General features: G+C 36.6%; 25 protein-coding genes, 1 long non-coding RNA gene and 1 other non-coding gene across 40 annotated transcripts; 22 read left to right on the top strand and 5 right to left on the bottom strand.

Annotated features, from left to right (window-relative positions):
- The first annotated feature begins 36,448 nt into the window (after positions 1-36,448).
- On the top strand, positions 36,449-45,217 carry LOC141597525 (G-type lectin S-receptor-like serine/threonine-protein kinase At1g11300). Its single transcript, XM_074417991.1, has 11 exons — positions 36,449-36,830; positions 40,746-41,066; positions 41,322-41,700; positions 42,106-42,599; positions 42,935-43,042; positions 43,141-43,319; positions 43,435-43,645; positions 43,734-43,961; positions 44,357-44,369; positions 44,470-44,599; positions 44,687-45,217. The coding sequence occupies exons 1-11, from the start codon at positions 36,449-36,451 to the stop codon at positions 44,996-44,998; spliced, it is 2,757 nt and encodes a 918-aa protein (XP_074274092.1). The 3' UTR covers positions 44,999-45,217.
- Positions 45,218-50,826: 5,609 nt separating this feature from the next.
- Positions 50,827-52,127, top strand: LOC141597523 (G-type lectin S-receptor-like serine/threonine-protein kinase At1g11300). The gene has a single exon (XM_074417990.1). It carries the CDS (start codon positions 51,168-51,170, stop codon positions 52,125-52,127), a length of 960 nt encoding a protein of 319 aa, XP_074274091.1. The 5' UTR covers positions 50,827-51,167.
- Positions 52,128-52,571: 444 nt separating this feature from the next.
- Positions 52,572-59,507, top strand: LOC141597522 (G-type lectin S-receptor-like serine/threonine-protein kinase At1g11300). Its single transcript, XM_074417989.1, has 13 exons — positions 52,572-52,757; positions 52,861-53,071; positions 53,159-53,396; positions 53,495-53,642; positions 53,733-54,043; positions 54,729-54,817; positions 55,095-56,408; positions 57,529-57,644; positions 57,771-57,920; positions 58,209-58,419; positions 58,515-58,752; positions 58,855-59,002; positions 59,196-59,507. The coding sequence occupies exons 1-13, from the start codon at positions 52,572-52,574 to the stop codon at positions 59,505-59,507; spliced, it is 3,672 nt and encodes a 1,223-aa protein (XP_074274090.1).
- A 1,217-nt stretch (positions 59,508-60,724) lies between these two features.
- LOC141596016 (G-type lectin S-receptor-like serine/threonine-protein kinase At1g11300) lies at positions 60,725-65,410 on the top strand. Its single transcript, XM_074416010.1, has 7 exons — positions 60,725-62,033; positions 62,670-62,770; positions 62,990-63,159; positions 63,833-64,043; positions 64,407-64,644; positions 64,728-64,875; positions 65,050-65,410. The coding sequence occupies exons 1-7, from the start codon at positions 60,763-60,765 to the stop codon at positions 65,359-65,361; spliced, it is 2,451 nt and encodes an 816-aa protein (XP_074272111.1). The 5' UTR covers positions 60,725-60,762; the 3' UTR covers positions 65,362-65,410.
- Positions 65,411-87,183: 21,773 nt separating this feature from the next.
- On the top strand, positions 87,184-89,777 carry LOC141597521 (G-type lectin S-receptor-like serine/threonine-protein kinase At1g11330). Its single transcript, XM_074417988.1, has 6 exons — positions 87,184-87,304; positions 87,630-87,805; positions 88,270-88,480; positions 88,661-88,898; positions 88,996-89,143; positions 89,295-89,777. The coding sequence occupies exons 1-6, from the start codon at positions 87,184-87,186 to the stop codon at positions 89,604-89,606; spliced, it is 1,206 nt and encodes a 401-aa protein (XP_074274089.1). The 3' UTR covers positions 89,607-89,777.
- Positions 89,778-104,929: 15,152 nt separating this feature from the next.
- Positions 104,930-105,944, bottom strand: LOC141596020 (mitochondrial import inner membrane translocase subunit TIM23-1-like). Its single transcript, XM_074416016.1, has one exon. It carries the CDS (start codon positions 105,849-105,851, stop codon positions 105,273-105,275), a length of 579 nt encoding a protein of 192 aa, XP_074272117.1. The 5' UTR covers positions 105,852-105,944; the 3' UTR covers positions 104,930-105,272.
- A 2,024-nt stretch (positions 105,945-107,968) lies between these two features.
- Positions 107,969-115,763, top strand: LOC141596018 (G-type lectin S-receptor-like serine/threonine-protein kinase At1g11330). Of its 3 annotated transcripts, none has more exons than XM_074416012.1 (10): positions 107,969-108,108; positions 108,184-108,245; positions 109,889-110,594; positions 110,949-111,448; positions 112,614-112,727; positions 112,810-112,988; positions 113,516-113,726; positions 113,844-114,081; positions 114,434-114,581; positions 114,674-115,763. In XM_074416012.1, the coding sequence occupies exons 3-10, from the start codon at positions 110,098-110,100 to the stop codon at positions 114,980-114,982; spliced, it is 2,196 nt and encodes a 731-aa protein (XP_074272113.1). In that variant the 5' UTR covers positions 107,969-108,108; positions 108,184-108,245; positions 109,889-110,097; the 3' UTR covers positions 114,983-115,763. The 3 variants fall into 3 exon arrangements, with proteins under 3 accessions (XP_074272113.1, XP_074272115.1, XP_074272116.1); XM_074416014.1 differs by having other exon boundaries at positions 109,886-110,594; XM_074416015.1 differs by lacking the exons at positions 107,969-108,108; positions 108,184-108,245 and having other exon boundaries at positions 110,096-110,215; positions 114,674-115,762.
- A 776-nt stretch (positions 115,764-116,539) lies between these two features.
- On the top strand, positions 116,540-120,652 carry LOC141596017 (G-type lectin S-receptor-like serine/threonine-protein kinase At1g11300). The gene is made up of 7 exons (XM_074416011.1): positions 116,540-117,635; positions 117,834-117,947; positions 118,055-118,233; positions 118,760-118,970; positions 119,098-119,335; positions 119,711-119,858; positions 119,979-120,652. The coding sequence occupies exons 1-7, from the start codon at positions 116,636-116,638 to the stop codon at positions 120,285-120,287; spliced, it is 2,199 nt and encodes a 732-aa protein (XP_074272112.1). The 5' UTR covers positions 116,540-116,635; the 3' UTR covers positions 120,288-120,652.
- A 399-nt stretch (positions 120,653-121,051) lies between these two features.
- Positions 121,052-122,125, top strand: LOC141597520 (G-type lectin S-receptor-like serine/threonine-protein kinase At1g11300). Its single transcript, XM_074417987.1, has one exon. The coding sequence runs from the start codon at positions 121,052-121,054 to the stop codon at positions 122,123-122,125; it is 1,074 nt and encodes a 357-aa protein (XP_074274088.1).
- On the top strand, positions 121,625-124,150 carry LOC141596021 (G-type lectin S-receptor-like serine/threonine-protein kinase SD1-13). The gene is made up of 4 exons (XM_074416017.1): positions 121,625-122,429; positions 123,115-123,228; positions 123,317-123,495; positions 123,592-124,150. The coding sequence occupies exons 1-4, from the start codon at positions 122,225-122,227 to the stop codon at positions 123,619-123,621; spliced, it is 528 nt and encodes a 175-aa protein (XP_074272118.1). The 5' UTR covers positions 121,625-122,224; the 3' UTR covers positions 123,622-124,150.
- LOC141597519 (G-type lectin S-receptor-like serine/threonine-protein kinase SD1-13) lies at positions 124,061-134,196 on the top strand. Its single transcript, XM_074417986.1, has 16 exons — positions 124,061-125,333; positions 126,115-126,228; positions 126,315-126,424; positions 126,471-126,528; positions 126,648-126,885; positions 128,181-128,328; positions 128,419-128,720; positions 128,909-128,972; positions 129,580-129,630; positions 130,143-131,406; positions 131,634-131,741; positions 131,831-132,009; positions 132,496-132,706; positions 133,004-133,241; positions 133,347-133,491; positions 133,885-134,196. Exons 1-16 carry the CDS (start codon positions 124,061-124,063, stop codon positions 134,194-134,196), a joined length of 4,815 nt encoding a protein of 1,604 aa, XP_074274087.1.
- Positions 134,197-134,209: 13 nt separating this feature from the next.
- Positions 134,210-143,714, top strand: LOC141596015 (G-type lectin S-receptor-like serine/threonine-protein kinase B120). Of its 3 annotated transcripts, XM_074416007.1 has the most exons (15): positions 134,211-136,155; positions 136,386-136,493; positions 136,573-136,793; positions 136,900-137,110; positions 137,254-137,491; positions 137,590-137,734; positions 138,111-138,383; positions 140,086-140,313; positions 140,401-141,256; positions 141,486-141,593; positions 141,673-141,893; positions 142,002-142,212; positions 142,356-142,593; positions 142,696-142,840; positions 143,196-143,714. In XM_074416007.1, the coding sequence occupies exons 1-15, from the start codon at positions 134,880-134,882 to the stop codon at positions 143,505-143,507; spliced, it is 4,791 nt and encodes a 1,596-aa protein (XP_074272108.1). In that variant the 5' UTR covers positions 134,211-134,879; the 3' UTR covers positions 143,508-143,714. The 3 variants fall into 3 exon arrangements, with proteins under 3 accessions (XP_074272107.1, XP_074272109.1, XP_074272108.1); XM_074416006.1 differs by having other exon boundaries at positions 134,210-136,155; positions 140,086-141,256; XM_074416008.1 differs by lacking the exon at positions 143,196-143,714 and adding an exon at positions 142,984-143,189 and having other exon boundaries at positions 134,210-136,155; positions 140,086-141,256.
- A 5,220-nt stretch (positions 143,715-148,934) lies between these two features.
- On the top strand, positions 148,935-155,176 carry LOC141596013 (pre-rRNA-processing protein ESF2-like). Its single transcript, XM_074416005.1, has 8 exons — positions 148,935-149,088; positions 150,125-150,465; positions 151,982-152,045; positions 152,185-152,252; positions 153,371-153,460; positions 153,545-153,675; positions 154,574-154,720; positions 154,820-155,176. The coding sequence occupies exons 2-8, from the start codon at positions 150,150-150,152 to the stop codon at positions 154,835-154,837; spliced, it is 834 nt and encodes a 277-aa protein (XP_074272106.1). The 5' UTR covers positions 148,935-149,088; positions 150,125-150,149; the 3' UTR covers positions 154,838-155,176.
- An 824-nt stretch (positions 155,177-156,000) lies between these two features.
- On the top strand, positions 156,001-159,764 carry LOC141596012 (G-type lectin S-receptor-like serine/threonine-protein kinase At1g11300). Of its 2 annotated transcripts, XM_074416004.1 has the most exons (8): positions 156,001-156,454; positions 156,542-157,397; positions 157,626-157,733; positions 157,815-157,993; positions 158,081-158,291; positions 158,414-158,651; positions 158,750-158,894; positions 159,289-159,764. In XM_074416004.1, the coding sequence occupies exons 1-8, from the start codon at positions 156,119-156,121 to the stop codon at positions 159,598-159,600; spliced, it is 2,385 nt and encodes a 794-aa protein (XP_074272105.1). In that variant the 5' UTR covers positions 156,001-156,118; the 3' UTR covers positions 159,601-159,764. The 2 variants fall into 2 exon arrangements, with proteins under 2 accessions (XP_074272105.1, XP_074272104.1); XM_074416003.1 differs by having other exon boundaries at positions 156,001-157,397.
- A 5,390-nt stretch (positions 159,765-165,154) lies between these two features.
- LOC141596011 (receptor-like serine/threonine-protein kinase SD1-8) lies at positions 165,155-172,110 on the top strand. Its single transcript, XM_074416002.1, has 7 exons — positions 165,155-166,593; positions 169,192-169,332; positions 169,427-169,632; positions 170,523-170,733; positions 170,823-171,060; positions 171,164-171,314; positions 171,743-172,110. The coding sequence occupies exons 1-7, from the start codon at positions 165,327-165,329 to the stop codon at positions 172,055-172,057; spliced, it is 2,529 nt and encodes an 842-aa protein (XP_074272103.1). The 5' UTR covers positions 165,155-165,326; the 3' UTR covers positions 172,058-172,110.
- A 1,048-nt stretch (positions 172,111-173,158) lies between these two features.
- On the top strand, positions 173,159-175,729 carry LOC141596010 (sterol carrier protein 2-like). Its single transcript, XM_074416001.1, has 3 exons — positions 173,159-173,487; positions 174,187-174,247; positions 175,340-175,729. The coding sequence occupies exons 1-3, from the start codon at positions 173,356-173,358 to the stop codon at positions 175,519-175,521; spliced, it is 375 nt and encodes a 124-aa protein (XP_074272102.1). The 5' UTR covers positions 173,159-173,355; the 3' UTR covers positions 175,522-175,729.
- Positions 175,730-175,834: 105 nt separating this feature from the next.
- Positions 175,835-177,453, top strand: LOC141596009 (sterol carrier protein 2-like). The gene is made up of 3 exons (XM_074416000.1): positions 175,835-176,505; positions 176,759-176,819; positions 176,976-177,453. The coding sequence occupies exons 1-3, from the start codon at positions 176,374-176,376 to the stop codon at positions 177,164-177,166; spliced, it is 384 nt and encodes a 127-aa protein (XP_074272101.1). The 5' UTR covers positions 175,835-176,373; the 3' UTR covers positions 177,167-177,453.
- Positions 177,454-181,016: 3,563 nt separating this feature from the next.
- LOC141593991 (sterol carrier protein 2-like) lies at positions 181,017-183,304 on the top strand. Of its 2 annotated transcripts, XM_074414207.1 has the most exons (4): positions 181,017-181,314; positions 181,446-181,506; positions 182,213-182,307; positions 182,924-183,304. In XM_074414207.1, the coding sequence occupies exons 1-3, from the start codon at positions 181,183-181,185 to the stop codon at positions 182,302-182,304; spliced, it is 285 nt and encodes a 94-aa protein (XP_074270308.1). In that variant the 5' UTR covers positions 181,017-181,182; the 3' UTR covers positions 182,305-182,307; positions 182,924-183,304. The 2 variants fall into 2 exon arrangements, with proteins under 2 accessions (XP_074270308.1, XP_074270307.1); XM_074414206.1 differs by lacking the exon at positions 182,213-182,307 and having other exon boundaries at positions 181,023-181,314.
- Positions 183,305-183,582: 278 nt separating this feature from the next.
- Positions 183,583-183,655, bottom strand: TRNAR-CCU (transfer RNA arginine (anticodon CCU)). Its single transcript has one exon. It is a non-coding gene; the product is annotated as a tRNA-Arg (tRNA).
- Positions 183,656-193,128: 9,473 nt separating this feature from the next.
- On the bottom strand, positions 193,129-205,463 carry LOC141596008 (uncharacterized). 5 transcript variants are annotated; one of them, XR_012522366.1, is made up of 9 exons: positions 204,516-205,462; positions 203,769-203,931; positions 201,182-201,250; positions 200,163-200,360; positions 199,935-200,033; positions 199,741-199,845; positions 197,113-197,263; positions 193,733-193,930; positions 193,129-193,603 (listed from the first exon to the last, which is right to left on the bottom strand). It is a non-coding gene; the product is annotated as an uncharacterized LOC141596008 (long non-coding RNA). The 5 variants fall into 5 exon arrangements; XR_012522368.1 differs by having other exon boundaries at positions 201,140-201,201; positions 204,516-205,458; XR_012522369.1 differs by lacking the exon at positions 201,182-201,250 and having other exon boundaries at positions 204,516-205,460.
- On the top strand, positions 193,279-197,447 carry LOC141596006 (G-type lectin S-receptor-like serine/threonine-protein kinase At1g11410). The gene is made up of 8 exons (XM_074415998.1): positions 193,279-194,210; positions 194,636-194,973; positions 195,090-195,221; positions 195,604-195,767; positions 195,872-196,082; positions 196,243-196,480; positions 196,573-196,723; positions 196,932-197,447. The coding sequence occupies exons 1-8, from the start codon at positions 193,279-193,281 to the stop codon at positions 197,235-197,237; spliced, it is 2,472 nt and encodes an 823-aa protein (XP_074272099.1). The 3' UTR covers positions 197,238-197,447.
- On the top strand, positions 199,624-204,098 carry LOC141596007 (G-type lectin S-receptor-like serine/threonine-protein kinase At1g11410). Its single transcript, XM_074415999.1, has 8 exons — positions 199,624-200,586; positions 201,151-201,488; positions 201,817-201,948; positions 202,183-202,346; positions 202,448-202,658; positions 202,818-203,055; positions 203,148-203,298; positions 203,588-204,098. Exons 1-8 carry the CDS (start codon positions 199,709-199,711, stop codon positions 203,891-203,893), a joined length of 2,418 nt encoding a protein of 805 aa, XP_074272100.1. The 5' UTR covers positions 199,624-199,708; the 3' UTR covers positions 203,894-204,098.
- A 4,346-nt stretch (positions 205,464-209,809) lies between the features above and the next one.
- Positions 209,810-213,328, bottom strand: LOC141593990 (transcription factor bHLH112-like). 2 transcript variants are annotated; one of them, XM_074414205.1, is made up of 7 exons: positions 212,739-213,328; positions 211,750-212,122; positions 211,380-211,487; positions 211,225-211,290; positions 211,023-211,088; positions 210,593-210,643; positions 209,810-210,435 (listed from the first exon to the last, which is right to left on the bottom strand). In XM_074414205.1, exons 1-7 carry the CDS (start codon positions 213,071-213,073, stop codon positions 210,310-210,312), a joined length of 1,125 nt encoding a protein of 374 aa, XP_074270306.1. In that variant the 5' UTR covers positions 213,074-213,328; the 3' UTR covers positions 209,810-210,309. The 2 variants fall into 2 exon arrangements, with proteins under 2 accessions (XP_074270306.1, XP_074270305.1); XM_074414204.1 differs by having other exon boundaries at positions 211,380-211,490; positions 212,739-213,219.
- A 7,305-nt stretch (positions 213,329-220,633) lies between these two features.
- LOC141596005 (subtilisin-like protease SBT5.4) lies at positions 220,634-227,336 on the top strand. The gene is made up of 10 exons (XM_074415997.1): positions 220,634-220,914; positions 221,040-221,149; positions 221,274-221,371; positions 221,462-221,626; positions 222,124-222,223; positions 222,921-223,455; positions 224,195-224,289; positions 224,397-224,757; positions 225,195-225,408; positions 226,540-227,336. Exons 1-10 carry the CDS (start codon positions 220,819-220,821, stop codon positions 227,106-227,108), a joined length of 2,343 nt encoding a protein of 780 aa, XP_074272098.1. The 5' UTR covers positions 220,634-220,818; the 3' UTR covers positions 227,109-227,336.
- A 3,813-nt stretch (positions 227,337-231,149) lies between these two features.
- LOC141596004 (putative F-box/FBD/LRR-repeat protein At1g78760) lies at positions 231,150-244,599 on the bottom strand. The gene is made up of 5 exons (XM_074415995.1): positions 244,423-244,599; positions 242,860-242,955; positions 232,576-233,549; positions 232,311-232,469; positions 231,150-231,614 (listed from the first exon to the last, which is right to left on the bottom strand). Exons 3-5 carry the CDS (start codon positions 233,521-233,523, stop codon positions 231,282-231,284), a joined length of 1,440 nt encoding a protein of 479 aa, XP_074272096.1. The 5' UTR covers positions 233,524-233,549; positions 242,860-242,955; positions 244,423-244,599; the 3' UTR covers positions 231,150-231,281.
- Positions 244,600-252,474: 7,875 nt separating this feature from the next.
- On the top strand, positions 252,475-268,125 carry LOC141596003 (nuclear-pore anchor-like). 3 transcript variants are annotated; one of them, XM_074415994.1, is made up of 7 exons: positions 252,475-252,950; positions 254,875-255,742; positions 256,468-258,947; positions 259,147-261,725; positions 262,852-262,934; positions 263,036-263,090; positions 267,843-268,125. In XM_074415994.1, the coding sequence occupies exons 1-4, from the start codon at positions 252,639-252,641 to the stop codon at positions 261,715-261,717; spliced, it is 6,231 nt and encodes a 2,076-aa protein (XP_074272095.1). In that variant the 5' UTR covers positions 252,475-252,638; the 3' UTR covers positions 261,718-261,725; positions 262,852-262,934; positions 263,036-263,090; positions 267,843-268,125. The 3 variants fall into 3 exon arrangements, with proteins under 3 accessions (XP_074272095.1, XP_074272094.1, XP_074272093.1); XM_074415993.1 differs by having other exon boundaries at positions 263,036-263,113; XM_074415992.1 differs by lacking the exon at positions 267,843-268,125 and having other exon boundaries at positions 263,036-263,542.
- LOC141597518 (transcription initiation factor IIB-2-like) lies at positions 266,588-267,685 on the top strand. Its single transcript, XM_074417985.1, has one exon. It carries the CDS (start codon positions 266,588-266,590, stop codon positions 267,623-267,625), a length of 1,038 nt encoding a protein of 345 aa, XP_074274086.1. The 3' UTR covers positions 267,626-267,685.
- Positions 268,126-286,156: the final 18,031 nt, after the last annotated feature.

Genomic DNA, 286,156 nt, shown 5'->3' with positions numbered 1-286,156 from the left:
AGATATGGAGAGTGGAGGTGAATCTTTCGGTTTTGGAAAGGATAGGGAAGGGGAAGATTGTGTGAGCTGGTTATGGGTGGAAAATATCTTCCTTAGCTTGGGGAACAAGTTGGAAAAGATAGGGAAGGAGTAGGGTTTGGCTAGGGCTTGAAAAAAGGGACGGAGGAGTCCCTTTTTTGCGCGGCAAAACAGGGTGTGGGCACGGGTTGGTGGGTGCGGGTTTAGGTGGGTTATGAACGTGGGCATGTGTTGGGTTGATGGTTGGGTTGATAGGTATGGTGATCGGTGTGGGATTGATGGGTTTGGGTGGTCAATTGGGTGGGTGTTGGGCTCAGGCAAAACAGGAGAGAAGGGGGGATTGTGCGGGTTTTGGGAATGAAAAAAGGAAGGGAATGGGTGGTGTTGGTGGGGTTCGAACTCGAGACCTGGGGAGATGGGGGATGCGTCAAAGCAAGCCTCAAAACTCGTGCTAAAGTCCATCTAAAAACGAGCTAAAAACCGTGTTAAAAATCGAGTTAAAAACCGCTTGAAAAATCTATTTTTTCAAATTAAATAAAGCGATAAAAACACGAAAAACGTCACTATCTCATTTCAAATAAATTTAAATAAAAACTTTAAACGATAATTTATTTTTCAAATAAATTATAAAAGCTTAAATTTTAAATAAACTTGAAAATATGAAAACCAATGAAATAAATTTCATTTATTTCGAAATAATTTAAATTTTATTTAAATTACAAAACCGTCAAACAACGCTTGTCCCGCATCACTTACACGGTTTTTCGGGATTCCGGGGTCCCGGAATAAAATTCTCCGGAAATCACATAGAAAGTTCCTCGGGTCAGATAAAGCGGCCACAGAAAGTTTGAATACCAACGGAAGACATTTGGGGGTGTCGGTGTGCCACAAACCAGCATTCGCCGAAACTCGGATTATCGTGAAAAATGTGTTAAAGCTCGTTATTTGAGGCTGAAATCGAACAGGTTGATTCCTGAAATTGAATAGGTTGATTCCTAAAATGAGTTCGGACGCGTGATTGAAAAACAGGGAGAAAAGGAAACAGGTTCCGGTACGACCTTCCGAACGGCTGAAATTGAAGTGTATAATACACGGTTTTTCGAGATTCCGGGGTCCCGAAATAAAATTCCCCGGAAATCACATAGAAAGTTCCTCGGGTTAGATAAAGCGGCCACGCAAAGTTTGAGCACCAACGGAAGACATTTGGGGGTGCCGGTGTGCCACAAACCATATTCGCCGAAACTCGGATTATCGTGAAAAATGTGTTAATGCTCGTTATTTGAGGCTGAAATCGAACAGGTTGATTCCTGAAATGAGCTCGGACGCGTAATTGAAAAACAGGGAGAAAAAGAAACAGGTTACGGTACGACCTTCGGAACGGTTGAAATTGAAAAATATAATACACGGTTTTTCGGGATTCCGGAATAAAATTCTCCGGAAATCACATAGACAGTTCCTCGGGTCAGATAAAATGGCCACGCAAAGGTTGAGAACCAACGGAAGACATTTGGGGGTGCCGGTGTGCAACAAACCAGCATTCGTCGAAACTCGGATTATCGTGAAAAATTTGTTAAAACTCGTTATTTGAGGCTGAAATCGAATAGGTTGATTCCTGAAATCGAACAGATTGATTCCTAATATGAGCTCGGACGTGTGATTAAAAAACAGGGAGAAAAAGAAACAGGTTCTGGTACGACCTTCCGAACGGCTGAAATTGAAGAGTATATACACCGTTTTTCGGGATTCCGGGGTGCCGAAATAAAATTCTCCGAAAATCACATAGAAAGTTCCTCGAGTCAGATAAAGCAACCACGCAAAGTTTGAGCACCAACGGAAGACATTTGGGGGTGCCGGTGTGCCACAAACTAGCGTTCGCCAAAACTCGGATTATCCTGAAAAATGTGTTAAAGCTCGTTATTTGAGGCTGAAATCGAACAAGTTGATTCCTGAAATTGAACAGGTTGATTCCTGAAATGAGCTCGGACGCGTGATTAAAAAACAGGGAGAAAAAGAAACAGGTTCCTGTACGACCTTTCGAACGGCTGAAATTGAAGTGTATATATAATACACGGTTTTTCGGGATTCCGGGGTCCCGGAATAAAATTCTCCGGAAATCACATAGAAAGTTCCTCGGGTCATATAAAGCGGCGACGCAAAGTTTGAGCACCAACGGAAGACATTTGGGGGTGTCGGTGTGCCGCAAACCAGCATTCGCCGAAACTCGGATTATCGTGAAAAATATGTTAAAGCTCGTTATTTGAGGATGAAATCGAACAGGTTGATTCCTGAAAACGAACAGGTTGATTCGTGAAATGAGCTCGGACGCGTGATTGAAAAACAGGGAGAAAAAGAAACATGTTCCGGTACGACCTTCCGAACGGCTGAAATTGAAGTGTATAAATACACGTTTTTTCGGGATTCCGGGGTCCCGGAATAAAATTCTCCGGAAATCACATAGAAATTTCCTCGGGTCAGATAAAGCAGCCACGCAAAGTTTGAATACCAACGGAAGACATTTGGGGTGTCGGTGTGCCACAAACCAGCATTCGCCAAAACTCGGATTATCGTGAAAAATGTGTTAAAGCTCGTTATTTGAGGTGAAATCGAACAGGTTGATTCCTGAAATCGAACATGTTGATTCCTGAAATGAGGTCGGACGCGTGGATTAAAAAACAGGGAGAAAAAGAAACAGGTTCCGGTACGACCTTCCGAACGGCTGAAATTGAAGTGTATAATACACGGTTTTTCGGGATTCCGGGGTCCCGAAATAATATTCTCCGGAAATCACATAGAAAGTTACTCGGTTCAGATAAAGCGGCGACGCAAAGTTTGAGCACCAACGGAAGACATTTAGAGGTGCCGGTGTGCCACAAACCAGCATTCGCCGAAACTCGGATCATCGTGAAAAATGTGTTAAAGCTCGTTATTTGAGGTTGAAATCGAAGAGGTTGATTCCTGAAAAGAGCTCGGACGCGTGATTGAAAAACAGGGAGAAAAAGAAACAGGTTCAGGTACGACCTTCCGAACGGCTGAAATTGAAGTGTAATACATGGTTTTTCGGGATTCCGGGGTCCCGGAATAAAATTCTCCGGAAATCACATAGAACCTTCCTCGGGTCAGATAAAGCGGCCACGCAAAGTTTGAGCACCAACGGAAGACATTTGGGGGTGCCGGGGTGCCACAAACCAGCATTCACCGAAACTCGGAATATCGTGAAAAATGTGTAAAAGCTTGTTATTTGAGGCTGAAATCGAACAGGTTGATTCCTGAAATGAGCTCGGACGCGTGATTGAAAAACATGGAGAAAAAGAAATAGGTTCCGGTGCGACCTTCCGAACGGCTGAAATTGAAGTGTTTAATACACGGTTTTTCGGGATTCCGGAGTTCCCGAAATAAAATTCTCCAGAAATCACATACAAAGTTCCTCGGGTCAGATAAAGCGGCCACACAAAGTTTGAATACCAACGGAAGACATTTGGGGGTGTCGGTGTGCCACAAACCAGCATTCGCCGAAACTCGGATTATCGTAAAAAATGTGTTAAAGCTCGTTATTTGAGGCTGAAATCGAACAGGTTGATTCCTGAAATCGAACAGGTTGATTCCTATAATGAGTTCGGACGCGTGATTGAAAAACAGGGAGAAAAATAAACAGGTTCCGGTACGACCTTCCGAACGGCTGAAATTGAAGTGTATAATACACGGTTTTTCGGGATTCCTGGGTCCCGAAATAAAATTCTCCGGAAATCACATAGAAAGTTCCTAGGGTTAGATAAACCGGCCACGCAAAGTTTGAATACCAACGGAAGACATTTGGGGGTGTCGGTGTGCCACAAACCAACATTCGCCGAAACTCGGATTATCGTGAAAAATGTGTTAAAGCTCGTTATTTGAGGCTGAAATCGAACAGGTTGATTCCTGAAATAAGCTCGGACGGGTGATTGAAAAACAGGGAGAAAAAGAAACAGGTTCCGGTACGACCTTCGGAACGGTTGAAATTGAAAAGTATAATACACGGTTTTTCGGGATTCCGGGGTCCCGAAATAAAATTCTCCGGAAATCACATAGAAAGTTCCTCGGGTTAGATAAAGCGCCCACGCAAAGTTTGAGCACCAACGGAATACATTTGGGGGTGCCGGTGTGCCACAAACCAGCATTCGCTGAAACTCGGATTATTGTGAAAAATATGTTAAAGCTCGTTATTTGAGGCTGAAATCGAACAGGTTGATTCCTGAAATAAGCTCGGACGCGTGATTGAAAAACAGGGAGAAAAAGAAACAAGTTCCGGTACGACCTTCGGAACGGTTGAAATTGAAAAGTATAATACACGGTTTTTCGGGATTCCGGGGTCCCGGAATAAAATTCTCCGGAAATCACATAGACAGTTCCTCGGGTCAGATAAAATGGCCACGCAAAGGTTAAGCACCAACGAAAGACATTTGGGGGTGCCGGTGTGCAACAAACCAGCATTCGTCGAAACTCGGATTATCGTGAAAAATTTGTTAAAACTCGTTATTTGAGGCTGAAATCGAATAGGTTCATTCCTGAAATCGAACAGGTTGATTCCTGAAATGAGCTCGGACGCGTGATTGAAAAACAGGGAGAAAAAGAAACAGGTTCCGGTACGACCTTTCGAACGGCTGAAATTGAAGAGTATATACACGGATTTTCGGGATTCCGAGGTGCCGGAATAAAACTCTCCGAAAATCACATAGAAAGTTCCTCGGGTCAGATAAAGCGAGCACGCAAAGTTTGAGCACCAACGGAAGACATTTGGGGGTGCCGGTGTGCCACAAACCAGCGTTCGCCAAAACTCGGATTATCGTGAAAAATGTGTTAAAGCTCATTATTTGAGGCTGAAATCGAACAAGTTGATTCCTGAAATCGAACAGGTTGATTCCTGAAATGAGTTCGGACGCGTGATTTAATAACAGGGAGAAAAAGAAACAGGTTCATGTACGACCTTTCGAACGGCTGAAATTGAAGTGTATATATATATATAATACACAGTTTTTCGGGATTCCGGGGTCCCGGAATAAAATTCTCCGGAAATCACATAGAAATTTCCTCGGGGCATATAAAGCGGTCACGCAAAGTTTGAGCACCAACGGAAGACATTTGGAGGTGCCGGTGTGCCACAAACCAGCATTCGCCGAAACTCGGATTATCATGAAAAATGTGTTAAAACTCGTTATTTGAGGATGAAATCGAACAGGTTGATTCCTGAAATCGAACAGGTTGATTCGTGAAATGAGCTCGGATGCGTGATTGAAAAACAGGGAGAAAAAGAAACATGTTCCGGTACGACCTTCCGAACAGCTGAAATTGAAGTAAATAAATACACGGTTTTTCGGGATTCCGAGGTCCCGGAATAAAATTCTCCGGAAATCACATAGAAAGTTCCTCGGGTCAGATAAAGCGGCCACGCAAAGTTTGAATACCAACGGAAAATATTTTGGGGTGTCGGTGTGCCACAAACCAGCATTCGCCGAAACTCGGATTATCGTGAAAAATGTGTTAAAGCTCGTTATTTGAGGCTGAAATCGAACAGGTTGATTCCTGAAATCGAACATGTTGATTCCTGAAATGAGTTCGGCGCGTGATTGAAAAACAGGGAGAAAAAGAAACAGGTTCCGGTACGACCTTCTGAACGGCTGAAATTGAAGTGTATAATACACGGTTTTTCGGGATTCCGGGGTCCCGAAATAAAATTCTCCGGAAATCACATAGAAAGTTCATCGGGTTAGATAAAGCGGCAACGCAAAGTTTGAATACCAACGGAAGACATTTGGGGGTGTCGGTGTGCCACAAACCAGTATTCGCCGAAACTCGGATTATCGTGAAAAATGTGTTAAAGTTCGTTATTTGAGGCTGAAATCGAACAGGTTGATTCCTGAAATTGAATAGGTTGATTCCTAAAATGAGTTCGGACGCGTGATTGAAAAACAGGGAGAAAAGGAAATAGGTTCCGGTACGACCTTCCGAACGGCTGAAATTGAAGTGTATAATACACGGTTTTTCGAGATTCCGGGGTCCCGAAATAAAATTCCCCGGAAATCACATAGAAAGTTCCTCGGGTTAGATAAAGCGGCCACGCAAAGTTTGAGCACCAACGGAAGACATTTAGGGGTGCCGGTGTGCCACAAACCATATTCGCCGAAACTCAGATTATCGTGAAAAATGTGTTAAAGCTCGTTATTTGAGGCTGAAATCGAACAGGTTGACTCCTGAAATGAGCTCGGACGCGTAATTGAAAAACAGGGAGAAAAAGAAACAGGTTACGGTACGACCTTCGGAACGGTTGAAATTGAAAAGTATAATACACGGTTTTTCGGGATTCAGGGGTCCCGGAATAAAATTCTCGGAAATCACATGACAGTTCCTCGGGTCGATAAAATGGCCACGCAAAGGTTGAGCACCAACGGAAGACATTTGGGGGTGCCGGTGTGCAACAAACCAGCATTCGTCGAGACTCGGATTATCGTGAAAAATTTGTTAAAACTCGTTATTTGAGGCTGAAATCGAATAGGTTGATTCCTGAAATCGAACAGATTGATTCCTGAAATGAGCTCGGACGTGTGATTAAAAAACAGGGAGAAAAAGAAACAGGTTCTGGTACGACCTTCCGAACGGCTGAAATTGAAGAGTATATACACCGTTTTTCAGGATTCCGGGTTGCCGGAATAAAATTCTCCGAAAATCACATAGAAAGTTCCTCGGGTCAGATAAACAACCACGCAAAGTTTGAGCACCAACGGAAGACATTTGGGGGTGCCGGTGTGCCACAAACAAGCGTTCGCCAAAACTCGGATTATCGTGAAAAATGTGTTAAAGCTCGTTATTTGAGGCTGAAATCGAACAAGTTGATTCCTGAAATTGAACAGGTTGATTCCTGAAATGAGCTCGGACGCGTGATTAAAAAACAGGGAGAAAAAGAAACAGGTTCCTGTACGACCTTTCGAACGGCTGAAATTGAAGTGTATATATATATAATACACAGTTTTTCGGGATTCCGGGATCCCGGAATAAAATTCTCCGGAAATCACATAGAAATTTCCTCGGGGCATATAAAGCGGTCACGCAAAGTTTGAGCACCAACGGAAGACATTTGGAGGTGCCGGTGTGCCACAGACCAGCATTCGCCAAAACTCGGATTATCGTGAAAAATGTGTTAAAGCTCGTTATTTGAGGATAAAATCGAACAGGTTGATTCCTGAAATCGAACAGGTTGATTCGTGAAATGAGCTCGGACGCGTGATTGAAAAACAGGGAGAAAAAGAAACATGTTCCGGTACGACCTTCCGAACAGCTGAAATTGAAGTAAATAAATACACGGTTTTTCGGGATTCCGGGGTCCCGGAATAAAATTCTCCGGAAATCACATAGAAAGTTCCTCGGGTCAGATAAAGCGGCCACGCAAAGTTTGAATACCAACGGAAAACATTTGGGGGTGTCGGTGTGCCACAAACCAGCATTCGCCGAAACTCGGATTATCGTGAAAAATGTTTTAAAGCTCGTTATTTGAGGCTGAAATCGAACAGGTTTATTCCTGAAATCGAACATGTTGATTCCTGAAATGAGTTCGGCGCGTGATTGAAAAACAGGGAGAAAAAGAAACAGGTTCCGGTACGACCTTCCGAACGGCTGAAATTGAAGTGTATAATACACGGTTTTTCGAGATTCCGGGGTCCCGAAATAAAATTCCCCGGAAATCACATAGAAAGTTCCTCGGGTTAGATAAAGCGGCTACGCAAAGTTTGAGCACCAACGGAAGACATTTGGGGGTGCCGGTGTGCCACAAACCATATTCGCCGAAACTCGGATTATCGTGAAAAATGTGTTAAAGCTCGTTATTTGAGGCTGAAATCGAACAGGTTGATTCCTGAAATTGAAAAGGTTGATTCCTAAAATGAGTTCGGACGCGTGATTGAAAAACAGGGAGAAAAGGAAACACGTTCCGTACGACCTTCCGAACGGCTGAAATTGAAGTGTATAATACACGATTTTTCGTGATTCCGGGGTCCTGAAATAAAATTCTCCGGAAATCACATAGAAAGTTCCTCGGGTTAGATAAAGCGGCCACGCAAAGTTTGAGCACCAACGGAAGACATTTGGGGGTGCCGGTGTGCCACAAACCAGCATTCGCTGAAACTCGGATTATCGTGAAAAATGTGTTAAAGCTCGTTATTTGAGGCTGAAATCGAACAGGTTGATTCCTGAAATGAGCTCGGACGCGTGATTGAAAAACAGGGAGAAAAAGAAAGAGGTTCCGGTACGACCTTCGGAACGGTTGAAATTGAAAAGTATAATACACGGTTTTTCGGGATTCCGGGGTCCCGGAATAAAATTCTCCGGAAATCACATAGACAGTTCCTCGGGTCAGATAAAATGGCCACGCAAAGGTTGAGCACCAACGGAAGACATTTGGGGGTGCCGGTGTGCAACAAACCAGCATTCGTCGAGACTCGGATTATCGTGAAAAATTTGTTAAAACTCGTTATTTGAGGCTGAAATCGAATATGTTGATTCCTGAAATTGAACAGATTGATTCCTGAAATGAGCTCGGACGCGTGATTGAAAAACAGGGAGAAAAAGAAACAGGTTCCGGTACGACCTTTCGAACGGATGAAATTGAGGAGTATATACACGGATTTTCGGGATTCCGGGGTGCCGGAATAAAATTCTCCGAAAATCACATAGAAAGTTCGTCGGGTCAGATAAAGCGACCACGCAAAGTTTGAGCACCAACGGAAGACATTTGGGGGTGCCGGTGTGCCACAAACCAGCGTTCGCCAAACTCGGATTATCGTGAAAAATGTGTTAAAGCTCGTTATTTGAGGCTGAAATCGAACAAGTTGATTCCTGAAATCGAATAGGTTGATTCCTGAAATAAGTTCGGACGCGTGATTTAAAAACAGGGAGAAAAAGAAACATGTTCCCATGCACGACCTTCCGAATTTGAAATTGAAGTGTATAAATACACGGTTTTTCTGGATTCCGGGGTCCCGGAATAAAATTCTCCGGAAATCACATTGAAAGTTCCTCGGGTCAGATAAAGCGGCCACGCAAAGTTTAAATACCAACGGAAAACATTTGGGGGTGTCGGTGTGCCACAAATCAGCATTCGCCGAAACTCGGATTATCGTGAAAAATGTGTTAAAGCTCGTTATTTGAGGCTGAAATCGAACAGGTTGATTCCTGAAATGAGCTCGGACGCGTGATTGAAAAACATGGAGAAAAAGAAACAGGTTCCGGTGCGACCTTCCGAACGGCTGAAATTGAAGTGTATAATACACGGTTTTTCGGGATTAGGGGTTCAAATAAAATTAACCGTAAATCACATAGAAAGTTCCTCGAGTCAGATCAAGCGGCCACACAAAGTTTGAATACCAACGGAAGACATGTGGGGGTGTCGGTGTGCCACAAACCAGCATTCGCCGAAACTAGGATTATCGTGAAAAATGTGTTAAAGCTCGTTATTTGAGGCTGAAATCGAACAAGTTGATTCCTGAAATCGAACAGGTTGATTCCTGAAATGAGTTCGGACGCGTGATTTAAAAACAGGGAGAAAAAGAAACATGTTCATGTACGACCTTTCGAACGGCTGAAATTGAAGTGTATATATATAATACACAGTTTTTCGGGATTCCGGAATAAAATTCTCCGGAAATCACATAGAAAGATCCTCGGGTCATATAAAGCGGTCACGCAAAGTTTGAGCACCAACGGAAGACATTTGGAGGTGCCGGTGAGCCACAAACCAGCATTCGCCGAAACTCGGATTATCGTGAAAAATGTGTTAAAGCTCGTTATTTGAGGATGAAATCGAACAGGTTGATTCCTGAAATCGAACAGGTTGATTCGTGAAATGAGTTCGGACGCGTGATTGAAAAACAGGGAGAAAAAGAAACATGTTCCGGTACGACCTTCCGAACGGCTGAAATTGAAGTGTATAAATACACGGTTTTTCGGGATTCCGGGGTCCCGAAATAAAATTCTCCGGAAATCACATAGAAAGTTCCTTGGGTCAGATAAAGCGGCCACGCAAAGTTTCAATACCAACGGAAAACATTTGGGGGTGTCGGTGTGCCACAAACCAGCATTCGCCGAAACTCGGATTATCGTGAAAAATGTGTTAAAGCTCGTTATTTGAGGCTGAAATCGAACAGGTTGATTCCTGAAATCGAACATGTTGATTCCTGAAATGAGTTCGGACGTGTGATTGAAAAACAGGGAGAAAAAGAAACAGGTTCCGGTACGACCTTCTGAACGGTTGAAATTGAAGTGTATAATACACGGTTTTTCGGGATTCCGGGGTCCCGAAATAAAATTCTCCGGAAATCACATCGAAAGTTACTCGGTTCAGATAAAGCGGCGACGCAAAGTTTGAGCACCAACGGAAGACATTTAGGGGTGCCGGTGTGCCACAAACCAGCATTCGCCGAAACTCGGATTATCGTGAAAAATGTGTTAAAGCTCGTTATTTGAGGTTGAAATCGAACAGGTTGATTCTTGAAATGAGCTCGGACGCGTGATTGAAAAACAGGGAGAAAAAGAAACAGGTTCCGGTACGACCTTCCGAACGGCTGAAATTGAAATGTAATACACGGTTTTCGGGATTAGGGGTCCCGAATAAAATTCGCCGGAAATCACATAGAACGTTCCTCGGGTCAGATAAAGCGGTCACGCAAAGTTTGAGCACCAACGGAAGACATTTGGGGGTGCCGGGGTGCCACAAACCAGCATTCACCGAAACTCGGAATATCGTGAAAAATGTGTTAAAGCTTGTTATTTGAGGCTGAAATCGAACAGGTTGATTCCTGAAATGAGCTCGGACGCGTGATTGAAAAACATGGAGAAAAAGAAACAGATTCCGGTGCGACCTTCCGAACAATTTGAAATTGAAGTGTATAATACACGGTTTTCGGGATTAGGGATCCCGAAATAAAATTAACCAGAAATCACATAGAAAGTTCCTCGGGTCAGATCAAGCGGCCACACAAAGTTTGAATACCAACGGAAGACATTTGGGGGTGTCGGTGTACCACAAATCAGCATTCGCCGAAACTAGGATTATCGTGAAAAATGTGTTAAAGCTCGTTATTTGAGGCTAAAATCGAACAGGTTGATTCCTGAAATCGAACAGTTTTATTCCTAAAATGAGTTCGGACACGTGATTGAAAAACAGGGAGAAAAAGAAACAGGTTCCGGTACGACCTTCTGAACGGCAGAAATTGAAGTGTATAATACACGGTTTTTCGGGATTCCGGGGTCCCGAAATAAAATTCTTCGAAAATCACATCGAAAGTTCCTCGGTTCAGATAAAGCGGCGACGCAAAGTTTGAGCACCAACGGAAGACATTTAGGGGTGCCGGTGTGCCACAAACCAGCATTCGCCGAAATTCGGATTATCGTGAAAAATGTGTTAAAGCTCGTTATTTGAGGTTGAAATCGAACAGGTTGATTCTTGAAATGAGCTCGGACGCGTGATTGAAAAACAGGGAGAAAAAGAAACAGGTTCCGGTAACGACCTTCCGAACGGCTGAAATTGAAGTGTAATACACGGTTTTTCGGGATTCCGGGGTCCCGGAATAAAATTCGCCGGAAATCAAATAGAACGTTACTCGGGTCAGATAAAGCGGTCACGCAAAGTTTGAGCACCAACGGAAGACATTTGGGGGTGCCGGGGTGCCACAAACCAGCATTCACCGAAACTCGGAATATCGTGAAAAATGTGTTAAAGCTTGTTATTTGAGGCTGAAATCGAACAGGTTGATTCCTGAAATGAGCTCGGACGCGTGATTGAAAAACATGGAGAAAAAGAAACAGGTTCCGAAGCGACCTTCCGAACGGTTGAAATTGAAGTGTATAATACACGGTTTTTAGGGATTCCGGGGTCCCGAAATAAAATTAACCAGAAATCACATAGAAAGTTCCTCGGGTCAGATCAAGCGGCCACACAAAGTTTGAATACCAACGGAAGACATGTGGGGGTGTCGGTGTGCCACAAACCAGCATTCGCCGAAACTAGGATTATCGTGAAAAATGTATTAAAGCTCGTTATTTGAGGCTGAAATCGAACAAGTTGATTCCTGAAATCGAACAGGTTGATTCCTGAAATCGAACAGGTTGATTCCTGAAATGAGTTCGGACGCGTGATTTAAAAACAAGGAGAAAAAGAAACATGTTCATTTACGACCTTTCGAACGGCTGAAATTGAAGTGTATATATATAATACACAGTTTTTCAGGATTCCGGAATAAAATTCTCCGGAAATCACATAGAAAGTTCCTCGGGTCATATAAAGCGGTCACGCAAAGTTTGAGCACCAACGGAAGACATTTGGAGGTGCCGGTGTGCCACAAACCAGCGTTCGCCAAAACTCGGATTATCGTGAAAAATGTGTTAAAGCTCGTTATTTGAGGCTGAAATCGAACAAGTTGATTCCTGAAATCGAATAGGTTGATTCCTGAAATGAGTTCGGACGCGTGATTTAAAAACAGGGAGAAAAAGAAACATGTTCCGGTACGACCTTCCGAACGGCTGAAATTGAAGTGTATAAATACACGGTTTTTCTGGATTCCGGGGTCCCGGAATAAAATTCTCCGGAAATCACATTGAAAGTTCCTCGGGTCAGATAAAGCGGCCACGCAAAGTTTAAATACCAACGGAAAACATTTGGGGGTGTCGGTGTGCCACAAATCAGCATTCGCCGAAACTCGGATTATCGTGAAAAATGTGTTAAAGCTCGTTATTTGAGGCTGAAATCGAACAGGTTGATTCCTGAAATGAGCTCGGACGCGTGATTGAAAAACTTGGAGAAAAAGAAACAGGTTCCGGTGCGACCTTCCGAACTATTTGAAATTGAAGTGTATAATACACGGTTTTTTGAATTAGGGGTTCGAAATAAAATTAACCAGAAATCACATAGAAAGTTCCTCGGGTCAGATCAAGCGGCCACACAAAGTTTGAATACCAACGGAAGACATGTGGGGGTGTCGGTGTGCCACAAACCAGCATTCGCCGAAACTAGGATTATCGTGAAAAATGTGTTAAAGCTCGTTATTTGAGGCTGAAATCGAACAAGTTGATTCCTGAAATCGAACATGTTGATTCCTGAAATGAGTTCGGACGTGTGATTGAAAAACAGGGAGAAAAAGAAACAGGTTCCGGTACGACATTCTGAACGGTTGAAATTGAAGTGTATAATACACGGTTTTTCGGGATTCCGGGGTCCCGAAATAAAATTCTCCGGAAATCACATCGAAAGTTACTCGGTTCAGATAAAGCGGCGACGCAAAGTTTGAGCACCAACGGAAGACATTTAGGGGTGCCGGTGTGCCCAAACCAAAGATTCGCCGAAACTCGGATTATCGTGAAAAATGTGTTAAAGCTCGTTATTTGAGGTTGAAATCGAACAGGTTGATTCTTGAAATGAGCTCGGACGCGTGATTGAAAAACAGGGAGAAAAAGAAACAGGTTCCGGTACGACCTTCCGAACGGCTGAAATTGAAGTGTAATACACGGTTTTTCGGGATTCCGGGGTCCCGGAATAAAATTCGCCGGAAATCACATAGAACGTTCCTCGGGTCAGATAAAGCGGTCACGCAAAGTTTGAGCACCAACGGAAGACATTTGGGGGTGCCGGGGTGCCACAAACCAGCATTCACCGAAACTCGGAATATCGTGAAAAATGTGTTAAAGCTTGTTATTTGAGGCTGAAATCGAACAGGTTTATTCCTGAAATGAGCTCGGACGCGTGATTGAAAAACATGGAGAAAAAGAAACAGATTCCGGTGCGACCTTCCGAACGGCTGAAATTGAAGTGTATAATACACGGTTTTTCGGGATTCCGGGGTCCCGAAATAAAATTAACCAGAAATCACATAGAAAGTTCCTCGGGTCAGATCAAGCGGCCACACAAAGTTTGAATACCAACGGAAGACATTTGGGGGTGTCGGTGTACCACAAATCAGCATTCGCCGAAACTAGGATTATCGTGAAAAATGTGGTAAAGCTCGTTATTTGAGGCTAAAATCGAACAGGTTGATTCCTGAAATCGAACAGTTTTATTCCTAAAATGAGTTCGGATGCGTGATTGAAAAACAGGGAGAAAAAGAAACAGGTTCCGGTACGACCTTCTGAACGGCTGAAATTGAAGTGTATAATACACGGTTTTTCGGGATTCCGGGGTCCCGAAATAAAATTCTTCGAAAATCACATCGAAAGTTCCTCGGTTCAGATAAAGCGGCGACGCAAAGTTTGAGCACCAACGGAAGACATTTAGGGGTGCCGGTGTGCCACAAACCAGCATTCGCCGAAATTCGGATTATCGTGAAAAATGTGTTAAAGCTCGTTATTTGAGGTTGAAATCGAACAGGTTGATTCTTGAAATGAGCTCGGACGCGTGATTGAAAAACATGGAGAAAAAGAAACAGGTTCCGGTGCGACCTTCCGAACGGCTGAAATTGAAGTGTATAATACACGGTTTTTCGGGATTCCGGGGTCCCGAAATAAAATTAACCAGAAATCACATAGAAAGTTCCTCGGGTCAGATCAAGCGGCCACACAAAGTTTGAATACCAACGGAAGACATGTGGGGGTGTCGGTGTGCCACAAACCAGCATTCGCCGAAACTAGGATTATCGTGAAAAATGTATTAAAGCTCGTTATTTGAGGCTGAAATCGAACAAGTTGATTCCTGAAATCGAACAGGTTGATTCCTGAAATCGAACAGGTTGATTCCTGAAATGAGTTCGGACGCGTGATTTAAAAACAGGGAGAAAAAGAAACATGTTCATTTACGACCTTTCGAACTATTTGAAATTGAAGTGTATATATATAATACACAGTTTTTCGGGATTCCGGAATAAAATTCTCCGGAAATCACATAGAAAGTTCCTCGGGTCATATAAAGCGGTCACGCAAAGTTTGAGCACCAACGGAAGACATTTGGAGGTGCCGGTGTGCCACAAACCAAAGCATTCCCGAAACTCGGATTATCGTGAAAAATGTGATAAAGCTCGTTATTTGAGGATGAAATCAAACAAAGTTGATTCTGAAATCGAACAGGTTGATTCGTGAAATGAGCTCGGACGCGTGATTGAAAAACAGGGAGAAAAAGAAACATGTTCCGAAACGACCTTCCGAACGGCTGAAATTGAAGTGTATAAATACACGGTTTTTCGGGATTTCGGGGTCCCGGAATAAAATTCTCCGGAAATCACATAGAAAGTTCCTCGGGTCAGATAAAGCGGCCACGCAAAGTTTAAATAACAACGGAAAACATTTAGGGGTGTCGGTGTGCCACAAACCAGCATTCGCCGAAACTCGGATTATCGTGAAAAATGTGTTAAACCTCGTTATTTGAGGCTGAAATCGAACAGGTTGATTCCTAAAATCGAACATGTTGATTCCTGAAATGAGTTCGGACGCGTGATTGAAAAACAGGGAGAAAAAGAAACAGGATCCGGTACGACCTTCTGAACGGCTGAAATTGAAGTGTATAATACACGGTTTTTCGTGATTCCGGGGTCCCGAAATAAAATTCTTCGGAAATCACATCGAAAGTTACTCGGTTGAGATAAAGCGGCGACGCAAAGTTTGAGCACCAACGGAAGACATTTAGGGGTGCCGGTGTGCCAAAAACCAGCATTCGCCGAAACTCGGATTATCGTGAAAAATGTGTTAAAGCTCGTTATTTGAGGCTGAAATCAAACAGGTTGATTCTTTAAATCGAACAGGTTTATTCCTAAAATGAGTTTAGACGCGTGATTGAAAAACAGGGAGAAAAAGAAACAGTTAAGTGACGACCTTCCGAACGGCTGAAATTGAAGTGTTTAATACACGGTTTTTCGGGATTCCGGGGTCCCGAAATAAAATTTTCCGGAATCACATAGAAAGTTCATCGGGTTAGATAAAGCGGCCACGCATTGTTTGAATACCAACGGAAGACATTTGGGGGTGTCAGTGTGCCACATACCAGCATTCGCCGAAACTCGGATTATCGTGAAAAATGTGTTAAAGCTCGTTATTTGAGGTTGAAATCGAACAGGTTGATTCTTGAAATCGAACAGGTTGATTTCGAAATGAGTTCGGACGCGTGATTTAAAAAAAACGAGGAGAAAAAGAAACATGTTCATGTACGACCTTTCGAACTTTGAAATTGAAGTGTATATATATAATACACGCTTTTTTGGATTCGGAATAAAATTCTCCGGAAATCACATAGAAAGATCCTCGGGTCATATAAAGCGGTCACGCAAAGTTTGAGCACCAACGGAAGACATTTGGAGGTGCCGGTGTGCCACAAACCAGCATTCGCCGAAACTCGGATTATCGTGAAAAAAGTGTTAAAGCTCGTTATTTGAGGATGAAATCGAACAGGTTGATTCCTGAAATCGAACAGGTTGATTCGTGAAATGAGTTCGGACGCGTGATTGAAAAACAGGGAGAAAAAGAAACATGTTCCGGTACGACCTTCCGAACGGCTGAAATTGAAGTGTATAAATACACGGTTTTTCGGGATTCCGGGGTCCCGGAATAAAATTCTCCGGAAATCACATAGAAAGTTCCTTGGGTCAGATAAAGCGGCCACGCAAAGTTTAAATACCAACGGAAAACATTTGGGGGTGTCGGTGTGCCACAAACCAGCATTCGCCGAAACTCGGATTATCGTGAAAAATGTGTTAAAGCTCGTTATTTGAGGCTGAAATCGAACAGGTTGATTCCTGAAATCGAACATGTTGATTCCTGAAATGAGTTCGGACGTGTGATTTAAAAACAGGGTGAAAAAGAAACAGGTTCCGGTACGACCTTCTGAACGGCTGAAATTGAAGTGTATAATACACGGTTTTTCGGGATTCCGGGGTCCCGAAATAAAATTCTCCGGAAATCACATCGAAAGTTACTCGGTTCAGATAAAGCGGCGACGCAAAGTTTGAGCACCAACGGAAGACATTTAGGGGTGCCGGTGTGCCACAAACCAGCATTCGCCGAAACTCGGATTATCGTGAAAAATGTGTTAAAGCTCGTTATTTGAGGTTGAAATCGAACAGGTTGATTCTTGAAATGAGCTCGGACGCGTGATTGAAAAACAGGGAGAAAAAGAAACAGGTTCCGGTACGACCTTCCGAACGGCTGAAATTGAAGTGTAATACACGGTTTTTCGGGATTCCGGGGTCCCGGAATAAAATTCGCCGGAAATCACATAGAACGTTCCTCGGGTCAGATAAAGCGTTCACGCAAAGTTTGAGCACCAACGGAAGACATTTGGGGGTGCCGGGGTGCCACAAACCAGCATTCACCGAAACTCGGAATATCGTGAAAAATGTGTTAAAGCTTGTTATTTGAGGCTGAAATCGAACAGGTTGATTCCTGAAATAACCTCGGACGCGTGATTGAAAAACAGGGAGAAAAAGAAACAGATTCCGGTGCGACCTTCCGAACGGCTGAAATTGAAGTGTATAATACACGGTTTTTCGGGATTCCGGGGTCCCGAAATAAAATTAACCAGAAATCACATAGAAAGTTCCTCGGGTCAGATCAAGCGGCCACACAAAGTTTGAATACCAACGGAAGACATGTGGGGGTGTCGGTGTGCCACAAACCAGCATTCGCCGAAACTAGGATTATCGTGAAAAATGTGTTAAAGCTCGTTATTTGAGGCTAAAATCGAAGAGGTTGATTCCTGAAATCGAACAGTTTTATTCCTAAAATGAGTTCGGACGCGTGATTTAAAAACAGGGAGAAAAAGAAACATGTTCATTTACGACCTTTCGAACGGCTGAAATTGAAGTGTATATATATAATACACAGTTTTTCGGGATTCCGGAATAAAATTCTCTGGAAATCACATAGAAAGTTCCTCGGGTCATATAAAGCGGTCACGCAAAGTTTGAGCACCAACGGAAGACATTTGGAGGTGCCGGTGTGCCACAAACCAGCATTCCCCGAAACTCGGATTATCGTGAAAAATGTGATAAAGCTCGTTATTTGAGGATGAAATCAAACAGGTTGATTCCTGAAATCGAACAGGTTGATTCGTGAAATGAGCTCGGACGCGTGATTGAAAAACAGGGAGAAAAAGAAACATGTTCCGAAACGACCTTCCGAACGGCTGAAATTGAAGTGTATAAATACACGGTTTTTCGGGATTTCGGGGTCCCGGAATAAAATTCTCCGGAAATCACATAGAAAGTTCCTCGGGTCAGATAAAGCGGCCACGCAAAGTTTAAATAACAACGGAAAACATTTAGGGGTGTCGGTGTGCCACAAACCAGCATTCGCCGAAACTCGGATTATCGTGAAAAATGTGTTAAACCTCGTTATTTGAGGCTGAAATCGAACAGGTTGATTCCTAAAATCGAACATGTTGATTCCTGAAATGAGTTCGGACGCGTGATTGAAAAACAGGGAGAAAAAGAAACAGGATCCGGTACGACCTTCTGAACGGCTGAAATTGAAGTGTATAATACACGGTTTTTCGGGATTCCGGGGTCCCGAAATAAAATTTTTCGGAAATCACATCGAAAGTTACTCGGTTGAGATAAAGCGGCGACGCAAAGTTTGAGCACCAACGGAAGACATTTAGGGGTGCCGGTGTGCCACAAACCAGCATTCGCCGAAACTCGGATTATCGTGAAAAATGTGTTAAAGCTCGTTATTTGAGGCTGAAATCAAACAGGTTGATTCTTTAAATCGAACAGGTTTATTCCTAAAATGAGTTTAGACGCGTGATTGAAAAACAGGGAGAAAAAGAAACAGGTTCCGGTACGACCTTCCGAACGGCTGAAATTGAAGTGTTTAATACACGGTTTTTCGGAATTCCGGGGTCCCGAAATAAAATTTTCCGGAATCACATAGAAAGTTCATCGGGTTAGATAAAGCGGCCACGCATTGTTTGAATACCAACGGAAGACATTTGGGGGTGTCGGTGTGCCACAGACCAGCATTCGCCGAAACTCGGATTATCGTGAAAAATGTGTTAAAGCTCGTTATTTGAGGTTGAAATCGAACAGGTTGATTCTTGAAATCGAACAGGTTGATTTCTGAAATGAGTTCGGACGCGTGATTTAAAAACAGGGAGAAAAAGAAACATGTTCATGTACGACCTTTCGAACGGCTGAAATTGAAGTGTATATATATAATACACAGTTTTTCGGGATTACGGAATAAAATTCTCCGGAAATCACATAGAAAGTTCCTCGGGTCATATAAAGCGGTCACGCAAAGTTTGAGCACCAACGGAAGACATTTGGAGGTGCCGGTGTGCCACAAACCAAAGATTCGCGAAACCTCGGATTATCGTGAAAAATGTGTTAAAGCTCGTTATTTGAGGATGAAATCGAACAGGTTGATTCCTGAAATCGAACAGGTTGATTCGTGAAATGAGTTCGGACGCGTGATTGAAAAACAGGGAGAAAAAGAAACATGTTCCGGTACGACCTTCCGAACGGCTGAAATTGAAGTGTATAAATACACGGTTTTTCGGGATTCCGGGGTCCCGGAATAAAATTCTCCGGAAATCACATAGAAAGTTCCTTGGGTCAGATAAAGCGGCCACGCAAAGTTTAAATACCAACGGAAAACATTTGGGGGTGTCGGTGTGCCACAAACCGGCATTCGCCGAAACTCGGATTATCGTGAAAAATGTGTTAAAGCTCGTTATTTGAGCCTGAAATCGAACAGGTTAATTCCTGAAATCGAACAGGTTGATTCCTGAAATCGAACATGTTGATTCCTGAAATGAGTTCGGACGCGTGATTGAAAAACAGGGAGAAAAAGAAACAGGTTCCGGTACGACCTTCTGAACGGCTGAAATTGAAGTGTATAATACACGGTTTTTCGGGATTCCGGGGTCCCGAAATAAAATTTTTCGAAAATCACATCGAAAGTTCCTCGGTTCAGATAAAGCGGCGACGCAAAGTTTGAGCACCAACGGAAGACATTTAGGGGTGCCGGTGTGCCACAAACCAGCATTCGCCGAAACTCGGATTATCGTGAAAAATGTGTTAAATCTCATTATTTGAGGTTGAAATCGAACAAGTTGATTCTTGAAATGAGCTCGGACGCGTGATTGAAAAACAGGGAGAAAAAGAAACAGGTTCCGGTACGACCTTCCGAACGGCTGAAATTGAAGTGTAATACACGGTTTTTCGGGATTCCGGGGTCCCGGAATAAAATTCGACGGAAATCACATAGAACGTTCCTCGGGTCAGATAAAGCGGTCACGCAAAGTTTGAGCACCAACGGAAGACATTTGGGGGTGCCGGGGTGCCACAAACCAGCATTCACCGAAACTCGGAATATCGTGAAAAATGTGTTAAAGCTTGTTATTTGAGGCTGAAATCGAACAGGTTGATTCCTGAAATAACCTCGGACGCGTGATTGAAAAACAGGGAGAAAAAGAAACAGATTCCGGTGCGACCTTCCGAACGGCTGAAATTGAAGTGTATAATACACGGTTTTTCGGGATTCCGGGGTCCCGAAATAAAATTAACCAGAAATCACATAGAAAGTTCCTCGGGTCAGATCAAGCGGCCACACAAAGTTTGAATACCAACGGAAGACATGTGGGGGTGTCGGTGTGCCACAAACCAGCATTCGCCGAAACTAGGATTATCGTGAAAAATGTGTTAAAGCTCGTTATTTGAGGCTAAAATCGAAGAGGTTGATTCCTGAAATCGAACAGTTTTATTCCTAAAATGAGTTCGGACGCGTGATTTAAAAACAGGGAGAAAAAGAAACATGTTCATTTACGACCTTTCGAACGGCTGAAATTGAAGTGTATATATATAATACACAGTTTTTCGGGATTCCGGAATAAAATTCTCTGGAAATCACATAGAAAGTTCCTCGGGTCATATAAAGCGGTCACGCAAAGTTTGAGCACCAACGGAAGACATTTGGAGGTGCCGGTGTGCCACAAACCAGCATTCCCCGAAACTCGGATTATCGTGAAAAATGTGATAAAGCTCGTTATTTGAGGATGAAATCAAACAGGTTGATTCCTGAAATCGAACAGGTTGATTCGTGAAATGAGCTCGGACGCGTGATTGAAAAACAGGGAGAAAAAGAAACATGTTCCGAAACGACCTTCCGAACGGCTGAAATTGAAGTGTATAAATACACGGTTTTTCGGGATTTCGGGGTCCCGGAATAAAATTCTCCGGAAATCACATAGAAAGTTCCTCGGGTCAGATAAAGCGGCCACGCAAAGTTTAAATAACAACGGAAAACATTTAGGGGTGTCGGTGTGCCACAAACCAAGATTCGAAACTCGGATTATCGTGAAAAATGTGTTAAACCTCGTTATTTGAGGTGAAATCGAACAGTTGATTCCTAAAATCGAACATGTTGATTCTGAAATGAGTTCGGACGCGTGATTGAAAAACAGGAGAAAAAGAAACAGGTTCAGTGACGACCTTCCGACGGCCGAAATTGAAGTGTATAATACACGGTTTTTCGGGATTCCGGGGTCCCGAAATAAAATTCTTCGGAAATCACATCGAAAGTTACTCGGTTGAGATAAAGCGGCGACGCAAAGTTTGAGCACCAACGGAAGACATTTAGGGGTGCCGGTGTGTACAAACCAAAGATTCGCCGAAACTCGGATTATCGTGAAAAATGTGTTAAAGCTCGTTATTTGAGGCTGAAATCAAACAGGTTGATTCTTTAAATCGAACAGGTTTATTCCTAAAATGAGTTTAGACGCGTGATTGAAAAACAGGGAGAAAAAGAAACAGGTTCCGGTACGACCTTCCGAACGGCTGAAATTGAAGTGTTTAATACACGGTTTTTCGGAATTCCGGGGTCCCGAAATAAAATTTTCCGGAATCACATAGAAAGTTCATCGGGTTAGATAAAGCGGCCACGCATTGTTTGAATACCAACGGAAGACATTTGGGGGTGTCGGTGTGCCAGATCAAAGACCAGCATTCGCGAAACTCGGATTATCGTGAAAAATGTGTTAAAGCTCGTTATTTGAGGTTGAAATCGAACAGGTTGATTCTTGAAATCGAACAGGTTGATTTCTGACATGAGTTCGGACGCGTGATTTAAAAACAGGGAGAAAAAGAAACATGTTCATGTACGACCTTTCGAACGGCTGAAATTGAAGTGTATATATATAATACACAGTTTTTCGGGATTACGGAATAAAATTCTCCGGAAATCACATAGAAAGTTCCTCGGGTCATATAAAGCGGTCACGCAAAGTTTGAGCACCAACGGAAGACATTTGGAGGTGCCGGTGTGCCACAAACCAGCATTCGCCGAAACTCGGATTATCGTGAAAAATGTGTTAAAGCTCGTTATTTGAGGATGAAATCGAACAGGTTGATTCCTGAAATCGAACAGGTTGATTCGTGAAATGAGTTCGGACGCGTGATTGAAAAACAGGGAGAAAAAGAAACATGTTCCGGTACGACCTTCCGAACGGCTGAAATTGAAGTGTATAAATACACGGTTTTTCGGGATTCCGGGGTCCCGGAATAAAATTCTCCGGAAATCACATAGAAAGTTCCTTGGGTCAGATAAAGCGGCCACGCAAAGTTTAAATACCAACGGAAAACATTTGGGGGTGTCGGTGTGCCACAAACCGGCATTCGCCGAAACTCGGATTATCGTGAAAAATGTGTTAAAGCTCGTTATTTGAAATTTGAAATCGAACGCAGGTTAATTCGAAATCGAACAGGTTGATTCTGAAATCGAACATGTTGATTCTGAAATGAGTTCGGACGCGTGATTGAAAAAAACAGGGAGAAAAAGAAACAGGTTCAGTGACGACCTTTACGAACGGTGAAATTGAAGTGTATAATACACGGTTTTTCGGGATTCCGGGGTCCCGAAATAAAATTCTTCGAAAATCACATCGAAAGTTCCTCGGTTCAGATAAAGCGGCGACGCAAAGTTTGAGCACCAACGGAAGACATTTAGGGGTGCCGGTGTGCCACAAACCAGCATTCGCCGAAACTCGGATTATCGTGAAAAATGTGTTAAATCTCATTATTTGAGGTTGAAATCGAACAAGTTGATTCTTGAAATGAGCTCGGACGCGTGATTGAAAAACAGGAAGAAAAAAAAAACAGTTCGGTACGACCTTCCGAACGGCTGAAATTGAAGTGTAATACACGGTTTTTCGGGATTCCGGGGTCCCGGAATAAAATTCGCCGGAAATCACATAGAAAGTTCCTCGGGTCAGATAAAGCGGTCACGCAAAGTTTGAGCACCAACGGAAGACATTTGGAGGTGCCGGGGTGCCACAAACCAGCATTCACCGAAACTCGGAATATCGTGAAAAATGTGTTAAAGCTTGTTATTTGAGGCTGAAATCGAACAGTTTGATTCCTGAAATGAGCTCGGACGCGTGATTGAAAAACATGGAGAAAAAGAAACAGGTTCCGGTGTTCTTCCGAACGGCTGAAATTGAAGTGTATAATACACGGTTTTTCGGGATTCCGGGGTCCCGAAATAAAATTAACCAGAAATCACATAGAAAGTACCTCGGGTCAGATCAAGCGGCCACACAAAGTTTGAATACCAACGGAAGACATGTGGGGGTGTCGGTGTGCCACAAACCAGCATTCGCCGAAACTAGGATTATCGTGAAAAATGTGTTAAAGCTCGTTATTTGAGGCTGAAATCGAAGAGGTTGATTCCTGAAATCGAACAGGTTTATTCCTAAAATGAGTTTAGACGCGTGATTGAAAAACAGGGAGAAAAAGAAACAGGTTCCGGTACGACCTTCCGAACGGCTGAAATTGAAGTGTTTAATACACGGTTTTTCGGGATTCCGGGGTCCCGAAATAAAATTCTCCGGAAATCACATAGAAAGTTCCTCGGGTTAGATAAAGCGGCCACGCAAGGTTTGAATACCAACGGAAGACATTTGGGGGTGTCAGTGTGCCACAGACCAGCATTCGCCGAAACTCGGATTATCGTGAAAAATGTGTTAAAGCTCGTTATTTGCGGTTGAAATCGAACAGGTTGATTCTTGAAATCGAACAGGTTGATTCCTGAAATGAGTTCGGACGCGTGATTTAAAAACAGGAAGAAAAAGAAACATGTTCATGTACGACCTTTCGAACGGCAGAAATTGAAGTGTATATATATAATACACAGTTTTTCGGGATTCCGGAATAAAATTCTCCGGAAATCACATAGAAAGTTCCTCGGGTCATATAAAGCGGTCACGCAAAGTTTGATCACCAACGGAAGACATTTGGAGGTGCCGGTGTGCCACAAACCAGCATTCGCCGAAACTCGGATTATCGTGAAAAATGTGATAAAGCTCGTTATTTGAGGATGAAATCGAACAGGTTGATTCCTGAAATCGAACAGGTTGATTCGTGAAATGAGCTCGGACGCGTGATTGAAAAACAGGGAGAAAAAGAAACATGTTCCGAAACCTGTTTTTCGGGATTTCGGGGTCCCGGAATAAAATTCTCCGGAAATCACATAGAAAGTTCCTCGGGTCAGATAAAGCGGCCACGCAAAGTTTAAATAACAACGGAAAACATTTAGGGGTGTCGGTGTGCCACAAACCAGCATTCGCCGAAACTCGGATTATCGTGAAAAATGTGTTAAACCTCGTTATTTGAGGCTGAAATCGAACAGGTTGATTCCTAAAATCGAACATGTTGATTCCTGAAATGAGTTCGGACGCGTGATTGAAAAACAGGGAGAAAAAGAAACAGGTTCCGGTACGACCTTCTGAACGGCTGAAATTGAAGTGTATAATACACGGTTTTTCGGGATTCCGGGGTCCCGAAATAAAATTCTTCGGAAATCACATCAAAAGTTACTCGGTTCAGATAAAGCGGCGACGCAAAGTTTGAGCACCAACGGAAGACATTTAGGGGTGCCGGTGTGTCACAAACTAGCATTCGCCGAAACTCGGATTATCGTGAAAAATGTGTTAAAGCTCGTTATTTGGGGTTGAAATCGAACAGGTTGATTCTTGAAATGAGCTCGGACGCGTGATTGAAAAACAGGGAGAAAAAGAAACAGGTTCCGGTGCGACCTTCCGAACGGCTGAAATTGAAGTGTATAATACACGGTTTTTCGGGATTCCGGGGTTTCGAAATAAAATTAACCAGAAATCACATAGAAAATTCCTCGGGTCAGATCAAGCGGCCACACAAAGTTTGAATACCAACGGAAGACATTTGGGGGTGTCGGTGTGCCACAAACCAGCATTCGCCGAAACTAGGATTATCGTGAAAAATGTGTTAAAGCTCGTTATTTGAGGCTGAAATCGAAGAGGTTGATTCCTGAAATCGAACAGGTTTATTCCTAAAATGAGTTTAGACGCGTGATTGAAAAACAGGGAGAAAAAGAAACAGGTTCAGCACGACCTTCCGAAATTTGAAATTGAAGTGTTTAATACACGGTTTTTCGGGATTCCGGGGTCCCGAAATAAAATTCTCCGGAAATCACATAGAAAGTTCCTCGGGTTAGATAAAGCGGCCACGCAAGGTTTGAATACAAACGGAAGACATTTGGGGGTGTCGGTGTGCCACAGACCAGCACTCGCCGAAACTCGGATTATCGTGAAAAATGTGTTAAAGCTCGTTATTTGAGGCTGAAATCGAACAGGTTGAATCCTGAAATTGAACAGGTTGATTCCTAAAATGAGTTCGGACGCGTGATTGAAAAACAGGGAGAAAAGGAAACAGGTTCCGTACGACTTTCCGAACGGCTGAAATTGAAGTGTATAAATTCACGGTTTTTCGGGATTCCGCCGTCCCGAAATAAAATTCTCCGGAAATCACATAGAAAGTTCCTCGGGTTAGATAAAGCGGCCACACAAAGTTTGAGCACCAACGGAAGACATTTGTGGGTGCCGGTGTGCCACAAACCAACATTCGCCGAAACTCGGATTATCGTGAAAAATGTGTTAAAGCTCGTTACTTGAGGTTTAAATCGAATAGGTTGATTCCTGAAATGACCTCGGACGCGTGATTGAAAAACAGGGAGAAAAAGAAACAGGTTCCGGTACGACCTTCGGAACGGTTGAAATTGAAAAGTATAATACACGGTTTTTCGGGATTCCGAGTCCCGGAATAAAATTCTCCGGAAATCACATAGACAGTTCCTCGGGTCAGATAAAATGGCCACGCAAAGGTTGAGCACCAACGGAAGACATTTGGGGGTGCCGGTGTGCAACAAACCAGCATTCGTCGAAACTCGTATTATCGTGAAAATTTTGTTAAAACTCGTTATTTGAGGCTGAAATCGAATAGGTTGATTCCTGAAATCGAACAGATTGATTCCTGAAATGAGCTCGACGCGTGATTGAAAAACAGGGAGAAAAAGAAACAGGTTCCGGTACGACCTTCCGAGCGGCTGAAATTGAAGAGTATATACACGGTTTTTCGGGATTCCGGGGTGCCGGAATAAAATTCTCCGAAAATCACATAGAAAGTTCCTCGGGTCAGAAAAAGCGATCACGCAAACTTTGAGCACCAACGGAAGACATTTGGGTGTGCCAGTGTGCCACAAACCAACGTTCGCCAAAACTCGGATTATCGTGAACATGTGTTAAAGCTCGTTATTTGAGGCTGAAATCGAACAAGTTGATTCCTGAAATCGAACAGGTTGATTCGTGAAATGAGCTCGGACGCGTGATTGAAAAACAGGGAGAAAAAGAAACAGGATCCGGTACGACCTTCCGAACGGCTGAAATTGAAGTGTATAATAAACGGTTTTTCGGGATTCCGGGGTCCCGAAATAAAATTCTCCGGAAATCACATAGAAAATTAATCGGTTCAGATAAAGCGGCGACGCAAAGTTTGAGCACCAACGGAAGACATTTAGGGGTGCCGGTGTGCCACAAACCAGCATTCGCCGAAACTCGGGTTATCGTGAAAAATGTGTTAAAGCTCGTTATTTGAGGTTTAAATCGAATAGGTTGATTCCTGAAATGACCTCGGACGCGTGATTGAAAAACAGGGAGAAAAAGAAACAGGTTCCGGTACGACCTTCCGAACGGCTGAAATTGAAGTGTAATACACGGTTTTTCGGGATTCCGGAGTCCCGGAATAAAATTCTCCGGAATTCACATAGAACGTTCCTCGGGTCAGATAAAGCGGCCACGCAAAGTTTGAGCACCAACGGAAGACATTTGGGGTGTCGGGGTGCCACAAACCAGCATTCACCGAAACTCGGAATATCGTGAAAAATGTGTTAAAGCTCGTTATTTGAAGCTGAAATCGAACAGGTTGATTCCTGAAATCGAAGAGGTTTATTCCTGAAATGAGCTCAAACGCGTGATTTAAAAACAGGGAGAAAAAGAAACAGGTTCCGGTACGACCTTCCGAACGGCTGAAATTGAGGAGTAATACACGGTTTTTCGGGATTCCGGGGTCCCGGAAAAAAATTCTCCGGAAATCACATAGAACGTTCATCGGGTCAGATAAAGCGACCACGCAAAGTTTGAGCACCAACGGAAGACATTTGAGGGTTCCGGGGTGCCACAAACCAGCATTCACCGAAACTCGGAATATCGTGAATAATGTGTTAAAGCTCGTTATTTGAGGCTGAAATGGAACAGGTTGATTCCTGAAATAAGCTCGGACCCGTGATTGAAAAACAGGGAGAAAAAGAAACAAGTCCCGGTACGACCTTCCGAACGGCTGAAATTGAATTGTATAATACACGGTTTTTCCGGATTCCGGGGTCCCGGAATAAAATTCTCATGAAATCACATAGAAAGTTCCTCGAGTCAGATAAAGCGGCCACGCAAAGTTTGAGCCACCAACGGAAAACATTTGGGGGTGCCGGTGTGCCACAAACCAGCATTTGCCGAAACTCGGATTATCGTGAAAAATGTGTTAAAGCTCGTTATTTGAGACTGAAATCGAACAGGTTGATTCCTGAAATGAGCTCGGACGCGTGATTGAAAAACAGGGAGAAAAAGAATCAAGTTCCGGTACGACCTTCCGAACGGCTGAAATTGAAGTGTAATACACGGTTTTTCGGGATTCCGGGGTCCCGGAATAAAATTCTCCGGAAATCACATAGAAAGTTCCTCGGGTCAGATAAAGCGGCCACGCAAAGTTTGAGCCACTAACGAAAGACATTTGGGTGTGCCGGTGTGCCACAAACCAACGTTTGCCAAAACTCGGATTATCGTGAAAAATGTGTTAAAGCTCGTTATTTGAGACTGAAATCGAACAGGTTGATTCCTGAAATCGAACAAGTTGATTCCTGAAATGAGCTCGGACGCGTGATTAAAAAACAGAGAGAAAAAGAAACAGGTTCCGGTACGACCTTCCGAACGGCTGAAATTGAAGTGTATAATACACGGTTTTTCGGGATTCCGGGGTTTCGGAATAAAATTCTCCGGAAATCACATAGAAAGTTCCTCGGGTCAGATAAAGCGGCCACGCAAAGTTTGAGCCACCAACGGAAGAAATTTGGGGGTGCCGGTGTGCCACAAACCAGCATTTGCCGAAACTCGGATTATCGTGAAAAATGTGTTAAAGCTCGTTATTTGAGACTGAAATCGAACAGGTTGATTTCTGAAATCGAACAGGTTGATTTCTAAATGAGCTCGGACGCATGATTGAAAAACAGGAAGAAAAAGAAACAGGTTACGGTCCGACCTTCCGAACGGCTTAAATTAAAGTGTAAATACTCGGTTTTTCAGGATTCCGGGGTTCTGAAATAAAATTCTCCGGAAATCACATAGAAAGTTCCTCAGGTCAGATAAAGCGGCCACGCAAAGTTTGAGCCACCAACGAAAGACATTTGGGTGTGCCGGTGTGCCACAAACCAGCGTTTGCCGAAACTCGGATTATCGTGAAAAATGTGTTAAAGCTCGTTATTTGAGACTGAAATGGAACAGGTTGATTCCTGAAATCGAACAAGTTGATTCCTGAAAGGAGCTCGGACGCGTGATTGAAAAACAGAGAGAAAAAGAAACAGGTTCCGGTACGACCTTCCGAACGGCTGAAATTGAAGTGTCTAATACACGGTTTTTCGGGATTACGGGGTCCCGGAATAAAATTCTCCGGAAAACACATAGAAAGTTCCTCGGGTTAGATAAAGCGGCCACGCAAAGTTTGAGCCACCAACGGAAGAAATTTGGGGGTGCCGGTGTGCCCCAAACCAGCATTCGCCGAAACTCGGGTTATCGTGAAAAATGTGTTAAAGCTCGTTATTTGTGGCTGAAATGGAACAGATTGATTCCTGAAATGAGCTCAGACGCGTGATTGAAAAACAGGGAGAAAAAGAATCAAGTTCCGGTACGACCTTCCGAACGGCTGAAATTGAAGTGTATAATACACGGTTTTTCGGGATTCCAGGGTCCCGGAATTAAATTCTCCGGAAATTACATAGAAAGTTCCTTTGGTCAGATAAAGCGGCCACGCAAAGTTTGAGCCACCAACGGAAGAAATTTGGGGGTGCCGGTGTGCCACAAACCAGCATTTGCCGAAACTCGGATTATCGTGAAAAATGTGTTAAAGCTCGTTATTTGAGACTGAAATCGAACAGGTTGATTCCTGAAGTCGAACAGGTTGATTTCTGAAATGAGTTCGGACGCATGATTGAAAAACAGGGAGAAAAAGAAACAGGTTCCGGTACGACCTTCTGAACGGCTTAAATTAAAGTGTAAATACTCGGTTTTTCGGGATTCCGGGGTTCTGAAATAAAATTCTCCGGAAATCACATAGAAAGTTCCTCGGGTCAGATAAAGCGGTCACGCAAAGTTTGAGCCACCAATGAAAGACATTTGGGTGTGCCGGTGTGCCACAAACCAGCGTTTGCCGAAACTCGGATTATCGTGAAAAATGTGTTAAAGCTCGTTATTTGAGACTGAAATCGAACAGGTTGATTCCTGAAATCGAACAAGTTGATTCCTGAAATGAGCTCGGACGCGTGATTGAAAAACAGAGAGAAAAAGAAACAGGTTCCGGTACGACCTTCCGAGAAATTTGAAATTGAAGTGTATAATACACGGTTTTTCGGGATTCCGGGGTCCCGGAATAAAATTCTCCGGATAACACATAGAAAGTTCCTCGGGTCAGATAAAGCGGCCACTCAAAGTTTGAGCACCAACGGAAGACATTTGGGGGTACCGGTGTGCCACAAACGAGTATTCGCCGAAACTCGGATTATCGGGAAAAATGTGTTAAAGCTCGTTATTTAAGGCTGAAATCGAGCAGGTTGATTCCTAAAATCGAAGAGGTTGATTCCTGAAATAAGCTCGGACGCGTTATTTAAAAACAAGGAGAAAAAGAAACAGGTTCCGGTCCGACCTTCCGAACGGCTGAAATTGAAGTGTAAATACACGGTTTTTCGGGATTCCGGGGTCCCGAAATAAAATTTTCCGGAAATCACATAGAAAGTTTCTCGGGTCAAATAAAGCGGCCACGCAAAGTTTGAGCCACCAACGGAAGACATTTGGGTGTGCCGGTGTGCCACAAACCAGCATTTGCCGAAACTCGGATTATCGTGAAAAATGTGTTAAAGCTCGTTATTTTAGACTGAAATGGAACAGGTTGATTCCTGAAATCGAACAAGTTGATTCCTGAAAGGAGCTCGGACGCGTGATTGAAAAACTGAGAGAAAAAGAAACAGGTTCCGGTACGACCTTCCGAACGGCTGAAATTGAAGTGTATAATACACGGTTTTTCGGAATTCCGGTGTCCCGGAATAAAATTCTCCGGAAAACACATAGAAAGTTCCTCGGGTCAGATAAAGCGGCCACTCAAAGTTTGAGCACCAACGGAAGTCATTTGGGGGTGCCGGTGTGCCACAAACGAGTATTCGCCGAAACTCGGATTTTCGGAAAAAATGTGTTAAAGCTCGTTATTTGAGGCTGAAATCGAGCAGGTTGATTCCTAAAATCGAAGAGGTTGATTCCTGAAATGAGCTCAGACGCGTGAATGAAAAACAGGGAGAAAAAGAAACAGGTTCCGGTATGACCTTCCGAACGGCTGAAATTGAATTGTAAATACACGGTTTTTCGGGATTCCGGGGTCCCAAAATAAAATTCTCCAGAAATCACATAGAAAGTTACTCGGGTCAGATAAAGCGGCCACGCAAAGTTTGAGCACCAACGGAAGACATTTAGGGTGCCGGTGTGCCACAAACCAGCATTTGCCGAAACTCGAATTATCGTGAAAAATGTGTTAAAGCTCGTTATTTGAGGCTGAAATCGAACAGGTTGATTCCTGAAATGAGCTCGGACGCATGATTAAAAAACAGGGTGAAAAAGAAACAGGTTCCGGTACGACCTTCCGAACGGCTGAAATTGAAGTGTATAATACACGGTTTTTCGGGATTCCGGGGTCCCGGAATAAAATTCTCCGGAAATCACATAGAACGTTCTCGGGTCAGATAAAGCGGCCACGCAAAGTTTGAGTACCAACGGAAGACATTTGGGGGCGTCGGGGTGCCACAAACCAGCATTCACCGAAACTCGGAATATCGTGAAAAATGTGTTAAATCTCGTTACTTGAGGCTGAAATCGAACAGGATGATTCCTGAAATGAGCTCGGACGCGTGATTGAAAAACATGGAGAAAAAAAAACAGGTTCCGGTGCAACCTTCCGAACGGCTGAAATTGAAGTGTATAATACACGGTTTTTCGGGATTCCGGGGTCCCGAAATAAAATTCTCCAGAAATCACATAGAAAGTTCCTCGGGTCAGATAAAGCGGCCACGCAAAGTTTGAGTACCAACGGAAGAAATTTGGGGGTGCCGGTGTGCCACAAACCAGCATTCGCCGAAACTCGGATTATCGTGAAAAACGTGTTAAAGCTCGTTATTTGAGGCTGAAATGGAACAGGTTGATTCCTGATATGAACTCGGACGCGTGATTGAAAAACAGGGAGAAAAAGAAACAAGTTCCGGTACGACCTTCCGAACGGCTGAAATTGAATTGTATAATACACGGTTTTTCCGGATTCCGGGTCCCGGAATAAAATTCTCCGGAAATCACATAGATAGTTTTTCGGGTCAGGTAAAGCGGCCACGCAAAGTTTAAATAACAACGGAAAACATTTATGGGTGTCGGTGTGCCACAAACCAGCATTCGCCGAAACTCGGATTATCGTTAAAAATGTGTTAAAGCTCGTTATTTGAAACTGAAATCGAACAGGTTGATTCCTGAAATCGAACAGTTTGATTCCTCAAATCGAACAGGTTGATTCCTGAAATGAGTTCGGACGCGTGATTGAAAAACAGAGAGAGAAAAAGAAACAGGTTCCGGTACGACCTTCCGAACGGCTGAAATTGAAGTGTATAATACACGTTTTTTCGGGATTCTGGGGTCCCGGAATAAAATTCTCCGGAAAACACATAGAAATTTCCTCGGGTCAGATAAAGCGGCCACGCAAAGTTTGAGCACCAACGGAAGACATTTGGGGGTGCCGGTGTGCCACAAACGAGTATTCGCCGAAACTCGGATTATCGGGAAAAATGTGTTAAAACTCGTTATTTGAAGCTGAAATCGAACAGGTTGATTCCTGAAATGAGCTCGGACGCGTGACTGAAAAACAGGGAGAAAAAGAAACAGGTTCCGGTACGACCTTCCGAGCGGCTGAAATTGAAGTGTAAATACACGGTTTTTCGGTATTCCGGGGTCCCGAAATAAAATTTTCCGGAAATCACATAGAAAGTTCCTTGGGTCAGATAAAGCTGCCACGCAAAGTTTGAGCCACCCACGGAAGACATATGGGGGTGTCGGTGTGCCACAAACCAGCATTTGCCGAAACTCGGATTATCGTGAAAAATGTTTTCAGCTCGTTATTTGAGACTGAAATGGAACAGGTTGATTCCTGAAATCGAACAGGTTGATTTCTGAAATGAGCTCGGACGCATGATTGAAAAACAGGGAGAAAAAGAAACAGGTTCCGGTACAACCTTCCGAACGGCTGAAATTGAAGTGTAAATACACGGTTTTTCGGGATTCCGGGAACCCGAAATAAAATTCCCCGAAAATCACACAGAAAGTTCCTCGGGTCAGATAAAGCGGCCACGTAAAGTTTGAGCCACCAACGGAAGACATTTGGGTGTGCCGGTGTGCCACAAACCAGCATTTGCCGAAACTCGGATTATCGTGAAAAATGTGTTAAAACTCGTTATTTGAGACTGAAATCGAACAGGTTGATTCCTGAAATCGAACAAGTTGATTCCTGAAATGAGGTCGGACGCGTGATTGAAAAACAGGGAGAAAAAGAAACAGGTTCCGGTACGACCTTCCGAACGGCTGAAATTGAAGGGTATAAATATACGGTTTTTCGTGATTCCGGGTTCCCGGAATAAAATTCTCCGGAAATCACATAGAAAGTTCCTCGGGTCATTTAAAGCGGCCACTCAAAGTTTGAGCACCAACGGAAGACATTTGGGGGTGCCGGTGTGCCACAAACCAGCATTCGCCGAAACTCGGATTATCGTGAAAAATGTGTTAAAGCTCGTTATTTGAGGTTGAAATCGAACAGGTTGATTCTTGAAATGAGCTCGGACGCGTGATTGAAAAACAGGGAGAAAAAGAAACAGGTTCCGGTACGACCTTCCGAACGGCTGAAATTGAAATGTAATACACGGTTTTTCGGGATTCCGGGGTCCCGGAATAAAATTCGCCGGAAATCACATAGAACGTTCCTCGGGTCAGATAAAGCGGTCACGCAAAGTTTGAGCACCAACGGAAGACATTTGGGAAGTCTTGGGGTGCCACAAACCAGCATTCACCGAAACTCGGAATATCGTGAAAAATGTGTTAAAGCTTGTTATTTGAGGCTGAAATCGAACAGGTTGATTCCTGAAATGAGCTCGGACGCGTGACTGCAAAACAGGGAGAAAAAAAACAGGGTTCGGTACGACCTTCCGAACGGCTGAAATTGAAGTGTCTAATACACGGTTTTTCGGGATTCCGGGGTCAAGGAACTTAATTCTAAGGAAATCATATAGAAAGTTTCTCGGGTCAGATAAAGCGGCCACGCAAAGTTTGAGCACCAACGGAAGACATTTGGGATTGCCGGTGTTCCACAAACCAGCATTCGTCGAAACTCGGATTATCGTGAAAAATGTGATAAAGCTCGTTATTTGAGGCTGAAATCGAATAGGTTGATTTCTGAAATGAGCTCGGACACGTGACTGAAAAACAGAGAGAAAACGAAACAGGGACCGGTACGACCTTCCGAACGGCTGAAATTGAAGTGTAAAATACACGATTTTTTGGGATTCCCGGGTCCCGAAACAAAATTCTCCGGAAATCACATAGAAAGTTCCTCGGGTCAGATAAAGCGACCACGAAAAGTTTGAGCACCAACGGAAGACATTTGGGGGTGCCGGTGTGCCACAAACCAGCATTCGCCGAAACTCGGATTATCTTGAAAAATGTGTTAAAGCTCGTTATTTGAGACTGAAATCAAACAGGTTGATTCCTGAATTGAGCTCGGACGCGTGACTGAAAAACAGGGAGAAAAAGAAACAGGGTCCGGTTCGACCTTCCGAACGGCTGAAATTGAAGTGTATATATAATACACGGTTTTACGGTATTCCGGGGTCACGGAACATAATTCTCCGGAAATCACATAGAAAGATCCTCGGGTCAGATAAAGCGGCCACGCAAAGTTTGAGCACCAACGGAAGATATTTGGGAGTGCCGGTGTGCCACAAACCAGCATTCGCCGAAACTCGGATTATCGTGAAAAATGTGATAAAGCTCGTTATTTGAGGCTGAAATCGAACAGGTTGATTTCTGAAATGAGCTCGGACGCGTGACTGAAAAACAGGGAGAATAAGAAACAGGGACCGGTACGACCTTCCGAACGGCTGAAATTGAAGTGTATAATACACGGTTTTTTTGGGATTCCGGGGTCCCGGAACAAAATTCTCCGGAAATCACATAGAAAGTTCCTCGGGTCAGATAAAACGGCCACGCAAAGTTTGAGCACCAACGGAAGACATTTGGGAGCGCCGGTGTGCCATAAACCAGCATTCGTATAAACTCGGATTATCGTGAAAAATGTGTTAAAACTCGTTATTTGAGGCCGAAATAGAACAGGTTGATTCCTGAAATGAGCTCGGATGCGTGACTGAAAAACAGGGAGAAAAAGAAATAGGGTCCGGTACGACCTTCCGAACGGCTGAAATTGAAGTGTCTAATACACGGTTTTTCGGGATGTCGGGGTCCCCGAACAAAATTCTCCGGAAATCACATAGAAAGTTCATCGGGTCTGATAAAGCGGCCACGCAAAGTTTGAGCACCAACGGAAGACATTTGGAGGTGCCGGTGTGCCACAAACCAGCATTCGTCAAAACTCGGATTATCGTGAAAAATGTGTTAAAACTCGTTATTTGAGGCTGAAATCGAATAGGTTGATTCCTGAAATGAGCTCGGATGCGTGACTGAAAAACAGGGAGAAAAAGAAATAGGGTCCGGGACGACCTTCCGAACGGCTGAAATTGAAGTGTCTAATACACGGTTTTTCGGGATGCCGGGGTCCCGGAATAAAATTCTCCGGAAATCACATAGAAAGTTCATCGGGTCTGATTAAGCGGTCACGCAAAGTTTGAGCACCAACGGAAGACATTTGGGGGTGCCGGTGTGCCACAAACCAGTATTCGCCGAAAATCGGATTATCGTGAAAAATGTGTTAAAGCTCGTTATTTGAGGCTGAAATCGAACAGGTTGATTCCTGAAATGAGCTCGGTTGCGTGACTGAAAAACAGGGAGAAAAAGAAACAGGGTCCGGTACGACCTTCCGAACGGCTGAAATTGAAGTGTATAATACACGGTTTTTCGGGATTCCGGGGTGCCGTAACAAAATTCTCCGGAAATCACATAGAAAGTTTCTCGGGTCAGATAAAGCGGCCACGCAAAGTTGGAGCACCAACGGAAGACATTTGGGGGTGCCGGTGTGCCACAAACCAGCATTCGCCGAAACTCGGATTATCGTGAAAAATGTGTTAAAACTCGTTATTTGAGGCTGAAATCGAATAGGTTGATTCCTGAAATGAGCAAGGACGCGTGACTGAAAAATAGGGAGAAAAAGAAACAGGTTCCGGTACGACCTTCCGAACGGCTGAATTTGAAGTGGAAATCACATTGAAAGTTCCTCGGGTTAGATAAAGCGGCCACGCAAAATTTGAGTACCAACGGAAGACATTTGGGAGTGCCGGTATGCCATAAACCAGCATTCGTCGAACCTCGGATAATCGCGAAAATTGTATTAATGCTCGTTATTTGAGGTAGAAATCGAATAGGTTAATTCCCGAAATGAGCTCGGACGCGTGATTGAAAAATTGGGAGAAAAAGAAACAGGGTCCGGTACGACCTCAAATTGTCAACTTGATAAATTTCACTGTTTTTGACTTAGTATGGATTTTAAGGTTGCCATGATCATAATAAGCTCATGGCTTTCATAATGTCACTAGACATTATTCGGCTTAAACTGGTATTCCGAAATTTCCAATGCATATCAAAGCTGCAGTCTGCACATTGTTGTTAATCATATGGCTAAATGTGTCAGCTGCATCCAATTCTATTACCACTCCTGAATCTCTAAAAAACCCGAAAACATTGATTTCTAGCAATGGTCGCTTCAAGCTAGGTTTCTTTAATAACTCGAGAAATCAATATCTTGGAATATGGATGCATAACAATAGACATCCTGAGAGTTCATTGCAGGTTATATGGGTAGCCAACAGAGATAATCCTGTTAAGGACTTATCTCCAATCCTCGAGTTTTCAGATGACGGGAATCTTCAAGTAGTTGATGAACGAAACAAGATTTATTGGTCATCAAATGTATCATATAAAGGAAATGGTTCATCAGCTCAACTTCAGAATACAGGTAACCTCGCATTGCTTGCAAACGGCAGTGATTCTATCATCTGGCAGTGTTTCGATTACCCGACAGATTCATTAATGCCAGGGCAAAAGCTGAGCTTCAGTAAAAGTTTGAATGAAACAAAAACATTAATTTTATAATGGAAAACTAGTACTGGTCCAGCAAGTGGTCGATTTCGCATGGTTAGTCTTCCACGCGAGCTACCTGAGTTCTTCATATTAGAAGGCGATAAGCCATTCTGGCGTTCAGGCCCTTGGAACGGGTATCTATTTCTTGGAGTGCCTCTACTTAAGTCAGAGACCGTGTCAGGGTTTAATATAAACGACAATAATGGCACGGTGGATATTTCTTATAAACTGGCAGATCAATCTTCAGAATACCGTGTCAGGGTTTAATATAAACGACAATAACGACAATAATGACAGCCGAATGGCACAAAAGTCTTGGAATGACAGTATCAATGACTGGGGAGTTCACTCAGTGGCGAATCTAGGATTTATGAAATGGGGGTGTTTAATAAAAGTTATAGCATAAAATAACGCCAAAACTCAAATTAGAGCCGTCCTTAACATTTCGGGGGCCTTGTGCAATATTTAAAAAATAGCCACTTTTAACAATAACTTATATTAATATATAATTTTTAATTAATGCTTGATAAATACTAAAACAATAATCTAGTAATGGAGAGCGGTAACAAGGCTCACCGAAGTACTTCTTTTTAAATATGATTACGGTTCTTTAAAATATCACTATATTATCATTGTCACGGTGGTTGGATGAAGGTAAATAGCAAATAATTTGATGCAGGTTCGATGCAAATTTGAAAATAAAAGTAAAAAATGCAATTGTTGGGGTTCGAACTCAGGATGTCGAGAAGTTGGGTGATAGTTTCTACCACTACATCACTGTAGTTAAATGGAATATATGCACACAATTATACATATATCTTTTATTTCCAGGATTAATGGGGGTGAGGGTTCACCCCCATCACCCCCTATAAATCCGCCCCTGTGCTTGATGCTGACGATATCAAAACTCTTCCAATTTCGAAGCAACCTGGGTTTACGGGAAACAAAAGTTGTTCCAGTGACGGAATTTTCCAAAATGTTCCTGAGGTTTGCTCAGTTAACAGTGTTTCTATGACTCTTATTAGCGGTCGCTAAGTTGCTCCAGTGAAGGAATTCTCCAAAATGTTCTTGAAGTTTGCTCCGTTAACATGTTTTTATGACTGCTATTAGCGGTCGCTAACTGGTTGATTGTATAAACAGTGTGACAATCAGACAATGTACATTCTGTGTGTGTAAGATTGTTAACAACACATTGTGAATGTGTGGCAAGGGGCAACCAGGAATCGAACTTAAGACCTCAAGGTCACCAGGTTCTAATAACATTAAAAAAAATATAATGAAGAATTCAAGATGTCGAGTAGCTTAGTTACTAAAGTCATAAAAAAACATATTTTCGTAAACTGAGTTTAAACCACGTCAGCATTTTACCAATTTACACATATTTTTAAATAAATAAATAAATAAACATCATAATATTTGACTTGCCTCCAAGTGGTATTCCCATACACAGAATTTTCCCACAAATACTATCCTACAACCAGTTGTATAATAGCATTATACAACCGCCTCAAAGTTGTTGAGCTCTTACACAAAGTTTTTGAGTTTTTTTACAAATTATTGAGCTATTTTGCGAAGTTATTGAGCTTAATAATTATTATATTAAGCTCAATAACTTTGTATCATAACTCGATAATTTTGTTAATAGAGCTCGACAACTTTGTAACAACGCTCAATTACATTGACTAAGTTGTATATACAACCAGTTGTATATTACATTAACTGGAATTTTCCAACCCCTTCTATCTATCTACACTTGACAAAATTGCCCCAACACGAAAACCAGACCAATACCCAACCCGGCAACCCTACACTAGAGCTCAAGACCCGAGTTTGACCTATATCCGAATTAACCCGACCCAGTATAACCCGAGCCAATTGTTTATTGTTGCAACAAATTATTATCCATAAATAATTTGATGATAGTTGATCCGAATCCAAAATAAACCGACCCGACCTGACCCGTACGCTTGCAAACCGCGAAATTAACGCAAACCGAACCCGGCCAGTCTTATTCCACCATTACCCAACCCCTGTTTTCATTCTCTCGCATTAACACTCATGAGAGCATCCGCAAAGGTGGGAAATAAGCTCCCCTTTTGCCTTCTCTTTCCTCAAATGAGCAACCCCATTGTTGCACCAACCTCCCCATTTTTTGGGGTTCCACCGTTTTTAGGGAAGGTCCCCAACAAAAAAGTAAGGCAATTTTTGTTACTTTTGGGGAGCTTTCCAAATTTTTGTGTGTAAATTGGGGAACCCCATTGTTGCATTATAGTTATGAAATGGGGAGGGTAAATGGAAAAGTTAGTGGAAAATGAGGTGGACGAATAAAAAAAGGAAAGAGAAATTATGGGGAGCCTCACCTTTGCGGATGCTCACACCATTACCATCTCCATCAAAATTTTACTAATTTGGGGTTAAAGATTTAATCTATTGTATTCTACAACCAAGTTCTTGCTTAATGCTATCAATTATCTCAAGTTTGGTATAAATTTCACCTCTTTTATTAATTGTTATTTACATTACATTATTGTCATGCTTTATTTACTTTAAATTAGTTAAAAGTTTCAATTTTTATTACTTTCTTTATGTTTAATGTAGTGATTAGATTAATGGGTAGTATATTTATGCTTTATTTTAGTTTAATTAGTTAAAGTTTCAATTTTTATTACTTTTATTATGCTTAATGTTGTGATTAGATTATTCTTAGAAATAGAGAAGGGGAATTGTCTGATTATTGAATGTTCGTGTTTCCAACAATTACAATGATCCGAATTTATAGTACTCCAAATGTGTTATACACAAAAACTTTGGAGAGACGGTCTCTCATTAAGTTATTGAGAGACCACTTTATCGTACCCATGTATTGTATTGGTGTTTGGGTAGAAACTAGAAAGGCATATTTGTTTTTATCCCTTCTAGGAGTTGTATTGTTGTTAGGGGTAGAAAAGCATGGTTTGATTGTGAGAGATTGAGAGTTGATTACTCCTCTTTTTGTCTCAGTCATTTGTTTACCTTTTATATTCATTGTGATTGTCAAGGGTAAACAAATGATTGAGACGTTGGGAGAATTAGATATGATTAGTTGGTTCTTGTGTTGGGATATGAGATTGATATTGGTAAATTTGTAAAGCTAGTTTTGCTAACAAAGAAAGTTGGATGGAATTGGTGGAAGATTACCCGAGTTGGGTTGTTTGCTTAATTCGCTAGTCAGAAAAATGCGTTCAAAGTAGCGTCTTGGAGACCACCTAAAATCAAATGGGGAGAACAAATGTGGAGGGAGAGAGTATATATTACGGAGTATATACTATGGCATAGATGTTTGATTGCATACCGGAATACCATTTCTTATGTTCTGAAGAATTATTCAGGAGACGTAGCAGTATCTTACTGATTTTTTCTACCTAACTGTGACATTGATGATCTGCAACAGAATTATTATGACATAAATATAATCTAAAACACGACGCGATATAATCATAGTGTTACTATAATCCTATGAGAAAATTACTTAATGCTTTTAAAAAACACAATTTGCTTTGTGGGATGTATTCAATGTTTTTAAAAGTAAAGAGGACGCTTTCAAAGTTTCAAATTCCGGATTCTTAAGAACAAGTTGGTAGATTTCATTATATTTTTGACTAGGTATAGATTTGAATGTTACTATGATCATAAGAAGCTCATGTTATTGGACTTCATTTGTCTCAAACTCGTATTCCCAACTTTCCGATGAATCTAAAAACCGGAATTTACACATTTCTGTTAATCTCTTGGTTTGATTTCTCGATTGCAGCTGATTCTATTACCACCCCTGAACTTCTAAAAGACTCAGAAACATTAATCTCGAGCAATGGAAATTTCGAGCTTGGGTTCTTCAGTCCACCTAATTCAACAAATCGATATCTTGGCATATGGTTCACTAAGAGGGGCAATCCTGAAAGTCCTTTGGAGGTCATATGGTTAGCCAACAGAGACAGTCCGACACAAGGCTCGTCTATGCTCAATTTTTCGTTAGACGGGAATCTTCAACTGATAGATGAACAAAATAACATTTTTTGGTCAACAGATGTGTCATTTAAGGGACAAGGTTCAGTAGCTCAGCTCTTAAATACAGGTAACCTTATTGTACATCAGATGTACTACCTCACACTTAACGAGTTTTTGAGTTTTTGTCTATTTTTTTTTTTTTTTTTTGAGTTCTACAGAATTTATAAATTACATTTTAGTTTTATAACGTCAAAAATCAAATTTTTCTAAGCTTATATATAATTTTTCGTTATAATGTAATTTTTTGAGATTAATGTTTAAGTAAATTAACTCAAGCTATGTATTACATCAAATGTATAATCCACTTACTGCTTAAATACAGGTAACCTTATATTGCTCCTGAATAGTAGTAATTCTATCATTTGGCAGAGTTTCGATCATCCAACAGACTCGTTATTGCCCGGAGGAAAGGTAACCTTACAAAAAAGTTTGAATGACACAAAAACAAAAATTCTGTCTTGGAAAAGTAGTACTGATCCATCAAGTGGTCGATTTCGTATTGTTAGTCTTCCCCAGGTTCTACCTGAATTCTTCATCGTAGAAGGCGATAAAACCTATTGGCGTTCTGGTCCTTGGAACGGATATCTATTTCTCGGAGTGCCTTACGTTCATTCTGAGTCCTCCTCAGGGTTTAATGTAGATGACCACAACACCACATTGGACTTATCATTTGATGTGGTATCTGAACCACTTTTGCAAAGGTATTGTTGGTTAAATGATTTCATTTTTCGTAAATGCTGTTGTTATCCGCTATATAATCTCTTATGAACCCTCGTGTAATTCTTATTTGAGACGATTTCCCTCTTATTCAATACGTTATTGATGGTATGGACTCACCTTTTGAATAATAACTCTCGTATCAATTTTGTTGAGACAATCTCACTGGTCCAGTTACAGTTAGAGCTGGCCATCAGCGCGGGCTGACCCGACCGGCCCCAACCCGCCTTGGCCCATTATTTTATGCGGCTTGGCCCGGCCCGGCCTTGACCTGCCATTTGCCCGGGCCTGGTTTGGATCCTAAAATCCAAGCCCAGCCCGCCCTTGGCCTGCTATTTTAGCAAAAAAAAACACATCTTTAAATGCTTTTTTTCATATGTAACTCACAGGTTTTTTCTGACTTACGACGGGATTTTGACACAGAAGTTTTGGAACCAAAATAACTGGGATATTGGCTGGCAGTCTCTACAATCTGAGTGTGATGTTCATGGCAAATGTGGCAAATTTGCAGTGTGTACTCCTACGAAAAAACCCATTTGTGAATGTTTAAAAGGGTTTAACCCGGAAAATATAGACGAATGGAGTAAAGGAAATTGGACTAACGGGTGTGTTAGGAGAACGGAGCTGCAATGCCGCGCTCCAGGAAGCAAAGAAGACAAGTTTTTGCAACTGAAGCATATCAAAGTACCGGATTTTGCAAATTGGATTTTTGCTGATCAAGATAATTGTATGAAAAATTGCTCGGCAAATTGTTCATGTCTAGCTTATTCTTATTATTCCGGGATTGGATGCATGTTATGGACTGCGAATCTAATTGATCTACAACAGTACTATGCTGATGGTGCTGATGTTTTCGTTCGTTTGGCTCATTCAGAACTACCAGGTCAGTAGATCAAAGATAATATATTTCATACAGTATATTTTTAAATGCGTTATCTAACTTAAGTGTGTCTCAAGGGCACAAGTTAGATAACGCGTTTAAAAATTAGTTTAAGATGATACAACCCGAATGACCTAACTCACCGACCAGAGACCTACTTTGGAGTTAAACACGATATGATCCGGGACTTGACTTGATCAGATCCAACCTGTAATCACTACTCTTTTCGGAATAACCAAAATGACCAAACCTGGACCGATTTGGCTAGGAGTGCATCATATAACCGAAATTATTTACCCCAAACTGATCCGAACTGAACTCTTCTCCCCAAATTGCAGATGAAAGTGGCAAAAAGAAAATAATTATAGCAGTCACAGTGAGTTTGGGTGCTTTGGTATCCATTATCTCAATGTTCTGCTTCTGGAAGTGGATGCGGCACAGAACTGGTAGCATTCTTCATTCTCAATCCTGTTGCGGATCATGTAAGGGCCGATCTGCTAGGCCTTTAATTGACGTTATTGTTTACTTGCTGTTGGTTTGGCAGGAAAGAGAGCTATACCAACATCTAAAGAGGGACACTGGCATAGCATTTTTGGTGGGACGGGTGGTAGCGTTGATTTTCAGGATTTACGATTGTTTGATTTCACAAAGTTGGTTGAAGCAACTAACAATTTTCCGGAATCTAATAAGCTTGGCCAAGGCGGTTTTGGTCCTGTATATAAGGTATATTTCTGTACCAATTTGTAAGGTATTATTAAGGACCGCCCAAAAAAGATAGCGGTTAAGGCTTTGCGGTTGTGTTTTAGACATCCTAAATTATATGTCGCGCTTTCTATAGGGAAAATGGGAAGACGGAGAAGATATTGCAGTTAAAAGGCTTTCGAATATGTCTGGACAAGGGGTCGAAGAGTTTATGAATGAAGTAATGGTGATCTCAAAGCTTCAGCATAAAAACCTTGTAAGACTGTTGGGATGTTGCGTCGAAGGAGAAGAAAAACTATTGGTATATGAACTTTTGCCAAATAAAAGTTTGGATGCACTTCTCTTTGGTAAGGATTAACTTTAATGTTTGTTTGGTTGAACTGAGTCCACGATAACTCGCTCACTCAGATACGTAAAACTGTTGTACATACACAGATCCGGAGCTACAAAAAACGTTGGATTGGCCAAGCCGATTTACTATCATCCAAGGAATATGTCGAGGTCTTCTTTATCTTCATAGGGATTCTAGATTGAGGATTATACACCGAGATTTAAAGCCGAGTAACATTTTATTAGATGAGGAGCTCAATCCAAAAATTTCGGATTTTGGGATGGCAAGGATCTTTGGTAGCAAACAAGATGAAGCTAACACCTTAAGGGTTCGTTTGGATTGAAGGAATTAGAGAGAAGGGGAGGGGAGAGAAAGGGAGGGATTTAATTTCCTTTGTTTGGATAAAAAATATGGGAGAAAGGAAATGGAAGGGGAGAGAATGAGAGGACTTATTTTCCCTCCTATAGAACAAACTATAATCTTTCCAATGGTGGCAAGATTTGGAAAGAAAACATTATTTGGACTCTAATTATACCACCAACATCCTTCAATCCTCCATCCATTCTTCATCTCCCTCCTTCCTCCCCTTCCATTTCCCTTCATATTTTTTGTTATCCAAACACCCACATCTCATTTGCCCTCCCCTTCTCTCCCCTCCCTTCACCTCCCCTCACTCCCCCTCCCCTCCCCTTCCCTCCTAAAATTGTATCCAAACGGACCCTAAGAGTTGTCGGAACCTAGTAAGTATTTTACCACTTTACCCTTGTGACAATGCAACCATTGTTAGACCATGACCTCGGAGTATTATATCTTATTATGCGACTTAAACTCGCTGTGCAGTGGCTACATGTCTCCAGAATATGCAATGGAAGGCACATTTTCGGAGAAATCAGATGTGTTTAGCCTCGGAGTTTTGCTACTAGAAATTATAAGTGGCAAAAGGAATCACAAGTTTAATCTCCTAACATATGTAAGTTCTCTTACAAACTAAGACGGTTTTAAACAAAACGTATTGCTAGAATGATGTTAACTATGACAATCGATAAAACGTTTTCAGGCATGGAAATTGTGGCACGAAAACGACATGACCCCCTTGATCAATCCTGAAATTGTCAACCAAAGATATGAAATGCAGATTTTGAAGTGCATACAAGTAGGACTATTATGTGTTCAGGATTCGCCTGAAGATAGGCCGGATGTTTCCGCTTTGATTTCCATGTTTGATGTTGACGATGTCAAAACTCTTCCAGTTCCAAACCCACCCGGGTTTACGCGAAGCAAAGGGATATCCAGTGATGAAATTCTCCAAAATGTTTTTGACTATAGCTTAACAGACACTGTTTCTAAGTCTACTGTCAGTAGTCACTAGCCTTGGTAATTGTATTAACAGTTTGCCATACACATTGTCTTTTTTTTGTTGGTGTTGACCAGAAGTATCTCCTACCGACAGCTGGGTCAATCTCCTTTGGGTTACTGAAGGCAATTTAATGGGTTGACCCTTCCTAAGTTTGACTTTTTCATTCACAAAAGATGAGAGCCTTATTACCACTCACACCAGTCAACTTTGGTAACACATTGTGACACATTACTTGCCCGAGTAAATCGTTTGACAATTATTTTCTTGCCTGTGACGAAAAGTTACTTGCCCACAATCACCTCATCCTTTTAACATTATTTTATTCATTTATGAGCCGTCACAAATGAGAATTGCGCGTTGATGGGGTTTCAATCACTTTCGATTGATCGAACAAGAATTTTAAAATAACAAAATATATAATATTTCATCATAATCTTTGACTTGAATTGGTATACATTTGAATGTTACTATGATCATAATATTTCATCAGATTTGACTTTGCTCAAACTGTTATTCCCAATTTTCCAATGCATCTCAAACCTGCAATTTACACATTTCTGTTAATTTCATGGTTCAGTTTCTCAGCTGCATCCAATTCTATTACCAACCCAGAATTTCTAAACATCTCGAAAACATTAATCTCGAGCAATGATGGTTTCGAGCTTGGGTTCTTTAGTCCAAATAACTCGAGAAATCAATATCTTGGAATATGGATCCACAGTAAAAAAAATTCCGAAAGTTCATTGCAGATAATATGGGTAGCCAACAGAAATAATCCGGTAAAAGACTCGTCTCCTATGCTCAAGTTTTCAGATGACGGGAATCTTCAAGTAACTGATGAACAAAACAAGATTTATTGGTCATCAAGTGTATCAGATAAAGCAAACAGTAGTAGTGTTAAAACATGGAATCTCTGGCATGAAATCGCCATTAATGGAAGCTTGAAGCTTTAGAAAATGAAGAGAATTAGTTAGGATGTACTGTAACTTGTATTGAACACAAGAGTAAATAGAATTGTGTATTGTATTTCTTAACTTAGAAATGAAAGTGATACATCCTATTTATATACAAACAAGCTACTAGAAGTTTCTAAAATATCTACTAACAACATTCTAAAATATCTACTAACAACCTTCCTAACTGATTCCTGAAATCACGGAAGTTCTAACAACCTCCTAACAAACTTATTTAACAAACTCCCTTCTTCAATATCAGCTTCATCCTGCGAAGTCAGTCATGCTCTGTTTTCGTTGGGCTTTTGCCTTGTGTCTGTGTGTATGCTTTGAGTTCAAGGCTTCTATCTCAGGTGAATCATGAATAGGAGATGTATCCTTCTCATAGCCACCCCTCAAGTTGGCATTGCATGAAGACGGAAGGAAGTGCAATCCCAACTTGGAAGCAAGGAAAAATCTTCTTTGTTGACCCAACGGTTTAGTCATAAGATCGGCTAGTTGCATGCTTGAAGACACATGTCTTTGTGGAAATGAAACCTTCCGAACTTTTTTCCGAACATAATGACAATCCATAGTGAGGTGCTTGGTTCGTTCGTGGAAGACGGGATTAGCTGCGATGTGTTGGCGACTTTGTTGTCACTGATTGATTTGAATGGGAAGAGGAGAATCAACTCGAAAATCATGAAGCAAGGAGTGTAACCAGACGAGTTCACTGGCAGTATATGACATAGATCGATACTCGGATTCAGCAGAAGATTTAGACACCGTCTTTTGTTTCTTGGTTTTCCAAGAAACAAGAGATTGGCCAAGAAAAACGCAATAGCCTGTGAGAGACCTGGCACTGAACTGACAAGTGCCCCAGTCTGCGTCACAGTAAGCTCTCAGACTCAGATCACTATCAATGGGATAGAATAAGGCTGCATCAATTGTGCCTTTAAGATAACGTACTACATGAAGAGCAGCCTGCATATGTGGAAGTCTAGGAGCACTAAGAAATTGGCTGAGATGCTGAACACAATAGGAAAGGTCAGGGCGAGTGAGATTGAGGTATAATAACTTTCCCACCAGACGTCTGTAAATCTCTGGTTCAGTGATTAGCTCACCTTCATCAGTGGAAAGATGAAGGCCACGAGGGAGAGGAAATGAGGCAGGCTTGCAATTATCCATACATGTATCCTTAAGAATATCAAGAACATACTTGCGTTGGTTGACAAGCAATCCAATGAGATGATCGATAATTTCTAAACCCAAAAAATAACGGATCAACCCAAGGTCCTTGATTGTAAATGCTTTATCAAGAGAATGCTTGAGGTCTTGAATAAGAGAAGGATTATTGCCAGGATTGCCTTTGTGGTAACCAGCAGGAGGATGCATATATATCTCTTCATCTAGATAACCATGAAGGAACGCATTGTTGATATCCAACTGGTAAATGGGCCAATCCCTGGATCGCAATGAGAAAGAAGTACCCTAACAAGATCGAACTTAGCTACGGTGAGAAGGTGGATTTATAATCTTTCCCTTCAAACTGTGTGTAACCCTTGGCAACTAAACGTGCTTTATACCTTTCAACAGAACCATTAGGATTAAATTTAATCTTGAAGATCCATTTTGATCCAATGGGTTTAAAACCAGGTGGTAAGGGAGCCATCTCCCAAGTACCATTTGCTTCTAATGCATGGAGCTCCTTATCCATGGTCGCCACCCATTTTGGATCGTTTGTGCTTGAGAATAAGAAGTAGGCTCAATAGTATTGAGAACTTGACATTAAGTGAAGCTTGATAAGAAGAAGGATAGGTATCAATATGGAACACATTGAAGGAGTCAGAATGAGAAACCGGCGGTTAGAATGAGAAGAAATGGTGGGACAGACAAAGTCTTGTAAATGAGAAGGAATTTGTCCGGACTGGTGGACCTTCGTGCGGGGATGTCCGGAATAGAAGTAGAATCGGGAAGTGCGGTGTGGTTGTATCGGTCATGGGTCTATGATTTCTGCTGCAGAGAACGGGAATGGGAAAAACTGTGGATCTTTGATATGTCTTGACCCACGAGTCTCGGGTGAATGATGAGGCATAAGAGAATCATCAAAAATGGAAGGATGGGGAATAGAAACAAGATGTTGTGGATTAGGAGCAGAAGCGTGACCTTGAATGGAAGATTATTCTCATAAAAGATAACATTTCTCACGACAAACACCTTGTGTGTGATTAAGTCATAAACTTTATAAGCTTTCTGACCATAGGGATAACCAAGAAAAATGCATTTGATACCCTTGGCGACAAACTTGTCTTTATGAGGAGTGGGATCCGGTGCATAGCATAAACATCCCAATACCTTCAATTCATCATAGCTTGGTGGTTTTCCTAATAGAACTTCATAGGGAGTCTTCCAATGGAGAACAACAGAGGGCATTTTATTGATCAAATAAGTAGTCATAGGGCATTCTCCCAAAATTTCTTAGGAAACCCAAAGATACAACATTAAAGCTCGATTTGTCTCAATCAAATGCCGTGCTTCCTTCCTTTCCACCCGCCATTCTCTGCGAGGGGTGTAAGGGGCACTTCTTTGATGACGGATACCTCGAGTTGAGAATATTTGTGAACAAGTAGCTTGCAAGATCTCTGAACCATTGTCACTGCGGATGGTCTTGACTAATTTGCCAAATTGAGTGTGAATTTGTTGCAAGAAATTTTGGATAATAGTGCTCACTTCAGTTTTGAATTTAAGAAGAAAAGTCCATGTAATACGAGAGTAATCATCAACAACGGTGAGGAAATAATGTGCCCGATGTGAGAGAAGGAGTCTTATAATGACCCCATAAATCAATATGGAGGAGATCAAAAGAGTTTGATGCTCGGAAGTCTGCGAGAAAAAGGAAGAACATGCATTTTGGCTAAATTGCAAATTTCACATTGATAAGATTTCAAACCATTACAATTGAGATCCTTAATATGTTGCATTTTAGCTAGAGAAGTATGTCCAAGACGAGCATGAAACAAATCAAGTGGTGCATAGGACTTATTTGTACAATTATTACATTGAACGGAATTAAAAGAAAGAAAGCTGCGATGACTAATCTTCAATTTATAGAGACTGCTTCCCTTTGACCTCCGCAATCGTTCCCTTAGAAGCGGGGTCTGAATGATGCGATGATCAATATAGAAATGAATTAGCATACGAGAAGAAGATAATAATTTCCCAACTGATAGTAGATTATGTCTAAAATCGGTATGAGCAAAGACATCATGAAGAATTAATAAAGGATGCGGTTGAATATCACGAGAATAACGAACTAACTTGGTGGTACCATCGGTAAACCAACAATAATAGGTTTAGGGAGTAATTTTAGGGAAGAAAAATATGACTTGTGTGCTGTCATGTGGTCACTTGCACCAGAATCCACAATCCAATCACTATTATCAATTTTGCAGGCGGTAGTAATAGCATTAGTGACTAAAGCATTACCCGCAAAATTGTGAAGCATTGGCACATTCTCGCAGAACCAAGTATTTCCACCGCCGATCCGCAACATCTCGCATAACTTTTTCAAACACTCTTGCTGAGCAATATCGATCTGGTTTATATGATTACCCTGAGTAGTGGATTGAGAAGGACCTGCTTGAGATGAACCAGTATCCATCATCTGTGTGTCAGAAAATCCAAGAGGATGATCATCATCTCCTTGCACATTTGCATTACCAGAAAAACGTGCAAGATATTTTGCCTTTAGTTCTGGATGCAACACGAAGCATGTGTCTCTAGTATGGCCTCGATTTTGTGCATCGAGGACACCGGCGTTTGTCGTCTTTGGCTTCTTAAAATCCTTTTTCGACCACCTTCCGAGGAGCATGTGAATTAGATGCACTATTTTGATTGAATGCAGGAACACCTTGTTTGCCAGAAAACAAGGCACTCATTTCATGAGTAGCATTCATCATACTTGAAATTTTCTTTTGAGATTCAACTTGTTGAACAAGAGAGTAAACTTTATTGATAGACGGCATAGGCTCCATAGAGAGAATCTGTGACTTTAGATTATCATAGGAATCACTTAATCCCATTAAGAAAGTAAGAACTTTCTCAGTGGAAGCTCTTTCAAGCATTTTCTTGAGGAAGATTGCAAGTGCATTTGACAAGAACACCACAAGTGCAATCAGGAAAACCTTCAATTTCATCAATCTGATCCCAATATCTCTTGAGTTTGTTGAAGTATTCAGCAATGAAGAACTTTTGTCTTGCTCAACATTTCGTAGATCTTTCTTGAGTTGAAACAAAGAATGGACCATTCATCCGGCCATATCGCTCAAGAACTTCACCCCATAGTGTCTTGCGGTCTTGCGAGAGACAAAACCTTCTCGAATTCGGTTCCATGCCATTAACAAGCCAAAGACACGACCATAGAATCACAGCGCCACCACAGATTGTACTTTGAAGAGGTTATCTCAGGTATAGCAGTAAGACCTGTGAGAAAGTCTTCCTTGTTCTTTGTCGACATAGCAAGGAACATGCTCTTGCTCCAATGGCGATAATTGCGGCCATTGAAGAGAGTATTGACGAAATTGAGCCGACATGATCCGAATTCGCTAAAAATAGAGGATCTTCAAAAGGATTATGAACCTCGTTCTTTGTCGGTAGAGAAGAAATCGTCATTTTGTTGAGAAATTTTCACAAGTTTGAAAGAAAAATGAATATTTTTGTGAATTTGATCTGAAAACAAACAAACGAACAACAAAATTAAGATGTTTAGTTGTGATTTATGCGGAAGAGTGATGGATAAACAGAGTCAGGTCGAAAGCCTGCTCTGATACCATGTTAAAACATGGAATCTCTGGCATGAAATCGCCATTAATGGAAGCTTGAAGCTTTAGAAAATGAAGAGAATTAGTTAGGATGTACTGTAACTTGTATTGAACACAAGAGTAAATAGAATTGTGTATTGTATTTCTTAACTTAGAAATGAAAGTGATACATCCTATTTATATACAAACAAGCTACTAGAAGTTTCTAAAATATCTACTAACAACATTCTAAAATATCTACTAACAACCTTCCTAACTGATTCCTGAAATCACGGAAGTTCTAACAACCTCCTAACAAACTTATTTAACAAACTCCCTTCTTCAATATCAGCTTCATCCTGCGGAGTCAGTCATGCTCTGTTTTCGTTGGGCTTTTGCCTTGTGTCTGTGTGTATGCTTTGAGTTCAAGGCTTCTATCTCAGGTGAATCATGAATAGGAGATGTATCCTTCTCATAAGTAGTTCAGTAGCTCAGCTTCAAAATACCGGCAACCTTGTATTGCTTACAGACGATAGTAATTCCGTCATTTGGCAGAGTTTCGACTACCCTACTGATTCGTTACTGCCAGGGGTAAAGCTGACCTATAGTAAAAATTCCAATGATAACAAAACAGTCATCAACTCTTGGAAAAGTAGTACTGATCCATCTACTGGCAGATTTCGCATGGCTAGTCTTCCGCGAGACTTACTTGAATTCTTTATCGTAGAGGGCGATAAACCTTACTGGCGTTCTGGCCCTTGGAATGGGTATCTATTTCTTGGAATTCCTGTGTTTAAGTCGGAGACTGTTTCAGGGTTTAATATAGATGACCATAACGACATGCTTGAGGTATCGTATGAATTGGCAAATCAATCCGTTTTCAAGTGGTACAAGCTAACCTATGATGGCCGTTGGACGCAGAATTTATGGAATAACAGTCGAAATGATTGGGCCATCAGCTGGCAATCTATAGCATCTGACTGTGATGTTTACGGAAACTGTGGGAAGTTTGCAGTATGTAATCCTCGGAAAAAACCCATTTGTGAATGTTTAAAAGGGTTTAATCCGGAAAATATAGACGAATGGAGGAATGGAAATTGGACTAACGGGTGTGTTAGGAGAACGGACCTGCAATGTCGCGTTCCAGGAAACAAAGAAGATAAGTTTTTGCAACTGAAGCAGATCAAAGTACCAGATTATGCTCATTGGATTCAAGCAAATGAAGATAATTGTCAGACAAAATGCTTGGAAAATTGTTCGTGTTTAGCTTATTCATATTATGATGGCGTTGGATGCATGTTATGGAATGTAAACCTGATTGATCTGCAACAGTTCTTTGTTGATGGTGCTGATGTTTTCATCCGTTTGGCTAATTCAGAATTACCAGGTGAGCCAGTAGCTGATGGTTAGAGTCCCATGATCAGTTTTATATTCTAACAATAACATGTTTAACATGTTACATACAACTCAAAATCGTACTTAACCAAATAACCCGAGTAAAGTGTTTGTGTAAACTTACTAAAGTGTTCTCTATAATATTTGTCTCCCAAAATGTGCAGACGAAAGTGGCAAACGGAAAATAATCATAGCAGTCATAGTGATTTTAAGCGCGTTGGTATCTATTATCTCAATGTTCTGCCTGTGGAAGTGGATGCATCACCGAAATGGTAACATTGTTCATTTTTAATACTAGTATTCCATATCCTATATGACGTGATATGCGGTTATGCCTAGAGTAGAGAGCGCATTTGGTAAGGGTCGACCTGCTAGGCCTTGTCTGCTTCAAGCTCTAACTTAACAGGATTGTAACACCAAGTCCTCAAGTTACGCCATGTTTACCTAGTGTTTCTCGATATGACAGGAAAGAGGGCTGTAACAACATCTAAAGAGGCGTATTGGCAAAACGTATTTGGTGGAACAGGCAATAGCAATGATTTTCAGGATTTAAGATTGTTCGATTTCATAAAGTTGGTTGATGCAACTGATAACTTTTCGGAATTCAACAAGCTTGGCCAAGGGGGGTTTGGCCCTGTATATAAGGTATGAGAGACAAGTGCGTCTTTCAGCGACTTGGAGAGTATGTAATGTTGTTATTGTTACTGTAATGACATGGTGAAGCTAAATTTGTGTCGCTAAATCTAAGGGAAAATGGGAAGATGGACAAGAGATTGCAGTTAAGAGGCTTTCGAGAAAGTCAGGACAAGGTGTAGAAGAGTTCATGAATGAAGTGATGGTGATTTCGAAACTTCAACACAAAAACCTTGTAAGACTACTGGGATGTTGTGTAGATGGAGACGAAAAGCTACTAGTATATGAACTCTTGCCGAATAAAAGCTTGGATGCACTTCTCTTCGGTAAGAAACATACTATGGTCTCTCGAGCATCTTAATAATGATGAACTTTACTTTTCCTTCATTGATATGTAAAACTCGTTTACATAGACTCGAAGCAACAAAAACTACTGGACTGGCCAAAGCGATTTAACATCATCAAAGGAATATGTCGAGGTCTTCTTTACCTTCATAGAGATTCCAGATTGAGGATTATACACCGGGATTTGAAGCCAAGTAACATTTTATTAGACGAGGAGCTCAATCCAAAAATTTCGGATTTTGGGATGGCAAGGATATTTGGTAGCAAACAAGATGAAGCCAACACCCTACGAGTTGTCGGAACCTAGTAACTACTTTACCTATTCAACCTTAATGATATTGTACACATTGTTTTATGATAGACCTATCTTAGTATCTTATGTGCTTTAACATGTCTGTGTGTAGCGGTTACATGTCTCCAGAATATGCAATGGAAGGCACATTTTCTGAGAAATCAGATGTGTATAGCCTCGGAGTATTGATACTAGAAATTGTAAGTGGCAAAAGAAACCATAAGTTTCTAGATCACGAGTCTTCGAACCTCCTAACATATGTAAGTTTCGAGAATCCTTGTGCATCATCTTATATTACAAACTTACTGTTAGAATGATTTTAGCTAAAAATATCGTAAAAATGTTTTCAGGCATGGAAATTGTGGAAAGAAAACGATGTGCTCTCGTTAGTCAATCCCGAGATTGTTAACCAGAGCTTTAAAGGGCAAATTTTTAAGTGCATACAAGTAGGGCTACTGTGTGTTCAAGAACTTCCTGCAAATAGGCCTGATGTTTCCGCGTTGATATCCATGCTTGATGTTGATGATGTCAAAACTCTCCCAATTCCGAAGCAACCCGGGTTTACACGAAGCAAAGGTTATTCCAGTGACAGAGCTCTCCAAAATGTTGATGAACTTTGCTCAGTAAACAATGTTTCCATCACTGCTATTACTGGCCGCTAGCGCGTTGATTATATTAACAATCTGCCATGTACATTCTATTTTTTAAGATTTCAACTGATGAAAGTTGAAAGATTACTTACCTCATAAATAGTATTTTTCAGATAAATGTTTTCCTCTATTAGACCTGCAGCATCACCTTATAGAATCTCATCATTTTTCGACACCCAATTAAGGACACATTCAACTTTAAAACCCGCTTTTTTTCACTTTTTCTTTTCTATATTTTCGCATTTTGAGGTGTGCGTTCACTTATGGACGGTTCTAAAGGATGATTCATGTCAGCCGACCCCAAATCATTTTGGGATTAAGGCTCTCATGTTGTTGTATAGTGCATACCTCCAATTTGAGGCGTTACTCAAATATTATAAGAGTCTTATGGATACATTCAGTACAAAAATCTGTAAAGACAGTGGTCGGTAAAATAAAATTTTGGTCGGAAAATATATTTACAGACTGTTTTGTAAAGACAGTAACTAGAAAAATCTGTCGGTATTTGCATTTACCGACTGAATGAGATACTGATGGTCGGAAACACCCATAAACTGTTGGCATACAGTCCTGGATTGTCAATATTAGAAAATAAACAGTCGGTATTAGAAATTGCAGTCGGTTACCGGCTTTGGTCGATGTTCTATTAGTGGTCGGTAAAAATGTGACTATTAACTTTTTACCGACTGTTTTCAGTCGGTATTTCTTTTTGGCGACCAATTTATGTGGTCGGAAAATATCAGATGGTAAGGCGCATAACTGTTGTACTGATTCAAATGATCATGGTTAATATTATTTTAACATTGCATCTGAACCATGTTCTCCCCTACGTGCACAGTGCACTACAAAAAAAACAAGGGAAACTGACGGAAAAAATCCTATGAGAAAAGAGTTAGACCATTGCAGAAACACACATCACTTGTTTGATGTAATCAACGCTCTTTGAAGTAAACGATCGAGGGAGGTTTCAAACACGAATTCTTAAACAACAAGTTGGTACATTTCTCTATTCTTGACTTAGTATTGATGTGGATGCTATATGACCATAACAAGCTTATATAGCTTTCGTGTCCTCGGACAGAATTGGTATTCCAAATTCCTCAATGCATCTCAAACCTGCAATCTACACGTTTCTGTTAATATCATGGTTTGGTTTCTCAGTTGCATCCGATTCTATTACCACCCCTGAATTTCTAAAAAACCCGGAAACATTAATATCTAGCAATGATCGTTTCAAGTTGGGGTTCTTTAGTCTGAATAATTCGCAAAATCAATATCTCGGAATATGGATGTATAACAATAAGAATCCTCAGAGTTCTTTGCAGGTTATATGGATAGCCAACAGAGATAATCCTGTAAAGGACTCATCTGCTATGCTCGCGTTTTCGGATGACGGGAATCTTCAAGTAACGGATGAACAAAAGAAGATTTATTGGTCATCAAATGTATCAAATAGAGCTAATAATAATGCTACAGTAGCTCAGCTTCAAAATACAGGTAATCTTGTTTTGCTTGCAAACGGTAGTAATTCTATCGTTTGGCAGAGTTTCGATTATCCCACTGATTCATTAGTATCAGGGGTAAAGCTGACCTTGAGTAAAAGTTTGAATGACACAAGAACATTAATTCAATCATGGAAAAGTAGTACTGATCCATCAATTGGCAGCTTTCGCGTTGTTAGTCTTCAGCGGGATCTACCTGAATTTTTCATTTTAGAAGGCGATAAGCCCTACTGGCGTACAGGTCCTTGGAACGGATATCTATTTCTTGGAGTGCCTTACTTTAAGTCAGAGACCTTGTCAGGGTTCAATATAGACGACCATGCCGACACAGTCGAGATATCTTATGAATTGGCAGATCAGTCTGTTTTCGAATGGTATGCGCTAACTTATGATGGAATTTTGGCACAAAAGTTTTGGAATGACAGTAACAATGATTGGGGAATTAGCTGGCAAACTTTAGAATCCGAGTGTGATGTTTATGGGAAGTGTGGCAAGTTTGCAGTTTGTAATCCTAGGAAAAAACCCATTTGTGAATGTTTAAAAGGGTTTAACCCGGAAAATATAGACGAATGGAGGAAAGGAAATTGGACTAATGGGTGTGTTCGGAGAACAGAGCTGCAATGTCGTGCTCCAGGAAGCAAAGAAGACAAGTTTTTGCGAATGAAGCAGATCAAAGTACCTGATTATGCACATTGGATTCAAGCAGAAGGAGATAGTTGTTCCGGAAATTGTTCGCAAAATTGTTCATGTCTCGCTTATTCATATTTTTCCGGTGTTGGATGCATGTTATGGAATGCAAGCCTGATTGATGTACAACAGTTTTCTGGAGATGGTGCTGATCTTTTCATTCGTTTGGCTAATTCAGAATTACCAGGTCAGCTCCTATAAGGCCCTGTTCTTTTGGACTTCTATTTGTCCTTTTAAGTTCAGTTCAGTTCCTATAAGTTCAGTTCAGTTCCTATAAGTTCATAAGTTCAGTTCAGCTTCTATAAATTCAGTTTAGACAAGTTCATACAACGTATATTAACTATAAATTCATACCCGTTTTTTAATATTGACGAATTGAAAAAAAATAGTACCCTTTTCATTAAAATCAATGCAAAAAAATCCAATATTAAAATTATCCTATATACATTATTCTTAAAAAAATAGATGGTTAGAAAAAAAAATAGATGGATTCGATGATGTCAGTGAAAATGAAGATGAATATGAAAGTGACGAGTAAGATGATAATATGGAAATAGATGGTTAGAAAAAAAATGTAATATGTAATTTATTTTTTATTGAAATGTATTATAGTAATTGTAAGAAAAATTAATATATATAAAGCGTAAAAATTTTATAAGTTCAGCTCATATAAGTTTAGTTCAGCTCTTATAAGTTCAGTTCAGTTCCTATAAGTTCAGTTCAGTTCAGCTCCTATATGTTCAGTTCAATTCAGCTTCTATAAGTTCAGTTCAGCTCCTATAAGTTCAGTTCAGTTCAGCAAATAGAAGTCCAAAAGAACAGGGCTTAAGTGGATTTCGTCCCACGCTCCCATCTTTTGATCATTTCTATGAAATGCTAAAAAAACACTTGCGTAGTTGTATGTTGGATGACCTGAGAGTTCGAGACCCAAATTATCCGACAAGTAGGCCTAGATAAGATGACCCTAGAGGCCTAGACCAACTACAGCTGAATACATTCCAAATATGATCCGAAACCTGAATTGATCATAATGAACCTGTATCTTACTCAATTTTCTGACCCATAATCACCCAAACCAAAATGATTCACATGGTTCAGCCGGTACCCAAAACAATCAACGATAACACAACGGAAACATACCTGAACCCGATATAGCAGGTCTGCACCAATATGCACCAGAGTGCATCATATACCCCAAATAACCTGGCCAAAGTAAACCCAAACAAACTTATTAATATGAATAACCCATATGACATGTCTACATGCAATCCAAAATATTATCTATACTTTTCTCCTCAACTGTGCAGATGAAAGTGGCAAACGGAAGATAATCATAGCAGTCGCAGTGAGTTTGAGTGCATTGTTATCTATTATCTTAGTGTTCTACCTTTGGAAGTGGTTGCGTAACAGAAATGGTAACATTGTTCATTCCGAATGCTAATAATTTGCACTGTTTATTACTCGTACTTTATTTGATGTTTTATGGCATATTTAATCATGTATGTTAGTTGAGCTCGCAGGAAAGGGAGCTATAACCACAACGAAAGAGGCGAATTGGCAAAACATATTTGGTGCGACAGGTAGTAGCAATGATTTTCAAGATTTACGACTGTTCAATTTCACAAAGTTGGTCGAAGCAACAGACAATTTTTCGGAAATGAACAAGCTTGGCCAAGGAGGTTTCGGTCCTGTGTATAAGGTATAATTTGTAAGATACATTTATGAACCGCGGTTAAAACTGATTTATGCAAATTTCTTATGGATCAATATGACAATGTCGGGAACTAGAGTTCTTTCGACAACAACAACAACAACATCAGAGCCTTAATCCCAAAATGATTTAGGTTCGGCTGACATGAATCATCCTTTAGAACGGTCTATGGGTGAACGCACACCTCCAAATGCCAAAAAAAAAAATAATAATTAAAACTAATGTCATTTTTACTGTAATAACATGACGAAGCTAAATTTGTGTCGCTTTGTCTAGGGAAAATGGGAAGATGGACAAGAGATTGCGGTTAAGAGGCTTTCAAAAAAGTCTGGACAAGGTGTAGAGGAGTTTATGAATGAAGTAATGGTGATTTCGAAACTTCAGCACAAAAACCTTGTAAGATTACTAGGATGTTGTGTAGAAGGAGAAGAAAAACTACTAGTATATGAACTCTTGCCGAATAAAAGTTTAGATGCACTTCTTTTTCGTAAGTATGATATAATTGTGTTAACTTGAATGCATCGTAATGAAAGCTTTTCGGAAACTCACTCACTCAGATATGTAAAACTCTTCTACACACAGATCCAGATCAACAAAAGATGTTGGATTGGCCAAAGCGATTTAGCATCATCAAAGGAATATGTCGAGGACTTCTTTATCTTCATAGGGATTCAAGATTGAGGATTATACATCGAGATTTAAAGCCGAGTAACATTCTATTAGATGAGGAGCTCAATCCAAAAATTTCAGATTTTGGGATGGCAAGGATATTTGGTAGCAAACAAGACGAAGCCAACACACTACGAGTAGTCGGAACCTAGTAACTATTTCACTAATTCAAGCTTTATGATAGTGTAGAGATTATCTTATGATACACTTGAAAAATTAAATCTTATATAGGTTCCTTAACCCGTGCGTGCAGTGGTTACATGTCTCCAGAATATGCAATGGAAGGCACATTTTCTGAAAAATCAGATGTATATAGCCTCGGAGTTTTGCTACTAGAAATTGTAAGTGGTCGAAGGAACCACAGGTTTCTAGATCAGGAGTCTTCAAACCTCCTAACATATGTAAGTTTCGCGAACTCTTATGCATCATCTTCTTTGGGTATTTTCAGTTCTTATCATTTACGGCATTTTGTCTACTTCATCGTCAGATCGGATCGGATCATTTCAGTTCTAGGTCTTTTTTAGGGAACTTACTATCAAGTTATTTAAAATATGTCAAAATGATGATAACTTACAGTGGTTAAAATGTCTTCAGGCATGGAAATTGTGGAGCGAAAACGACATGCTCTCGTTGATTAATCATGAAACTGTCAACTGCAGCTTTGAAGGGCAAATTTATAAGTGCATACAAGTAGCATTGTTGTGTGTTCAAGAACTTCCTGCAGATAGGCCTGATGTTTCGGCAGTGATTACTATGCTTGATGTCGATGATATCAACACTCTTCCAATTCCGAAGGAACCTGGGTTTACACGAAGCAAAGGTTGTTCAAGTGACGGAACTCCACAATATGTTCCTGAACTTTGTTCAGTAAACAGTGTTTCTATGACTACTATTACTGGCCGCTAGCGCATTGGTTATATTAACAGTTTGCTATGTACATTGTATGTGTATAAGATTGTAAATTTGTAACCAATGGAAATTGATAACATAGACAACTATACTCCATTAACTAATGGTTTGCTATTACAGGTTCGAGTCCTTGGAGCAGCCTCTTGCCAAAGTGGCAAGGGAAGGCTTACCCGCTATTACACCCTTATGGTGGGACCCTTCCCCGGACCCTCGCCTTGCAGAACACCATCGTGCACTAAGACTACCCTTTATAAATGGTTGGTTTTCCACTCAGATGTTAATACAATATGAACAATAACATTTTTCAAATGAATCTTTTAGGGTGGTCATGATGTTACTCAAAAATGTACTTCCATTCAAATGAATTTCATGCGCTTATTTAATATTTGTGAAGTATATTTTAATCAAACGCATAAAATTCACTAGAAAAGAGGGAGCACTATTTCACTCCAAAAACACCTTAAAGTCGTTATTAGAATAATGCTCTCACATAATGAATAGTAGGTACGTCTCTCTTTGAGGTTATCATTCCCAGTCTTTTTACCCATTATTAGGCCTCTTACATCTTCTTTTCCGACCAATTCTAGTACAATTATTCAGTTCTCTCTTTGACATAATGCTCAATCTATCCACATTATATGTTACTATATGAACTCCCTTATACTTTATTACTAAAAGCATCACACACCAATTATTTTAGATATGATAATATAAAATTATATCATTCCTATGAAAAACATCTGAAGTAGCTTCCTTCAACCCCCACAAGTCCCCTACCGTATTTTCTAGCATATATGAAGTACTTTAATTCTTATCGAAGGACAAGGTCTTCATGTCTTAAAACTTGAGCTTCGAGGAGTCCTACACTTGGATACACACACATGTTTGGCACTCATAGCCGAGCCTGAGTAACATAGACCATTACAATTAATGGTATACCGCTTGAAACATTGATGATTTCATCAACCTAAGCTCTCGTATGATATCAATTTGTTATAGAACACGACGTCACTTGATCACATTTGCAATACTTTTATGAGAGAAGAACTTGATCCTTACGAGAACACAAATCACTTGTTTGACGTATTCAATGTTCTTCAAAGTACCAAGGGAAGTTTCAACTAACCATGGATTCTTAAATAACAAGTGGATATAAATCAACAATATTGACTTAGTATAGATTTGAATGTTAAATATGATCACAATATGTTCATGGTATCATTAGACTCAAATTGGTATTCCCAATTTTCCAATGCATCTCAAAGCTGCTATTTACACATTTTTGTTAATATCTTGGTTCAACTTCTCGGTTGCACCCGATTCTATTACCACCCCTCAAACTCTAAAAGACCCAGAAACATTAATCTCTAGCAAAGATTCTTTCAAGCTTGGGTTCTTCAGTCCAACTAATTCGACAAATCGATTTCTTGGCATATGGTTCAATAATGAAAAAAATTCCTCTAGTCCTTTGGAGGTTGTATGGGTAGCCAATAGAGATAATCCAGTAAAAGACTCTTCTTCTATGCTCAAATTTTCGGATGACGGGAATCTTAAACTAATTGATGAACAAAATAAGATTTATTGGTCGTCAAATGTATCCTTTAGGGGAAACAGTTCAGTAGTTCAGCTTCTTGATACAGGCAATCTTATTTTGCTTCTAAATGGTAGTGATTCTATCATTTGGCAGAGCTTTGATCATCCTACAGATTCATTCTTGCCTGGGATAAAGCTGACCTTCAATAAAAGTTTGTATGACACCAAAACAAAAGTTCAATCATGGAAAAGTAGTACTGATCCATCCAGTGGTCGATTTCGCTTTGTTAGTCTTCCTCGAGATCAACCTGAATTCTTCATTGTGGATGGTGATAAAATCTACTGGCGTTCAGGACCTTGGAACGGGTATTTGTTTCTTGGAGTGCCTTACTTAAGGTCAGAGGCTGAGTCTGGATTTAGTGTAGATAACCACGACAACACGGTGGATCTATCTTATGAGTTGGCAAATCAAGCTAATTATATTTGGTATGAGGTTACTTATGATGGCCTTTTGGGACAAAAACTATGGGATAACAGTAGCAATAGCTGGGAAATTGGCTGGAAGTCGTTATTCTCTGAGTGTGATGTTTATAGGAAATGTGGCAAATTTGCAGTTTGTAATCCTCTGAAAGAACCCATTTGTGAATGTTTAAAAGGGTTTACCCCGGAAAACATTGACGAATGGAGGAAAGGAAACTGGACTAATGGGTGTGTTCGGAGAACAGAGCTGCAATGCCGGGTTCCAGGGAACAAAGAAGACAAGTTTTTGCAAATGAAGGATGTCAAAGTACCAGATTATTCTCATTGGACTTCTGCACCTAAAGATGATTGTCAGAGAGATTGTACGGGAAATTGTTCATGTCTAGCTTATTCATATTTTTCTGGCATTGGATGCATGTTATGGACTGCAGACTTACTTGATCTACAACAATTCAGCACTGACGGTGCTGATTTTTTCATCCGTTTGGCTCATTCCGAACTACCAGGTCAGCAAATTAATGAGAATTTTGTCAAAAGTTTTAAAAATTAGATTAACATAAGCTAACAAGAATGATACACCCGACTAACTCAGCCTGAGGCGTAACTGGAGGTAAAATACAAAAACCAAAGTATGGCATAGAATTTGAATAGATCAAAATCTAAGCCGTATAACCTATTTTGTTGGACTGGGTATTAATTTCATTCAAAATGACTTAAATTAACCAAAGGTTACAAACTTGAGACCTAAAATGACTAGTCAATATGATAATAATGTATACCAAAAACCGACCTGTAATCACCCGAAGCGATATGTCTAGACTCAAGATAGGTTCAGCCTGTATAAGAAATGACCGATAGTGTCACACTCAAAACATGCGCGATCACAAAATGACCAGGCCTGAGCTGATTGGCCTAAAGTGCGTCATATACCGAAATAACCCAGTTTAATCTGATTTGACCAGCTAGTGACGCAAATAACTCATTTGAGACTTGAGAGATCTAAATGTGGCCTCCCTTCCCACAAAAAATTATAAACAAGACCAAATTACATAATCTTTAGACTTGATTTGTTACTGTCACCGATCTACCGCTTACTAGTTTCTGTAAGATTTCTATTTACTTTTCTCCCCAATGTGCAGATGAAAGTGGCAAACGGAAGATAATTATAGCAGTGACGGTGGTTTTGAGTGCATTGGTATCTATTGTTTCAATGTTCTACCTGTGGAAGTGGATGCGTCGCAGACATGGTAATATTATTCATTCTCACCTATAGTTGCTCTCTCTAGAAAATGTGTTACGCCTAGAGTGGATTATGTAAGGGACGACGCACTAGGCGCTAGGCCCTCTGATTTAGTGGACTTACACAAGAGTATCGAAAAATATATTTTGATGACGGGTTAGTCCTTTAACTGATCACCTCTAGCACTCCATATTTACTCACTGTATCGATAACGCAGGAAAGAGAGCTATAGCAACATCGAAAGAGGCGTATTGGCAAAACATACTTGGTGAGACAGGTACTAGCAATGATTTTCAAGATTTGCGATTGTTTGATTTCACAAAAGTGGTTGACGCAACGGACAACTTTTCCGAAATCAACAAGCTTGGGCAAGGAGGCTTCGGTCCTGTGTATAAGGTAATGGAAGATATTTTTATTGAACGCGGCTGATAGTTTCTTATGATGGAAAGATTGAGGGTAGGAACTTGCGGCTGTTTTTTTTCTTTTTTTGGCGGTTGTTTTCTAAGAATCTTGCGTGGAAAAAAAAAAAAACTTCGTTGTAAGATAACTTGTTATGGTTGTGGACACCCACTTGATATTCTTGGCTCATAAGGAAGGAAGCCTAGTTTGTATTTTTTTTTTTTTCAAATAGTATATCATGATGAAATAAATAATTATAGATCATTAAATTACTCTTATTTACTCCTTTCGTCCCGGTCAATTGTTGTCCTTTGGTTTTGGCATAAAGACCAAGGAAAGGGAAGGAGGCCAATTATAAGATGACAAGTAGACCAAATTGAGTGTGAAAGATCAAATTGCTCTTCAAATGCAACCCTAAAATAGAAATGACAACAATTGACTAAAACATCCCAAAATGGAATAGGACAATAAATGACCGGGACAGAGGGAGTATAATTTATCATAATATTGATAATAGGGTGCATGAAGAGAGCTAGAGACCTTTTTGTGTTTTAAACAGAAAAGTTAAGGCCATATAATTATCAAGAGACTCGGGTAAGGGTAAAGTTGGTATAATCACTATAATAACATGATGAAGCTAAAAATTTACGAAGTATGTCACTAACTGTAGGGAACATGGGAAGATGGACAAGAGATTGCAGTTAAGAGGCTTTCAAAAATGTCTGGACAAGGTATAGAAGAGTTTATGAATGAAGTAATGCTGATTTCAAAACTTCAGCATAAGAACCTTGTAAGACTACTGGGATGTTGTGTAGAAGGAGAAGAAAAATTACTGGTCTATGAACTCTTGCCAAATAAAAGTCTGGACGCACTTCTTTTCGGTCAGTAAGATATTCTGGTGTAATTCGAGAGCATCTTGATGATAAACTTTATTGTTCCTCCATTAATAAAAGAGTTAACTGATTAAAAGAACTGAGATATATATAGTGTTTTAAAGCTCATCACTATTCTATAATTTATTTATTTTTTCAAAATTCCTACTTTATATGAACATTTCATTCAAATTACCTAACTAAAAGTCAAATCTGACCAAATAAAATGACCACTTTTGGCGACCATCAATCATGAATAGCTAAGTAATGGGGGAAAAAAAAAGATTATGCTTCATCCATATTCACCAGAATTTTTTTTGCCAATATGTAACTTCTGCTACGTATTCACGTGCGTAAATCTCTTATACGTAGATTCAGAGCAACAAAAGCTATTGGACTGGCCAAAGCGATTTAACATCATCAAAGGAATATGTCGAGGCCTTCTTTATCTCCATAGAGATTCTAGATTGAGGATTATTCATCGAGATTTAAAGGCAAGCAACATTCTATTAGATGAGGAGCTCAATCCAAAAATTTCAGATTTTGGGATGGCAAGGATCTTTGGTAGCAAACAAGATGAAGCCAACACCCTACGAGTCGTCGGAACTTAGTAACTACTTCACCTCTTAACCCTTGTGATAATATATTCATTCCTAGACCATAACCCTAAATTATTAAATCTTGTGTGTGTAGTGGCTACATGTCTCCTGAATATGCAATGGAAGGCACCTTTTCTGAAAAATCTGATGTATATAGCCTCGGAGTTCTGCTACTGGAAATTGTAAGTGGTAGAAGGAATTACAAGTTTATGGAACATGAGTCTTCAAACCTCCTGACATATGTAAGTTTCGTGACTCAATCCTTGTGCATTGTTTGCTTTTAATAATAGGAAACAGGGATTTTTTTTGGTACTATTACCTTATCTTGCTGTAACTTACATGGTAATTAGTTTAAGTGTTTAAAACAAAACTTGTTAGAATGGTATTAGCTTAGACAGTCGCTAAAATGTTTTCAGGCATGGAAACTGTGGAACGAAAATGACATGTTCTCATTGATCATTCCTGAAATTGTGAACCAAAGCTTTGAAGGGCAGATCTTTAAGTGCATACAAGTAGGACTACTGTGTGTTCAGGAATTTCCAGAAGATAGGCCAGATGTTTCCACATTGATTTTCATGCTTGATGTTGATGATGTCAAAACTCTCCCAATTCCGAAGAGACCCGGGTTTACACGAAACAAAGATAGCTCTAGTGCTGAAATTCTCCAAAATGCTCTTGACAATTGCTCGGTTAACAGTGTTTCTATGACTGCTATTAGCGGCCGCTAGCATGTTGATTACTTGATCGTATTACCAGTTAGTCATGTACATTCTATGCGTGTAAGATTTACCTGTATAAATGATTTCTTTCCCCCCTAAAATGTTACTGTAATATTATATAACTATTACGAGTATATTTTGTCAGACTACTTTATATCTAGCTTCCATAACTTTTCCTCTCTAATCGTGTCATGTATACAGACACACTCACTGACTCACACAACACACCATGAGCTATAAATGACAGTTAATCTATCTAACACCGCACCACAAGCTAATCTCTCTAACGGAACTTTTAAGGGGGGGAATTGCAGACTATACAGTTAATCTATCTAACAGCACACCACAAGCAATAAATGACAGAGAAATGCACACAGACTATTGCAGACGACGGAAAACGACTTTTGATGACAAAACACAGCATGAGCAAAACTTTCACAGTTCAACATGTAAAACAGAAACAATAACACAACAGGAACATAGACATTGACGATAATTCGAAGGAAATAGTTACCTTAATCTGCATTCTGTGAATCAGTTACTCAATAAACATCACAATCTTTCAGAACCAAAGCATCTGCGAACTGCACACATTCCAGAAGCTAGTACCAATGCTAAATCAGCTCCTTCAAATGCACTGTAACATTTTAGAACAATCATAAGTAAAAATCTCATAAATTGAACATGCATAAACAATGTAAACAATTCAATTCATCAAATTAGTAACTCATACACAGCTAAATAATCATATAATTGATCAGAAGAAGCAGTTAAACAAATGCAATCAAATTAATTACTTAATTAGGGTTTGAGCAATTGAGAATTTAAATTAAACAAGCGGAAAATGAATCAAGTAACACTTACAATTAGGCAAAATAGACTGATAATGTAATTACAATTAGTCTGATTGAGATTATATAACTAATTAATCAGATTTTATTAGCTAAATTTTGAGAATTTGAGATTTGGGGAAGAAAAGTAGAAAACGGTACAATTGATTGAATTGAGCGCGCGAGTGGTTAGGTGGCTGTTCGACTGTTTGTCCGTCCATTTTGTTTTAGTCGTAAACAATTGATTGAATATGGACGGTATTTATAGAGTTTTATTTTTATTATTTGTGAAATTTAAATTGACAATTCATCTATTTTTCATGTTTCTAATAATTGTACTTTGATTTGAGAAATAAAAAATCAAATCATATGAAGTCATGAAATGAATGTTTTTTTAAAAAAAAATTTACCGAGAAATTAACGATGTTATTTTATAAATATTTACTAATAACATATTTATTTTAGTGGCAAATTTTTATCATAAATAATCTATGAATTTTTATCATAAAGTTCTTAAAAAAAATTATTTATCATAGAAAGACCGGAGATAAATTTTTATCCAATGATCCTTACATAGTTTACCTTATGTATGGAGATAAGTTAGTTGAATGTGATGTTGGTATGGAGAGATTGAGATTGATTCATCATTGTACCACTAGTTGGTCTCATAGATATATGCTTGTTCATCCATTGATGGCAACATAATTGGAACCAAATAAAATCTAAATATTTTGGTTTCATAGTTTGATTGAATGTCGAACATGGGTACACGAGTTAATATGAAGAGTCAGGGTAGACATAGATCTAACCGTTAATTTATTGGAATAATGTTTTACCGATAGTTTCCGACTTCCGATTCTAATAAAAGTAGGCTCTGTTTGGTAACGCATTTGAGGTATTTTTTTCAACGAATTAGCTTTTTTGACAAAATTTTCAGGCAGCTTATTTTTTGGCAAGTAGCATTTCATACCAAATAAGCTACCAAGTACCTGAACTGATTTTATTTTCTAATTTATGCGCGATCTGATATTATTTACTTAGAAGAAACAATTTCTTGAAATATGCATGGAATAGCATGCAAGCAATGCAAGTATATATGAGTATACGAGTCGTGTTTAGGTCGATATTAAGTTGTAACGATTGAATTTATTCAAAGTTCAATCTTCACGACATTGTCGTCTTTAGCACATTTTTGTTTGATATTTATACGTAAACGAGTCACAACTAGCTCTATTACAAATGAAAGTGGATTCGAATTTACAACCGACAACAAATTACTCGTAATTGATTATGACTGTTGTGAATTGTGATCATGAAATACCAACATTAAACAATGTAGCCTCCATTATTATTCGGGGGCTTCCATCGATCATCCATCGATGGTAAGCCCCACAAAAGCTTTCTTAAACAACTAATATTATGCAGATCTATCTTATTTTCAATAATAGTCTCCCTTTTGGTGAGATCTATTGTTCCGTCCCTTCTTTCGGGGTTTTTCCATTTTTTCGTGGGATTGTTATCATTATAATAAGTTTTAATCGACGGGGAGATTATCAGATTTGTTTCGTGGATGAATACATCAAGACGGCTACACTGTTTCCCTCCATCAAGAAGGATGCAAAGACATCGATTATTCATAGATTCAAGAAATTTATGATTTTGGAGCGGCAGCGCCATTACCAGTATTTAGATAGTTATTTTGAATGTATTTTTTTCGTTAGCAATTTTGATTTTCCTTTGTCTATTTGTTATCTTCATTGTAACCTACGCCTAGTTGATTATTAATGAGATGACAATTTCAAAAAAAAAAAAAAACATTAAACAATGTAGGGTTTTCGAGCTTCTTAAGAATGTTACTAAACAAGTAATCTACCTCGTCTTCACTGCTTGGGCTACTATTGAGATACATAAGACTTGTGTAGGGAAATATCCGTAAAATTCCCTTAAATTTTAAGACTATAACGTAACTTTAACATGCGATTATGGTCATAAACGAAAATACAAGAGAAACGATAAAGGTATAAGAATCAACCTCGGGTCCTATGAATTTTCGGCCTAAGAACAGAAATCAACAGAGATTTCCTCCTAATCATTGCACCCAAGATCGTCTGAGACTATGCCCTTTGTGCTAGAAAGTACTCTCTAATTGCCTTGCAATATTGAGAGAGTTTTGTGTGAGTTTTGCTAGATGTGAGATCTAGGTTTTTCAGAGAAAAATACTCTCAAAAACCCTAATTTCTGTTTCAAATGAAAACCTTAGGTCAAAAGGAGAGAGGCTCTCTCCTTTTGTTTGGTTCGTCCAAACCGTGAGCCAAGGGGAGGAAATGGGCTTTCATTTTCTCCTTATTTGAGCTCGTGGTCCGACTCAAAATCGCTAAATGTATATGACGGGTTTTTAATTATAAATCGTCATCGGTTATTAAAATATCGACCAGTAACAAGGATTAGTCGACATATTAATACATGTCCGACAAAGACAATATTGTATAATTAATTCAATATACATTAATTAAATATAACCATTTATATTTAATTTACGAATTAACCGCTTAATTCGCCTTAGCCCGAATTATTTAATCCGTATTAAATAATTATCTCAACATCGCGTTTGACTAATTATTAGTCAATAACTCCGACTAACTGCTTAGTCAAATTAGGCATCAACATGACTGTATTTTCATACCGTCACATCTCTCAAACGTATCCTATAGGTGTGACTTTTAGGGACCAGTTGATCACCGCCATCTGTATGACAATAACGTCAAACTTATCTAGCAAGCCAACCGTTATTGATAAACGTGGACCAACTGATAATAATACAAAAGTATGCCCTTTGATCCTTTTAGAGATTTATATGTCCTTGCACTAACTGTAGAGGACACCAGCCCCAACAAGCTCCCACTTGTCCGTAAAAGTGTACGTGCAATGACGTTATCCGCACTCACTGGAGGACACAAGCTCCAACACTCACTGGAGGACACAAGCTCCAACAAACTCTCACTTGTCCGTACAAGTGTATGTGCGATAACCGATTCTCATATCCATTTAAAATTTCTCCCACTCAATGTAAAACAATTTGCAGATCCGGATCCGCAAAGGTCGTATTTTACAATCGATCTGTATCTAGAGTGGTTTCCCCGACTAGAGAGTAACTTAACTGATAAAACGAATTCGTATTTGAGCATGGCCATGCATTTCGATTCTGACTCCTCGAGTGGCCCCGAGAAATATCGAGTACGATAAAGGTGAATATTTCCTTCAACTCGACCCCCGCCGATATAAGCACAGCATGAAATGACCCAGAAAAAATCTACTTGGCCCCTGTTACGGATGACCGTGAGAAAGAAACCAAAGTCACCCAAAATCGCCTTTAATCTCAAGAGACGTCGATAGTCAAAAGAATCGACTCTTAGGATCACCATGGAGGTCCTATCCACGACCTGGCACCGAATGTTATAAAACATTTAGGACTCCACGTCGATGTCACAATTGTGTCCTACGAGATATCCGTATAACTCGCCTCTGTGATTGGTCAGTCAATCGTTTGACTTATGGCTCGTTGAACCCACCATCAACCAACGTCACAAAATAATTACCAGAGTTATCAGCTCACGTGGGCAATTAAGGACCAAAAAATATAATGTTTGTTCAGTTCACTTTGTGGTGTTCAAAATTGTCGTACAAATCCACATGAAAAACAAAATATATAAAAATATCAAAACGATGATGTCGTATAGAGTACACAAGAAAAAGAATCTAATCCATAAAAGAGTACTACAACTCAGGAACACGTTTAATTCCCATGGAATTAACATGCCCTTCATGCTTATCTTGTCGTAATGGTTTAGTGAGAGGATCTGCTATATTATCATCTGTAGCAATCTTTTCTATCACTACCTCCTTTTGCTACACGTAATCTCGGATTAGATGAGCTTTCCGTTGTACATGTCTAGATTTGTTGCTAGACTTAGGCTCCTTAGCCTGGAAGATGGCACCTTTATTGTCGCAATAGATGGTGATTGGGTCATTCGAACTAGGCACTACAGATAGTCCTTGTAAGAATTGACGCATCCATATTGCTTCCTTTGCAGCTTCAGACGCGGCATAGTACTCGGACTCAGTCGTAGAATCTGTTGTAACACTTTGTTTGGAACTCTTCCGGTGATCGCAGCGCCATTAAGAGTAAAAACGAATCCAGACTGAGATTTCGAGTCATCTCGATCCGTTTGGAAGCTAGCATCTGCGTAACCGGTTGCGCATAGCTTTTGATCGCCTCCATAAGTCAATGCCCAATCTTTAGTCCTCCGTAGGTACTTAAGAATGTTCTTATCAGCCATCCAATGTGATTCACCTGGATGTTGTTGGAATCAACTTGTCATACTCAATGCATATGCCACGTCCGGACGTGTGCATATCATGGCATACATGATTGATCCTATAGCTGAAGCATAAGGAATTCGGGTCATGCGCTCTTTCTCTTCCGGTGTCTCTGGTGCCTGAGACTTGCTCAAATCCACCCCTGGAGTCATAGGAAGAAACCCCTTTTTGGAGTTAGTCATGCTGAATCTCTCTAGGACCTTGTCTATGTAAGACTCCTGACTGAGAGATAACATCCGACGTGATCTATCTCGATAGATACGGATGCCCAAAATTCTTTGTGCCTCACCCAGATCTTTCATCTGGAAATGGTTCTTCAACCATACTTTTACCGAAGTTAAGAGAGGTATGTCATTCCCAATCAGGAGTATGTCGTCAACATACAATATTAGGAAGACAATCATGCTCCCACTCGACTTGATATATAGACATGGTTCCTCGACCGATCGAGTAAATCCATTCTCTTTTATCACCTGGTCGAATCGATGATTCCAACTCCGAAAAGCTTGCTTAAGTCCATAAATGGAACGCTTAAGCTTGCACACTTTCTTAGGATGTTCGGGATCGATGAAACCTTCGGGTTGTACTATACCATGTACAACTCTTCCTCCAAATAACCGTTTAAGAAGGCGGTTTTCACATCCATCTGCCAAATTTCATAGTCATGAAAAGCGGCAATCGCTAAGATAATCCGAATGGAACGCAACATGACTACGGGTGCAAAAATCTCATCGTAGTGTAAACCTGGCACTTGGGTGAAACCTTTAGCAACTAGTCGTGCTTTATAGATATCTTGTTGACCTTCCACATAATGTTTTATCTTGTAAAGCCATTTGCATTGAAGGGGACGAACCTTAGCAGGTAAGTCAACAAGATCCCATATGTTGTTCTCATACATGGAGTCCATCTCGGATTGCATGGCCTCAAGCCATAGCTTTGAGTCGGAACTAGTCATGGCACCTTTATAGGTTGCGGGTTCACTACTCGTTAAGAGCAGAATGTCATCTATGTCATGTTCCTCGACCATACCAATGTATCTGTCCGGAGGAATAGAGACTCTACCCGACCTCCTAGGTTCCTCAGGAATATTAACCGCAGTCGGGATTGAAGGAACTGGTTCCTCCAATGGTTGCTCGGTGTTTGGTTCTGGAATCTCCGACAGTTCGAAGGTTCTATTACTCTATGCATTCTCGAGAAATTCCTTCTCTAAGAATGTCGCACTAGCCGCAACAAAAACACGTTATTCGGTTGGCGAATAAAAGTAATGACCAAGTGTTCCTTTAGGATAACCTATAAAGTATGTCTTGACCGATCGCGGGCCGAGCTTATCCTCGTGTCTCCACTTGACATAAGCCTCGCAGCCCCAAACTCGTATAAAGGACAAGTTAGGGACCGTTCCCTTCCATAGTTCATATGGAGTCTTGTCAACAGCTTTAGACGGACTTCGGTTAAGTATTAGAGCAGCTGACAAAAGAGCATAACCCCACAATGAGTCAGGCAACACGGTGTGACTCATCATGGATCGAACCATATCAAGTAGTGTTCGATTTCTCCGTTCGGACACACCATTCAACTGAGGTGTTCCAGGTGGAGTTAATCGTAAGGCAATCCCACGTCTTTAAGGTGTTGATCAAACTCGTGAGAAAGATACTCGCCACCACGATCTGAACGTAGTGTTTTAATCTTTCTACCCAGTTGGTTCTGTACCCGATTCTGGTATTCTTTGAATTTCTCAAAGGACTCACTTTTATGCTTCATCAAGTAGACATAGCCATATCTACTTAAATCGTCCGTGAAAGTGATGAAATACCTATAGCCTTCTCGTGCGGTGATTGACATAGGACCACATACATCCGTGTGTATGAGTCCTAATAGGTCAGCAGCGCGCATTCCAACACCTTTGAAGGAAATACGAGTCATCTTGCCAATGAGACATGATTCACACGTGCCAAATGATTGAAAATCAAAGGCCGAGATAGCTCCATTCTGTATGAGCTGTTTAACGCGTTTCTCATTAATGTGTCCCATACGGTAGTGCCATAGATACGTTTGATCTTTGTCACCAACCTTTAACTTTTTATTCATTACGTGCAATATTTCAGTGGTCTGATCTAAAACAAAAATTCCATTCATGGAGACTGCCTTGCCATAAATCATATCGTATAATGAGAAAATGCAAGTATTATTCTCTATTACAAATGAAAAACCAAATTTGTCAAGTGCAGAAACTGAAATAATGTTTTTAGAAAGACTGGGTACATAATAGCAGTTATATAAAAATAACTCAAATCCGCTAGGAAGCTGGATCACGTATGTTCCCCTCGAGACGGCAGCCACTCGTGCTCCATTCCCGACACGCAGGTCCACCTCACCCTTTACGAGGGGTTCGATGTTTCGGAGCCCCTGCACATGATTACACAGATGAGAACCACAACCAGTATCTAGTACCCAAGTTCCGTAACTTGCGTGGTTAATCTCAATCATATGAATAAAAGAAGAAGAAGACATACCAACAGGTTTGACGCAACCTGCTTTTATGTCCTCATGATAAACAGGACATGTACGCCTCCAATGCCCAGTCTTGTGGCAATGATGGCATTCCATGTTATCATTATTGCTCTTTGTCGCGCCTGATGAGGTGCTCGACTCACCAGGCCCACTCTTACCTGATTCCGACTTCTTAAACTTCGGTTTACCTACTGCTAGGTCTGCCTGAGCTTTGCCCTTACCCTTGCCCTTGTTTGACACAACGAGAACATCCCGTTTAAGGCTCCCACTAAACTTCATGTCCTTCTCGGTCTGTACGAGAAGGGAGTGTAGATCGTGAGGACTTTTCTTCAAATCATTCATATAGTAATTGGCTCTAAAGAGCGCAAAACGATCGTGGAGTGAATGAAGCATGCGGTCAATCACAATGTTCTCGCTGATTTTACAATCAAGCGTCTCCAGTTTCTCGACATTCTCAATCATGCTGAGAATGTGTGGGCTAACCGGTTGGCCCTTCTGGAGTTTCGCATCAAAGAAGCGAGTGGTATGCTCATAGGTCACGATTCTCGGTGCTTTCGAGAATTCCCTAGTAAGCGTGGTGAAAATCTTGTTTGCACCCTGGGCTATGAAGCGTTTCTGCAAATTGGATTCCATTGCAAAAATGAGTACGTTTTTAATCGCACCCGCTTCCATGACGAAATCGCTATACTTGGCGATCTCGTTAGCGTCAGCCGTGGGACCTGGGCTTGGCGGGATGGGCTCAGTCAGATATTTGAGCTTCCCGTCAGAAATGGCAGCATTCCGTAATGCCGCCTCCCATTCCGCGAAGTTTGATCCATCATTCTTCAGTCGAGTAGACTGATTCATCTGATTCATGAAGATCCGAAGCCAGGACTCACGGTCCAATGTGGCACTTGGCATTGGGTCATTAACAAGACCAGCCATTATGTTATTTGCAGTTTAAATGATCGTATTCTACACTGAAAAAGGAAGAAAAATAAAAACGAAATAAGCAACTCATCGAGGTGATTTAAGTCTATTTAAAATACATTTTAACGTGTAGACTCTTGCACTTGCATAATTGATCTCCCTCAAGAATAATACAAGTGATCCCAAGACTCAATTTCCGTAAATTGATAAGCCAACTGTTTAGCTAGTCCTTCCGTAAGAACTCTTGGTCGATAGATTTCCGTAAATCCTATCTATAGTCCACCATAATCACAGGATCGTACGAGTGACCATATTGTTGAGATAAAATAAGTCAATCAGTTCCAACTTACCCGACGTAGAAGGGGTCATATTATGCCTACCGACGAAGAAGGGATTCATTGGAGTTTGACCTATAAAGACTATTCTCAATTTTTGGTTATACAAAGAAGATCCCATCAACTTAGTTTTAATTCATTTTAAGTGAACGAAAAACTAGCATTACGTGAATGAATTAATTTAGGTGATGGCTTAAGTAAAAACATGTGATATCTGTATATCAAAGAAAACTAACGCGTGACCTCTATATGTGTCAGTTTTCATACAATTATCAGGTGGTTTGGTTTTAGGCGGAATATGATGCATGCTATCGTTACGATGAAAAACATAAAACAAAAGCAAAACGTAAATGAAATTCCTAGTGTGGCCTATCCTAGTAAAAAGAACATAATACAATTTTGGAATTCACCGTTGGACCCGAAAAGCTTGTCTTGATGTTCCATCTTTGTCCATGCAGCGGGAGTGAGCATCCGATTCTCCATCTTTGGTCTTCTCAATATTACAATTTAAAATTTACAAAATATAAACCTATTTACATTCTAAATTAAAACTGTAATTACAAGGAAAAATCAAAACGGAGATACAAGATCTCAAAATACAACCAAGACCGTGTTCCATCATTACGGTAACACGTTCTACTAAGGCCACACTAAGTTACAACCGTTTGTAAAATAAATACGTAATGAAAAACATTCATGGCATTCAATAATAACGATAAATAAAAATGCATCAACTAAAACAAATTTATTCGTGACATAATTCCGTAATTATGTTAAATTTATCCAAACCACCTATTAACAATTAAAATTATGTGACAAAACCGCTTCTATCAACTTAATTTTAATTCATGATAATCCGTTACTTTAAATCGCTTTAAAATAACTAAATGGTACGTGAGTGAACCGTTTCACTATCAAGCGAGTGTACAATATCCGTATAAGGTACATGTTATGGCCAAAAGAAAATTTAAAACAAAAGAAATAAATTTTACACGCTGCCAGAACTAAAATTCCTCGATCGAGACACTAGAGTCCTTGATCGAAGAACAAAAAGGCTCGATCGACTGAACTGCTAGTCGATCGAGAGGTATGCCAAACAGAAAGTGCTCGATCGACAGAACTGGTGGTCGATCGAGGACTTTTATCAGCAACAACTGTTCGATCGAGTACGAGGGCTTCTCGATCGAGCAGTCAGGGTTTAAAAAGTGGTCGATCGAGTAAAGCAAGAACTCGATCGAGTAAAAACATGACAGAAAAGCTCTCGATCGAGTAGAAATCCACTCGATCGAGACCAAAACAGTTCTGAAAATACAAAACCCTCGTGAAAACAGTTTGTCAAAACAAAACCAATTGCAATTTTGATCAAAACCGTGTAAAATTAAATCAACAAATTGCAAAACTTTAACATATTGCTATAATGATCGTGTAAAATAACAATATGCAACGGACAAAACATTTCAGCCGTGTATATACATGACACGGTTTACAAAGCACAAAAAAAAAAACAGCCGTGTATAACATGGCACGGCTATCAAGGCAAAATCAAGATCGTTTCAAATCGTTTATTGAAAATCACAATGAAAAATTTACGTGGCCTCGCTCTGATACCACTTGTAGGGAAATATCCGTAAAATTCCCTTAAATTTTAGGACTATAACGTAACTTTAACATGCTATTATGGTCATAAACGAAAATACAAGAGAAACGATAAAGGTATAAGAATTAACCTCGGGTCCTATGAATTTTCGGCCTAAGAACAGAAATCAACAGAGATTTCCTCCTAATCGTTGCACCCAAGATCGTCTGAGACTATGCCCTTTGTGCTAGAAAGTACTCTCTAATTGCCTTGCAATATTGAGAGAGTTTTGTGTGAGTTTTGCTAGATGTGAGATCTAGGTTTTTCAGAGAAAAATACTCTCAAAAACCCTAATTTCTGTTTCAAATGAAAACCTTAGGTCAAAAGGAGAGAGGCTCTCTCCTTTTGTTTGGTTCGTCCAAACCGTGAGCCAAGGGGAGGAAATGGGCTTTCATTTTCTCCTTATTTGAGCTCGTGGTCCAACTCAAAATCGCTAAATGTATATGACGGGTTTTTAATTATAAATCGTCATCGGTTATTAAAATATCGACCAGTAACAAGGATTAGTCGACATATTAATACATGTCCGACAAAGACAATATTGTATAATTAATTCAATATACATTAATTAAATATAACCATTTATATTTAATTTACGAATTAACCGCTTAATTCGCCTTAGCCCGAATTATTTAATCCGTATTAAATAATTATCTCAACATCGCGTTTGACTAATTATTAGTCAATAACTCCGACTAACTGCTTAGTCAAATTAGGCATCAACATGACTGTATTTTCATACCGTCACATCTCTCAAACGTATCCTATAGGTGTGACTTTTAGGGACCAGTTGATCACCGCCATCTGTATGACAATAACGTCAAACTTATCTAGCAAGCCAACCGTTATTGATAAACGTGGACCAACTGATAATAATACAAAAGTATGCCCTTTGATCCTTTTAGAGATTTATATGTCCTTGCACTAACTGTAGAGGACACCAGCCCCAACAACTTACGTCAATAGGATCGTCTTCACTGCTTGGGTTTGGTTGTCGGGTAGGGATACATATCTCAGTGTCTGACTCGTCGAGATTCAATTTTTGAGACGGGGGGACTCTGTCCTGAATGTTTGACTCGATGTTTACATGATTTTGAAACCAACTTTGTTCTGTCTTTATACTACAAATATTTGATGGGTGTTCTATCAAATTAGGCCTCAGGTCAAAAGAAGGATGATTATGAACTCGGGTTTCGATTTGGTTAACAAATTGTACAAACGAATTATTCGGTAAATTATGTGAGAGATCATTTTGCGACGATTTCAATGAAGTGGCTAGTTTAAGGAGTTCAAGATTTAGGAGGGTCTGCAGGTTTAGAAGAGCAGGATTTTTGATCAATGATGGGTGGTGAAGGGAGCTTAAGATGGATGGAAGGTCAAGGAGATTGACACGAGGGTCGTGAGTCACAGGATCGATCCCATTTGAAGCAATTTCTTCCTTATATGGGTGTTCCAGTAGTTCTTAATCTCGTTGTTAGTTCTCCTTAACAGAATAAGGTAAGTTCGAGTCAGTCGATTTTAGGAAAGTTGTCAGCGTGTTATTGAATCGGTTTTAGGCAAATAATAGCTGGTGTCTTCGGCTTTGTTTATTCGGTTTCTAACTCCTATATAAGGAGCTTTTCTATTGTATTGTTTGATACGTGGTATTGAAATAAAAACCCTAACTTTTGCTTTTGCAATTGTTCAACTCGGATTGACGTTTTTCGTTCCAAACCCGGTTTTAGTCTGACGCATTTTCAAGCTCTAACTAGATCGACTAGCAATAGGTCTTGAAACATCGATCATCATTGCTTGAGTTATAGGTCTAACTCAAGCAAATATCCGCTTCACTTTGTTTTTGGTCACGAGTTATTGTAATTGCTTCCGCTACAACGAAAGTTCGAGTAACTTTCGTATCAAGTTCAGTTTACTCCAATTAGCTTCATTAACTTTCGAGTAACTTTCGTATCAAGTTCAGTTTACTCCAATTAGCTTCATTAACTTGAGTTAAATTAAGTTAAGTTTGATTCAGGTACACTAAGTTCATTTAAATTTTGTTAACACCAATATAGTTCAGTTTACTTAAATGAAGTAAATTTAAATTAATTAATTTAGAAGTTAAATTTAGGTTTAGGCTCTGTTCGGCAAAACTACCTGAAAAGGTAGCTGAAACCTGAAAAGGTAACTAAAACCTGAAAAGGTAACTGATAAGGTAGCTGAAAATTATGAGCTGATAAGGTAACTGATTATATAAAAATGTGTTTGACAAACTAGCTGAAAAGGTAGCTGATTTTGGTAAAATGACGTAAAAGGATATGAAAATTATTTAATATTATAAAATAAAGGGGTAAAAAATGGAAAATAAGTCATTTCAGGTACCTGATTTCTCAAATGCTACCTGAAGTAGCATTTCATTTCAGGTACCTTATTTCACCAAATAAGCTACTTGCCAAACACTTGCAAAAAAATCAGGTAGCTAAAATTTTGGTCAAATAAGCTACTTTGGTCAAATAAGCTACCTGAAGTGTCGTGCCAAACGGAGCCTTAATAAAGTCAAGTTAGATTTGTTGAAGTTAATTTTAGTTTAGTTAAGTTTCTTATTATTTAATACTCCGTATAACTTACTAACTGGATATTATTTAGATAAATAAAAAATTACCGCATTTTAAAATCATGGTTTTTAAAATTTACTCCCTTATAAAAAAAATTCTAAAATTACTCCCTTTAAAACCCTAAAAATAAAAAGTCGTAAAATAGGAAACAAATGTAGTCAGTATGCAGAATAGAGGGTTGGTTACATAGAAATTAGGAAAGTTTTCTTGAAAAAATAAATTAGGAAAGTTTTCTTGAAAAAAAAAAGAAATTAGGAAAGTAGCCGTAGGTCAAAATAGATATGTATATGTAATTAGGAAAACGGGCAGAGGTAGGCAGGTAGCTATATAAGCATATTATTAAACACTGAAAAGGCTACAATTACACAAGGGGGAATATGAGATAGAATATTTTTTAGATTTGATTTTGCCAAAATTTGAGAGCCAGAATTCAAAAAATGAAGTTTCAAATTTGAAACTTTTTCTAAATTATTATATACCATAATCAGATTAAGATTGCCTAAAATATTATTTTTATTGATACTCGATTATTTTGTTAAAATGTTTCCTGCTTTACGTTTTTTTATTAACAAAATTAATTATCTCACCATAGTCCTAGACAATCAGTCTTCTAGGTGTTAAAATAATTTTCACTTTTTTTTATTTTAATTAAATCAACGTAAACAAAATTTAGTTTTTTTTTTCATTTATATATTTATTACAAAAGGTAATCGTATGATTGTTAGGGTAAAATTTGGGAGATATGGTAAATATAATTGTTAATCATTATAGAAAAATTAATAAAGCTCTTAAAATTTTTCATCTTTCTTATCTTTCCCTCCAATATTGAACTAGTGTAGATCCCGTGGTATATATAGAGCTTTTAATTTTAACAATAATACTTATAGATTTTAGATTTATATCTCATGAATTTTAAAAACAAAAATTAATATTAAAATTAATCAAGAGAATTGAGTATTTCATGAAGTGTGTTTTTTATGAAAATATTTTAACTACCACATATTATTTTAATAAATTCTTTTTTTGTCACGATGTTAATAATAGGGGTAACAATTTATGCATAGATTATAGTTTTATACCAATTTTGTTTTATTTTTATTAAAAGATTATATTTTTAAGTTTAATGATGAAAGTGTTATTTTTAAATGAAAAATTACTTTAATAAATGAAAGCTAATCTGTTACCATATATAAGCTAGAGCACTTTAGAGGGAAAATATTATATAAGTTTTATTCTCCTAGTATATATGAGAAGCTAGAGCACTTTGGAGAAAAACTTTAAATACGTTTAGATAAGTTTTGTTCTCCTAATATATTTGGATTTGCAGAATCTCACACACATAAAAACCCCAAAATGTGGTAGTCCAAAATAGTTTATTGAATATACTATAATTTTTCTCTACAAAGGCCCAGTATTTATATAGAATAACCAAAGTGTTAGGCCCGATTTATAGGTGAAATGATTTGAGTGGGAAAATCTCAAGTTTCACCTATTCATTTAGTAAATAGAGCATTTTTTTACCTCCAAACCTCTTTATAATTCCTTCCATAAATACTAGGGTTTTTTGATAACTGCTACCACGAGTAAACCAGTTTTTGAGAACTGCTACCAAAGTAAAAAAAGTTTAAAAACTGCTACCATATTCATTGGTTCGATTAAAAATCAGTACCAATTAACACCGAAGCGCAATTTTTGACTTGAAAAGACAAAACTACCCCTTCTTCAACCTTTTCCCTTCTTACCCAGTCATAGAAACACAATTTAACCTTCATCTTCTATCAAGTTCATCTTCTTCACTTAACTTTTCAAATTCATCATTCATAATCTATCAAATTATTAACCTACTCATTTGAAGAATTTAACCTGACAAAATTAACCTTCATCACTTAACTTTATTTACCTGAAAAAGCCTTTTGTCGGAATTATTTATTAGATTTCATAAAACCCTAAATTTTGAATTTTTAATTTCATTAAAATTTGTCCCACTAAATTGTTTAATTATTGTTTTAATTGACCACAACCTCATCATCATATACCTTAATTTGCCTAAGAATGGCAGTGGCTTCCTTGAACCTCTTATTTTGTTCCAACAAATGTTCATTCTCAAAATTAATCATCATCAAATCACAATTCTGGTACCTTCTTCTCCAACAAGATTCAAATAGCAAAAACCCAGATTTTGTAAAACCCTAATATGAAAACAAAGTACAGATTTAACATGAATTAATGGAGTAGAAGGAAAGAGAATGAATGAATTGAAAGGAATTGTTACCTGATAATAGATTCAAAAAGAAAGATTCAATGAATTAGGGAAAAACAGTTGAGAAATTGAAGAGGGATTAATGTAGTTGAAGAGTTTAATGGGTAAGGAAGAGTGTATCAGTGTATGTTATAAAGAGGGGGGAGGGCAAAATAGGAATCGGAATTATAACTTAATCTAAAGATCTTAAATGAATGGCTGAGATTCAATCATTTAGCTTCGTTTAATGAATTGGTACTGATTTTTTAACGAACCAACGATTATGGTAGCAGTTTTTAAACTTTTTTTACATTGGTAGCAATTCTCAAAAACTGGTTTACTTGTGGTAGCAGTTATCAAAAAACCCTAAATACTACTCATAAATTCCTGTTCAATTTTAACTGGTGGTGTATAGAATATTCTATGCACCGTGTGTAACAGTAGCACTTTCCATGCACACATCAATTTTATAATTAACAACATAGCACAAATTCTCTATACTGTTATTCCACTCTGTTTATTCTTACACAAACAACGATCAACAATGGTCAATGGCGAAGCCAGGATTTGAATTTAGGGGAGCGAATGATTAATTTCATAAGGTGCACTCGAAAAAAAATTAGAAAAATTTAACTAAAAACTTCACAAATGTCATCTAGCTCTACCACTGACAATGGTAGTAATTATCAAGGAATTGGAAAATAAGGACTTGGAAGATGACGACCAAATTCAAATATCCGATCAGTTATTTGGTCGTTTGCAGATAATTACTTTAGGGGAATGATTAAAGTTGATCTGAATACCATTGAGATTATAACTATCAACTTACCAGGAAACAACTATAATCACCTGATTCATAACATCTCTAATATGGGTAATTCTCTTCTAATATTCAGTAGTTGCGAGGAAAACAATAGATGTATGGAGAGTCGATCGAGTCGGGGACATCTATTCATGGATCAAGCTAACAACTGTCAATTCTAAAGGCTTTTCTCTTCACTATCTTGGCAATAATAAATGGCTTATTCAACACCAACAGCAACTTAAGAAGGGAAGCATAGATAAGGAAGAGCCGAGTTCGACCCTAACTATACCATATGCACCATTTACCCGCTTTGCGCGAGGCTATACTGAGACATTATTTGAAGTCAATCTTGGCAATGATAATTGTGGTAAATAAAGGTAAAGGCTGTGCTAAGTGAGAAATCATTTCTTGATTCAAGAAATTGAAACTGCACACCTTGTTGCTACAGTACTACTTATATAAAATATAATTAAAAGGTTACTCTAAAATGACAAATACACGTCATCTAGACAAAGCCACGTAGGATCCAAAAAGCCACCTAGATTAAAATTTAATGTGGCGTGGCATATTTAAATGTGATGTTGCATATTTTTAATGGGACATCGTGAATTGATGTGACATGGATTATCAATTTATTATTACATGAAATTAATTTAAATCATTTATCCATAAATTAATTTAATTCACTTATATCTATAATATTAAAGGATATTATCATTTTTCTTAAATTAATTTTGTATATTAAATATATTGTCTTCCAAAATTTATATAACCCTTACAAATTTACATCAAATTTCATAATTTACAATTAATATTGACATTTTAATTGAAATTTTTGTAATAAAACATGTTAATGAATTTCATAATTTATAAGTAAAATTGAAATTTTTGTAATAAAACATGTTAAGGAATTAAATTAACCTCTTCATATTAGTAAACACTCACCATTATTAACATTTTCCTATTTAATTCGTTGTTTTTAAAATTTTTGTAATAAAATCTGTTAATAAACTAATTAAACCTCTTCATATTACTGAACACCCACCATTATTAACATTTTCCTATTTAATTTTTTTTTAATTAAACATGATAATAAATTGATTAAAACTCTTCATAGTACTTAACACACACCAAATTAATTAAAAGTTTTTCCAATTTAATTAATTTTTGTAATATAATATTTTAATAATTTTATTAAAACTCCTTATATTACTCAACACCCATAATTTTCACTAACATTTTGTCCTATTTAATTCATCTCTCGAGGTCCTCGGCAATCAATTATCTAATTTAATAATCACAAAATAAATTAAAAATTAAATTAAAACATGGGAATTTATGGTTGTGTAATGACTATAAAATCTATAATAGTTTCTATTCACTTTATTTATTTAAAATATGCCCATTTGTCATGAGTTTCTAAGTTGTGGATTGTATTTTATGGTTTAATTTATTTTTTGATTATATTGAGTATATTAAGTATTATTATCGAGTATTATTGTTGAGTATTGTTGTTGTTGTTGTTGTTGTTGTTGTTGTTGTTGTTGTTGTTGTGTCCAATAAAGTATATTTTAATTTGTTATGTTGTTGGTTTATGAATCGTTTGCTTTATATTTGAATTCATGTTTTTCAGTTGGTTTAATTTAAGTGACTTACATGTGACAATGTTTTAATTCGTTTGTCAAGTTTTTGCCAGATTGATGTTTTATCTTTTGGTCAATGTATTTTTTATGTAACTTTAAAGCACCATGAAACTTATGTGAATGCAGATAAGGCAAACCATCACGTGGGTAATCTGAAGAGGGAAGAAATACCAAAGGCACGAAACTGAGGTAAAATTAAAGGTAAAAAAAGTAAGGTAGAAACTGATAAGTAATGGATGATTGTTGATCTCAAAATAGAAGTTTTATAATATTTCTTTTAATTTGTTATTAAACGTATATTGTGGTGTAATTTTACTATTATAAAACTGAACATAAAACTTACTCTCATAATCTCCTAAAAAAAACTTACTCTCATAATTAATGATAAATAAATAAGTACAAATAATTGAATGAAATTTTTTTAAAATTTCACAATTTACTTTTTGAACCATCATGACAATAATTAATCATTTTAATTATGTTATTTCCTCTTCCAATTTAAGTTTTCTCCAACTCCCACCTTTTGATTGTTTTTCTATAAAATTTACTTACTTTTTTAAGTGGTTTATGTTTTTTTAACCATTGTAAGATGATCGTTGATCTCAAAATGGAGATCTTATAATATTTCTTTAAATTTGTTATTAAGCATATATTGTTGGGTAATTTTACTATTATGCTTCCCGATCAACCTATTTGAATTTGTATTTTTGTATTCATGAGCATAAATCATCTCTAACATATATTTTTCTTTCTCATTTCATATGAACTATTATCAAAGCATGAACTAAAAGAAAGCATACTAAAAGGAAGCGAAAGTGAAGCTTCAGATAAATATTAAATAGTATGGTTTCTAAATTCTAATCCGTATATTTTTAAGTTTATGTGTTTTTTTTCAAAACTGGAATAGATTATTTTATAGTCTTTAATACTATTTTTATTTTTATATAGGATCGTGGACATAAGTATAACACGAGATGGATCAAATTCTTGAAATAGTAATAAGGAACTTAAAAAATTTTATGAACCTTTTGGAATTCGGATTTAGGGAATATAGTTTTTTTAGATTATTGAGCAATTGAAATGAAAATTTAATTCGTAATACATACACGGAGTGGATATCAACCATACTGTTGAATCATATCTAATATTTTTCTATCGATATAATAAATATTTTTCGGATGTAAATAATATTTGAAGCATGCACGTGGTGATAAGATTTCAAAGATATTTCTATGGGAGGTTTGATGGAGAGGTCTGTAAATAATTTAGAAATGATTATACTGAGGTATTGAGTTTACAACCTTATAAGGCGTCATTCAAGATTTTTCCATATGGAATTTATTATATACGGATGGTTTCAACTTTTAATATTTAAAAAAACTCATTTTATTATATTGCGGAGTAAAACACACGTATATATAATGAGTCGTCTTTGTCATTGCTCTGTTGTCAAGTTTCTCAAAATTAGTAGCTACCACATTGTCACTTGCAGGATTCGATTTTAAAAAATTAAAACCAAAGTTGTCAAAGAAATAAGGTATTAATTAACTAATTTCTATGTATTTCAAGACTATATATTTTTAAATAGATCAACAACTAATTGCTCGAACAAATATTAACAATACAATTTTTAAACAGATAAACCCGTGAATTTCACGGGTCACAAACCTAGTTAGAATTTAATCCCAATAAAACTGTTAATTCTTCCTTTGTGATTTTTTGTAATAAATAATTGAAATTGGACATCTTGTTGCTAGAATACTGCTTATTATGCTGTTAATTCTTCCTTTGTGATTTTTTGTAATAAATAATTAAAATTGGACATCTTGTTGCTAGAATACTACTGCTCTATACTCCTGTTATCCTTCATTTCTTTATTTTTTTTTGTAAGATTCATCATGTGTTTTGTGGGTTGCTGACGACGTGCAAGATTCCGCATAATTACCACATCCAGCCATGAATACAATTGCCTCCTAATTAAAACTGTCCTCTTAAATGGTTACTTATTCACAATAGAGTTTTAGCAATCGCTTAAGCTATCAGCACAAATTCACCGCAACTGATTTCCAAAAAATAAAAGCGTCATAGTTTGGAACCCGAAGTAGCCAGTTAATGAGGTCTTTCCTCAGAATCTAGCCTGATGCATTCTTGGGTATGGAATCTGAAAATGCCAGTACTCGATCTCCTGATTCTTTTATAAGGTGCAACCTGCATAAATCAAACAGTTTTACACCGTTTTACCTTTGGCTTAAAACTATAAACTATTAACACCAAATTGTCACCAAGTAATGGGGCTAACAGTACACATACGGAGTATGTAAAGTTAAACGGATGGAGGCCGTAGGGGTGTTCATTGGTCCGGGACCGGACCGGACCGGACCGGACCAAACTCTCTGGACCAAAGACCAAATAAGGGTTAAGTATATAAAACACGTAGACCGGACCGGACCGGACCGGACCAAATATTATTGTCATTGACATGTTTTAGTATATAAAACTAGAACTCGAGAAGTTCGTAATGATAAAAACAAACAACATTATTTTCTTACAGATTTAACTACATAATTACACGTCTTATAATATGTGTAAACAAAGTAGAAAATAAAATCAATAATATTACAAATTTAAAAACTTTTATTACATAACTTCGGTCCATGGTCTGGTCCGCGGTCTATTCAGGTTGGTCCAGACCGGACCGAAGACCAAAGTAGAGTAAATAGGTGGACCGTGGACCGGACCAAACAAAATTCGGTCCGGTCTGGTCCGGACCAAATTGTCCGGTCTGGTATTTGGTCACGTTTGAGGCTAAATGGAGGGGAATTCTTCGTAATACAATAATACAACTTGGAACAGTAAGGGAAAATCTTAACAGCTGACGGTCACGTTTGAGGCTAAATGGCTGCATCTATGGTGCAACAACTGAAAGCGCCTTAATGACCGATTCCAAGATTTAGGATAATTAAGCCGAGATGCATCACTGAGATACACTGTTGTCAGCAACTTGTGCCTTTTAAGTGCATTCCAACTCTCAGCAGTCTATTGTTTCATACATCTATTTTTGTATGGGTCATGTTCAGGGAACTTAGGAGTATAGCATGGTAGGTGCGGGGTAACGAGTTAAACATAATCACTCACACAACCACCTATAAGAGACGGTCTAATTAATATGTAAAACTTACCCATTAACCATACAATTATATATGGAATATTTAACCCGGAAAATATAGACGAATGGAGTAAAGGAAATTGGACTAACGGGTGTGTTAGGAGAACGGAGCTGCAATGCCACGCTCCAGGAAACAAAGAAGATAAGTTTTTGCAACTGAAGCAGATCAAAGTACCAGATTATGCTCATTGGATTCAAGCAAATGAAGATAATTCTATCGTTTGGGAGAGTTTCAATTACCCCACAGATTCATTAGTATCAGGGATAAAGCTAACCTTGAGTAAAAGTTTGAATGACACAAAAACATTAATCCAACCTTGGGAAAATGGGAAGATGGACAAGAGATTGCGGTTAAGAGGCTTTCGAAAAAGTCTGGACAAGGTGTAGAGGAGTTTATGAATGAAGTAATGGTGATTTCGAAACTTCAGCACAAAAACCTTGTAAGATTACTAGGATGCTGTGTAGAAGGAGAAGAAAAACTAGTCGTATATGAACTCTTGCCGAACAAAAGTTTAGACGCACTTCTTTTTCGTAAGTATGATGTAAATGGGTTAACTCAATGCATCTTAATGATCAACTGCAATGTTTGTTTGGTCTAAGTCCGGGAAAACTCACTCACTCAGATACGTAAAACTCTTCTACACACAGATCCAGAGCACAAAAGATGTTGGTTGGACTAAAGTGCATCATATACTTGAAATGACCCATCCTAATCTGATTTGACCAACAATGGACACAAATAACCCATTTGACAGATCTAAATGCGGCCTCCCTTCCCGCAAAATTATAAACATGACCAAAATACATAATCTTCAGATTGGATTTGTTACTTTCACCGATGCACTGCATACTAGTTTGTGTAAGACTTTTCAGTGTTCTCTTGACTTTTCTCCCCAATGTGCAGATGAAAGTGGCAAACGGAAAATAATTATAGCAATCACAGTGGTTTTGAGTGCATTGGTATCTATTATCTCAATTTTCTAAAAATGGAAGTGGATGCTTCACCGCAGAAATGGTAATATTGTTCATTCTCAACCCTGTAGTTGCTCAGTCAACAAAATGTATTACGCCTAGACCGAATAATGTAAGGGTCGACCCACTAGGCGCTAGGCCCTCTAATTTAGCGGACTTATATAAGAGTATCTAAAAATATATTTGGAGGACGGATGTCACGGGTCAATCCCTTAATTGATCACCTCTAGCGCGCCATATTTACTCATTGTTTCTTGATTCAGCAGGAACGAGAGCTATAGCAACTAAAGAGGCATATTTGCAAAACATACTTGGTGGGACAAGTAGCAGCAGTGATTTTCAAGATTTGCGATTGTTTGATTTCACAAAGTTGATTGACGCAACAGACAACTTTGCGGAAATCAACAAGCTTGGACAAGGGGGTTTCGGTCCTGTGTATAAGGTATGATTTGTAAGATATTTTTATGGACTGCTGTTGAAGTTTCTTATGAGGGCTCATGCCAATATCCAAACAAGAATGGGGGTAAGAACTTGCAGTTGTAATCTAAGGTATCGAACGAAAAAAAACCAACTTCATTTTTTAAGAACTTGTTGTGGATATGGAAGGCTACTTGTTATTCTTGGTGCTTTAAAAAGGCAGTTATTCTTGCTTGTGACGGTCACAAGGTTGTGACGTCTCAGTTCTCACAACCACCTTCCCTTTTTAACATTATTTAAATCGGTTGTGAAATGTCACATTAGAAAGGGGACCTAGTTTGTAAGTTTTCAAATAAATATGATAATGAAATAAGTAACTACAGTTCACTAAGTTACTCTTATATTATTATTTATGTATTATTATAATGCAATTTTCATTATGGGTCAATGAAGAGAACTATAGATGTAAAGTTTTGTCACTAACTCTAGGGAAAATGGGAAGATGGACAAGAGATTTCAGTTAAGAGGCTTTCCAAAATGTCTGGACAAGGTATAGAAGAGTTTATGAATGAAGTAATGGTGATTTCAAAATTTCAGCACAAGAACCTTGTAAGACTGTTGGGATGCTGTGTAGAAGGAGAAGAAAAACTACTAGTATATGAACTCTTGCCAAATAAAAGCTTGGACGCACTTCTTTTCGGTTAGTATGATATTCTGGAGTAACTCCAGATCATCTTAAGGATAAACTCTATTTTCATTCACTAATAACCTTCTAATCTATTTTTAAACTTGTAAGAAATATGTCCAATGTCTATTATGTGCCTTAAGATCATTCAACACCCAATCACATGATCACATTTTTAAAACACTTCGTACATAGATTCGGAGCTACAAAAACTATTGGACTGGCCAAAGCGGTTTAGCATTATCAAAGGAATATGTCGAGGCCTTCTTTATCTTCATAGAGATTCTAGATTGAGGATTATACACCGAGACTTAAAGCCAAGCAACATTCTGTTAGATGAGGAGCTCAATCCAAAGATTTCAGATTTTGGGATGGCGAGGATCTTTGGTAGCAAACAAGATGAAGCCAACACCCTACGAGTCGTCGGAACTTAGTAACTATTTCACCGCTTCACCCTTGTGATAATATATCCATTTTTAGACCATAACCCTAAAGCATTAAATCTTATGTGACTTAACTTGTGTGTGTAGTGGCTACATGTCTCCTGAATATGCAATGGAAGGCACGTTTTCTGAGAAATCTGATGTATATAGCCTCGGAGTTTTGCTACTGGAAATAGTAAGTGGTAGAAGGAATTACAAGTTTATGGATCATGAGTCTTCGAACCTCCTAACATATGTAAGTTTCGTGACTCGATCCTAGTATAACAATTTTTTTTGGTACTATTACCTTACATTACCGTAACTTATATGGTCATTAGTTAACCCAAAAGTTGTTGTTAGAATGGTATTAGCTTAGACAGTCTTTAAAATGTTCTAAATGTTTTCAGGCATGGAAACTGTGGAACGAAAATGACATTCTCTCCTTGATCAATCCTGAAATTGTCAACCACAGCTTTGAGGGGAAGATCTTTAAGTGCATACAAGTTGGACTATTGTGTGTTCAAGAATTTCCTGAAGATAGGCCGGATGTTTCAGCATTGATTTTCATGCTTGATGTCGATGATGTCAAAACTCTCCCAATTCCAAAGCGACCCGGGTTTACAAGAAACAAAGATCGTTCCAGTGCTGGAATTCTCCAAAATGCTCTTGACAATTGCTCGGTTAACAGTGTTTCTATGACTTCTATTAGCGGCCGCTAGCATGTTGGTTACGTGATCATATTAACAGTTTGTCATGTACATTCTATGTGTGTAAGATTTACCTATATAAATGATCTGTTCCCCCGCCCCTATCTTTTCCTCTCTAATTGCTTCATATAATAAGCTACGTTTTCAAAGATAAATGTGTAATGCTTCAGACTCATGGTAATATACAGATGCACTCAGACCTTCTCATTAAAAGCTTTTTTTTCCTAAGACGCATAGCAAAGACATTGGCAGACGTAGGATGTGTGTTTGGATTGAGGGATTTGGAGGGAAAGGGAGGGGAGGGAATTGGAAGGATGAGAAATACATTGTTTGGTTAGCAAAATGAAGGTAGAGGGATTTGGAGGTGAGGGAAAATGGATCCCTCCATTTCCCTCCTACAATGCAAATAATTATTTCCCCACCAACATAGGCAAGATTTAGAGGGAAAATCATCTCCTCCATTCCTCCCCTCCCCTTCCCTTCCTTTCTCTTCCCTCCTTCCTCCTCCCTTTCCTTTCCCTCCTTTTTTCCTATCCAAACAAGGCCTTAAGGAGAGAGGGGAACTTTAAGGGGGAAAATTGCGGACTATACAGTTAATCTAACAGCACACCACAAGGCACAAGCCATAAATGACATAGATATGAACAAAGACTATTGCAGGCAAGGGAAGACAGCTTTTTTATGACAAAGCACGCCATAGAACGAAATTTTCGTAGTTCCATTTGTAAAACATAACAAAAACATAAACAAATGATATAGAAAAGCACGAAAGCCATTGCAGGCGAGAGAAGACGAATTTGGACGACAAAACACAGCATGAACGGAATTTTCATAGTTTGATATGTAGAACAGAAACATAACAAAACAGAAACATAGAAATTGAAGATAATTTCTAATTCGAATGAAAAAATTACCTTAATCTGCATTCTGCGAAGCGGTTTTTCAACAAACATCAGTATTTCGGAACCAAATCGATCATTATGATTTACGACAACACTTGCACGCATTCCAGAAGCTACTTCAAGCTAGCAACATTGTTGATTCAGCTCCTTCAAGTGCTCTGTTACATTTTTGAACAATCATAAGTTACAATCTCGTAAATTGAACAATGTAAACAATCAATTCATCAAATTAGTATTCATACACAACTAATATGTATCAATAATGTATCCATCAAATTAGTATAAAATCAGTTAAACAGCTAAGTAATCATATAATTAATGAGAAAATAGTAAAAGAATTATAAGAATGAAATTGTTTGCTAACTTAGGGTTTGAGACATTGAGAATTTAAGTTAAAAGAAACAAAAAATCAATCCAATAACACTTACAATTAGGCAATTAGAATAATAATGTAGAAGAGTAACAATTAGTCAAATAAAGAGTTTTAACTCGCTAATCGGATTTTATCAACTGAAATTGGAGATTTCGGGAAAAAAATTACTATTGACGGGAGTGGACGAGTGGTACGGTATCTTCATTTTCTTTTCGTCATAAGCATCCTTATCATTACATAATCTCTAGTTTCGTCCCCATTATTTCTTTAAGCGCTTTTTTTAATCACCCGTCGGATGTTATGAATTATTAGTGTTTTTAACATAAAAGCTTTGTCATTCAATAGTATAATATCAAGTGACATAGTTATAGTATGTTAGTTTTTTCATTGTTACCGGCACAACTGGTTTTAATTAAAAAAATGATATGAATGTTATGTAAAACAACAGATGTCAAGATTATATATACTTAGTATGTTCAGAGAAAATGTTAAATCTCTTACAACATAATTTTTAATTTTATCTTGACTATTTTTACAATTAAGAGTATTTGCTCCCTATATACCTTTCGCAAAATCAAATCCAAAATGAATTTCAACAGAATTAGTAGTCTCTAAACAAAAATCAAAAATATTTGTGATTTTATTAAATAGAATGCAGGGGCCAGGGGGCGCTTAGTAGTATCATCTTTGGCAACATCATTTAGTAGTTTATGGCATCATTAAAATCATTGGGTTACCAAGTTAGTATTTTATGGCAACGCTGAAAGCGTTGGTTTAAGTTACCATGGTCTAATAACAGAAAATTTTTAAATTTAACAAAAAGTCAAATCGTGCTGAAAATGGGAGCAAACAAAATTTCGGGGTTGATTTAGATGAGGATCGATTAATCATCAGTTCCAATAACAAAAACGCAACGAAAACGTTGTAGCATTTGGTATTAACTATATCACTTGCATATCATTCATAGATATAGTTGGATTTTAGAGTTATCGTTCTTATTGTTTCACGCACCATCAATTTTTTTTTACCAAAATAGTATTTGACTATGTATACTTGAGACTACTTATCCTTCGGAGTTTCATGCAAAATATCTAATACGACACCTAATTTTGTAACTTTGTGAAAATTTCTTTGTAAACAATGTTCTTCGTGTGGCCTTAATACCTTTGGTCTCTATCATCAATGAGAACCTAAATCCCTCGGATGGCAATGTTTTTCATGCTTTTACGTAAAGCTGACCATTACTAAATACTGGTTTCGACACATACTTTTGTTTATTGTCATGGTGTAGAACAGGTTCAATGTATATTGTCTCCGCTTAAGAACGAAAGGAATATTTGCATCCGAAGAAGTCATTACTATCCTCGGGTTAAGTACATTTTGCCGACTTTGCTTGAAACCTGTAATTATCTTCCCTTCTACTACGAATTTTCCAAGGCGATTTATAATAAGACAGATCCCCTTACATAATCCTCTTACAGAGTTAATGTTCCTAAATTCTCAACAACATAATCGGCATACCGCACTTGGTCTAAGACTCACCTTGCTTCTTAAACAAATCATTATGAGTTATATTAAAAGAAAATCATCATGGATACTCCCTTCCCTTCTTAAACATCTTCCAACTTGTTTTTTAGGGGTCAAACTTTAATAACTTTGACCATTAATATGTCTAAAATCATGGTCAAACTACCCCATTGATGATTGTGTAAAAGCTATACAAACGATCATTGCGAAGAGGATGAAGTACATTTAGTCAATTCCTAAAAGTAATGAATTTTGCTCCCAAAATATAACCCGACTAAAATACTCTGTCAAGTCTCGCAGAACCAAAAAAACGACTCCTAAAAGCAAGGATGTCATACGGGGGAGGGGACATGACGGATGTAGACCTTCTCATACCCGTATTTAATAGAAAAATTACATGCCCCTAGTTGTCGCGGATAAAGTTTTCAAAACCATACCCACTTCAACTTGTGGTAATCTTAAAATAATTTCATTCTATTTAAATGTTATATACTCGTTTATTCTATAGTTTTCTTAAATAATTCTGATATTATTTGTACACATGTCTAAATCCCATGGTTGACATGATTTAAAATTCAGTTTGAACCTAAAACTTTATTTATATCCGCTTCATCCAAGATAAATGCGTGTTATAGATTTCCTTTTTGATCAAATTTTCTTTTTCTTATTGTAGAGCTAACCATTTTTATTCTTAGCTAACATTTATTTTGAACCAATTACTTATTATTCCGTTCCTCGTGATGATGGACTATATACATACTTTGCGTTACAAATTTACAATGTCTAATTGTTAATATTTATTCTGAACCAATAACTATTTATTCTATTAATCAACTTATAAATTTTTTTTAAAAAAAAAACTTTAGATCAATTCCTAACAATAGGCTCAAAAGCAAGTAAACATGCCCAGAATAAAACATCAAAAACAAATCAATTTGATATGAGAATGGTTTGAAGATCATGAAAAATCTCATATGGCCTTGTTCCCAAGAAATAAGCTTAAGCTTATTTGACCAAAATTTCATTTATCTTAATTTTTCGTAAGTATTTGGTAGATAAATTATTTACCAAAATAAGAGTAACATATGAGAAAGCTACCAATTTTTTAATCCTTCTATTTATAATATTAAATATGAAGTACTTATAGAGACGAGGTGGATGTCAAAAGTGGAACACACTTATAGGGAAGCTAATAGAGCCGCTGATTTCTTAGCAAACTTTGGGGTCAGTTCGGGTTCCTTCATTACGCATTTAGACGCTCCTGTTCCTGAGCTATGTTCGATCCTTCGGGAGGATGTTTTTGGTGTCGCTTTTCCTCGTGTTATAGTTAGTAGTTAGTTTTCGGGGCTTTACCCCTCATTTGTACCAAAAAAATATGAAGTACTTATTATGTCATTTTACCAAAAAATCAATTACCTTTCGGTTAATTAGTAAAATATATACATACATCAAAAATTCAAAAAAATCAATATACTTTAAAATCTTTCGAAGGCTGCATAATCTTTGATCATCTATCTCAAATTTTACCCCTATATACATAGAAATCTAAGTAAATATAAATTTAATTAAAAATATGAGTAAATAGAATTCTACCTAGTATGTAAAACCAATACTAAAACACAAAGATACATGGTTGAGTAAATACTACGTAGTGCACAAACAAGATTTGGTTAAACTAAAACATAATGTGCGTTCTTTTGATTTAATTAATTAATGACCATAACATATGTACAGTCTTGAGTAGGGCTGGGCACCGATTCAAAACCGGACCGGACCGGACCGGACCGGAACCGGAATCGGAAAAATTCATGGTACGGGACCGGACCGGATTAAAAAAATTTCGGTCCGGGACCGGACCGGAAAAATTCCGATCCAAGACCGGACCGGTTGGACCGGAATTATCCACTTTTTCAAATTCCGGTCCATTGGACCGGATTGAATCGGAATTAAAAATACAATTTTAAGAAAAAAAAATGAAAATAACAATAATTCCGGGCATTTCGGTCCAAACCGGCCTGGACTGGAAAATACCGGTCCTGGACCGGACCGGACCAGAATTTTTAACTCTGGTTCCGGTCCACTCGATTCCGGTCGGGACCGGTCCATTTTTCTGGTCGGGACCGGATTATGCCCACCCTTACTCTTGAGGCCTTCAATAATTTGTAGTATAAATTATTAACACTCTTTCAAACTTAATCTTATTCGAAATCTAGGCTAATGCGTGCGTTTAGAAATGACCGGTAATTCATCATATGTATAATACTATGAGTTGCTCCATTGTTACAAAAAGCCTTGAGTTGTCCAAGCTGCCAAATTCTAATTTAATTCTTTCGTTTCTCCACCTAATTATCTCTACATTCTTATAGAGAGTAAATTGATGAAACAAAAATAGTAACATATATAGATCGGTGTATTGTTTTGTATGCATTGATCACTTGAATTTATATGGAGACATTTACGATGTATATACACACTTCAATGATTATTTAGTGACTATATTTTGATGGAATCGTAGTTTATACTCCGTGTAACTACGTAAGATTACATTACATCATATTAACATAACACTTTAATCAAATAAATTCATTATTTATCCACCAGCTCTTTAAATTTATTTTAATGCTAGAATACCAACTACAAATGTATGATACCATAAGTGGGGCAAAAATAAAAATCATAACTTGAACTATTACGAATGTCCATTATTTATTTGATCATTTTAATCTACTTATATTAGGATAATTTTATTAAGATATATTTGATCTACTTATATTAGGATAGTTTTAATAAAATTTATTTTCAATATTAAGAAATCTACTTTTCTTAAGATAATTTTTTTTTTTCGAAATCTATTATTGTTAGGATTTCAATTTATTGAATTTTTTATTTTATTTATCAATTTTTTTTCGAAATCTACTCTTGTTAGGATTTCTAAAAAAGTTGGACTTTCTAATATCGCTCGAAAAGTTCCTGCTTTATATATATGTATTGATTGATGATTTACTATAGTGGGTCTTTTTACCACTTGACCTTTCATGTTTTGTATTTTCTTTACAAGGGTCGAACTTGTGGACATGGGATCCATGTTTACTAAGATGTAAATTAATAATTGTGTATTAATATATTGAGAAATACTCCGTATATTTGAGTCCATACTCCATAGTGTTGTGTTCCCAAATGAGGGACAGAGTGTTGGGTTCCCAGATGAGGCACAAAAAACAAGTTTACAATCCGACAAACTCTTCATAACTGCCAGATAATTACATGCATCACTGATGATATAAACAAAAGCTATAACACAAGATTCTGTTTTTTTTTTTATTAAAAGGCGGGATAAACCCCGAGACCTACAGCGAGTAGGGTCCCAAACAAGTTTACAAAACGAAAAACAACACAAAAAAACAAATAAAAAAACTTAGCAATTGTCCGCATCAAAACTCAAGTCGCGGAGTCGTCCTTTGCCCTATCCTTTTCTCCTTCCATGTTCTAAATATTTTCCAATTGTTCAACCATTCTTCTAAGGTATAAGGTAAATCTTCTTTCCACGATTTGCAACACAACCCAACTCTTAAAACCAGCTTGTCTACAATACACGGCCAGTTAGGAGTTTTGTTCTCGAAAATCGCTTCGTTTCGCAATTCCCAAATAATAGTAACTATAGCAATGAAGAATACGTCCCAAAGTCGTTTCTCAAACCCGACAAAGTGAGAGTCACACCATATCAGAAAAGCATCATCAATCCCACCGGGACAAATCCATGCCATATCCCAAGCCTCACAAATACTCGTCCATAGCTTCCAAGAATACCTACAATGCAAAAACAGGTGTTTGGCAGTCTCCAATTCTTCACCACAAAAAGTACACATCGTCTCCTCCCAAGCCATTTCTTTCCACTTAAGCATCCTGTCCTTAGTGTTCACCTTATTCCATAATATTGCCCAAAGAATTATCTCATACCTTGGTGGTGCAAGTCCTTTCCAAAGATGGATGAACCAAGGCTTATGCTCTGCTCCATTGTATTTCAAGTTATAGAAGGCGTCAACAAAAGTTTTAGCCGTGTAGTATTCTGACTTGTCAAAAGCCCAGATATGGCAATCATTTTTATCCCTTAAAGGTTTATAGCCCTCAATCATCAAATTTAAATGGTCTAGTAGTGATAATTCCCATTGAAATAATCTTCTTCGCCATTGAAGCTGCCAGACCCAATCATCGCCTTGCCAGGTACCCATTTCAGCCACACACTTATTTTTCTGAGTCGACACATTAAAAAGTCTCGGAAACCCTTCTTTGAGAGTTACACTGCCAATCCAAAGATCCTCCCAAAACCTGACAGTATTACCTTTTCCAATTTGTATCCTGATACCCTGCTTTGTGACTTTTCCAATGTCCGTATCCCAATCACTGACAGAGCATATCGATTTCCATAGGCCAAACTTAGCCACCTTTTCTTCACTTCTAAACATTCCTTCGGGGTTGAGTTCGTGAATTGAACAAATAATTCTCTTCCAAAGCGCCTTATGTTCCACAGAAAATCGCCACCACCACTTGAAGAGCATACTTGCGTTTTTAATCTGTAAGTCACCCACCCCTAGGCCACCCATCGCCTTTGGCAGTTGGATAATATTCCAGTTCATCAAGGGAACAACATCACGCCCATTGTTTCTTCCCCAATAAAACTTTCTTTGCAAACTGATAATCTTTTTCAAGACGCCTTTAGGAATCTTAAACATAGACATATAAAAGAGAGGCAGCGAGTTCAGGACGGATTTAATGAGGACCACTCTTCCAGCTTTTGAGATTAGCCCCGTCTTCCAACTAGCCAGCCTTCTCCTTATATTTTCCACCACTGAATCCCAGGTCGAGAGTTTATTCGGGTTAGAACCCAGAGGAATACCCAAATATTTCACAGGTAGTTGTACTACTTGACAGCCCAGCTTCCGAGCATTTGATTCTCCCCACTGCTGACACTTTCCTAGTATTACAAGAGCAGATTTCTTAAAATTAATAGTGAGTCCAGTAGAGCGCTGAAAGTTGTCAAGAAGTCTCTTGATATTTGTCAGTACTTGAGAAGTAGCAGGACAGAATATAAGAGTATCGTCTGCAAATTGTAAGTGACTTAAAACAACCTTGTCCTTACCCACTTCTAAACCTTGAATTAACCCCATTTGAATTCCCTTAAGCATAACTTGATTGAAAGCCTTTGTTACTAACAAGAACAGGAAAGGCGAGATGGGATCACCTTGCCTGAGGCCCCTTTCCATTTTGAATGGTCTGGTGGGAGTACCATTAATAAGTATAGAAATGGAAGCTGTAGATAGGCATGTGTAGATCCACTTTCTCCATTTGGAACCAAAACCCATGGCTTTCAGTATGTAGATAACAGATTCCCACCTTACCGAGTCGTACGCCTTATGAAAGTCCAATTTAAGCAAGACTCCGGTTCTTTTAGTCTTTTTAAGCCAATGCACCACTTCATTTGCAATTAAGGCGCCATCCAATATTTGCCTATTCTGTACAAATGCAGATTGAGTCTCACCAATTAGACTAGGCAGTAGGCTTCGAAGCCTCTCAGCTAGTATCTTTGAAATCACTTTGTAAACACAGCCGACCATGCTAATTGGCCTGAAATCCGTCATTTCAATTGCATTATCCACTTTTGGTATAAGAGTTACCCAAGTATTATTAATCTCTTCTGGAAAGTGACCTTCGATGAAGAACCGTCTTACAATTTTTGTAAATTCCTCACCAATAGTGCCCCAGCACTTCTTGACAAATCTGAAGTTAAATCCATCATAGGCCGGATGTTTCCGCATTGATTTTCATGCTTGATGTTGAAGATGTCCAAACTCTTCCAATTCCGAAGCAACCCGGGTTTACACGAAACAAAGATTGTTCCAGTGCTGGAATTCTTCAAAATGCTCTTGACAATTGCTCGGTTAACCGTGTTTCTATGACTGCTATTAGCGGCCGCTAGCGTGTTGATTGCTTGATTATATTAACAGTTTGTCATGTACATTCTATGTGTGTGTAAGATTCACCTATATAAATGATTTATTTTCCCCTAAGATGTTAATATTATATAACTAATACGAGAATACTTTTTTAAACTATTATACTCCTATCTAGCTTCCATATCTTTTCCTCTCTAATCGCTTCGTATAAACTTAACAAGCTTCATTTTCAAAGTTAGATGTGTAATGCTTCAGACTCCTGTCGCCTGTCGCATACAGACACACTCATACGCTATCCTCATTAAAAGCTTTATTTATGTTTTAACTCTGATTTTTTTTTTTTTTTGGCAAGACGTATAGAAAATACACTTGCAGACGCAGGATTCAAGGAGCGAGGGGAACTTGAGAAAGAAATTGCGGACTATACAGTTAATCTATCAAGCAGCACAGCACAAGCTATAAATGTCATAGAAATGCAGAAAGACTATTGCAGGCGAGGGAAGACGGCTTTTCATGAGAAAACACAACACGAACGGAATTTTCATAGTTCAATAATCAAATGTAAAACAGAAACATAACAAAACAGAAACATAGTCATTGACGATAATTAGAAGGTAAGATTTACCTTAATCTGCATTCTGCGAAGCGGTTTCTCAATAAACATCACAGTCTGTCGGAGCGAAAGCGATCATTCATCATTGCGATTTACCACAACAATTGAACACAATCCAGAAGCTAGCAACATTGTTGATTCAGCTCCTTCAAATGCACTATAACATTTTTGAACAAACATAAGTTAAAATCTCATAAAATTCAACATCATGAACACTGTAAACAATTCAATTCATCAAATTAGCATACATAACTAATCTCTATCAAAAATCAATTCATCAAACCAGTAAAGGATACAATTAATCACTTATAATTAGAGAAACAGAAAAACAAAATTATGAAATCAAATTAATCACGGAACTAGGGTTTGAGTAATTGAAAATTGAAATTAAACAAGCAAAAAAATCGATTCAATTACACTTACAATTACGGAAATAGACTAATAATTAGTCTAATTTGAGATTGAATAACTCAAATAATCGGATTTTATCAGCTAAAAATTTGAGAATTTTAGAATTTAGGGGAAGAAAAACCGTACAATTGACTTCAATGGACGAGTGCAGTACGAGACTACGAGGCGAGTGGTCCTGTGAGTGTCCGGCGAAGTGTTTGTTGACGTTTGCTTTTGTCATTTGAGCAGAAATAATAACTTTCCATATTTAAAACGGGAACGTACAAAAATGATAGAAACCGGGTTATTGAACTATTTTACAAAGCAGCTAGTCTTGCTATAGACGGATATATCCGTCTATAGCTAAAGACGGGTCAAATAGCTTAAAAGTAGTGACATTTTTGGCCACCACCACCCCACTTGTTGCTTGTCCTATTAGGAATATGGTATTGTATTTGACCCGTCTTTAGTTATATACGGATATGTGCCGTCTATAATGAGATTTTGTGTTTACAAAGTTATTGAGAATCCATTTTTGAAATAATGGTCAAAAATAAAATATTTGTCGTTTTGGGTCGGTTTTGAAAATATTTGTCAAAATGGTGTCCACGTAGGCTCGGGATTTCTGGACCTAAAACACGCCACTACAAATGGCGTGTTTATAATGAGTAGGAAAAGAAACTTCATTAAAAAATGGACTAAAACAAACACGCCATTGGGAATGGCGGGTTTCGGAGGGGAAACACGCCATCCCCTATGGCGTGTCTTGTGTAATTTTTTTTTTTTTTTTTTTTTTTTTTTTTTTTTTTTTTTTTTTTTTAAGTTGAGTAAAAAAATTGTTGTAAAGACACGCCACTACTAATGGCGTGTTTCCTTCACAAAACACGCCATTAGTAGTGGCGTGTTTCAGGTCTAGAAATCCCGAGCCTACGTGGACACTATTTTGACAAATATTTTCAAAACCGACCCAAAACGACAAATATTTTATTTTTGACCATTATTTCAAAAATGGACTCAGTTATTGAGCTATTTTACAAAGTTATTGATCTTAATAATTATTCTGTTAAGCTCAATAACTTTGTATCATAGCTCAATAATTTTGTTAGTATAGCTCGATAACTTTATAACAAAGTTCAACTACATTGAATAAGTTGTATATACAACCAGTTGTATAATACATTAACTGGGTTACCGTGCATATTCGTCGTTCTCTTTTGTGTCTCATCTTGTGTTCCATCACTTCTCCTATTGACATATAAACACTATGATATATACTATTCCCATTTCTATTAACTTATGTGTGATGTGTCAATATATCTTAAGGTAGTGGGACAAGTGATCTCAATCGCCGGGTTGAATTTCCTCTATTACTTTTTCACTTTGCTAACTTTAGGGTACCCATAAATGCATAGGTAAAAATGCCTTAACCACTTGATTTGTTGCAGTCTGACGAAAATACCTCTATCACCATTTGGACTGATTGTAAAATCTGAAGGGCAAAATAATCACATGGCAAATAAATCCAGTGTCCAAGGAAGTTTAGTCCGTGAATTTAGGGTTGTCCTAGTTTTAAACATCTGTAAAATTGCACGAATTGATATTAATCATCCTTATACTACTTTATATACTTGCATGGTTGATTGAGCATTTTTAAAGAAAGTTGGGTCGTAGACTTGATGATAATCCACATACGGAATTTTCCTTTTTTATACTGTTATTTTAAATACGTATAATCTATTATAAGAAACCAAATAAAAAAGGGAAATAATAGTGAAATGGAACAACTTTGAACTAATAATTACGGTAACTGATGTATCACCTTGTGAAACTAACAACTAAAAAAAATTAAGGGTTATGCTATTTTATTGACATGTTTTAGTTAATCATATACATGAATGACCATTTTACCCCCCACCACTACAGTCCCACTCCAATCCATCGACCACCATGAGTCTATAACACCACAAATCTCAACCCCTTGCACAAGATGACCACCACATGAGGACCCCGTCTCTCCTTGAACGCTAGCCTACCTCCTATGCCTCCACCAACCAAACGACCTTCCCACGTCACTATCAACCCCCCCTCCCCCGGCCATCTCTCTCTCTCAGTCCTTTACCACCACCTTCCCCATAAGTCCTAATAATTCATAAACCCTAATTTAATTTACACCACCTAATTTGATATAAAAAAAATTTGTTGAGAAGTAAGAACTATGAATTATTACTTGATTAATATGACAATTATGATTTATAATTGAGTTATTTGATAAAGATTTGATTACTTTTGAATTTGAAGAGAAGGAGAAAGAATTTGGTTGTTTTTTTTTTCCAAAGAAAGACAAGTTTTGAAAAAATTATGAAAAAAAATCCATGAAATTGTAAAACCTGTTCATGAAAGAGCAACTACGAGAAATAATAAGGTCTTGTTTGATTGACGCCCTAAAAATGGGTGAATTGCAAAATCTCGTGATTTGGAAAAATGGAAGATGTTTGGTTACTTCAAATCATGTGAATTTTTTTCTCATAAATTGTCAACTTCCTCCTAGGTAATTAGAAACTCTTGTGTCAATTCAACTCCCGTATGCCAACCAAACGTGTTTTGGGCAAATCACTAAAAATCAATTCCCGTATGACAATCAAACAATGCCTAAGAACCATTGAAACTAATACAAAACCCATTGATGAACTAATAATTATGTTAATTGATGTATCACCCTGCATTTCGGTCATTTGTTTACCTATTCTATTTTAGGGTGTCTCATTCATTTGTTTATTTTTTTATATTAAGCAAGTTTTTTATGGATAATTTGTTCATAAACATCCACTACAGTTCACATAATCCACTAACGATTCTAGTTAAGAGTATGATGAAAAATTTTCCAAAGAAAGTTTAAACCAGTTCCAAGAGTATACAACTGGATCAAAGGTTATTAGGTTATTTTAGTCTTTTTTCAAATACTTTTGCAAAAAATAAATAAAAAATAATGTAATCCAATTTTCAATCCAATCCCCCTTCTCTCTCTGACTGCTTCCATATTTTTCTAACTCCTCTTCATCTTCCTCCATCATCCAGTTAATGAATCATCTTCTCCCTTAAATTATTATAATTAATTGAATATGCGGAACAAATCATATGACGCGACTCGTGAGCATCATCTTGAAAGAATTTTTTTATCCAAGATTTTTAATGCATGAAAATAGTTGAAGCTCGTATTATTTTTACATTAGCTCGTAATTTTTTACATTAGCTCGTATTTTTATCTTAATAGCTCGTATTCTTATGTGCTCGTATTTTTAAGTTCGTGATCCTTTTAAGCTCGTATTCTTTTTAAATTAGCTCGTATTCTTATCTTAATAGCTCGTATTCTTTATGTGCTCGTATTTTTTTAATAATAGTTCGTATGATTGGTGTAGAAATTTACCTCAAAGTATTGTTAGATGCATTTTTCTTTCTTGATAATGATGTAAATTGTTTTGCGTTTAACGAAATATTGTTAGATGCGTTTTTCCTCCTTGATATGTCAATGGTTGATTTGTTTCCCTTTCACCATTTTAGAATCAGAATTATGGAGGAGGGAGATTTGTCGACTGTCGTTTAAGAGAAATTTAGAGAATAAAAAGATGAGGTTTTGTGGACCGAAGAGAAATCAAAATTAAAATTTTTATTAAGCTTAGATAGGTTATACTATCCTATTTGAGAAATTTAACTCCTCTGCTAACCTTTGATGAGTCCGGGCTCGGAGTAGAAGATCCTGAAGATACGACAGCAATCAGTGTGACTGAGTGATCAACTCATCACTGAATTTGAAGAGAAATCTTAAACTTCATACACAGTACCAGATTTATTCTCAACAAATTAATTCTCATTCTAATGTTCTGTAATTGCTTACGGGCCTACGCCGGTTATCCATGAAAGAGATTTGGTTTATGTTCACATTCAACTTTGTTCTCTAATATGCATCTAACAATTGCATCTGAAGATCTCGCTCAAACTAAGTTGTTATATAGCCTCGGACTCTCTGTTACTCCGCTGTAAAGATTGAATAGTTATTATATAGCCACTGAAGATCTCGCTCAAACTAAGTTGTTATACCCTTCTTCAAAGTTAGCAGTTAAGATCAAAGGCCTGACCAGTGAAATATCTTGCAGTGGCCTTAGGAGGGAAATTCAAGATGTTATCCAAACCGATGCACGCAGCTATAAATCCTGGTAAGAGTGGAGGCCCTCTTCTTGACAGTTCTGGAAGCCCCTCATTGGAATCAACACAGCTATATACTCTCCTTCTGGTCAGTTGATACTCTAGGTTATCATCATCTATGCCTTATTAGTTGGGGACCAAAGGAGCAGAAAACTATGCTTTCCTTACTCTTCTTATTATAATCTGCATTATTTTTCAGCACCAAGAAATCGGGATGCTTTCTCTTTCTCCAACCATGACCAGAGGTAACTTCCTTATGCTGTGTTTACACCTCTCTTTACACAAAAGAGTATGCTATATGTGATACTTGATGTTGGGTAACACCCAATTAATAATCCAACACAAGTTACACAAGGTTTTAATTAGAAATGTTACTCCCTCCATACCAGACCAATGGTAACATTGACCGTTTTGCCACTATTCATGGTTGTAGGGAATCTTCGATATTATTCTTAATCTATAAGACAAAATATAATCATTTGAGATCTTGTTTGATTTATCGTCATGAATGCTATAAGAATATCAAATTTTTATAATTTTTAATAATGCGTAACAAAAGATATTTACGTTGCAAAACGTGTCTCGACAAGTGTGAAAAAGTCAATGTTACCATTGGTGTGGTATGGAGGGAGTATATGCGTTCAAGATGCACAATTAACATTTTGGAGTTAAATGAATATGAATTCATTTGTTTTTTACAATTACGTAAAAACATATGAATGTGATTAATTTATTCATGGGTAACGTGAGAAGTGATTTTATTATTATAAAATCTAACGTCTTTTCACATGCTATATAAAGGATGGGAAATCCTTTGGAAAAGCATCTCACAACAAAATATCAAACAAGGTGACTTAGCTTGGTAAATAGCAAGTCGGGTTTGAGGGTGAGAGGCAGTATAACGGGTGTTTTTATACAATAATTTAGGAGGTTACTCTAGGGGTAATATTAGTGGCATTGACTAATATTACTGGAGGGCTAGAGATTGTTATCTTATATTATTGTGGGTTTCGAATTAGTATTAATTCGGGATGATTTACGTTATCTTGTACTATATTATTATAGTGGATTCTAGTCTATTTGACTAGTGGGTTTTACTTCCGGTTTGGAAGGTTTTGCCCTGGGTTTGACCCTAAAATATCGTCTCATCTTATTATTGCTTACATTTATTTACTTTTACGGTTTAATTGTCAATTGGTTGCTTCCGTTGCGCGTGGGAGATTGGCGCTAATTTCCCAACACTTGATGACTCGAATGCTATACAGGGAAATATTGCTTAATGGTTGAAGAATACTTAGTCGAAACAATCCAACAAGAACAGATGATCCATTCTTTTGTTAGGTTTAAAACAATACTTAGTCGAAACAATCCAACAAGAACAAACAAACAAAGACGCATTATATCCCTAAATTCGTCGAACAACAGCAACAGCATTACTGTAACAATCCAACAAGAACAAACAAATACGCATTATATCCCTAAATTCGTCGAACAGCAACAGCAACAGCATTACTGTAACAATCCAACAAGAACAAACAAAGACGCATTATATCCCTAAATACGTCGATTCTCAAAATTATTAACCCATCTAAACTAACTTGTTTCATAAGTATTACACAAAAAATAACACAAAATAAAGCTAAAGATACCAACTTTATTTGGTAAATTGAATTCCAAACAAAATAAATCATACCCTTGAACAAATCAAAATCAAAGATTGATTCAAAGAGGAATAACACGCTTGATAGCCTGTTTCGCCCCAACCATAATTCCAACACAGATCCCACCAGCAGCAGCAGCAATAGCAGCAGCTTTCGGCCCGGAAGCGGCTTTATACAAAGCACCAGTAGCAAGACCAGCAACAACACAGTTTAAAATATCATCAGTATCATCTCTAAGATAAACCAAACCGCTTTCAAGACATGCATACATCAAGCCAACAACACCAACACGGTTACCCCAATGACGACCGGTTGAGCCGGTGGAGTTGATTACACGGTTAAGTCTGAGCTTGAGAGTGTCACCGGACTCGATGGCGCGGACGCCGTTGTAAAACCCGAGGGAGGCGCCGGTTGATGCGCCGGCGAGGTAACCGCAGCCGGTGTAGTAGGTTAGGTTTTCACTCCATGAACGGCGTTGGTGGATGGATTCCTCGTGGAAGAGGAATTCGGGTTGGGTTGGGAGTTGGTATAGTTTGTGGGATGGGAATTGGAGGTCGGCGTATGGGTTGTAGAGACGGTAGTTGGGGTTAGGGTTGTTGTTGGGATTGTTGTTGTTTTCTGGGTTTTGATTCAAGGCCATTTTTGGAGGAATTAGGGTTAGGGAGAAAAGTGGGGTGTTGAGAAGACGAGGTTCTCGCCTTTTCTAATTTTTCAACCTATATTTATGCGGTTTTTCTAGCCTATGTCCACTAGGTATAGGATAAGAAATCCAAAAAGGAAAGAAATAAATGATATTTGTATGGGAAATTGCATATCAACTACTTTTACTTTGATATATAAGAAAATACATTTATTACTTTCTATTTTGGGTTTTTTATCCTATGCCTAGTGGGAATAGGTTAGAAAAACCCATATTTATGAACGGATTTCAATTTCCAAATCTGGTTATGAGTTGGTATTTGGTAATACCTGGAAATCTGGAATCAAATGGGCAGTTGGACCGGACGTACATACGGCAAAAATGTCAGGCTAATCCAGCCCAGGTTCAATAGCATGTTTAGAAGAAAACTGAACCGGATTCGTTGATATTAGGATTTAAAAGTAACTAGTTTTAAACCCGTGTAAAATTGCACGGGTATGTATTTATCAAAAGTATTAATGTTTTTGGATATATATTTGTTTTTGCATTTCTATTGTACCTATCTAGTTGGTCTAAATCTACGATCTACATAATTTATGTTTAAATTTGTTACAAACACGTGTTCACATACACTGGTTTATAAAGAAATAACGTAATCTACTCTTGTAAATAAAAATTGCATACATAAAAAACTTTACATCCGGATAAAATAAATAAATATAATCTAATATAATCAACTTTAACATATGTATGTAATTCATTTCCGTTTTATGTGCGATCCCGTATATAAATGTTATTCCTTCTTGAAATTATGTAAATTTATTATTATGTAATTTTGTTTTAAAAATTATGTAATTCAATTTCATTTACTCGCATTTGTAATTCATTCTGCGTATATGTTATTAATTTTATTTACACGGAAGGTATAAAATTATTTCATAATATTAATTCATAGAATTTTTTCATAATATTATTTCATAGAATTTGTTGTAAGACGGAATTTATCGCATGTTTGAAAAGACAGAAATCTGAATAAATAAATACATTGCACACTCACGGGTCCCACCATAACATGAATTTCCAAAAAAAAAAAATGCATTAATGACGTGGCGCACTGAGGATTGAATATTGTCTTTTGTATTAATATAGATAAGATTTCCATATATATAAGGTGCAACTAAAATGTATGCGTTATTTATCATTTATCAAATTTTGTAATTAATAATAGTGATGCAGTTAGATTAAACTTTTAACTAGATTAAACTTTTAACTAGTCAAATTTCCGTAAGAATTTTTAGTAATCATTTTTTTAAAAAATTAAATAAGTGTCATGTCACAATAAACTATTGCCATGTCACTATATATTATTGCCATGTCACATTATTTCAAGTAGCCTTTTAATTAGATTTTATAAATAGATTGTGATTAGTATTTTGTAGGAGTGTGCAAAATCCAGTCTCGACCGAAAAAATGGACCAGTCCGAATAGGAACCGGAATTAAAAATTCTAGTCCGATCTCCTGTAACACCCCAAGTTATTGATAGTAAGGTTGTCCCACATCGGGGAATTGAGGAGGTTGTGATATGTTTATAAGGGATTCCACTCACCACTTAAGAATGCGCCTTTGTCTTTTGGGCTTAAGTGAGGACAAGTAATGGGCCCAAAGGTACATATCCCATCTTATTGAGTTGTATTACGACCGTGGTGGGTCGGATTGTTATAAATGGTATCAGAGCAACCCTGCGACCGTGTGGTGAGCCCGTGGTCGGGAGTACCCGGGTCACACACCTAGCGGGGGAGGATTCTGGGCTTGGCTCCGGTCAAGTTGGAGACACAACGAGGACGTATGTTTATAAGGGATTCCACCCACCACTTAGTAACAAGGCCTTGTGCTTTTGGGCTTAAGTGAGGACAAGTAATGGGCCCAAAGGTACATATCCCATCTTATTGAGTTGTATTACGACCGTGGTGGGTCGGATTGTTATATCTCCGGTTCAATATTTTTTAAGATTCCGGTTTTCGGTCCAGACTGGAAAGAACCGGCATTCTTATTATTTAATTTTTTTCTTAAAATATTATATTGTTGGCCTAGTTAATTCGGACTCCAACAGGTCCGAATATTTGGACCGAAATTTGAGAAAGTGGGGAATTCGGTCACACGCAGAAGGGACCAGTCTTGTCAAAAGACAATCTTGGCGCGGTGTCATAACAAAAATGATGACGAGACGAAATTGATGAACCCTAATCCAAATTTCTGGTAATTCATTGCTTCTTACGCATCTAATTTAATCATTGCTTGCATCCTACAGACATTAATTTGAATATTTTCCAGGTTCAATTTGAAAGATGTTGCTTTATTTGCAAATTAGCTGGATTCACACAAATTAAATTCTGGTAATTCAGTTACTTATTTTTTACACAGTTTATTGCTTTTTGTTTGTATGATTAATTTGTTGGATGCACAATTGTAAGGCTTTTTGTTTCAATTTATTCAATTGTAAACTTAAATTGTGGTATATGATTATCAGTTTGAGATCCAGATTATGTCACTTTCCTCATTATAATATTGCATGCATGCTCCGAACCCCACAATCTCCGAGACGGCCCTGTTCTCAATGGAGTAGCCAAAATATATATCCGTCTAAAGCTCTAGACGGATAGTGACCCTCTCACAAAATGCAATTAGGAGGGCAAGTGGGGTATCCATTTCCCACCCAATTGCACTATCCACTCTCATTTTGTGAGAGGGCCACTATCCGATTACAGCTTTAGACGGATAGTGTCCGTCTAAAGTGAGAATTTGTGAAAATATATAGCGTGTGAAATCTTATACTCCCTCCGTCCCAATCATTCGTTTACAAATGAGGGATATTTTATGGTAAACAAATGATATTGGGAGTTTGGGACGGAGGGAGTATCTTAGAATTAATAATCATCAACGGAAATTAGTGGGTCCTACGGAACCTGTAAGGTCTTGAGACCCAATCTTGGCATTTTATAATACACAAATTGCTGGGGACCCATTTTCATATTTCATACATGCTCCCAACCCTGCAATTTCCGAGACGGTCCTGTTCTCAGCGACGTAGCCAAATATATGGTGTGTGGAATCTTATTTCTTAGAATTAATAATCATCAACGGAAATTAGCGGGTCCTACTCTTGCATTTTTGTTCAATAAAGTTACGAAAACCTGTGGGGTCTTGAGAGTTGAGACCCAACATTGCTATTTTACAGTAAGTTTCACTTAGGATGCCAATATCGGTCTTAAGATGCCACCTGCATTTATAGAAAAACTTTTTGTTTGTCATCCTTTTGTTTCATCTACTGTACTTGACCTGCTTAAGTTTAAGACGAATATTGTCGTCTTAAACAAAGAATTTGTGGCTATTTTATCGCCCAGCCCCTGCTCCTCCATCTGTATATTAATCACGCAGTCGATATTTCTAGAGATTAATGGTGAAAGTCGAAGCGTGTGAGCAGAAAGTCAAATGGAGAAATTCAGAGGAAAGTAGTCCATAATTTACCCCATTAACCAACATTGTGATGTCAGTTCTTATGCTGTCATGCATGAGGCTTATTCTGAGGGAGTACAAAAACAGTACCTTATTGATCTCTGACCCATTGAATGTTTGATTATATGCAACATACCTACATAAGATCTATGATATAAATAGTATTAAAGCGAAGTATGACATAACCATAGTGTTGAAATAATCCCGTCAGAAAAAAAAAACAATCTTGCTTTGACAGTTGACTGAGATCATATTCAATGGATTTTTGATGTAAAGGAGGAAGCTTTCAAACTTGGGAGTTATTATTTGCAACTGTTGTATGCTTACATCATTTTTGTCTTGAGTATAGATTTGGCTGCTACTATGATCATAAGCTCATAGCTCATGTTGTTAAACATTACGGAGTATTACATAATTACATTAGGCTCTAAAACCGGTTTTCCAAATTTTGCAATGCATCTTAAAGCTGCAATTTGTGCATTTGTGTTAATTTCTTGCTTCAATTCCGAGTTTGCTTCAGCAGCATCGGATTCTATTAGTACGCCTCAACTACTAAAAGACCCGGAAACTTTAATCTCCAGCAATGCTGATTTCAAGCTTGGGTTCTTCAGTCCACCTAATTCGAGAAATCGATATCTTGGCATATGGTATAATAACAAAAAGAATTTTGACGGTTCTTTGGAGATTCTATGGGTCGCCAACAGAGACAATCCGGTAAATGACTCATCGTCTATGCTCAAGTTTTCGGATGACGGTGAACTTCAAGTGATCGATGAGCAAAAGAGGATTTATTGGTCATCAAATGTATCACTCAAGGCAAATAGTTCAGTAGCTCAACTCCTAAATACAGGTAACCTTATTTTGCTTCCAAAAGGTAGTGATTCTATCATTTGGCAGAGTTTCGACTATCCCATAGATACATTATTGCCAGGGGTAAAGCTGTCCATTAATAAAAATTTGTATGACACAAAAATAAAATTTCAATCTTGGAAGAGTACTACTGATCCATCAAGTGGTCGATTTCGCATAGTTAGTCCTTCAAGGGACCTACCCGAATTCTTCATCTTTGAAGGCAATAAACCCTACTGGCGTTCAGGCCCTTGGAACGGGTATTTATTTTTGGGAGTGCCTTATGTTCATTCCGAGGTCTCCTATGGGTTAAATATTGATGACCACAATGAGACAATGGACTTATCATATGAAGTAGCAGATCAATCACTTATGGAAAGGTATTGTTAGACATATGATGTTATGTTTTTCAAATACTGTTTACCGTAGCATGAATGGGTTGGCTTAAGCCTGGTTAATATATAAACGGATCATTTATTGGTCTTTGTCCGAATCTTTAACGGGCCAATGTGACCCGAGATAGTCTCAATCTAAAATAGTGTGAGACCGTCCTTTCAATTAATGATTGTGTAATTTCTGATTGAACATTAAAAATGTTTTTGATGGTACGAAGTATGAACCCGTCTCTCCAGATAGGTCTCACATTATCTTAGTGTGAGAACATCTCCCCATTTGCAAATGTATGATAATGTAATACACATGCCTCCATGATTTAATTCTTATATAACTCGCAGGTATGTTCTAAGGTATGATGGCCTTCTGGTGCTAGAGTCATCAAATGACAGAGGTAGTAACTGGGAAATAATTTGGCAGTCCTTAAACTCTGTGTGTGATGTTTATGGAAAGTGTGGCAAATTTGCTGTCTGTAATCCTATGAAAGAACCCATTTGTGAATGTTTAAAAGGGTTCAACCCAGAAAATATTGACGATTGGTTGAAAGGAAATTGGACTAGTGGGTGTGTTCGCAGAACGGAGCTGCAATGCCGTTCCCCGGGAAGCAAAGAAGACAAATTTTTGCAAATGAAGCAGATCAAAGTACCAGATTATGCTCATTGGGTTCAAGCAGAACAAGACAATTGTCAGAGAAATTGCAGGGGAAACTGTTCATGTTTAGCTTATTCATATTATTCTGGCATTGGATGCATGTTATGGACTACAGACTTGATTGATCTGCACCAGTTCTCTGCTGATGGTGCCAATCTTTTCATTCGTTTGGCTCATTCAGAACTACCAGGTCAGAAGATTAATGAGTAGTTCTCCCATCTTTGATTATTCCAAATATATATTTAGACATAAGAAAACATGACAGATTATGTACATGTCCAGTAGCTTAGATGATAAACCTATGGTCGAACCCTGTCAGCATCCAAAGTTGCCTTCTGGCTAGACCTGTCAAAATGACCCAATATGACTGACCCCACTTATATTGAGATCTCAGCTAAGCTGAATAAAAACTCGATATGTCCCTAAATTCGAATTGACACGACTGAACTTATGCTCGGCCAAACCTACGTTGGACTCGATATTCGCCCGATCCAATATGACCAGACTCAAAACAGTCAGCTAAGAAACTCTGAAATGTTCACAGATTACTGATACGAGTTGTTTAGGAAAAGACTTGAGGCTGAATTGGGCAGTGCTGTGTCGCTAGTCGTGCACCTGTGCCGAACGTTGTGCCTAGGCCCCTAATGTAGCCGGGTCAAAAGTGAAGTGGGGAGGCCACGGGCCGGCTTAGTGTGTGGTCATTCTGAGGTCGTGTTGCCTAGGCAGCGTCAGTTTTACTGAGATTTTAAATTGTAGAAAGGTGAGACTGAGATTCTAAGATTTAATGAGTCATAGAGATTAGAGACATACAGAATATATATAATTAATTTCTCCAAAAGTGCAAAAGAAAGTAAGAAACTGTGTTTGGTTTGTGCCAATGGGCTAGCCCATTACGCCGTTGTGTGGCGTCCCATAAACTTCAAAAAACAATCGTGACCATGCTTGCCTTGTAGCCTGTGTGTTTTACTGGCCTGAGAAATTAGCATGCTCAAAACTTCAAATTGTGCTACGCGTGCTAATTTTCCGTTAGAAATGACTAATTTGAAACTCGAAGTGACTAATCTACTACACGAAAACCTCACAATAAGAACCGAAATGACTGACTATAACCCTGCAATCCAAATGACCCGTCCCGATGTAAACCTAAAAGACCAGATAATATTATATCAAACTCGAACCCAAAAAAATCCGCCCTAAATCGATCTTGCCTAAAGTGAATCAACAAAATGACCTGACCCTAATGCTATCTTTGTAACCAGCTTGTCAAGTCTGCTTGTGACACCCTTTATAGTTGTTCCTGTACAAGGGTAACACTCACTTAGATCATCTGTATATATTTTTCCTCTTCTATGCAGGTGAAAGTGGCAGGCTAAAAATAATTATAGCAGTCACAGTAATTTTGAGTACATTTGTATCTATTATCTCAGTTTTCTACCTGTGGAAGTGGATAGCTCACAGAAATTGTAAAGGTAACATTCTGCATTGTAATGCTGATTTTAAATACCTGTACTGTTGCAGCAAATCTACTGACTGTTTCTTTTCATTTGGCAGGAAAAAGGGCTATGAAAACACTTAAAGAGACACAAAGGCAAAACATAATTGGTGCAGTAGGTTGTAGCAATGATTTTCAGGATTTGCCTTTGTTTGAATTCACAAAGTTGGTAGATGCAACAAACAATTTCTCGGCAATCAACAAGCTAGGTAGAGGGGGTTTTGGTACTGTATATAAGGTAATGTCTATACCAGAAAAACTGACATGAAACATCTGAATTGTTGTCGGATTGAAGATCCGAAATAAGTAATGTAATTTACACTTGAGACCAACCTCAATTAAATAAGTATTGAACCAAAATCGATCGGCGTACCTGAGAAAGACCCAAACCCGAATGTATTGAACTGATTCCAACAAGACTCAATTATCTGTAAAAGTCTTCTTACTGTATGAGCTGCATGAATTTTGAGGAAATGTCACATTTGACCCAACAAAAGTCCTACCAGATCATACCTGATCCAATATTGACAGGAAAACCCACACCTGACCTATAGTAGGCCAAACCGATTAAGGGAAGTGGTCAAACGAAATCGAACTGAAATTGATACTAAGGGTAACCTGAATAACTGAGATCTGATTTAATCTCCAATCGAATGATCCGTTTGTTGGGTCTAATTATGATTGTTACTGGCAAAACGCATGTTTAGTATACAATTATACATACATCAGCATTGGCAAAACTGAAGACGGGGCATTTGTTTTAAGGGTAAACTAGAAGATGGCGAGGAAGTAGCAGTAAAGAGGCTCTCCAAATTATCTGGCCAAGGTCTTACAGAGTTTATGACTGAAGTGTTGGTAATCTCAAGGCTTCAGCACCGAAACCTTGTCCGGCTGCTGGGCTGCTGTGTTGAAGGAGAAGAAAAGCTGTTAGTGTACGAATATATGCCAAACAAGAGCTTGGATGCGCTTCTCTTTGGTTTGTTCTTATGAATCTTTAAATCTTGTATCGCCACTAATCCTGCAGGCTAAAAAGTATGCAGGTATCTTGATTCTAAAAATTAACATATTTGCATGCTTTGATTTTCAACACCAGACCGGCTTCATCAAGAGCTTTTAGGATGGAAGACGCGATTCAGCATCATTCATGGGATAAGTCGAGGCCTTCTATACCTTCACAGAGATTCCAGATTAAAAATTATACACAGAGACCTCAAGGCAAGCAACATTTTGTTGGATGCTCAACTGACTCCTAAGATATCGGACTTTGGAATGGCGAAGATTTTTGGAGGCAACGAGGATCATGCTGACACCAACAGGGTTGTTGGAACCTAGTAAGTCCTCTATTTTTACTCGCTGCTAAAGCAAGTTCAACAACATTATACAAGTGTCTACTGGCCATGGTTGGTTAAGGGGTTGGATGTAATCGTTCTTAGATAGAATCTTTCCAGATGACCTATAATAAGTGTTTCTTTGTAAATTTGATCAACCAACTACTATTTCACAATATAAGAAAAGCTAGACTTTAGCGAGTTATTTTGTTTCATATCATATTCCAAACCTAATGAGCATTTAGTTTTTTAGCTCCAATGTAGATAGAAATCATATTCTCACTTCTAGTTCACAAAGTTCAGTTACAAAATGAACTTAACGCTGCAAAGTGCTATGTTTTGTTTCCAATTACAGCGGCTATATGTCTCCAGAGTACGCAATGGAAGGGCGTTTTTCTGAGAAGTCGGATGTTTTCAGCTTTGGGGTCCTGCTACTGGAGATTGTAAGTGGCAGAAGGAACAGTAGCTTTAAGGAGGAAGAGAGTTTGAACCTCATAGGCCATGTAAGTAACATCCTACAACACAAAACTTTAACTCTTGTTTCAGTTATTGCAAAGTTTTCTGAACTGCTATTACTTAAAATGCTGTATGTAAGACTTGGAAACTATGGAATGAGGGTGATATACAGTCCTTAACCGATCCTGCTGTTTTGGAGTCGGGTTTTCCTGATGAGATATTGAGGTGCATACAAGTAGCTCTCTTGTGTGTGCAAGAATTGCCTGAAGATAGACCAAACATTTCTATGGTTATTTCTATGATTGATAGCGATGTTTCAAATCTACCACGCCCTAAGCAACCTGGATTCACGCAGAGGAGCTATGCTCCTCAGAAACAAGCTTTGCAAGATGAATATGAGAGTGCCTCGGTTAACCGTATTTCACTTAGCTACATAATAGCCCGCTAATAGTTCTTACAGGAGACTTTCTAGTACATACTATAGTATGTGTTAGAAAAATACATGTGAAGAAGTTGTATGTTCAAATTTACTAGCCATGCTCTTAAATTAGGGTTATGGTTTTGTTAGCCACACCCTTTTACCAGTTTTGTAAGGATTGTATTATTCAATGATTATATATCTCAAGACTTTGATTTGCTTATAAAATTCTCGATTTTCTTTCGTTACAACTTAGAGCTTAATCGTAGCAGAAAAGAGCGGTTTCGATATAGAATTGACAAGACTAATTTCACAGTAAATTTAATAAGCTTCATTACAAAAGATAAACCTCTATTGTACAGTTGAGGCTTGATGTATTAAGAAGTATCATTAAGGTGTCATTATTTAGTAATCCTCCTCTTCTAAAGTAAGGTATTTGGGTTTGCAAAACTTGTGTTCGAGTTATCACAATGATGTATTAGTTGCGGAGTTTTGGGATACAAGAGATTTGTACTTGAGTTAACATAATCGAGACGTTATTTACATTCTCTCATATTATCGTGAGTAAGATTCGTATATATTGAGTTAAGGTCGAACCATGCACCCCTTATGAGTTATGTGTCATCATTGTGGTGTTTGTACAGTTTGTTCATCATTTTGTTTTGGTCGCGTGCATTTTATTATTACAAACTATAATCTCTTTTTTGTGGTATCACTAGACCGTCTCATCCACCTTTTCTATCCTTAATCTTTGTCTTGACTAAAGTCTTCATTCTTATTACTCCCTTCATTCCATTTATATTGTCCTTATTTTAATGGTACCCAAATTTGCTATTTTATTGCTACGCCCCTGCCTGCTCTCCATTTATATATTTATCACGCAGTCGATTGTAGAGATTAATGGTGAAAGTCGAAACGTATTGAGGACAAAGTCAAATGGAGAAAGGAAAGTAGTCGATAATTTATCCCATTAACCAACATTGTGATATCACTTCTTATGCTGTCATGCATGAGGACTTATTCTGGAGGAGTACAAAAACAGTACCTTATTGATGTCTGACACAATTGAATGTTTGATTATGTGCAACATACTTACATAAGATCTATGATATAAATAAGTATTAAAGCCAAGTATGACATAACCATAGTGTTTAAAATAATCCTGTGAGAAAAGAGCTTAATGCTTAAAAAACACAAAGATGCTTTGACAGTTGACTGAGATCATATTCAATGGTTTTTCAATGGAAGAAGCTTTCAAACTCGGAGTTATTATTTTTAACTGTTACACACTTGCATCATTTTTGTCCGAGTATAGATTTGGCTGCTACTATGATCATATGCTCATAGCTCATGTTGTTAAACATTATTACATTAGGCTGTAAAACTGGTCTTCCAAAATTTGGAATGCATCTTAAAGCTGCAATTTGTGCATTTGTGTTAATTTCTTGCTTCTATTCTGAGTTTGCTTCAGCAGCATTGGATTCTATTAGCACGCCTCAACTTCTAAAAGACCCGGAAACTTTAATCTCTAGCAATGCTGAATTCAAGCTTGGGTTCTTCAGTCCACCTAATTCGAGAAATAGATATCTTGGCATATGGTTCAACAAGAAAAAGAGTTCTGACGGATCTTTAGAGATCATATGGGTCGCAAACAGAGACAATCCGGTAGAGGACTCATCTTCTATGCTCAAATTTTCGAATGACGGGGATGTTCAAGTGATTGATGAACAAAAGAGGATTTATTGGTCATCAAATGTATCACACAAGGCAAATAGTTCAGTAGCTCAGCTCCTAAATACAGGTAACCTTATTTTGCTTCCAAAGGGTAGTGATTCTATCATTTGGCAGAGTTTCGATTACCCCACAGATTCATTATTGCCTGGGGTAAAACTGATCTTCAATAAAAGTATGTATGATACTAGAACAAAATTTCTATCATGGAAGAGCAATACTGATCCATCAAGTGGCCAATTTCGACTTGTTAGTCTTCCTCGGGATCTACCTGAATTCTTCATTGTGGATGGTGATAAACTCTATTGGCGTAGTGGCCCCTGGAATGGGTATCTATTTGTTGGAGTGCCTTATTCAAATTCAGAGGCGGCCTCCGGGTTGAATTTAGATAACCATGATACCACTGTGGAGTTATCTTATGAATCCACAAATTTATCTCTTTTCGTATGGTATGTTCTGACTTATGATGGGATTTTGGCTCTAAGGTTTTGGAATGCCAGTAGTAGCAATAACTGGGAAAATGGGTGGCAGTCTTTACAATCTGAGTGCGATGTTTATGGAAAGTGTGGTAAATTTGCATTATGTAATCCTAAGAAAGAACCCATTTGTGAATGTTTAAAAGGGTTTAACCCAGAAAATATTGCTGAGTGGAGGAAAGGGAATTGGACAACTGGGTGTGTTCGAAGAACGGAGCTGCAGTGCCGTGCTCCAAGAAGCAAAGAAGACAAGTTTTTGCTAATGAAGGATATCAAAGTACCAGATTATGCTCACTGGATTTTAGCTAGACCAGATGATTGTCAGAGGAAGTGCAAGGAAAATTGTTCATGTTTGGCGTATTCTTATTATTCTGGAATTGGATGCATGTTATGGGATGCAAACCTGATTGATCTTCAACAATACCCTGCTGATGGTGCTAATTTTTACGTTCGTTTGGCTCATTCAGAACTTCCTGGTGAGTAGAAGGGAATTTGGTATTCTTTGATCATTTCTTGTACATTGTTAAACATTAGCTTGCAGAGTACGCGCATATGATTCAAATGACCCTTTTGTCAAATCTACTTGCGAGCCTGTGGCTCCCTTTATAGTTCTTATACAAATTAGAGTAAGATTTACCCAAATATTTTGTTTATATTTTTCCCATGCTATGTAGGTGAAAGTGGCAAACGGAAGATAATTATAGCAATCACAGTAATTTCGAGTGCATTTGTATCTATAGCCTCGGTAGTTTACCTGTGGGCGTGGATAACTCTCAGAAACGGAAAAAGTAACATTCTGTATCTTAAATGCCTATTCAAATCGCCTGTATTTTAAGTTGCTAAGATTTCATGTCTAAGTCTATACACTTATTTCTTCTCTTCTTTCATTTGGCAGAAAAGAGAGCTAAAGAAACACTTAAAGTGGCACAATGGCAAAGCATAATTGGTGCAGCAGATAGTGGCAATGATTTTCAGGATTTGCCATTGTTCAAGTTCACGAAGTTGGTAAATGCAACAGACAATTTTGCAGAGATCAACAAGCTTGGCAGAGGGGGTTTCGGCACCGTGTATAAGGTAATGGCTGCTAGCCTACGCAAAACAAACTTAACCCTGAAAAATTGATTTGAAACATCTTGGTTATTATCCCACTGAAGACCCGAAGTAAGGAATTTCAGTCACTCCTGAGAGTTTCCAACCTGTATCAGTTTGATCCGAATTAGAAAAGATCCATTTTGTCACAAACATCTTCTCACTGTGTGAATTGGTCATTGATTTATGATTACCAATAATATTTTGAAATATTTCAATATTCTAGTGAATTTTCACCCAGTATTAAAATTTATCCCATCAAAAGAACACCCAAATTGCTTCCGAGTCCTGATGAAGCTGAGGTTGAAATAAAAACTCAAACTTAATTGAATCCAAATCAAAACTAAGATTAATCCTGATGACACCGATCCAGTTTAATCCGATCAAAACCCGACTGGATGACCTTTTTATGAGCTCTAATAATGACTGTCTAGTGGCCCAAGGCATACTTAATAAGTTAATATGCATGTATTAGCATTGGCAAAACTGAAAATGTGTCATTTGTTTTAAGGGTACATTGGAAGATGGGGAGGAAGTAGCAGTAAAAAGACTCTCCAAACTATCAGGCCAAGGCCTTACAGAGTTTGTGACTGAAGTGTTAGTGATCTCAAAACTTCAGCACCGGAATCTTGTGAGACTGTTAGGCTGCTGTGTTGAAGGAGAAGAAAAGTTGTTAGTGTACGAATATATGCCAAACAAAAGTTTGGATGCACTTCTCTTTGGTTTGTATATACCAATCTTAACTCTTATTTCCAGCATTAATCTTGTAAGCTAACAAAGAATGGATGCATTTAAATACTGTGAGTTAACACTGTTGTCTGCTGCATGCTTTGATTTATTTATATCTAGATCGACTTCATCAAGAGCTTCAAGGCTGGAAGACGCGATTTAACATAATCCAAGGGATATGCCGAGGGCTACTTTACCTTCATAGAGATTCTAGATTAAGAATCATACACAGAGACCTTAAAGCAAGCAACATTTTGTTGGATGATGAACTCAATCCAAAGATATCCGACTTTGGAATGGCAAAGATTTTTAAAGGCAAGGAGGATCAAGCTGACACCAACAGGGTTGTTGGAACCTAGTAAGTATCCCTGCTTTTACTCACTTCTACAACAAGGATTAACAACAATATCCAAGTGTCTTGAAGGTTACCTCTCACAGTGGCTTATAAAAGGGTTGTATGTAAGCAATCTCAAATAAGTCGTTTCCAAATGACCCGTGATAAAAATTTCCTTGAAAATTGCATCGAGCAGCTACTATTGTACATCCATATAAAAGAAATGCACCAGTTAGTCAACCGTTTTGTTTTATTTTATTTCATCATATCCAAAGCTATTGAATTATGACTTTTTCGCTCCATCGTAGATAAAAACCATATTCATTCTTGTGGTACACAAAACTCAGTTAAGAATTGAACTTAATGCTGCTAATTGCTTTGATTTGTTTGCGATTACAGCGGCTATATGTCTCCAGAGTACGCTATGGAAGGGCGTTTTTCTGAGAAGTCTGATGTTTTCAGCTTTGGCGTGGTGCTACTTGAGATTGTAAGTGGCAGAAGGAACAGTAGCTTTAAGGAGCAAGAGAGTTTAAGTCTGTTAGGCCATGTAAGAAATATCCTACTACACAAAATTATGAATCTTGCTTCAGTAACTGCCAACTTTTCTGAACTATTTCACCCAAAAAAAAAAGTTTTTTGAACTATTACGTAACATGTTGTATGTTAGGCATGGAAATTGTGGAATGAGGGTGATATACAGTCCCTAATTGATCCTGCTGTTTTGGAGCCGGGTTTTCTTGATGAGATATTTAGGTGCATACAAGTAGCTCTTTTGTGTGTGCAAGAATTGCCTGAAGACAGACCGAACATTTCAATGATTATTTCTATGATCGAGAGTGAACTTTTAGATCTCCCATGCCCTACGCAACCTGGATTCACGCTAAGGAGGTATGCTACTCAAAATCAAGCTTTGCAAGATGGAAATGTGAATGCCTCAGTTAACCATATTTCACTTAGCCACATAATTGGCCGGTAATAGTTCTTACTGGAAACTTTCTAATATAAATTTAGTTTTAAGATAAATATATATGTTAAGAGTTTGTATGTTCAAATTAGCCATTCTCTTCAATGAAGGTTACGGTTTTGATAGCTAATCAAAATTCCGAGCTTTATAATTGAGAAAGGAGATTAAAAAAATTATGAATATTGGAATTTTCTCTTCTTTTACCTGTTTATTTAAGTAGGAATTGTATTATACCTTCATTATGTACCATTATGCATCTTCATTAAAGAATTGACAAGTGTAAACTTACAGTATATTTAATAAGCTTCATTCAATAGATAAATGTCAATTGTAAAGTTGAGACTTGATGTTATTAAGAAGTATCAGGAAGTTTTTTTTTTTTTTTTTTTTTTTTTTTTTTTTTTTTGTTTTGTTTTGTTTGTAATCTTCTCCTTGTAAGGTGTTTGGGATGTGCGAAACTTGTTAATGATCAAAGCCGACAAGCGTTAACCACCAATGTCAAACGGAAACATTAGAAATGGGAGGGAGGTAGTCCATCACATTTCTCATTGCATCAATTTGATATAACTTCATATGTCATGCAGACTTATTCAGGGGAGTATGAATACCTTATTGATCTCCAACCCAATAGAATGTTTGATTATGTGCGACATAAGATCTAGTATAATTGTTTATTTAAAGTCAGATATGAAATGATCATATATTGTTAGAAAGATCCTATCAGAAAAGAACTTCATGCTTAACAAAACACAAACTTGCATTGACTGATTTATTCAATGTTTTTCATAGTAAATGAGGAAGTATTTAAACTTGGATCTCTTATTTACAAGTGTTGCATACTTCTATCATTTCTGACTGATCGTAGATTTCGATGTTTCTATGATCATGAGTTCGTGGGTCCTGTTTATGTTAATCTCTTGCTTCAGTTTCGAGTTTTGTTTAGCTGCATCCAATTCTATTACCACCCCTCAAAATTTAAAAGACCCAGAAACATTAATCCAAGCAATGATGATTTCATGCTTGGGTTCTTTAGTCCACCTAATTCAAGTGATCGATATCTTGGCATATGGTTCAATAAGAAAAAGAACTCTGACAGTTCTTTGGAGATTGTATGGGTTGCCAACAGAGACAATCCTGTAAAAGACTCATCTTCTATGCTCAAATTTTCGGATGACGGGAATCTTCAAGTAGTTGATGAACAAAGTAAGATTTATTGGTCATCCAATTTATCGTCTAAGGCAAATAGCTCAGTAGCTCAGCTCTTAGATACAGGTAATCTTATTTTGCTTACAAATGGTAGTGATACTATCCTATGGCAGAGTTTCAACTCTCCTACAAATTCATTATTACCAGGCATAAAACTGACCTTTAATAAAAGTTTGTATGATACTAAAACAAAATTTCAATCATGGAAGAGCAGTGTTGATCCATCCAGTGGGCGATTTCGTCTTGTTAGTCTTCCTCGGGATCTACCCGAGTTTTTCATTGTGGATGGGGATAAACCCTATTGGCGTACTGGCCCTTGGAATGGGTATTTATTTCTTGGAGTTCCTTTTTTTAAATCAGAGGCCGCCTCCGGATTTAATGTGGATAACCATAATGACAAAGTGGAGGTATCTTATGAATTGACAGATCAATCTCTTTTTGTATGGTACTCTCTGACTTCTGATGGGATTTTGGCGCAAAAGTATTGGAATGTGAGTGTAAGCAATAGCTGGAATCTTGGCTGGCAGTCTTTACTGTCTCAGTGTGATGTTTATGGAATGTGTGGCAAATTTGCAGTATGTAATCCTAAGAAAGAACCCGTTTGTGAATGTTTGAAAGGGTTTAACCCGGAAAATATTGAGTAATGGAGGAAAGGTAATTGGACTAATGGTTGTGTTCGGAGAACAGAGCTACAATGCCGCACCCCAGGAGGCAAAGAGGACAAGTTTTTGCAATTGAAGCAGATGAAAGTACCGGATTATGCTAATTGGATTTTTGAAGATCAAGCTATTTGTCGGAGAAATTGCTTGGAAAATTGTTCATGTCTAGCTTACTCATTTTATTCTGGCATTGGATGCATGTTATGGAATGCAAACTTGATTGATCTACAACAGTTCTCTGTTGATGGTGCTGATCTTTTCATTCGGTTGGCTAATTCAGAAGTACCAGGTGCGCAAATTAAAGAAATTATCCTTCTGTTCATTTCATATGCACTGTTAAACATTAGATTAACATTTCAGAATGTGTACGTGTGAGCTAACTTACTTGATAAACCTCGTTGTTTGAAATCTGTCGTCTTTACTTTGTGGCTAGACTGGTCTAAATGACCCAATCGAATACGGAGTCCCCAATGAAGCTGAATAGAAGAACGCGACTATGACTGAAAAACCCAATTTACATGATATGATCCCACATGTAAACCCGGCCAAAAAAACCGAAATGAATTGGTTAAAAACCACCAGGCCGATAAAGACCTTCAAAATGATTTCGGTTAAGAGTGGAGTAGAAACAACTAATTTGGATCCCGACCAAACTACATAACAAAAACCATAGTAAACACGATCTTAAATGACTGGCCTCAGACCTAACGACTGTTCTACAAGACTACAACCATGCATACCGAGACCTGACCCAAACTGACCTTATCCCAAAACTTTTACTCAAGGAACAAACCCTGAACCCAAGACCTGACTTACATTGATCCAGCCAAAAGTGAATTTGCAAAATGGCCCGACCTTTTAGTCATATGAATGACCCGTTTGTTGGGTTTTGACTACCTCACTTTACAGTTCTTGTACAAATTAGAGTATCGTTCACTAAAATGTTCTGTTTATATTTTTCCCCTGCTGTGTAGATGAAAGTGGCAGACGGAAAATAATAATAGCAGTCTCAGTAATTTTGAGTGCATTCGTATCTATTATCTCAGTGTTCTACCTTTGGAAGTGGATATCTCATATAAATGGAAAAGGTAACTTTCTGCTTTCAAAATGCCTGTATTTGCAGTCTGTAGGATTTCCCATATTGAGATCTACACACGGTTGCTTTTCACTTGGCAGGAAAGAGAGCTACAAAAGCATTTATAGAGGCACAGTGGCAAAATATTATTGGCGCATCAGGTAGTAACAATGATTATAAGGATTTACCATTGTTCGAGTTCACAGAGTTGGTAGATGCAACAGATAATTTTTCAGAAATGAACAAGCTCGGCGTTGGGGGTTTCGGTACTGTGTATAAGGTAATGGCTTTCTATTGACAAAAGGCATGCTTAATATACAGAAAATAGCATTACCATTAGCTAAACTGTACATGTGTCATGTGGCATTTGTTTAAGGGTAAACTGAAAGATGGAGAGGAAGACTAAGTTCACAGTCAATTTAATAAGCTTTTCAAAAGGTAAACCTCTATTGTAAAGTTGAAGACTTGTTTTTCTTTACAAATATAATAAAGAATGTGATCGGTTTGTAATCCTCCTCTTTTAGAGTAAGCTATATGGGATGTACTAAACATGTTAATGATCTAAGTCGAAATGCGTCATGAAGACTTATATGGGTAGAGTATGAGTACCTTATTGATCTCTAACCCAACTGAATGTTTCGATTATGCAACATAAGATCTGTGATATAAATATTGATTTAGAGCCAGATATGACATGTTCATATATTGTTACAAATTTGCAATGATGGATATATTCAGTTTTTTTAAAGTAAATGAGGAAGCTTTCAAACATGGAGCTCTTATTTACAAGAGTTGCGTAGTTCCATCATTTATGACTTAGTATAGGTTTGGATGTTAATATGATTATGAGTTCATGGGTCATGTTTATGTTGATCTCTTGCTTCAATTTCAAGTTTTGTTCAGCTGCATCCAATTCTATTACCGCCCCTCAATTTCTAAACGACACAGAAACATTAATCTCTGGCAATGATGATTTCAAGCTGGGGTTCTTTAGTCCACCTAATTCGAGTGATCGATATCTTGGGATATGGTTCAATAACAAAAAGAATTCTGACGGTTCTTTGGGGATTATATGGGTAGCCAACAGAGATAATCCTGTAAAGAGTGCATCTTCTATGCTCAAATTTTCAGATGACGGGAATCTTCAAGTCATTGATGAGCAAAATAAGATTTATTGGTCATCAAATTTATCTTCTAATGCTAATAGCTCAGCAGCTCGTCTCCTAGATACAGGTAACCTTATTTTGCTTCCAAAGGGTAGTGCCACTACTCTATGGCAGAGTTTCGATTATCCTACAGATTCATTATTACCAGGTATGAAGCTGGCCTTCAATAAAAATCTGTATGATACTAAAACAAATTTTCAATCGTGGAAGAGTAGTATTGATCCATCAAGTGGGCCATTTCGCCTTGTCAGTCTTCCTCGGGCTCTACCTGAATTCTTCATTGTGGATGGTGATAAACCCTATTGGCGTACTGGTCCTTGGAATGGGTATTTATTTCTTGGAGTGCCTTTATTGAAGTCAGAGGCGGCCTCTGGATTTAGTATCGATAACCATAATGATGCAGTTGAGGTATCTTTTGAATGGGCAGATCAATCTCTTTTCCCATATTTTTATCTGACGTATGTCGGGGTTTTGGCACAAAAGTTGTGGAATGCTAGTAGTAGCATTAACTGGGAAAATGGGTGGCAGTCATTACAATCTGAGTGTGATGTTTATGGCAAGTGTGGCAAATTCGCAGTATGTAATCCTAGGAAACAACCTATTTGTGAATGTTTGAAAGGGTTTAACCCGGAAAATATTGATGAGTGGGGGAAAGGAAATTGGAGTAATGGGTGTATTCCGAGAACAGAGCTGCAATGTCATGGTCCAGGAGGTAAAGAAGACAAATTCCTGCAAATGAAGCAGATTAAAGTACCAGATTATGCGCATTGGATCTATGCGGATGATCAAAATAATTGTCAGAGAAATTACTTGGGAAATTGTTCATGTTTAGCTTATTCATTTTATTCTGGCATTGGATGCATGTTATGGAATGTAAACCTGATTGATCTGCAACAGTTCTCAGTTGATGGTGCTGATGTTTTCATTCGTTTGGCTAATTCAGAACTTCCAGGTGAGCAGATTAAACAGGGTTTTGTTATCTTTTGTTCATTTCATATGCACTGTTGAATATTCCCTCCGTCCCAATTATTTGCTTACCTTTGATTAAAATACCCTTCACAAAGAATAAAAAAGTTAAAACAAATGATTGGGATAGGGGAAGTATTAGATTAACATTAGAATATGTACATGTGAGCTAACTAGTTGGTAAGCCTAGGTTTTAAACTCCTAAGCATCAAAATTGCCCCGTGGCGGCTGTACGCCGGTATCTATCAAAATGACCAAACCCACCTATGCAAATCCCAACTAACCTGAACAGAAAAAATTGAATATGACCCAAGTTGATGCGATCCAACTTGTACCCGGCCAAAATTATGTTAGGTTCGACACTTGCCTAATCCAAATGACCCAACCGGATACAACCATACCAAAAATCGACCTCAATGATTTTGGGAAAAGAGTTGACCTGAAACAACTAATTTGATCCTAAAATGACAAAACTATGTAGGAAAGCCTTACAACGATCCTATTTGACCCGACTCAAATCTAAGGACTGATGAACTGATCTACAATCATGCATAATGACACGAAATGACCTGAAAAATGATCAACCTGAACCCAAAACTTCCCGACATAAAATCGATTCATCTCAAAGCGAATCTGCATAATGACACGACTTGCATGTGATCTGAATGACTCGTTTACCAGGTGGTTTACTCTGAGTTTGTAGTTCTTGTCCAAATTAGAGTTGTGTTTACCCAAGTTTTGTGTTTATGTTTTTCCCTACCGTGCAGATGAAAGTGGCAGACGGAAAACAATACTAGCAGTCACAGTGGTTTTGAGTGCATTTGCATCTATTATCATAGTGGTCTGCCTGTGGAAGTGGATAGCCTACAGAAATGGAAAAGGTAACACCCTATATTCAAAATGCCTGTATTTGCAGTCTATAAGATCTCTTATATCCATGTCCACACTGTTTCTTTTCATTTCGTAGGAAAGAGATCTACAAAAACAGTTATACAGGAACAATGGCAAAACATTACTGGCACAACAAGTAGTAGCAATGATTTTCAGGATTTGCCATTATTCGAGTTCAAAAACCTGGTTAATGCAACAGACAATTTTTCAGAAATCAACGAGCTTGGCATAGGAGGCTTCGGTTTGTTCTTACAGAACTTTAAACAAGAGCTTGGATGCGCTTCTCTTTGGTTTGTTCTTACAGAACTTTAAACTTGTTTCAGCACTTAATTTCTGGGCTAAGAAAGTACGCAAGCATATTGTTACTATGGATTAACACTATTGCATGCTTTGGTTTGTCAATACCCAGACCAACTTCATCAAGAGCTCCGAGAATGGAAGACGCGATTTAACATCATCCATGGGATAACTCGAGGCGTTCTCTACCTACATAGAGATTCTAGATTAAAAATTATACATAGAGACCTTAAGGCAAGCAACATTTTATTGGATGATCAACTTATTCCAAAGATATCAGATTTTGGAATGGCAAGGATTTTTGGAGGCAATGAGGATCAAGCTGACACCAAAAGGGTGGTTGGAACATTGTAAGTATCCGTCGACTTACTCACTTCTACAGTTCTACTACAACATTACCCGATTGCCTTTAAAGAACCTGCATAGGATGGGGATAAAGGGTTTGGATGTAACCAATTTTACTGAAGTGATTAAAACACAAAGAAGTTGTTTTCATATTTAAAAAATTGGATTAATTGACCACTATTTTAGAATTCAAACACATGCCACTTTAGAGAGCTGGTTGCCTCTTTGAAATGATATTCCAAAGCTGATGATTGGTGAGTCCTTAGCTCTGAAATTCTTACCTGTAGATAAACATGGCAAATAGGTTATTTGGGCTGAGTACTGTCTGGGTCAGGTAATTTGGGAATGCGTTACAGATCGGGTTGATTTGTATTGAATTACATCGATTCGAGTTTGTGTGTTATTATTGGGTCATTTCCATGTATGGCTATAAGTTAGTTCATTCGAACTTGAATCAATTTTTTTAGGACGGGTTTGTTGTAGACCTGTCAAATCCTGACCCGACCCGAAAACCCGACCCACCCTTTTTTCAGGGTCAAGACCCGCTAATTTCGACCCGGCGACCCGTTTGACCTGACCCGAAATAACCCGTTATTTTAGGGTCGAGGCCCGACCCGAACGGGTCGACCTGTTCGGTCAAAGGTAAATCAAGAATTTTATTAAAATAATAATATTTTTATATTATATTTGAAATAATAATTAAAAAATTATTATTTTTAGCACTTAAAATTACAAATTCAATTAAAAAGTCACTTTTATATATTTTATAATATTTAATAATAAAATAATTACTTCAAAACCTTTATTTTATAATTATGTCGATATAATTAATGTAATCATTGAATATGATTAATATATTAATTTTAAATAGGTTTTACTTTTTACTTTTTTTTTTTATTTAAAAAATTGTAAAAAAAAGGCATTAGAGACTATTTTCTGACGCGTATTTCGGCTCTAACCCGGCCCGTAACAGGGCCCGACCCGTTTGAAAGGGCTAGTTTGTTGTGTTTTTCTCGTCATATATTATGCACACACTTTTAGGTGTTTGTTGAACATTGATATTTCAGCAAATGATAGATCATTTTATGGTTCGGGTCGAGTTATTTTGGAACACGTCAATATTGGGTTCAATATGTTTCGGGGCTCGGGCTGTCTACGAGTAGGTAATCAGGTTTCAGTGTTTCTTGGATTGTCCTGTATGTGTCTATTTTAGGCCCTGTGTCATGTTATTCTGATGTGGGTCAGTTTTGCACAGTCTGCTTAACACTACTATCTGCTATGTTCTGTTTTGTAATTGCAGTGGTTATATGTCTCCAGAGTACGTTATGGGTGGGCGTTTTTCTGAAAAATCGGACGTTTTCAGCTTTGGAGTGCTGCTACTAGAGATTGTAAGTGGCAGAAGGAACAGTAGCTTTCAGGAAGACGAGAGTTTAAGCCTCTTGGGGCATGTAAGTAACATCCTACTCCACAAAATTAGAAATACTGCTTAGATTATTGCAAAATTTTCTGAACTACCTATGTAAAATGCTGTATGTCAGGCATGGAAATTGTGGAATGAAGGTGATATACGGTCCCTAATTGATCCAGTTTTGGAATCGGACTTCCAAGATGAGATATTGAGGTGCATACATGTAGCTTTCTTGTGTGTGCAAGATTTGCCCGAAGGTAGACCGAACATTTCAGTGGTTATTTACATGATTGATAGTGAAATTTTGAATCTCCCTCGCCCTATACAACCTGCCTTCACGCTAAGAAGGTATGATCCTCATAACCATGCTTTGCAAGAGGAAAATGAGAGTGCGTCAGTTAACCGTGTTTCACTTACTTGCATAAAAGGCCGGTAACGGTTCTTGTAGGGGAATTTGTATGTTCAGTTGGTCAGACTCTATTATGAATGTTATGGTTTTCGCTCTTGGTCAGACATTTTTTAGTATTACCAGTTCATTGATAGTATGAGCTACCCTTGTGTAAAACGGGTAGTTTATAGTCTTGTTTGAACATAAGATTGTGTTTTACTGTTGTGTATAGCTGCTCTTCTGTAAAAAGGGCACATGGGATTGCTGATGAATACCTTGAACTAAGTGTGAACCATGTATCTTTTGTGTCATATTTCTATTATGTGTTCATCATTTTGTTCTGGTCATGTGTATTGTACTCAAGCATTTCAAGTGCTATTAATCTCTAGTTTGTGGTATCAGGTTGGGTTGGGTGAGACACTGAGACTCGCTGCGCAGATGTGGTGATCAGAGTGAATTTCGAGTGGTTTGTACCGATTTTGGTCCTGCGGCGGGTAGTTAAGGATAAGGATAGAATGGTGTGGTTGTGTGCCGGGGTGAACTGGGGAAGAGAAGATAAACATACAATAAAGACCTCTTTCACGCATAAACAAATTTGCCGAAAACAGAAACATAAATAATTACTGAAACACCCTAAAATGGGATACATAAACAATATAAATTGAAAAGGAAGGAGTACAAGGCGCACGGCATAATTCCGTTGACGTCTTAATAGTTACATTAAAGTCACCTCTGTTTTTTTAGAGTATATATTTTAGAATAAGTTTCAATTTTTTTATGGAGCCAAAGATTCATTACTCTTTGGCTCCAGATTATGATGGAATAAAACAAAACGGCTTACTAAAGTGACTGCGCTTCTTTCTATTGTGGAGTATCAGTCATTCGATGATGTTTTCGATGCAGTTTTCATCTTGGCTCATTAGGAAACAGTTTCTTTGTGTTGTTAACACAAAGGTAAGACTGCGTACATCCGACCCCCCCTTACCCCTTACCCCTTACCCCGCAATTTGCGGGAGCCATTGAGGCACTGGGGTAATGTTGTATATCTTTCAGAATAAACTCTTCATACTTACAGGGGAGCACATAATTTCTCTTACAATTTCAACAAAATGTTGCCACTTCTCTGTCTTGTAGACTTATTGGAGGGCACTACTTAATCTGAACCTTACTAAATATTAATCCTAACCAATTAAATAATTGGTATAAATATGTTGTCAGAATACAACATAATGCTTTAAAAACACAAAATTGTTTTGACTGATTTCTTCAATGTTGTCAAAGTAAACCAGGAAGCCTTCAACTTGGAGTTATTAACATCAACAAGTGTTACATATTTTATCATTTTTGGCTGAGTATAGATTTAAATGCTTTTATAATTTTAATGCTACTGTGATCTTGAGTTTATGCCTTGTACCATTAGACATCAGGCATAACTTTTCATTCCTAAATTTTCAATGGATCTCAAGACTGTTATTTACATATTTCTGTCAATCAAATGTTTTGATTTCGAGCTTGGTTCAACTGCATCCGATTCTTTTACATCCCCTCAGTTTCTAAAAAGCCCGGAAACACTGGTCTCTAACAATGCTAATTTCCAACTGGGTTTCTTTAGTCCAACTAACTCGGCGAATTGGTATCTTGGCATATGGTTTAATAACAAGTTGAATTCTGAGGATTCTTTGGAGGTTATTTGGGTAGCCAACAGAGACAATCCAGTAAAAAACTCATCTGCCCTCTTCAAAATCTCGGATGACGGGAATCTTCAAGTGATGGACGGTCAGGATAAGATTTATTGGTCATCGAATGTCTCATTTAAGGTAAATAATTCGGTAGCTCAGCTCTTAGATACTGGTAACCTTATTCTGTATCTACAGGGTAGTAATACCAGGATTTGGCAGAGTTTTGACAATCCGACAGATTCATTAGTGTCAGGAGTAAAGCTGACCTTTAATAAAAGTTTGCATGATACTAAAATAAACATTCAATCATGGAAGAGCAATAATGATCCATCATTTGGTCGATTTCGCCTTGTTAGTCTTCCACGAGATGTGATTGAATTCTTCATTGTTGCTGGCGATGAAACTTATTGGCGTACAGGCCCATGGAATGGGTATCGATTTATTGGAATACCTTTCTCTGATTCTGATGTCTCCTCAGGATTTAATATTGATGATCATGATGGCACAGTGGACCTATCATTCGAGCGCTCCAAAAATGAACTTCTGGATAGGTTTGTTCTGACTTATGATGGGTTTCTACAAGGCAAGCTTTGGGATGACTATAAAAATTCTTGGGAAATTTACTTTCAGTCGTTGTTGTCTGAGTGTGATGTTTATGGCAAATGTGGCAAGTTTGCCGTTTGTAATCCTATGAAAGAACCCATTTGTGAATGTTTGAGAGGGTTTACGCCGGAAAATATTGACGAATGGAGTAAAGGAAATTGGACTAATGGGTGTGTTCGGAGAACAGAGCTACAATGCCAAGTTCCAGGAAGCAAACAAGACAAGTTTTTTTATATGAAGCAGATTAAAGTACCAGATTATGCTCATTGGATTCCAGCAGATCCAGATTATTGTCAGATAATTTGCTTTGAAACTTGCTCATGTTTAGCTTATTCATATTATACTGGTGTTGGATGCATGTTATGGAATGAAAGCCTTATTGACCTTCAACAGTTCTCTGAGGAAGGCGCTGATCTTTTCCTTCGTTTGGCTAATTCAGAATTACCCGGTGAGCAAGTTAGCAGGATTTTGTTGATTTTTCGTTATTTCATTTGCATTCTTAAACATTCTATTAACATGATCAAAATATCGTAGATCTTGGCTGCCTTAGCTGCTTCTGCTGGGTTTGAAACCAGTCACTGTTAAAACTGTCTTACTGTTTTGACTTTTATAGCTGTTCTTGTGTTGATTTGGGGAGACTTACCAGTGTTGCTTATTTTTCTCCCTGCTTTGTAGATGAAAGTGGCAAAAGGAAAATAATTACGGCAGTTAGTGTGATTCTGAGTGCATTATTTTTATCTGTATCGCTGTTCTGCCTGTGGAAGTGGATAGTTCACAGAAATGGTAACACTGTGAAATCTAAATGCCAGTATTTGAAATGTCTGGAAGATGTGTTATGGCCAAATTTGCTTACTGTTTTTTTGCGTTGGCAGGAAAGAGAGCTACAACACCACCTATAGAGAAAGAACAGCAAAACATTTTTGGTGCGGTAGGTCGTAGCAATGAGTTTCAGGATTTGCCATTGTTTGAGTTTGCAAAGTTGGTGGATGCAACCGACAACTTTTCAGAAGTCAACAAGCTCGGTGAAGGGGGTTTCGGCCCTGTGTATAAGGTATAATTTATGTCCAATGTGTAAGCATTTATGGATTTCATCTAACAATGGCTCCATATGATTGTTCATGTTAACCGCCCCGAAAATCCAAAATTATTTAAAAGCAAAGGCTTTGCCGTTGTTTTCCAGGTATCTGGAAAGGAAACAATTGTAGTCTTTCAGGCTATTAACATGATGGAATCAAGTAAATTAGTTAGTGAAACCGTTTGTGCTTCTTACAGTATGAAGACACGCCTATTTGTGTTTCAAATATAGTAAGGTTGCGTCTTTGTGACATTTGACCCCTTACTTTGGGCCATCCCTATTGCCACGGGTGGACTGCACTCTTACACGGGAATATAGTTGAAGATGGTGGGCCCGTGGCGCAAAACAAAGTGACAGTGGTGTTATGCCCTGCCTTTGCTATAGGGAAAACGCTGAAGTGCCAAGGTAAAGGTAATGTTGTTGTTCTTGTTACTCTAAAACATAATTTATCACTATTTTTAGGGAAAATGGGAAGATGGGCAAGATATTGCAGTTAAGAGGCTTTCAACGGCATCGGGACAAGGGCAACAAGAATTTATGAACGAAGTAACGGTGATCTCAAAGCTTCAGCACAAAAACCTTGTAAGACTGTTGGGATGCTCTGTAGAAGGGGAAGAAAAACTGTTGGTGTATGAGCTCATGCCAAATAAAAGTTTGGACGCGCTTCTCTTTGGTAATAAAGCTAATTATAGAGCAATGCTAGAACGTCTTAATTTTTTAGCAATTAGATCCACAGTACCAAGTCTCTGTTCAAGACTTGATTTCGTAATCAGTAGTCACAGATCTGATCGTTAGCCATTAAGCAAACAATGGCATCTCAAAATGTGGTCACATTGACCTTCAAAAGTTTTTAGAGCTTGGTTGCTATGCAGTTTATGACCTATATCCCGTATTTTGTAACACGATTAGCTCCAATGTTTCAGCATCATCATTTAGTGGTCATTCAAATGTGTACCACTCTTTTATGCAGATCCACTACAATGCAAACTGTTGGGTTGGCAAAAGCGATTGAACATCATCAAAGGAATATCCCGAGGCCTACTTTATCTTCATAGAGATTCTAGATTAAGGATTATACACCGAGATCTAAAGCCAAGCAACATTTTGCTAGATGAAGAGCTGAATCCGAAGATTTCAGATTTTGGGTTGGCAAGGATTTTTGGCAGCAAACAAGATCAAGCCAACACGTTACGAGTCGTTGGAACCTAGTAACTATCTCATCACTACACCAGTTCACTCTTATGATAATGTAAGATTTTCAGATTACACACTTAAAAGTTATGAATCTTATGTGCCTTAACTCGCATGTGCAGTGGTTATATGTCTCCAGAATATGCAATGGAAGGCCAATTTTCTGAGAAATCAGATGTATTCAGTCTCGGAGTATTGCTACTGGAAATTGTCAGTGGCAGACAGAACCACAAGTTAACTCAGGAGTCTTTTAACCTCCTAACATATGTAAGTTTCAGTAAATTCTGTTTGTCATTCACTAATGCGAAAGGGGTGAAAAATTGGGTAAAATTAGACCTGGTAAAATACTAAAATGGGTCATTTGGGTCGTGTAAACTCAACTTGGCTCATTTCTCGTATTTTAAGAACTTCAACTCTGGTAAAAATTCAGATCTCTTCTGGGAGTGTTATCCTTGGTCGGGTTATTTGCGTCTGAGTCGGTCATTTTGGATTGCTTCATTTGAGCCCGGCTAGCGTTGTATTTAGCAAAGTTGAAGCCAAGTATGTGTCATATGTGGTCTATATTGGGTCTAGCGATCTTAAAATTGTTACCAGATCTTATCGTAATTTATGCTCTGAATGTTTGATGATAACTTACAACAGTCGCTGAAATGTTTTCAGGCATGGAATATGTGGAACGAAAACAGCATGATCTCACTGATCGATCCTTCGATTGTCAGCCAATGCTCTAAAGGTCAGCTTTTTAAGTGCATACAAATAGGATTGCTATGTGTCCAAGAATTTCCTGAGGATAGGCCCGATGTTCCCACCTTGATTTCCATGCTTGATGTTGATGATGTTGAAACTCTTCCAATTCCGAAACAACCAGGTTTTACACGAAACAAAGTCCGTTTTAAGGATGAAACTCTCTCGGATAGTCTTGAACGTTGTTCGGTAAACTATGTCTCTGTGACTGCTCTTAATGGTCGCTAGCGTGTTCATTGTATTATCATTTTGCCATGTACATGAATACATTTTGTGTGTGTGTGGGACTCTAACCAGCATAAATGGTTAATATTATTTTTAAACAATCAACATTTTCAGGCAATTTAGTCTCTTTTTATGGCATGTATACTTATTGGGGGTAATTACTTAGCCATACCTTATTGACTATCGGTCAGTCTCCTCTAAGACGGAGGTATCCGTCTTGACATTAAAACGGGTCAAATATCATCCCACTCATGCATATATGATAAATCGTTTACTTTTTCCTATATATTCTGTTTTTGTCTTATTCAAACTATTTGACCCGTCTTAATCTTAGGTCGGATACACCTGTCTTTAACAAGAATTTGGGATTGAATATTGATCTCCTAACCAATTGAATGATTGATGATGTTCAACACAAGACTTAATGATATAAATATGTCTGTAAGTCAGAAGTGACATGCTCATAATGCCATGAAAATCCTGTCATAATACAACATAATGCTTAAAAAACACAAATTTGCTTTGACTAATATATTCAATGTTCTTGAAAGTAAACGATTAAGTCTTCAACTTGGAGTAATTAACTACAAGTGTTGCATATTTTATAATTTTTTGACTGAGTATATACTAATATACTTAAATGCTACATGTGTTCATGAGCTCAATTTTCATTTTCCAAGTTCTCAATGCATCTCAAAGCTGCTATTTACATATTTCTGTTAATTACATGGTTCGATGTCGAGTTTGGTTCAACTGCATCCAATTCTTTTACGTCCCCTCAATTTGTGAAGGACCCGGAAACATTGGTCTCTAGTAATGCTATTTTCCAGCTGGGGTTCTTCAGTCCAACTAACTCGACAAGTCGGTATCTTGGCATATGGTTTAATAACAAGTTGAATTCTGAGAATTCTTTGGAGGTTGTTTGGGTAGCCAACAGAGACAGTCCAGTAAAAGACTCATCTGCCGTCTTCAAAATCTCGGATGACGGGAATCTTCAAGTGATGGATGCTGAGGATAAGATTTATTGGTCGTCAAATACATCAACTAAAGCAAATAGTTCAGTAGTTCAACTGCTAGACACTGGTAACCTTATTTTGTCTGTGCAGGATAGTAATATCAGGATTTGGCAGAGTTTCGACAATCCCACAGATTCATTTTTGTCAGGAACAAAGCTGACCTTTAATAAAAGTTTGCATGATACTAAAACAAACATTCAGTCATGGAAGAGTAATAATGATCCTTCAAGTGGTCGCTTTCGCATTGCTAGTCTTCCACGGGATCTGACGGAATTCTTCATTGTTTCTGACGATAAACCCTATTGGCGTACGGGTCCTTGGAATGGGTATCGTTTTATTGGAACACCTTACTCTAATTCGGAGGTCTCCTCTGGATTTAATGTTGATGATCATGATGGCACAGTGGACTTGTCATTTGAACTGGCGGATAAATCGTTTTGGGAAAGGTATGTTCTGACTTATGATGGGATTCTGTTAGCAAGGATTTGGAATGACAATAGCAGTTCTTGGGAAAGTGACTGGCAGTCTTTGGACACTGAGTGTGATGTTTACAGCAAATGTGGCAAATTTGCGGTTTGTGATTCTTTGAAAGAACCGATTTGTGAATGTTTGAGAGGTTTTACACCGGAAAATGTTGAGGAATGGAGGAAAGGAAATTGGACTAATGGGTGTGTTCGGAGAACAGAGCTACAATGCCATATTCCAGGAAGCAAACAAGACAAGTTTTTGCATATGAAGCAGATTAAAGTACCAGATTATGCTCGCTGGATTCTAGCGAGTGCAGATGATTGTCAGGGAAATTGCATTGGTGACTGTTCATGTTTAGCTTATTCATATTATACTGGTGTTGGATGCATGTTATGGAATGCAAGCCTCATTGACCTACAACAGTACTCTGAGGACGGTGCTGATCTTTTCATTCGTTTGGCGAATTCAGAACTACCAGGTGAACATCGTACACATGATTTTGTCGATCTACCAATCATTTCATATGTATTATTGAACTTTGTATTAACAAGATCAGTATATGTAGATGTGAGCTAGTTTAGCTTGTAAATCTAAGCTAAACCCGTAATTATCAAAACTGCCCATTTTTGAATTCTACAGCTGTTCTTGTACTGATTTGGGTAAAGACTTACAAATGCTCCCTTTTATTTCACTCCCGCTGCTTTGCAGGTGAAAGTGGCAAAAAGAAAATAATTACAGCCGTCTGTGTGATTTTTGGTGCATTATTTGTATCTATAGCAGCGTTCTTCCTGTGGAAGCGAATGGCTCACAAAAATGGTAACATTATATACTCCAAATGCCAGTATTTGCAGTCTGTTAAATTTGTCATAACCAACTCTGTACGGTTATTTGGCAGGAAAGAGAGCTACACCACCGTCACTGTATGGTCAATTGGCAGCAAAGAGAGCTCCACCACCGCCTAAAGAGACTGAATGGCAAAACATTTTTGGCGCGGCAGGTTGTAGTAATGATTTTCAGGATTTGCCATTGTTTGAGTTCACAAAGCTTGCGGATGCAACAGACAACTTTTCGGAAATGAACAAGCTCGGCCAAGGGGGATTTGGCCCGGTGTATAAGGTATATCTTATTTCCAATGTGTAAGGTTTTCTATAGTGCGTCATCTAATAATGGTTTCATGTGATAGTTCATGTTAATAGTGTCATCTAAATTTATCAATTTCTAGGGAAAATGGGAAGATGGGCAAGATATTGCAGTTAAGAGGCTTTCAAGTGTGTCGGGACAAGGGCAACAGGAATTTATGAACGAAGTAATGGTGATCTCAAAACTTCAGCACAAAAACCTTGTAAGATTGCTAGGATGCTCTGTAGAAGGGGAAGAAAAACTACTGGTGTATGAGCTCGTGCCAAATAAAAGCTTGGATGCACTTCTCTTTGGTAATTAAGTTAATTATAATGCGACTTTAGAGCGTCTTAATTTCTTAACATGCAGTCGCATTGACCTTCAGCAGTTTATTAGCTCTGATGCTTTTTCATTAACATTCATTAGTCATTCAGATGTGTACAATTCTTATATGCAGATCCACAACAATGTAAACTGTTGGACTGGCAAAAGCGATTTAACATTATCAAAGGAATTTGTCGAGGCCTACTTTATCTTCATAGAGATTCTAGATTAAGGATTATACACCGAGATTTAAAGCCAAGCAACATTCTGTTAGATGAAGAACTCAATCCAAAGATTTCAGACTTTGGGGTGGCAAGGATCTTTGGTAGCAAACAGGATCAAGCGAACACATTACGAGTCGTGGGAACCTAGTAAGTATCTCATCACTTCACCCTTATGATAAAATGTGCCATTGTTAGACTATGCACCTAAAGTCATGAAACTTATCTGCCTTAACTCGCATGTGCAGTGGTTATATGTCCCCAGAATACGCAATGGAAGGCCAATTTTCTGAGAAATCAGATGTATTCAGTCTCGGAGTATTGCTACTGGAAATCGTCAGTGGCAGACGGAACCAGAAGTTAGCTCAGGAGTCTCTTAACCTCCTAACATATGTAAGTTTCAGTGAAATCCCTGTTCATCATTCACTTTAATATACTGAAGTGAAAAATTTGGGTAAAATTAGACCTGGTAAAAGGAGTCGTTAGGGTCGAGTCAGTTCAACTAGCGCCATTTCATTCAGTGCACTTTGACAGGTCAGGTTCGGATATGTTCAGGGGTGTTGTTTTTGGTCGGGGTTATTAGAGTCTAGTCGGTCATGTTTGGGTTGCTTTGTTTGAGTCGGATCAATATTGAATCTAGACAAGTTCAAGCCAACTATGGGTCAGCTGTACCAATACCAGGTCTAGCAAACTGCAAACCTTACCTTAACTTGTTGTAACTTACTACTCGTAACTTATATGGCGGATTAACGCTCTAAAACGTTCTCAGGCATGGAAAATGTGGAACGAAAACAACATGCTCTCATTGATCGATCCTACAATTCTCGACCAACGCTCTAAAGTGCAGCTTTTTAAGTGCATTCAAGTAGGACTACTATGTGTCCAAGAATTTCCCGAGGACAGGCCAGATGTTCCCGCATTGATTTCCATGCTTGATGTTGATGATGCCAAAACTCTTCCAATTCCGAAGCAACCTGGTTTTACACAACACAGAGTCCGCTTTAAGGATGAAATTCTCCCAAATAGCCTCGAAGATTGTTCGGTAAACTATGATTCTATGACTGCTCTTAGCGGTCGCTAGCGTGTGCCATATACAATCTATGTGCGTAGTTACTTAATTACCCACGTAAATAATTTGTTTTCATCTAAGATGTTAATAGTATAGGAACAATTTTTTCAGATAAATCATAAAGAAGAAAGTGCATCAAGCTCTTTTGAACATCAGCCCGCCAGCCATAAGAATGAAACAGAACATAACAATGTGTCGGAGTGTTGAGTGCAACTTTTTATAATAACGTGTCGAGCCTTTTGTCTAAATTATCTTGTTATATAATGTTTAAGCGTCGATCACGTGACAAACGAAAACAATAACTGGCAACTGAGGTAACATACTTAGGTTACTTGTAAGCTGTGGAAATATTTGACCGTTTAATACGTTTTCACACAGTACAAAGATTCGTGTAAGGTTGTTTTACACAAATTTATTATAAAATGGGATCTTTTAGTTACCTCTTTTACCTACTAATAATAATAGAGTTGTGTCTTTATCAAAACAAATAATCATAATCACTCCCTTCAAAATATTTCAATCCGTTATAGGATAAGTACAATTACGATATAAAAAGATCCGATATAAAAACACATGTCCATATATTAGCATCACAAAGAAACTATTTTCAAATAGCTTGGTTATTTGTCCTTAAAAATTGCATCAAAAAACAAATAATTCGTTATAAAAATAATAATTAATTTAGAACGTGTTATTTGGATTCAATTTCTTTATTTGTTCGGATTAAGTGCATTTTGTTTTCATTATTCAGTTTATTTCATTTTTTTTTTCCGTTCATACATAGGCCCTATTTGGCAAATGGCAGAAGCAGATTTACAATAGCAGATAACGGTTGGCAGATTTTAGCAGCATGTTTGACCATCGAGTAAAATTAGCATATTGGCCGGAATCTACCGTTTTTTCGTTCTACTATTTTCATGTATAAATGAATATGCTATTACAATATGCTGGTATTAGCAGCATATTCAAAAACGGTAGATTCCGGCCAATATGCTATCTGAATATGCCATTTATGTCATGTAGATATATTGGGGGTAAGTACTTAGCCATACCTTATTGACTATCGGTCAATCTCCTCTAAGACGGAGGTATCCGTCTTGACATTAAACGGGTCAAATATCATCCCACTCATGCATATATGATAAATCGTTGACTTTTTTCTATATATTCTGCTTTTGTCTGATTCAAACTATTTGACCCGTCTTAAGCTTAGGTCGGATACACCTGTCTTTAACAAGAATTTGGGATTGAATATTGATCTCCTAACCAATTGAATGATTGATGATGTTCAACATAAGACTTAATGATATAAATATGCCTGTAAGTCAGAAGTGACATGCTCATAATGCAATGAAAATCCTGTCATAATACAACATAATGCTTAAAAAACACAAATTTGCTTTGACTAATATATTCAATGTTCTTGAAAGTAAACGATTTAGTCTTCAACTTGGAGTAATTAACTACAAGTGTTGCATATTTTAATTTTTTGACTGAGTATTTACTACTGTAATATATACTTAAATGCTAATGTGTTTATGAGCTCAAATTTTCATTTTCCAAGTTCTCAATGCATCTCAAGGCTGCTATTTACATATTTCTGTTAATTTCATGGTTCGATGTCGAGTTTGGTTCAACTGCATCCAATTCTTTTACATTCCCTCAATTTGTGAAGGACCCGGAAACATTGGTCTCTAGCAATGCTATTTTCCAGCTCGGGTTTTTTAGTCCGACTAATTCGACAAGTCGGTATCTTGGCATATGGTTTAATAACAAGTTGAATTCTGAGAATTCTTTGGAGGTTGTTTGGGTAGCCAACAGAGACAGTCCAGTAAAAGACTCATCTGCCGTCTTCAAAATCTCGGATGACGGGGATCTTCAAGTGATGGACGCCGAGGATAAGGTTTATTGGTCATCAAATACATCATCTAAGGCAAATAATTCAGTAGTTCAGCTGCTAGACACTGGTAACCTTATTTTGTCTGTGCAGGATAGTAATATCAGGATTTGGCAGAGTTTCGACAATCCCACAGATTCATTTTTGTCAGGAACAAAGCTGACCTTTAATAAAAGTTTGCATGATACTAAAACAAACATTCAGTCATGGAAGAGTAATAATGATCCATCAAGTGGTCGCTTTCGCATTGCTAGTCTTCCACGGGATCTGACTGAATTCTTCATTGTTGATGGTGATAAACCCTATTGGCGTTCGGGTCCTTGGAATGGGTATAGATTTATTGGAATACCTTTCTCTGACTCTGAGGTCTCCTCTGGATTTAATGTTGATGATCATGATGGCACAGTGGACTTGTCATTTGAACTGGCGGATAAATCGTTTTGGGAAAGGTATGTTCTGACTTATGATGGGATTCTGTCAGGAAGGATTTGGAATGACAATAGCAGTTCTTGGGAAAGTGACTGGCAGTCTTTGGACACTGAGTGTGATGTTTACAGCAAATGTGGCAAATTTGCGATTTGTGATTCTTTGAAAGAACCGATTTGTGAATGTTTGAGAGGTTTTACACCGGAAAATGTTAAGGAATGGAGGAAAGGAAATTGGACTAATGGGTGTGTTCGGAGAACAGAGCTACAATGCCAAGTTCCAGGAAGCAAACAAGACAAGTTCTTGCATATGAAGCAGATTAAAGTACCAGATTATGCTCGCTGGATTCTAGCGAGTGCAGATGATTGTCAGGGAAATTGCATTGGGGATTGTTCATGTTTAGCTTATTCATATTATACTGGTGTTGGATGCATGTTATGGAATGCAAGCCTCATTGACCTACAACAGTACTCTGAGGACGGTGCTGATCTTTTCATTCGTTTGGCGAATTCAGAACTACCAGGTGAACATCGTACACATGATTTTGTCGATCTACCAATCATTTCATATGTATTATTGAACTTTGTATTACCAAGATCAGTATATGTAGATGTGAGCTAGTTTAGCTTGTAAATCTAAGCTAAACCCGTAATTATCAAAACTGCCCATTTTTGAATTCTACAGCTGTTCTTGTACTGATTTGGGTAAAGACTTACAAATGCTCCCTTTTATTTCACTCCGCTGCTTTGCAGGTGAAAGTGGCAAAAAGAAAATAATTACAGCCGTCTGTGTGATTTTTGGTGCATTATTTGTATCTATAGCAGCGTTCTTCCTGTGGAAGCGAATGGCTCACAAAAATGGTAACATTATATACTCCAAATGCCAGTATTTGCAGTCTGTTAAATTTGTCATAACCAACTCTGTACGGTTATTTGGCAGGAAAGAGAGCTACACCACCGTCACTGTATGGTCAATTGGCAGCAAAGAGAGCTCCACCACCGCCTAAAGAGACCGAATGGCAAAACATTTTTGGCGCGGCAGGTTGTAGTAATGATTTTCAGGATTTGCCATTGTTTGAGTTCACAAAGCTTGCGGATGCAACAGACAACTTTTCGGAAATGAACAAGCTCGGCCAAGGGGGATTTGGCCCGGTGTATAAGGTATATCTTATTTCCAATGTGTAAGGTTTTCTATAGTGCGTCATCTAATAATGGTTTCATGTGATAGTTCATGTTAATAGTGTGTCATCTAAATTTATCAATTTCTAGGGAAAATGGGAAGATGGGCAAGATATTGCAGTTAAGAGGCTTTCAAGTGTGTCGGGACAAGGGCAACAGGAATTTATGAACGAAGTAATGGTGATCTCAAAACTTCAGCACAAAAACCTTGTAAGATTGCTAGGATGCTCTGTAGAAGGGGAAGAAAAACTACTGGTGTATGAGCTCGTGCCAAATAAAAGCTTGGATGCACTTCTCTTTGGTAATGAAGTTAATTATAATGCGACTTTAGAGCGTCTTAATTTCTTAACATGCAGTCGCATTGACCTTCAGCAGTTTATTAGCTCTGATGCTTTTTCATTAACATTCATTAGTCATTCAGATGTGTACAATTCTTATGTGCAGATCCACAACAATGTAAACTGTTGGACTGGCAAAAGCGGTTTAACATCATCAAAGGAATTTGTCGAGGCTTACTTTATCTTCATAGAGATTCTAGATTAAGGATTATACACCGAGATTTAAAGCCAAGCAACATTTTACTTGATGAAGAGCTCAATCCAAAGATTTCCGACTTTGGGTTAGCAAGGATCTTTGGTAGCAAACAGGATCAAGCAAACACATTACGAGTTGTTGGAACCTAGTAAGTTTCTCATCCCCCACCCTTATGATAATGTGCCATTGTTATTTGTTAAACTATGCACCTAAAGTCATGAAACTTACGTGCCTTAACTCGCATTTGCAGTGGTTATATGTCTCCAGAATACGCAATGGAAGGGCAATTTTCTGAGAAATCAGATGTATTCAGTCTCGGAGTATTGCTACTGGAAATTGTCAGTGGCAAACGGAACCACAAGTTAGCTCAGCAGTCTTTTAACCTCCTAACATATGTAAGGTTCACTGAATCCCTGTTCATCTTTCACTTTAATACAAGACGAAAGTGTATAACTAAGCCTGGTAAAAGGGGTCCTTCGGTTCGAGTAGATTCAACTTGTGTCATTTCCGGTAATTTAGTTCACTTGATTCGTGTCAGGTTTGGTTATGTTCAGGCCTTAGAGGATGTTACTTTTGCTTTGGTTGGTCAATTTTGCCTCTTAGTTGGTCAATTTTGGGTTGCGTCGACTATGGTTCAGCTGTACCTATACCAGGTCTAGCAAACTGCAAACCGTACCTTAACCAGTCGTTACTTATATGGTGGATCAACACTTTTCCCTGAGTAGCTTACACGCTCTAAAATGTTCTCAGGCATGGAAAATGTGGAACGAAAACAACATGCTCTCATTGATCGATCCTGCAATTCTCGACCAATGCTCTAAAGGGCAGCTTTTTAAGTGCATACAAGTAGGACTACTGTGTGTCCAAGAATTTCCTGAGGACAGGCCAGATGTTCCTGCCTTGATTTCCATGCTTGATGTCGATGATGCCAAAACTCTTCCAATTCCGAAGCAACCTGGTTTTACACGAAACAAAGTCAGTTTTAGGGATGAAATTCTCCCAAATTGCCCCGAAGATTGTTCTGTAAACTATGTTTCTATGACTGCTCTTAGCGGACGCTAGCGTGTATGATTATATAGTCATTTTGTAGTATATATTCTCTGTGCATAGTATTAGAATAAATGGTTTTTTTTTCACCTAAGTTGTTAATATTATATGAACCACAGTATTTTTCAGGTAAATCATGATCATGCTTCCATATTTTCCCTGTAGTTAATTACTCTGGAGTTATTGAATGTTCAAAATGTCAGGGATCACTAGTGTAGCTGTGAAATGTAATGTTACAACTTCCAAGTTTGAAACTTGTTGGATCAATTTAGCTTTTAACAGATTATGTAATGAATCCAAATTATGTGATAAACCAGGAAATGTTGTGCAAGTCAGGAACCATTACTGCAGGAACAAGTTAATGACTTTGTTAAACATAGATTTTTCGTGGATTTGATGGTGGTGGTGGTTTGGTGATTGGAGGGGTGGAAATAAGTGATGGGTAATGGTGGCTTCTCGGTGTGTCGGTTCGGAAAATATGATGATACGGCAGAGGTAACGGTAGGGTGATTTTAGCATCCAATTCTTCTGACAATACATTCTCTGGAAAGTATATACGGCGTAAGTGGAATCCATTTTATCTTAAAATGGACCGAAATAATGGGTGATATTAGGAAAATATTATGTTGATTGATTAAGTGAAAAACATAATCATTTTTCCCTAAACCTAGCCATGCAAACCTAGTGCCTCTTGTGAAGAGCACCTTGCTCATGCATTGGGCATCAAAACTCCCCCTCTTACCCGGTTTTGTCTTATGAAAAAGACCATGGGTTTGCTTTATAATTTGCCTAATATACTACTTCAAGATTGGGTATTATTCATTCATTAATTCACCGTCTAAAATAAGAGTTTTAGAGAGATAAATTTCTTCCTTCTTCTCCTTCTCTTAACCGAAATAAAGAGAACAAAATAAAGATTTTTGGGTCAATTTTATTTAAATTAATATTGTTCTAGTATTAATAATATTAATTTTATTAAGTGGTTACCTTGGGTATTATTCCTTGGGAGAGATTCTATACTTGAATCCTTGTTCTTCCATTTGGAGAGCTCAAGAACAAGTGAGTAGGAGAATTCACTTGTGCCCAATAATCCGAAATATCCATCTTAAAAAAAGGTAAAGCCAAGAGACATATAAAAACGGGTACATGTAAGAAAGATGGTTTCTTCTTTATTCTTATTATTGTTTGCATGCATAAGATCAACATTTAATTTTATAACTAAATTAATTTGAAACATATATGAATATGTTAAGAGATGAGATATAGATTTCTAACATATACAATCTCATAAAATTTGGTGATTATACTAAGGTCCATTGAGGTATAACAATGGAGCCTTGAAAGAGACGTAGTATATATTTACTGAAAAACATGGTAAAGCTTTGTGATCTCATCATCAATCATTTTTTTTTCAAAGAAGCACAAAGATATACCCTTAATTACAATAAAAAGGCATCACGTAGCTAACGTTTTTAAACAATATACTGGTACTTGTTATCATACTAATTATATGATCGTTAATGTTGAGAGTTTCTCCACTAATCGTTAAGTAATAAAGAAAATAGCTTTGTAAAGTCTTCATTTACGGAGATTATTATTGTAAATGAAATAAGTATTTTTCCTGGTCTAGTGCAAATAAAATAAGTGACCTTTTTTTGTTTTAATTTACAAATCACGTATTAATGATCGTGACTGCGGATTTTATGTGGCCTTTAAGAGTATAACAAATTATACTCTAGTCTCTAGTACATAGTATAGTCAATGTAATATTTTATGATGCTGAGAACTTTCAAAGCGATGCCTTGACAAACCGATAAAGTTTTTACCATGTGATTGCTTACCAAATACCAACACACTGTTGTCCGTAATTTCTTAAACAGTAACGAATTACGAAAGGAAACAGAATGCAGTAACGAATAAATGCCAGAGATCAGATATACCGACAGAGGAAAGGTAGTGACGCGGTGCGGAACCGCTGCCTTAAAAACTATTTCTCCGGTGCGACCGTGGTGGCGATCAGCTACGACCGGTAGTCCCCAAGGATTACACTATCTTTGCTCGACAAACTCGCCCACTCGAGTTTGTAAGACCGGAACGATATCAATTAACAATACCCTTAAATTGAGAGAGCAGAGAAGATCGAGAGAGGAGAGTTTATGTTTTTTCGTGTGTTTTGATAGGGAAGTCGGGCTCCTATTTATAGCCAAAACGCAGCAACAGAAGTGGCAAAACCGACTCCTAAGATGTTGCAGTCAAGGGCTACAAACGTGGAGTATGACCCTCATGTTGACAGTCAGTTGGACTGACTGATTCAACTCAACAACACAGCCCAAACCAAAACTCATATGCGGCCCAAAAAGATAGGCACAGCCCGCCGCAGGCGATTGCCAAATCACGAATCCGGATCCGGATCCGGGCTCGGGCACGGGCGCGCGCGCGTGTGCGAGCTGAATTAAGCACCTCGCAAAGTCTCTACAAAAGACTCCCCATGACCACTAGTGATAAGGTAAGGGAAGGGGTGTTATATAAACCCATAAAACACCCACTTCCTCACCAATGTGGGGCAAATGGAAACTAAGAAAAAAGGCTCTCAAAGTCTCTATTTCCAACACACACATCCGGGTTAACCAATTATCCCAAATAAAGAGTCGGGTGATGACAAAATAAAATAAAAAAACCATGATCAATATTCATTAATAAGGGTATACTACAATGATGAACAAATAACTGTTACGAAATAAAACAATTTTAAGCTTGTTGCTTATTTGAGAGTGGATTACTAAGCTTTTCTCCAAATTATCTACCGATGTAAGTTGAAGTTCAAACCAAACGTCCTCATATAGCTCTGCAAATTTTCCAACTAAAAGATTTTAAACAACAACCGAATTAATGAGCGTATATATACAATCTCGTATACTGAGTAATAACTAACTTTATTATACATGAGTATTAAAACATACAGAAATTGTGTTGTATGGTGCCAATAAATAACTAAATAAATATGTGAAACGTAAATTTTAGAAATACCCCTTGACTCATATAGTTATAGTTGATACATAATTCCAAAGTTATGCATGATCATCGCATCATCAAACTACGTTAAACCTGCAAATATTTGCAACGATTAAATTCAATTAATGATAAATCGAACCAAAAACACATTCAAAGATGGGGATATATCATATAACGCACACAAAACCATAATTGTACACACTACACAAATAATAAAAGAAAATAGTAAAAATAGTCTTGACAAATTAAATATGCAGCTATCAATTTGACGGAGTCGTATATATACACAATTTGTAGAGTCTTACGCTCTTACGGTTATACACAATTTGTGGAGTCTTTGGGTTTGATTGTAGTTGTCGTGGTAGTAGAGTTTTACGTATTCTCCTCCTACAAACACGGTAATAATATTTTATTATATTTAATCACAGTTTTTTATATCGGCTTTTAAAATTGGAGTAGTTTATTACATCCGATTGTACTAATCTTAAACTCATATTTTATATTCTTTTTTTAAGTTCATAAAGTTTTTTTTTATCACAATTTACTAATCTGAGGTGTTTTGCTAATGTTGGAAACTCTATAATCCACCAAAAAAAGCTTCCTTTATTAATATAGGTAGATACTAGAGTTAATGCCCGTGCGATGCACGGGCCTATTTGTATTGTTCTAGTGCGCATAATGTCTAAATAGTAAAATCTTAAAGAATATTATTTAAATTCTTGTCAATAATATTAAATTTAACATTCCTTAAATACATTTATAGTCTCTTTATTCATTGAAATTCTACATTTGTTAATATATCAAAAAAGTCAACTAAAACTCTCAAGTTTTCAAGGCGGCAAGAGGAGAAAACAAATTAGAATAAAAACTATTTATACCATGAACACATTTTAGACAAAATAAACAAACGTTGAAAGCTAAATATCTAAGATCGCACAATATAGTAACTAAGTTCAATACAAAACTGTTTGTATGATCATGATTAGCAACTTAGGCTCTGTTCATTCTTTTGGACTTAATTTCAGCTCATTTCAGCTCTATTCAGTTCAGTTCGACTCTTCTCTTCACAAATTAACTCAGCTCAGTTTAGTTCAATAGCTCAATTAACTTCAGTTTAGTTTCATTAAGTTAAGTTCAGTTCAAACAGTTTAAGACCAAAAAAATAAGGCATTATTGCTTTCATAGTCTGTTGAATATGGCTGATATAATTAAGACAGTAATCTGATTCGTTTGAATTATTGTCTGGCTTTATTGTATTTGCATAGGACTTCGATGGTATAAAATATTATCTTTCTCAATATAAAATAAGTTTTACATATTCGTTTGTTCATGTCTAAATATAACTTATACAATATCCGTCCCAACTCCCACATATCCCAAATGATCTCGCACCACTATCTCCATATAAGAGCCCGTCGTTACATGTCAATATATGTTGCAACATCCGATATGATCCACGTTTATTATCCAAGCTCAGGGAGTTGGCAATCTACTTCATTTACATGTTAGCTGCAATTTTGTTTGCCATTACCTCAGACCTCCAATATATTATTATTATTACGTACATTACCCACAACAATATTTCATGGTTCACCTGCAATTCATGGCTCTTGTTGTTCCTTACGCCCAAAAATCAAACATGTATTGAAGTTTAATTGTTGAGGCATTACGTGTTAATATTATTGGTAAGCATTTAGAAATAGTCGCGCAATAAACATCACATATATCTTTTAATAAACGTAAATGTGATGCAAAAAGGAAGACAATGTAATCATCGATCAATGTAATATTATGAACAAACTAAAAAATACGTAAAAAAAACTAATCGAAAGAAGTTGAATGGTGATGCAAGGACATTGAATATGTATGTATCTATATATGAAAAATTGGAGGTAGGTGTATATTTGAGTCATATTAGACTTCTTAAAAAAACTAATGATACAACTAATAGTCAGTTTTGCACGTTTGTTATAAACTCTATCTTTGAGTTTTATTAGAATTTGTGTAAAAATATTTTATCTATTTTTTAACCGATACAAACCTTAGTTAAGTCATATTAGAATTAGATTTTCTTGTTAAACTAATGATCCTACTAATTGTCAATTTTGAACGTTTGTTATAAACTCTATCTTTTGAGTTTTATTTATTTGAATTTGTTTAAAAATATTTTATCTATTTTTGTACAATACAAACCTACCGTGATAGGACTCAAAAGTATTTTCAAATTATTGGACTCTCTGTAATCGCTCGAAAAAAAATTCTTTTAATAATATAACGAGGTATGTTTTTTCAGATGAAAAATGGTAAAATAAAACACAACATAAACTTTTTTTACCAGCATTCTAACCACTAACCTGATCCGGACTCTTTAACCCGATCCATATTTGATGTGACTTGTATTTAACCCAACCCATATTTTGACCCGCCTGTATAACCTGTCCCGCCCGAGCCCCGACCGTTTGACAGGTCTAAACGCACCTCCCGATCCTCAATAACAGTATAACACAATAAACAGACCCAAATCCCCCAAATTAACAAACCCTAATTTCCAAACTCAGTTCAAATCATCTTTCAATCAATCAAGGTAATTTCGTCACTCTCTCATTCGTATGGTTATCTTAATTATTGTTGTTTAATTTTCAATTAAAGTTTATTTCGCTTTGTATAATTGTAAATTACAATGTTAGTAGTAAGAAATTTTAGTTTAGATAATTTTTAATGATACTGATCATATAAATACGTAGTTTATTTTCGCAGTTGGCTTTTTAGTTATACATAAAAATTAGGGTCATAATCTCAAGTATATGAAAGTTGCAGCTGAATTTAAACTACCTAAAGTTATGAGATTTTCTATTACAAAAATTTGACATCGAGCATGAATTTTACGGAACAAATTTGATATCTTCTTGCCATTTTGTCTCTAAGGATGTGTTTGGATTGAGAGATTTGGAGGGAAAAGAAAGGGAGGCAGAGTAGGGGATTTAAAATCCCTTATTTGGATAGGAAATAAGGGTGGAGAGAAATGGAGGGGGAGTGATTGTGAGGGATCCATTTTCCCTCCGCCAAGGCTAATCAAAATCTCTCCACAATAGGCAAGATTTGGAAGGAAATTGTATCCAAACACCTACACCCCATTTGCCCTCCCCTTCCCTTACCTCCCTTTCTCTTCCTTCCTTCCTCCTCCCTTCCCTTTCTCTCCATTTTTGCTATCCAAACATACCCTAAAGAGATTAGTCCGTTTGTTTGCATCAGTTAGTTATACATTAAAATTGCTTTTCAGATATAGTTCGGTTATTTAGACTGTTGAGGCCCGAGGGTGCATCATTGATGCTCATTTGAGTCTTTGGCATGCATACGTTCAATCACCCGTCTTGCTTCTTCCTCAGTGGCAGGGTAAACAGTAAACACTGCGTATCTGCAGCAATTTTTTTCACAGCCTCAAGGCAGACAGTGAAGATAAAATAGGATTTATTCGACACCTGATGCATATTTCACATATGTTGATAGGAAATGTTAATTCCAATTTGTATGCGCACAATAAGATCTACAACATCTGACCAGTACATATCCGACCTGCCATCGAGTAGATATCACACATTCACTAGTCTCCTTGTCCACAGAATTACTTTCTCCTATTTACTTACCATGGAAACGGAAGAGCCTGGAAGCAATGAAGTGGTAACAGAACAAGTGGAGGAGTCATTGAAAGAGAATAAATTACTTACCACGGAAACGGAAGAGCCGGGAAGCAATGAAGTGGTAGCAGAACAAGTGGAGGCGTCAGTGAAAGAGAATAAAAGGTTCGAGAAATTGAAGAAGAGGCTAATGAAGGAAGCTAAAAAAGCCCAAAACAAGGGTGTGTGTTACCTAAGCCGTGTCCCTCCCAAAATGGACCCTTCGAAGCTCCGCCACCTTCTCTCTCCCTTCGGCGAAGTCCTCCGGATTTACCTCGTCCCTGAAGGTCCACTCCTTTTTTCCTTTCGTCGTTCTATTTTATTTCAATTAGCATATGTTTTGAATGTCCGGAAGCAAAAGTGTTGGCGTTAGGTTGTCGAATTATTGGAGTGTAGTTTTAACCTAAGACTGTTAGCTTGCCTATCTTAGTCTTTTTACTTCTGATGAGTGCAACCTACTTTGGTGCGAGTGTTAGACAAGGGTACATACCCAAGTGCATTACTAAAACATCAGCAAAATAACAAAAAATATTATGAACATTTGTTCATTTTAAATATATTGATCTTTGTGTTTTGTCATGTTCATAATATTTTTTGTTATTTTGCTGATATTTTCAGACTTGAATTAAGCGTCTGGTTGAGTGTGGAATGATATATTCCCTTGTGTAGGCATTGCCACTAGCTTATATGAATGAAATTATTTTTTAATAGTACAAAGATGTAAAGTAATTTAGAACTTGGACTGTACAAGTAATTTAGAACTTGGACTGTTTGTACGTGTATGTTAAAAGTTTATACTTTCTACTGAATGGGGGCGCGCGACAAATCTCTCTAAGAAACTCGGAAAAGAAAATTTGGTTATGGTATATGAAAAGCTAATTGAATTGAACTTCTGACATTTTGTGGTTCAATTTAGGCGTATTTATCCTTGTGCTTCATTACGTCTGAGAGTTACTTTAGTAATAAGCGGTCAACATTTTTCCCTTTCATGGTTTTCTGGAAGCACATGAAATTTACGTGCTGTCATTAACATACAGATGGCAATTCAGACCTCATAAACATTTAAACTTACTCACTCTTCTCCCCAATGAATTTTTTACGTATTCTATATGTAGGTTTCTCAGTGAAATTCTTGATGTTTTCTTTTTAAGCATATTGTTACTCTGTCATAGCATCAAAAAGCACTTGCAAAACCCTGTGCAAATAGGTCCTGAAAATGTAGAAGTGAAAAAGTAAGGGTAACTTTGTACACATGTTTCATACCTTGGACTTTGTGTAAAAAGCAAACACAAAGAATTCACTGCGACGGAGGGAGTACTCGCTATCCTTTTGTTTGGATAGGGAAGTTTGGAGGGACATGGAGGGAAGGAATTTGGAGGGAGACCTTTTTTTTGTTTGTTTAAACAGAGTTGGAAGGAATTAGAGAAGGCAATATGATCCCTCCATTGCGCTCCTACAATGCAATTAAACTTATGTTTAACGTAGTAAAAATTTGGTGCGAAAACTTTCTCCTCCCTCCCCTTCCCTCCCTTACCTTTACCTCTTTCTCCCTCTCCTCCCTTTCCCTCCAATTCTTTTTATCCAAACAAAGCCTAAAAATCCAGTGGGAGAGTAATCTATTCTTTTTCTTGCCTCTGGAGTTGTTTTAGTATAGTGATCTGTTTCTTTTGTTTGCCTTTGGAATTTTTACGAAGGAATATCCAGTTGCATATTCTTTGTTTAGAGGTTTTGTCAGGTGACTTCACGTACTGGTCATGATATTACGTGCTCTTGTTGACTCATAAGTAATTATACTTGGTATAGATCCTGAATCCGGAAAGCGACGCAAACAGTCTGGAGGTTTTCGAGGACAAGGGTTTTCTGAAGGGTGCGTACAATTAAGACATCTTAATCATTTCGACGTGTCTGGACTCATATGTGCTATGGAACTTTCAGGAGTATCTTGTTTGCTATCATCTCAAAAAGCCGTTACTCACTTCTGCTTAATTTTATTGTCGTTGGAGTAGGTGGGTTGAATTTTCAGACAAGCGTGTTGCAAAGAGAGTTGCAAATATGTTGAATGGTGAACAAATAGGTATGTATGCCTTTTCTATGACTCTCTCTTTAATGCTAGAATTTTATTACTAATAAATAGGAACTACATTTTGTCTTCATTATGTGGCCAAGTTTGAGTGATTGAATCGTGGTTAGTGTTAGTATGAGAATCGTAATGGTTTTGTGAGAGATATAATCATATAACTATGGTACAATATTTACATTCTTTTATATTCTTATTCAAGTGGTCACTGGTTTGTGTATCCACCTGTTACGTACTTTACTGTTTCATGCCACCATTTGCTTATCATATTTTGAAATGTGATGGTCCGGTGGATTTTTCTTAGAGGGCTGGTTTGAGGCAAATAGAATTCTCTTGTTTTTTTCGAATTAGGGGGAGGGGGGATCAGAGTACGCTGTAGGCCATTAACATTATATAAATAAATAGATGAAAAAATCTTTGAACTATGGTTTATATATTTATATAATACTCAGGCCTTGCTATCAGATTCAATCAACTTTTTGCTTTACGAAAAATAGAAGCGAAATATTTTTTTTTTATTTAATTAAATTTTGTAATAAACAGATAATTTCCTTTTTAATTGTTTTTGGTATTTTTATTAATTGAATCTCTTTTATTGATTGAATAAGTGATGATCCAATGGTTCTTACTCGAGGAATCTTGGGCTTAGATTTTTGGTTTTATGGAGTCATTGTGGACTCGTGGTTATATTATGAATCTAGGGTTTCTATCAATTCATAGGGTCTTAATAAGTACAATGCCTATCACTGAATAAAACTGACATTGTAAAGATTAAAAGAAAAATAACAAATTGAAGACAGAAAAAAATTATAATCCACTGATCTGAGATAAAATTAAGAACCTTCTGTTTATTAAAAATTCAGTCACTCTTTCTTCATGTGTAAAATAGATGTTGACATGTGACACAAGGTGAAGTTCTTTTTTACATTCCATGTAGTCTGATTGTAGATCTTTCTTATGTGATTAATCAATCTAATTGTGACTCGAGAATTCATGATGAAGACTATCTCATTTCAAACTTTCCCCTATCGACACCGAAATGAACCTATTGAAATTGGTACTAGTTTACTCACTGACGTAACTGTCAATTGCATTTTGGTTACTTTCAACATCAGGAGGGAAGAAGAGGTCAAAATTCTACTATGATATTTGGAACATCAAGTATTTGAGCAAATTCAAGTGGGATGATCTAACTGATGAAAATGGTAAGTGATCATGTGTTCAACACTTTAACTCGATGTTCTACCATGTTACCAAAATGCTCAACGCAGTTATTTTATTTACAATAGCACGTAAGAATGCTGCTCGAGAAGAGAAGATGCGTATGGAATTAGTTGCTGCAAAGAAGGAAAAAGACTTCTACATCTCCAAAGTGGAGATGTCTCGTGCTTTGAGTGAGATAGAAGAACGAATGAAGAAGGTATGTGTACTCATCTATCTTCGCTCCAAATCTTATGTTTGAAGTACTAGTTGGTGCACCGCTCCTACCTGCAAAAATTAATAGGTGACCCCGACATTTTAGTGCTAGAATAACAAAGCAGCTGGGGTTGAGTTGAGTTGAATTGAATTGTACATTGATCACTTTACATTTGGTGATACGGGATTTTGTGTGGCGCGTGGGTTTTGTGGAGGGATCCGGGGAGGGTTGTGCTGAGGACTTAAGGGAAGGTGGGAGAATGGGTATATTGGTCATTTCATCATTTGCCTTAATATTTGTTCCATTTACAAGTGATATCTTTCCATAGAGTGGGACAGAGGATATGATACGGTGGTTAATGATAATTTGATGCCACCACTATTGCTGCAAAGCTTTTTTAAATGCTACCTTTTGAGGATCATCTTGAAATCCATAAATTAGTGACAAATTGATGTGTTGTTCGATGGCATGTTGAAAGGGGTTAACAAAAGTTGAGAATTAAAGATCTATTCCTCACAAAAGGGCCTTATATTCGATTTTTATATAATTTATTGTTCATTTTTGGGCGCAAGTGAGAAATTATTTTTATTTTAGAGTGACGAGTGTGATGGAAAACAAGGAAGTTTCCCTACCTATAATTTTCATGAAAGGGATAATTCATGCGACATGGGTAGTTGGTAAAGTCTAAAGTCTAAACCTTTGTACTTGACTGACTTCATAGTACGTAATTACGTATTATTTCCAAAACATTGTAATTGCTCAAGCTTCCTAGCGTATTACTTATATTTCATGTCACGGGATTCCTATAGTAGTGGTGTGTAGACACTCGATGAGATCTGTATCAAATCATTGCACAAGCAGGTTTCATTCTAACAGTATAATATCTCCTGTTTGCGTGCAGAAGCGAAAGGCACAAAATGGCACTGAAGATGATTCTGAAGATCATGTACAGCACGGGAAAGTTATCCGCCAGTTTCCTCAGAAGCAGCCGCTTGCAGAACCTTCAGAAATGAATCAGCAGAAACTCTCTAAAGGATTTTTGGCAGAGGCAAGTGTTTTGGCAATGGGTTTTCTGGTTTTAATATTCGTTTGTTGATTTGTTATAAATTTACTCTGTTATTTACCCGTATGCTCTATTTTTGCTCAGATCTTCAACAAAAAATAGTGCATCGTGAGCATCATCAAGTTGTAATTGTACTTTCTGGACGGTGATTGTGTTTGCAAGAGTTGTGGATGATGATTGTGCACTGAAAAAGAATAGATCACGAGAGCTTCAATTTTGGGAGTGAATGTAGTTTTAACTTATATACCCCATTCTGCTTCTTTATTTATCCGGGTTAAAAGAAAAGAGGGGCATCTGGGTAGGTTTGGTTCCGCTCTGCTACTGAATTAGTAGAATTGTTGTACATAACATTAAAGGCCTAAATCCTACATTTGACATTTAGCATTTGTTTGGATACGGAATTTGGAGGAAAGAAGTGGGAGGCGATTTTTAGTGGAGACTATTTTTTGTTTGGTTGACAGAGTAGGACTACTATGTGTCCAAGAATTTCCCGAGGGTATGCCCAATGTTCCCACGTTGATTTCCATGCTTGATGTTGATGATGTCGAAACTCTTCCAGTTTCGGAACGACCAGGTTTTACACGAAACAAAGTCCGTTTGAGGGATGAAATCTCCCAGATAGCCTCTAAAATTGTTCGGTAAACTATCTCTCTATGACTGCTCTTAACGGTCGCTAGGGTGTTCATTCTATTATCATTTTGCCATGTACATAAATACATTTTGTGTGTGAGACTAACCAGAGGAAATTGACAGAATACTTTCCCATGTAAATGATTTGCTTTCACTTATATGTTAATACAATCACTTTATTAACAATCAACATTTTTAGACAATTCACAATCTAGCTTCAATTTTTTTTGCTTTCCAATAAATTTAGTCACTTTTATGTCATGTAGACTTATTGGGGTAAGTACTTAGCCATACCTTATTGACTATCAGTCAGTCTCCTCTAAGACGGAGGTATCCGTCTTGACATTAAAACGGGTCAAATATCATCCCACTCATGCATATATGATATAAATCTTTTTACTTTTTTCCTATATATTCTGTTTTTGTCTTATTCAAGCTATTTGACCCGTCTTAATATTAGGACGGATACCCCCGTTGTAAACAAGAATCGGGGATTGAATATTGATCTCCTAACCAATTGAATCATTGATGATGTTCAACATAAAGACTTAATGATATAAATATGTCTTTAAGTCAGAAGTGACATGCTTTGACTAATATATTCAATGTTCTTGAAAGTAAACGATTTAGTCTTCAACTTGGAGTAATTAACTACAAGTGTTGCATATTTTATAATTTTTTGACTGAGTATATACTAATATACTTAAATGCTAATGTGTTCATGAGCTAAAATTTTCATTTTCCAAGTTCTCAATGCATCATCTCAAAGCTGCTATTTACATATTTCTGTTAATTTCATGGTTCGATGTTGAGTTTGGTTCAACTGCATCCAATTCTTTTACATTCCCTCAATTTGTGAAGGACCCGGAAACATTGGTCTCTAGCAATGCTATTTTCCAGCTCGGGTTCTTCAGTCCAACTAACTCGACAAGTCGGTATCTTGGCATATGGTTTAATAACAAGTTGAATTCTGAGAATTCTTTGGAGGTTTTTTGGGTAGCTAACAGAGACAGTCCAGTAAAAGACTCATCTGCCGTCTTCAAAATCTCGGATGACGGGGATCTTCAAGTGATGGACGCCGAGGATAAGGTTTATTGGTCATCAAATACATCTTCTAAGGCAAATAGTTCAGTAGTTCAGCTGCTAGACACTGGTAACCTTATTTTGTCTGTGCAGGATAGTAATATCAGGATTTGGCAGAGTTTCGACAATCCCACAGATTCATTTTTGTCAGGAACAAAGCTGACCTTTAATAAAAGTTTGCATGATACTAAAACAAACATTCAGTCATGGAAGAGTAATAATGATCCATCAAGTGGTCGCTTTCGCATTGCTAGTCTTCCACGGGATCTGACTGAATTCTTCATTGTTTCTGATGATAAACCCTATTGGCGTACGGGTCCTTGGAATGGGTATAGATTTATTGGAATACCTTTCTCTGACTCTGAGGTCTCCTCTGGATTTAATGTTGATGATCATGATGGCACAGTGGACTTCTCATTTGAACCGGCGGATAAATCGTTTTGGGAAAGGTATGTTCTGACTTATGATGGGATTCTGTTAGGAAGGATTTGGAATGACAATAGCAGTTCTTGGGAAAGTGCCCGGCAGTCTTTGTACACTGAGTGTGATGTTTACAGCAAATGTGGCAAATATGCTGTTTGTGATTCTTTGAAAGAACCGATTTGTGAATGTTTGAGAGGGTTTACACCGGAAAATGTTGATGAATGGAGGAAAGGAAATTGGACTGATGGGTGTGTTCGGAGAACAGAGCTACAATGCAATGCTCCAGGAAGCAAACAAGACAAGTTTTTGCATATGAAGCAGATTAAAGTACCAGATTATGCTCGCTGGATTCTAGCGAGTGCAGATGATTGTCAGGGAAATTGCATTGGGGACTGTTCATGTTTAGCTTATTCATATTATACTGGTGTTGGATGCATGTTATGGAATGCAAGCCTCATTGACCTACAACAGTACTCTGAGGATGGTGCTGATCTTTTCATTCGTTTGGCGAATTCAGAACTACCAGGTGCGCATCTACACATGATTTGTCGATCTACCAATCATTTCATATGTATTATTGAACTTTGTATTAACAAGATCAGTATATGTAGATGTGAGCTAGTTTAGCTGGTAAATCTAGGGTAAACCCGTCATTATCAAAACTGCCCATTTTTGAATTCTACAGCTGTTCGTGTACTGATTTGGGTAAAAGATTTACAAATGCTCCCTTTTATATATTTCCGCTGCTTTGCAGGTGAAAGTGGCAAAAAGAAAATAATTACAGCTGTCTGTGTGATTTTTGGTGCATTATTTGTATCTATAGCAGCATTCTTCCTGTGGAAGCGGATGGCTCACAAAAATGGTAACATTGTATACGCCAAATGCCAGTACTTGCACAGTCTGTAAAATTTGTCATAACCAACTCTGTACGGTTATTTGGCAGGAAAGAGAGCTACACCACCGCCTAAAGAGACTGAATGGCAAAACATTTTTGGCGCAGCAGGTTGTAGTAATGATTTTCAGGATTTGCCATTGTTTGAGTTCACAAAGTTAGCAGATGCAACTGACAACTTTTCGGAAATGAACAAGCTCGGCCAAGGGGGTTTTGGCCCGGTGTATAAGGTATGTCTTACTTTTGGACTAGGGTAATGTTCGTGTTGTTCCTGCTGCTCTCTAACATGATGAGGTTAAATATTTATCAATTTCTAGGGAAAATGGGAAGATGGGCAGGATATTGCAGTTAAGAGGCTTTCAAGTGTGTCGGGACAAGGGCAACAGGAATTTATGAACGAAGTAATGGTGATCTCAAAACTTCAGCACAAAAACCTTGTAAGATTGTTGGGATGCTCTGTAGAAGGGGAAGAAAAACTGTTGGTGTATGAGCTCATGCCAAATAAAAGCTTGGATGCACTTCTCTTTGGTAATGAAGTTAATTATAATGCGACTTTAGAGCGTCTTAAGTTCTTAACATGCAGTCGCATTGACCTTCAAACATTTTTCGGACTTGGTTGATATTCAGATGTGTACCACTGTTATATGCAGATCCACAACAATGTAAACTGTTAGACTGGCAAAAGCGGTTTAACATCATCAAAGGAATTTGTCGAGGCTTACTTTATCTTCATAGAGATTCTAGATTAAGGATTATACACCGAGATCTAAAGCCAAGCAACATTCTGTTAGATGAAGAACTCAATCCAAAGATTTCAGACTTTGGGTTGGCAAGGATTTTTGGTAGTAAACAAGATCAAGCAAACACATTACGAGTCGTTGGAACCTAGTAAGTATCTCATCACTTCACCCTTATGATAATGTGCGCCATTGTTAGACTATGCACCTAAAGTCGTGAAATTTACGTGCCTTAACTTGCATGTGCAGTGGTTATATGTCTCCAGAATATGCAATGGAAGGGCAATTTTCTGAGAAATCAGATGTATTCAGTCTCGGAGTATTGCTACTGGAAATTGTCAGTGGCAGGCGGAACCAAAAATTAGCTCAGGAGTCTCTTAACCTCCTAACATATGTAAGTTTCAGTGAATCCCTGTTCATCATTCACTTTAATATACTGAAGTGAAAAATTTGGGTAAAATTAGACCTGGTAAAAGGAGTCAGTTGAGTCGAGTAAGTTCAACTAGCACCATTTCAGGTCTTTAATGCACTTTGATTCCGGTCAGGTTCAGATATGTTCAGGGAGTGTTGTTTTTGGTCGGGGTTATTAGAGTCCAGTCGGTCATGTTTGGGTTGCTTTGTTTTGAGTCGGATCAATATTGAATCTAGCCAAGTTCAAGCCAACTATGGGTCAGCTGTACCTATGCCAGGTCTAGCAAACTGCAAACCTTACTGCACCTGTCATAACTTATACGGAGTATGTTGGATTAAGATTCCTAAGTAGCTTACACGCTCTAAATTGTTCTCAGGCATGGAAAATGTGGAACGAAAACAACATGCTCTCATTGATCGATCCTACAATTCTCGACCAACGCTCTAAAGTGCAGCTTTTTAAGTGCATTCAAGTAGGACTACTATGTGTCCAAGAATTTCCCGAGGACAGGCCAGATGTTCCCGCATTGATTTCCATGCTTGATGTCGATGATGCCAAAACTCTTCCAATTCCGAAGCAACCTGGTTTTACACAACACAGAGTTCGCTTTAAGGATGAAATTCTCCTAAATTGCCTCGAAGATTGTTCAGTAAACTATGATTCCATGACTGCTCTTAGCGCTCGCTAGCGTGTGCCATATACATTGGTTAGAAATTTAGAATCTATGTGCGCAGTTACTTAATTACCCTTGTAAATAATTTGTGTTCACCTTAGATGTTAAATAGTATATGAACAATAATTTTTCAGATAAATCTTACAGAAGAAAAGTGCATCAAGCTCTTTTGAACATCAGCCACATGGTGTCCGAGTGTTGAGTGCAACTTTTTATAATAACGTGTCGAGCCTTTTGTCTAAATTATCGTGTTATATCATGTTAAAAGTGTCGAACACGTGACAAACGAAATCTAGAAGTGGCAACTGTTACCAATTTTTTAATAAGACGGTCTGAAATAAGAGGGATTAAATGTTACAAATTTTTTAATAGAATGTAATCATTTAATGACAAAATGTTATAACTAAAGTTGTCAATTTTTACCCTGAAAATAATGGTAACATTTTATCGTAAAAAGGTTATATTTAGTACGTCTTATTTCTGGCAGGATATTTCCCGTCTGAAATAAGAATTTGTGTACATACACATACCTGATTACTTGTAAGTTGTGAAATATTTGACCTTTTAATACATTTTCACAAACTGCAAAAAACTTGTGTAACACAGTTTTATACTCCGTATAAATTTATTGTAAAACGAATTTTTTTAGTAATTACTTTTACCTACTAATAAGTTTATATTTAAATCCGTTTTACAATTATTTTAGTGTAAAATCGGCTTACAAGAGTGACTTTTCTAGCAGCCACATTATATAGTACAGAGTTACAGACTACATATACTTTTCTTGTCCCTTGTTTCTCTAGTCCCCACTCCCCAATGGACAAGTTTGAATGTTTCAGCCAGTTAATTACCTTTAACATGAAATAATTTTTTACTATATTTAAATAAAAGGTCCTATTTAAGCACGAGTTTTCAGTATTTTTACTGTTAGGCTCCACCATAGAAGACTTCATACTAGCTTGAGTAAGACTTTGTTCATTTGGATTTATGTGAATTTCACTTTATTCATTCTAGTATCTTAAGTTTATTTTAGTTATTTAAGGTTCTTTTACACCTTGGTTTAGTTCACTTCGATTCTTATAATTTTGTTCGGAATAAAATATTACAGTTTAGTTCACTTCGATGTAATTCTCGAATACAATATGAATAAAGTCCACTTTAAATCACAAAATATCCTTTGCGACTGTTATATAGTGCGACGCCTGAAAAAGAGTTCGTTTTATGATAAAATGGTCATTCTTTGTGGTACCATACGACAATCGCATACAAGATCTACTTACTTGAGATAGTTTTAAATCTAAAAAAACGAGCCCTAATCCTGCAATCACATACTCACGTCTCACTATCATGAAAATTTCCCCTGGTCCTGCATATATCAATTAGCTTAGTTGATAAAGTCATGAGAAGTGATACAAATGACCTAGGTTCAAATCCCGTCAATATCAAAATTGTCCTTGTGAGTTGTGACTTTCTTCATATAAAAAATTATTTAGAAATTATTGGAGAATCTTGTGAGAGAGTCTACAAGCCAATGATGTGTTTGTACCACTATTTATGACCTAAATGACAAATTGGAAAAACATTGGGCATGTGGCATGACTTATCCAAGTCTTCTCATTTCTTGATGCCATTGATTTTAAAGTCTTTGTACTACATTTGGGCAAAGACTGTTCTAAACAACCCACACTAACACTATCAAATTGGACTCTTCTATGGAAAAAACAGAGATGGACTCTTTGGCATGGTGAATCCAAGGACCAAAATAAATCATTCATGACATGCCAATGTTGAATTAGACTTTTTCCATGAGGAAAAAAGGTTAGGTGCGGATTACGGAGTACTCCTTAAGTAGGACAGACCTGTGCATTTTCCACGTTTCAAACCTACAAGCTTTGAAAAAGGTTATAAACGTTCGCTTGAAGGGTGTATTAAGGTAAAATAACCTATTATTGGATTTCAACCATCACCTTAGATTTTTAATTGAGATGATTATCTAATGCTTATTTTTCTTTTTCTTTTTTTTTGTGCCAAATGTAAAAAACTTGTTGAATAATATATCGAGGATTATAAAAATTTGATAACTAACAATAATATATTCTTATTCATTACTCTAAACTCTTTTAGAATATAATATTTTTAACAAGAATAAATAACATAAGGATGGGGAAAATACATGATCAAAACAACAATATTGGAAACCATGCAAAATGAAATGAGAAGAAAAAAAAAAGTACGAAAATAATGATATTTTATTCACGGATTCTATATTACCCCTTTTAATATTCGTTGTTCTTATTTTTAAGTTAATCTCTCATTTTGTTTATTCAGTTTGGCAAAATACTTTGTCAAATTTATAAGAAATATACACGATGTAACTTAAACCTTAATATTCATAATTCTAAAAAAAGACTTTACAAAATAATATATTCAATGATAAATTTCTAATATATGTATGAATGGTTAAACGTTGTCTTAAATTAATGCATTATGTGAATGTCAATGGTAAAAATGAGCTATTCTTGCTAGTAGCGAAAAGTAATTTTTGGTAACTCAAAAACACCTTCTTTTTTAGCATTATTTCAACTAATTATAAGGCGACATTTGTTTATGAAGCGCCACAAACAAGAACTTGTGGGTAAAAATGTAGTTAAACTAACAAAACACACAAGGTTCTTTTGTGGACATGTTATCTATGACAATTGACTTACTTCGGCCCTGTTCTTTTGGACTTAAAGTCACTTAATTTAAGTTCAGTTCAGATCCTATAAGTTCAGTTCAGTTTAGATCAGATCCTATAAGTTCAGTTCAGTTTAGATACTATAAGTTCAGTTCAGATCCTATAAGTTCAGTTCAGTTTAGATACTATAAGGAGTCGTTTGGTCCACCATACGAAGATAGAATTCCCGGGAAGATTAAATTCATGTGAAGTTGAAAATCATGTGAATTGTAGAAATCTTGTTTGGTTGGATGTGGGAACTTGAATTCATGTGGGAACTCTCACTTACCTAGGAGAGCTAGGTAAGTGACTTCCTACATTATGTAAGAATTGAAGTTCCATAGAAAGTTCTACTTCCCATGAATTGGGCAAACAATAAACCTTCATTTACCTATTTCCCATGATTTTCCAATTCCTATGATTTTAGAAGGCAACCAAACAACCCATAAGTTCAGTTCAGATCTTATAAGTTCAGTTCAGTTCAGATTCTATGAGTTCCGTTCAGTTCAGATCCTATAAGTTCAGTTCAGATCGTATAAGTTCAGATCCTATAAATTCAGTTTAGAAAAGTTATATACAGAGTATTATTTTTAAAACCAACGCAGAAACATTTGACATTATTAATTATTCGATACATATATACATTATTATTTTTAAAACAAAATTATCACACTTCTCATTATTTTTTATCTTAATGTAACCGTAGTATAATGTATGAACAAACTAATGTATATAAAGCGGAAAAATATTATTATCTTACCTTGTGTTTTAGACTATATTTTCTTATCAGTGTTCTCTATGCCCACTAATTTCTTGTAAATTTTTTGTTTAATCTTAATAAAAGTTTGCGTTTTTATAATAATAATAATAATAATAATAATAATAATAATAATAATAATAATAATAATAATAATAAAAGTTGCGGTTTTATAAAAAAATAAAATAAAAATAGCAACAAGAACAAGAAAAATAATAATAACAACAAAAAACAATAATAATAATAATAATAATAATAATAATAATATTTAAGTTAAATTAATTTAAGTTAATTTAAATTTGGATCGGGTGAGTTTAGTTAAGATCCTATAAGCTCAGTTAAGATCCTATAAGTTTAGTTCGATTTGATTCTATGAGTTGATTCGATTCGAGATCCAATAAGTTGATTCGAGATCCAATAAGTTCGATTCGATTCGAGATCCTATAAGTTCAGTTCAGTTTAGTTCAGATCCTATAAATTCAGTTCAATTCAGATTAGGTCCGTTTCAGTTCAAAAGAAGAGAGCCTTCACCTTGAGTTACACAAAGTACAAAGTCTACAAACCCATCCTCAAAGTTCAAAACTATTTCCACGGTTCCACCTCAATTGACGGGTGTTTCTATTCTTTTCTTTTCTTTTCTTTTCTTTTCCTCCTTATTGATTGTTCGTGAATCGTGATGGTAGATTGGTAGGTCCAGACTTCTTTATCAAAACAAATAATCATCAGTTAGTCTCACTTGTGACGGACACTATCCGTCATAAGTGAGTGACGGGTCACCTCCCTCTCACATAAATGCAAGTGGGAGGCAAGTGGGCACTCCATTTTCGCCCCACTTGCCCTCCCACTTGCATTTGTGTGAGAGAGAAGTGACCCGTCACTCACTTGTGACGGATAGTGTCCGTCACAAGTGAGAATTTGTGAATAATCATAATCACTCCCTTAAAAATATTTCAATCCGTTATAGGATAAGTACACTTACAATATAAAAAGAGCCGATATAAAAACACATGTCCATGCATTAGCATTACAAAGAAACTATTTTCAGATAACTCGGTTACTTTTGCTAAAAAATTGCATCAAACAGCATATACTTCATTATAAAAAAGGAAACATAAATAATTTAGAACGTGTTATTTGGATTCAATTTCTTTTTGGTTCACATAAGTTCATTTTGTTTTCATTATTCAGTTCGGTTCATTTTTGTTTCCATTCATCTCATTTTGTTTAGTTTAAAGGTTATTTGGTTGCTCTCTTAAATCATGAGAAATAAAACTTCCCATAAATCTAGTTTAGTTAGTAAAAGTGAAGTGAGTCACAATGAGCCGTTTTATTTATAAATGAGTTTTAACTGAATATAAACAGTTGATATCTCTTAACACGGTATATTTGTCTTAGATTTAAACGGGTCAAATACTAATTCATCTTTGTTAGATGAAACAAGCTTTGTATCATTCTCAAAGCAGACATTCTACTCTTTGTCTCATCTAACTATTTGACCCGTTTTATTTTTTAGTCTGATATACTCGTCTAAAATAAGAATTTGTGCCGGATTAAAAATGGAAAGATTGGTAGAGAATGAGATGACATCTAGGTAGCACGGACACTCCTCCTAACTAGCCGTCCCGTGTCCGACACCGTGTCCGACACCCGGATACCCGACACTTGTCGGACACACGCCTAATCATGTTATAGTTTTACACGAGGAATAAATTCTCAAAAGAGATTGACTAGAAGATTGGTTTGGGTCCGAAATTAAAATTAGTTATAGTTAAGGTCGAATTTACCTTCAGTTATCTAAATTTAGTATCAAATACATTAAATTTAGAATCAAATACATTACAAAAATAAAATCATACGTTATTTATAACCATAAAATATGTTTTTTAATTAAATTTAAATAGCGTGTAAAAGTGTCCCTAAATTTCACGGGATGTCATATCACGTATCCTCGTCTTGTAAAAGTGTCGTAATAAGGTTCGTTTTGGTGCTACCTAGGATGACATAAGAAACTAAAGATCAACAAAACTTCAAAAGTAGTCTTAATTAACTAAAGTAAACAATCTAGTCATGGACCACACGCACTAAATTTTCTCCCCTTCTTCCTTCATTCATAAAGCAATACAAACTCAAATTCTTCTTCAAAAAATGTAGCTCCTCTTCCTCCAACTCCCACCAATAATTTCCCACATTTTATCACACTAAAATCCCAAAAAAAAAAACATACAAAAACACACAAAATAAAAAAATAAGAAATACATTTTTAAAATAATGAAAATAACAATAATTTCATTAATAATCCTCTGTTTTTCCCCTGTTTTTGTCACATCAATTGACACACTAACAACATCAGATTTTCTCACAATTAACCAAACATTAATTTCAAAAGGTGGGAAATTTGAATTGGGTTTTTTTAATAGAGGAAATCCCATAAGATATTATATAGGAATTTGGTATAAAGATATACCAAAACAAAATGTTATAGTTTGGGTTGCAAATAGAGATAATCCTTCATTTAATAATTCAAGTATTTTTAAACTTGGTAATAGTTCAAATCTTGAAATTGTTGATGGGTCAAGAATTATATGGCAAACTATCAAAGGAAATGGGAGAAATCCGGTTTTACAGCTTTTGGATTCGGGTAATTTGGTTATTAGAGAGGAGGAGGATTCGAACCCGGGTAATTTTATTTGGGAGAGTTTTGATAACCCGACCGATACTCTCATTGCGGGTCAAAAACTCGGGTGGGATTTTAAATTGGGTATTGACCGGGTTTTGAGGTCGTGGCAGAGTCAGGATGACCCTGGTACCGGGAATTATAGTTTTAATTTGGATTATCATGGTGACCCGGAAATTTATTTAAGGGACGGGAATCAAATTATTTATCGGAGTGGTCCGTGGGTCGGGCAACGGTTTAGTGGAGTACCCGAAATGAAATCAAGTAACGGGGGATTTAATTTTACATTTTTTACTAGTCCGGATGAGGTTTACTATACATTTCAGTTACCTTCGAATAGTAAGGTAAAATCAAGATTAGTGGTAACTAATCAAGGTGTGTTACAAAGGTGGACGTGGGTCCCAAAGACTAACCAATGGAGTAATTTTTGGTACGCTAGAAAGGACCCGTGTGATTATTATCGTGCTTGTGGGCCCTACGGAGTGTGTAATGTTAGTGCATTGTTTGATTGTCAATGTCCACAAGGGTTCGAACCTAAGGACCCTGGAGCTTGGGGGTTGCGAGACGGGTCAGGTGGGTGTGTTAGGGAAACTAAATTGGATTGTGAGAGTGACGGATTTTTACCGTTGGATAATATGAAGTTACCTGAGACGACAACTGCGTATGTTGATAATAGTTTGAATCTCGACCAATGTAGGGATATGTGTAAGAGAAATTGTAGTTGTACAGCTTATGCTAATTCGGTGTTCATTAAAGGGGTTGGGTCAGGTTGTGTTATTTGGACCGATGATTTGACTGATATGCGGGATTATGTTGAAGGTGGACAGACGTTATATATCCGATTATCAGCTTCTGATTTAGGTATGTTATATTTCTATTCATTACATTTTTGTTCTCTTTGTCTTACTCAATAGTTTATGTCTACTGTCCTACTATATTTTCTTCTTACAAAATAAAGTAAACGTAAATATAAGCTCTTCAGCATGCTTATTATATATAGAATTTTGGATATGAGAATCATGTAGTTTGTGCATGAATACGACCTATGCAATTAAGGCATTAGTCGTTCAGCTAATCTCACAAAAACTTTATTATAAATATGTGATTATATCACAAATATTCTTGTATATTATTTCATTTTAGTTGTGGAACTCCATGAATAAGATGACGTGGCTGCCGATGTGTTATACTTTTATTAGATGATTAAAAAAATTCTTAAGAACATTATCATAGTATATTATCTTCTATCTGTTTGAAAATGAAAGCCTCTTAAGGAATATTTAAACTCTAAATAATCATATGCTTGTTTGACTAGGCTAGTTAGTTGCACCTTTGTTTTCAAGTTATAGGTTTAAAACTTAAAAGTAGGTAATTAGTTTAGTTGGTAAAGTTATGAGATGCGGTATTTATGACCTGAGTTTAAACCTAGCCAGCATCAAAATCGCTCTTCTAAGTCCTTTCACATCAGAAAACGTTTTTTGGGTTAAAAGATTGAGAAAAAGAGGACGTTAGGACTTATGAGTATGTGATAAATCGTCATTTTTAAAATTCGAGTTATTATTATAATAGATTCTCATTTAAAATTGCATAAGAAGAGTTATTGTTGTAAACCGGATTCATTTTCCCAGGATAACCAATATGAATATGCTTCATAATAATTCTCATACCACACCACATCGCTATGAAAAGAAATACTTGTAGCCTTGTAGAGTTATAGGCATGAAATGTATAATACAGTACATGAAATTATCATTGATAATAACTATTTTATTTAAATGAATATGATCAAGCTGAATTGAGCTAAACTAAACAAAGTATGTAATAATTATTTTTGCAACATTTGTCATCAAATATTAAAACTTGAGTTAATGAATTAGATGACTCATAAGTTCATAATTAGTATAAGAGACAAAATCAATTACATCAATTTGAAAATATCTTTGTAATGGCTTATCTAGAATAGGCGCAAAAGATGATTGTGAAATCACTTTTTGAAGCCAATAAAGATAATACAATTGGATGGCTTTAATACCTCCTCAATTAGAGGCATACTACTTTTGCTGTCCATAATTGACATTATTAAGACTTTTGAGGGTTAGGATCCTTTATAATAAGGACACTAATTTGAGCTACTAATGGTGTTAACTCATATAACACTATTATTAAGAGCTGTTTATGAGTTATCTTGTTCATTGAATTCGACCTGCAAAATTAGTTTAGTGTATAGATAAGCCATTTTCAAAAGTTTACAAAGACTTGATTCATTAACCTGTTCTAAATTTGCTAGCCTGCTTGTCTTAGGCAGAGAAATTCAAAGTGACATGGACTCGTGCCCAGTCCAAGGCCGCATTTGTACTGAAATTTAAGTAACAATACTTAAAATGCCTAAATTTAAACTTGAAAACTCGAACTCATTTAAAAAACAGTTTATGTGATCTAGATTCAATTAATGATATTATACCTTAATATCACAGTGAAATTATTCGACATTGCATATGTCTTCCTCACATCGGTTGGGACATCGCCTAGCCGCCTAGCTCGTAACTTTTAATCTAAAATGATGGCGAAAATAGACAAGTAGTGTGTGATTATTGATTAATGGTTAATATAATTACGTACATAACAACAAACGTGTGTGTTCCGCAAAATATAATGAAAAATGAGTCAATCATTGATTAGATGGGATTTATTAGGTAACTAATTATTTGGTCCTCATGCATTTGCAAAAACACAGATTATAGGGTAAGACGGTCTCATACCGTGAAACAGTCCATTTTAGTAAGAAAAATGTCCATTTAATGCAAATAAACGAGTTTTTATTTTATATAATAGAGCACTATCACAATATAAGACCGTTTCATGCAATAACTAAAAGAAAAAAAGAAAAAAAAAAACATTGCATGTTTCATGTCTGTCTAAATTTTTGATAGCAGCTTCTTGTTTTAATTAGTCAATTTACGTCCAACTCATGTGTAGTTGTGTACTTAATTTTCAACAAAATAGGCCTACAATTTTCTGTACACTTCTCTTCCACATATTGGAGATGTGTTTGAATGGCTAGGGCCTAGGGGGGATTGTAATAACATCGGCGTTATTAGTGATCATCTGAGACGGTTTTATGATAAGATTATGATTACAAGACTGAATCATATTTTGAGTAGTTATATACTTATATGAGCCCGATGGGTTTGTGATGACCCACAAATAAAAATTCGAGCTCGGCTCTAAGTTAAAACTGAGCCTAAATAAGTTAAAGCAAAGTGTGACGGAGTCTCAGAAATTTTAACTAAAACTTTCGAATGTTTTACTAGTTTAGGTCCCTAGCTAACACTAATCTTATTTCTTAGAGATGTTTATTTAAGTACTACGAAGTATTTTTTTTCGAAATAAATGATTAAAGTACAGGGTTCGATGACCCTTGTCATCAGCATTGAACTCATTTTATTCATAAAATACCAGGTTCAGCCTCAAATGGTTCTAACAAAGCGAAGAAAGTTGAAATGGGTGTCGGAATTGCTATTTTAGCCGCGATAATTCTAGCCGGACTAGCAACATTGATCATATGGAAGCGAAAAAATAAAAGAAAATCGGACCCTAGAGGTACACTACTAAAGTTTACTGTACACATTGATGCATATTCTAAGTTGTTGTAGTCTTTTCGAGTTTTTGACATATTTTTGTTATGTGTCCTTAGTCTCAAGGGGTGGTGCAGCTGAAAGAAGCCAGGAAATCCTGTTAAGCGGACAGATAATCACTAGCAAGAGAGAAAATACAGGGGAACCAACCAATGCAGATGATCTCGAGTTGCCTTTGTTTGATTTATATACTATGGCTATTGCCACAGACAACTTCAGTGATGCTAATAAGCTCGGACAAGGCGGTTTTGGCCACGTCTATAAGGTACATTGTTCACGTCGTTACTTCTTTCATTTTGCGTTTTTAGTAGAATTACCATCTTTGTTAATCGGACTCAACTATAAGGGTCTAACGGGTGCGCGTAGACCTGTCAAATTCGGACCCGACACCCAAAACTCCGTTTTTCAGGGTCAAAACCCGTTTGACCCAAACCCAAAATGACCCGTTATTTTAGGGTCGAGACTCGTTGGGTCAGAGCCTCAGAGGTAAATCAAAATTTTTATTAAAATATTAATATTTATATATTATATTTGCAAAATTAATTAAAAATTAATTATTTTTATTACTTAAAATTACAAACACAATAAAAAAAAAGTCAATTTTATATAAGTTTTATAATATTTAATAATAAAATAATTTAAAAAAAAAAACTTTATTTTAATAATTATGTCAATATAATTAATGTAAACATTGAATATGATGAAAATATTAATTTTAAATATGAACATTTTAAAAAAATATTTTTTTTAATTAAAAAAAGGCGTTATAAATTAATTCTTGACCCGTATTCTGACCCTAAACCCGACCCGTGACCCGTATGACCCGACCCATATCTAGCCCGACCCGTATTTGATGAAAATATTAAAGAGAGGATTGAATATGATGAAAATATTAATTTTAAATATGTTTTAACATTTTAAAAAAATATTTTTTTAATTTAAAAAAATCGTTAAAAAAGGCGTTATAAATTATTTCCTGACCCGTATTCCGACCCTAACCCGACCCGTGCCCCGTATGACCCGACCCGTATTTGGCCCGACCCGCGCGACGCGTTTGACAGGTCTAGGTGCGTGTCATGGTGTCAAACTCGACTATATTTTGTAAAAACATTATTTGTTTCCAAGTGCTTGAGATTCATGCACCATGAATTGCAGGGTGTGATGTTGGATGGGCAAGAAGTTGCAGTTAAGAGACTGTCTAAGGATTCAGGCCAAGGAGCAGAAGAATTCAAAAACGAAGTTCGACTGATTGCTAAACTTCAACACAGAAACCTTGTTCGATTACTTGGTTGTTGTGTTGAGCTCGATGAGAAGATGCTTATCTACGAGTACCTCGAAAACAGAAGCCTTGATTCAATTTTGTTCAGTGAGTTCCCGTAGTCTTCAGTAGTTTCATTGAATATTGTCTCGAAAAGGGTAGATGAGTTACGAGTCATTTTGCTTTATTTTGCGCAGATAAAGATAAATGCTCGTTACTCGACTGGCAAACCCGGTTCAACATCATAAGCGGGATTGCTAGAGGGCTATTATATCTTCACCAAGACTCGAGATATAGAATTATCCATCGAGATTTGAAAGCAAGCAATATTTTGCTCGATGGGGATATGAACCCGAAGATATCGGATTTTGGGATGGCTAGGATTTTCGGAGGAGATGAAACTGAAGGAAATACAAGAAGAGTAGTCGGAACGTAGTAAGTAACATTATCAATCTATGTTATCAACTGAATCTCAAATGCTTAGATGATTCCATGATAGTTAATGTTAAATGGCGATTAATTTCTTCTTTTTATGCAGCGGATATATGGCTCCTGAGTACGCCATGGACGGACTTTACTCCATCAAATCGGATGTGTTTAGCTTCGGTGTACTAGTCTTAGAGATACTAAGTGGGATAAAGAACAGAGGATTTTACAATTCAGATCATGAGCTAAACCTTCTTGGATTTGTAAGTACATTATCATACCTTATTTTCCTTGAGAACAAAAAAAGTCACCTCATTTATACTTATCAGACGGGTCAAGAGTCTTTGAGTCTGGTTATTTCAGGTTGGGGTCATTGTGGCTTAGAATCTACTAGGGGGTTAAATTCGGTTAATTTGATTAGGTCATTCGGGCTGAATTAATTTTTTCATATCTGTTGAGGTAAGAAGGTCAAATATACGCAGCCTAAGCAGAACAAGTAAAATGCAGATGTCAGCTAACTTAACTGGTAAAGTGATGACTCATGAGTGGTGGTATTCATGACCTGAGTTCAAACCTCGTCAGCATCATATTCGCCCTCGTGGGCTGTGGCTCCCTTAACAACCAAAAAAAGCATAATAAGAATTATGACATATTTTCTTATAAGAACATGAACTTTATTTTTTACATGCAGTCATGGAAGCAATGGAGAGAAGGGAAAGGAACGGAAATGCTAGACAAGTCGATAGGAGATAAATACTCGACAAGCGAGGTACTAAGATGTATTCAAGTCGGTCTCCTATGTGTGCAAGAAAGACCAGAAGATAGGCCAACAATGGGATCAGTAGTACCAATGTTGAGCTGTGAATCAGCAATTTTGGCTCAACCTAAGCTTCCTGGATTTTGCATGGGATCGAACCCTAATGAAACTAGTTCTTCTTCTAGTAATAAGTATGATGAATCTTTTACTGTTAATCAAGTTACAGTTACAATGTTAAATGCTCGATAAGATGATGATTAATGATCGTCAATTGTGATAATTAATCGAGCTCTCTTTTTGTATATCGACCAATCAAGAGGATAGATAACCTGTAAAAGTCGAGTTTAGATAGAGTATCAATACAAATTCTTGTGTATGGCAGGTTTACACTAAATTGGTGTAAAACGACCTTACATTTTAAATACCTAAACATGATTTAAAGTTAGAAGAAAACATAAATGTTCTATAAGATCCATTTTGTCTAGTTTCTATCTTCCTCATATGCTTCACATTCTTATTTTTCCTGTGTTATAGTAGTTGGTTCTTTCTTCCTCTTTCATGCATCTTTATGTGAAAAGTGAGAAGAGGGATGTATTAAAGCAATTTCTATGCTCTTTTGAGTAGCGGGTGTCTCAATTATTTATTTATCTTTATATTACGAAGTACATGTAATTTTGTCCAATCTTAAAAATGAAACCAAAACTAAGGTTACTCGAAGGCTAGGACATTGATCGGATTTAACCTACTCCAAGTCCAAACTGAATAACCCGTTGGTCGTTTGTCAAGTCTAAACAGAACTGGCAAAAGCTGACCCAGGCCCAAAACTTGACTCAATTAAACCTGAAATTGCTTAAAGTGAAACCGAACCGGTCTCGACCCGAGGTTAAAATGATAACCTTCAGGAGCCTTATTTTTCCAACCCAACCTGACCTGAATCAACCCGTGACTTAATATTTACTTAACTTGATGGATGACCTGATAACGAATTAGTTTAATAATAGTCTCACCTTCCAATGAGACTAAAGTGATAGATATCACCTTAATTATTTCACTCATAAGTCGTTTTAACATGAAATAAATATAAGTTACTCCGTAAAACATATTGATAACAATACTCAATGTCACAATGTGACTTGTCAAAAAAAAAAAAAAAAAAAAAAAACAAACAATGTGACTTGTCACCGGATAATAACCCGGCCCAATACCGAATCGCTATAAACATTAACCAATCCAAACCCTCTATCATCCAACCGACCAACCCAACCCAAATTCAATACAATCCGACCCGTAAGTAACCGAATAATCCGATTGCCACCTCAAAACTCTAAACGATATCGTCACACACACACACATGATCTTGTGAGGAAGAAGTCTAGAACAATTAGTACAACCACAATGAAGAGGATACGTGCATATTAATCATGATACTTAATTAGTTACCCCACTCAACCACCTCTCTTCCTAACACCTTGATCACAATTCACAAACTTTGCAAAAAAAAAAAAAAAAAACTCTGAACTTCTCTGTGGCATTTCGTCGAACACATAATGGGTGACTCAAATCAACAGCTCAAATCAGATGCTTTGTTAGATCAAATGAAAACCCATATTTCATCCGATGCTGGTAAAGAGATTATTAAGAGAATTGGGCTTGTTTATCAGCTTAATATTGCACCAAAGGTCAATTCTATAATTGTATCTTTTTTTTTCTTAATTTTACATGAAATTTTTTATTTGTAGTTGATTTATGATGTGGGTTTTGTAATTGGAAGAATTTGGTGTTGATTTATCAGCTTAATTTTTCATATATGGTCAAATTTCAATTGTTTTTAATTAATTTTATGCATGAAATTTTAAATTTTTAGTTGGTTTATGATGTGGGTTTTATATTGGAAGAATTTGGTGCCTGATTTATCAGCTTAATTTTGCATATATGGTGAAATTTCAATTGTTTTTCTTAATTTTATGCATGAAATTTTTAATTTTGAGTTAATTTATGATGTGGATTTTTTAATTGGAATAATTTGGTTTTGATTAAGTGATTTATCAGCTTAATATTGCATCCAAGTTCAAATCTTTTATTGTTTTTTCCTTCATTTTTATGCTTGAAATTTTTAATTTTTGAGCTATTTTATGATGTGGGTTTTTCTAGTCACAAATTATCATTTAAGACGGGCAATATCGGAACAGGTCAAATAGGATAGATGAGACAAAAGCAAGATGGTTGGGAATTAGGAAAAAGTGTGTCTTAAGACGGATATGCCTGTCTTAAAAGACCAACTGTTTATTTGTTGGAAGAATTTGGTGGTCTTGAAGTGATTCATAGGGTTGATTATATTGATATGATGTTTTCTGATGTGGGTTTTGTTTAATTGGCAGAAACTTGGGTTTAATGAGGTGACTTACATAGTTGATCTCAAGAAAGGTGAAGTTAAGAAAGGTTGTATCTTTGACTAAGTTTGCTCTTTCTTTACCATCTTAGTTGTTCAATTTTGCTCAGTTAGTTAAAATATCCCAAATTCTTGTTTAAGACAAACAAACCGGTCAAATAGATAGATGAGAAAAAAAGGTTATATCTTTGGCTAAATTTGATCTTTGTTTACCATCTAAGTTGTTCGATTATGCTCAATTTTGTTAGAATATCAAGAAAGGTTACATCTTTGAATAAATTTGATCTTTCTTCAACATGTTAGTCGACAAGATGAAAGGTTGATTACCAAGTTACTTGCTTTGTAGACTTATAGTTGATATATCACAAGTTACTTGCTTGAAAACCAAATGTGTTTGGTGTGGTGGTTGTTCACCTCATCCCTTAACCATGAGGTCAGGGGTTCGATCCTTGCCTATGGGAATGGAGCAAACTCTTTGGCCATCTGTTTACCTCTTCGTGAGAGCACGCGCGGCGAGGGGATCAGGGGCGGACCCAGGATTTAAAGTTCGGGGTAGCGAAAAAAAATAGAGAGAATATGTATACAATGGGAGTCGAACCCACGACCTATAGGTTAAAAGTCAATCCATTTACCAATGAACCGCTTGTTGTTTAATACATATTTAATGCACATATATATATTTATCTACTATTCAACAATATTTGAGGTAGCAAAAATCCGTTCAATCAACCAATTATTTTACGTTTGGGGTAGCGGCCGCCACCTCTTGCTACTAGGTGGGTCCGCCCCTGGAGGGGATTATACACTGTTGTCGACGGTGGACACCCCGGTTTACACAAAAAAAAAAAAACAAGTTACTTGCTTGATCACTTATAAACTTTACTAGAATAGTTTATGAAGTCTGAGTCACTACTCTAATCACAGCCAAGTAATCAAGGTTTGAAAGTTACCATGACTACCTTTTGAGCCAGCATTACCGCAGTTATGTCTGCTATGGTCGAGATCAGGCCGCAATGAACCGTTCCGATATCAAGTCTCTAACTGAGATGACTAGGGTCTAGGGTTCTGTTATTAGCTTGCCTCTTCTCATACATGATTGTTGCTGAAAAAATAAAGAATTGTTGGGTACGTGGTAATTTCAGGGAAATATGAAGGAAAACCAGATGCTACATTATCATTTACCGATGATGATTTTCTAAAGATTGCAACCGGGAAAATGAACCCACAAATCGCTTTTATGCGAGGTGCATTGAAGGTGAAAGGAAGTATAACTGCAGCCCAGAAGTTTACTCCTGATATTTTCCCTAAGCCTGCAAAACTGTGATTCCTCTTGTCCCTTGTTTTTACTTTCAATAAAATAGTCTGTAATGCTACGACATACGAGTAATAGAATAGATGGTTCGATGGGTTACTCGTTAGATTTAAGTTACGAATAAGGAGATTCAGGTTGTTGGTTGAGTTCCTGATTCTTTGTGCAATTTGTTATACTTGAACTTTCTGGTGATTATATATCTTACTACAGTTTAACCAAATGATGCTTGCTGGTCGGTTCCTTTTCGTTTACATTGTTTACCGCGTATGCTAATGTCATATATTAGCAACATCAGATATGTAAAACTACCAACTTCTAATTTCTGTTTTTTTAGTTGTAAATTAAGTTGCTGCAATATTAAGTAACAGTGATATTATTAATAGTAATAGTAATCGAGCTGAAATATGCTGAATTTAATCGAGCTGAACTGAAATATGATGAACTTAATCGAGCGGAACTGAACATAACTGAATGATGCTGAACGGAACTGGACTGAAGTGTAGCCTAAAAGAGTTGGGCCTAATCGAGCTGAAATATGCTGAACTTAATTGAGCTGAAATGGGTTGAACTGAAAGCTAAACAGAACTCAAGTGAGCTGAAATTAAGCCAGATGAATGGGGCTTAGTACTTCCTCCTCCGCGATCAATATACAATTAATTAATCTACAGATTCAAAATGAAAGATATAATAAATGATATGAGAAACAATATTTTACTCCCATGATCTGGCAACAAATAATTCTCACATGAGTGAGTATTAATTATCATCATGATTCCTATATCTACATCTCTTCACCTTTACTCCTACATTAATAAAAATTATTAGTGCAAATTAAAACTTCTCCGAGGCATTTCGTCGAAGACAATGGGCGACTCGAATCAGCAGCTCAAATCAGATGTTTTGTTAGATCACATGAAAGCCCACCTTGCTACTGATGCTGGAAAAGAGAAGGCCAAAAAAAATGGGCTTGTTTATCAGTTTAATATTGCACCAAAGGTATAATCTTTTAATTGTTCTTAATTTTCTGTATCTCGGGTTTTTTAACAGGAACAATTTGGTATTTTTTTTCGTGTATACCATCTGGTATAGTCTGGATTTGAGTCGGGTAGGACCTTTGGGGAGGTAAAGCTCACCCTCGTGAGTTTTAGTGATGTTGTATTCACAGGCTTGCTTGAACACGAGACATCTGGTTAAGCTAGAAGAACCAGAAAGGTGAAGTTTTTTTGACTCGGGTTTGTTTAATTTGCAGAAACTTGGATTTGATGAGGTGATTTATATTGTTGATCTCAAGAAATGTGAAGTTAAGAAAGGTAGTATCTTTGACCAAATTTGCTCTTTTTATTTGTTGTTGTATGGAATTAGCTCGATTTTCCGAAACTTTTGAACTCAACTGAATATATAACTTAATGGGCTCGAACTGAATTGAGTTAAATTGAACTTAACTGACATTGTTGGATGTGTCGTAGTCTCGGGAGCTTATGAAGGAGGAAAACCAGATGCTACATTCTCGTTTGTGGATGACGATTTTCTGAAGCTTGCAACCGGAAAAATGAACCCTCAACTCGCTTTTCTGAGAGGTGCGATCAAGATGAAGGGGAGCATAGCTGCAGCCCAGAAGTTTACTCCTGATATTTTCCCTAAGCCTGCGAAGCTGTGATTCCTCTTGTCCCTTGTTTTACTAATAAAACAGTCGGTAGTGCGACTGATACTGCGTAAATGGATACAAAATTTGGACGGTTTACTCGCTACAGAAGGGTGGCGTTATACATCAGGAAGTTTATGTTCTTTTAATTTCAGTGAAACTTGCTGCAAAATGCTGTACTTTTTTTTTTTTTTTGATAAGGTAAGGAAAAAATGACTGATGTGGGAGTCGAACACGCGACTTACACCACAGTTAAATGTTGTACTTGAACTTTCTGTTAATGAAATATCTTACTACAGTTTACTAAATGATGCGAGATTGCTAACTGGTTGAATTTCATATTCTTATTTGAATTGCCAAGAAATGATTAGTGAATCAAGAGTACTCTACTTAGAGTCACTTAATTTAAGTTTATTTCAGTTCAGTTTAAATCCTATAATTTCAGTTCAATTCAGATCCTATAATTTCAGTTCAGTTCAGATCCTATACGTCACTTAATTTAAGTTTACTTCAGATCCTATAAGTTCAGTTCAGTTCAGTTCAAAAGGACAGGGCCTTAAAGTTTGTAACAGTGTAAATAGTGAAAGGGACTGTAGTAACATCAAGAGTAGTGGTAGTAGCAATAGGGTAGTGAATGTGTCTTATAATTTGGTTGATAAATTTTAAAATTAATCATAATTTTAATAAATGTCATTATAATAAAAAGGTAAATAATTAAAGTAACAATATTATCAACGGGATTAGTGAAAGTAAAATAATGAGAGTAGTAAAAGCAACGGTGGTAACATCGGAGTAGTGTAACATTAGCAGCAACGAAACTACAAAAGTACTGTATTGGTCGTGAAAAGATAGAAGTACGAAGCCTTTTGGGAAGGAGTCTAATAGTGAATTCGTGAAGGCAATGCCCAAAGCAGACAAAATCGTACTATTAGTGTATTCACGCTTCTGCACAACAAGTGGTATGAGAGCCTAAGGTCCGACTTAGGCTAGGCACAAGAAGAAACATCGAGTCAAGACTTGAAGATGACGTACTTTGTAAGGAGTGGAACGAGATGGACTGAGGCTTAAAACAGGTCGTTCAAAGGAGAGCTAATATATGTTCACGAAAGGTGACATGGGTTTCAAGGCCATAAAACAGGTCGTTCAAGAGAAGAATGTCTACGACTCGGCGCAACGAGATGGACTGAGGCTTAATGGAGGCAATAAAAGCGGTCGTCCATGCCAAGTCTAAAGGAGGCCTGGCGTGGCGTGCCAAGGCACTGGATTCGGACCCACTTCAAGGTTATATTGGATACAAAGGAGTTTGGTACGCAAGTGTAGCAGAAGCACCGTTAGACACATTGTGTGTCGTTTAAGGGGATGTTATCAAGATTTGGCGAAGTTAAGGGTGTCTAGAAGTTGGCGCTCCAAGTTGTGGTAGTTTTCCATGTACAAATGAAGATGATGGTCCTTAGATTGAGCGAAGGATTGTTCGGGTGCAAATCCACTAAATATAATAGTACGGGACTTTTGGAAAGAAGTCCAAGAGTAAATCCATGACGGCTTGACCCAAAACGGATAATATCGTTCTATTATTGATATTGGACACTGGCGTAGCAGAGGCCCAACACAAGTTATTCATACTTCCGTACAACATGTATAATAATTTTAAGAGATATCATACAAAAATATATTATATTATTAGTGTTAATCTATGAATTAGACAAGTTAATGCTATTATATTTTATATAATATATATTTAAAAAGATAAATTTAGATAATCTGAACAGCTGAACTGAGCTGTGCCCAAAAACCAAACACCAGTTAATGATATAAGTGAAGACCATCAATTTGATTGAGAGACGTGATACAGCCTACAGGGGATCACAGCTGTGGTCAGCTAAATCCCTTAATTAAAAATTAAAATTAAATAAACAAAAAATCATGAGATTAATGCTTTCATAATTATTCCATTTCATACACGTATTATGCTATGGCCGGGCTGGGCTCTCCTGGTCAGACCCGGGTCAGACCAGGAGCCCAGGAGGGAGGGGCGGGCTTGGCCAGGTTGGGATGGGATATGCATGACCCGGGTCAATGGTGGGTCGGGCTAGTGGGCCTTACCAATTGTGCTTTTTTTTGCTAAAATGGCGGGCTAAGGGCGGACCGGGTCGAAATTTTAGGACCCGGGCCAATGGTCGGGTCAGCCCGTGCTGATGGCTAGCTTTACGTACTGTATATTGATATTCCATTTCAATTGTTTTGAAAATCTCAATTTAGTTTGATATATAATTACGTAATTGTTTTTTTTTTTTTTGGTACATACATAATTGTGAAACTGTGTTTTAAACAAGTCACCGCAGTTTGATATACGAGTACACTATATAACTGCGGTGACTTGTTTAAATCACAGTTTTACAATCATTTCGTAATTATGTAATTTTGATTTCAAATCTCAAACAATCTACAAAATCTCAAAACAACCTACAAAATCTCAAAAGTCAAAACAATCTACAAAATCCGACTTCCTTCGTTTCCCATTTGACTTTTTAAGAGTAACGATCGCAAACTTTGATTGTAAATATTTAGAAACCTATGAAACATTACGGAAGAAATATTTTCGATATCTTTTAATAAGGTGCTAACGGGAATAATACAAATATGATGATATGATTGTACATCAATTTATATCATGAGCATTATACAATTAAGGTATAAGAATCTGAGCTTATGTGTATTTTTTCTAACTAATTCAAAGTTTAAATTTTTAATGTGTAAATGAACGAGTTCAATAATTTCTAATAAAGCTCATATATTATTTAACATAGAGCTCGGATACTTTATCAGAAAGCTACAATATATACAACTGGTTGTATAATACATGAAATTTAAAGCTGAACTGAATTGAATGGATGAATTGAACTGAATTAGAGCTAAACTTAACTAAACTAAACTGATTAGAGCGTTACTGAAATTTAGTAACAACCAATATCGTCCTAACACTTCCCATTTCGAAAACCTACTGAAACCTCCTTACACTACCTTGGGACTTGGGTGTATACAACACACACGACTCCCATAGTCCCATGCGATCTTTCTTTCAAATTCTCCCCACAAATTTTAATAGAAATAACTATAATAGTTGGGCCTCAATCATCACTTTAAGGTTTTGGTTGAGATGGTTCATCGACCAAAAAACTACTCCGTATTTATCAATCCCCCTACTACTAAGAGAATAAAACTTTTCAATAGTTTTCCCTCCAAAAGAAATCTAGCTAAATAAGGAAACAATAAGACTCTATTTTTAATAAATGATTATCTTTTAATTAAGATATAATTTTTTACCATTATTATCTTTTTTTTTTAACTAAACTATAATCTTTTAATTAAAATAAAATAAAATTGGTATAAATCTAAAAATTCGAAAACCCGATAAATTGATATTATTAGTTTGGTATAAAAAAAACATACCACGTACTTAATTCGTATTAAAAAAATTATGAACTGACATTATTAATTTTCTGACAAAAAAAAATTTAAAATTATTTGAGAAAATTTATAAATTGGTACCATTAGTTTTGTGGTAAAAAATTTCACTAAAACACACGTTTTATGGCTATGCTCAATTCTTTTGATTAGTTTTCCATTTTAATTTTTTATCCTCATATTGAAATATGAAAAATTAATAATATGTCGATTTCAAATCTATAAATAATACATTATTTATAAACTAAAAGATCTATAAATACACGCATGCATGCGCGGGATCCATACTAGTTAACATTAATACTATTGAGAAACCGTCTGAATTAATATTTTATATACACACATGATCTGGCAAAAAATAATTCTCACGGATACATACTATTAATTATCATGATTCCTTGGTTAGTTAAGGTCAACTACCTTACATCTTTTCACGTACAAATTACACCATTTATATTACGAAAAATTCGATAATTATCGCAAATTTATTAAACCATCCTAGTTACGATTATTAGTGATTATTAGTGCAAATTAAAACTTCTAAGAGGCATTTCGTTGAAAATATAATGGGCGACTTAAATCAGCAGCTCAAATCAGGTTTTTTGTTTGATCAGATGAAAGACTATCTTGCTTCTGATGCTGGAAAAGAAAGTGCCAAAAAAGTTGGGTTTGTTTACCAGTTTAATATTGCACCAAAGGTATAATAATCTTTTAATTGTTCTTCTTCATAATTTTGTGTAATTAGGGTTTTTAATTTGAGCAATTTAGTGATTTATAGTGTTGATAATGATAATGATGTTTTCTGATGTGGGTTTTGTTTAATTTGCAGAAACTTGGGTTAGATGAGGTGATTTATATTGTTGATCTCATAAAATGTGAAGTTATTAAAGGTTGCATCTTTGACCAAATTTGCTCTTTTTATTTATTGTTGTATGTATTATGAAACAAAGTCTCTTTTAGGATATTAATATCCGTCGTAGATAAAACAGGTCAAATATGTTTTCACTTGCATATATATATATATGACAAGTCTATTATATTTGACTCGTTTTAAGTCTAAGACGGATATTGTTTGACCTAACAAATTTGATATGACCAGATATCCGAATTTAAGATCTGAGCTTAACTCGAACCTGATTGACCCCCTTCAATATAACCTGATCCGAATGTTTATTGTTGCACATCGATTATTATGCGTAGATAACTTGATAGTAATTTACTCGAATCCAAAATGACATGACTTGGCCCAATCCAACCCGAACTCTTACAAATCCGAATTGATCGACCCAAACTCCATCTGGTTGACCCCTTTGCCAAGTTAAGATATTGCGGTCTTAAACAATTCGGTATGGAAAAAGCCTGATTCTTCGATTTTTTTTTTTGATTGCACCGAATGTAGTCCGAGTGTTTGGTTGTGAAACATTGTCACATTCAAAAGATGAGTGTGGCGGAGATGCGTATGTTGAGGTGGATGTGCGGCCATACAAGGAAAGACCGGTTAAGGAATGAGGTGATTAGAGAAAAGGTGAAAGTAGTGGCGCCAATAGAGGACAAGTTGATAGAAAATCGATTAACATGGTTTGGCTATGTGAGCAGGAGACCTATGCACGCACCAGTTAAAAGGCTGGAGACCTGGGAACAGAAAAAGGTTGCTTGGGGTAGAGGGAGACCAAAACAGACATGGCTAAGAGGTATAGAGCATGCACGGTATGAGATTTCTCGGGCTTGACGAGGGAATGGTGACAGAGAGGGCACAATGGAGGGAAATGATACATGTGATTTTTAGTATTTGATGTTTAATGGTTAAAAAAAAATGAAGTAATGTCATCAAGTAACTAGACCCGATAATTATGACTCGGTCGAAACCCGACCCAAACCCAACTCGGCGCAACTCGAAAGGGTAGGCTCACCCGATATGACTTGACTCGGCCCGACCCGACTCGGCTAACTCAATTGTCACCTCAAAGTTTTAGCCTCCTATATTGGAATGTTAGCTTCGCCACTAGTTATAAGGTTACCTACCAACTTACCACGATTGCATTTCAAGGCCGTATCCAGTGCATTTAACCATTTATACCCTGTTCTTTTCGGCTGAAAAAAGCTGAACTAAACTTAATGGAGCTGAACTGAACTGAACAGAAATGATGAGCTGAACTAACTGAAATAAGCTGAAATTAAGTCTAAAAAAACAGGGCCTAAGAATGAAAGAATCCGTCATAAATCCTCAAATTCAGATTTATAGACAAGTTTGTCTCTCGTACATGATTGTCGAAAACTAAATTGTTGGGTGTGTGTTTTTTCTTACAGTAATCTCAGGAGCTTATGAAGGAGGAAAACCAGATGCTACATTTTCCTTTGTAGATGAAGATTATCTAAAGATTGTAATCGGCAAAATGAACCCTCAACTCGCCTTTCTCCGAGGTAAAATCAAGATGCAGGGGAGTATAACTGCAGCCATAAAGTTTACTCCTGATATCTTCCCTAAGCCTACACTGCCTTGATCCCTCTTGTCCCTTGTTTTACTTTCTATAAAACAGTCGATAATGCGACTGATACTGCTTAACACCCCGTAGAATACACAATTTGGACGGTTTACTCGCTAATTGTTCTCTGAATTTCAGTTGAACTTGTAATTTCACCTGTGTATCAAACAAACATAATCTTCTTATTTGATTTCCGCCATCTTTATTAGTTTGCATTTGAGCCGAACATGACCAACTCGATCTTATTTTAGTTGAATGGTCACCACAATATAATCGGAAATGTGACCCTAGTCCCTAGACAAATGCGAATGTAATCAAATTCAACGTGACGTGAACTAGCCTAACCCGAATCAGAAGTTTACCTGGTGTGTAGCTATTATTGGTGGATTCTGTTATTTATGTATGTATGTATGTATGTATATGTATGCTCTGGTGAGTATAGAGGGGTACGCAGAAATTTAAAAATAAAAAATAAAAATAAAACGCGTCAGGTAGGGGTCGAACCTACGACCTTCTGCTTAGGAAACAGACGCTCTATCCACTGAGCTACAGACGCTTTTATTGCTTAACAACGTATGCTCTGTCCTTTTATTAGAAACTATCAAGGGTAGAGATATTGTCGTGAGCATCGGTCCAAGACCGAACCGGACCGGACCAAACCGAAGCCCGAAATCGTGAAATTTGTGGACCTAAAGTTTCGGTCTTGGACCGGACCAAACCCGAAATATCGGTATGATCCGGTCTTAGACCTAATTGGACCGAAAACTTTGATTATTCACTAATAATTATGCATTAGTTAAATTTCGTTCGCCAAATCAAACATAACAAATAATCAAATTATCATTTGATTTAAATAATCGTTAATATTGAGTTTGTAACGTCTTTTGAAGGTAAATTAGTAAACTATTTCAAAAATTATAAAGATTAACCTCACAAACATCGAATTCGGTTTTTTCGGTCCGGACTTAAAATAACCGGTCTTGAACCGAACAAACCGAAGATTGAAACCTAAAAAAATGTGGACCGAGGACCGGAACTAAAAAATTAGGTCCGGTTTCAGTGCAGACCAAATGGTCCGGCCCGGTCCATTTTTTCGATCTAGACCTAAAGTTGTTCAGCCCTAGATATTGAGTACTCCATTTTTACCATTGGGTTTTTCTCTTGGGTAACCTTGTGTTTTTTCAATTCCTATCCCTCCTTTTCTCCAATCTATCTCTTATATCCCTGAAGTTAAAATATGATTCTAAACAGTATGTCTATAACCTAAGTTGAGTTAGACGTTAAATTCTCCGTTAATAGGCTGATGTGGATGATGATTTGGTTATTTAGCTCTTTTATATTGACATTATTTTTTTGCTTCTTTACTATCTCCTTGCTTCATCTTCCTCATTTTTGTTTCTTTTTATTCCTTTTCTTATCTCCTTTATTTTCCCACATTTTACCTAATCATTTCACCACATCATCTTCAATTTTGCCGCTTCTTCCTTCCTTTTCTATCTTCTTTATTTTCCCCGATATTAGGTTCTTAATTAGCCCCTTTATGTAATCTCCCCCACACCCAATACTCCATTTTTTTTTCTAGTTGCACTATAAAAGTCGGCGTCCGCCCTCTATCGTGAGAAATTACCAAATTAATGAGCTTTATTTTACGAAAGAAATTTCTAATTTATGAAGTTAAAGGTAATTTTATAATAATTTGTTTCAATTTCATGAATCATAATATCATAAAGATGATATTTTTATAGGTTTGATCACAAAAAGAAATTCACAATCAAACACATTGCAATCCACTATAAACTTTTCTAAGATAAGATCTACGAAATTACCTACAATGAATGATGGGGAATTAAGAGAGATGGACATATGAAATTTCTCATGGTACCTTCAATTTTTGGCAAATTACACATGGTACCCCTCATTTTAAGTTTCTACATATGGTACCCCTGTATTTACCTTTTTCTTTCTCAGAATACCTTTTTGACAAACTTCCGTCATAATGTCGTTACTCATATGAATAATTAGATGAGTAATTGAGTATGTTATATTATTTGTGTTTTATTATTTAGGTATTAAATTTTAGTTAATTAGATAAAATAAGGATTTAGGTATTAGATGATGCAGTGCGTGTGTATTTTATAACAAAAAAAAAGGTCATAAGTCATATGAGTAACGACGTTTTGACGGAAGTTTGTCAAATGGTATTCTGGGAATGAAAGAGGTAAACACAGGGGTACCATATGTAAAAACTTAAAATAAGGGGTATTATGTGTAATCTGCCAAAGTTCGAGGGTAACGTAGGAAATTTCCGTTAAAAATATGAAGGGGCAATTGATATGAATGCAGAAAAGACGAATGAACAATCTGAAATGATTTATAAGTGATTTAATTAATAAAGCTTTAATAATCCATGTCATTATCTACCAACAACGTCGATTTCTCATGAAGCGACTCAGACACGTTGTGGAAAACTGGGAGAAAAAAAAAATGAGCCGGTACGACCTCCAAAACGGCTCAAATGTAAGTATACACGATTTTCGGGATTCCCGAGTCCAGGAACAAAAATGTCTGTAAATCATACGGACGGTTCCTCGGGTAAGATAAAGTAGCTATGCAAATTTTGAGAAACAACAGACGACATTCGAGGGTGCCGGTATGCAATAAACGAGTCACGAACGAAAATCAGGTAATCCTTAAAAATAGATGAATACTTCCTTAATTAAGGTTGAAAATCGAATAAGGTAACTCATGAAGCGACCCCTGACACACGGAAGAAAAACCGGGAGCAAAGGAAACATGACCCGATACAACCTCCCAAATGGCTCAATTGAAGTATATAATACATGGTTTTCGTGATTTTCAGGGTCCTGGAACAAAAATGTCCATAAGTCCTACGGATGGTTTCACGGGTCAGATAAAACAGTCACACAAACTTTAAAAACCAGCAGGGGACATTTGAGGGTGCCGGTACGCGATAAACGAGTCTCGGACGAAAATCAGGTACTCCTTAAAAATAGATGAAACTTATTAATTAGGGCTGATATCGAATACGATAACTCATGAAGTGACCCTAGACACATGGTGTGAAAACTGGGAGGAAAATAACATGACCCGGTACAAGTTCCCAAACGGCTCAAATGTAAGTGTATAATACACGGTTTTCGAGATTTCTGGGTCCCGGAACAAAAATATCCATAGATCATGCGGATGGCTTTTCGGGTCTGATAATGCAGTAACAAAATTTTTGAGAAGCAACATAGTACATTTGAGGGTGCATGTACGCGATAAACGAGTCTCGAACGAAAATCGGGTATTCCTTAAAAATAGATGTGTACTTCTTATTTAGGGCAGAAAATCGAATACGTTAACTCATGAAGCGACCCCAAACACGTGGTAAAAAAAAACTGGGAGAAAAAGAAACATGATCTGATATGTCCTGCTAAACGGCTCAAATTTTGGTGTATAATACACGGTTTTCGGGATTTCAGGGGCCCGGGACAAAAACGTCCGTAAATCATACGCTCGGTTCCTCAGATCAGATAAAGCAGCATCACAAATTTTGAGAAGAAAAAGAAGACATTTGAGTGTGCCGGTAGGCGATAAAACTATTATCGGACGAAAATCGGGTAATCCTTCAAAATAGATGATAACTGGTTATTTAGGGCTAATAATCGAATACGGTAAGTCTTGAAGTGACCCCAGACACGTGGGGGAAAAATTGGGAAGAAGAGAAACCTAACCCGGTACGAGCTCCGAAACGGCTCAAATTAAAGTGTATATTACATGGTGTGTGGGATTTCTGGGTTTCGAAACAAAAAATCCATAAATCATACGGTAGGTTTCTTGAGTCAGATAAAGCACTCATAAAACTTTTGAGAAGCAACAGAGAATATTTGAAAGGTGAAGGTACGCGATAAACGAGTCTCGAATGAAAATCGGGTACTGCTTAAGAATAGATGAGTACTTCTTATTTAGGGTTGAAAATTAAAAACGGTAACTCATGAAGCGACCCCTGACACGTGGTAAAAAAAAATGGGAGAAAAAGAAACATTACCCGGCACATTCTCCCAAACGGCTCAAATTTAAGGACCTTCTGTGAGATTTCCGGTGAATTTTGTTCCGGGGCTCTGCAATCTCAAAACCCGTGTATTATACACTTCAATTTGAGTCATTCCAGAGGTCGTACGGGAGTATGTTTCTTTTTCTCCTGGTTTTCCTACTACGTATCCGAGGTCTCTTGAGGAGTTACCCTATTCGATTATAACCCCAAAAAACAAGTATCAGTCCCTTTTTAAAAATTATTCAAGTTTGGGCTAATACTGGTTTATAGAATACCAGCAGCCTCAAATGTCCCCGGTTGGTACTCATTTTTTGTGTAACCGCTTTATCTGACCCAAAAAACCTTCCGGGAGATTTCCGGTGAATTTTGTTCCGGTAACCTAGAATCCCAAAAACCTTGTATTATACACTACAGTTTTAGCCATTTTCCAGAGGTCGTACCGAACCATGTTTCTTTTTCGTCCGGTTTTTCTATAACTTATCTGAGGTCTCTTGAAGAGTTACCCTATTCGATTTTAAACCCAAAAAATAACTATCAATCCGTTTTTCACAATTATCCGAGTTTCAGCTAATACTGGTTTATAGAATACCTGCAGCCAATAATACCCACGGTTGGTCCTCAAATTTTTTGTGACCACTATATCTGCCCCAAAGGACCATCCTTGAGATTTCCGGTGAATTTTGTTTCGGGACACTAAAATCCCGAAAACCGCGTATTATACACTTCAATTTGTGCCATTCTAGAGGTCGTACTGGACTATGTTTCTTTATCTGCTGGTTTCGTACCACGTATCCTGGGTCTCTTGAGGAGTTACCATTCTCGGTTTTAACCCCAAAAACCAAGTATGAATCCATTTTTCACAATTATCCGAGTTTGGCCTCATGCTGGTTTATAGAATACCAGAAGCCTCAAATGTCCCAGGTTGATCACCAAATTTGTGTGTCCGTTTTATCTGACCCGAGAGGCCTTCCGTGAGATTTCCGGAGAATTTTGTTCCGAGACCCAAAAACACGAAAACCGTGTATTATATTCAAATTGAGCAATTTCAGTGGTCGTACCGGACTATATTTCTTATTTTCCCGTTTTTTCTAACACGTATCTGACGTCTCCTGAGGAGTTACTCTATTCGATTTCAACCCCAAAAAACAAATATAAATCCGTTTTTCACAATTATCCGAGTTTCGGCTAATGCTGGTTTATAAAATACCAGCCACCTCAAATGTCCCTGGTTCGTCCTCAAATTTTGTGTGGCCGTTTTATCTTACCCGAGGAACCTCCCGTGAGATTTCCGGTGAATTTTGTTCCGGGCCCCTGGAATCCCGAAAACCATGTATTATACACTTCAATTTGAGCCATTCCAGAGATCGTACCGTACTACGTTTCTTTTTCCCCTGGTTTCCTACCACGTATCCGAGGTCTCTTGAGCAGTTACCCTATTCGATTTTAACTCCAAAAAACAAGTATCTATCCCTTTTTCACAATTATTCGAGTTTGGGCTCATGCTGCTTTATAAAATACAAGCAGCCTCAAATGTCCCCGGTTGGTCCTCAAATTTTGTGTGGTCGCTTTACCTGACCCGAGGGACCTTTCGTGTTATTTCCAGTGAATTATGTACCGAGACTCTACAACCACGAAAACTGTGTATTATACACTTCAATTAGAGCCAATCCAGAGGTTGTATGCGACCATGTTTCTTTTTTCCCGGTTTTTCTACCACGTATCCGAGGAGTTACCAATTTGATTTTAACCCAAAAAAAAAAACAAGTATCAACCAATTTTTCACAATTATACGAGTTCTGGTTGATGCTGGTTTATGTCGTCGGATGGTTCTCAAATTTTTTGTGGCCGCTTTATCTGACTCAAGGGACGTTCCATGAGATTTCTGGTGAATTTTGTTCCGGGACCCTGGAATGCCGAAAACCATGTATTATATACTTTAATTTGAGACATTCCAGAGGTCGTACCAGTCCATGTTTCTTTTTCTCCCGGCTTTTCTACCATATATCCTAGGTCTCTTGAAGAGTTATTCTATTCAATTTTAACTCCAAAAAACGTATATCAATCCATTTTTCACAATTACCCGAGTTTCGGTTGATGCTGGTTATTTATAGAATACCGGCAGCCTTGTCCCTGGTAGGTACTTCAATTTTTTGTGGCCGCTTTATCTGGCCCGGGGGAATTTTCGTGAGATTTCCGGTAATTTTTTTTCCGGGACCCTGAAGTTCCGGAAACTGTGTATTACACTTCAATTTGAGCCAATCTAGAGGCCGTACCAGACTATGTTTTTACTTCTCCCGGTTTTTCTACCACGTATATAACAACCCGACCCACCACGGTCGTAACACCACCCAATTTGATGGGATACGTACCTTTGGGCCAATTACTTGTCCTCACTTAAGCCCAAAAGCACAAGGCCTTGTTACTAAGTGGTGGGTGAAAGCCCTTATAAACATATCACAAGCTCCATATTTTCCCGATGTGGGACAAATTTCCTCTCAACCTCTTGGGGTGTTACAAACTCCCCCACTTAAATAACATAACGTCCCCGTTGTGTCCGGAGGCTGACCGCAGCCAAGCCCAGAATCCTCCCCCGCTAGATGGGTGACCCGGGTACTCCTGACCACGGGCTCACCACATGGTCGCAGGGTTGCTCTGATACCATTTATAACAACCCGACCCACCACGGTCATAACACAACCCAATAAGATGGGATACGTACCTTTGGGCCCATTACTTGTCCTCACTTAAGCCCAAAAGCAGAAGGCCTTGTTACTAAGTGGTGGGTGAAAGCCCTTATAAACATATCACAAGCTCCATATTTTCCCGATGTGGGACAAATTTCCTCTCAACCTCTTGGGGTGTTACAACGTATCCGAGGTCTCTTGAGGAGTTACCCATTCGATTTTAACCCAAAAAAACAAGTATCAATCCATTTTGCACAATTATTCGAGTTTTAGCTGATGGTGGTTTATAGAATACCAGTAGCCTCAAATGTCCCCGGTTGGTCCTCACATTTTGTGTGGCTGCTTTATCTGACCCGAGGGACCTTCCGTAAGATTTCCGGTGAATTTGTTCCAGGACCTTAGAATCACAAAAACCGTGTATTTATATACACTTCAATTTGAGCCATTCCAAAGGTCGTACCGGACTATGTTTCTTTTTCCCCCGGTTTTCCTACCACGTATCTGAGGTCTCTTGAGGAGTTACTCTATTCGATTTTAACCCCAAAAAACCAGTATCAATCACTTTTTCACAATTATCCGAGTTTGGGCTTATGCTCGTTTATAGAATAAAAGCAGCCTCAAATGTCCCCGGTTGGTTCTCAAATTTTCCGTGGCCGTTTTATCTGACCCGAGGGACCTTCCGTGAGATTTCAGGTGAATTTTGTTCCAGGACCCTAAAATCCCGAAAACCGTGTATTATACACTTCAATTTGAGTCATTCTAGAGGTTGTACCGGACCATGTTTCTTTTTCTCCCGGTTTTTCTACCACATATCTGAGGTCTCTTGAGAAGTTACCCTATTCGATTTTAACTTCAAAAAACAAGTGGGTCAATCTATTTTTCATAATTATCCGAGTTTCGGCTAATGATGGATTATAGAATACCAGCAGCCTCAAATATCCCTTGTTGGTCCTTAAATTTTGTGTGGCCGCTTTATCTGACCCGAGTGACTTTCAGTGAGATTTCCGGTGATTTTTGTTCCGGGATCCTAGAATCTCGAAAACCGTGTATTATACACTTCAACTTGAGCCATTCCAGAGGTCGTACCGGTCCATGTTTCTTTTTCTCCCGGTTTTTGTACCACATATCCGAGGTCTCTTCAGTAATTACCTTATTCGATTTTAACCCTAAAAAACAAGTATCAATCCATTTTTCACAATTATCCGAGTTTCTGCTAATGTTTGTTTATAGAATACCAGCAGCCTCAAATGTCCTCGGTTGGTCCTCAAATTTTATGGGGCCGCTTTATCTGAACCAAGGGACCTTCCATGAGATTTCCGGGGAATTTTTTTCCGTGAACCTAGAATCCCGAAAATCGTGTATTATACACTTCAGTTTTAGCCATTTTCTTGAGGTCGTACCGGCCCATGTTTCTTTTTCTCCCAGTTTTTCTTCCACATATCCGAGATCTCTTAAATAGTTACCCTATTCGATTTTAACCCCAAAAAACAAGGATCAATCCATTTTTCACAATTATTCCAGTTTCTGCTAATGTTTGTTTATAGAATACCAGCAGCCTCAAATGTCCCTGGTTGGTCCTCAAATTTTATGGGGCCGCTTTATCTGAACCAAGGGACCTTCCATGAGATTTCCGGTGAATTTTGTTCCGTGAACCTAGAATCCCGAAAATCGTGTATTATACACTTCAATTTTAGCCATTTTCTTGAGGTCGTACCGGCCCATGTTTCTTTTTCTCCCAGTTTTTCTTTCACATATCCGAGATCTCTTGAAGACCGTATTCGATTTTAACCCCAAAAAACAAGTATCAATCCATTTTTCACAATTATCCGAGTTTCGGCTGATGCAGGTTTATAGAATACCAGCAGCCTCAAATATCCCCTGTTGGTTCTCAAATTTTGTGTGGCCGTTTTATCTTACGGGAGAGACGACATTCTTTGAGATTTCCGGTGAATTATGTACCGAGACTGTAGAATCACGAAAACCGTGTATTATACACTTCAATTTGAGCCATTCCAGAACTTGTACCCGACCATGTTTCTTTTTTCCCGGTTTTTCTACCACGTATCCGAGGTCTCGTGAGGAGTTACCTATTCGATTTTAACCCCAATAAAACAAGTATCAATCCATTTTTCAAAATTATTCGAGTTTCGGCATTGTGAGATTGACATTATCCGTCTTCAGCTTGTGACGGATAGTGTTCGTCTTCAATGAGAATTTGGGTATCCCCAATTAACTTTAAAACAACCCACCCGAAAATGGCCTGAAACCGAAATGACCTGACTCGACCCGAATTCTTGTAAACTTGAACAACTCGAACCCGAATTAATCCGATCCAAACCCGACCCAATTAATCCGTTTATCAAATTTACTCTTAACAAATACCTTGAACCCACAAATACCTTGAACCCACGTTAGAAAATCCGTTTATAGTAGTTGATCTATGTCCCTACAACTTGATCTCCACCTGTAGATGTAGTTGGAGTAGATAGATATGTAGTTAATGCACAAATTATCTGCCAACCTATGATGTAACTCTAATGTATATGTCAACTATTCATAGTCTTGTTATGAACACAGCCACAGAGGATTATTGTTGCTTATTTAATTACATTATACGTATATGTTACGTGGTTCACTTCTTTACCTGTCTATATATGTCGTCCTTTTGCTTTCGTTTGATTAAACCTAGGGTGACGCTTGGGTAACGTCGCGAGATTACGACGTGTGTGACGAATGACAACATTCAAGATAACAAAGAACAAAGACGACTGATCCGATAAGTATTCATCCTGACCCGATAAGTATTCATCCTGACCGAATTAAAACATCAAACTTGACTAAGACATGTGTAGGTCAACCAGGTTGGATCAGGTCACATAACTTTAGACTTGACAATCAGGTCAACGAGGATTCGGCTTGGATCGTGTCATTTCGGATTCGGTTCATTGGTCAGTTGGCAACAATAAGCATCTCAGTCAGGTCATATTGATTCGAGTCAATTCGGATTACGAGTCATGAGTTTGATGGTGGGTCGGATACGGAAAGGGCAGGTCAATTTTACCATGATCATCTTAGTTACCCAGATTTGAAAAGTCCAAAGGGTGTCACACAAAGCATTGAATTCCATGTTTTACACAGTTGAAGTTACTAAAAAATCATAAACAAATCACCTAAATCATTAAATAAATCATCCAATAGCAGTACATATGCTGGTCCTATGATTTTATGTCAATAGATAAGCAAGTTACATTGACATATCACCTAAATCATTAAATAAAAAGCAACAGATTATTAAAAACACCAACTTTTCTTCATAACACAGATCACATTCAGTCATTCACAAATCACAATACCATATACTATGTTTAATCAGGTTGGTTAATTTGTCTTACATTCAAAATTATCATTTAATTTCGTGACAAAAAGAATAATCGAGAAATGATTCTGAGAGTTCTGGTTTTGTTACTTACAGTACAGTTTAGTTGTTCCATTGACACTATAACTCCTACTAATCCTCTGAAAGAAGGCGATATTTTGATCTCTGATGGCGGGAAGTACACGTTAGGATTCTTTAGCCACGGGAATTCAACACTTAAGTATGTCGGAATTTGGTTTACCAATGTTTCTATACAAACTGTGGTTTGGGTGGCGAATAGAGACAAACCTGTCCATGAATTACAGGGAGTGTTCTCAATCAGTGAAGACGGGAATGCTCAAATTTCGTCTCAGAAATCTGTCATTTGGTCAACGAATGTTTCGATTCCTGCAGCAAAGAATAACATTAATAGCACATCATTAAAGCTGTTAAACTCTGGTAATTTGGTGTTATCGTCAGATAATGGGAAAACTATAGCATGGCAGAGCTTTGATCACGCGACAGACACGTTCTTACCAGGAATGAAGCTTGGTATTGACAAAAGAACCGGATTAAACCGTTTTCTGACCTCTTGGAGCTCCATAAATGATCCAAGTCCAGGAAACTACACCTTCAAAGTGGACCCAAATGGGTCACCACAGTTTTTCCTATACCAGGGTTCGAATCCTGTATGGAGGTCAGGTCCATGGATCGGGCAGAGATGGAGCGGCGTACCTGATATGACCAAGGCTTATATCTTTAATTATAGTTTTGTCAGCAACCCTGATGAGGTTTCTGTAACCTATGATATATTAAATCCTATGATCATTTCGATTTTTCTGGTGGATGGTGTTTCTGGGACAGTTCAAAGACGAACATGGCACGAGGATTCAAAACGTTGGATCGTGTTTTGGACCGCCCCGAAGGAGTTGTGTGATCAGTTTGGTGAGTGCGGCGCTTATGGTAACTGCAATCCTAACAGTGGCAACCAATATCAGTGTTCCTGTTTTTCTGGGTACAACTACATCCTAATTAAATTTATCAGTACTTTTATGTCTTTACAAATCTAGTGGTTAAGACGGAGGTATTGTGGACAATAGGTCCCAGGTTCGAATCCCCCCTCCCCTATATTGTAATGCGACTACGTGCACGCTTTGATTGACCCAAAAAAAAAACTTATAGTGCGAAGCACGGGTCCCAAGTATCAATTAGAATCGAGTTTAACCCCTCACACTTCATTTTAACCAAATCACAAGATTTTTATATATAATAACCGGAATGCAGCACTTGGCAAGCACACGTTTGACAGGTTAAAATTCCGATGTCTGCAACATGTCCCCGGGATACAACTCCCAAGAGTCAAACTCGAGCTAAAAGTTACTCCGTTCCCTACAGTCCTGCACATTCTGTCAATTTTCATGTTTTCTACCATGTAAACAGGTATCAGCCAAAATCGCCAAAAGACTGGTACCTAAGAGACGGATCACAAGGCTGCATCAGAGAAGACAACAGGTCAATGTGCAGGAATGGAGAAGGATTCCTGAAACTAACAAGTGTTAAAATACCTGACACGTCTAAAGCTACCGTGAACAAGACCTCAACCTTAAAACAATGTGAAGAAGCGTGTCTCAGAAACTGCTCTTGCACCGGCTACACAGCTGCAGATGACAGCGGTGAAGGCAGTGGATGCATTTCATTCTATGACCAGTTAACTGATGTCAGAATGTACCCCAATCAGGGCCAGGATGCTTACTTCCGAGCTGACGCAGTTACAGTAGGTATAAAAAAACATTTTTCTTTTATCTAATCTAATTCATAGAATAGTTTGGATTTGCATTTTATTCGAGTAAATAGAGTATTACGTTTTTAATTTCCCTTCGTCTTTCTCTTGCAGCAAAATACACAAATTCAAAAGGCAGACTAGCACATAAGAGGTTAGAAGAAGTACTGATAGCCATTGGTGTTCTGACTTTCGTAATTCTGATCTCCTCGGTAGGATTTTTCGTCTATCAGAAGAAGAAAAGAGGTACCGCCATCAAATTAAACTTTTTCCCCATAATTCTTTGGTTCTCTAGTGCGACCATCAAAACGGGTCTATACCAATAGCTTAGACTATTGGTAAGCAGTTTGTCTTGCTTCAGACCGCCTTATTTCAGACCGCAATAAGACCTCTCACAAGTGAGAAGCACATGGGTGGTGGGACACCCCTATGTGCTTTCCCACTCACACCCTAAATGGGTTTTTTGTAAGAGGAAATGGTATCCGTCTAACAATTTCAGACGGATATGGCTGTCTGAAATAAGAATTTGTGTTCCGACTATATGAAACAGTCCATTTTGGTAAAAGAATTTATGTTTTCGTGTCAAGCTCCACACTAACAAGTAACAAGCCATTTAACCTGTTCATAGACAGGGAAGAAGAATTGGAACGATCACTTTGGACAAAAGATGCAGGTGAAAGCGACTCAAGCGCAGAGTTACCTTTCTATACGCGAAATGAAATCGCTTTGGCCACAGATAATTTCAGTTTGGATAAAAAGCTTGGAGAAGGTGGTTTCGGATCAGTGTACAAGGTTTAATTTTATTAAGGAAATCATTAAGGCATGTGTCGTTTGAGTGATCCGTCTGTTCAGAAATTGTGTATTTATTACAGTTCTATAAATCTTTCTGTTTTTAGGGACAATTGCGCAATGGGCAAGAAATTGCTGTCAAGAAGCTAGCTCCAAACTCGGGACAAGGAATTCATGAATTTAAAAATGAAGTTAGGCTGATTGCTAAACTTCAACATAGGAACCTTGTGAAGATGATTGGATGTTGTGTTCAAGGAGACGAGAAAATGCTTATCTATGAATTTATGCCTAACGGCAGCTTGGATTCATTCATTTTCAGTAAGTTTCTTCAGTTGATTCCTACACATGTTCCGTCTCAAAAGCTACGGCCTATATAAGGTTAAAGGGTTAGATGAGCGCTCGGCAACCCTATGTTAAGTTCTTTAGGTTTATGCACTTACACATTATCCATGTATGCTTGTGAAAATCTTTATTTCAGAGGAAGAGAACAAGTCATCACTGGATTGGATGAAACGAGTTGACATTATAATGGGGATTGCAAGAGGGATGCTATATCTTCATCAAGATTCGCGATTAAAGATCATCCATAGAGACTTAAAAGCCAGCAATATCTTATTGGACAGAGACATGGTTCCAAAAATTTCAGACTTTGGCATGGCTAGAATATTTGTAAGTGAGCAAAAGGAAGAAAACACGACCAGGGTGGTCGGAACCTAGTAAGTCAATTACGTATACAAACGCATTCTAAGATGAAAAAATAAGTTGTATTAACTGATCCATAATTTTGTTTGTTTTGCTGCTATTACAGTGGATACATGGCACCGGAATATGCATTGGAAGGGATGATTTCAGTAAAATCGGATGTTTTCAGCTTCGGAGTCTTAATGCTAGAGGTGATTACTGGGAGAAAGAACTCAGGGTTATATCCTGATAATCCATCCATCAACTTGGTTGGTCATGTAAGTAAGCGTAACTCATCAAACATTTCCGATATTCCCCTGTCACATTCTACTGACAGCTAATTTGTCGAGGAAGTGATGATAGATTGATAGTCATGACCGTCTTGTAGAGAAGACGGTCTTACACGTATATCCCTTATACTCTTGATATTGACTAACCCTTTTAGCTCGTAACCAATTTCATAATTTAATGCATAATATTGGGCAGGTATGGGAACTGTGGAAACTCGGAAGTGCGTTAGACATAGTGGATCCTTCACTGACAGATCCCGACAGTGACGAAATATTGAAGTTTATGCAAGTAGGATTATTATGTGTGCAAGAAAGTGCAGATGATAGACCAACAATGTCAGAAGTAGTATTCATGTTAAGCACAAACATGGAATTACCTTCTCCAAATCAACCAGCATTCATTCACAGAGGCGGCCGACACAGTGTGGATCCTTCAACATCCAGTGCTGGAGCTTATTCTGTTAATGATTTATCCATTACTGCTGTCGTTGAAGGCCGCTGAGAGATGAGCCACTGTTGTTTGAAACTCTGTAATGCAGTCAAGATTAGACTATTTGTATATGACTTTTGGTATTTTTAGGCATGAAAGGTGAATGCCTGCATGTTATGTACTCCGTATAAGGAGCTAATACACAAAATCTCGTTTTTTTTTTTTTTTTGTGTGTATAAAGAGCCACAAGAGCGGTTTTTATGTTAACGGAATTCTTAACCACATCAGGAGCACCGTTTTTCATGGTTTTTTTACCAACTAAGCTAATTGACATATGTTTAAAACAAATCCTCGTATAAAACGGCTTTTCAACACATACGAGTATTATTTTTGTAACCTACATTTTGAAATTGACCGAAAACAGTCCGGTCTAATCCATGAAAAAGAAGGCCAGGTGGACCGTGTCACCGTGAGGTGGCGGTTTAGGATTGTTAGCGAATTCCTTCATTCCAGGAATGAAGGAATTATTGACAAGTGATGGGGAGCTAGTAGATATTTTTGTTGAGATATTCAAAGAAAAGTGGGACCAACGGAAATAGTTTTGTGGTTGGAGTATATTTATGTCACTAGGTCGATAATCGGCAGTAGCCGTCCTGAGCTTTAAGACGGGTAAAGTACATACCACTTGCGTGTAGTCGGATTAAATTTGGCAAAAGTTTTGACATAGGTTGATTTCGTGGTTAAGACCGAGATATTGTAACAACTGATAATAAGTCCCGGGCTTGAATTTCTCATTTCTCGTAAACTGTGCTGACTTTGCGCCGCATTTAAAGATTAGTGGGGTATCTTAGTTTCTTGGATTAGATTTAAAAAGTCAAACCATATAACATTGAAGTCCATGCTTTTTTGACAGTTGAGGTTGCTAAAAAATCATAAACAAATGCTACATTTCAATTTTTTACCCATATTAAGACGACAATATTCGTCTTAAACTTAAAAAAGGTCAAGTATTGTAGATGAAACAAAAGGAGGATATGAAGACACTGATACTAATAAAAAGTTTATCCTATATATACAAGTGGAAGTGGAAGGATATTTTTACTTGATTTCATCTTAAGATGGATATTGCCGTCCTAAGGAAGACTTACTGATAGATGAACCAACTCAACCAAAACCTTAAGGTGATGGTTAAGGCTCAACTATTATAAATATTCCTAGAGAAAATTGTTGATTACAGCCTTTTATAAACCTCATTTTGAAAATTACAGCCTTATATAATTTTTTTTGAAAATTACATCCAAAATATTATTTTTCTTCTAAAATTGCACCAACTTGAGGTTTTTGGTGATTTTTGATGATGTTTTTATGATGTATCCTTTATTATTTGAGAGCCTACTTACCCAGATTTCTTACCTCTCCCTGACACAAACCAATTAATCACCCCAAACATCATAAAAACATCATTAAAAATCACCAAAAACCTCAAGTTGGTGCAATTTTAGAAGAAAAGTAATATTTTGGATGTAATTTTCAAAAAAAATTATATAAGGCTGTAATTTTCAAAAAGTGATTTTTAAAAGGCTGTAATCAACAATTTTCTCATATTCCTATTACGCTCCCTCACTCAAATGCCCATTGGGCTTGAAGAGTGGTTAGTTGTGCACCGACTCCCCCGTACCGTGTGCTGGTATTCCACTTCGAGTTTGAGGGGTTTTGAGGTTGCCAGGATTCGAACACTGGCTCTGATACCATGATAGATGAACCAACTCAACCAAAACCTTAAGGTGATGGTTGAGGCCCAACTATTATAAATATTCCTATTACTTACGGGTGTCAAGTGTCATACTATATGCTGGTCCTATGATTTAATATCTCACTAGATCATTTTTTTTTTTTTTTTTTTTTTGAAATTGTCATCTCATTAATAATCAACTAGACGTAGGTTACAATGAAGATAACAAATAGACAAAGAAAAATCAAGATTGCTAACGTAAAAAATACATTCAAAATAACTATCTAAATCTTGTAGTAATGGTACTGCCGCTCCAAAATCATAAATTTCTTGAATCTATGAATAATCGATGTCTTTGCATCCTTCTTGATGGAGGGAAACAGTGTAGCCGTCTTGATGTATTCATCCACGAAACAAATCTGATAATCTCCCCGTCGATTAAAACTTATTATATTGATAACAATCCCACGAAAAAATGGAAAAACCCCGAAAGAAGGGACGGAACAACAGATCTCACCAAAAGGGAGACTATTATTGAAAATAAGATAGATCTGCATAAAATTAGATGTTTAAGAAAGCTTTTGTGGGGCTTACCATCGATGGATGATCGATGGAAGCCCCCAAATAATAATGGAGGCTAGGTTTTTAGGTTTTTAGAGAGGTTTTTTTTTTTTTTTAGAGAGAGAGAGGTATAATATCTCACTAGATCATTAAATAAACTTCTTTTCTACATAATAGTTCACATTCACAATACCACATACTATGTTTAATCAGGTTGGTTAGTTTGTATTATTTTCGAAATAATCGAGAAATGATTTTGAGAGTTCTGGTTTTGTTACTTACAGTACAGTTGAGTTGTTCCATTGACACAATAACTCCAAGCAATCCTCGGAAAGAAGGTGATGTGTTGATCTCCAGTGGCGGGAAGTACACGTTAGGATTCTTTAGCTGCGGGAATTTAACACTTAAGTATGTCGGAATTTGGTTCACCAATGTTTCGACACAAACTGTGGTTTGGGTTGCGAACAGAGACAAACCTGTCAATGATTTACAGGGAGTGTTCTCAATCAGTAAAGATGGGAATGCTCAAATTTCGTCTCAGAAATCTGTCATTTGGTCGACAAATGTTGCGACTCCTGCAGCAAAGAATAACAGTAATAGCACATCATTAAAGTTGTTAAACTCGGGTAATTTGGTGTTATCATCAGATAATGGAAAAACTATAGCATGGCAGAGCTTTGATCACGCGACAGACACGTTCTTACCAGGAATGAAGCTTGGTCTGGACAAAAGAAACGGATTGAACCGTTTTCTGACCTCTTGGAGCTCCATAAATGATCCAAGTCCAGGAAACTACACCTTCAAGGTGGACCCCAATGGCTCACCACAGTTCTTTCTCTACCAGGGTTTAAGTCCTGTATGGCGGTCGGGTCCATGGATTGGGAAGAGATGGAGTGGGGTGCCTGATATGACCAAGGCTTATATCTTTAATGGTATGATCATTTCGATTTTTGTGGTGGACGGTGTTTCTGGAACTGTCCAAAGACAAACATGGCATGAGGATACGAAACGCTGGATCGTGTTTTGGACCGCCCCGAAGGAGCTGTGTGATCAGTTTGGTGAGTGTGGTGATTATGGGAACTGCAATCCTGACAGTGGCAACCAATATCAGTGTTCATGTTTTCCTGGGTACATCCTAAATTCAATTTTATCACTACTTTTATGTCTTTATTGGTAAGAACTAGACCTGGCAAAATTGACTCGACCTGAATAACCTGACCCGAATAACTTGACCCGACACTTGAACTTGACCGACCCAAATGTTTATTATTGGAAACTGAGCTTTATCCCTAAAATAACTTTGTAATAACTGATCCGAGAATGACCCGCCCAGATCCATAAATGACCCGGCCCTATTAGAGCCGACCCAAATCCAACTCGATTGACCCAGTTGTTAGGTCTAATTAGGACTTTGCTAACTAACCATCTCAACCGAAGCACAAGATTCTCCCTAGTATCAATTAGATTTAAGTTTAACTGCTCACACTTCATTTTAAGGAAACCATGAGATTTTTTTTTTTAAATAACCGGAATGCAGCACTTGGCAGGCACACGTTTGACGGGTTAAAATTCCGATGTCTAAACAAATCCTCGGGATATACCTCACAAGAGTCAAACTCGACCTAAACGTTACTCAGTTCCCTACTGTCCTACACATCATATCAATGTTCATGTCTTTTACCATCAAAACAGGTATCAGCCAAAATCGCCAAAAGATTTGTACCTGAGAGACGGATCACAAGGCTGCATCAGAGAAGACAACAGGTCAATGTGCAGGAATGGAGAAGGATTCCTGAAATTATCAAGTGTTAAATTGCCAGACACATCTAAAGCTACCGTGAATAAGACCTCAACCTTAAAACAATGTGAAGAAGCGTGTCTCAGAAACTGCTCTTGCATGGGCTACACAGCTGCGGATGACAGTGGTGAAGGCAGTGGATGCATTTCGTTCTATGAACAGTTAACTGATGTCAGAATGTACCCCAATCAGGGCCAGGATGTTTACTTCCGAACTGATGCAATTATGTTAGGTATGAAATTCATTTAGAATTTATATATCTACACTACTTGGTAAATACTCCGTACGCAATTATGATGTTAACTGACTTTGAACCCAGGTTCTGATTACCATCTCTCAACGACTTTACCGTCTAATTTGGCTTATATTTCTTGTACAGAAAAACCAATGTGATGACATGGTATGCTAGAGAGAAAATTTTCAGTGTAGTTAGCAAGATAATGAAACAGTGATTGGTGAATTAGAAATTATCCGTCATCTTCGATTCTTGACAATTTAAGGAATCCCCAAATGTTAATTAAGTCTTAAGGATTTACTTTACATTTCTCTCTCTTTTGCAGCAAAATACACTAATTCAAAAGGTATACTAGCACACAAGAGGTTAGAAGAAATACTGATACCCATTGGTGTTCTGACTTGCATAATTCTAATCTCCGTGGTAGGACTTTTTGTCTATCAGGGGAAGAAAAGAGGTACCGCCATCAAATTTACTTACTTTTTTCCGAAATTCTTTGCTTTTGCGACCATGAAAATGGATCTAAACCATTAGCTTAGACTTTTGGATGAAAGGTTTTTTCATGGCAATAGCATGGGTACTAGATCTAGTAAACCTCTTTCCGATTGTACGAGATATAAATACTTTTGGCAAAAGTATTTATATTTTCATGTCAAGCTCTACACTAACTAGCCATTTAACCTGTTCATAGACAGGGAAGAAGAAAGGGAACAGTCCCTTTGGACAAAAGATGCTGGCGAAAGAGATTCAAGCGAAGAGTTACCTTTCTATACGCGAAATGAAATCGCTTTGGCCACAGATAGTTTCAGTTTGGATAACAAGCTTGGAGAAGGTGGCTTCGGATCAGTGTACAAGGTATAATTTTATTAGGGAAATCATTAAGGCATGTATTGTCCGAAGGATCCGTTTGTTCAGAAATTGTGCATTTACAGTTGGACAAAATTTTCTGTTTTCAGGGACGATTGCGCAATGGGAAAGAAATTGCTGTCAAGAAGCTAGCTCCAAACTCAGGGCAAGGGATTCACGAATTCAAGAATGAAGTTAGGCTAATTGCTAAACTTCAACACAGGAATCTTGTGAAGATCATAGGATGTTGTGTTCAAGGAGACGAGAAAATGCTTATCTATGAATTTATGCCTAACAACAGCTTGGATTCATTCATGTTCAGTAAGTATATGCTCTAGCTCTACACATGTTCCGTCTCAAAAACTACGGCCTATTCAATGTTAGAGGGGCAGATGACCGCTGGCAACCCGATGTTAAGTTCTCTTTAGGTTTATGCACTCTCACATTATTTACATATGCTTGCATAAAACTTCATTTCAGAGGAAGAGAACAAGTCCTCTCTGGATTGGATGAAACGAGTTGACATTATAATGGGGATCGCTCGAGGGATGCTATATCTTCATCAAGACTCGCGATTAAAGATTATCCATAGGGACTTAAAAGCCAGCAATATCTTATTGGACAAAGACATGGTTCCGAAAATTTCAGACTTTGGCATGGCTAGAATATTTGTAAGCGAGCAAAAGGAAGAAAACACAACCAGGGTTGTCGGAACCTAGTAAGTCTATTAAGTATACAAACGCATTCTGGGAAGAAAAAGTAAGTTATATTAACTGATCCATAATTTTGATTGTTTTGCGACTATTGCAGTGGATACATGGCACCCGAATATGCATTGGAAGGGATGATATCAGTTAAGTCCGATGTTTTCAGCTTTGGGGTGTTAATGCTAGAGGTGATTACTGGGAGGAAGAACTCAGGATTATATCCCGACAATCCATCCATCAACTTGGTTGGTCATGTAAGTAAACCTAAACTTATCTGAGAAGCATTTCCGACATTCCACCATCACATTCTAAAGACAGCTAATATGTCGAGGAAGTGATGATACTCATGACTCCTGAGTTATGAACTATGTTTAACACCTATCAATAACAATATCGCTCCAAGAGGTCTTGTAGAGAAGATGGTCTTACACAGTTACACGTATATCACTTATACTCTTGATATCGAGTAACCCTATTAGCTCGTAACCAATTTCATAATGTTAATGGCATATTTTCGTAATGTTAATGAACGATTTTGGGCAGGTTTGGGAACTTTGGAAACTTGGAAGTGCCCTAGAAATAGGGGATCCTTCACTGAAAGATCCCGACAATGAAGAAATATTGAAGTTTATGCAAGTAGGATTATTATGTGTGCAAGAAAGTGCAGATGATAGACCAACAATGTCAGAAGTAGTATTCATGTTAAGCACAAACATGGAATTACCTTCTCCAAATCAACCAGCATTCATTCACAGAGGCCGCCGACATGCTGAAGATCCTTTGACATCCCGTCCTGGAGCTTATTCTGTTAATGATCTATCCATTACTGCTGTCGTTGAAGGCCGCTGAGAGACGTGTCACTGTTTTTATCAACTCTGTAAGTTCACCTGTGCAGACATGATTAGACTATTTGTATGACCAAGTATTTTAGGCATGAAAGATAATGTTATGTATGTAAGATTCATGATTCATGTAGAATTTGTATGTGCTTTAAACAAATTGTTGTATAAATTGTTCGTTAACCCGTTACATGCGACTTATTGATTTTCACAAATTCTTATTTAAGACGGATATATGAAACGAATTAACTACTTGGAACGACAAAAGCTTATCTCATGTATGAGTTAGTATTTAATTCCAGACAAGATATAACTGTAACAATAATTTGTTTTGATTCTTTAGAAAAAATTTAAGTGTTGAAAGATTCTTTAGAAAATTACAGCTATTGTCCAACTCAAGTTATTTCCTAAAATTTTAAACAAAATAATATTAAATAAACAAAAGATAAACAAAAATTATTTCCTAAAATTTTTACCCTACAAAACTATATAAGTAAATCTATAATCACTGTCAAAACTGAAATTTCAGTTTAGTAAATCTATATTCACACTCAAAATTGAAAATTCAATTTTTACTGTAAATCGAGTTGTTCACCGTCAACAAAACGAAAATTCAATGGAGAAACCGTTACCAGAATATTTCGGATGTCCAATGTCACAGGAAATTATGTTAGACCCCGTAATCCTTCCCTCCGGTTACACTTTCGAGCGTCGTACAATCCAACGGTGGATTGACGGCGGTAACCGCTTCTGTCCAATTACGAATTTACCCCTCCCTGACCCTGTTGTACTCGTCCCCAACCGCATCCTCCGCACCCTAATTTCCAAATTTGTCCCAACTCAGCTCGACTCAACGAGTCCCTCACCGAGTCAACTCGCTCCGACCGTCCCCGCGCTCAACTCGGAAGCGGACTCACTGAGTCAACTCGCTCCACTCGTCGCTAAACTCAACTCGGCGAAAACATGGAATAGGAAAATCAACTCGCTGAGTCAACTCGGTGCAGAACTAAAAGCAAACCCTAGACTCAGCGGTCAAATTCCGAAATCCGGCGCAATCAGCGCGATTCTCCAATGCGTTAACTCGGACAACTCGTTGCTCAACTCAACGGCGATCTCGCTTCTCCTCAAAATCATCCGCGACAACGACGACAACAACAACATCAAATCCGCAGTCGTAGCGGAAGGCGCATTGCCGAAACTCGTCGCAACCGTACGCGGCGGCGATTCCGCCGTCATCACCGCCGCAGCTGGCGCGATCACTTACTTGTGCTTTTCTCGAACAATCAGCAACACCGTAGGCGGCTATCCCGGCGCAATCCGATCCCTAATTTCCCTCCTAAAACACGACAACCGAAAAGTTCGACGAACTGTTGCGACATCGCTCTTCGCAATCTGCTACATCCGAGAAAACCGCCGGAGAACGGTCGACTGCGGTGCAATTCCGGTTCTGTTAAATTGCATCCGTGCCGGTTTAAACCGGTCGGACCGGGATGAAAAGGAAGGCAAGGTGGACCGTGAGGTGGCGGTCTTAGGATTATTAGCGAGGTGCGAGGAAGGTAGGGGAGAATTGCTGTCACGTGACATGGAAATGGTAGATATTTTATTGAAATATCTGAAGAAAAGTGGGACCCACGGGGATAATACTGGGGTGTATTACGGAGTTTTTGTGTTGGATTTGATGTGTTGTTTGAGTGAAAAGGTTAAGGATATGGTGAAAATTAAAGGAGGATTAGAGATTTGTTTAGGGTTAGTTAGTGGTTATGATAAAAAGATTAGTAAAATTTGTTTAAATTTGGCTAAATTTTTTATATAGTCTGGTCGTTAAGATTGAGGTATCGTGATAGATTAACACTAGCTCGGTAAGCGATCTTAATTAAGGATCGGTGATTGTGAAGCATATTTTATTTATTCTTTTATTTTGATTATTTTGATTGATTGTATTTTTTCATTAATAAAAGAAGTAGGAGTAGGGGTGGTTTCGAAGTTATATCCATGTTAGAAATTTGATATGTTATTTTGTGGTTAATCGATTTGTTTTGTTAATTAGGAGTATTTTGTATTCTTTATTGGGAATTGAAAGTTGTATTCATATTTCATATACGATATGTTATTTTGTAATAATCTAGTAGATTAAGGAACATTTGAATTGCGAAGCAATCTTAATTAAGAGCCCTCGATGTAGTTTAACTGATTAGGCAAATTGGTACATTATTTTTTAGCTAATAAAACTTAAGGTGAGAGTATTGATAATGCTTTTCAAGAGCAATGTATGAATTAAAATTCAAATTAGTCATCGTTTAAGTCCAAATCAAAGTGCCCCAGTTAAGTGGATGAGAGTTGCTCGGTTGAATTCCGTCCCTTTTATTTGTTTACCTTTTTTTAATCATTATGTAAAGTATATAATCAAAGCAAAACGAATGATTTGGACAGAGGGAGTATGTGTGAAATATGAGTGCGGTATAAAGTTAACTCTAACCCAGATAAATGTGTCACATGTATGTCACTTTACACGCCGCTAATTACTTTTGTGGATGAAACCTTCTTAGACTTCTGAATGGGCTATCCTTGTGAGACATTTGGTTCCTCTTAATTCTTCCAGCTCTTCATTTCGTTTCAACGATTTATATTATTTCTGAAAACTATTTATCGATCAGAGTAATGGATGATGTTGTGGGAAAGTAATAGTATATAATATTAAGCTATTAGAGGTAATTAATGGACAAGAAATAGAGAGAAATGTATAGAAAGGATCTTTACTCCTTTAATTTGACATTTAACAAAGCATACATCCATATCCGGTAACAAATAGGTTGTTCGCATAATGGTAAAGTACTAAAGTCTAATAGTTAAAATTTGGGTAAATTCTCAAATGTCTAAGGCCCAAAATCAATTTTGTAGGAGTTATATATGAACTAAGACTATGTCTTCTAAATTTTGAATATGCCCCATATAAACAAAAAGGTGATTGGCTTGGTATGCGTGTTTTGTAGTCTATCACGTATTTCGAGGCGGTGAATTGAGTACCGCACTTCGGCACGTGACAAAAAAGATAGCGGTTGTGGTTCCCTTACCATCCAAGAAAATAGTAAACAGGTTGATACGCACAGATACATTTCAAATTTACATATGATCTGTTTTCTTTTCAGAAACGATTCTAGGACTTTTTTATACACAATTAAATATATAAGATCACCTATAAAGAGAAAAATATACAATTTTTGGATTTGTTAGCCAATTTATAATAAAGTAAAATCTCATTTGCAATTATTGATAACCCAATTAAACCACAAAGTTGATATAAATTAGATAAGTTTGCCTCATTCCTTGGTAAAAAAAAAGGCAAACTTAAGGAAAAAAATGTCTAGCAAAAAGGTGTCCAATAATATCTCTTACATTGTTAATAATTCAGTTAGGAAACAAGCTTTTAAGAGAAGAACAAAAAATCTCCTAAAAAAGATAGAGGAAATCACAATATTATGTGATATTAAGGCATGTGCTATTGTTTATGAGAGTGATAATAGTAAAGATATGCCACACACTTTTCCTAGTTGTATATCTGAAGTTTTGAGTGTAATTTGTGATTTCAAAGAGTACTCTATGGATGATCAAATCAAAAGAATGCATACCCAAGAATCATATATTGTTGATAAAATTTCTAGGGTTTATCAACAATTAAAGAGATTAGAAATTGAAAATTATGAAAGAAAGTATATTAAGATTATGAGCGAGTTTTTGGATGATAAAAATAAGAGTTTTAACGATTTTACATTTACGGAACTTCTAGATTTTAGTAAAGTTGTAGATCGCTATTTTATGGAGATTAACAATTATGTTGGCGGAGTCGCTGATCATGAGACTGTTAATTATCCTATTTCTTTGTCTCTTGATATGAATTTTCCAGGGATGACAACTCTTACGAGTTTTAATCAAGGAGTTTCACAGATTGAGATGGGTTGCAACATGAATTTTGCTATGATAAATCCTAATTATGATCAAGGTTCTTTTGGGATCATAAAGAAGAATGAAGTCAATGACAATATCAACTCCAACTACAACATTAATAACATTGGGAACAACAACAACGCTTCTATTTTCAACGCTCATGTGTACTCACTTAAAGATGATCAATGGTTTATTAATATGATGAATCAATCAAATGATGCCGGAGTTGGTAGTAGCAACATGCCATTTTTTCGTGGTAAGTCCTCCTAAGGTACCGATAATATTTTGAGAGAAAATTAGTCATTATTATACTTATTATCATCCTATTTCTTTGTCTCTTGCTACAAATGTTCCAGGGATAAGTACTCATGCAAGTTTTAATCAAGGTATGCCACCAATTGGAATGAGTTACAACATGAATTTTGCAGCGCCAAATTTTCATGATCAAAGTTCTTTTGGGATCAAAAAGAACAATAATGAAATAAAGGAAAGTAATGACAATATCAACTTCAACAGTAACAACATTGACAACAACAACAACAACAACAACAACAACAACAACAATAATGTTTTTAATGTCGACGCTCATGTGAGTCCACTCGAAGATGATCAATGGTTTATCAATATGATGAATCAATCAAATGATGCTGAAGTTGGAAGTAGCAACATGTCATTTTTTGGTGATGGGTTCTCCTAAGGTTTCGATAATATTTTGAGATTAAATTAACATGTGCCCTATGACACATGTTAATAAGTTAGATTTCAAACTCATATTTATCATAATTAATGAAATAATTTTGAAACTTTTTCCCTACTTAGCTTTTTATAGAAAAACTCAGTTAATTATTATTATACTTATTATTATCATACTCATTATCATTAGTATTATTGTTATAACTATGAAATATCATGCTTAATCCTAGAATACATGCCCATTTAAATGATTCTAAATTCTCACCTTTTGAAATTCTCACCCTATGATTACTAGAATACTAGTTGATGAGTAGGTCTCTCTTAAGACGGTCTTATCTTAAGACCAGAAAATGTCAACATTTTTTAAAACAAAGTTTCTATTCAATACCAAAATATTACAACTAATTCACATATTCACAAAAAACTGATGGTAACATTTTATCGAAATATTTACATTCTATCATAAAATGTGATATTTAATTCCTTTTAATTTCAAACAAAAAAATCCATCTAAAAACAAAAAATTGCCCTAGATGGTCGAACCTTGAAGCTCAAATGAAATACATTTGACTTTAATTCGGAGCTAGTAGTCTAGATTCTTTGCTCAGAAATTCTATATGCATGAACCACATGCCTAAAACGTCATTTAATCATTGACAAAAGAAAGACTGACAACTTTACGTACTCCGTATTAAACACTTGGAATTTACTCGACTTAACGAAAGATAATTGCTTAGACTAAAAAGCAGATTTTGTGACGGCGATATTCGTCACAAGCTTGTAACGAGTCAAATAAAACTCATTTAAATAGATAAAAGTAAGTTATTTGTAATTCTCTAGACACTCTTACTTTTATCTTAACTACTCAAATGGATTATACTCGATTCGTCACAAACTTATGACGAATATACATACTCGTCACAAGAAAGACTTATTAATTTCTTAATTGGAGTATCCATCCTCAACAACCGTGATAATTCCTTTAATGTACTTACAAAGAGTGGTAAACGGCTAGTCAAATAATCAATATAACTCATAACTCATTATTATCACCACCATAATTCTTAAATCACTTAGTTAGCAGTTGGTCTTGCTTCAGACATGTCATTTTAATCTGAACAATATAAAACGGAATTTTGTAAACATTTTACAATCAAATGTGACTACTATTGAAAAATAAGTTGTCATAAATTATAATAATGTTATACCATTGTGGTTACATTTAACTATAAAATAGTCACACATATCCGTATAAAACTTTAAACTAAAATAGCCAAGAATTTGCGGTTAATTAGAAATCCTTGTACTCTATCATTTTATTTTATATTATTATTACTTCTACAAATTACATCAAATTGCTCTTAATTACAAGACCATACATAACCAATTCAAGCTACTACCTTTAGCACTTGTTCCTGCTCCTAACCCACCTATTTGGCCATTTCTCTATATAATATAATAATTACAATAACTTAAATCATAAAACACATATACCTAATTAATTTTTTGCGCTTTCTAACAATTGCGTAGTCCACACGAAAAAAAATACAGGTGAACAATGTTATATACGTTTGCATGCATTAACATTGTTCACCTTTATTTTTCAAATTTGCGAAATATAATATAACGTTGTCATCATCATATCGTCACTTTTTACATTAAAATAAAGGACGGGCCGACCATATTTCTTGTCATGTCTATATAGGTACCCTTTAAAATAAAAGGACCCTTACGTCTCCTTTATTCACTTTGCCTCTTGCTTTGCTCCAAGAATTATCATGATATTGTCCCTCAAAATGTAGGTGTCCAAAAATCGACTGGTGTCTCTTGTGTTACGGGGTAAGTACTTGATATAGAGACTAGACATAGTCCTCGGCTTCTTAGATCGCTATTAACGTCTCCATTATCGTTCATGACCTGAATAATAAACGCGTTAATAAAATGTCAAGTCGTGAAGTTGGTATGATTATAATTTGGTCATGCTAAGACGAATATAACTTATGAGCTGAGGTTTTAACTAGGCATGTTGACTCAATTGACTGATACGCGATATTATTTGAAAATTGTCGTATACCTGTTGATGTTGCCCGGGTGCTCCATTTTTTAAATGTGGTGTACTTAGAACCTGTAAAATTAATAAGCAAATTAAAAATCAACAAACATTCTTAAGTTTTCTTAAATTAAGCAATTTACTGACACTGCTGTCATTGTTGCTACATAGATAAGTTTATACATCCAGTTATATATAGAGTATTGTACAACCAAGGTATAAGAATCTAAGCTTATATGTATTTTTTTTCGGAGCTAATTTAAATTTCATATTTTTAATATTCACACAGATGAGTTCAAATACTTTCTAATAAAGCTCATATTTTTTGACATAAAGCTCAGATACTTTATTACAAAGCTCGGATTCCATGAATTGTTGTTGTTGTTGTTGTTATTGCTTAATTAATACTCCGTATTAAATTTGTAGCATACGCCTAATATGTAAATATGCTTACATTAACTTGATCATGGAGAAACTTGATGTATTCAATGGCTTCATGTAAAACCGAAGCGGTATCAGTCTGTAAATTAAGAAGAAAAACAACATTTCTAGGATTAGCAATTTTCTTATAGAATAACTATTCCATTTTATGCAATTTAGTGTAAAACGACCTTACATAAGAATAACTAAAAACGAAATTAGTAAAACTTTTATACCTTCCCAAAAGGCGAAACAAGTTGTTGAAGAGCCGTTATACGGTCCCCTAACTTCTCTTTACGCACCTATTCATCAAATTACACAATTGTCACGAAATTAAACATGAAATATAGAATTTGTTAGAAAATTATACTTGATTAGATTATAAATGTACCTTAAATGATGGTAATGGAGAAAGGGTCTCAATTCTTTGCCTTTTCGCTATTGGTTGATCATTGTTCATATTTTTATTCATCTCTCGACGATCATCTTCTTGTTTTAACTGCTAAAAATTGTAGACATACGTTCGTTCAATATACTTGAGAAAATTAAACTTTGTAACAAAAAAAAAATATTTTCTAGCTTCATATTTTCGAACGTGGGCCAGGGCAATATTTGTGACTCCTTACCAGTTAAACCAGATGACATTTTGAAATCTTAATATAAATTCGAATTAAAACATGGGTTACCCACTTACCATTATTATGTACTTGGGCCCCGATATGATATGACATGAACTATACAAATAACAAAAATATATTTACCTTGGTAGTAACGTTAGCACCATGGTTTGATTCCTGATTCGACAAGCTAGCTTGGATATTACTTAAAGTTGTCATGTTGTTGTAGTCACAATTGGAGAATTGTTGTCCACCATTACCAAACATGTCGTTAATAGACCCGTAATTATTTGGGTCGGTTATTTCAGGTACGAGTTTTGGTAATACGGATAGTGGAGATTCGTTGTCTATGTCGTCGAATAGGGTTTGAATCAAGTAAGCAGCTGATGAAGACACCGGAAAACTTGTCAAACTTGAATTATCTCCGAGACTATTATTGCTTGATGTAGTTAAACTTGAACTCATGTTGTCTTGTAATATTGAAGCATAATTTTCCTCATTATTTCCATCTTTACAACTACATAACATTAGCAAAAATAATCATTTAGTCCACAATAATGATATGTAGTTTAGTAGTTTACTACGATGAAAAAAATGTATATTGCAAAAATTAACACCCTAATACAATATAATCACAAATTCTTATTTGTGACGGAAGGTATCCGTCACAAATAAGAGACGGATACCATATCCCCTCACAAATTACTCATTTGCCTTGAGTGGGGGAAGCACATGGGGGGACTCTCCTTTGTCCCCTCTACCCATTTCCTCTCACAAACTACCCGTCGCAACCCGCGACCCGTCGCAAGCAAGACTTACACCAATATAATAGTACTAATAACTTGTATTCAAAGGGATATTAACTTTGAAGGAAAAATAGATAATTTACATCATCGTATGGTATAACTATTTTAAAAATGGGCATTTTTTAGTTAAAAATGACAATTTTATGTTAAAAACCTAAAGCCTAAAGGTGACCGATCACCTTATACTATTAAAAAATGATCACTTTTTCAAAGCAGTGGTCATGCTTTAATTGTGTTATTGTGTATTGGTCACTTTTAATTTAGCATCATATATACGACGATTGCACACAATAACTGTTAATAGAGAAACACTAAAAGGAGACTTACAATTGATTTTGTTGAGACCAATTAGTAGTTGAAGTAGTAGGTGAAAAGCCAAAGCTCAAAATATCAAGTGTAGAAGAATCAAAATCAGCTGAAAAATCCAAGTTATTATTTATATCATCATCACAAACTTGATTATTATTATTGAATTTGGCCTTCATTAGTTCATATGGCCAACCAAAGCTTCCCATATCATAACCACCACCACCACCATCACCATCACTAAATTGAGCCACCGAGCACGGTGACATAAACCCGCCACCATCACCACCGTTAAAGAGATTAAGGTTGTTCCACCATGTAGTGCCACAAACTCCACCTTGAAACTCTTGTGCCATGCTCAACTTTTTTTTTTGTATGTGATGTCTTGTTTAGAGGGACGTGTTATTTCCTACACACTTTACTAAATCTTACACAAAATTTCCGACTTGATACACTTTTGAGGATTGAGGAAGAGTTGAGTTGATAAGGATTAGGACTATTTGATTTGGTACACAAAGGGAATGTAGGTGTTACTTATATATAGACCGGTTTATATGGGGTAAGGACTAAAGGATGTATGGTATGTACTTGGAATAATGTGGTTGACATTTGACAAAAGTATATTATAATAATATTAATATATACTTTAGGAGATAGGAGAGAGCTCTCATCCAATACAAAATTAATTGATATGACCTAATCTTTACTTTATGAGTGGAAAATATTTGTTTGTTTTTGGGTAATTTATTATTATTTAATTAATACTCCGTAGTAACTAATAGACACCTTTGGGTTTAATTTCTCATGTTCTAAGGGAGGAGACATTTTTGATGTGATAATAAGAAAATGGGATATGATGCATTTTCTATGATGGTAGATAATAATAAAAAAATAGAATTATATATATAGATTTTATGGCTATCGGTAACTAGATTTAGTTGACGGATAAGATTAATAATAAGGGTATACTTGTAAGTTTTAAGTTCTGATGCACATATACAAAATTAAGTCAAATTGTAAAGTTCAAAGAAAAACTTCAACCCTTTTCTTTAACTTATTTATTTCCATTTGAATCCTTTTGGGGATCGATGAACTCCAAAATTAATAAGTTTAATAGGATCATTGTGGTCTTATTTTAGCTAGGTATATATAGAGGTGGTCAAACAGTCTCGACATCGGCCACGAGGAAGGGGTGGCGGGTTGAGCGCCCACATGTCCGGCTCGGGCCGCTCAACCCAAATAGTTTTTTTTCTTAAATATTTATTTTGATTTTGTAATAATGGTCTAGGGCGGAGTAAGAGACTCTAACCTAGGCCGGCCTTAGTTAGAGGTTGCCGAAGCTAGACTGGTGAAAACTGGGCATGATGTGCTGTGCCTGACCAAGCTGACCTGTCACGTTGGCTAGGTCTAGGTATATAGTATAGTACGAGATCGGGTTGTCTAATTGGGTTTTAACCTCCTAAACAATTACAAAAACAGTTAAATTGCCAATATTTTTTCTAAAAGTTGGTTAATTTGGAGGAATTAATCCGTCATCCTCAAATTTCCAATCCATATTACCTGTTGAGAAGACCATGCCAACCAAAATCATAAAATAATAATTGAGATTCAATCGATACTTAATTAAATATATATCCTACTATATTATCGATCCTCCTACGTTGCTTTTGACTCTTAGATTTATTATAATCATGTTGCAACGTCACTAATTGGGACTATTGTATTGACTACTTTTTGCATATTAATTTCTAATTATTGATGATTATCCGGATAAGCCTGCTTTTAGGGGGATAATACAAAATGCAAACTAATAATGTTAGGTTCATATTTATCACACTTTAATTTAATTTAATTTGCTATCTTAACCTAAAGCAAATTTGAGTATTATAACCTCCCAAATTAGGTGTGATGGGACGTTTAGCTACGCATTTTAGGGGTTAAGTGACCTATAATATTAAGGCAGATCTTATAAAAATATTAAGGGTGATTGTTTGGTTAATTTCTTTGTATATGTGTAAGTTTAATTTTTAATTAGGATTTGGTTGACTCTCAAAATGAATGAGTTTTTCAAATGCCAAGCGGTTCGGTTCATAGTTAACTGTAAAATTGAACCGAGGTTGAGCGGTGCACTGAATGAACCGAAAAGAAACCGTTTTTCAATCGGTTTGTTAACGATTCTATTTATAAATGAAACTTAACTTTTGTTCACCGTACTAACAAAACACACGATTCAGTTTAAACAAATTGATCGTGAATACCCCTACTAATTATGTGGTATTAAGGGTGTAACCACAAATTTTTAGACAAAATATATTTTACGTTAAGTTTCTCTAATTTAAAAATTTACAGCGATGTGGTAAAAGAGAAACGTAAATGACTCATCATCTATAATTCCTGATTTCGCCAAAGGGGTAAGAATTACTCCTACTAAACTCTAATTTTATACGAGTAAATATTTTCGTGTATGTTTAAGTTTTTTTAAATATTAAAATTTGAGAGAAACGGTATTTTAATAAGTTATTAAGAGATCATTCTTCCGTGTACCCTTTTATTTTTATTTCGTGACACGCTTTTGTTGTTGATCCTGACATAATAATTTCTTACCTATTTACAGAGTAAATATATCCGTTTTATTTTTAATTATGATTTATACCTATTTTATTAACTTTATTACTACAACTTTTTCTTAAAATTGTAAAATAATTTTTCAATAAACTTATTAAGATACCGTCTTTTAGAAAACTTGCTTTTTTAAAAAAGTTTTGTGATATCAATGCGTGTTTACTTTAAACCGGAGTTGACTTCCGATTTTAACCTAAATTTCCAAGAATAAAATAACTATAAGAAAACGTAAGAGATTAGGTTAGGAGGCACTCAAATGGGTTATGGTGCAGTTGACCCGATAACGAACCTGTTCCATGACTATGACACATCTCACACTGCCGTAGACGCGTACTATACGTCGCTATATTTGATTAGAAAATTAGTGTAAAATCGGTAGTTAGACATTTCTAAAATTACTAGTTACTCCCTCCATTCAACTCCACTTTGTAACTTTGGTTTTTACACAGATATTAAAGAACGGATTAAAAAAATATTAAAAGTATATGGGGAAAGAGAAAGAAGAGGTTAAAAATATTAAAAAAAACATAAATGTGGGGTTTTATGGTGGGTTAAGTGTGGGGTTTGGGTGGCATTTTTTGTAAATAAAGATTTTCAATAAGGATAGAATTGTCATTTTTTTAGCCAAATAAGGAAACCTGTAAAGTGGAGTTGAATAGACGGAAATGGAATACATGTAAAGTGGTTTTACATGTAAAACAGTTTATTGGAATACCTGTAAAGTACCCTTTATTTATTGGTTTTACATGTAAAACAGTTTTACACGAGATTTTTTCATTAGATTATTGGGCAATTTGCCATACATTGTCAAATTTGAATAAACACGTCATAATTTTAGTACTTTATTTTTTTATTGTATAGACGTATAGTCAGTGGCGGAGCCAGAATTTTAACTTAAGGGGCGAAAACTTTTAGAAGGGAGGCGGGTGGGTAATTATATAAAGTATGCTCGGAAAAATTTAGCTAAAACTTACGAAATTCTCAGCTAAAACTTAGTGACTTATAGAGTACAAATATTTATTGTGTACATTACATAAAGGTTGACATTTTGTAGACAATCAAATCCCTAGTTTAATAATATAGAGCCATCAGATAAATTTGAGATACCTCATTTCAAAAAACTGTTTGAGACCATATACTCGAACGTGGACGAACATCCACCTTGCTTCTGACTGCCGTTAACATCATATGCTTTTAGGTATGTTATATATCGAGCATGCACACATGCAAACGCTCCCCCACAACCAAGTTAACTCTAACCAAGTGATGCGAGTCTAGTGGCATCGGGTTTAACCTTCAAAGCTTGCCAATGGGCAGGAGTTGAGAGGTCCCGTGTTCGAACCCTAGGCTGCGCAAATCATGCGGTTATCGGTCCACCGGGGACTTTAAAAATGCCGGTCCTTCGTACACCAAAAAAAAAAAAAAAAAAAAAAACAACCAAGTTAACTCTATTTTTACCTATGTGGCGTATTTTTAACTTAAAATACATTAACAAAAACATACACTACATATTTATAAAAAATATATATTAGCGACTGTCTAATACTGATCGGATAACTTTTCATGGAAATATTAAATGCAAATCTTTGAAGAAAAAATTAAAATCATTGTAACATTGATTTCTTATACTCGTAGAATTAGGAATTGATCAATTAAGAAATGCGATTGAAAATTGAGTTGACAAAGAAGTTAGTTACGTGACGTTATGCTTAAATGGGATTGGGTGGCGGGAAACCGGTCAAAGGTAGGGTCAATTTGGCATGCACGCATGCGGAGACATATGGGACCCATTTAAGCAATCTTCTGTTTGAGTAAATCACAAATCGGATAATTCACGCGGTACTCTTAAGGTTTGCCACTTTGCACAAAATACCCAAATTTTTGAACCGGAAATCTTAAAGAGGTCATAACTCGTGTTTATGAGTTTCAAAAGTGACGAATTTTTTTTCCAAATCACTCATCTTTCCGAGTACTACAATTTGAGAAAAAAAAATGTCGCATTTGGATTCCGCTACTAGGAGTTATTGTGCGTCAAAGTTTTTTCGACCGAACAAACTTTGAGTGAGCATATCTCCTGGTCACGAGTTCCAAACTCGTCAAACTTTTTTTCCAAATCGTAGTACTCGGAAAGATGATCGATTTGAAAAAAAAAAAATCTTCACTTTTTGAGTTCGTAAACACGAGTTATTGCCTCTTTAAGTTGTTGGGATAAAAAAAATTGGGTATTTTGTACAAAGTGGCCAACTTCAGGGGTACCGCGTGAATTATCCGATCACAAATTCCCATGTAAGACGGAAACACTCGTTATAAGCTTAAGACGGGTCAAATATACTCATATAAGAGAAATAATAAAAAAAACAAAATACATTGAAAAAATAAAGATTTTCCTCTATATATATGTAAAATACTATAATATTTAACGATTTTTATTATTAAGATGAATACCTTCATTTTAAGGAACACTAGCTATTTATAAATTTATTTTCCTAACTTTTTCTCTATTTTTCTTTTCACAATTTTCTCTGTAACATTCAATTTTCCTTAGTTACGATGTGTTACAGATTTAGTGTTTATTCTCATCCTCGTAATTTTCAACTATTAGCTCATTTTTCAAGTATCTTCTCGCGCGTAATTTTACCAAAAAGGACCAAAGACATACTAAGTACTATTATAAATTATACAGAGTAAATAAAAAAAGAGTAATTATTTCAACGGCTTGGAGATATACCAAATAACTGAGTGTTACTCGTATTTACTATAATAAAAAATTGAGATAATAAAAAATACGAACTGGAAGGTAATATATGAGAAATAAGAAAGTTATGAAAATGAAAAATACTCCGTATTTACGAAAATAATTAGAGTTACTTTTCAATTTCAATATAAAAATATTACTTATTGTATCGGAATCCCTCCATCATTCCCCAAATCAATTTCGTAATCTAATTCAATTCAACAAATTTTCAAACTAGCAATGATTTAAGTAAATCTCTTACACAAATTTAGTTGTAAGGTAAAAGTCGTTATATAACAAGGATGAAGACATAAAATACAATCATTTTCAAATTGAAATCAAAGAAAGAGATTAGGTCATGTGTCCATCAACTTTATTGTATCTTTTACTTGTCTCTATACTCAACTAAAGAATGTTCCTTATTACTGATTTGACGGCTTAATTTGGCATATTATATGAAAAATTATTCATTTTAATATTAAAACGGGTTAAATATTACTCCCTCCTATTCTCTAACATCTTCCACATTTCCTTAAATGACTAATTCACTAAGATCTTCCACTTTCCTTATTAGTCTATAATTTGTGGTTCTTAGAACTTGTGACCCCACATTTCCTCTCTTACTTTCCATTTCCTCCATTTTCCACCACAAATTTTATTTCTCTTAAAAACTACCCAAAAAGTAATGTGGAAGATCATAGTGAATTGGAGGGAGTATCATATTTATAAAGATTAGATCAGACTTTTACTAATATCCAAGCAAACTGCATTCTACTTTTATTTTATTTATTCTATCTGACCCCATTTTAAATTTAAAACTGATATTTCGTCTTGAAAACAAAAAACATTAGTATTATATATACTCCTTATTGTACAACTCCGATTATGTCATGCACACTAACTTCATTACCATATATACGTCATACAAGATTAGCCATTTAATTGGAGTTGTTCATCTTGCATTGGTTAATTTGGCATTAGTTTATGTTGAACTAATGAATAAGTCAACATGTAATCAAAAGATACAATAAAGTTTATGTTGAACTAATGCATAATTTGGCATTAGTTTATGTTGAACTAATGCATTAGTCAACATGTAATCAAAAGTCAACTACAAAACAAAACTTGAATAGATTGTATTTTTTATTAGTTTTGGTAGAAAAACAATAATTTAACAAATAATAAAGAGACAGTTATACATAGAAAAAAAAAATCCAATAATTTGTACTTTAAACTTAATTGCTTTGTAGAATTAATGATTTGGTTGTACAATTGAGTATAACTGTTTTACTTTTATACAAACTTCGGCGCAGGCACGGCTCACGGCCCATGGCATGTTGGGTCGTGCCAATTCCGTGTTGTGCTAAAATGGGCCGTGGACTGTACGGGGAGTAACGGAGCCGATTTGAGCTCAAGTTCAGTTGTCAGTTGGACCTGAAATTGACTCAGAAATGGCTAATGGGTCTTTAAAAAAAAGTAATCTTTACAGCCTAATAATCATCAGGCTCCTCCACTTGGGCAAGCTAAGAAAGTTGGCCCAATTAAATACAGGAAATCTAAGATGGGCCCTTAGCCCAGATAATCACTGAAATGTAAGGGCATAGCTAGACCTGGCAAAAGCAACCCGATCTGATTGACCAAATCCGAAAAGACTGACACAAAATCCGAAACTGACCCGAACTACATCACCCGAATGTGACCTAAAACCCTAATTGACCCGACTAGACTCTAACATGACCAGAGATTTCTTGGCCCATAACTAACCCGACCCGAATTCGACCGGATCTGAAACCGCCTAACCCAAAAATGGCCGACCCGAAATAACTCTTATTGAACCGAAAAGGCTTAAAATGACTAATTTTCTCTTATTCATTGACCTGAGAATGACCCGACCTGAAATAACTCGATCCGCTTAACTTGAAATAGTCCCGGCCAACAAACCCGAAGCCCGAAATTAATGAGAAACCCGAATTGGTCCGACCCGATTAACCCGTTTGCCAGTCTTAGTCAAAACCCATATTGTCATGAGAGAAAAAATTCAGGTAAAAAACAGTACAAATTGCATAAACTATAAACTTAGGAACATCAAGAATCTTAAAACTCCTTGTTGAAATCACGTAGAGTATTCCCTTTATCTCAGTGAATAGTTCTCGTATCTCATTTACGACAAAAAATTGTTGTTAAGCATATATTGTATCACGGTAGTCCGACTAATTTTCGCAGAATCACGATTTCTTCAAATCTTTTTCCAAAAGAATCCTATCAATAAATTTTAATCAATGATTATGTACGTCAAAATGAAATCATAGTGATCAAAATAGAAAATATAATTTTTTATTAGAATTAAAAGATTAGTGAAAAACTATTAATTTTTTGTTAATTTGGTCCATAAATAGAGTCAGATTAGGACCGTAATATTTTTGGTAGGATTAGATATTGGAGCAAATAAGAATACGAACTAGAACAAAATACTATTAGCTGTAGGATTTTTATCTGTCAAGGATTCTGCACGGGATCTGCACTAGTCAGCATTAAAAAGCTGTCATTAGGATAAAAATTTGCATAATTTCTTACTCGAAATAAATTCTGATTCTGATTTTGATTATGATTATGATGATAATATAATCCCTTACTATAAAAAGCCATCATTAGGGTAAATTTCAATAATTTCTTACTCGAAAAATTCAAGAAAAACTTTACAAGTACTCCTATAATTTTGCAAGACGTCTCGGAAACAATATAACAATGACGACATTCCGTTCAACTAGGACGATGGTGAATGTCGTCTTGATGTTCACCGTCTTTTCTTTGCTTAATAGTTTTACTCTCGCCGCGAAGCAAGTATGTTTTTATAGTAATAATTTCATGTTTTTATTAATTTGTGTTTATGTTTATATGTTTATTTTTCAATATGATCATATATCTAATACTCTCTCTGTTCGGTTTTAATTATGTTGTGACGTTAGTCGTACATTGTGTACATGGGGGCACATTCTCATGGTCCAGACGCGACCATAGAGAATTTTAATCAAGTGGAGTCTACTCACCAAAACTTTCTTGCCTCATTTCTTGGAAGGTAATAGTATTATGCTGAGACTCAGTATTACCTGGAGACGCTATCTCATTTAATTATTGTTTATGTAAAAAAAACACGATTTTATTCTGAATATTTGGGTGATTTTAATTTTGTAATGATTTAGCCATGAGGAAGCAAAGGATGCGATATTTTATTCATACACGATGCATATTAATGGTTTCGCGGCTAACCTAGATGAGGATCAAGCTTCAGAAATTGCTAGTAAGAATCCTTTTATTTACTGGTCTTTGATTTTATGTGCATGTGTTATGATATTTGACACGTTTTAAATTAAAACAATTTGATGAGCAGAACATCCAGAAGTAATATCGGTGTTCCCGAATAAAGGGAAGAAGTTACATACAACACATTCATGGGATTTTTTGATGTTGGAGAAGGATGGTGAGACGCGCCCTCATTCCGCTTGGAAGAAAGGCAATTATGGAAAAAACACCATTATCGCGAACCTTGATACTGGTATCATCCATCTTCCTCGTATAGTTGTTACTATTTTCATAAGTTCAAATCTTTATTATGAGTTCGTTGTAATTTGATGATTTTTTTTTATTTGCAATAGAAATTTTAATATTGTTGTACATAAGTTTTCATATGAGATGTCTTAATGATAGAATCATCATGCCAACACGAAATAAGTAAATTGTTATTATATATACCTACTGAAATTCTCTGAGTTGAACCAACACTTAGGAAGATTAACACGGAAAAGACTCTCGTACAAGAGAATTATGTGGGTATTGATAGTCGCCAAATTGGCGACTCGATTTTTATTGTAGATTTGTAGTCCAATTTGGCGACTGACTTCAATCGCCCGATTTTTATTGTAGATTTGTAGTAGCCAAATTGGCAACTATTTTAAGCAGTCGCCTTATATGTTTAATCGTCCGAAACAGAAATTCTTGCAGGGATGTTATCAATGTTAATCAACCTAAACCTCTATCTTGCATTGTAATTAGGTGTGTGGCCGGAATCCAAGAGCTTCCATGACGAAGGCTATGGACCAATTCCATCAAAGTGGAAAGGATTTTGTGACATCGAAGGTGTCCCTTGTAACAGGTTTGATCCTTTGATTATTATCTCCGTTTATTAAGCACCCCGTCTATATCAGTCTACTTCGTTTTCTGAGCATTTAGGGTTTCGGTATTCCACATTATGATGAAATAAAGCAAAATAACAACACGATTAAAAATCACCCCTTGTAATTAAACACCCTCTACATTGGCCTTATGACTTTTGCAAATTAATCTTTTCATCAAATTATATTTTTTTAACTAAACTCTAATCTATAATATTTTAATTAAAATATTTTAATAAAAAAATTGTATAAAACTATGATTTACTAAATATTCCTCTGTTATTTGAGGATGACTTAACTCATACTATCTATAAAACAAAATTATAAACCGTTTTAATTAAACAAAAAATTGAGAAAAATTATAAATTGGAATCATTAACTTTACGGTATAAAGAAATATCATTTACAAAAATACATTTCAACATGCTATTCAATTCTTTTAATTAATTTTCAGTTTTTTTTTATTTCTCAAAGTAAATGCAGCTATGAGAAAAATAAACAATTAATGAGATAACACTATTATATATTTAATTTAATAGAAATAAAAAAAAACTTTATAAGCTGTGCATTTAATGCACGGGTCTAACCTAGTTTATCATTAAAATAGTCACTTTTTATTATAAAATAATGACATACGGTCGTAAGGGAGACTTACTGGCTTGTTGATCTTGTATGTAGGAAGTTGATTGGTGCAAGGTTTTACAACAAAGGATACGCGGCATTCGTCGGAAAATCAGACCCATCATGGGACACAGCCCGTGACTACGACGGCCATGGTACCCACACACTATCAACGGTCGGGGGAAACTTTGTCCACGGCGCAAAAATCATGAATATCACTAGCGGAGTCGCTAAGGGTGGGTCCCCTAAGGCCAGGGTAGCAGCATACAAGGTATGCTGGAAACCTGTCAATGGCAGTGGATGTTTTGACGCCGATATTCTGGCAGCCTTCGACACTGCCATACATGACGGTGTTGATGTGCTGTCGGTCTCATTGGGTGGCGAAGCCATCGATTATCTTAATGATGGAATTGCCATTGGAGCTTTCCATGCAGTTCAAAATGGTATTGTTGTTGTTTTGTCTGCTGGTAATAGTGGACCTGGCCTTGGCACCGTGTCGAATATCGCGCCATGGATGATTACTGTTGGTGCTAGTACTATGGATCGTCAGTTCGAATCTTACGTTCAACTCGGTAATCGCAATATGTTCAAGGTTTGTTTCTTAACCTCGGTTTGCTGTTTTGCTTCAAAAATCGAGTCTCTCAGCTACAATATAGCCAATATAGCGGCTGTTTTACGTTAAAAGATGATGACATGCGCATTTAATGCCTGGATAGATTTTGATAAACGCTAATTTGGCGACTGATATCAGTTGCCAATTTGGCGACTATTGACAGCAGTCGCTTTTTTGAGTCGCCCGATAATAGAATTCCCTTGGCGACTATTGACAACAGTTGCTTTTTTGAGTCGCCTGAAAATAGAATTCTTGCATTGTAGCACAATGTTAATATCCGTCGCCAATTTGGCGACTATTGACAGCAATCGCTTTTTTTGAGTCGCCCGTGAATAGAATTCTCATAGTGTACTTGACACAATTACTATTGACAGCAGTCGCTTTTTTGAGTCGCCTGATAATAAAATTCTTGCATTGTAGCACAATGTTAATATCAGTCGCCGATTATTGACTACAGTCGCTTTTTTGAGTCGCTTGAAACTAGAATTCTTGTATTGTAGCACAATGTTAATATTAGTCGCCAATTTGGCCACTATTGACAGCAGTCGCTTTTTTGAGTCGCCAGATAATAGAATTCTTGTAGTGTGTTTGACACAATGACTATTGACAGCAGTCGTTTTTTTGAGTCGCCCGATAACAGAATTTTTGTAACACACAATGACTATTGACAGCAGTCGATTCTTGTAGTGTGCTTAACACAATGTTACATTGTATGCAGGGCGCGAGTTTATCAAGTGCATTGCCAGAGAAAAAGCTATACCGACTCATAACCGGTGCTGAAGCAAAAACAGCCAATGCATCCGCTACTGACGCGTACTAACCACTTATCTTTACCAAATCATCAAACTAACTACTACTTGTTAATTAGTTAAACCGATTTATTATCGATTTCTAACTGATATAATCATGATTTTGAACAGAATGCTCTGCCAGCCAAATACATTAGACGAGAACAAAGCCAAAGGAAAGATAGTAGTATGCCTACGTGGCGTAAATGGAAGAGTAAACAAAGGTGTTCAGGTAGCGCTTGCCGGAGCTGCAGGAATGATCCTCTGCAACGACGAGTCTACTGGCAATGAAATCATATCCGACCCTCATGTTCTTCCTGCTACTCATCTCACTTACAAAGACGGTCTTGCTGTTTTCGCCTACGTTAATTCAACGACAAATTCCTACGGTTTAATTACTAATCCAACCGCTGTCCTACAAACCAAGCCTGCTCCATATGTGGCCGCCTTTTCTTCTAGAGGCCCGAACATAATTACTCCGGAAATTCTCAAAGTAAATTATTCTGAACTTATTATTCTCTATGTTTTAATTTAATTTAATTTAATTCGTTATTCTAAACTTATTATTGTCTGTGTTTTAATTTAATTTAATTTAATTTGTTAACTGATAAGTTAGCTGAAAATTAGGAGCTGATAAGTTTGACTATATAAAAATGTTGGTAAAATTAAGTAAAAGGATATGAAAATTATTTAATATTATAGAATAAAGGGTACAAAACGGAAAATAAGTCATTTCAGGTACCATTTCATTTCAGGTATCTTATTTGACCAAATAAGTTACTTGTCAAACACTTGGAAAAAAAAATTAGGTAGCTGAAATTTTGGTCAAATAAGCTACTTTGGTCAAATAAACTACCTGAAGTGTCGAAACCTCTGTGTTTTAATTTAATTTAGATGTTCGTCGACCAAGACTAACTATGGCTTTTGCAGCCTGATATCACTGCACCAGGTGTGAATGTCATAGCTGCATTTAGCGAAGGCGTAAGCCCAACCGACGAGGACTTTGATAAGCGTAGATTTCCTTATATGGTAGACTCTGGTACTTCTATGTCATGTCCTCACATTTCTGGGATTGTTGGTCTTCTTAAAACCCGGTATCCGAAATGGAGCCCTGCTGCAATTAGGTCCGCCATCATGACTACAGGTATCATCATCTAATACTCCATTTTACATAATAATAAAGTACGAGTTTAATATCGACCAATCTTTATCATAACCCTCCATCCCAAAAAATTTTTCCTAATTTGACATGAACAGTTCTTAATCTTTGACTACAAAAGTCAAACTTGGAAGATTATTTTGCGATGGAGGCAGTAATATTTGGTTGGTTTACAAATTTCGATTCTTCTTTGCACAATGCTCAAATTGATTTGAACTAATTTTTATTCGACACATTTTACAATAATAATAAAGTACGAGTATAATATCGACTAATTTTTATAATCCTCCATCCCAAAATAATTTTCCTAATTTTGACTTGAATAGATCACCACCTTGACTCAATTTTTTCTCCATTTATACTTTTGAGTATTTTTTTTTTTCATTTATTAATGGTTAAAGCTTTTTAATCTTTGACCACAAAAGTCAAACTAGAAAGATTATTTTGCCATGGAGGCAGTAATATTTGGTTGGTTTACAAATTTCGATTCTTCTTTAATTTCCACAATGCTCAAATTGATTTGATCTATTTTTTATTCGACACATTTTACAATAATAATAAAGTACGAGTATAATATCGACTAATTTTTATAATACACCATACCAAAATAATTTTCCTAATTTTGACTTGAACAATTCACCACCACTTTGACTCGATTCTTCTCCATTTATACTTTTGATTATTTTTTTCACTTATTAATGGTCAAAGTTTTTAATCTTTGATCACAAAAGTCAAACTAGGAAGATTATTTTGCGATGGAGGCAGTAATATTTAGTTTACAAATTTCGATTCTCTTTCCACAATGCTCAAATTGATTTGATCTAATAATAAAGTACTAGTAATTGAGTATAATATCGACAAATCTTTATAACCCTCCATCTCAAAATAATTTTCCTAATTTTGACTTGTAACAGTTCACCACTTTAACTCGATTTTTTCTCCATTTATACTTTCGAGTATTTTTTTCACTTATTAATGGTCAAAGTTTTTAATCTTTGACTACAAAAAAGTCAAACTAAGAAGATTATTCTGCGATGGAAGCTGTAATAATTGGTCTACAAATTTCGATTTTCTTCCTAAATACTCAAATCAATTTAATCTAATATATGATTGCAGCTCGAGTAAAAGATAACACAGGTAGCCTAATGAAGGATGCAACATTTGAGAAAGTGAACCCATTAAGTTACGGGTCAGGTCACGTTCAACCAAACCGCGCAATGAACCCTGGTTTAGTCTACGATCTTGACACATCAGATTACCTCGACTTCTTATGCAACCTTGGGTACAACGAAACCACGATCAAAACCTTCAACGGTAAAAATTCATCATACAAATGCCCTAAATCATCAATCTCCAAAACAGCCTCAATTATGAACCTCAATTACCCTTCAATCACGGTACCTAAACTCTCTGAGTCTGTCACTATTACGCGAAAGCTAAAAAATGTGGGGTCGCCTGGAACGTATGTCGCTAGCGTGAGCTTAATTAAAGGTGTCTCGGTTAGCGTGGAGCCGAAAGTGTTGGAATTTAAGAAAGTTGGGGAAGTTAAGGAGTTCAGTGTGACGGTAGCGCCTAAGAAAGGTGGTAGCTTGTTGAAGACCGGTGAGTATGTTTTCGGTCACTTGGCTTGGACCGATGGTAAACATCATGTTCGGAGTCCTATTGCGGTTGCTGCTGGTGTTTAAGTCGTCTGCCGTACTCCATCAACATGCTTTTGTTATGACTTATGAGGCGATATGCTTTAGCTCTATGTTTTTTTTTATGCTAATTAGTTGCGGTTTAAGTATGTAACTATGGCTCTGAGAGCTGAAACAATATGTAGTTACGTCTTTTTTTACTGTTGTCATGACTTTTGCGTAATTACAAAAATTCAAGTAATTATTGGAATTTAAAATTTGGTTTTAAGACTTTTACACTTGAATTTTTTTTTGTTCGTTTTAGTGTTATTTACGAAACTATTTAACCAGTTCATAGACTATACATCTGAGGTAGTACCTCTTATTGTTTATTTTCTGAGTTTTATTTTAAAGTTTTTGAGTTCTGCTTTAGTATAAAGTTTTTTAGCACATTACCTAAAACATTACACTAAAAAAACATAATATTGCTCAAAAACTATATTTATAAATGATAATATGCTCAGAAAAATGTGTATTATATGCTCAAAAACTACAGGTCTGAGAACTACCTCAGATGTATAATCCTTTTTCTCCTATTTAACAAACTAGTTGTTCGTTTTCTATTCCCTCTGATCCGGTCAATTGTTATCCTTTGGTTTTGGCACAAAGATCAAGGAAAGAAGAGGGAGTCAATATGATCAAATTGCTCATCAAATGCATTATTAAAATAAAAAGGACAACAGCTCATCAAATGCATTATTATTAAAATAAAAAGGATAACAATTGACTGAAACACTTTAAAATAGAATTGGATAACAAATGACTGGAACGGAGGAAGTATCCTTTTACAACGGCTTCTTAAGAAGTTATAAAGAAATAGTACTAAACTTGATGCTAACCAAGAAGCGGGCGGAGAGGCCTTCGGAGACAATTGTGAACTGATGCTTAAGCTACTACCAAGCTTGATCTCGATCAACAACACAATAAATAGAAAGTTTGAAACAAAACAATTGGGATTTCCATTAAGGTGTTTCCGAATGAAAATTATGGAAAAAATGCTGATTTTCACGGTACACATTTTACATATCACGGTACACTGTTGACGATTAAATCAAATTACAACCCAACCAATAGATTACAAAGGTTACACCAATGTTACAAGACAATGGGTCTATTATTATTATTATTATTCGAAATAAGAAAAACTACATCCAAATATTATACGAAATTATTATTCGAAATTTAGCTTACAAGAGATGCAAGAGAGCTAAATTTTTGGCAAAAAAATAAAAATAAATATCCCCGGTGTCAGCTTCAATTCGAATCACCCGTTTCCTAGGTGTACTCGATGAGCATGTCTTTCATCACCAACATTAATGGCTGTAACAGGAAAGAAACCGAGGTTGTGTTCGAGGAATAACGAGAGAAAACTCGTCTTCCTGTCCTAAAATAGGACTCTTGGAAGTCGGACGTCTTATGCCGTGAACATCCACTACCGTGCAACATCCAAGCAACAATCTGAGTATAAAATAGATATACAATAATTAGCACGAGCATAATATAGATTAAACACAAAAACTTTAAAGAGACGGTTTTTAGAAATTATTAAATATGATGCATAAACAAAAGTGAAAAATACTTATTAAGTTTTATAAATTTATAGACCTAACAAAATTAACTTGCTCGATTATAGTGTACATGTTGCAATTCCCTCGTACCTGAGGGGTTTAGTTAACAGCTCTTCCATTTCGGAGGAATTGAAATTATTAGTAGAGGCGGACCCACCTAGTAGCAAGGGGTGGCGTCTGCTAGCCCAAATATAAAAATCACAAATTCTCATTGAAGACATGACATATCCGTCACAAGCTGAAGACGGATACCATTTTACCTCACAATGTACCCACTTTTTCTCTCTCTGCAACACTATTCATGTGGTCCCCTTTCTCCACTAACCCATTTTGTTACCATTTTATCTCACAAAATATCCGTCACAAATGGTAACCCGTCACAAGGAAGACCAATTGTATAAAAATATTGGTTTAGAAGACGGATTTTTGTTACCCAATTATTGCCGAATAGTAGATAAATAGATATTATTCTATTATATTCTATTAAATGTACAATAAATATCTTGTGGTTCAATGGTATAGACTTTGGTTTTCCACCTATTAACCCTGATTCGAGTCCATTTACTTGCATTTATAAACTAATTTTCTTTTTTTGCTACCTCATACATTAAATCTTGGGTCCGCCCATAATTCTTAGATAACATTGATACATGTGTTTTATTGCAACTAGACAAACTATCTTTTTGGTGTCACGTGATTGACATGAATAATTTACGTGTTTCAAAAAAAAAAAAAAAAAAAAAAAAAAAACGAAATGGACAAATTATAAGAAAAATGCATAAAAAAAAAAAAAAAAAAAAACGTTAGAAAAGTATACCGTTATTCACTCGAACGGAATTTTGGTCGATTACTAAATCAATTAGATATTTGAATGTAGAGAGTTATTCTCTTCTTTTTCTTCTTTGGACGTGTCATTGTGATGGCTTAGATAACGAAGTTGTTTTTATTTAAGACGGGTATATGAAGATATGAGACGTAAGAAAGTTTTGTGAGTAAGTAGACTAGCGAAAATATGTTTATATAGGACTCAGAAAATGAACAACTTTGGGTAAACATCTCATACGATTATAATCTTTGAATTGGTTTATTTATTTCCAAGTAAAGCGAAAACAAACAAGGAAGACAATATTACGGTCAATACCTACTTCCTCCGATTCATTTGATTCTTCACGCTTACTATTCGCGAAAGAAAAACGTAATGAACAAGATAAATCGGAGGAAGTATTAATTAACGGTATTATTACTACATTGAATCTAGGTTTTGTACGGTGTCATCCGTCTAAAATGTTGTCAAATTATCTACAGAACTGGAAGCGGAAAGATATTGAGAAAATGTGCGAATAAAATTTAAATTTATTGATAATTTACGCAAAATTAAATGGTTCGTTCTACCTTTATATACTTCTTCCACCCTGATCATTTGTTTATCTTAAGATTAAAACACTTCCAGCAATAAATAGAAACAATAAATAAATGACTGAGACGGGAATAGTACTTTTTTTGGGAGAGTATTATGGTTTGATTTTCAATTGAATATGGCAATATCAAAACAAAATAGATAACAAATTGGCCACATTACTTTGATTTTTTGTACACGGGTCATCGTAACTCGTAACCTAATGAGATAGGCTCATAATCTAGCGAAAGAGACGATGTTATTATGAAGTGTCGAAGTCCATGTGTAAGGAAAACGTAAATAAATGATCGTTGATGCTCTAGACATTGTTAAAACTTGCCTTCTGAGCTCTGAATACTTGCATTCTGACCTAAACATATCGGACTCAAGCACAAGCGCGATACAGGCACAAATCCATGTATCGGACTCACCATGGCTCGATTTATGATACAAATATTAACCTTTTCTCCATTGTCATGGAAGCCTTCTACCGGGAGCCTTTCACTGCTTCTACTCGGATTGGTAAGGGTGGACGATGTGAATTTAACACCCCACCGTGTATATATAGTAGCTAAGCGACTATTTTAATTTTCCGCTGCATTATTTACAATTCCCGGAGTTTACCAAAACATCCCAAACAGAAACTACTAGTCTGAACACTTCGGAGATAGGAGTGCAGGCCGACGGTTATGTTCAACAAACAGCAAACAAGATTAATACCGCCACGACCAATACAGCACCTATGCTCACGAGTGGTGAATTAGTATTCCCTCGTCTCAATCATTTATTTACCTTTTTTTATTATATGGAAATAGTATTTTAATCAACAGTAAACAAAAGATAGGGAAAGAGGGAGTAGCATCTTAGGGCATTCAATCGAGAAAAAGGTCAATCGGCCAGTGGCGAAGCCAGGATTTTAAGGCAGCAGGGGCGAAAGGGAAATATTATAAGGGGATTTCGAAAAAATTTGAAAATTTTAACTAAAAATTTCGAAATTTTCAAACTTCAGCGGGGGTGACTGCCCCTACTAGCCCCCCTCGCTCCACCACTGGTCATCGGTATGGAAATTTTCACGAAATACCAGTATAAAAGGAAATCTTTGCGATTACAGACAAACAAGTAAACTTCACAGTTCGGATCTGGTTAATTCAACACAGGAAAAACAGCGAGAACACAGAAAATATTAAAACAAGAGTTCGAAGGGAGATTAATCAGGGATCAGTTGTAAGTATGATTGACGTCGAAGACAGTCATAGATACTGTTGGATATGCTGCACTCAACCGCATCAGTTCATCAGCAGTCTCCTGATTGAGGTCGTCATGATGGAAGCGATCATCACCATAACTGTTAACGATCATTCCAGGTGTTCTCAGAATGACTCGAGTTAATGACTTGGCATTTCCGAGAAAAAACTTCAGGAACCCCATTTCCAATTCAAAGCCTCCAAAATAGTCAATTTCCAAGTGTTCAAGATGCTTGAGGACCCCGTCAAGATTATACTTCTCCGGATGCATTTCCATGCGTAAGACATGGCCGAAGCCTATTGGTCGCTAAAGATTGGAAAAAATGGTGTAAGCCAACAACGCCGCCATTATTAACAGAAATTCTCAAATAAGACGATCTCTCACAAAATTCTTACGAAAGATTTTTCACTAAAATATATCATGCACTAAAGCCATATAATTATAATTATATTTTAGTGCATGATATAATTATATTTTAGTTGTTATAACATTTTCAAATAAGACGATCTCTCACAAAATAAGACGATCTTTCACAAAATATAATTATATTTTAGTTGTAACCGTTTTAAAAATGTTCTAAAAGATTATCTGACCTCATATTGAGGAATATAACAACCAACAATGCTAGTATACTATACCAAAGCCATATGTTAATGCATGCTATCGTTATATCTTGATTCTTGGTCGTGGTCGCTTTGAAAAAGTTTTAGAAGATTGTCTGACCGCATTTCGAGGCTGTATAAGCCATAATTAGGGCGTAACAACCTACATGAGGTCATGATGATCATTTTCATGTCGAGGTGCAACAAGTTTTTAACATGCTGTAATTACCTCTAAACCGAGACAGCTTTGTTAAGGTTCTGACGGCTGCCCGACTATATTTCAGGACGTACGATCACCCTTATGACACGACGCCACGACGATATTCATGTCAAGACTGAAACCAATATTTAAATAACATGCTTTTATGGGATATATGATTGTTAAAGTTCGGATACTTACGTGGATGATCACCATCAACTGTTGAACATGACAGAACTTGCCAAGCAACGACATTACTATCTCTTCATTCTCCACAGAAGGCCATACACATAGACGCACGTTTGTCAGATTCCTGAAGCTACGGAGCTGCCATAACTCGCCACGAACCTCCCATAAAACCTAGGACATTAGAAGAACAGCATAATTAAGCTCAAGCAGGAAACAAACAGAAAGTTACCAATAAATCATCTTTCTGGAAATATATTAGCTAAAGTTTATAACATGCCTTAATAAATAAAACATTTAATGTCAACTCCCGAACATGAATCAGATCCCTTAGCAGATTCCATGCTACTTCAGCAAGCTCGTTATCATTCCTCCAATCATCAGGCTCTCTTGTGATATTAAATCCTACACCCGATAGACGATTCACAGTTCCAAATTCAAAATTCCGGGCCAAGGGCCCATCATAATAGATATTCTCGAGGCATGTGCCCTGGAGATTGATAACACAGGTATCCATCCCGCTGCAATTAGAAATCCATAGTATTTTCAGTTTAGGGCAGGGAATTGTTAGTCTTGACAATCGGTCCAACCCGCATTTTCCAATGCATAACAGCAAAAGCAGGGGGCAGCCTGCAAATAGCATCTCCGTCAAGATATCGTTAGGAAAACAGATGTTTACTAAAGACATCTGTTTCAGGTTTGGGAGATATATGACTGAAGGCAACTTAAGAAGCTGAGCGCGTGCCATAAACTTAAACACAGTCAGGGTTCTACATGTGAAAAGAGAACTCGGGAGACCCGTCTCTTCAATTTGCGCTATTATGTGGAGATACTGGACATTATGCTCCACAGCAAAATTGATCCACGTACTCTTCAGGGTTAAACATGGCTTTTCAAAAATGTTGAAATTGATAGCCAGTGTACAGAGTTCAGATTCATCGCGATTGGCCAGGGTCCAATCAATTAATTCTACAAGCCGACGAGAGCTATTTGGCACACTGAGAAATTGGTGCTCAAAAAATGCCAATCTTGGAAGAGAGGAAAATGTGTGTTTCCAACCCCTTGACAATATGGAGGTTTTCAGCGCTTGTCGAATTGGAAGGCGGGAAACGATGTCGGTTTTGAGCTCATTAGGTAAACTGCTTAGTCTATCTTCAATTTCATCACATGGTCTCTTTGAATTAGGTTCATCGTCCTGGGCTCGCTTTATTGATCCAGAGGAAGACATTGTGAAAATGCTTCGACCCTACAAACCTAAAAGGAAAAAATAATATAGAATTAAAAAACAAGACAAGGCTCAGATAGCTATAAAATATCAATCAAACATACATGCTACATATACCGCCTTCCCATTTTAGAGTATTTACTGATTTTCATGAGTAGATCATTTTCTTTGTTAGTTAGATATATTAGTATATATGTTAGCTGCCTAAGCATGCACCACTCGCTCGCACATATCCATGGCAGAGGAATCAAGATTCTCATTAAAAACCCGAGATTAAGCCGTGAACGAACAAAGAGCACTAGAAAATGTAGTTGTGAATATTAGGTTAGAAACACCTTGATTTTAACAAATACACCCCCAAAAGAGAGAAGAAAAGAGAAAACAACATATCTTCAAACGTAGATAGGCTAAAGAGAAAGATGCAAAGAATCAACAGATAAACGATGATTTAGAAAGGAAAAAAAGACGTAAGAAAGACAAATTAAACACATAAATGGCCGATAGAAAGATGATACTGAGGTTAGCAAGTAGAAGCACATGGAGAAGAGGTTAAAAAGTTTTATTGCAAGAGGAAAATCTAAAGTGTCTTTATAAAGGATATTCATTTTTAACATAAAAACTGTAGATTTCACGTAAAAAATGCAGATATGGATCAACATATTATCGACGTAACTAGCCGTAAGCACTTGTGCAGTTTGTTAAGTTAACAAGAATGGAAAGAGTAATCAATTCTAGTGAGATGGTTTTGGTATTAAGTTTTAATGTCACCAACTATGCTACTCATACTAGGTCAGATTGTCAGAAGTATGCGGCATGTGAGCTTGTTTTCAAGCGTCGGACTCATGTCGGAGAGTCAGGTGTTATATGAAGACACAGGGACATAGGTTACTATAGGCATGGCAGCAATGTTCATCTAATGATATGCAACAGGTAAATGGATAAACATAGAAGACGGCAATCCATCATTTCCTTGAAAATTTACCTTGTGTAACACAAATAATATCACAATAGGGAGCGTAAGACATACTGCCGAAGGTGCTCAAGGGATTGCAAAAAAGAAAGATGGATTCTTTAAAGGCTGACAGATGCAAGATAAATGACGATTTAACTTTAAAAGCTGACAGACGCAGGATTAGTGACCTAGACGCCTTCCATCGGTCCACCTAGGTTCGAAATCATTATGTCACTTACTATGTAGAGAAGATTATGGGCCAACCAACCGGAAACAGACAATGCAAAGTACAAAATCTAGGCCAGAGTGAAAATAGAAATGGCTAAATAGAAGAAAGCAAAGGAGACGGTAGAAAATGTGACAACGCCGATAAGAAAGACGGCCATAGACAGCATCTGGTGTGATTAAGAAGCTAAAGACTGAGCAAAGCATATTTTTTTTCCATTGGGTTACACATGTTTTTCAAAATAAGTGAGAAGAGATGAGTATTTGATGCAAAAGCTTCGACGAAGCACCAAAGAAAATGCGACCTTCATTAGCATTACAAAAAAGAGGGTAGCATGTCAAGACACTCGAGTTACTAAAAAATGGACAAAAGAGAGAACCACGTCTTTCAAGAGAAATAGCAAACAAATTTTGAAACTTTTTCTCATAGCAATGACATCCTGAATTAACCAAACAATTAAAATAAAACATTTTTTTGAGAAAATGAAGACAAACTGACAAGAAACATCCAAAAAAGTGACTCGTTAACAAACTTAACGACTGTGTAATGATAATGTGACAAAAAATCGGGATATATTACATCCATCTATAAAAAGGAACACTACTACAACAATAACGTTTTTCCGCCCTTGGTGTAAACTGTGAACTGGCATCAAACTAAAAGGAGCCTTTTAGTTAGGTTCGCAAAATGAACAACGAACTCTACATTGTATTATTTAATGATGAAGAAAAACAGGAGTTCCTACTTTTCCATAAAACAAACAAAAAGAAAACTGCTTCATATAGTAGCATTGTTAGCAAGGATGGCGTGCGCGCTACGTCATGCAGAGAAACTCCTCTGTCCAAGCACCGTCAAGATAAAAATGAGAATCCAAAAGTGGAAAAAATAAGGGTTTGGAATTATATGTTAAGACTCTGTTAAAAAGTCCTATCCGTTCTCCATCTTCCTATCATCTTGGACACGCTTGAAACAAAATAAATGTTGTCCTTGGCTTATCACATACGACTTCAAGCATTTCGTTAGGTAACAAAAATGACCACAGTTCCCCAAAGCAACAAGACAACATGAAAATACACAGGCAAGCGTCCATAGTTACCGCTGAACAATTTAGTTGACGACACACAAGAAGAGAGGTGAGTTATGCCAGGTATATTAAGGAAAGAAGAAAGAGGAGGCCAGGGGGGGTCTCTATAAAATACCATCTAAGTATTAAATGAAAGAATGGTAACGATATAGGTGGTCTCGTACTTTAATTTAATAATGAAGCACTGAAGCTCCATCATCAAAATATGTTTTTGTTCAATGTATGTCAATATAATTCGCAAGTCGTTCAATCTCACACCTAAAGGCATAAGGTGAAACCGGTAACTATTTAAGGAAAGATGCTTGCACATTAGTGGTGATGCATTAATACTGATAGAAGGAGACATTCCTAAGGTGAGTAAAACACAATCTCATCGTCATTAATATAATTTACCAACTATTCACAAACAAGCAGCAGCAGAAGCAATAACAGGAACAACACCAACAAAGTCTATAAACCTAACTAGATTTGGAGTCAGCAAAGATGTACCAACATTTAAAACAGTCAATGACGAGTAAAACAATGAGATGAAAAACAGGAATAATTTTTATTTTTTTTAAAATCAATCAAAAATGAGAGAGAGAAAGGAAAGATCAAATTAGGGTCTCTTATGTGTAGAGTATGAAAATCGAACAGTGATTGTCAATCGCCTTTTTCCCATCGACCAGTAGAGAAAGATGTTGTTTTAGGTTTCAAAACGAAACAACTAATAAAGTGGTCTTGTTGGTGATCAGTATTCTCCCATGGATTTGCATCTAGTAATTAGTTATAATCCCTCCTTACACTTTCGAATCCCCTGAACCATCCCCATCCTTTACTCCCAAAGGCTATTAAAGATAGTGATCTAAGTTTGGATAATGGATTAGGGCTGTTAAATTCAATATTACTTTATAGTTTACGCTGACTTACTAATTTTCTCTGTGCAATCCTCCTGCTTTGGGAACAACTTACTGCACTGACTGATTCCTTTTTTCACAAAGAATCTCAGTTGGTTAAGATCACTTCCGTCAATTGATTTACGTCTCTTCCACGAAAACTAAAAACCCCCCAGCAATTCCTCGTATGAAACTATCAAAAATTTGCTTCACAACCTAAATCAAATTAGATCATGAAAGATGACACTCATTTGTGGTTATATTTTGAAATATTTTGTTCACCTATAGTTGATCTCACCTATAAAATGTACTCATTTATGGAATATCAGACGTATAAAATAAGACTGGGAGCAATCCTCTACTGATTCATGTTTTAAAGCAGTATAATGAGGAGTTACATTTTTGGTGTTAGGGAAACGAGATTAAAACTGCAACCTATTGCTCACACTAACTCCGTCTTAACCACTAGACTAAGACCTATTCGGCAAGACGTTACACTTTTTGGGGGACTTGGGGAAAAAATTTCCACAATTTCTGCAATTGTCAAACTGAATTAGAAGAAAGGTATCACACCAAAATCACATTATGAGATTCCCCAAACCAAACAATAAATGGGAAACAATCACATTTTTCAAACAACCTTAAATAACTTAAACCCACATAATAATACATAATTAAAAAAAACAAAAAGCAAGAGTCTTTGAGGCAATTAAGTAATATGATAATTGAACTAAAATAAGTCTCTCTATAAAATACCATCTAAGTATTAAGTGAAAGAATGGTAATGAAATAGGTGGTCTCCTACTTTACTTTGAGGCCCATAATAATGAAGCACTGAAGCTCCATCATCAAAATATGTTTTTGTTCAATGTATGTCAATATAATCCGTAAGTCGTTCAATCTCACACCTAAAGGCATAAGGTGAAACCGGTAAAAAATTAAAGAAAGATGCTTGCACATTAGTGGTGATGCATTAATACTGATAGAATGAGACATTCCTAAGGTGAGTAACACACAATCTCATCATCATTAATATAATTTACCAACTATTCACCAGAAGAAGCAACACGAACAACACCAACAAAGTTATTATGACTAACTAGATTTGGAGTCAGCAAAGATGTACCAACATTTAAAACAGTTAATGACGAGTAAAACAATGAGATGAAAAACAGGAATAATTTTTTTTTTAAAGCAATCAAAACTGAGAGAGAGACAGGAAAGATCAAACTAGGGTTCTTATGTGTGGAGTATGAAAATCGAACAGTGATTCTCAATCGCTTTTTTCCAATCGACCAGTAGATAAAGATGTCTTTTTAGGTTTCAAAACGAAACAACTAATAAAGTGGTCTTGTTGGTGATCAGTTTTCTCCCATTGGATTTGCATCTAGTAATTAGTTATAATCCCTCCTCACACTTTCGAATCCCCTGAACCATCCCCATCCTTTACTCCCAAAGGCTATTAAAGATAGTGATCTAAGTTCGGATAGTGGATTAGGGCTGTTAAATTCAAGATTACTTTATAGTTTACGCTGACTTACTAATTCTCTGTGGAATCCTCCTGCTTTAGGAACAACTTACTGCACTCACTGATTCCTTTTTTCACCAAGAATCTCAGTTGGTTAAGATCACTTCCGTCAATTGATTTACGTCTCTTCCACGAAAACTAAAAACCCCCCAGCAATTCCTCTTATGAAACTATCAAAAATTTGCTTCACAACCTAAATCAAATTAGATCATGAAAGATGACACTCATTTGTGGTTATATTTTGAAATATTTTGTTCACCTATAGTTAATCTCACATATAAAATGAAATCATTTATGGAATAACAGACATGTATAAAATAAGACTGGGAGCAATCCTCTACTGATTCATGTTTTAAAATAGTATAATGAGGAGTTACATTTTTGGTGTTAGGGAAACGAGATTAAAACTGAAACCTATTGCTCACACTAACTCCGTCTTAACTACTAGACTAAGACCTATTCGGCAAGATGTTACACTTTTTGGGGGACTTGGGGAAAAAAATTCCACAATTTCGCAATTGTCAAACTGAATTAGAAGAAAGGTATCACACCAAAATCACATTATGAGATCCCCCAAACCAAACAATAAATGGGAAACAATCACATATCTCAAACAACCTTAAATAAATTAAACACACATAATAATAAATAATTAAAAAACAAAAAGCAAGAGTCTTTTAGGTTTCAAAACGAAACAACTAATAAAGTGGTCTTGTTGGTGATCAGTATTCTTCCATTGGATTTGCATCTAGTAATTAGTTATAATCCCTCCTTACACTTTCGAATCCCCTGAACCATCCCCATCCTTTACTCCCAAAGGCTATTAAAGATAGTGATCTAAGTTTGGATATTGGATTAGGGCTGTTAAATTCAAGATTACTTTATAGTTTATGCTGACTTACTAATTCTCTGTGCAATCCTCCTGCTTTGGGAACAACTTACTGCACTCACTGATTCCTTTTTTCACCAAGAATCTCAGTTGGTTAAGATCACTTCCGTCAATTGATTTACGTCTCTTCCACGAAAACTAAAAACCCCCCCAGCAATTCCTTTTAAGAAACTATCAAAAATTTGCTTCACAACCTAAATCAAACTAGATCATGAAAGATGACACTCATTTGTGGTTATATTTTGAAATATTTTGTTCACCTATAGTAGATCTCACCTATAAAATGAAATCAATTATGGAATAACAGACATGTATAAAATAAGACTGGGAGCAATCCTCTACTGATTCATGTTTTAAAATAGTATAATGAGGAGTTACATTTTTGGTGTTAGGGAAACGAGATTAAAACTGCAACCTATTGCTCACACTAACTCCGTCTTAACCACTAGACTAAGACCTATTCGGCAAGACGTTACACTTTTTGGGGGACTTAGGGAAAAAATTTCCACAATTTCTGCAATTGTCAAACTGAATTAGAAGAAAGGTATCACACCAAAATCACATTATGAGATCCCCCAAACCAAACAATAAATGGGAAACAATCACATTTATCAAACAACCTTAAATAACTTAAAAGTTAAACCCACATAATAATACATAATTAAAAAAACAAAAAGCAAGAGTCTTTGAGGCAATTAAGTAATATGATAATTGAACTAAAATAAGTCTCTCTATAAAATACCATCTAAGTATTAAGTGAAAGAATGGTAAAGAAATAGGTGGTCTCCTACTTTAATTTGAGGCCCATAATAATGAAGCACTGAAGCTCCATCATCAAAATATGTTTTTGTTCATGTATGTCAATATAATCCGCAAGTCGTTCAATCTCACACCTAAAGGCATAAGGTGAAACTGGTAACAAATTAAAGAAAGATGCCTGCACATTAGTGGTGATGCATTAATATTGATAGAAGGAGACATTCCTAAGGTGAGTAAAACACAATCTCATCGTCATTAATATAATTTACCAACTATTCACAAACAAGCAGCAGCAGAAGCAATAACAGGAACAACACCAACAAAGTCTATAAACCTAACTAGATTTGGAGTCAGCAAAGATGTACCAACATTTAAAACAGTCAATAACGAGTAAAACAATGAGATGAAAAACAGGAATAATTTTTTTTTTTTTTAAATCAATCAAAAATGAGAGAGAGAAAGGAAAGATCATATTAGGGTTTCTTATGTGTAGAGTATGAAAATCGAACAGTGATTCTCAATCGCTTTTTTCCCATCGACCAGTAGAGAAAGATGTCTTTTTAGGTTTCAAAACGAAACAACTAATAAAGTGGTCTTGTTGGTGATCAGTATTCTCCCATTGGATTTGCATCTAGTAAGTAGTTATAATCCCTCCTTACACTTTCGAATCCCCTGAACCATCCCCATCCTTTACTCCCAAAGGCTGTTAAATTCAAGATTAATTTATAGTTTACGCTGACTTACTAATTCTCTGTGCAATCCTTCTGCTTTGGGAGCAACTTACTTTTTCACCAAGAATCTCAGTTGGTTAAGATCACTTCCGTCAATTGATTACGTCTCTTCCACGAAAACTAAAAACCCCCCAGCAATTCCTCTTATGAAACTATGAAAAATTTGTTTCACAACCTAAATCAAATTAGATCATGAAAGATGACACCCATTTGTGGGTATATTTTGAAATATTTTGTTCACCTCTAGTTGATCTCACCTATAAAATGAAATCATTTATGGAATAACAGACATGTATAAAATAAGACTGGGAGCAATCCTCTACTGATTCATGTTTTAAAACAGTATAATGAGGAGTTACATTTTTGGTGTCAGGGAAACGAGATTAAAACTGCAACCTATTGCTCACACTAACTCCGTCTTAATCTATTTGGCAAGAAGTTACACTTTTTGGGGGACTTGGGGAAAAAAATTCCACAATTTCTGCAATGGTCAAACTGAATTAGAAGAAAGGTATCACACCAAAATCACATTATGAGATCCCCCAAACCAAACAATAAATGGGAAACAATCACATTTCTCAAACTACCTTAAATAACTTAAACCCACATAATAATACATAATTAAAAAAACAAAAAGCAAGAGTCTTTGAGGCAATTAAGTAATATGATAATTGAACTAAAATAAGAGTCTCTATAAAATACCATCTAAGTATTAAGTGAAAGAATGGTAATGAAATAGGTGGTCTCCTACTTTAATTTTAGGCCCATAATAATGAAGCACTGAAGCTCCATCATCAAAATATGTTTTTGTTCAATGTATGTCAATATAATTCGCAAGTCGTTCAATCTCACACCTAAAGGCATAAGGTGAAACCGGTAACTATTTAAGGAAAGATGCTTGCACATTAGTGGTGATGCATTAATACTGATAGAAGGAGACATTCCTAAGGTGAGTAACACACAATCTCATCATCATTAATATAATTTACCAACTATTCACCAACAAGCACCAGCAGAAGCAACACGGACAACACAACCAGCAACACCAACAAAGTCTTTATAACTAACTAGATTTGGAGTCAGCAAAGATGTACCAACATTTAAAACAGTCAATGACGAGTAAAACAATGAGATGAACAACAGGAATAATTTTTTTTTTAAAGCAATCAAAAATGAGAGAGAGACAGGAAAGATCAAACTAGGGTTCTTATGTGTGGAGTATGAAAATCGAACAGTGATTCTCAATCGCTTTTTTCCAATCGACCAGTAGATAAAGATGTCTTTTTAGGCTTCAAAACGAAACAACTAATAAAGTGGTCTTGTTGGTGATCAGTATTCTCCCATTGGATTTGCATCTAGTAATTAGTTATAATCCCTCCTTACACTTTCGAATCCCCTGAACCATCCCCATCCTTTACTACCAAAGGCTATTAAACATAGTGATCTAAGTTTGGATAATGGATTAGGGCTGTTAAATTCAAGATTACTTTATAGTTTACGTTGACTTACTAATTCTCTGTGCAATCCTCCTGCTTTGGGAACAACTTACTGTACTCACAGATTCCTTTTTTCACCAAGAATCTCAGTTGGTTAAGATCACTTCCGTCAATTGATTTACGTCTCTTCCACGAAAACTAAAAACCCCCCAGCAATTCCTCTTATGAAGCTATCAAAAATTTGCTTCACAACCTAAATCAAATTAGATCATGAAAGATGACACTCATTTGTGGGTATATTTTGAAATATTTTGTTCACCTCTAGTTGATATCACCTATAAAATGAAATCATTTATGGAATAACAGACATGTATAAAATAAGACTGGGAGCAATCCTCTACTGATTCATATTTTAAAACAGTATAATGAGGAGTTACATTTTTTGTGTTAGGGAAAGGAGATTAAAACTGCAACCTATTGCTCACACTAACTCCGTCTTAACCACTAGACTAAGACCTATTCGGCAAGACGTTACACTTTTTGGGGGACTTGGGGAAAAATTTTCCACAATTTCTGCAATTGTCAAACTGAATTAGAAGAAAGGTATCACACCAAAATCACATTATGAGATCCTCCAAACCAAACAATAAATGGGAAACAATCACATTTTTCAAACAACCTTAAATAACTTAAACCCACATAATAATACATAATTAAAAAACAAAAAGCAAGAGTCTTTGAGGCAATTAAGTCATATGATAACTGAACTAAAATAAGAACCCTTAAATCAACAGATAAATTAAATCAAATTCATATGATAAAATAAATTTAAATCAATTGAAAGATTGAATCTTTTTACCTCTCATTATGATCATCATCCTCTTCTTCTTCTTCTTTTTCTTCTTCTCCATCTTTTTAGCAGCTTGAGAAATGATGTGCCGAAGTATAATTAACCCTAAGTTCATATGTCAAAATTAGATTAGGGATTGATAACTTCTTAAATGAATTTCATCAGCATAATTTGTTGGGTAGCAATGCATTTGTACAGTTGATGTACATGTATATGATGTACCCCCTTGTTTTTGGGTTCAAATTAGGTTGTTAGTGGAGTATAAATTATGCCGTGGTATTAGTTTAGCGGTTAAGATCGACCGTTAACCGTTAAAAGTAATATGTAAACTCGTATACATCTGGTTAAGATCGACCGTTAACCGTTAAAAGTAATATGTAAACTCGTATACATCTTTTTGTCGTACTCTTATCCAAATCATTGTCATTAACGAGTTTTTAGTATGGTTTGAATTTAGCGGTTAAGGTACAAGTTACAGTCTTACGAAGTACGTCACTATCAACGAGTTTTCAGTCTGGTTTAAATTTGGCGGCAGTTAAGATATAATTCCCTTCGTGTCTCACGAAATGTTTCGTATTTCGGTTTTGGCTTATTCACTACAATTGTTCATTTCAATTTTAAATATCTTCTTGTTGGTAAAATCACCATACTTTATTGGTGAGACAAATACCCCATCATCCTCACTCCCTCCGTTTTAACCACTAGACTAAGACATAATCAGTGACCGTTGCACTTTTTAGAGACTTAAACGGAAAAAGATCCACGGCTTCTGAAATAGTCAGGCTATCGTCTTATCATCCTCACTACCTCCGTCTTAACCACTAGACTAAGACCCTAATCAATGAACGTTACACTTTTGGAAGAACTTAAAAATGGGAAAGGATCCATAATTTCTGAAAAAGTCAGGCTATCGCCTTATCATCCTCACTACCTCCGTCTTAACCACTATACTAAGACCCTAATCAATGAAAATTACACTTTTGGAAGAACTTAAATTGGAAAGGATCCATAATTTCTGATATAGTCAGGCTATCGTCTGATCATCCTCACTACCTCCGTCTTAACCATCTAGACTAGGACGGAGCGTTACACTTTTGGGATAACTTAAATGGAAAAAAATCCACAATTTCTGAACTAATCAGACTACCGCATCGCCCATCATCCTCACTACATCCGTTTTAACCACTAGACTAAGACTTATTCGGCAAGGCGTTACACTTTTGGGAGACTAGGGGAAAAAGAATCCATAATTTCTGCAATTGTCTCAAACTGAATTGGAAGAAAATCAGCCTCAAACAACAAATGGAAAAAAATCAAATCCTGCAATTATCACATTTCTCACACAACTTTCAATAAACAAACAAAACCCAGAAATTAAAACAAGAAATTAACACAAACCCACATAATAATAACATTAATCACATAATTGAAAACCAAAAAAAAGCAACAGTCTTTGAGGCAATTAAGTAATATAATTATACTAAAATAAGAAACCCTTTAATCAACAGATAAATTAAATGAAATTCATATGCTAAAATCAATTAAATTAATTGAAAGATTGAATCTTTATACCTCCCAATTATGATCGTAATCAAATTCATCAACATCTTCTTCCTCTTGTTCTTCCCCATCTTTGTAGTAGATTGAGAATTGATGTATAACTAACCCTAATTTCATATGTCGAAATTAAATTAGGGATTTGTAATTTCTAAGTGAATTTCATCAGCATTGTGTTGACGACTTGCCGGTACCCCTTGTGTTTTTTCTCACAAATATACATCCAGTTGTACCATAAGGATGGTACAACCAAGTATAAGAATTCGAGCTTTCGTGTATTTTTTTTGAGCTAATTTAAATTTTATATTCTTAATGTGTAAATGAATGTACTCAATATTTTCTAATAAAGCTCATATTTTTTAATATAAAGCTCGGATACTTTGACACATAGCTCAGGTTCTACACCGTACAACATATACATCTGGTTGTATAGTCTATGAATTGGTTTTTTCTGGGTTGAACTTAAAAAATTGTTACTATTATTAGTTGAGTATAATAAATTAAGATAATGTTTTAATTTAGCGGTTAAGATTTTAGATACGGGTAAAATAGTATGGAGTAAAGTCGAATTTTTTTTTTTTTGTCGTACGCTCTCGTCCAAATCATTGTCATTACCGATTTGATTTATCGATTAAGATTTTAGGTACGGTCTATATGTAGTATGGAGTAAAGTTGAATTGAATATTTCTTTTTGTCGTATGCTCTCATCCAAATCATTATTATTACCGAGTTTTTAGATCGGTTGAAATTTAGGTTAAGGTAAAAGTTATGGAGTATGTTATATGTAACTAAAGTCGTGAGACGTAGATCATGCATTTAGGAATTACGATACGTCAATACCGTACATAAGATCTAACTCGAGATACGAGTGTAATACACGTGCATATCTAATTATTGGATTCGTCATGATTCAATTTCTAAAACAAGATACCAAATATAATTACTTCTAAGTTTATTATCATCAAAGTTTTTTGTTGTCTCTACTTGAACAAGTAAGGACCTTTTTTTCGAAGATTGAAATTTTAAATTGAAGTCATCCACCTTTTGTTAATTGTGGCATCGTTCACATGTTTTTTACTTAGTTATCCTGAGTATATACGGAGTATATGTTATTTAGTGTTCGCTTTAAACTAAACTAGTTATAACTTTTATGTCCAACAAAAAGTATAATTAAGGAACTACTTATATAAATACAAGAATCGTATGACTGTAAGAGTGTATGAGACAATGTAAACAACTTTAATCATAGAACTGAAATAATATCTGAATAACAATTCGAACAATTTATGGACTATACAACCAGTTGTATATGTTGTACGTTGTACAATTTGAGCTTTGTGATAAAGTATCTGAAGCTTTATATTAAACAATATGAGCTTTATCAGAAAGTATTGAACTCATCCATTTACACATTAAAAACATAAACTTTGAGCTCAGAAAGAATACATATAAGCTCGGATTCTTATAGCTTGATTGTGGTATAACTGGATGTATAATCCTATTTGTGCAATTCAAACAAAGCTACAAACAAATTAATTAAATACATACGATCTAAGTACTTTTTTTTATTCTTATTACTTGCTTTGAATACATGAATTAACATAGGGTAAGAAACAAATACATATACAATTTTTTGTGGCATGTCCAAGAATAATAAGATGATCAATCCCTACTCATTCTGTTCCCGCTTGTAACAGAATGAGTAGGGACGATTGATCATCTTATTTCATCTACTCCACATGTAGCTTTACAAACATATAATATGTGGCCTTCAAAACGTGTTCAATGTGCTGTTTAAGGACTTTTTACAGGATCATTGAACAACATTTTACGTACCATGTCGACAAAAAAAAATGTAATCCCCTTTCGGTTAATGCGTATAATTCAAAACATATACGTTTGATAACCGAGGGGATTACATACATATAAAAGGTTTAAACCAAGACCTTTTGTATCCTCGTTAAAACCGGGAGTTTGTAACCTACACAAAATGTTTGCATCAGAGGCCTCGATTTCATTGAAGGATCGATTACGAAGCCATTTGCCATGAGGTTCCATACTAGCCATTCGCTATAACTCTGTAATAACAAAAACATAAATTTTGTTAGAAAGTAGTTAAATAATATTTGAATAATTAAGAACTATTAAACATGACCTTGTAAAATATTAGACATTTTCCTTGATACGAGTATGTACATCAAACATCGTTGTAACTTGTAAGATTAAAGGTTGATATAAAGTTTAATCTTTTATTACTCATTTGTCTCAATTATTTGTTTACCTTTTATATGCGATCATTATGAGGGATATTTAAAACAAAGGTAAAAAAATAATCAGGACGAAGTAAGTATTAACATGAGACAATATTCGATAATGTATGATGAGATTACCTCCAGTTTTAAGAGTAAATTATGGTAATTCTCTGATTTGATTTTCGATTTTCAAAGTTTGACTTCTTTTTTCTTTTCTTCTTTCTTGGTCTTGTCATGACTAAAAGACCAAGAGATGAGATCTTCATCATGCTCTCTTATTACTTAAGTTGTAGACAAATAAAACAAGAAATGTAAAGAATATATGAAAGAAAGATGAAATAAAGTTTTTAATTTGATGTAAAAATGAGTGATTAAAGACGACTTATATAGGGTTAATTGTTCTTACGATTTAAAGACTATCGAAGTTGAATACTTGGAAGTATATCGCTAATGATACATTTATATCGAATTATGAGGTATAAAATCCACTAAAAATGCTAAGATATAATGGATTTTGTACATTCTAATTTGGTTTTGTTTAGCTATCATAATCTTGGCATTATTTTCCTTAAATATAAGTTTTTTCGATCGATAATGTCGTTAAAATGTAGCATTAACGGAATCGATTACTACAACTTTACGTAATAAATAATAATACGTAAAATGTTTCGTTATTTACGTGTGCAACACGAAATTAAATAATTAACGAGGAGATGATAATTTAATCGAAACTCACACTATTCTGCTTATTATTAACTTCCAAATTATGTAGAATTCTAATGTACTCAGTTTTTTAATGAAAACAAAGATTTTAAGCACGAAAACAATCCAGTTTAAAATATGGTCTTTCTTTGGCCTAATTATCAACTAGAAGTCTTCCGTTCCAATGAGTTGTATACGTTTGTTTTATACACGTACATCAATGCACGTTTTTTTTTCATATCTTCAACTACACATCACTATCTTTTATTTTAAAAAATATCTCACATGACTATCTTTTATTTTATATATTAGAAGTTATAACGGAGATTCTGCTCACTTATGGATAGTGCCCAAAAAGCAAACGTATACAACTTATTAGAACGGATGAAGTATTGTAGTAAAATCGTTTTACGGGAGACTTATAACATGTTTGGCCTAACCTGTTAAAAACGAAATTTTGTTTTTCAAGCTTGATTTCCTAAAAGTGTTTTTCAAAAGCAGAAGCATCAAATTGCTGCTTCTATTTTTATGGGCAAAAAGATGATTTTTCGGCTTTTGAGAAATCTTATTGCTCCCTCCGTCCCGTAAATTGTTATTTATTTCCATTTGGAGGTGTATCATTCATTTGTTATCTATTTCTTTGGGCAAGTAATGAACAAGTGGCTACTGTAGCCAAGTGACAATTGTTCCTTTATTTTACTAGCTTGTTTCACATGCATTCGTCTTTGTGAAAAAAAGGAATAGATAACAATTGACTGAGACGGAGGGAATAAGTTTTAAATAAAGATGTGTTTAGCCAAAAAAGTATTTTTAAGTTCAAAAACACTTTTAAACGGCAGGACAAACACGCGTTTACTTGACGACGATAAATTATCAGTAAGAGGACTATACATCCGATGCACTACCACCAATTTTGTAGTTTTCGAGCATTATAATAAAGTTTTCGAGTTTTAATATAAAGTTTTTGAGTTGATTTACTTAAATATTAAGTGTAAGTTTGTATAATCCCCTAATTTGGGTGATTATGATTATCTCATATATATAGTTAACATAGTACAAAGCTAATCGTCTAAATACAATGTACAGAATATATAGGGTTACCTAAATATATGGGAATCAAATATCTATATCTATATCTATATAATATTATTAAAAGGCTAGTCTAAAAATGCCACGTAAACAATGTCACATGGGATGAAAAAAAGCCACGTACACAATAACAATGTGACTTGGCAAACTAATATGACATGGATTATCAATTTATTATTATATTGCATTAATTTAATTCACTTATTTCCTTTAAAAATCCATCCATATTCCATTAGCTTTATACTTAATTAACTCAAAAAAAAAAACTACAATAAGAAAATACGCATTAACTATAAGTTAATAAATTCAAGAAATTTCATATGGATTAGTATTATATGTATTCGAAATAAAAAAAAAACTGAATACAAAAGAAATTAAGAACGAAGAAGAATAAATGAAGTTGAAAACAAAATTTTGTATGTATTGTCAAATTTGTCACTAATTCTCTTATTATAACTTTGTTGTATATAAAGATATTTTACAGAACTAATTAATCAACAAATGAGTATTAAATATCATATAAAATATTATCTTAGGAAAATATAAAATATATGAAAAAGAAAATATTTATTTAATTTAAGTAATTTACAAACAAGTTATGTAAATACTTAAATGAAATTAAACACTAATAATAGAATTTCAAAAGGGTAGTAATATCGTGTATTTAGTTCATGAAATTATTTCACGTAAAGGATAAAGCTTTGAAAAATATAAAATATATGGAAAAGAAAATATTTATTTAATTTAAATAATTTACAAACAATTTCTGTAAATACATAAATAAATTAAACACTAACAATAGAATTCTAAAAAGGTAGTAATACCATGTATTTAGTCTATAAAATACTATTAAAAGACATCCTAAAAAATGCCAACTAGACAAGCCACGTAGGATGTGGAAAAGCCACATAGACATTCACATTGCCACATTGGTTAAGATTGACACACGCCTACCCAACCATTCTCCGCGTAGACATCTATACTATATAGTTAAAAGGCTACTTATACCTTCTTCAAAAAAAAAAAAAAGCTACTTATACCATTTTATTTTATTCCACATGTCAGTTTTAGATGGGTTAATATTAATTAATTTTAATTTATATTGCTTACTTGATTAATGACAATTAACAACATAATATTAACTTATAAAATTAACATTTTAATTGAATGTTTTGTAATAAAACATGTTAATGAATTGATTAAAGTTTTTCACAGTTTTTTAAATTTATTTTCATATGATGAAATATTGGTTGAAAATGTTGTATATTTTTTTTTTTGGTAAAAAGTTAAACTTAACTTTCCTGAAATTGTACCACCTAAAATTTACACCTACATCTATTTATTTAAGATCGTTATACAAATCCTTTTAATTAAAAATAAAACAATTGTGAAATTTAATAATATTCTTAAAATTAAAGGTATGACATTTTATTTTAACCACTATTTAAGATCAATAATAATAGTAATTTTCATTAACATTTTTTCCTATTTGTTTTACCTCTTGAGCTCCTCACTAATGAATTATCTTATTTAATAACACTCATAACTCAAAAATAAATGAAAAGGCTAATTAAAAGATGGGAACCAATAGTTTATAATGGCTAATAAACCTACAATAGTTTCCATTCACTAATCCTCCATTTAATAACTATTATTCATGAACTTCCAAATTACAAACTATATTTCATGGTTGAATTAAAAAATTACCAAAAAAAAAAAAATGTAACTTACCAAAATTCACATCAAAATTTCCTAATTTACAATTAAAATTCCCATTTTACAATTAAAAAAATGTTAGTGAATCAATTTAACATTTTTCATAGTAATATACGAAGTAGCTCGTAAAAGTTATATATTTATTTAAAATTACATAAACTTGAAAAGAAAAATAATTGAGTAGCTTAATAATATTCTTAAACGTAAAATTATGGCATTTTATATTCAACCATTATTTAAGTTCAACCCACTATAATTTTCACATAAGTCTAATGATTTTATTAAAGGCATCGTCGAATTTTCTCACAAGTCTCTTCTAATTCCCTACCCTAGCCTAATCGTTACTCCATTTAACTCTCATATTAATTTTGCAATAATTTCTACCACCATAAAGATTATTTAAAACAATCCATTATATACAACCTTTTGAATGCTTTTGTTTTTTTTTTCCTAATTAATATTTATGTCATTTAAAGTTTGTGAACACTAATTTTAGTGTACATCATTTAACTTCCAAATTAGCATTATTTTGCCCCTCCTATTTAAGATCGTCTTATTTGTTTTCCTCCAAAACAATTATTTGGGGTGGTAAAAATTTGCAGTATTTTCTTTAACTTGAATTTGGAATGACGAATAATTAATTTCTGTATTGTTTTTTCTTTTACTTTTGTTTTGTAGGCGGTACGAAAGAAAAACCTTGTGGTGAAGTCATATGGTTAGCGGCTAACTCTTGATGTCATGCACACTCCACAGGTAAATTCACTTTTTATATAACTAACAACTTCAATATTTCAATTTGGTTTTAAAGTTTTCTAATTCGTACATAATCAAATTCTAAAATTTAAGAATTTTTATTAGATGATGATCAAAACTAAAGAATAGGAATATGTAGCAATGATGAAATAAATTATGACTTTATTTGATATTCACAAAAAAATCAACTATCTATATTTTTAATTTTCCTAGAAATAACCCGTGATTTTCACGGGTAACAAAACTAGTTTACATATTATACGGTTTCAACCAAATCCCCATGTAGAAATGCGTTCTTGACATCCAATTGATGGATAGGCCAAGAGCGAGTCACAACTAAGCTCAATACCGTACGAATGGTAGTGGGTTTAACCACTAGGCTAAAAGTTTCATGACAATCGATCCCAACATGCTGAGTCTTACCATTGACAACAAGGCGTGCCTTGTATCGTTGAAGCGTCTGCATGAAATTTATGACAGAACAACAACACACAACGAATAATAGACACATCGAACGATTTTGGATCAAGTTCCCACGTTCCATTATCAATTAAAGCACGATATTTATTCTCCGATCATAGCAACTTAAAAAATTACAATCTTATCTTTATTAATTCAGAAGACAATACTCAATCCAGGACGTGCCACCTCATTAATTCAGTTTTTTTTTTTCAAATTCATGTTATGGTGGGACCCGTTAATGTGCAAAGGAGTATATTTCTTCAGAATTCCGCCAATACAAATATCCTACAAATTCGGTCGTAGAACAAATACTATGAAATAATTTTATACATTCCGAATAAATGAAATTAATGGCATATAAGCGGTATGAATTACAAATCGGAATAAATGAAAATAATTCTATGAAATAATTTTATACATTCCGAATAATTTGATAAAACTATATTTATACATATGCAATAAATTTACTGACAACGAGTCCAAAGCGATAATAGTCCAAGCTTTTACACTTTGATTTTATTTGTATACAGGTTATTAATTTTATTTAACAATTCGAAATTTTAAAATATATACGACATCTTTGAATTTGTTAAGTAGTTAAAAATTAGAAATATTTAATCATCAAAACAAAATATGAAGTATTATTTATCGATCCATGTACTTTATTGTATATGGGCTTACTAACACACAATAATTTCACCAATAAATCTGATGTTACACTAAGCTCTGTTAAAGTAGATTAGTAAATTATATTTCTTTATTCGGGATGTAAAGTTTTTTATGTATGCAAATTTTATTTACAATAGTATATTACGTTATTTCCTCTTAAACCATTGCATTTGAACACGTATTTGAAACAAGTGTAAACATTAACTATGTAGATCGCTGATTTAGACCAACTAGATAATTACAATAGAAATGAAAAAAAAAAAAATCATCCAAAATCATTAATACCGGCCCAAATACATACCCGTGCAATTTTGCAAGGATTTAAGACTAGTATAACTTAAAAATAATACAAGTAAGCTTAGTAAAATTTGAGTTTTAACGGCAAAAAAATAAAAAAAATACACATAAATTCCCCCAACTCTATACAAAACCTTCTTGATCTCTCACTCTGGTCTTTTCCCTCCACTTCCCCGATTGTTTCCCTTCCCGACAATGTCTATTCCATAAAATCCCCAAATCAAAACCCTAATTAAATCCCCATATTAAAACCCTAATCAAACCCAATCAATTACACAATTAACACCAACAATGCCGTCATTCATCTCCGACGAGGAATTCGCCATCGTCCTCGCCGCCGGTGACGTCACCGCGGTGGCGGAAAAAGCCGACGCATTCATCCAAACCCTAAATTCTGATATCGAGACAGCAAAAGCGAAAGCTGATGCGGCGTCTATTACTGCCGAGCAAACTTGCTCGATTTTGGAGCAGAAATTTATATCACTATCGTCGGAATTCTCCGCTGTCGAATCGCGTAATTTGCAGCTTGAAGGTGATCTTCAACAACGATCATCTGAGCTTGCGCAAGTGCAATCGGAAAAACACCAGCTTTACTTGAAATTTGTATGTTTTAGCTTCCAGTTTTGAATTATTTTTTGAATTATGTTTGATTAATTGGGAGAAAGTATGTTTAGTTATAGTATAAAGACCGTTGTATGAGTCATTACTCGGAAACTTGTTCGCTCTTGCGCAATTGCAATCGGAAAAGCAGTGGCTTTATTTGAAATTTCTATGTTTGATTTTGAGCTTTCTTTTTTAAGTTCTTTTTTGAATTGTGTTTGATTAATTGGGAGAAATTATATTTAGTCGGTGTTTAAAGACCGTTGTATGATCATTATTCAAAAATTTGTTAGCTTTTGCGCAAGTGGATTGTGAAAAGCACCAGCAATATTTGAAATTTGTATGTTTGAGTTTCTATTTTTGGGTTAAATTTTGGATTGTGTTTGATAATTGGCATGGTTTTGGGGGATAGTACAATTGTTCGCACTTAAAAGACGGTTGTATGTGTTATTATTGTGAAATTTGTATGTTTGAGTTTGTATTTTTGGGTTAAATTTTGGATTGTGTTTGATAATTGGCATGGTTTTGGGGGAAAGTTCAATTGGTCGCACTCAAAAGACGGTTGTATGTGTTATTATTGTGAAATTTGTATGTCTGAGTTTCTATTTTTGGGTTAAATTTTGGATTGTGTTTGATAATTGGCATGGTTTTGGGGGAAAGTACAATTGTTCGCATTAAAAGACGGTTGTATGAGTTATTATTGTGAAACTTGTATGTTTGAGCTTCCTCTTTTGACTTTTTGAGTTATTTTGTGCATTGTGTTTGATATTAGGGCTCATTGAAAAAACGGTTGTATAAGTCATTATTATGAAACTGATGCATCTCGCTACGGTAAATTAAATGAGAGTAACTATGTTGGTAAACGGGATACTTTGTTTGCCTATGTATGCTTTAAAACTGAATGGCATCTTTTAAGTGTTCATATGTGCTTAGTTTAGTCTCCTAACTCGTTCTTCTATGGATTTCGTATGAGTTTACTTCCATTGAACCAATGTTAAAGTAGTTCATCCAGTTCAGATTGTACTTTGACCGTTCGTTATTCCTAAATTATCGAAGCCCTGCAATTGACGTAGTTGGTCTATGACTTAATCATTACTATTTGTTGAGTTGGGAATTGCTGAATTGCTTCTTATATATGTTTGATGTTTAGCATCTTTATCATCATCAGAAACCCTATTACCTCTAAGGGGTCGTTTGGTTCGCTGCTTAGGAATGGAATGGATTGGAATGAGAAACCAAGGAAGTATGGGGTTCCAATTCCATACCTTTCAAAACTTGTTTGGTTCATTAGAAAAATAAACATAAAGGTATGGAGTTTGAATCCATAGGGAGGAGATGGGTATGGGATTCCAAGGGGTTAGAATGGAGTTAGAATCCATTGGGTATCTAACTCCATTCCAAAATGTTCCAACCAAACATTGGAATTGATTAAATCCATTCCAATCCATTCCAATGATGCCAACCAAACACCTCCTAAGAAGTTCCTACCCCAGTTGAGGTGAGATGGGAGTGGAACATGTTTATAGTTGCTAGCCATTTCGGGTTGATCATCTAGTACTTCATGAAAAAGAAGCGGATTGGGTGTTAGTTGTCATTATGATTCGATCATTGCATTGCATTGCATACTTGTATCCGGAAGACAGAAGAAAAAAATGAATTTTGCGTCATTGTAAACAGTAAGAGCAATATTGATCAGCTTGTAGTTCAGCGACCAAGTTCAGGACTTGTGTGCTTGGTGCCTTTGAATGTGTAAGATACCCTTATATATCACAATGATTTCGACTCTTGTCCTTGTGCAGGAATGAGTTCCTCTGCTTTTATCTGTGTACCATGGAATACGTTTTTTTTTTTTTTTTTTTTTTTTTTTTTTTTTGTTTACACGTGTCATAATCTTCATGAGGTTTTCATGTTTTGCTGAACTGTTCAGATTGAAAAAGATGGAGAGATTGAACGATTGAAGACGGAAGTTTCAGAGGTGCAGAAGTCAAAGAGACAGCTGTTGGAATTGTTAGGGGTTAAAGATGCAGAAATCAATGAGAAAAATTCCACAATTAAAAGTTATGTTGATAAAATCTCGGACTTAACAGACCGTGCTGCTAAAAGAGAAGCAAGAGTTAGTGAGGTTGAGGCGGAGCTGCTCCGCTGCCGGGCACATTGTGAGAAATCATTGCAAGAAAAAGAACTTTTCGAGAAACATAATGCTTGGCTCAACGCTGAATTGACCGCCAAAGTCGATAGTTTCCTGGAGCAGCGTAAGAAAAGTGCTGAATTTGAGGCAGACATGTCTGCAAAATTAGCCGATATTGAGAAGCAGTATAACGAGTGTTCCAGTTCTTTGAGTTGGCATAAGGAGAGGGTTAGAGAGCTAGAACTGAGGTTGGAATCTTTGCAGCGGGAGCTTTGTTTGGCCAAAGATGATGCGTCAGCTGTTGAACAGCGGTATTCGGCGGAAATCTCAACAGTTTCTAAACTTGTTGATCTATACAAAGAGAGTTCAGAGGAGTGGTCTCGGAAGGCCGGAGAGCTTGAGGGGGTAATCAAAGCATTAGAAACCCAATTAAGTCAAACCGAAAGTGATTACAAAGACAAGTGTGAGAAAGAAGCTGCTGCTAGAAGGGAAGCTGAAAAGGAAACTTTGAATTTGACCGAGAAAGTTTCAAAATTAGAGGCTGAACTTGAGTATAGCAGGAGAGCAAGTGAGCTGGATATGTTCCCACTGAGTAGTTTTACAACTGACACTTTGACAAGCACCGCTAAGGCTAGTGATCTTGCAGTTGTTCCTCATGTCGCATCAGGTATATGTTAGCCCATATTGCATTAGTTGGCATTTTGTTAGTTTTGATCCTTCAGTCCATATCGGCATATCATCGATCTTATTTCGGGTAGTTAGTTAACACATGTTCGAGATTTTGGATCACTAGCGACACATTGTGTTTTGAGTAAATCTAAATTGACCCGAGATTTATCTCAGTCAGGGCACAATCTCCTTCCCGAATTCCCTGCCCTTCATCTCCCTCCCCCCCCCCCTTCCCTTCCCTTACCCAAACACTTCCTTAGGGTGTGTTTGGATAACAAAAGTGGAGGAAAAGGAAAGGGGGGGGGGGGGGGGGGGGTTGTTTGGGTGGAGGGATGTAGAGGACGGACCAACTACACAAGGGAGGTTCCATCCTAAAACTAATTGGCTATAGGAGGAGTAGTCCCCTTGGTTATGAAGTGGTATAATTTCTCTTTCTCCAACAATGTGGGACACTCACATATGGGTGGATTTTATATTCCAACACCTCCAAATCTTTCCAATGGTGGAGGGATTTTGTTTTGCCTTGGAGGAGGGAAAATGGATCCCTCCAAATCCCTCCTACCCCTTTTGTTATCCAAACAAGGGATTTTGTATCCCTCCCTTTCCCTCCAAATCCCCTCATCCAAACAAGGCCGTAAAGATTTTCTATATGGAACTTTATACCTGTTATCATATTCTACATTTTTTGCTGTCAGTCTGACCCATATTTATTTTCCTTGACAGGTGTTTCTGGTACAGCACTTGCCGCTTCCCTGCTTCGAGAGGGTTGGAGTCTTGCTAAAATGTATGCCAATTACCAGGAGGCTGCCGATGCATTGCGACACGAGCAGATGGGCAGAAAGCAAATTGAAGCGACTTTGGAGCGAATCCTTGTTGAAATAGAAGAAAAAGCTTCTATCCTTCTCGATGAAAGAGCGGAGCATGAACGCTTGGCTGAGGCTTACGCTTTGATGAATCAGAAGTTGCAACAGTCACTTTCTGAGAAGGGCACTTTAGAGAAGGTCATTCGAGAACTAAAGGCTGAGGTGAAGAAGTGTGAACGTGAGCATAGCTATGCACAGAAGGAGATTATAGATCTTCAAAATCAGGTTACCATACTTCTGAAGGAATGCCGCGATGTTCAATTGCGTTGTGGATCTGTGAACCAGCAGTACATGGATGATGACATTACTATTTCTTTGACTGAGGTGAATGATGAATCTGATATTCAGAAGGTTATTTCTGAGCATTTGGTTTCTGTGAAGGATATAAAGGCATTGGTTGAGCAGAATGCTAAGCTTCGAAACCTGGTTCGAAGCCTTTCGGATGAGGTTCAAATCCGAGAAATGCAGGTAAAGGAACAATTTGGAGAGGAGCTGCAAAAGCACAAGGAGGAAGCTGCTTCCAGAGTTGCAGCTGTGCTTGAGAGAGCAGAGGAGCAAGGGAAGATGATTGAGTCTCTTCATTCTTCGGTGTCAATGTTTAAGAGATTGTTCGAGGAGGAACATCGACTACGCTCTTCTGGATCTCAGACTGCTGTTGCACCTCCTGCCAATGAGGGGAAGGACTTCATGCTACTTCTAGAACGTTCCCAGGAAACTGCAAAACAGCTCCAAGAACAGGCCAGTGAGCGTGTGAGATGCCTGGAAGATGAGCTGGCTAGCTTGAAGACTGAGATAATATCGCTGCGGTCTGAGAGAGATAAGCTGGCACTGGAAGCAAACTTTGCACAGGAAAAACTGGAGAGATTTGTGAAGGAATTTAATCATCAAAGAGAAGAATCCAATGGTATTTTAGTGCGGAACATCGAGTTCTCTCAGATCATTGTTAACTATCAAAAGAAGCTTCGTGAAAATTCTGAATCTGTTCATTCAGCTGAGGAGCTTACACGGAAACTTAATATGGAGCTCGCTGTTTTAAGGCGTGAAAAAGAGTTGCTTTTGAATTCCGAGAAAAGGGCTCAGGATGAAGTGCTGGATTTGTCCCAGAGAGTATACCGACTTCAAGCTTCTTTAGATACTGTACTAAGCACTGAACAAGTTCGAGAGGAAGCCAGAGCTGAAGAAAGGAGGAAGTCAGAAGAACACATCAGTCAAATTGAGAGGCAATTGGCCGAGGCTCAGAATGAGCTTCAAGAGGAACGTAACAATGTTCGCACTCTTTCACACAACCACGAGCTCACGGTAAAAGATGCTATGAGACAAGTTGAAGATATGGGTAAAAGATTAGAAGTTGCATTGCAGGCTGTTATAGCTGCTGATAGGAGGGCCGCTGCAGCCGAGGCAAAATATTCTGATCTTGAAAGAAACTTGAAATTGGCTGAAGCTAATATGGATGGGCAAGATAGGGTACTTAATTTATCAGCTTCAGCTAGTGAGGGTACTGGGGACTTAACTATGGCAAACCAAGAGATTGAGCGGCTGAAATCAGAAGCTCTAGCCAGTAAGAACCATATGGAACAGTACAAGAGCATTGCACAAGTTAATGAAGGTGCATTGAAACAGATCGAATCTGCTCATGAGGGCTTTAAACTTGAGGCTGAGCAATTAAAAATGTCTCTTGAATCAGAAATCAAGTCTCTCAGAGACCGAGTTCTTGAACTTGAAAACGAATCAAGTTTGAAATGGAAGGAAGCGGCTTCTGCAGCCTCTCAGAAAGATGAAGCACTTGCTTCGGCTATGGCAGAAATTACCGCTCTGAAGGAAGAAGCTTCAAACAAAGTTGCTCAGTTCGTGGCAATGGAAGTCCAGGTTTCTGTGCTGAATGAAGACCTGGAGAGGGCGCATCAACGAGCACATGCCGTTCAAGCCAATTATGAGAGGCAGGTTATCTTACAGGCTGAAACTATTCAGGAGTTGACGAAAACATCACAAGCTTTAGCTTTAGTTCAGGAGGAAGCATCTGAACTGCGAAGAACTGCTGAGGCCTACAAATCTGAAAATATTGAACTCAAGGCTAAGTGGGTCGTCGAAAAGTCAGAGTTAGAGAAATCAAAGAATGAAGCTGAGAAGAAATATGATGAAATTAATGACCAAAATAAAGTTTTGCACAATCAGCTTGAAGCCTTGCACTTAAAACTAACTGAGAAGGAACGAGGTGCTGCAGGTATTGCTTCTGCAAGTACCAGTAATGACTCTCAGAGTGAAGCTGGCTTGCATAGTGTGGTTAGTTATCTCCGGCGCTCAAGGGAGATAGCGGAAACTGAGATCTCCTTGTTGAAGCAGGTTTGACTGTTGCTTGATGATTTATACTACTCCCTCCATTTGGTTGGATTCTCTACGTGTTCTTTTCATTGTCCATTTTTACTGTTCCTATTTTTTGCAATCTTAAAAATTGTGCCATATGCAAATGTAATGGTTCCAACTTACTGTCCAGTCTTTATGTTCTGTTCTTGAAGATATGATTGTTTCTTGCTTGAAACAGGAGAAACTGCGGCTGCAATCTCATCTGGAGAAAGCTTTAAAGGCAGCTGAAGCCTCACTTAGTGCTGAACGTGAGAATTCAAGAAGCTTGTTCACGGAAGATGAATTCAAAGCTTTGAAACTTCAGGTGAGTGAAATTAATTTGTTGCGGGAGAGCAATATGCAACTCAGGGAGGAAAATAGGCATAACTTTGAGGAGTGCCAGAAACTGCGTGAAGCTGCTCAGATTGCAAAAGTTGAGGCTGAGAAGCTGCAGAACATCCTCAAAGAGAGAGAGCATGAGATCGAGTGCTTCAGGAAAGAAATAGAACTGTACAAGAAAGAGAAGGAGCGTTTAGAAAGGCGAATATCTGATATGCTTGAGGCTTCCAATAAAGTAAATTTGGAAGACTATAATCTCTTGAAAAGTGAAGTTGAAGAGCTGAAGGACAGTGTGAGGGAAAAAGAAGCTGTAATTGCAGATACTTCAAAAATAATGTCTCAAAAGCAAGAACTGATGGCAAAACTTGAACAAGATTTAGGGAGAACTAAATTAGAGTTATCTGAGAGAGATGGTCATGTTGCTCAGGTTGAGGCCTTGAAATTGGATGTTGATAAGCAAAAGAAGATTAATATTGCTCTTAAGCGGAGGACAGAGGTTTTTTCGAGGGATAAAGAAACATTGTCTAAACAGAAGGACGTCCTGTTGAAAGAAAAGGATACCCTTATAAACGAGAAGGAAGTTTTAGGAAAGGAGAAGGATGCTCTATTGAAGGAGAAGGAATTTTTGGGGAAGGAGAAGGATGGTCTATTGAAAGAGAAGGAAGTACTCCTAAAGGAAAATGAGGCATTAAGCAAAGAGAAGCAGGCAACCTTAAAACAGTTGGAGGACCTCCGCGGGGAGAAAAAGGCTACGTTAGATACCTCAGTTGACTTGGCTAATAGCAGGATAAAGTTACTTGAGTCTACTGTGAGCAAGCAAAGAAAGGAAAAGGAGAAGCGTTTGAGCATCGAAAAATTGATCATAGCTAAAGTAGAGAATGTTGATACGGAGAGAAAGAAGTTTCAACATGAACTTGAAAAGCAAAAGGAGGCTGCGAGGAAGATTTCCGAGGAGCTTGAGAAGCTTAAACATGCAAGGGACAGCCTTCCTGAGGGAACCTCAGTGGTTCACCTTCTTTCTGGAAATAGCTTGGATGACCTAGCCTCAGCATACGTGTTGGCTATTGAAAAGTTTGAAAGAGAAGCCCACTTAGTTTTGAATGAAGTTGCTAACCAGGGTTCTGTTGGTAATTCTTCTGCCATGGATGCGACTCCAGTGGTGGTTAGTACCGTTCAGGTAGCAGTAGTTGAAACCCCAGTAACTAAACCATCTACTGCTCCTCCAACTTGCCCACCTGCAAAAACTATTGAAGAAAGTGAGACAAAAGTATCTATGCTAAAAGCCAGGAAGTTGGTTCGACCTCGACTTCCCAAGTCTGGAGAGCCAAGTCGTAATGTTGAAATGTCAGACTCAGAAGGGTCTAAGACTGCTGGAAATGCCAGTTCAATGCAGGAGATGGCAATACAGTCAACTGTTACTGTGTCCTCCGAACATCCTTCTCGAAAGCGCCCTCTGTCTCCTTCTCCATCTGACCCGCAAGAGGAACAACTTCAAGTTGGTGATCCAACTCATCCAAGTACTGTTGTCCAAGAACCTATACTAAAAAAGTCAAAGGGCTTAGATTCACTGAACGATGAGGTTCATGGACAGACCACTGCTCCAGCAAATGTTGAAACCATACTTACAATAGGACAATTACTTGATGCTGTCAGAAATGTACCTCAAGGTTTGGCTAATAGCACTTCTGATTTCGGGAAGGATGTTGAAACTGCCGAAGGATTAGGAGACGAGGGCAGAGAATCTGAACAACCAGATGATGCGAAGACATTAGATATAGAGAAAGATAACATAGCTGATAATGATTATGCTGACAAGGAAGATGCGGTGGAACAGATGGTCAATGAAGCATCTGATTTACTAGCTGATCAAGATGACCAGCAACCCATGATGGATGACACAACTATTATTGAAAGTCGAGATGCAATGGATGCTCACCCTGAACAGTTTACTACATCAAGCATGCCTTCTCCTTCCCAAGTTCATGATGCCCGTGAGATGATTTCTTCTGAGATTTCAAATGCCAATGAGCACATCGAAGAAGGTGAACTAGCTGAAGATGTTACTGATGTTCAGGATAAATCCATTAATGGCGAGGAAGGAACCGCCGGAGATGTCAACAATACTTGCAAAGCCATTTCTGGTGTTGCTGAAGGAACAATGTCAACTACGGAATCTGTTCTTTCCAGAGAAAATAGTTCTAATGTCGAAAGCGGTCAGGACTTGGAACAACCATCACAGGCTTTGGGGACCATAAATATAGCTGATAGAGCTAGGGCACGAGCAGCAGCAAGGCTTGGACAGAACTCCCCTGCTTCTACTTCTGCTTCGGCTTCAGTTTCTGCTTCGCCTCCTCCTGTGCGGACCATAAGGCGAGGTCGAGGAGGGGCAATGGCGCGTAACAGAGGCCGGCGAGGTGGACGACAAGGCTAAATCTCCGGGTTAGTTTGTTTCTTCTATGATTTGTTGTTTCAACTCTTTTCAAGTACCAAGTAGATTGTCATACTCAAATAACCTCAAAAGGTATGCAAATTTCCGATCGAGGCAGAAAGCCAGAAATCACTATTGTTTGGCCATATGATGGAATAAACCATAAGACTCGCTAAAGTGTTTGGGTTTCTTTTGTTGTGTAACATCAAGTCAATACATTTCTTAAATCAGCTTTCTTGTGGATGATGCGGGGATCGAGAAACAACTTGTCTATTTTTTTAAACACAATGGCTAGATATCGGACCCCTCCATAGGTGAAGCTTTTAAGGCTCCATGTAAAGTCATTTCCTGGCTTGATATATACACATGGGAAATAGGTTGCGGAATTGGCTGTAGCTCATTGTCGATGTAATTTCCATCTAAAAAAACACATGGTAAGGCTGCCTACTGCTCACCATCCCTACCCTACCACAAGAAAGAGCCATTGACATGGGTAATGTTATTGATGGTTGTAGCTTAATCTTGGTCAGTGCTTTCAGATACAGTTGTCTTAATCCTCAAAACATCTTCAAAACGACCGCAATGCAGTGTTGGGACCCAAATTCCATGGTGTTATAATATAGAAGTGCTTAAATATTGTTATACTAGGATTAGAGTCTGTGGGACAACTAGGTTAATAGTCTGTTCTTGAATAAAATCAAATTTTTAGTATAATCATATTTGTTACAGTTGACAGGGCGGCTCTTGTATCATGAATCACGAAGACTAATCTTTGATGTAGAAATATAAAACTTTGATATTGAATCCAGCTTCTCAGTTACTACTTGTGGTAGGAAAGAGGATTGCACTTGATGACCGTTCGGAACTTCATTCCGTATTCTTTTTGCTTGTAATCGTGTTACCCTTTCTAGTTTTTGCTTATGTTAGTGGTGATAGTAAGAAGCCAAAATAGATGAGTGCTTTGTGGGAATAGTATGTCATACAACACATTGTACTCTGTAGTGAGTTGAAAGTAGAAGCGGAGTCAAAACTGTATATTTATCCCAGAACAAGCCCTACAAACTGAAACTTTTCATGGTTATACATTTTGGAATCGAGGTAAAATGAGGTAACATTCTCCTTCGTGTCTGCTTACAGTTATTTTCTTCAAAGAGGGTCTGTCTTGGAAGCAACCTAAGGCACACGGAGAATCTAGAAGATTTATTTCAGAACTTGGCAAGGTAGTGAACTCTTGTTTGCAACTTTAATATTGCTTTTATTTGCCCAAATTCCTCTTGCAGTGTCTTACTAGTATTCTCTATGTATTTGTTTAAAATTGCAGGTAAATATATGTAGGTGGTGGTCGGCGGTTGCACAATTGCTTCAAGGATTTTGTGGTATTTTCCTCCTACACTCCATGGTATTTTTCGAACTGCCTCTATTGTTTTCATAGAGGAATTGTAATGCTCGCTCTCTGCTTGATGCTGTTTAGGCATTACACCTTGACAAGTCTTTCCATCGGAAAACATTAAATGGTCTATGGCTTTGCTCTGGGTGACACTATATTTTTTTGCATATTTGCTTTACGAATGATGACACAAAATTAGCAATTGACCGAGCAATTTTACGTGCATCTAGGGTCCGACGTTCACAATGTCGTCATTCGGCAATGCACCCATATGAAATGTAATTAGTAAAATTTCAGGTAGCTACTGCCAGGATTAAGTTTCCAAAAATAATGTTCTCATGGTCTACTTTCTCTTCCATGCCCTTGCATTAGAGGATGAAATCAACATGTTGATTTACAATTTGAGAGACAATTTCAAAATATGCGAGGGTTATTTTGAAACACAAATTCTCATTGAAGACATGACATATCCGTCACAAGCTTGTGACGGATACCATTTTACCTCACAATGTACCCACTTTTTCTCTCTCTGCAACACTATTCATATGGTCCCCTTTCTCTACTAACCCATTTTGTTATCATTTTATCTCACAAAATATCCGCCACAAATGGTAACCCATCACAAGGGAGACCAATTGATTTTGAAAAACGTATATAATTAAATGGAAAGAGGAAGTATTGTGTAATCCTAATCCTTCCCCACTACTATAAGAGCACATCAGAATTGTCTCTCAGTATGTAATATTGTCTTGGACATTGTTGTTGGCCATCAGTGTTCAATATTTTGGCAATTTGACACCAATACACGATCACACCTAGACCCGTCAAACAGGTTGGGCGGGTCGGGTAATATGGGCCAGGGTCAGCATATGTGTCAAAAAAATTCATGATGCATTTTTTTTATGATTTAAAATATTGAAGTGATATTTAATTATTAAAACATTAAGCAAAAAAATAAAATAAAATAAAACATAAAGACAGCAACATACGGATGTACTTTATGTGGTTTTTACTAACGGTGTTATAATTTTATAACTACCTACAGAAGTACAAGGAAGGTGAGAAATATTGATCATAAATTCTCATTTGTGCCAAAAAAAAAATTCTCATTTGTAACGGTCGATATCCGTCACAAGCTTGTGACGGGTCAAATAAAAACAAGTCATTTGTGATTCTCTATGTATTCTACTTTTTGTCTTATACACCCATTTTTTGTCTTATACATTCATGTGGGTGATACTTGACCCGTCACGGATATATCCGTCACAAGTAAGACCTATTGAATATTGATTGAGAACTTTACTAATTTCCAAGTTAAGATTTAGAACAGTTATGATATGCATACGGATTTACTTGTTTACTAAAGGTGTGATAAGTATTGTGTACTCTCTAAGATCAATACAAAAAACTAACAAATTCAAGGCATAAATTCAACATTAACAGTAATATTCTAATCATATTCATTAATTATGTACTTGTATGAAGTAATATAAAGCTCAAGTTATTTGAATAATTATTTTTATTATAAAATGATATAAAGCCTATATAAAATTGATTTTGTAATCATATTAGTAGTTTAATGTGCTAAAATTAACATCTTTTAATGATTATTTTAAATTTCATATAAAAGTATTAGCCCTCTATTCCACTTTTATTATGCTACTTTCTATTTTGGGAAGAATTTAAGAAAAATGGATAAAATAATAACTCTACCCTTTTAATTGAAAAAAATATGGATAATGTCATTTGAAAAATTAGGGGTAATAATGGTAGCTCAACCATTTACCATACTAAAGTTAGAAATTAGACAATTAATTTGGAATAAATTTTGGAGAAAAAAGGACAATAAAAGTGAAATGAACGGAGTAATGTTTTACTAACAACACTATCACGATTTTTTTTATGTGAATTTCAAAGCAATATTTTTATTTATGATTTTTTTCCAATCACAAATATTATCCGTCATAATATTTTTTTAAGAAAAATAAAAATATTGCGTGACCTCGACTCGTACCCTTCACCGAATTCCATGGGTTCCCCAACACCATTGAGAAATTGAATTTCGGAATAAAATTTCACGTGATCTCCAAACGAATTTTTAGAATGAAATTTGGAACGAATTCAAACATTTTGATTTCTACAATTGAAATCATGAAAATGAAATCAATTCAGCGTTTTCAAACACTGCCTAGAGTTAATAAGGAATGTAAGCAAAATCAATTCTAATAACTTGCCATACATTGCTTTATGTCTTTCTAAAACAATATATTGATCAAACAAGAAAGAATTGATTTAATTGTTTTTTTCTACTATTATTTGTCGTTTTACAGTTCCCATGAATTTCTCTTTCAGTGTTTATTTCCAATTACTCCATCCGTTTCAATCATTTGTTTAAAAATAATTTTCTTTCGTTTTTTTTTATTTGTTGTTTTAGAACAAATCTAAAATTTCTTTTTATCGGTCAATTTACATTTTACCATGTAGGGCTTGCTTGGAATGCGATTAATTATTAATGGAGTAATAGAGTTAAAATGAACTAAAAAATGGAGGGAAAGGACGAAGGTTGGAGATAGAAATGGATAAAAATGGGGAAATATAGTGTAATAATCCCTCCATTAGGGGAGTAATTGTTCCCTACCTATCCCCCAAGTAATGTATTACCTCCATATGGAGGTAATAATTCCCCCCTCAGCTCCTCTTTCCACTCTCCACAACCACCACAAAGCACCAATCTCCTCACATTTCTTCTTATTTTAGTTTTCATTACTCCCTTAATAATTACCCTTATTCCAAGCAAGTCCGCATAACTTATTTTATACAATTTTCAAGACACTAGTAACTATGAAAATAGATACTTAACATTATTTGGTAGAAAATAACATTTTTCAATTTTTTTCAGGTTATTTATTATACATAAATAGTAAAAGATTATTATTCCAAAACTACAAATAAAATAACACAAAGGGAGTGTACAATTCACAAAGAATAAAAAGTTAAACAAATGATAGAAAATTTTAACTAGAAATTCAAAAATTTTCATCCGTGAGAGAAGACGAGCGTCCGTGCTGACCACCCTTACAATCACTCCAACGTCTCTATAAATAGGACATCACTCTTCTTAATCATCACACCCATTTCCTCTAATTTCTCCTCACCATTTCTCATTCTATTATTCTCACCAATTTACGACTATTTTCAAGTCGAAACAATACTAACGGTAAATTCAACGAAGTAGTACTCCTAGACGGTACGTTACAAGTTAAATAATCTTCTTAGTTTGACTTGAACAGTCTCCATGACACTACTTTAACTCGATTATTGTCGAATTATATAAATGTTTTTTCATTCAAATAAGTTTTTTTTAAAAGATTTTTCTATGAATAAAAGTAAAATTTATCATTGTACTTATTGATATCTTTTTGTTAAAAGTTTTTTTTGATTGACAATCTTTAGAAAAAAAAAATTCTATCGCAAAAAATAAATCCAATGGACTTAATATGTGGCGAATGCAAGAGAATAACGGAAGTGGTGTGTGACCATGCGTCAGGGGACACGTTATGTTCCGAATGTGGACTCGTCCTCGAGTCACGCTCAATAGACGAGTCCAATGAATGGCGAAATTTCGCTAACGATAACAACAATAACGATAACGACCCTAACCGAGTTGGTAAGGCTACAAACCCGTTACTAGATAACACCTATTTAACTACATTTATCGTAAATACAAATGGTGAACAAAAAGACCCGAAAAACTTCATTAGTTGTGACTCTACTACACTCGACAAATCGTACCACCAACTCGTAATCGCGTTTGCTAAGCTCGGAAATATGGTCGATCACCTAGGATTAGTCGACACGATACGCGACCGTGGTTGCGAGTTATTCAAGAAAATTTTCCATGTGAATAAGCAGAAAGCGTGTCGAGGACGAAACATCAATGCGATACTCGGCGCGTGTTTGTTAGTCGCATGTCAACAGAAGAATTTACCGAGGACGGTTAAGGAGATTTGTTCGTTGATTAACGACGAAAATGCGACGAAGAAAGAGGTCATGAGGGTGAAAAGCTTCATCATGAAACAATTGGTTAATTTTGGCGGCGATGGAGACGGCGATGGTGCGGTAGAGGGGATAGGGAGGACGATTAGGGCGGGGGATTTGGTAAGGCGGTTTTGTTCGAATTTGGGGATTTCGAATAATAGAGTGATGAAGGCGGCTTTAGAGACCGCGATAAAATGTGAAGACGAGGTCGATTTGAGGAGAAGTCCGATTTCTGTCGCGGCCGCGGTAGTTTACATGGTTATTCAATTAAATGGGGACGAAAAAAAAGCGCAAGCGAGGTTGAGACGGAGTTTGAAAGAAATTGCAACGGTTATGAAAGTCGGGGAGAGTACGCTTCGGAATACTTATAAGGATTTGTACCCTTATGCTACTAAAATTGTCCCTAGTTGGTATGTTAATCCTGATACAATTGAGGATTTGTTGTGCCCTCCTTCTTTTGGAGGACATGGGTGGTTGGTTAATTAACTAATTTGATTTTTTTTTCCGAACTAATTTGGATGTTAATGGTACAAATACTTGTGTAAGTCAGCCTTATGTAAACTTATGTTCGTATTCACAAATCACAAGGTTTGGAAATAAGACTTGTGATTGATTAAATTAGAACAATATCTTATCAGTTGATATAAGTGTTCATATCTTTAAAACTTTAGTAATTGTTGATGAAGTTTATGTTTTTCGACAGCCCATTCGCATATAATACAAATTTGCAAGGCATTTCTTTGGAGGCGAACGCGTGCGCCGATTGGTTGGCGAATCAAGGAGTTGCACAATCATAGCAACTTAATGTTATTGAATTCTCCGAGATGTCGGGTCATCTATTTCATTTATCTCAGCTTGATGTGGGAGGTGTTTCGTGGTCTTGTTATGTTCCTTTTTATGCTTTCTAGTTTTGTTTTCGTAGTTTGTACGTTTGCTCTGGTTAATCCCGCTTCATTTTACCAAAAAAAAAAATGACTGCTTGTTTAATTTTGTAGGCCTTTCACTTTTTCAGTCTTATGTGAGTGTTTATCAAATCAACTTGTTTAAGAAGTAAACCAACAGATTAAGAAGTTAATTAGAAAAATACTTATTGAATCAAATCAAAGTATATAAGGAGTGTTTGGTTAGCTCTATGGGAATGGACATTGTTTTTAATCGGGTGATTTGGGATGGAGTTAGATATATAATGTATTTTAACTCCACCCAAATCCCGTGGAATTCCATACCTATGCTTCCCTTATGGATTCAAATTCCATTTCCCTCTTCTACAAATTTATGGTGAACCAAATAACTTTACCTGAAATTGGTTTAATAGTTGTTATTTGATGCTGAAATTGAATATGGTAACTTTTGAAGCGACCCTGGACGTGTGGTAGAAAACCACACCAGGAGGAGATAGAAACACGACTTGGTACGGCCTTCCGAATGGCTCAAATTGAAGTGTATAATACACGATTTTTGGCATTTCAGGGTCCCAGAACGAAAACGTCCGTTAATCGCATGGACGATTTCTAGGGTCAGAAAAAAAGGGCTCAAAAGTTTTGAGGAATAATGGATGACATTTCTGGTTGGCGGAGTGAGATAATTAAGTGAGAGACGGAAATCGTATACTCATTAAAAATGGTTTAGTACTATTTATTTGGAGCAGAAAATTAATAATGTAATTCTTGAAGCGTCCTCGGAAACGTGGTAGAATACCAGGAGAAAAAGAAACAGGACCCCGGAACGACCCCTCGAACGACTCAAATTTGAAGTGTATAATACACGTTTTTCGGGATTCTAAGGTCCCGGAAAAGAAATGTCCGTAAAACACACCGATGATTTCTCGGGTCAGACAAAACGACCTCATAAAATTTGTGGAGCAATAGAGGATATTTGAAGTTGCCGGTGTGCGATAAACCAGTCTTGGGCGGAAATCGAAGACTCGTTAAAAATGTTTTAAAACTTGTTATTTTGGGTTGAAATCGAATAAGGTGACTCCAGAAGCGACCCTTCACACGTGGAAGAAAAACTGGAAGAAAGAAGCACAATCCGGTACGACATCCCGAACGGCTCAAATTGAAGTGTATAATACAGAGTTTTCGGGATTTCAGGGTCTTGGAACAAAAATGTCTGTAAATTATAAGGACGATTTCTCGAGTCAGTCTAAGCGACCTCACAATTTTGAGAAAGAATAACGGACATTTGAGGTTGCGGTGTGCGATAAACAAGTATCAAGGAGAAATCGAATACTCGTTAAAAAAATGGTTTAATACTTGTTATTTAGGGTTGAAATTGAATAGGGCAACTTTTGAAGCGACCCCGACATGCTGAAAAACCGGGAGAAAAAGAAACACGACTAGATACGACTCAAAATGGAGTATATAATACACGGTTTTTGTGATTTTAGGGCCGGGGAAATTTTTTTTTCTGTAAATCACACATACGGTTCTTGTGTCAAGCAAAGCGGCTTCAAAACTTTTTGAGGAGCAACATATGCATTTGAGGCTCTCGCTCGCTGTGCAATAAACAAGTCCTCGGGGCGAAAATCGGTTAGTCGCTGAAATTGGTTTAATATTTGTTATTTGGTGCTGAAATTGAACATGGTAACTCCTGAAGCGACCCTGGACACGTGGTAGAAAAACCGGGAGAGACAGAAACACGACCTGGTATGGCCTTCCGAATGGCTCAAATCGAAGTGTATATTGAAGTGTATAATACACGATTTTCGGCAATTCAGGGTCCCGAAACGAAAACGTCCGTTATTCTCATAAATGGTTTCTATGGTCAGATAAAGCGGTCTCACAAATTTTGAGGAATAATGCATGGATGTCATTTTTGGTTGGCGGTGTGGGATAATTAAGTGAGAGACGGAAATCGTATACTCGTTAAAAATGGTCTAATAATACTATTTATTTGGAGCTGAAAATGAACTATGTAATTCCTGAAGCGACCTTACAAACGTGGTAGAATACCAGGAGAAAAAGAAACACGACCCGGAACGACCTCTCGAACGGTTCAAATTGAAGTGTGTAATACATAATTTTCGGGATTCTACGGTGCCAGAATAAAAATGTCTGTAAATCACACGAATGATTTATCGGGTCAGAAAAAGCGGCCTCACAAAATTTAAGGAACAACAGAGTACATTTAAGTCTGATTTGGACCTGCGGGTAGACTTGGACCCGACCCAGTCCCATCGGGCCGGGTATGGGTATGCTTATTTTGGATCCTTACGGATCCAGGTCGGATATGGGTCCAATGTTAGAGTTACGGGCCCGGGTCCTGGTTTGAGTGAACCCGACTCATTGCCATCCCTATCTATATTGACTCGCTTAGAAATTGGAGTGTTCAATACTTCAATATATCTTAATGACAACAATTTTAATGACATAAGTGATCATTTTATATATTAACGTATTTTAATAATGTCCTTGACTATCGATGATAAATTCTTTCTCAGTTTGATGTTTAGAAGAACTCCCGAACATTTGGCGATAAAAAATGTGTCCATATCAATAATGACTCATTATTACGATAAAAAATGTGAACCAAACAAATTAAATTACGATTTTACGACATCATAATTACAATGAGTTTTTATAAAATCCTTTTTTATTCACAAATTTGATAAAAAATCACATAATCACCAAATCCAAGTGGATCTCCCAAATTTGATAAAAAATCACATTACCCAAATTTGACATGCAAAATTATTTGTATTCAGTTCATTCTCTTTTGCTTGTTAGGGTTATAAATAGTGTTTCTCATTTCATAGTTTGAGCAAGAAATAAGCCATACAATATATACCCTAGGGTTTCTTTCTACCAACAAAATCAATTAAATTAAAAAGTGTTTAGGGAAGAAATAATGAAGAAAAGAAAGAAAAAGAAAACCCTTTTACAGATTATTAGCATCATTGCGTAATCAAATCAGAGAATTACCGTATGGTTACTTGGAGGTATAATTTCATTCCCATGTTTTATTTATGTCAATTATGCTTTTTTTTTTTAATTTAAATTTTAAATGAGTTAGTTGATTCTTGTTTTAAGATAAAGTATGCTCTTTGCTTAGGATTTAGCAATTACGATTTTTAATGTTTAGGTTGTAGCAATTACCTGAGACGAGAAAAATATCACCATTTTATAATAAAAATGATCATTTAATGATAAAAAATAACTAAAATTATCACTTACTAACAATAAACTTATGGTAACTTTGTTATCAGAAAATGACTATCTTTTATCGTAAAATAGTCACATTTTATCCGTCTTAAGTTTATCCGTCTTAGCTTAAGACCGATACCACCCCATTGAAATGAGACTTGCTTGTTTGTATTTACCATTTCCATGTTTTGTTGTTTCATGTGTGTTGTTGCTTTTGTTAATGAAAATTAGGTTATGAATTATGATGTATTAAAACGAGCACACGTTATCTTGTGAGACCGTTGTATGGCATATAACGGCCTTACAATACCTTCTACGTCTCATTCATCGTGTAGTATTTTTTTTGATTTAACATTTTTTTCGATTAATAAGTTTGGTTTTGTTTGTCATAGCGTACTGTGTTGGATTTCATCATGGAAAATTCAGATCCTTCAGTTCAAGTTGATGAGGAATATTTTTCTCAACCTCGACTTGAGGAGCGCGCATTGATCCTTCATCCATTGAAAGGACTTGGATTTACGTCTCTGAAAGCCAACGACGAAGGAGTACGCAAAAAACATCATTAGACGTCGCTATGCTCCATCAAAAGTAACCTGTTATCTTTCAAGTTCAAGCAGAAGAGCTCCTTTCCATAAATAGCAGAAATGGAATACAAAATCTCGTTTAAGACCGTCTTAGGTTTGAGATGACGTCACTCAAACAAGACCATCTCCAAATTGGAATACCCTCGAATTGCTATGGTTTTGTGGCGCTAGATAATCAAATCAGTGAATTACCATATCTAATTATTGGATTATTCATGATTCATGTTCGAGTTGTAAAGATATTGACCGGTGATATTATACTGATGTCAACTAATCTACTTAGTATATAAAAGCCAGGTTTTTTCTTGGTTTCTGATTGGCTGTTGAGTTTCTACATGCGGGCTCTCCCATGTTTCCTATTCTATTTAATTACCCTCTCTTCCCAACCCAATTCATATTCATATCTCATTTTTCTATTTTAATTACTTATGTTAAAACATAAGTTAAAATATGACAATTACATAAAATGTTGCAATTTATGTACACTCAACGGGTCTAACATGTCAAATATCATTAATATAATTCTAACAAAATACGATTATATATTATCTGATATTCAACTCTAATATTTATCAAATATTCGAATCTCCAAATTTGGACTATTTATATTGTCACAGTATTAAATACTTAATCACGCTCAATTATATGTTCATGTATCTAATGATAGCGTCTGCTATTACGACCCGTACATTTTTTACACGGGAATAAAACTAGTTTAACTTGTAAAGATATTGACCGGTGATATTTATTGTTCGAGTTTGATTTGTTTGAATCTCGTCTTGTGGTTCTCGTAAACTTTTTGAGTTCTATATTACCTAGGATGGTTCTGATTTGTGACCGAAGCAAAAATCGAATATAATTACTATACTGAGTTACGTATTGCGGGCACTATACGCTCATTATTATACGTGTTCAATTATTTATTTACCTTTTTTGCATGAAATTTACAAATTTGTAAGAACTCAAAATTTTTCCGAACAATTTTATTTCACCGACAAGGATGCTATATATTGATCTCATTTTACTATTTTTGTACTCGGTTAACTATCACTTTACGGATAATAAGTAATAACCCTCTAGTATTAATCACGGCTCGATATTACAAATTTGTAACGAGATTATAAAGCCGTTATTACCGAATTATTACAAAACCGTTGGTACCGATTACCGAACTATTATAAAACCGTTATACATAAAACATAACAAAATCGAGTACAATCCATAAAATCTACCTGATACGTCCAAGGATTACACATCAGATGTACTACCTCACACTTAATGAGTTTTTGAGTTTTTGTGTATTTTTTTTTGAGTTCTATAGAGTTTATAAATTACATTTTAGTTTTATGCCGTCAAAAATCAAATTTTTCTGAGCTTATATGTAATTTTTTTGAGTTATAATGTAACTTTTTAAGATTAATATTTAAGTAAATGAACTCAAAAACTTTATAATAAAACTCAAAAATTTTAAATTAAAACTCAAAAACTTTATTTGAATGCTCAAAAACTATACCATCTCATGTACTACATCAGAAGTATAATCAACTTACGGTCCAGATTGGGTAAGAAATCACGTACCCAAATTTGATACCCAAAATTTACGGATAATAATCCTCTAGTATTAATCACGCGGCACGATGTTTCAAATTTGTAACGAGATTATAAACCGTTATTACCAAATTATTACAAAATCGTTTATACCGAACTATTATAAAACCGTTATACCGAAAAGGCGAAAACATAACAAAATCGAGTACAATCCATCAAATCCTACCTGATACGTCCACATTGGGTAACAAATCACGTACCCAAATTCGATACGCATAATTTACGGATAATAACCCTTTAGTATTAATCACGGCGCGATATTACAAATTTGTAACGAGATTATAAAACCGTTATTGCTGAATTATTACAAAACCGTACACCGAACTTTTATAAAACCGTTATGCCGAAAACATAACAAAATCGAGTACAATCCGTCAAATCCTACTTGATACGTCCACATAAGGTAAGAAATCACATACCCAAATTCGATACGCAAAATTTACGGATAACAACCCTTTAGTATTAATCACGGCGCGATATTTCAAATATGTAACGAGATTATAAAACCGTTATTATCGAATTATTACAAAACTGTTTATACCGAAATATTATAAAACCGTTGTACGGAAAACATAACAAAATCGAGTACAATCCATCAAATCCTACTTGATACGTCCAAATTGGGTAAGAAATCACGTACCCAAATTCGATACGCAAAATTTAATTTACGGATAATAACCCTCTAGTATTAATTACGGTGCGATATTACAAATTTGTAACGAGATTATAAAACCGTTATTACCGAATTATTACAAAACCGTTTATACCGAACTATTTACCGTTATACCGAAAACATAACAAAATCGAGTACAATCCATAAAATCTACTTGATACGTCCAGATTGGGTAAGAAATCACGTACCGAAATTGGATATGCAAAACCTGGTGTGCATTCAGTTCATCTTTATGCAGACATGCATCACAGTGATCACACTAGTGTTATAAATACTGTCATCCATTTCATTGTTTGAGCACCAAAATAAGCGATATTAATATAAAACCGTCTTATATAAGACTAGTTGTTACTTGATTGAAACCAACAAAATAAATCAGAAAACAATGAAGAAAAGAAAGAAAAAGAAAACCCTTTTACAGATTACTAGCATCATTGCTTAATCAAATCAGAGAATTACCATAATGGTCACTCGAAGGTATAATTTTCATCAATCCATCTTTTGTTCATGCTAATTAGTAATTATGTTCTTTGATTAGATTAGTCTTAATGTCTTATGCTTGATTCATTGGTACTAGGAGTATTTTCTTTTAGATGTTTAAAGTTTTCGAGGCAATTTTCATCTTAGGTCATTAGGCATTGGGCTAATGTTGTTGTCGCTGACGTATATATTCTTGATTTGGACTGTTGGAGCATGTTGTTGATTGACTACGTGTTTTAATGTCTACATCACCATTTTTCATGCTTTATGAAGTTATATTGTTATGGCCGGTGTCAAATACTGACTCCGTCCCAATCATTTGTTTACATATTCTATTTTTGCGTGTCTCGCTCATTTGTTTACATTTCGAATTTGATATCGGAAAGGTCTTAGCCTAGTGGTTACGATGGAAGTATAATGGATAGTAGATCCCGGGTTCGAATCCCCCCCACCCTTGATATTATACTTTTAGTGTTTAGTAACCTTGTGTCCTTTTTCGGGTTGTTTGTCATAGGTATTCCTTCCTTTTGTTCGGGTATTGGGTTGGATTTTATGATGAAAGAATCCACCCCATCTGTTGTGATCATTGAAGAATATATTTGATGATCCCATCACAAGGAGTATTACTTGTTGATCCAATGGCAAGACCTTGAGTTACGCTTCTTAAGGCCTACACAAGAAGGCGAAGACTCGCATTGGTTTAGCGGTTGGATATATCAAACGCCATACCCAACATAAGTGATGTTATATCTTCCCGAGTGTACCAGCTGATTTCCACAGGCATATGTGGAATAATACTAAATAATTATCAACTGGTGGCTCTTGCTTGCTAGCAATCTCGAGTGTGACAACTGTCTTCCGATTTTCCATAGGCATATGGGTGATTGCGGATTAATGGTACATAGGTATCTATTGGCGGCTCTTGCTTGTCTAGCATTCCCGAGTGTACCAGCTGATTTCCACAGGCATAATGCTAAATAGGTATCTATGGTGGTTCTCCTTGTCAATATTTTCCCATTGTGCCAACTGCTTTCCAGGCAGGGCGGGAATACAAGTGACAAAGGTATCTGTTGGTGGCTTGTGCTTGTCAACATTTTCCCATTGGGCCAGCTGATTGTGACAAAGATATCTGTTTGTGGCTTGTGCTTGTCAACATTTTCCCATTGTGCCAGCTCCTTTCCAGGTAGGGTGGGAATACAAGTGACAAAGGTATCCGTTGGTGGCTTGTGCTTGTCACATTTTCCCATCTGCCACCTGGCTTTCCAGGCAGGGCGGGAATAGAAGTAACAAAGGTATCTGTTGGTGGCTTGTGCTTGTCAACATTTTCCCATTCTGCCAGCTGGCTTTCCAGGCATGGCGGGAATACAAGTAACAAAGGTATCTGTTGCCTGTTGGTGGCTTGTGCTTGTCAACATTTTCCGATTCTGCCAGCTGGCTTTCCAAACATGGCGGGAATAGAAGTAACAAAGGTATCTGTTGGAGGCTCATGCTTGTCTAACATTTCGGAGTGTACCAATTGATTTTCACCGGCATATGTGGAATAGTGATAAATAGCTATCTATCAATGGCACTTGCTTGTATCATATTTCCGGGTGTATTGGCTGCTTTCCGTAGTCATATATGGAATAATGTTAAAAAGCCGTGTTGCTAAACACCGTACCAATTTGTTAGTTTCCTTTTTACCGATGTATCCCCTTTGTGATGTAGTAATACTATAGATATATCAAATCAGTGAATTACCATATCAAATTCTCGAATCAATTATTTGTTTCGTATCTCTACTCCATACTTCAGCTTTTTATGTTTTTAGTTTTTTTTTTTTTACGAAATTTAAGTCTTGAAATTGGTTATCCATTTTTATTTTCGGAGGAGGCATATTGAAGGTAATTCGCATTTATGGAAGTATTATTGTCAATGCAGTGATTATCGTTTTCTATTTGTACTAGTTTTAAACCCGTGCAAAAAATGCACGGGTCGTAATACTAATTGCTATCATTATATACAGAAGCATATAAATGAGTGTGATTAAATTTGCAATGCGGTGACAGTAAAAAGAGTCCACTAATCTTAAATAGTTTTAAACCCGTGCAAAAAAATGCACGAGTTATAATAACATGCGCTATCATTTGATACAGGAGTATATAAATCAACGTGATTAAATGTTCAATGTTGTTACAATATAAAAAAGACTACAATTGAAAAATCAACATATAATTTAAGTTACTAATCACTACCATTTATTCCATACAAATTATGTTAGAAAGCGTAAGATTATTGAGATCGAATAATGGAGGACAATTGTTTGTACATGTAGTTAAAAGTATATCGTATTATAAACGTCTAATTTTAATAATTTAAAACATATATTTCAAAATATAATACACACACATTTAAGCGTCAATGTCATGTGTGGTGAAATTTTAGTACCAATATATATTAGACGAACAAAATAACAAACATATATGGGATTATATAATCAAAATATATCGTCATAATATGAATTTGGTTACATAACTTACATTATCGAATTTTCATGAATGATCAATATATGGCCATTGGGCCCAGCAAACATTAGTTTCATAATTCGAAAAGACAAAATATGCAAGCACCCGACCCATAAGATAACACAATTAACAACATTACCCATTTCCCATATAAATTAAATAAGCCATCAGCAAACCCTACCCCTCCATTTTATAACACCTCTCGTCTGACCTCCCTCCCTCCCTCCCCCTTCTCATCACTCTTTTTCATATCTTAGTTTTCCAGTTGACAACAATACCGCCGCCGCATCTCCTCGTCTTATTTCATTAATAATGAACTCAAATCATCCTCTCATCTCTTTTATAATCTCGTCTAACCTCGCCCTTTTTCATCTCATCCTCTTATCACCGTTTAACTCACCCTAAATCTTCAATCTTCATCACCATCTCAAGCAAGATTTCTGCCTCTCACGATTCTAGCTTGGTTTCTTAGTTAGATCCCCATCAAAGATGACACAATTGATTGATAGCTTTTTAGAGGTCCGATTTCTTTCACTTTTTACTCGCATACATCATAATTATCACCATTCATGTTTAATTATTTTTAACTTGTTAAATTATTTTTACATTCTTAAATTACTTTTCTCGTTTTTATTCGTTTAGTTCGATTATTTTTAATTTTCTATAAATTTTTAAGTAAATATCATTTACCTGATGATTTTTTTTTGTTGATCTTTTAAAAAAAGTATTACTGAGTTATTATTTATTATGGAGTATCATAGATCTACTTAATTTTAAATTATTATATTTTTTATTATGTTTCTAATAGTAATTTCATAGATCCGATGATTTTTAAATTTCTATAAAATTATTTCCTGATTTAAAATTTGGTGATTTTTTTATTATATGTATCGAAAATATTGTGGAAATTGTTGCTTTTTTATACAACTATGATTAAGGACGTTCATTAATCTGATGAGTTTTGTGAATTTTTATTAATTATTAAATGTTGTATTAAAATGTTGTAAATGCATGATTTTTGTTATCAATGTTTGTATAAAACTAAATATTTGTATATTAAGATGTGTATTTTCGTGTCATCCCTTTTGGAAGGGATACCTTACAGGAAGAAGTGAGGAAGAAGCTTAATTCTGGAATACAGAACTTTGAGTAATTTGTAATTTTAAGCTTTGAATTGATTATTTTGTAATGTTTTGTAATTTTTGAATGTGCACAATGTATTAGGAATTTATAATTTTTTGGTTGTCCATATTGTATTATTCCCTCCGCATTTCTATGTTCTTCCCATTTCATTATAATGCATACTACTCACATATAATGGAGAAATGGAAAGAACACTAAAATGTAAGATTTTGTGTAAATCACTAATTAAAAAGGAGCAAGAGTTGAGATGTTATATATCATATATTATATAATCACGTATCATATAATATCACCATATCATATGATATAATACATCCTATAATATAAAGTTCAATTAAAAGAACATTTAAAATTAAGAATCAACATTTGAAGAATTAAGGAGACATTTAAAGAATTAAAGAGAGGAGAGATGTTAATTAATTGGTGTATAAAATGTGGGGGGACCCACATGCTTCTTTTCTGAATCTCATCAGCCAATAGAAAGTCAAGAAAGAACTTGATTTTTATACTATGTAGATGGTTTAAATTGCTCGAACTCGTGACAATATTCGTCTCAGTTGAAAATTTACGGTACATTTTAGCCGACATTTTTGCTGCTGTATGTTCAGCATTCGTCAGTTGCTCTTAGAGGCGGCAATTATTGACACGATCCGAAAATCCGATACGAAGTTAGCGGGTTAGGGTCAAGACGTTTTGACCCATTTAAGTAATTGGGTTGACACGACACGACACGAAACAAAACTTAAATGGGTCGGGTTAGGGTTGATGCCTTTTGACACGAACCCGACACGAATAACCCATTTATTTAAAATTGTCATAATATATTTGGCTTGAGTCAATAATGCAACAAAACAACTTAAGAATTATCATTTTCATTCATCATGTTTGGAATATTAGGATTATAAACTGTAGTTTGTTGTATTAATTTATTGGGTTAAACGGGTTAAGTGGGTTAAAAATGACCCGCTTAAAGATAAATGGGTTAAACAAGTCGGGTTGAGTTATAGAAAAATTAAATGGGTCAGGTTAGGGTTGAGTCAAATGACCCGTTTATATAATTGGGTCGGGTTAGGGTTGTGGTAGTGGTGACCCGTTTAATATTGACACGAACACGAACACGACACGACCTAATCTGTTTACCAGGTCTAGTTGCTCTTATACGAAATTTAAAGGGTTTTTTCAGATGTCTGTCAATGCAGTCTCTGCCACGAAATTTAAAAGGTTTACAAATGATTGAGACGAAGGGAGTAGATAAAATGTTCCATTAGGTAACAAATTGTTCAAATCAGGAAAAGAACAAATAATATTGACTACAGTTAGAACAATTCATGGACTATACAATCAGTTGTATATGTTGTATCGTGTAGAATCTGAGCTTTGTGTCAAAGTATCCGAGCTTTATGTTAAAGAATATGAGCTTTATTAGAAAGTATTGAGTTCATCCATTTAGACATTAAAAACATGAACTTTAAATTAGCTCAGAAAGAATACACATAAGCTCGGATTCTTATACTTGGTTGTACCATGCTTATGGTACAACTGGATGTATAATCTTATTTGTACAGTTAGAAATAAATCACTCAAATTTTAAGCAAATCTTCATCAAAGGGAAACTTATCTTTTTTTAATTTGCAAAAACTTTGGAGAGACGGTTTCATCTTAATGTGTCACACACGTTACTCGCATTTCGACAGACGCTAAAGTTCCCCATAGATCGTAACGATAACACTATGAACATCAAAGTTACGACTCGTATTTTCTTAAATAATACGAGTATTTTTTTTCAATGAATTATTAATGACTACGGAGTATATTTTTCTACTCGGTTAAGTATCATTTTACCGCTAATAACCGCTTATTAATCCCGACACGATATTACAAATTTACAACGAGATTATAAAACCGTTATTACCGAACTATTACAAAACCGTTATACCAAATTATTAAAAACCGTTGTACCGAAAACAAGGATTAACAAATGATTGAGATAGAGGGAGTACATAATTCTGTTGATTAGGTAACAAATTGTTCAAATTAGGAAAGGAACAAATAAATTGACTACGGTTAGAAATAAATCACTCAAATTTTAATTTTAAGCTAATCTAAATCAAATAGAAACTTATCTTTTTTAATCTGCAAAAACTTTGGAGAGACTGTCTCATCTTAATGTGTCACACTCATTACTCTCATTTCGACAGACACTAAAGTTCCCCATACATCGTAACGATAAGACTACGAACATCAAAGTTAGGACGCGTATTTTCTTAAATAATATTTTTTTCGGTAAATTATTAATGACTACGGAGTATATTTTTCTACTAGGTTAACTATCATTTTACGGTTAATAACCGTCTAGTATTAATCCCGACGCGATATTAAAAATTTGCAACGAGATTATAAAACCGTTATTTTACCAAACTATTACAAAACCGTTATACCGAATTATTAAAAACCGTTGTACCGAAAACAAGGATTAACAAATGATTGAGATAGAGGGAGTACATAATTCTGTTGATTAGGTAACAAATTGTTCAAATTAGGAAAGGAACAAATAAATTGACTACGGTTAGAAATAAATCACTCAAATTTTAATTTCTAATCTAAATCAAATAGAAACTTATCTTTTTTAATCTGCAAAAACTTTGGAGAGACTGTCTCATCTTAATGTGTCACACTCATTACTCTCATTTCGACAGACACTAAAGTTCCCCATACATCGTAACGATAAGACTACGAACATCAAAGTTAGGACGCGTATTTTCTTAAATAATATTTTTTTCGGTAAATTATTAATGACTACGGAGTATATTTTTCTACTAGGTTAACTATCATTTTACGGTTAATAACCGTCTAGTATTAATCCCGACGCGATATTAAAAATTTGCAACGAGATTATAAAACCGTTATTTTACCGAACTATTACAAAACCGTTTTACCGAATTATTAAAAACCGTTGTACCGAAAACATAACAAAATCGAGTACAATCCACAAAAATCCACAACATTCTACTTTGATACGCCCAGATTGGGTAAGAAATCACGTACACGCAAAATCACATGAATTAGTGATCACACTAGTGTTATAAATAGTGCCATAGTCTGAGCAACAAATAAGCACTTCAAGTCTTCAATCTATTCTATTCCATAGTATATCCGTCTTACGTAATATTTAATATAAAACTGTCTTACAGAAGATTAGTTGTTACTCGATACCAACAAATTAAATCACAAAAATAAAGAAGAAATGAAAGAGAAGGAAAACCCTTTTACAGATTATTAGCATCATTGCTTGATCAAATCAGAGAATTACCATAGATGTCACTTGAAGGTATAATTTTCATCAATCCCTTGTTTTTTTTTTTTCATGCTAATTTATATTGTGCTTTTTTATTAGGTTAATGTTATGCTTGATTTATTGGTACTAGGAGTAATATTTTTTAGATGTTTATGGGTTTTTGGCGCAATTTTCATCTTGGGTCATTAAGGCACTAGGCTAATGATGTTGTCGTTGATGTATATATTAGTCTTTGATTTGGAGGCTCTTGTAGATTACTTGTTGTTTTAATGTCTACATCACCTTATTTTTATGCTTTGATTTGTGATGCACAAATAAGGTTATACATCCAGGTATATATAAATAAGCATGGTATATCCAAGACAAATTTAATTGAGCTTATATGCAATTTTTTCGAGGTTTTAAAATTTTTGAGTTACAGTTTAATTTTTTAGGTGTCAAAATTAAAATCTAATTGGGCTTATATGTATTACTTTTGAGTTTCATTATGTTAAGGAACAAATCAATCATATCTTTTGTATAGCTAAACCTACTGCATATATATATATATCATACTATGTAACAGTGTATAATCAATAAAATACAAAACCTACTTTTATACTTTACATGGTATCAGAGTATTTGGATGATTGACTTGAAGATATGACGATATTATGCTTAACACATTATAATATATTGTGTTTAAAATTTTTATAAAGGCGCTCACATTCTTTCCAATAAAGCTTGTAAAATGTACATACAAGCTCAAATCATCCTCTATTTACTAAATGAATAGGCGAATCTAGGAATTTTCCCGCTTAAATTTTTTCAGCTATATATTGGGCCTTAACATGTTTGGTAGTTATTCTTTTAAGTATTGGACTTAACATTTTTGCTTATTCTATAATCTATACAAACGTGCTTAACATTTTTGCTTATTCTATAATCTATACAAATGTTTGCCTACTTTATATGATTTTTATTTGTGAATTTTTGTACAAAACTATATTTTACCAAAGTATTTTACACAGTTATATTGTCATATATCTCAAAAATTCCGTGCTTTAGCACGGGATCTACACTAGTTTATTATAAAGCTCCAAATTTATACAACCAGATGTATACAACTTGTTGTATAGTCTACTAATTGTTTATGATGTTATGGTTAGTGTCCTATACTCCGTATTAGTAAGCAATTAGTCTTCTAAAACGATCTTACAATAACACATAGTAAAATCATCGATCTAATATAGCTAATAATGATGTCTCTTTTAGTCTCTCACAAAGACATAATAGTGAGAAACGGTCTCTAAGAAAACTTGCTTTTTAGAATAAGATAACATTTGTGTAAAGTAAAACCGTTTTAAAAAAAAGATAAAATTGTGTTAGTCGATCTACTATAACTGCTCTATTTATTGTATGTAGATTTGTTGTTTCATTTGTAATTAATTAACTTTAATCGTCATAGTTTTTAAATTGAGTTTAATTATACCGTTTAGATGTTGTTAAGACTGCAGGGTTAAGAAAAGGGCATGGAAACCTAGTACATTGTTAAGCTGTCAAAGCTAGTTCACTTCACCCCTCGCATGTTAATTCGAAGACAAGCCCGCTTAGAACGGATTAAGATCAGTCTCAGCACTTATTTTAGTTTTGAGTCGCTACTTGTGCAACCCGACATGATGAATAATTCGGCAGATGATGAAAACAATGTCAGTACTGTTAATATGCCTGATGAAGATGGAATAAACTATAGTCTCATTCTTATTTCGTAAGAGACCCCGAAAAGACAATATTTCATTTAAAATATTATATATATTAAATAAATACTCCTTCTATTCCGATTTTCGTTTTTACCTATTCCATTTTGGGTGCATTAGTCAATTGTTTACCTCTCTATAAAATGCCTTTGATGGATAATTTAAATAAAATATTGGATTTTTAGGGTATCTTACGAAATAAGAATGAAACTTTTTTCCATCTTCATCTGGCATATTGACAGTAGTGATATTGTTATCATCATCAGCCAAATTATCCATCATGTCGGGTTGCACAAGTAGCGACTCTGACACTAAAATAAGCGCTGAGACCGATCTTTATCCGTTCTAAACGAGTTTGTCTTCAGGTTAACAAGCGAGGGGTGAACTGAACTAGCTCCGACAGGTTAACAATGTACTCCGTATCCATGCCCTTCCCTTTTCTTCCGCAATATAACGATATTTAGACGATATAATTAAAGTCAATTTAAAAATTATGACAACTAAAATTAATTACTTACAATGGACAACAAATCTACATACAATAGTCAATAAATAGTGCAATTAGGGCTAGACCAACACAAATTTCTTTTTCTTTTTCTTTTTCTAAACGGTTTTACTTTCACACAAGTGTTATCACATTGTAAAATCAAGTATTATGTCTTTGTACGGGACTAAAAGAGACATCGTTATATATTGGCTATATTATTAGATGGTTTTACTACTCAGTATGTTTTATTGTAAAACCGTTTTAGGAGACAATTTGCTAAACTGATATATGACACTAACCATAAAATCATAAAGTATAAAAATAATAACCAAATGGGTTTGGTGTGGTGGTTGCTCACCTCATTCCTTAACCATGAGGTCAGGGGTTCGATCTCTGCCCATGGGAATAGAGCAAACTCTTTGGCCAGCCGTTTACCTCTTCGTGAGAGCACCCGCGGCGAGGGATTATACACTGTTGTCGACGGTGGACACCCCGGTTTACACCAAAAAAAATAAATAAAGTATAATTAAAAATAAAGTGATGTAGACATTAAAATAAGTAATCTACAACATGCTCCAAATCAAAGAATAATACTCCATTTGTCCCGGTTATTTATTTATCTATTTTATTTTGCGGTGTTTCAGTCAATTGTTTACCTTTCTATTTTGATAACGTCTTTGATGAGCAAATTGATCTTCCATACTCAAATTGGTCTACTTGTCATCTAATAATTAGCCCCCACTTCTTTCCTCGATCTTTGTACCAAAATTAAAGGTAAATAAATGACCAAAATGGGGATGTATATAAATCACAAATTTTACAATTCAAATAATGAAAAAAAAGGCATGAGGGGTCATGTCGAGAAAAATGATTGTACATCAGATGTACTACATCATACTTAATGACTTTTTGAGTTTTTGTGTATTTTTTTCGAGTACTATAGAGTTTATAAATTACATTTTAGTTTTATGATGTCAAAAATCAAATTTTTTTGAGCTTATATGTAATTTTTTTGAGTTATAATATAACTTTTTGAGATTAACGTTTAAGTAAATAAACTCAAAAACTTTATAATAAAACTCAAAAATTTTAGATTAAAACTCAAAAACTTTATTTTAATGCTAAAAAATTATACCATCTGATGTACTACATCTGATGTATAATCCACTTACTGGGTCATGTCGGACCTTGCACTAAGGCCATCAATATGATTGTTTTATCCTTTTATAGGTTTATATATATAGTTTTGTTTAACTCAAATTTGAACTAAACACTATTTATTTTATAAATAAATAAAATACAAAATTCCGAAAATAATAATAATAATAATAATAATAATAATAATAATAATAATAATAATAATAATAATAATAATAATATTACTATTATTATATTTAGTATTAATATTAATATTATTTCAGTTCAATTCAGCTCTAATCAGCTTAGTTCTTTTTAGCACTATCCAGTTCAGTTCAGCTCAGGTTCATTAAGTTCAGTTCAACTCAGCTCGGCTCCATTCAGTTCAGTTCAGTTCAGCTTAGTTCAGTTCAGCTCAAAAAGCCAGAAAGAACATGGTATTAGTATATAATAATCTTGATTAAGTAAAGAATTGTTCAATTCAGGAAGAGAACAATATAATCCGACAACAATAAGAAATAAATCACTCAAATTTTAAGCTAATCTTCATCAAATGGAAACTTATATTTTCTTATCATATCATTCTTTAAAAAAAAAAATCGGATTAATCATAATTAATCATATTTCGTGTACATAATTAACTCACCTAACCTTTGCTTAGGCCTATAAATACATTTTCAGAGCCTTCAAAAACATACAACTACAATCACGGAAGATAATAATAGGACGTCACCGGGTGACGCCGAGATTGGGTGTCACCCTCTCACCTGCATCCTTTATTAAAGGGCTCCACACTTATTACATGTGAGAGGGTGGCACGGAGATTGGGTGTCACCCGGTGGCGCCAACTCATTTTTCATCACGAAAATCCTTCGCATCACACAGGGTGTAGTTTTCCTGATAAACCAGTAACAATCGTAGCGACATCATTAAGACGATGAAGAAAAGAAACAAGAAACACAACGGTGAACAGCGTTAAGCTGTACACCGTTAAAATTCAATCAAATCAGAGAATTTTTACCATACTTACTTCTGGTTCGTATTTTATTATTATTATTATTATTATTATTATTATTATTATTATAAAAAAAAAACCACAAACTTTTATTAATCAAGCAAAAGTTTATAAAAGAAATTATTATTATTATTATTATTATTATTATTATTTTATTATTATTATTATTATATGTTAATTACTTTGGATTTGTTTTAATATCTTACAGGG

This window comes from Silene latifolia, chromosome 8 (assembly GCF_048544455.1).
Source record: "Silene latifolia isolate original U9 population chromosome 8, ASM4854445v1, whole genome shotgun sequence".
Lineage (NCBI taxonomy): Eukaryota > Viridiplantae > Streptophyta > Magnoliopsida > Caryophyllales > Caryophyllaceae > Silene > Silene latifolia.
This window is presented reverse-complemented; position numbering and strand designations above follow the sequence as displayed.

Coding starts and splice junctions, on each gene's coding strand:
- LOC141597525 (XM_074417991.1), top strand. CDS start 36,449: ATGCATATCAAAGCTGCAGTCTGCACATTGTTGTTAATCATATGGCTA. Junction 36,831..40,745: donor AGCTCAACTTCAGAATACAG/GTAACCTCGCAT, acceptor TCTCGATTGCAG/CTGATTCTATTACCACCCCT. Junction 42,600..42,934: donor GGCTCATTCAGAACTACCAG/GTCAGTAGATCA, acceptor CCCAAATTGCAG/ATGAAAGTGGCAAAAAGAAA.
- LOC141597523 (XM_074417990.1), top strand. CDS start 51,168: ATGAATAGGAGATGTATCCTTCTCATAAGTAGTTCAGTAGCTCAGCTT.
- LOC141597522 (XM_074417989.1), top strand. CDS start 52,572: ATGACAGGAAAGAGGGCTGTAACAACATCTAAAGAGGCGTATTGGCAA. Junction 54,044..54,728: donor ACTGCTATTACTGGCCGCTA/GCGCGTTGATTA, acceptor GACTGTTTTCAG/TCGGTATTTCTTTTTGGCGA. Junction 54,818..55,094: donor TACTGATTCAAATGATCATG/GTTAATATTATT, acceptor AAGCTTATATAG/CTTTCGTGTCCTCGGACAGA.
- LOC141596016 (XM_074416010.1), top strand. CDS start 60,763: ATGCATCTCAAAGCTGCTATTTACACATTTTTGTTAATATCTTGGTTC. Junction 62,771..62,989: donor GTGGATGCGTCGCAGACATG/GTAATATTATTC, acceptor CAGGAAAGAGAG/CTATAGCAACATCGAAAGAG. Junction 64,645..64,727: donor CTACGAGTCGTCGGAACTTA/GTAACTACTTCA, acceptor TTGTGTGTGTAG/TGGCTACATGTCTCCTGAAT.
- LOC141597521 (XM_074417988.1), top strand. CDS start 87,184: ATGACCAAAATACATAATCTTCAGATTGGATTTGTTACTTTCACCGAT. Junction 88,899..88,995: donor CTACGAGTCGTCGGAACTTA/GTAACTATTTCA, acceptor TTGTGTGTGTAG/TGGCTACATGTCTCCTGAAT. Junction 89,144..89,294: donor CTTCGAACCTCCTAACATAT/GTAAGTTTCGTG, acceptor AAATGTTTTCAG/GCATGGAAACTGTGGAACGA.
- LOC141596020 (XM_074416016.1), bottom strand. CDS start 105,851: ATGGCCTTGAATCAAAACCCAGAAAACAACAACAATCCCAACAACAAC.
- LOC141596018 (XM_074416012.1), top strand. CDS start 110,098: ATGCTCAAGTTTTCGGATGACGGTGAACTTCAAGTGATCGATGAGCAA. Junction 112,728..112,809: donor AGCTCACAGAAATTGTAAAG/GTAACATTCTGC, acceptor TTCATTTGGCAG/GAAAAAGGGCTATGAAAACA. Junction 112,989..113,515: donor GTTTTGGTACTGTATATAAG/GTAATGTCTATA, acceptor ATTTGTTTTAAG/GGTAAACTAGAAGATGGCGA.
- LOC141596017 (XM_074416011.1), top strand. CDS start 116,636: ATGCTCAAATTTTCGAATGACGGGGATGTTCAAGTGATTGATGAACAA. Junction 117,636..117,833: donor GGCTCATTCAGAACTTCCTG/GTGAGTAGAAGG, acceptor CATGCTATGTAG/GTGAAAGTGGCAAACGGAAG. Junction 119,859..119,978: donor GTTTAAGTCTGTTAGGCCAT/GTAAGAAATATC, acceptor GTTGTATGTTAG/GCATGGAAATTGTGGAATGA.
- LOC141597520 (XM_074417987.1), top strand. CDS start 121,052: ATGTTTTTCATAGTAAATGAGGAAGTATTTAAACTTGGATCTCTTATT.
- LOC141596021 (XM_074416017.1), top strand. CDS start 122,225: ATGAAAGTACCGGATTATGCTAATTGGATTTTTGAAGATCAAGCTATT. Junction 122,430..123,114: donor GGCTAATTCAGAAGTACCAG/GTGCGCAAATTA, acceptor CCTGCTGTGTAG/ATGAAAGTGGCAGACGGAAA. Junction 123,229..123,316: donor ATCTCATATAAATGGAAAAG/GTAACTTTCTGC, acceptor TTCACTTGGCAG/GAAAGAGAGCTACAAAAGCA.
- LOC141597519 (XM_074417986.1), top strand. CDS start 124,061: ATGAGTTCATGGGTCATGTTTATGTTGATCTCTTGCTTCAATTTCAAG. Junction 126,529..126,647: donor CTTGGATGCGCTTCTCTTTG/GTTTGTTCTTAC, acceptor GTCAATACCCAG/ACCAACTTCATCAAGAGCTC. Junction 133,242..133,346: donor TTACGAGTCGTTGGAACCTA/GTAACTATCTCA, acceptor TCGCATGTGCAG/TGGTTATATGTCTCCAGAAT.
- LOC141596015 (XM_074416006.1), top strand. CDS start 134,880: ATGCATCTCAAAGCTGCTATTTACATATTTCTGTTAATTACATGGTTC. Junction 137,111..137,253: donor CTTGGATGCACTTCTCTTTG/GTAATTAAGTTA, acceptor TCTTATATGCAG/ATCCACAACAATGTAAACTG. Junction 141,594..141,672: donor GCGAATGGCTCACAAAAATG/GTAACATTATAT, acceptor GTTATTTGGCAG/GAAAGAGAGCTACACCACCG.
- LOC141596013 (XM_074416005.1), top strand. CDS start 150,150: ATGGAAACGGAAGAGCCTGGAAGCAATGAAGTGGTAACAGAACAAGTG. Junction 150,466..151,981: donor GATTTACCTCGTCCCTGAAG/GTCCACTCCTTT, acceptor TACTTGGTATAG/ATCCTGAATCCGGAAAGCGA. Junction 153,676..154,573: donor TAGAAGAACGAATGAAGAAG/GTATGTGTACTC, acceptor GTTTGCGTGCAG/AAGCGAAAGGCACAAAATGG.
- LOC141596012 (XM_074416003.1), top strand. CDS start 156,119: ATGCATCATCTCAAAGCTGCTATTTACATATTTCTGTTAATTTCATGG. Junction 157,398..157,625: donor GGCGAATTCAGAACTACCAG/GTGCGCATCTAC, acceptor GCTGCTTTGCAG/GTGAAAGTGGCAAAAAGAAA. Junction 157,734..157,814: donor GCGGATGGCTCACAAAAATG/GTAACATTGTAT, acceptor GTTATTTGGCAG/GAAAGAGAGCTACACCACCG.
- LOC141596011 (XM_074416002.1), top strand. CDS start 165,327: ATGAAAATAACAATAATTTCATTAATAATCCTCTGTTTTTCCCCTGTT. Junction 166,594..169,191: donor ATTATCAGCTTCTGATTTAG/GTATGTTATATT, acceptor ATAAAATACCAG/GTTCAGCCTCAAATGGTTCT. Junction 171,315..171,742: donor AGCTAAACCTTCTTGGATTT/GTAAGTACATTA, acceptor TTTTACATGCAG/TCATGGAAGCAATGGAGAGA.
- LOC141596010 (XM_074416001.1), top strand. CDS start 173,356: ATGGGTGACTCAAATCAACAGCTCAAATCAGATGCTTTGTTAGATCAA. Junction 173,488..174,186: donor AGCTTAATATTGCACCAAAG/GTCAATTCTATA, acceptor TTTAATTGGCAG/AAACTTGGGTTTAATGAGGT. Junction 174,248..175,339: donor GAAAGGTGAAGTTAAGAAAG/GTTGTATCTTTG, acceptor TGGTAATTTCAG/GGAAATATGAAGGAAAACCA.
- LOC141596009 (XM_074416000.1), top strand. CDS start 176,374: ATGGGCGACTCGAATCAGCAGCTCAAATCAGATGTTTTGTTAGATCAC. Junction 176,506..176,758: donor AGTTTAATATTGCACCAAAG/GTATAATCTTTT, acceptor TTTAATTTGCAG/AAACTTGGATTTGATGAGGT. Junction 176,820..176,975: donor GAAATGTGAAGTTAAGAAAG/GTAGTATCTTTG, acceptor GATGTGTCGTAG/TCTCGGGAGCTTATGAAGGA.
- LOC141593991 (XM_074414206.1), top strand. CDS start 181,183: ATGGGCGACTTAAATCAGCAGCTCAAATCAGGTTTTTTGTTTGATCAG. Junction 181,315..181,445: donor AGTTTAATATTGCACCAAAG/GTATAATAATCT, acceptor TTTAATTTGCAG/AAACTTGGGTTAGATGAGGT. Junction 181,507..182,923: donor AAAATGTGAAGTTATTAAAG/GTTGCATCTTTG, acceptor TTTTTCTTACAG/TAATCTCAGGAGCTTATGAA.
- LOC141596006 (XM_074415998.1), top strand. CDS start 193,279: ATGATTCTGAGAGTTCTGGTTTTGTTACTTACAGTACAGTTTAGTTGT. Junction 194,211..194,635: donor CAGTGTTCCTGTTTTTCTGG/GTACAACTACAT, acceptor CCATGTAAACAG/GTATCAGCCAAAATCGCCAA. Junction 195,222..195,603: donor CTATCAGAAGAAGAAAAGAG/GTACCGCCATCA, acceptor ACCTGTTCATAG/ACAGGGAAGAAGAATTGGAA.
- LOC141596007 (XM_074415999.1), top strand. CDS start 199,709: ATGATTTTGAGAGTTCTGGTTTTGTTACTTACAGTACAGTTGAGTTGT. Junction 200,587..201,150: donor CAGTGTTCATGTTTTCCTGG/GTACATCCTAAA, acceptor CCATCAAAACAG/GTATCAGCCAAAATCGCCAA. Junction 203,056..203,147: donor ACCAGGGTTGTCGGAACCTA/GTAAGTCTATTA, acceptor CGACTATTGCAG/TGGATACATGGCACCCGAAT.
- LOC141593990 (XM_074414204.1), bottom strand. CDS start 213,073: ATGGCACAAGAGTTTCAAGGTGGAGTTTGTGGCACTACATGGTGGAAC. Junction 212,123..212,738: donor TGGTCTCAACAAAATCAATT/GTAAGTCTCCTT, acceptor AATGTTATGTAG/TTGTAAAGATGGAAATAATG. Junction 211,491..211,749: donor GTGCTAACGTTACTACCAAG/GTAAATATATTT, acceptor TACAATTTTTAG/CAGTTAAAACAAGAAGATGA.
- LOC141596005 (XM_074415997.1), top strand. CDS start 220,819: ATGACGACATTCCGTTCAACTAGGACGATGGTGAATGTCGTCTTGATG. Junction 221,150..221,273: donor CTTGCCTCATTTCTTGGAAG/GTAATAGTATTA, acceptor GTAATGATTTAG/CCATGAGGAAGCAAAGGATG. Junction 221,627..222,123: donor TATCGCGAACCTTGATACTG/GTATCATCCATC, acceptor CATTGTAATTAG/GTGTGTGGCCGGAATCCAAG.
- LOC141596004 (XM_074415995.1), bottom strand. CDS start 233,523: ATGTCTTCCTCTGGATCAATAAAGCGAGCCCAGGACGATGAACCTAAT. Junction 232,470..232,575: donor TAAATGTTTTATTTATTAAG/GCATGTTATAAA, acceptor CTAATGTCCTAG/GTTTTATGGGAGGTTCGTGG. Junction 231,615..232,310: donor AGTTGATGGTGATCATCCAC/GTAAGTATCCGA, acceptor TCCAATCTTTAG/CGACCAATAGGCTTCGGCCA.
- LOC141596003 (XM_074415994.1), top strand. CDS start 252,639: ATGCCGTCATTCATCTCCGACGAGGAATTCGCCATCGTCCTCGCCGCC. Junction 255,743..256,467: donor TGTTCCTCATGTCGCATCAG/GTATATGTTAGC, acceptor TTTCCTTGACAG/GTGTTTCTGGTACAGCACTT. Junction 258,948..259,146: donor AGATCTCCTTGTTGAAGCAG/GTTTGACTGTTG, acceptor TGCTTGAAACAG/GAGAAACTGCGGCTGCAATC.
- LOC141597518 (XM_074417985.1), top strand. CDS start 266,588: ATGGACTTAATATGTGGCGAATGCAAGAGAATAACGGAAGTGGTGTGT.